The sequence below is a fragment of the Erythrolamprus reginae genome, chromosome 1 (genome assembly GCF_031021105.1).
Source record: "Erythrolamprus reginae isolate rEryReg1 chromosome 1, rEryReg1.hap1, whole genome shotgun sequence".
Taxonomy (NCBI): domain Eukaryota; kingdom Metazoa; phylum Chordata; class Lepidosauria; order Squamata; family Dipsadidae; genus Erythrolamprus; species Erythrolamprus reginae.
The window spans coordinates 190387510-190675867 of NC_091950.1; the positions used below are offsets into that span (position 1 = coordinate 190387510).

A 288358-nucleotide genomic window follows, 5' to 3' on the forward strand; every position below is an offset into this window, starting at 1 on the left:
AATATTCTGCTGGAAATATGCAAGTTGAACGGGTGTGTGATACCACTTAAGTAATATTTTCCTTCTCATTTCCCTAACGATTTATACTGTCTTTTGACAATAAAACTGTTGGTCATTTTGGATTTTTTTTCAGAAATGCACTTTTTGCTTCAATGTTTTTGACAGCCTTTCATCAGAGACTTTAGAGACATAAAATCTTATCTCTCTTGTCACATTTGCTAATGTCCTAAGCCTTTAACTACGGAACCAATTGGACTGTTACCTCCTCTGATTTCCCTGAAGGTATGGTACTAGTACAACAACATCTTTTTAAAAAATCCAGGAAACTACCTAGATCTTTTCAAGGCTACTTACAGATGTATGGCTATGATTGTCACCTTTAAAAAAGGCCTGCTTTTTTTCTCTCTCTCCACTAATCCTTCCAGAAAATGTATTGGGTTTTTTTCTCACAGAAGTTGAATAGAATCATGAAGGAAATGGATCACTTTCCATTCAGAAAGCTGCCAAATTCCTGCACATTACTTCAAAAAACAAACCCACTTATGTTAAAGAAAATATTTTATATTTACATTCTATGAAGCTGTCTGTGACCCAAAAATCTGTTGAAGGTTAAACAGCTCAGGGTTGCCTGAACCATGAGATAGGTATTGTTCTGTCGGGCTCTCTGGTACACTCCTCCCCAAAATTCACAGGTACAAATTTCAGACACACACACGTTTGAAAATTCAAAACAATGTTCTTTATAATGAAAATTCACTTAAACTAAGCCCTCTTTTGGTATAACAAAGAGCACTGGTCTCCAAACAAACTGGTAATTTGTACAAGTCCCTTATCAGTCCTGTGATACTTAGCTTGCAGCTGTGAGGCAATTCACAATCCTTCTTCTTTCACTTTGCCCTAGTTTAGTTTCAAAGCAGGGAAAAATCAGCACACAAAAGGTCAAAGTCAGTAAAGCAGTCATGAAACACAACGATCAGATAATCCTCCACAATGGCCAAACCCACATGCTGCTATTTATAGCAGCCTCACTAATTACCACAGCCCCACCCAACCACAGGTGGCCTCATTTTCTCTCAGTTGTTGTTGCCTATGCATCGCTCTCCGCATGCGTGGCTGTATCATTAACTCTTGTTCCGAATCCAAGGAGGAGCTAGATAATTGATCTCCTTCTGAGCTGTCTGTCCCACTCTCCTCCTCCCTCTCACTCATGTCTTCTTGGTCAAAGGAGCCTTCATCATCAGATTCCACTGGGGGGGGTGCAAAACAGGCCTGCAGCATGTGGATGACTCCCCCACATCCACAGTCCTTGGGGCAGGAGCTGGGCCAGAGCTAACCACAACAGGTATAAAATAAAACTGATAAATAAAAAATAAAGAAGTTACATTCTGGTGTCAGTCTGAGTTTGCAAGGAAACCAGGACGACTAGATAGCAATAATTTGCAAGCCTTTGATTCTAATTGAATTCTAAGCCCTGCACTGAATTCTTACAATTTCATTGCTGGCTGATACTTGCTTAAAAGTATTCTTAAAGTTACCTTTTAACTGTTACAAAATTACCACCTTTGCCCAAATCAGGATTAGCTTCAACCAAAGGTTATCTACTTTCCTCAGTCTTATACAGCAATTGGGTTTATCACAAATCCTATTCAAACCTTGTCTCTTGAGAAAGTCTTCTTATCTCAGGGAATTCTAGAGCTTACTTTGATTAAGGAAAACAGTAAATTTGGCTCTTCCTCCTCCTTTGTCCATCAAAACATATCTGTTCACCATTGAATTTCATACTGCAATTGATTATGTTCATTCATTTTGGCTGCCTTGTGCTTCTTTCCCCCCCAAATATATTGCGGTTACTAAAGGTGATTGACAGTTATCTCTGCAGATTTCTGTACCCACACCATAATCCCCCCCTCCAACAAGGATTTCACTTCATTCAATTATGGTTGGGACTTTATGAACTTTATGGACAAAAATTTTAATCTAATTGCAGACAAAAAAAGAACAAAAGCTGTACATTTACTGAGATTTTTGTATGTATTGTCTGGCAACAAAGCATAAACTCAACCCAGACAAGACGGAGTGGCTGTGGGTCAATTCCATCTGTCCATCCATTACCCTGTCCATCCATTACCCTGGGGGGAGAATCACTGACCCCCTCAGAGAAGGTTCGCAACTTGGGCATCCTCCTTGATCCACAGCTCACATTAGAGAAACATCTTTCAGCTGTGGCGAGGGGGGCGTTCGCCCAGGTTCGCCTTGTGCACCAGTTGCGACCCTACTTGGACCGGGAGTCACTGCTCACAGTCACTCATGCCCTCATCATCTCGAGGCTCGACTACTGTAACGCTCTCTTTGAAAAATGTTCAGAAACTTCAGATCGTGCAGAATGCAGCTGCGAGAGCAATCATGGGCTTTCCCAAATATGCCCATGTTACACCAACACTCCGCAGTCTGCATTGGTTGCCGATCAGTTTCTGGTCACAATTCAAAGTGTTGGTTATGACCTATAAAGCCTTTCATGGCACCGGACCAGATTATCTCAGGGACCGCCTTCTGCTGCACGAATCCCAGCGACCAGTTAGGTCCCACAGAGTGGGTCTTCTCCAGGTCCCGTCAACCAAACAATATCGCTTGGCGGGACCCAGGGGAAGAGCCTTCTCTGTGGCGGTCCCGGCCCTCTGGAAGCAACTCCCCCCAGAGATTAGAATCGCCCCCACCCTCCTTGCCTTTCGTAAGCTACTTAAAACCCACCTCTGCTGTCAGGCATGGGGGAATTGAGATCCTCTTTCCCCCTAGGCCTTTACAATTCTATGCGTGGTATGTATGTATGTATGTTTGGTTTTTATATTAATGGGTTTTTAATCATTTTTAGTATTGAATTGCTATTGTACACTGTTTTATTGTTGCTATTAGCCGCCCCGAGGCTCCGGAGAGGGGCGGCATACAAATCCAAAAAATAAATAAATAATAAATAAAGCAAACTTTTAGTAGTTTGGGCTGTAGGAGTAACAGTGGAAACTGCTCTGGTAGCAGCTACAGAATAAACTTGTGCTCCCACAGTTGGTGACTCGTCTTTTATGGAGTTAGCTGATTTTATCTGCTCTTGTGGGTTAATTGATCCATGATCTGAGCGAGTTGGTTTTCTGATAGCTCTCTAATATTGATGCTTACAACTTAATCAACAGTTAATAATAGTAATAGCAATAGCATTTAGACTTATATGCCGCTTCACAGCCCTCACTAAGCAGTTTACAGAAAGTAAGCATATTGCTTCCAACAATCTGGGTTCTCATTTTATTGACCTTGGAAGGATGGAAGGATGAATCAACCTTGAGCCTACTGAGATTCAATCTGCCAAACTGCTGGCAGCCAGCGATCAGCAGAAGTAGCTTGCAGTACTGCACTCTAACCACTGCGCCACCGAGGCTCTTGTTCCCAGGAAGTTGGTAGCCATTATTTACATTGTAAATTAATACTTGAGAGATAATTGAAGATAAGGATTATTAAAATGATAATTAAGGGTCATTAAGAAGACTTTGACCCAATTTCTCAGATACAGTATTTGACTCAGCATGACTTGCCTAGGCTCTAGGTTCATATTCAGTTAAAGCTCTCCAACATTTGCCATAATCTTATCAAAGATAAGAATCTTTATTACAATAGTAAAAAGAAGTCACTAAAACAATTATTTTCTATGAACATGAAATATTAATTTGGGCATTTGTTTTTTCTGCCCTTGCAGAGTTTATCAGATTATTTGCCCTATGCAGTGAAGGGCTATCAAAAATTTTACTACCACACTGTGGGCGTGGCTTATGCAGGACACCCTGTATTTTCTTTCAACATCTTTCAGTGCAAATTGGGTGCTTGGGGTAGAGCTCCATTTTTGCTACCCCACTGCATTCCCTCCCCCCCTACCCTGTCCGGGCAATAGCCCACTCCTGGCCCAATGTTTCTTATCCTCAAAGCTGGGTAACTATAGATTGCTGACATAATTAACACATCCACTCTGAGGAATTCTGGATGTTGACACCTGTAACTGGGCATCTCCAGCCAGCATCTGGTGAAAAATATATTTTACTCTTCACATGTGCAGGAGTGTGAACCACTAAAATATAAGTGTTCAAAAAACTTCACTTAATGGCAGGGAAACACAGCTGAGCATTATCAAGGGCAATACCTAGAGTAGGGCTGTCAAACTTGAAGCCTGTGGGCCAGATGCATCAGGCCCATGGCTGGTTTATTGAAGGGGGGGAAAGTAACACTACATCATGTGAGGCTGCTGTGACACTGTGAGTTTGAAACCCCTGACCTAGAGCTACAATCCCTTACCAGTTGATATCTCATGACAGGTAGCCCTCAACTTATGTCAATCAAGATTTGGGACCTTAAATTTCTGTTGCTAAGTGAGACATTTGTTGAATGAGTTTTGCCCCATTTTACAACCTCTTTTGCCCCAGTTGTTAAGTGAATCGCTGCAGTTGTTAAATTAGTAACATGGTTATTAAGTGAATCCGGCTTCTCCATTTATTTTGCTTGGCAGAAGGTCACAAAAGGGGATCACATGACTCCAGGACAATGCAACCGTCAAAAATATGAATCAGTTGCCAAGCATCTGAATTTTGACCATGTGACCATTGGGATGCTGCAATGATTGTGTGAAAGATGGTCATAAGTAACTTTTTTCAGTGGCCATTGTAACTTCAATCACTAAATGAACTGTTGTAAGTTAAGGACTGTCAGTGCAGGTAAAAGCATCATGATGCCAAAAAATACAGTCAATGATGCCACTAAAGACAGGAAGACAACAACATTGGTGAGCAATAGATGCTAGCAACTAGCCAACATTTCAAGAATTCTAAAATCCCAATTTCTCCCTTAGCCATGGCTTGTTGGTGAGCAATAGATGCTAGCAATGAGCCAACCCTTCAAAGAATTCTAAAATCCCAATTTCTCCCTTAGCCATGGCTTGTACCAGAAACATCACCATGATTGGTTTCTGTTTCAGAAAGGGAACCTGTATACTCTAGCAGAAAAAGTTGGGGCTATACATGAGTTTGTCCCGCAGGATGAAGAGAGCTGAGGCAGAATCCTATTTGTGAACCCAAGTGCCTCTTGAGCAATTATTAAGCAATCAGTTAAGTTCAATAACCCAGAGGAAATCGGGGCTACTCCGAGTGTACATAAATATACATGCATGCACATATGTAGAATTCCTTTTTTGCAATCTGTGTTACCGTACTTATAGATACATAAATTTATATTTAAATAAAAACGAGAAAGTCCAGTTTGCCTACTGGGGAAAAAAAAGCACCTTTGGGACAACCATGACCTGGATGACTGAGACTCTCCATAGAGATTTATTTATTTATTTGTCCAAAACATGTACAAGATAGCAGGTATTGGTATAAACATAAGCAAAGTAAGTACAGTACAGGTAAATTAGGACAATAGGATAGTAAGACCGGGACGGTAGGCACAATGGTGCGCTAATGCACGTATTTAATATTTACCGTATGTATAGCTCACCCAAACTTTATGGTATAATATAAGAAGGTCTCACTGCTAGAGCGACGGAGAAGCAGAATTATTTATTATAATAATAATTATTATAATATGTACGGAAAAATGACAAGTTCTGGCGCTGGAAATTTCCTCAGAAAAAGACGGGTTGAAAGAAGGTGTAGTTGGGCGGAGCTATCCCACGGCGCTCCCCATTCTTAAGGGAAGGGCAGCAATAATGGAGAGGGGTAGGCTGTCTTCTAACTGCGCATGCGTGCTGAAAGTCCGGTCCCTTCAGCACGGAAAGGCAATTCCTTTTCCCTTCCCCTCCTCCCCCCGCCCGAGGATGTCACTTCCGGCGTGTGGGCGCGCGGCTTGATTCGCTCAGTTTGGCTGGGTCCGTTGACTTCGCTGGCGCCAAGGCCACCGCCGTTTTGGAAATGGCGGGTAAGGAAGGTCCCTTCGGGCGCGTCAACGGGGCGGGTTGGAGACCCAGGTCTCCCGTGTCCCGCTCGGTGCAACTCTCAGCGAGGGAGGTTTTTCCAAGTCAGAGTCTGGCAGGTGATGTGCGGGGAAGCCCGTCCGCTTTCGACTCTTCACCTGCAGCCTCTGAAAGCTCTGCTGGGCGGGAAAGGGCACTTTCTGCCGCGGCAGGGGAGCCAGAATCCCCGCTGGTGGAAACGGGGAAGGCTAGTCTTTGTCTTGTCCTCCAGTTCGTGGATGTTTCTCAACTCTTTGAAGATCGTCCCCCGATGAACGGCTGGGAGGAGAAAGAGGTGCCCTGGATCCTTCAGGGTTATTCCCCGTGGTTAGGATGAGGTTGGTTAGTACAGGCAGTCCTCGACTTATGACAGCTCCTTTAGTGACCGAAGTTACAGCAGCACTGAAAATAGCATTTAGCATTTAGATTTATATGCCGCTTCATAGTGCTTTTACAGCCCTCTCTAAGCGGTTTACAGAATCAGCCTCTTGCCTCCAATAATCTGGGTCCTTGTTTTACTCACCTAGAAGGATGGAAGGCTGAGTCAACCTTGAGGTGGTGGTGAGATTTGAACTGCTGAACTGCCGCTAGCAGTCAGCTGAAGTAGCCTGCAGTGCACTCTATCCGGGGGTGCCTTGGGTCCTTCAGGGTTTTTCCCCGTGGAGTGGACCCGTCGTTGGGATGAGGTTGATTAGTACAGGTAGTCCTCGACTTACAACAGTTTGTTTAGTGACTGAAGCTCAAGCAGCACTGGAAAAAGTGACTCGGGACCATTTTTTTCATAGTTAAACAACTTTTGCAGGGTCTCTATGGTCACATGATCAAAATCTGGATTCTTGGCAACTGGTTCATATTTATGACAGTCACAGTGGCCCCAGGGTCATGCAGTCACCTTTTGCAGTTCTCCGTCAAGTTTGATTTACTTAACAATCTTTAATAATGGCAATGATTCAGTCAACAAAGGTGACAAGAACAGTTGTAAAATGGGGTAGAACTCACTTAACAAATTTCTCATTTGACAACAGAAATTTGGGGTTCAGTTCTGGTTATAAGACTATCTGTAATGAGGTTGCACGGTTACTTAAGGCAGAGATCCTCAAACTTTTCAGCTCATCCTCCCCTTCATGAAATTTCAGATAGTTCGTCAACCTCCATGTATTCATGATGTGAAAATAATTTAGCAAATATTACAACCTCTTACAATTGTTTCCCTTGGAGATTGATATAAATCACTTTGGATAAACCTGGTGTAAACTATTGAATATTAAAGCTCCTTCCTTTTAAGCTGTTACAGAATAGTGGACTGAGTTAAAATGGGCTACCGTGGTGTGGCAGTCACATCATTATCCTAAACAAAGAGAATTCCCCAAGTAAATAATCATTAAATGTGGATATTATATTTGAAAATATCAGAGCATATTACTCTAACACAGCGCTTCCCATATTGGTGCTCACACAATCCATTATGGCAGTTGGCAGTTTAAGACATCTGAATGTCATTAAGTTGAAGAACAAAACAAGTATACAACAAATATTTCTGTCTTGGTGTAACTTGGGAAACTCCTGTTCCTAAAAAGCCCTATAATTCTCCTCCTTATGTTCTTTGAAACTTGTTGTATTATAAATTCTGTTTTAGCATTAAGCATAGGTTTTTGTCTCTTTGGAAATGAAAAGCTTACAGCATCTGCAATAATTATAAGATACCTGCTTTTACATATCTATAGATATTTGAGATTTTAGAGCAGAAACCTAGTGGTGATCTTGAGTGTTGCAAAGTTCCTTTCAGTCAGGAATTGATGAGTAATGGAAACTGGGATATAACACTGAAATACTGAATTTGTACTTTTACCTTGTTTCTGTCTTCATTCTCACAGGGAGGAAGAAAATGTTGGGGGGGGGGAACCCCACTGTGATTGAAGCTAAAAATTTAATTTGCAGTGGCAGATCTTTCCTGATTGAGCTGCTGTAGCATCATGTCAGATAGTCTCTATAGCACTTAGCGCTTATATACCACTTCATAGTGCTTTACAGCCACCTCTAAGTGGTGCTCCCAACAATCTGGGTCCTCATTTTACCCACCTTGGAAGGATGGAAGGCTGAGTCAACCTTGAGCCTGGTGAGATTTGAACTGCCAAACTGCAGGAATCTGGCAGTCAGCAGAAGTAGCCTGCAGTACTTCACTCTAACCGCTGTGCTTTATACCTGGTAGTCAGTATAGGAGTTGTAGGCCAAAGCCTCTGAGAAATCCATGGTGCAGAAGTTTGCTCCGAAACATAAATAACTAACTTCAGACATTAGTGAAGTTACGGCAAATGTCACAAACCCAAAAAAGGCTACAAAATTCTATTTGTTCCCACACAAAGTCAAATGAGTAGTGAGTGGTTTATGTATCTTTGCTCTAAGTTTTCAAGGAGATGTTAGGTAGCCATATTTCTGGAATACTATAGTTTAGTAAATTTCTATGTTGAGGACCAGAGAGCCTTCAAGGTTTTGTCTTATTTCCTGCATTCTTTGATTTAATCACCTTTAGACGTTTTGGCTGCTATCCACTGTTTTAATAATTTGAACTAATGTGTAGGTTCTGAAGCAGTTCATATTTCTTTTATTCATTAATTGTATGAAAGGATCTTCGCATAATGAGAATTGCACTGCTCTCTTTTCTAGCAATCTTAGATGCCATATTGACCTTTGAGTTCAGTGTATTAGAGAGATGTTTTTATTAAATCTCAGAATAGTGTCTGCTTATGTTACATAGGAACAAGAAACAAACAAGATACAAGATAGCATTATCAGTAAAAGGTCTAAATGATCATATATTGAGAGTTGGTATTATGCTTCAGTTTCTTAATTGCTACAACTGTTATTGTGCTAAAGCAGTGTTTCCTAAACTATTTTGGAGGATCCCAAAAGAACTTTTATTGATATGGGTTATATTTATTGATATTCACCATATTATTTATTAAAATTGACAAACTTCTACAATATTTATTGAGTATTAAAATAAAGTATCAAATCACTTAACAGAAATACTTCTCATAAAAAACTATTTTAACAAACTAAAAATAGTAATGAGAAAAGTGCCACTGTTTTTTCATTTTTGAAATGTAAAATAATATCTCACCAATAATTTTGAATTTTCAGACTTGTGACATAATCTTGGGGGTACTCCCAGGGAGCCTGGGACCACAGACTAAGAAGCACTGCTTTAAGGGATCATTCATAGATGCAGTAACTATTTTGTCAGTCCTTGAAAATGGATCCTATTCTCGATTGCATAATATATTGTAGTTATAAATATCCAGAAAAATTAGCTGGATGAGATTGGTTCAAATACATTTATGTCAAATTTCTAGCCTAATATAGGATGGATTATAATAAATCTGTTAGTTGATTATATAAGTTTTCAGGTGCCTGAGTTACTTTATTCCACTGTGAAATAAAGCAGTACAACATACTTGTGATTGCCGAGGTTGAAATTCTGAGCAAGGTGAAGTGGTCTGCTGAGTCTAGGCATATAATTTCTAATAACTGAAGAAGACTACTGTAAATCTTCAATTTAATAGCCTTTCAATATACAGAAAAGTAATGAAAGGACAACTAACTTTCTCCAATCTGAAATGCATAAGTAAAAGTATAATTTCTCCCAATTTGTTGAGCTTCTAAAAGTACAATGCAGGAATCTGGAGAGGAAAACTGGGTCTTACCCTTTATAGTACTGATCTTCAGAATATGGTGGCTATTATTGGTTGCCAGAGTTGATAATTGCCAGCTTATGAAGCTAGAGTAAAATGAAGAATTATCCTGTAATTGTGATAAGACCTCTGAAGTTTCAAACTGTTCACAAACTGGATTTTGAGTTAGGGAACAAAGAATTGGCCTACATTTTCTGTGGGGATGGATTGAGTGTATATCCAACCAAGTCCAATTCTATCTAGCCGTAATGCTTGGTGCACTTTTACCTTAGAGGCACTGAACTGCTCCTAAAACAAAAGGCAACTGGACTGTTTTTCCCCTTGAGGAAGAAGAGATATCACATTTCATCCAAGGAACTTCATCAGTTCTGGCTGGATGGGGGAAGAGAATGGGAGGATTAGTTCTGACATTAGTTCCTTCCATTCTGCCACCCCACTTGTCCAAATCAGCCAGCCAGAACAGATGAAGCTTCTTGGATGAGAAGCAAAACTTTGTGTTCTTCCTCAAGAGGAAAAAACATAGTCCAGTTGCTTTTTGAAAAAGCATTTTTGAGACAACTATGATCTGGATGACTGAGAATCTCCATAAACACTCTCAAAACAATATCCACTTTTGAAGTGTAGCCCTCAATATGTTGTGCTGGTATGATGCTGAAGCCAATAGAAAGTGCACACTTTCACAGTAAGAAATTTGATCCCTGAAAGAAAAACTAGAATCTACTTGATTAGGCATACTTTTTTGACCACACATTTTATTTCTTTTGGACAAATGGCCTAACACAAACATTACATATGAACTACAAGATCATAGTTAAGAGTTTTTTTTATTAGACCATATTTTAAGGTGCTTGTTTCCTTCCTTGATACCTTCCTTGCTTTTATTTAAAATAAAATAATATGTAATCTAAAATATTTGTTTAAATTCTTTTTATATTGTGGCAAAAACTGATTTAAAATTCTTTTCCCTAGGTCTCTCTGCTATGGAAAAGAAATTGGCTGAGTACAAGTGTAGTACAAATGAAGCAATTCATCTAAAATTAGGTAAAAATTTAAATATAGCTCTGAGGGAACTAACTATTTCAGCAGCTTTTGCTAAATAAAAATCGATTTTTAAAGACTAGAAAAGTATCAGTAGTCTTTCATGTGTGTGTGTGTGTGTGTGTGTGTGTGTGTGTGTGTGTGTGTAAGCATCTATAGAATTACTGTGACAATAGAACTATATTATTCTACTGTTACAGTACTGTAATTCAATAAAGATGCCTGTTTTACTTATTTAATGATTTGTTGCATCTCTTGCTATGTGCTGAATATATTGGAAAGTTACCTGGATGACTATTGAACAGAGAAGTAGGTATTTTCCATCAGATGGCTGTTAGAATTGGCCTTAAATATCACTTCAGGTCAAAATAATTTTCATGAAAGTTGTTTAATTAGCAAAGCTAGAAATGTAAGATTTTGCTAACATCAGCCTCATCTTGGAATTGCTGATATTTTAAAATTTCCTTAGTCTTATATAGGTCATTCTCATTTACCAAAAGTACCAGGAACTCCACCACTAAGCCTTCCAATCAGAAACCAGAAGGTCATAGATGGTTATGGTTATATTACTGTGGGACACAGCATAATAATTGTGAGCTGGTTGCTCAGTGCTGGAATATAAGACTTGTCGTAAGTGTCCCTCGTTCAGCAGTGTCATAACTGCAAATGGTTGATAAACAAGGACTACCTGTATTCAGTTGATATCTGTAAACATTTTTGCTTTTTGATATGGAAGTGGCAATTTGTGAAGAAGCCTTAGGAATTCAAGACTGTTTAAAAGATATATGTGATAAAACATAAAAATACTGTGGAGAAGATTCTTGACAAATGTATATTTTATTTTATGTACGTTGAGAGCATATGCACCAAGACAAATTCCTTGTGTGTCCAATCACACTTGGCCAATAAAATTCTATTCTATTCTATTCTAAAGCAGCATAGAAGGTTCTTGACTTCCCTCTTAGCAGATATTCTCTTGGTGGTAACAGAAAGCTCTGCTTGTATTAGCACTTACATTCTGCCAGTAGTGGGATCAGAGAAAATATATTGTAATATCCTAATGTGGAATTCTGGAGTTTTGTTAGATAGCCACAATTCCATTGTAATAATGCCAACTGAAGTAGCTGACTCCATTCTACTAGAAGTGAGTTGGGGGTGAGTGTGTTTAAGAGTTGAAAAATATAAGCTCAGTACAGTAGTAGATAAGATTTCAGACATGGTAGCATAGCCTCTCTAGATGCACAGATACTCCTCTTTTTTATACTGCTCTTCCCACTGATACAATTTCTGTAAATTAACCAAAATATGTTGGCAGACCACTGCTAGCTATTCAAATACAAACAACTGTTTTTTCCATCAGTCCGTTTCCCAGAAGATTTGGAAGATGATAATACAACATTTCATCCAGAGTTCACCCATCAAGTTTTTGGGGATGAGTAAGTGACATAAGATATTGTGAAAGTAATTTTAAGATGTTGGGTTTTGTACTGATGCCATCAAAGTTAACAGTAATGTTTATTAAATTGCATGCAATTATTTCAATAAATACAGTGTTCCCTCAATTTTCACTGGTTCAAACTTCGCAAAAAGTATATACCACGGTGTTTCAAAAATATTAATTAAAAAATACGTCACGGTTTCCCCCTCTATACCACGGTTTTTCCCGCCCGATGACGTCATATGTCATCGCCAAACTTCCGTCTGCCTTTAATAATTTTTTTAAAAATAAACTTTAATAAATAAACATGGTGAGTAATAATCTAAATGGTTGCTAAGGGAATGTGAAATTGTAATTTAGGGGTTTAAAGTGTTAAGGGAAGGCTTGTGATACTGTTCATAGCCAAAAATAGTGTACATTTACTTCCGCATCTCTACTTCACGGAAATTCGACTTTTGCGGGCGGTCTCGGAACACATCCCCCGCGAAAATCGAGGGAACACTGTATACAGTAATTATATGGATATATAATTAATTAGCTGTGGTCAAGATCTATAGAACACTTGGCATTGCTTCTGTGCTATTTTCTAAAATTGTAACAGGTTTTAATGTCAATTTATTGAAGATTTTAATTACAATAATACAAACTAAATTCAGAAAAAAGGAAAGCAAAAAAGAGTGAATTGTAAAGAAGAAGAAAGCAAAAGAAAATGTTTGTGTGTGTGTGTGTATAAAATGACTTCCAATTGTCATCACAAGGTTTTTTAAAATAATTTTATTTTAAAAAGATTAAATTAAGAAAAAAGATATAAAACACAAAAATACTTAAGCAAAAGCTTAAAAATAAGTTTACAAAATCATCAGGAAAATATAAAGTGTAATATCTTTATAATAAACAGTTATAATTCTATATTCACACACACACACTCCATCTTACTGTATATTCACTTGCAAGTGATAAAACACTAAAATTGGATGGATTCTCTAGTGCATTGTTGGCAAACCTTTTTGGCACTAAGTGCAGAAATGGGAGCATGCACTCGTGTGTACCGGAAACAGGAAGAGCAGCCGCTCAATGTGTATGCACGAACCAGGAAGATGAACTTCTCCGTACTGAAGGAGCGGGTCCAGCAGTCACATGGGTTGCTCATGTCCAATCCGGTGGAACTGAGCCTAGTGTTAAAAAAGCTTGCCGGATCCGCCCCTTCCCCAGAATTCGCTCAGTTCGCATATCCTGCGGTTGTATTGTGATAGCTCGTTCAACATTCTAACACCTTCCCTTCGATCTTTTCCTTCAAAAGTAGTAAGACTTGTTTATCCTTAATTATTTACTTGCACTAATAGCGCCAGCCGTTTGTGGCTCGGCTTTTTTCCTTGGGAGAAGTTGCGGTTTCGTTTCCCCCCGGCTGTTTTGCCGTTTACGATCCCCGCTGCCGCTTGTGGATTCTTTTAATCCTTTGGCCTGGAGGTCTTGGTGCAAGTATTGATTCATTGATCATTATTGTATTATTATTGTATTATTATTAAAGGGCTTAAATAATACCTCCTGCGGAGTGAGACGCTTGTTTCTAGTCTCCTGGACTTAGTCGATCGCTTCTCCTTTAAGATTTCTATTACGGAGCGATTTTTCGGCGCGAAGGCCTTCGCGCCCTTTTTAAAGTTAGGCCTCTCGTGTTGGCCTCCTGCCAGCCGCGTAGGCCTCAGTCCACCGCGTGGATCCCGGAGTGGGCTTTGGGACGCTCAGGCTTAATTCTCCACCGGCTCAGCCTCCAACCAGAGTGCCTTGGTTTACTTTAATTAAAGTTTAGGGAGGCTGGCCACGCTGTATTTGGGGGCACGAACTCTGGGTTTGCCCAGATTGTCCTCAAGTCTCAGCAGCTCCGAGGCCTCGGAGCAGGATCCATTCCTCTTGGGAAGGCTTTGAAATTCTTCTCCCTAATTATTCAGTTTTGGCTCAGCCTGGTCTTCTGTTAATTGTCAGACTATGGCTACTTTTCCCAAGAGAGGCACAACTAAAGGTCCCAGAGAGGCCAGGCCTACAGGCGATGAGATTACCAGTATCCCCCAGGCCTCGACCTCCTCTTCTTCAGGGGCCCGCCCCTCGACCAAGGTCACCAGGGCTGAGAAGAGAAGGGACCTAGCCCTACAAAGAATCCATGACAAATCAGCAAAGCGTTTGAAAGTACAGGCCCAGGTACTCAGTAGTCAAGACCCCCCAGAGGCTTCTAGTCTGCCTCCTTCTGGGGTCCCTGTGTTATCTCTGGATGAGCCAAACCTAGACAGACCCCAACCTAACCTATGGGGAATAGGTCCAGAGGAACCAGATATTATGGAAGATTCCCCCCAGCCAGGTCCCTCCCAGGCCTTCAGGGATTCTTCTGCCATTCCTGCTGATATTTCTAGTTTACCTCCTGAATTCCAATCTATTTTTTCTGTGTTGTCCAAGGCCATTGATGCCAAATTCTCTTCCATCAATGAGCTTCCCTTACCTCCTCCACCTCCTTGTCCCTCCCGCCCCTTGGGTTCCTCCCCAGCGGTTAGAGCTCCTATTCAGGATGATTCAGATTCCTCTCAGGACGATTATGAGGATATGGAGGAGGATGAGGATCCCTTTCAAGGTCTCTCAGATGATGAGGAATCCCAAATAAAGGTTCCTTCTCCAATTACTATTTTTCCTTCTCAATTGTTCAAATCTCTCCTCCTCAAAGCTAGAATTTCTACGGGGTTGGCGGCCCAGGAGAAACAGGCCTCCACATCCACTGATCCCCCGGAGGAGAATTTACCTTACTTCACAGAGGAACAGGAGGATAACGAGGTAATTCCTATGCCTAAATTGTTTAAAGATGCCTTACTTAAGCAGTGGGATTTCCCAGCTTCTGGGCTTAATCCCTCAACCAAGGACAGAAAATTGTACAAACTTTCCTCTTCCTATGAGGAGCTACTATCCTTTCCTAAACCGGATGAACCTGTCAAGATCCTTCACTCGGCGGCTGCTGTGCCAGGCGAAGCAGAGGAAGTCCTCCGCCCAGAGGACAAGCGGATTGAACAAATGCTCAAACGAGGATTCACCGCAGATTCCTGGGCCATTAAAAGTTCTGCAGCGGCTTCCTTTTTCTCCAGAGCCATGCTTCTGTGGCTTCGCCAACTTCAACAGCATATTCCTCCCGATGACTTGAGAGGTCAACAAGACTTCAACAAGGTCTTTGCAGCTGCCCAGTACGTGGCTGATGCCACTTTACAATCTACTAGATTTTCTGCTAAGTCTATTGCAGCTTCTACAACGGCAGGAAGACTCCTATGGATTCGCCCTTGGCAAGCGGGAGTACGCCAGAAGTGGCAGTTATCCCTGGGACCCTTAAAGCGCGACCTTCTTTTCGGTGATCTTCTGGATCCACTCCTCACGGAAACCACGGACAAGAAGAAAGTTTTGGGTCCCACCACCAAAAAGGCTACCAAAACGCAGTCCTTTCGTCGCCCAGGGCGTCAGCAAGATCAAGCGGCTTCCTATCAGAGATCTCCAGGTCAGTATTCCCCCCGCTTTCGTTCCCAAGGCAGGAACTCCAGGGGCAGAGGGTTTCGCTTCCAAAGGGGAGCGTCCTCTAACAGGGCTTCAAAGAAACCTAGATGGTAATTTTTCCTCAATTCCCATAGGTGGTCGCCTAGCCCATTTCGCCTCTAATTGGCGTCTCACCTCCAAGGACCCCTGGGTCATTGACACTGTTCAAACAGGCCTTCTTTTAGAGTTTATTTCTCCCCCCCCGAAACGTTTTATTTCCTGCCCTTCTCCCAGGTCCTCCTCAGATTGTAACCGTATGAAGGAGGCCATTTCCCACTTACTGTCCATCAGAGCCATTCAACCGGTTCCCTCCGGTCAGAAGGGTCTAGGTTTTTATTCCATCCTATTTATGGTTCCAAAATCCTCCGGAGGTTGGAGAGCTATTTTGGATTTAAAGAAGCTGAATCTATTCATCAAATATAGGAAGTTTAAGATGCACTCCTTGTCATCTATTTTGGCCGCCATCCACACGGGAGATTTCATGGTCTCTTTAGACCTCACTGAGGCCTACCTCCACATTCCTATAGCCAAATGCCACAGAAAATTTTTACGTTTCTCCTTTCAAGGCAGGCATTTTCAGTATAGGGCGATGCCATTTGGCCTTTCCTCGGCCCCTCGAGTCTTTACAAAGCTCTTGGGGTCCCTGGCGGCCTATATCCGGGCGTCTCCCATTCACATTTTATGTTATCTTGATGATATTTTGATTCATGGGAACTCCCTAGAGAAAGTGAAAACAGACCTTTCTATCACCATGTCAGTCCTTCAGGACCATGGATTTTCCATCAACTTTGATAAAAGTCACCTCCAACCTTCCACATCCATCTTACACCTGGGATCCATTATTAATTCAGAATCCTCCCAGGTTTTTCTCTCTCCCGAGAGAAAATTAAGTATAGGGGAGTTAATTTCTTGCATTTTGTCTAAACCTTCAGTATCCATAGTAACCCTGTCTTCCCTTTTGGGGAAGATGGTGTCATGCATAGGCATCATTCCCTGGGCTCGCCTTCATGCTAGGGAACTTCAGTGGCTCCTATTGCCCTTTCAGAGATCGGGACACAGCAACTCAAATCGTCGCATTGTCATCCCACCAATTGTTCGCAGATCCTTCAAGTGGTGGAAGTCTCCGGCCATGGACAAAGGATCCCCGTTCAGGTGCCCGGATCAATTTGTCATCACCACCGATGCCAGTCTATCGGGATGGGGCGCCCACGCCCAGGGGATGATAGCCCAGGGCACGTGGTCCCCAGAGGAAGCTTCCAAGCCAATCAATTGGCTAGAGTTAAGAGCCGTTTCCCTGGCTCTGAAGCATTTCTCTCCTCGCATTCCCAACCGGCACGTTCTCATTCTCACCGACAACATTGCCACGAAAAGCCATATCTGCAGACAGGGGGGCACGAGATCCAAGGCCCTCATGAGGGAGGCCCTCAAGTTAGGCCTTTGGGCGGAAAAACATCTTCGGTCGCTCCTAGCCGACCACATCTCGGGGAGCCTCAACGTCCAGGCGGACTGGCTATCTCGAGCAACGATAGACCCAGGAGAGTGGAACCTCCATCAAGACCTGTTCCATCAAATCAGCCTCAGATTCGGCCTACCAATTCTGGATCTCTTCGCGACCAATGCGAACGCCCAACTCCCTCGCTTCTTTTCCAGATTTCCATCCCCGGGAGCGGAAGCAATCAATGCCCTCCGGAGCCCATGGCCTCCAGGCCTACTTTACGCATTCCCTCCAATTCCAATTCTCCCGGACGTGATTCACAAGGTCCTCACCGAGAGGGCCCGAGTAATCTTAATCGCCCCTCATTGGCCCCGCCGGCCCTGGTTCGCGGATCTCCAACAGTTGTCCGTCCAGGACCCTTGGCGACTCCCCGTTTCGGGGGATATGCTGCGGCAGGGGGCCTCATTCCATCCAGACCCGGAGTGGTTCCACCTCACCGCCTGGCTGTTATCAGGAGAGACTTAGAACTGCGTGGTCACGACCCCGATACAGTGGAGGTCATTTTAAAGGCCAGAAGGGGTTCGACCAATCGAATCTACGACCACACGTGGTCCAAGTTTCACCAGTGGTGTCTACAGGAAGGCCTCTCTCCCCTGTGCATTCCCATACACAGAATCATTTCCTTCCTTATGCAAGGTTTCCATAAAGGACTTTCCACCAGCACCCTCCGGCGTCATCTGGCAGCCATTTCATCTGTCCTAGGGGGCCCCCGCAGACAGCCTCTCCGATCTTTCCCAGAAGTTCAGGAATTCCTCAAGGGCATAGCCAACCTCAGACCTTCCAAGGTCCACAGGTATCCATCCTGGGATCTGCCACGGGTTCTCCATTCCCTCACGCAGGCACCATACGAACCCCTAAAATCGGCGTCCCTCAGGTACCTATCCTTTAAGGTAGCATTCCTGGTGGCTATTACCTCTGCCCGACGCATCTCGGAGCTGGCTGCCCTCTCAATCAGGCAGGACCTTTGTCAGTTTCATCAGGACAAGGTAGTCTTGCGACTGGACCCCACCTTCTTACCCAAGGTCAGTTCCATGTTCCACAGAACTCAGGATATTGTCCTACCTTCCTTCTGCCTCCAACGAGACCATCCCTTGGCAATTAGATGGCACACCCTGGATCTCATTAGAGCGCTGAGAATCTATATCCAACGCACAGGACCCTTTCGGAGGTCAGAAGCACTTTTTATAGCCTATCACCCCAGAGTCATGGGTGCCAAAGTGTCTTCAACAGTAATAGGCCGTTGGATCAGAGGGACTATATCTAAGGCCTATGAGTCGGCCTCCCTCTCAGTTCCAAGGAACATCACAGCGCATTCTACCAGGAGCGCAGCCACCTCGGCCGCTTGGGCGACTCAAGCCCCGTTGGAGGAGGTCTGCAAAGCAGCCACTTGGGCCTCGCCAAATTCCTTCATCAGGCACTACAAGATTGATTCTTACGCTTCAGCGGACGCTGCCTTCGGCAGAAGGGTACTCCAATCCGTTATCTCACACGATAGCATTCTAATCCCACCCTAGGGACCATCTATTGGGTATGTCCCATGTGACTGCTGGACCCGCTCCTTCAGTACGGAGAATAGGCGTTGATTGCTTACCTGAACGCCTCTTCTCGTACGGTGAGCGGGTACAGCAGTCACTTCCCGCCCTTGTATGTGTCTTCTTTACCTTCCTATAACCTTTCTTCCTCTAACAATAAGAGTTGAACACTACAGAGCTTCACAGCTGAGCCTAGTCTATGGATTCGCGAATTCTGGGGAAGGGGCGGATCCGGCAAGCTTTTTTAACGCTAGGCTCAGTTCCACCGGATTGGACATGAGCAACCCATGTGACTGCTGTACCCGCTCACCGTACGAGAAGAGGCGTTCAGGTAAGCAATCAACGCCTATTCTGGCCACACATGGGCACTGGCCACCTGCTCTTCCAGTTTCTGGCACGCAGGTGTGAATAAAGACCAGCTGGCCAGCGTGCATGCTGGAAACTAGAGGATCATTTTCCCAGCATGCACATGCATGTCGGGGGCTGCTCTTCCTGTTTTTGATGCTTCTGTGGGTATGAAGTCCAGCTGACCGGAATACAGAAGAACATTGTGCAATGGATCACATGCCTGGAGATATGGCTCTGCGTGCCACTTCCGATACACGGTTTGCCATCATGGCTCTAGCACGCTATAACGTTTATAGATCTTTTGGTGGAAAACTACCAATTTTACCTTGAGGTACCTGATAAGGAATATTGCAAGAGCATGTAATCAGGCTTATATTACAATAATACCTCAATCTTTACCCAGATAAAGATCATACCTAATGTGCTAATTACTGTCCAAAGTCATTGATTAATATTGACACAAAGATCTTAGCAAATAAATTAGAGCAATTGTTACCATTTGTTTTTAAGAATGACCAAGTAGGATTTATAAAAATTAGGCAAATAGCAGGTAATATTAAGTAAGTTGTACCGTAGATTTAATAGGCTTGAATATAGGTAGTCTTCAACTTACGACCACAATTGAGCCCAAAATTTATGCTATTGAGACATTAGATGAGTTTTGCCCCATTTTACGATGGTTCTTGCCACAGTTGCTAAATGAATCCCTGCAGTTGGTAAGTTAGTAACCCAGTTGTTCAGTGAATCTGGCTTCCCCATTTCATTGCTTGTCAGAACGCTGTAAAAAGTGATCACATGACCCTTCATATGATAACCATCTTGCATAAGAGTCAGTTGCCGAGCATCCGAACTTTGTTTATATGATCATGGTGATGCTGCAAAGGTCATAACTGTGGAAAATAGTCATAAATCACATTTTTTCAATGCTGTTGTAACTTTGAACGTTCACTTAATGAACTGTTATGTGCATATGTGAAAAAGCTTCAACCAAGTATATCAATAATATATATTTGCTGTGTTAAATAGGTTTGGATTTCCTTTAAAATTCATAAAATTGATCAAGATGCTACATGAGTCACCCACATCTAAAATAAAGATTAATGTTTTTTCTGCAACTTTCCCATTATTTAGTGGAACTAAAATAAGGATGTCCATTTTTACCTTTTTGTTATTTGCATGGAATATTGCTCTGTGTTATCAGAATATTAGGTAAAATTATCCATAGATTTTGTTATGTTTAGTTGAATATAAACTGTTTTTATTTGTGGATGACATTCTTCTGTTTATTTCTAAACTTTACACTAATATTTCTGTGTTTGTGCAAATAATAAGTGCTTTTAATAAAATAGCAGAATGTTCTCATCAAGTGGACCAAATTAAAGGTGATGCTAGAAGGTGAAAATTTGATTATCCATCCAATAAAAGAATATCAGTTTCATATTTCTACCAGAACCATTAAATATTTAGGTATAGGTATACAGAAAAATATAACTCCTAGATATAAAGGTTTCTTTAAATATGGGTAAGTAGGAATAATTTAAACTTTACTCTTTAGGTGTTCCCATGTTAATTTATATTCTGGGAGGAATTCATGGTCAAATCTGACTTGTTTCACAGCTGTCATTTCTTCATAAACATCTTTTGAACAGTAAAAAGATGCTTTTTCCTTCTCTCTCCTTCTCTGTCTCTCTCTTACCTCTCCTCTCTCCTTTTTCCCTTCTTTCTCTACAGTGCTTTGAGATTTTTTAAAATAGTTCTGAGATAACATCTGCCAGCTCCTTCAGAAGTCTGTGATATAATTCATTAGGACCCAGTGATTTATATTCAAGATCAGACAGGTGTTCTCTTACCATTTTCTTGCTTATTTTAATTTTTAATTCTAGCCTGCCTTTTACAATTAAGTTTTTGGAAGTTTGGGCTATACTAGCTTCTTTTTGCATGAGGACTGAACAGAGAATGACTTGAGCAACCCTGCTTTCTCTCTACTGCCTGTTACTTCTTTGCCATCTTCTCTCTCTTCAGTGGACCTGTTGTTTCCTTGACTTTTTTTCTTGTTACTGTTGCAAGAAACATTTTTGTATTGTCTTTGACTTTTGTTGCAAGTCTTTGTTCATTCTGAGCTTTTGCTTTTTATTCTTTGCAGATTCTGACTGTCAGCTGATATTCTGCCTTAGTTATGTGTCCTTCTTTCCATTTTTTGTACTTATCCTTTGTGTCTATCATAAAGATCTTTGTGTACATACAATGCTTTTGGAAGTTTCTTAAAGTTTAGAGGTAGTTTTGTCATGTGAAACAATAGACTGCTCTATTAGAAATATGAATCTTAATGTCTTTTGAGTATGTGGTTCTTAGATCCACATAAAGCTAGAGCTTAATTGTTATGTCATTACGCTCACATTTTCTTATTGTTTTAACTTGTACACCAGCATAATCTATTTCACTCCAGGAAGTTAACAGCATTAACAAAAAATCCTCAGTGTAGTTTAAACATCCATTGTAAACAGGAACATAATTACTTTAAATTAAGTTTAAAATTAAAATAAAACTGAGCAGCATCAACATTAGCAAATCAACAAGTCTACTTTGTGTGTGTGTGTGTGTGTGTGTGTGTGTGTGTGTGTGTGTGTGTGTGTGTAAATTATACCAGGAAGTGTCAGCATTTTGATGCAGTATTACTACTGAATTTCTGGATAAATAAATTATTCTGAAGCTGAATCCAAATAAGACTGGGTAATTATTGTCCATCACATGGTCTGACATCTCCAGTAACCATTGCCCAGGATGATACCAGTTTGCAACTTGACTATGTTGGATGGGGGTCTCACAGTTTCACCTAACCTTAGCTGGTGCAATAATTGCTATCTTACCTAAATGTAAAGATCTTGCAATACGACTTACACCTTCATTTGCTTGTGCCTGAATTCATATAATGTGTTACATATAGTTGTCTGTGAATACCACCCAGAAACCTCGGAATGCAGCAACCAGCCTGTGCCAATATATGCATATTACAACTGTGCTCTAGGCTGCACACTGGGTTTCTGTTGGCTTTAAAGTGCTATTTTTGACCTTGAAAATCCCAGACCTTTAAAATCTCAAGTATCTCCAGGACTGTTTTTAATCTGCTACAACTTTTGTAAAATGCTTAAACCTGAGTCATTTGGAATATTTGACTTTGATTGCTGCCATTTATTTATAAGGTTTTTAAAATTATTTTTGAACTTCTTTTTATGTATTATATGTTATATGAGTATTTCATTGATTTTTATACTATAATATTGCAACATAATTATTGACATGTTTTGTTGCTAATGCCTGAATATATTAGGGAATCTTATAAAATAATACTATAAGATTTTTTTCTGCATACTCATGGAAAATAATCTCAATGAGAAATAATAATTTTGTGATTGTGTTGGCACATCTCAGCAACGATTTGCTCTGTGTTTCTAGTTGATTTGTTTTAGGTGAATAAATGAAAATTTGAAACAATTATTTGTCAATTGCATCTGTGACTTAGAATTATATATAAATATTAATGTTTTTCAGAGTTATTCTTAATTCATTTTTATACTATATCAAATACAGTACTAAACCCCCAGAGGTTTAGTACAAAACAAGAACATTTAAAATGGAAATACTGAAATCAGAACTTGGCTAAACATCTCAATTTCTGATCTACAAGATTCTGAGCTCAAGAAACTATAATTAATTAAAACAAATTGTGGATTATTGTGATGTATGATAATTGTTTTAGGAATTTACTAGTTTTCAACTGTAGAAGAGTGTTTCAGTAATTCAATTTGTATTTCTCCTACAGTGAGGTTGCCTTTGGTTACAAAGGACTGAAGGTTCTTTTATATTACATCGCTGGTAACTTGTCAACGCTTTTTCGCATTGATTATACATCAAAAGTTAATGAGAACTTTGAGAGTGTGGAGGTAAAATCAAATATTCAGATGTCATTTAAACCTGTTAAAGTTGCTACTCTTCAGCTTTTTATGATCACATGTTTATTTTCAAACTCCTTCACTATCACAATCCATATACCTTTTATTATTGTACTCAGAATAATGTTTAATGAAACAAGCTTTCTAGGAATTTGTCATCCTTTGTTGGAAAGTCTGCTTTATACAAGTAAATTACATACCCAGCAGAAATCTTAATGTTATTTTATGCTTCAAGTATATCCGCCAGAAGAAATTCCCACTTATATGCTTGTATTTATTTGTATCTGTTAGTTTGTAATAGAACAGATGTAAAACTATAATTCATCTTATCTCATGGGCCACTTCAGAATTACAGTGTTTTCATAAAAATAAGACCCTGTCTTATATTTTTTTGAACCCTGAAATAAGTGCTTGGCCTTATTGCCATGCACTCAAAAGCCCGATTGGGCTTATTATCAGGGGAGGTCTTATTTTGGGGGAAACAGAATACCACATGGCAGCACTAAACCTAAGAAGTGCTATTTTATATTGTTGGTCATTTCTAAATGCAGTACAGTATTGTGAAAATGTGATAATGGTAGAGTAATCAGGACCAAAACATTGTTGCTTTTCAGTATTTCAGATTAGTATTCTTAAGTAGGAGAGTTGTAAAATTATGTTAATCAAACCTTACCTCAGTGTTTAGATTGAACTTGCCTTTTACTGGTTCACAATTTTGGTAACCCATACCAGGTGATTCAGTTGATGCAAAAAAAAAAAAGATAGACTGTTAATCAGCATACAAGATCAGAAACATTAATCTAAGTTTTGACAATGGCTTGTTTTTATGGCATTTTACCTGTATCAATAGTTGGCTAAAGTACCTTGTGAGCAGAAAGATGGGATATAAATAATAAAAGAAAGAGTTATCCCTTTTAGTTTAATGCTGACTGTCATGAGCCTAATCGGCTATATATTTCACATTTTTATATATAGAATAAAAATATACTACAGAATCATGCTACATTAAAAATACGGTAGTTTGGTTTTCATTCCTTGGCCTTCTGTTGTTATTATTATAATGGTCTCTAAGAGCTACTTTGGCAATTTTAGTACAGCTCAATAAAGACAGTCTTCTTGTATCTATGTACACAGATATAGTTTAGAAAAGTGTCTTTGAGCCTTGTCCCCACTACTTTAATCACTTGCATAAGATGAAAGCAGAACTGTGTGTATTAATTGCACAACAGCATCTTAGAAATATAAAGCTGATATATATGAATGTTAATAGCATCAGGGCGTTAAGAATGAGGTATGCAAGGTCTGAACTCCATCCATACTCTACACCCCAAAATATAGCTAATAAGTGAAGTATTATTCCTTTGCAGGTGCATTGCTTCTACTTAGAGGAATAATAGTTGAAAGGGCTGCCATTAGCAGTGTGTTGTATTAGCCTTTTGTAGTGTATTTTGTCCTAAGCATCTTAATTTCCCAGTTCTGAATGCTAAGTAGCAAAGGTCTTGGTTTAGAATTAATACTCATCATGCATGTAAACTCTGTGAAAGAGCTGCTTAGTAAGTTAACACAAAGTGTTCTTGTGTCAATCCTTATGGAAATAGATACAATACAAACATTACAGCTGAACTCATGACAAACTCCATTAAGTAAAAACCTGGGCTCATTGTTCAGAGCATGGTTTGAATAGAATGTAAGCTCATTTTGTTGAATGTAATGTCAGGCTTTTAGGAGTTGTATTAAGGGGGGAGGGTTTTGTTAAGTTGAGACCAATTCATTAAGTTTTATTGCCTGGTGAGAAGCAGTAATACATTATTGTTAAACTTCATCAGATATTCATGGCTAAAGAGAAGTAGTAAATGTATTCAATCAAGTGGCCGTTCAGAGGTCTGAAAAGGATTATGATGTCTGCTCAGCTGATAGTCTATCACATTTACTTTGACTATTTAATAAGGCTACTCTTAATTCAGTTTTGTTTATAAAATGTGTACGGTTTTCCTCATCCTTTGATTAAATTAGATTTAAAAATAAGTTCTCTCAATATAGTTGTTTGCAGTCTTTATTAAATTGCTAAAGTAATTTGAGGTAGAACAGTATTTTCTCGGCTTACTTGATATTTGCATAATTGGATTTTTCTTGAATTCTAGTTTATATATGAGGGTAAGAAAAGCGTTGATCTTTATACTGGGGCTAGCAAGCCCTAGTTTGTCTGAGTTACTTTTGCTTAGCTTCTGGGGTATAAGAATGGATTGAATATTCACTATTCAGAAATAGCAACTGTATGAGATGTCTTTTTAAATTTTCTTTTTGTTACTGAATAGTTACATAGTTATTACAGGTTTTCAATTAGCTATAAATAAAACACCAGTGCTGTTTTCACATTTTGTGTGTGTGTGATATTATTCCATACAATACTGTATGGAAAGAAAAAGCTTAGATCTTTGTGATCCGAGCTTCTTTTCCTCCAGCCCAGTAGTTCAGTTCCTTTTCCTTTAGTTGGCAGAAGGGAACTTTGCCAAATTCCAAGCAGAATTTTGTCACAAAACATTTGCAGTATTGGACATTTGATGCCAGTCCCAATCTTGTAGATGAGGCAGTTGCCTCATTTCTGAGGTTTTGGTACAAACGCCCTGTGCTGCGTATGCTCCATGCCAAAATCTTGTTTTGGATTTCATCCTGGGCTTTTTCAGCCAGTCTCCCTGAAACCGAAACTGCTTGGTGAAGAGACTCCACCCTATGTTTGGTGAAACCAATTCCATCAATTCCTAATCAATTTCCACTGTGACTCTCAAAAGAGGTTGTGTGAAAAAGTTCCTTAGTGAGGGACCTTCTTCACCCAGTGTCCTCGATAGGAAAAACAAGGTTTGGAAAAGAGGGACTTCCCCGCACTGGATAAAACCAATCTGCCAGACCCTGCTATTGCTCTCGAGGAGGCTAGGTAAAAAAGCCCTTCTGAAATCCAAGCTTGGATGTTGTGGTAGACTTTTTTGGCCAACCCCCAGAAACCAGAGGGCATTCTCTAGGAATTCAGCAGCAGCAGGGGAAATTTCACATGGTGGTCATGTGATTTCAGGGTGCTTGGCAAACTGTCTTAAGTGCTGACAAGTTGCCAAGTGCCCAGATCATGTGACCAGAAGGGTGCTGCAATGGCCGTAAATTTGGGCTTGGGGTGTAAGTCTGTTTAAATCCATCGTAATTTTGAATGGTCACTGAACTGGGTGCTTAACCCAGAACTATCTGTATGATTTCTTAATTATTTTTAAGAAGAAATATTGTCCAAGTCATTTTTTATGATCTAGCTGACACCTATTTCTGTTTGTGTTATTTTGAAGAAATCATTTTATCTATTTTACTATAATCCTCTGTCCTCCAAAATAGTTATGGTAAATGTGTTGCTAAACTAAATGTTTTTTTTAAAGTAGCCATTATTGAGCATCAGTGGTGATATAATGATTGGGCCTCTCTTAGTGAAACCTCTATAAAGTAGGGAAAATACAGCAACTTTCTGATTTTAGAAGATTTCTTCAAGGGGTAGATATAAACAATATTACTTTACATTTAACTTTCCAGTAAATGAACGTACATTCCCATTGCTTTTCTTTCTTTGTTTTCAGGCAGATGATGTGGAAAGTAAAATTAGAGAACTTATTCCCCCAGGCTTTACCAGCAATGTAGATGACTTGGTATCTCTGCTGGAAAAAGAAGTTAACTTTAAGCCGTTTGGGATATTATTGCATACATATTCTCTGCATAATGAAGAAGCAGGTGAAGACATCACATATCAAATATACAAGGTAAAAAAAATGTTTTGCCCAAAGTGACAAATTTTTGTGACAATATTTAAATGACAGTTAATTATTTGCAATACAGTATATGTATAAAAACTTATTTGCAGGGTCATATCACTTTTTGCACATTCATAGTTGCCTGCCAAAGAATCTGAATATACTCTTCTAAGAGCTCTTTTCATATCTGTCAAAAGTTTCACCTGACTTCTTCTAGCTTTTTCCCTAGGCGGACATGACATGCCCAGGCTTTCGAGAGTATCATGAAAGGCTTCAGACCTTCTTGATGTGGTTTATTGAAACAGCGAGCTTTATTGATGTGGATGATGAAAAATGGAACTACTTTCTAGTGTAGGTACAATTCTAAAGCAATAGCGGACCTTATTACCTTCATAAAGGCTGCATTTTAATTGTGGCTGGCCAATTAATGGGGACAGTATAATGATATTTTTCTCAGGACAGGGAAAAAAACTATTGTTTATCAAGCTGGAGTTTGCATCCATTATGTTTCGCAAGACCTTGAGAATAGAGCCAAATTAAATACTGTTGTCCACTGGAGCTCTGAATGTAGGGCTTAAACAGTAAAATGAGCTTTGCCTGTGTTTTCTTTTACTTGCCACCTATTCATCGTTATAATAGGCAAGTGTGGTGAAGTGCTGTAAAGAGGTCTGATTTATCCAAGTTGCTGCACACCAATTAAGTGAATTGTACATTCAGAACATAGCAGGTGTACCCATTGGGCCCTCACAGAGTAGCTTGCTGACACTGAAAATTCAGTCACAGAATAGAAAAGAAAATGGACACTGCATGGGAGCGCGACTGTAAACCTGCTTGGCTTTCTGTTTTATCTGCAGATTTGAGAAGTATAATAAGGATGGAGCGACACTCTCTGCGACTGTAGGCTATATGACAGTCTATAATTACTATGTGTACCCAGACAAAACCCGGCCACGTGTAAGGTAATTGGAAGCATAACACGTGCCTTGCCTTTTATTTCAGAAGAGACGACTGTTGAAATTCCCAATAATAGTCTATAATGGTTTTACTTTTGGGTTTAATTTGGGGAGGGAATATTTTTTATTGAAGATTTTGGTTAGCTTTGCATTTTTTTAAATGTTTTTTTTGCATCTAAAATCTTAGAGTTACTTGTATACAAACTCCTATATATATATATAGCAAGTCATTATAAATAAGTTTCAAAAGTAAAATGTACAGCTTTTGGTTAGTATTTTTTTTCCTTCTTCCCATAGCCAAATGCTGATATTGCCTCCATTCCAAGGAGAAGGCCATGGATCCCGGCTATTAGAAACTGTCCATAGATACTACATGTCATCTCCTACAGTGCTTGATATAACAGGTATGTAAAATGAATCTTCATTGAAGCTACTAGATTTTTAAACTCATTTGTCAAAATATAGTGAACTTTCAAAGTTCAACTAATCAGAGGTCAAGATAATACAGTGGTACCTTAAGATACGAACTTAATTGGTGCCGGGGGGAGGTTCGTAAGACGAAAGGTTCGTAAGACGAAACATTGTTTCCCATAGGAAACAATGTAAAGTCAATTAATCCGTGCAACCAAAAAAACCCCCGCAAAAAAACGGCTTTCCGCGACTGCTGGGAAGTGGCGCGGCTGTTTTAAAAGGTGACAGCCGGCCTGGGGGGCTTCCCAGCACAGGGTTCGGGGGTGCTGGGAAGCCCCCCAGGCCGGCTGTCATCTTTTAAAAGAGCCGCGCCGCTTCCCAGCTGTCTCCTGAAGCCGAACGCGGAAGTTCGGTTTTGGTGTTTGGCGTTCGGAGACAGCTGGGAACCCAGCGGTCTCCCGAACGCCGAAACCGGAAGGGGCAAGGTGGGGGGGGGAGAACGGGAGGCTCAGCATTCCGTCAGTCGCAGCGCTGGCTGTCAACTTTTCTTTTTAGCACTGGGGAGGCAAGTCATCTCCTGCCCAGTTTTAAAAAGAAAAGTTGACAGCCAGCGCTGCGGCTGACGGAATGCTGAGCTTCCCGTTCTCTCTCCGCCCCCTCGCCCCTTCGCCCCCCTGTGTTCCTAGGAGAAGTGCTGGTGAGGAGCAGAAGGTCTGTCTTGCCTCAATCCCCAGCACTTCTCCTAGGAACACAGGGAGGCGAAGGGGCGAGGGGGGGGGGAGAGAAAACGAGAGGCTCAGCATTCCGTCAGTCGCAGCGCTGGCTGTCAACTTTTCTTTTTAGCACTGGGGAGGCAAGTCAGCTCCTGCCCAGTTTTAAAAAGAAAAGTTGACAGCCAGCGCTGCGGCTGACGGAATGCTGAGCTTCCCGTTCTCTCTCCGCCCCCTCGCCCCTTCGCCCCCCTGTGTTCCTAGGAGAAGTGCTGGTGAGGAGCAGAAGGTCTGTCTTGCCTCAATCCCCAGCACTTCTCCTAGGAACACAGGGAGGCGAAGGGGCGAGGGGGGGGGGGGAGAGAGAACGGGAGGCTCAGGAAGGGAGCTCGGGAAGGAGCCCACGGTCAGTCGGCTGCGGGCGGGAGGAAGGCGATTGTTCCGCTGCCGCCAGCATGGCCTGGCTGGCAGCGGAAGATGTAACGGAGCCCACGGGGGATTCGCCTTCCTCCCACCCGCAGCCGACTGATCGTGGGCTCCTTCGCAACCTCGGAGAGCTTCCAGGGCATGAAAGCTCACGAAAACCAGGAAGCTCTCCGAGGTTGCGAAGGAGCCCACGATCAGTCGGCTGCGGGCGGGAGGAAAGCGAATGCCACGGGGCTGGGCTCGGCTCCCCCCTCGGCTCCCCCCCTTACCAGCCCCGCCGCGGAAGGCTCCATTCTGTTCCCTGAATGGAGACCGCCGGCCGCTCAATCGGGCCGGCAGGGAACAGAATGGAGCCTTCCGCGGCGGGGCTGGTAAGGGGGGGAGCCGAGGGGGGAGCCGAGCCCAGCCCCTTGGCATTTGCTTTCCTCCCGCCCGCAGTTGACTGATCGTGGGCTCCTTCGCAACCTCGGAGAGCTTCCTGGTTTTCGTGAGCTTTCATGCCCTGGAAGCTCTCCGAGGTTGCGAAGGAGCCCACGATCAGTCTCGGCTGCGGGCGGGAGGAAAGCGAATGTCACGGGGCTGGGCTCGGGAAGGGGCAGCGAAGTCGGTGCCGAGGCACCCTAAGCCCACCGGTGACCGCCAAAGGGTTGGCGAAGGGAGGGTGCTGCGGCGACCCGACCAAGCCTATGGACGCGCCTCCCGCCGCTCTGCCCAATCGCAAAGCCAAAGGAGGCACGGGAGGCGGTGAATGTCATGTCCTCTGGCCAGTCACGGGGGCTGGGCTGGGCGTTTTTCTAAACGGAGTGCAATCACCACCACCGAGCTTTTCGTAATCTGTTTAAATTTCCTTCACTCCCCCAACATTCCCCGCCTTGCCTCGCTTGACTGGCCAGAGGACATGACATTCACCGCCTCCCGTGCCTCCTTTGGCTTTGTGATTGGGCAGAGAGGCGGGAGGCGCGTCCAATCGCAAAGCCAAAGGAGGCACGGGAGGCGGTGAATGTCATGTCCTCTGGCCAGTCAAGCGAGGCAAGGCGGGGAATGTTGGGGGAGTGAAGAAAATTTAAACAGATTACGAAAAGCTCGGTGGTGGATGGCATTCCTTCCAGGAAAACGCCTCCGGGGGGGGGCTGGGCTGGGCTGGGCATTTTCCTTGGCGATCTTCCCTTGGCTTCCCTGGTCGCCTGGCGCTGCGATCTTCCGATGTTCCCTTGGCTTCCCTGGCCACTTCCCTGGCCGCCTGGCGCTGCGATCTTCTGATCGCAGCACCAGGCGGCCAGGGAAGCCAGGGAAGATCAGAAGATCGCCAAGGGAAGATTGGAAGATCACAGCGCCAGGTGGCCAGGGAAGCCAAGGCGGCCAGGGAAGCCAAGGCGGCCAGGGAAGCCAAGTCGGGAGCAGCGGCAACGCTGCTCCGGTTGCCTGGTCCTCTCCTGCCTCCCACGCTGTTGTTCCCCGCTGCGTCAGGCGCCGCAAGCCCCGAGTCAGACGCACCCTCGCTGCCGCGCCCAGCCGCTGCCCGCCCCGTCCTAGCCAGAGCCTGAGCCGGCCGGCTCGGTCGCGCCTCCTCGCCCGCGTCCCGCCCACCCGCCCAGGATGCAGACCTGCTGCCTCTCCCGTGCCCGCCGCCGGCCTGATCCTGCGCCTCCTGCTTTCCCCCCCAGCCAAAAATACAAAGGCGGTCTGCCGCCGCCCGCGGAGCAATGGGAAACTGAAGCTGCTGGCGGTTTCAGACTCCCTTTGCTCCACGCTGCTCCGCCCTGCCTGTCATGCGATGGCAGACCGTCTTTGTGTTTTTCGCTGAGGGGGGGAGCAGGAGGACCTTCCTGACTCCCTCCCCCAGCGTCGGACCTCCTGCCCTCCCTCCCAGCCAAAAACCCAAAGCGGCCTCCCCAGCAGCCTCTCCAAGCCGAACGCCAAACCCGAACTTCCGGGTTTGGCTCCAGGAGGCAACTGGGAAGCCCCCTGGCTGTTTTAAAAGGTGACAGCCGGGCTGCGGGGCTTCCCAGCAGCCTCCGGAATGCCAAACCCGGAAGTTCGGGTTTGCCGTTCGTAACACGAAAAAAGTTCGTAAGAAGAGGCAAAATTTTTCTGAACCCCGGGTTCGTATCTCGGGTTGTTCGTAAGACGAGGGGTTCGTATCTTGAAGTACCACTGTACTATCCTTTCTTACATAAGAACTGTGTATAATTGTTCAAATCCTTTTCTTACTGAGTGTGCATCGTGGAAATCCATCCCTTTGGCTCAAGGATTACCAGATAATTAGACATTTTGGTTATGAAGTACATTGCTGGCTTGACAAGGAATATTAAGTTGTTGGGGGGGTGTCGTGGGTTGATTAATTGCCTTGGAGAGATTGTTTGCTTGAAATAAATGGTTAAATCAAAAACTACTCTTAAGGAACTTATTTTTCTTACACATACAGTTGTGTTTTGAACATGAGAGATTAAATGTCTGTCTGTCTGAAGGGAATGAAAAAATTCCTGTAAAATGATTTTGGACTGAACTTTTGAAAAGGTGCAAGTTGATCATAGAATAATGAATCAATCATTTTATTTTTAAAGTTAAAAAGTAAAATATGCTAGCTCCTCCAAAAAGATAAAAGGAAAATAAAAGCTTCTGTGTAATTAGTCTCTGATAAATATCAGAAATATCATGAGATGATATTCAGGAAAGAGATACTGTATTTCTACTATTTTTATCCAGAACGTAGGAGGGAAATTAATCTTTATTGACTCTTGCAGCTTACTGTCTGAAGCAGTCACTCCCTATCCAAAAACCCATAGGGAATAAGGGAAAGTGATAGAAATTGCTTCATCCTCATTTCAGTCAAGAGAAAATATAGTTTGAGCTGAAAGCTCTAATAAGACTGTGCTTCTATGGATGTTAGTTTCCAAACCATTGTTTTTGGATGTAACATATGAATATAGTAAATGATAGTATGGTATGTTAGCAAAATAAATATAAATCATATTTGCATGGATTCAGATTCCTTTTATTAACTTATTTGTTAAATTTATTTGCAGCCTATCATCATGTGGCTATTCAAATTCTTGCCAATTATATTTTTTGCTGTAGTTTTTGCCATGTTTCACATTTTTTTTGTAAGTTCCTGTCTCATAGAAGGAGCTGTTAGAAGGGGACAGTCATAAATATTTATGTTCCAAGACCCTTTTGTGAAAGGAGCAATGATTAAACTTCTTTAGTATCCTGTATACTAGTTGATTTGAACTCATATTTGTCCCTGTTCTATACTGAAAGCATGAGATAGTCTTTATAAATTGTTTTTGTACCCTTTCAAGTTTTGTGTTTCTTAAACAAAAATTGATATACTTTCATGAGCCTCTTTTCAAAACCCACAGGGTCCTTTTTGTATTATATGTAGGGCTGTGCCCATGCTTTGGATTCAAAGGCAGAGGAGTGTTTTGGAGTGGGCAGGCTCCTTATATAGCATTTGTCTGCAACTCAAAACAGTTGAGTCTTTTTCTGCGATTGCATGTCTGCCCCCTGCAGCTGCTGAACAGTCTTGGGAAAAGATATATTTGGTCGTAGGGATTTCAGACAGGTGGTACATTGGTGCCTCTGCATGCTCCAAGTCACCTTTTTGCCTTTCAATCTGAAGTATTATGCAACCTTATTATAATGTGTATTTTAACATATTCCTCACAAATCAGTGAAGGATTATATTTGATGGCAGGATAGCGGTGTGGAAAGAAATGCTGGTAGCATAAGTGTATTGGAAGTACATCACTACAATGCAAATGTTCAGTCTCATTATGTGTCTTTTATGCAATTGAATAAATGTGTTCAGAAAAACTAATCTGTATATTGAATCTAAATTCTAAGATTTAAATTTTCTAAATTTTAGATTTGATGGTGGCAGGGTAAAAACAGAGAGATTCATGTACAGTACAGTTAAATAATATAATTAATTTAGACATATTCCTGAGTGGCTTATCTGTACTTGAATTTCAGTATCATTTATAAAAGCCATAAAACATCACATACAATACCATTTTGTCACTCTACACCAATTTTTTTTTAAAAAAAATACTGCCCTAGCTGGTGACTCCATGGTAAATGAGAGAGGAAATACAACTAAGTGTCCTAAATGTACTTTAAAGAAGTTTTGTCTTAAGACTACATTAACAGAGTCTGAAGTTATAAACTTTCCCTCGCCACTTTTAAGATATTTTTTTCCTAAGTTTCTTTCTCTGAGTGTTAAGCGGCTGTAGGCTTCTTTCTCTCTTGTCAGTTTATTTCCTAGCCAGCACCTCTTTCCCTTGTCCCTCAAGGTCATCCACATATTCCATATCACTTACTAAGGATAACATAAATGTCAATTTTAAAAGTTCAATCTGAATTTTTAAAAGATACATATTTACTGGGTTACTCAGTACTTAGAAATGGAACTGCCAGTACACATTGTAGCAAACAAAACAGGGCTCTGTCTCATTATATGAAGCGTGATGCGTATTTTTCAGAAAAGTACTCTAAAACATTAAATTGCCCTGTAGAATAATTTGCTAGTGAACATGCTGTTTTTTGAGTAGGAGCTTGAAATGCGGAGATGGATCTGTTTTTCATCTATTTCTCATTTCTGCTGTTAAAAGACAATTGTGTTGGACAAATGGGACAGGATAGATAATTATGAAACTGAGATGCTATTGAAAGTTATCAGGTTGCTGTATTAAAAAATGCATCAAACTAAGGAAGATACCCAAGATAATTGCATTTGTAAAATGGTTATTGATGAGTTGGTTAACTTTTTGATTAAATTCTAGCAATTTCAGGGAATTTTTTTTCATTGGGAACTCTAATATACAATATGTAACAGCATAGTTTTATTTATTTATTTATTTATTCAATTTTTATGCCACCCTTCTCCTTAGATTCAGGGCGGCTTACAACATGTTAGCAATAGCACTTTTTTTTTTTTAAACAGAGCTAGGCTATTGCCCCCACAATCTGGGTCCTCATTTTACCCACCTCAGAAGGATGGAAGGCTGAGTCAACCTTGAGCCAGTGATGAGATTTGAACCACTGACCTTCAGATCTACAAGTCAGCTTCAGTGGCCTGCAGTACAGCACTCTAGCTGCTGCGCCACCCCGGCTCATAGTTTTGGTATAAGAAAAGAAATACCTGAGCAAACTAAAGTTCTGTTAAGGTTCTTGAGTTTGACTTGCAGTGAGAATGTTGTTATCCGGCATTACACAAAGAGTATCCTACTTTGTATTCCCCATCCCATTCATGTTGGAGACCTGTATTGGTACCCTACTATCCCTCAATCTTTTGAAAGCACAGACACAAAGAGGAATGTGTTGTGCTCCTGTACAAGTAGTGTGGTCGTGTGATTTACATTCGGATGCTCAACAACTTATTTGTATATATCAATGGTCACATTTTGTGACTGTCTGAGAAGCAAAGTCAATGAGCAAGCCAGATTCACTTAATAGCTATGTTACTAATCTAACAACTGCAGTGATTCACTTCAGAAATGTGACAAGAAAAGTCATAAAATGAGGCAAAACTTACTTAACAAATTTCTCAGCAACATAAATTTTGGGCCCAAAACTATCTGTTTATTATTCTGTCAACAGAACTGCACCATTTCATACAGCCTAACTTCCTTAACTTAATGGCATCGAAAGAGATAATTCCTGACATTAATGCTTAGGGAAGAAAATGGTTTTATTACATAGCATTGTTACTACCATGGCACATTCTTGACAGTAAAATGCTTTGTCACAAGGGCTTACTGTAGATTCTCAAGTTTTTACATATGAACTCAATATAAATTATTTCAGATTATTTTTTCCTTTTATTCAAAAAAGCGAGGAAGTTATTTTTGTTAAGAATGCAGTCTTGATTTCCTAATTGCATTCCTTTGTAGATTTAGCAAGTTTATTTACATCCAGAAATGTTAAACTTGGACCCTCCCAAAGGGTATACATTTTATGAAGATTTTAACATAGCTAAACATGAAAGATGAACATGAAAACACATAAATAAATTAGAAAATAGAAGGCAAAAGAAAACATTAAAAAAACAGTAGGGCTAGAAAAAGAAATAAGATAATTAAAGAAGTGATTTCCAATCTTTTTTGCAGCAGCTACAAACTTAATTATCATTACTCCCTTTTTAAAATCACATTACAAAAATCCCTCTATCCAATATTCAACCATTTTTCCAATCAGCAAATCGAGAAATTACCATTTCATTCCTTTTCCCCCCTCCCATTTTCAGAGGGGCGGGGGGAAATCCATAAAATGTTTCCAGTCTTGTACAAAATCACTTTTATCCCTGGCCAGACAGATCATTTCTGCTAATCCACCTCCTCTTTTCCATTTCTAGATAAACATAGCTGGTTTAGGATTCTGAATTGCAGAGTGACCTAATCTTTCCTCTCTGCTTAATATTATGTGACATAAGTATTTTCTGACTGGAATGCGTATGCACTCTATAATGTTGACTAAATATATATGAGCACTGTTTACATTATAATTTAGAATTTAGGAGGGTCTTAGAAATACTGGGAGAAATTTCCCCTCTGTGAGTCTGGCTGCCAGCTGGTTCTACTCTAGTTGGTAAAACCTTTGATCTTTCATGCTCTTCTATCCCAGGAGGCTCATCTCTCCAACTACCGTACATCCCGCAACACATCTTCCTCTTTGGGTCTTCAGCATTCTTCTCTGGATTTATTTTCTCAACAAGGCTTCAATGTAGCTACTTCCCAATTTAAGTCAGCTCACATTTTGTTTTTTGTTTTTCATTTTACCTCATTTATTTTTCAAGTTCTTCCCCAGTTCTTTCATTTTTAAGATAATGCATCTAATGCTAGTCTAGGATCTTTAGTCCTTCCCTCTTTCAACCCTGTGGGAAGGCTTCCTCTATAAAACTAAATCTCTCTCTTCCTATCTTTTCCTTATCAGAAAAGTAGTACAGAGTGTTTATTTGAATGCACGAATAACCAACAGAAAGCTGTGGCTAAATTGAGGCCATTGCATATTTGTTACATTCATTGTCTGGTCCCAATACTCTCATGGCTTCTGAAACTTTGGATGCAACAAACATTCATGAGAGGTCTTTACTGAGGGACCATACTGACAATTTGTTACATCTTTTTATACAAAAATAACTTTGGATCAAAGAATAGGGTATCTGATATTATTGACTTCAATTTTGAAGAAATATTAGATATATTTATTATGCCTACATTATTATGCCTGAATTACATTGTGTAATTTTGCGTCTTTTTTGATTCAAGGTTAATTCAGACACTGAGACTGCCAAATTTAATTCAACCAACATAATGGAATTGATCAAACCAGACTACATAAACACTTTTTTATAATAGTCCAAGTTTAATATTAATTTCATTGCTCACGAACTGAAAGAGTTCAGAATTGGGAGATATAACCAAAAAAAATCAAAAATTTATTAATTGGATTGATTTGGTTTCTGGGACCATGTCCCAAGTTATCAGGTGAGGGAATCCTGGTATGAGATGGGCTGCACCAGTGATGGCTAACCTTTTTTCCTCAGGTGCCGAAAGTGATAACACATGTACGCCTGCCCACACCCATAATGCAATTCCCCCCCCCCCCGTGAACCTCACTCCCTATGTATGAGTGTGTGTTTCCCCTGAAACCCCCCCCCCTTGCATGCATGACCTCACCATACCTCGTTTTGGGCCTAGCAAACCTCTCTGGAGGCTAGAAATGGCCCGTTTCCAGACTTCCGGTAGGCCCAGTAGGCCCAAATCAACACAGACTGTGGAAACTTTACACTGGACTTCAAACATCTTGCTGTGTGTCTCTATTCTTCCTCCGTACTCTGGGTCCTTGGTTTCCAAATGAGATGCAACAGTTTCCACAGTCAGTGTTGATTTGGGTAGCCATGTCATCTGCTGGTGTTGGTCCATGGTGCTTCATTAAGTCCAGGGTCAACACAACCATCTACCAGAAGATTTTGGAGCACTTCATGCTTCCGTCCGCAGACGAGCTTTATGGGGATGCTGACTTCAATTTTCTAGCCGGATTTGGCACCTGCCCACACTGCCAAAAGCACCAAAATTTGGTTCAATGACTATGGGATTACTGTGCTTGATTGGCTAGCAAAATCGCCTGAACCCCATAGAGAGTCTATGGGGCATTACCAAGAGAAAGATGAGAGACATGAGACTGAACAATGCAGAAGAGCTGAAGGCTACTGGAACAGTACCAACCTCTATCACTTTAAATAAAGCAATGAAGATACCTTGGGTATTTGAATGAGAATGTGAAACAAACCCTGGTGGTAGATTTATTGGATAATTTTTTAACTGAAGGCAACTATGGAATGTTTTCAGGCCTTGGATATGAATATATTGATAATCACGGGTGTTTCTTTAACTGTTTTGTATGGTCTTGTAGTAGTAATTCATAAAGGAAAACTTCTGGTTGCAAATCTAACAATTGTCTTCTCTTCTTTTAGCTGAAGATCCATCTGAAAACTATGTGAAATTGCGAGATTTTGTATTAGTAAAATTGTGTCAAGATTTACCCTGCTTTTCTCCAGAGAATCTTAAACAAGGCTTCAGTCAAGATATGGTAATAGAAGCTCAACAGAAGCTGAAAGTAAATAAGGTATTAATATTTTAAATGTATCCAATATTGACATTTTGCAAATTGGTATCCTGTTTGAAGAAGTACTCTATATCCAGCCTGGGACTTATTGATAAATAAGATTTTTGTTGCATTCTCTTTTTTCTTTCAGCTGCACGGAGTGTAGAATGATAGAGGTATAGGCAATCCTTAACTTATGACAGCAACTGGGACCAAATTTCTGTTGCTAAGCATGATCTGATCATCACTAGGGCTGGCAATCCTTACAGAAATTTATAAATTTATTTATTTGATTTTTTTAAAAAAAATGTAACACACCTTATCCACCCACCCAGAATTATTTATTTGATTACAGTAGTCCCTCACCTATCGCTGGTGTTATGTTCCAGACCCGGCCGCGATAGGTGAAATCCGCGATGGGGAATTTATCTACTGATAGTACTTATTTAAGTATTTATATTGTAATTGTTTGGTAAGTTTTCATTGTTTTAAGTGTTTATAAACCCTTCCCACACAGTATTTATTTTAGATACAGTATTTAAATACAGTATTTACAATTTTAGATTTTTTTTTTTTTAAACCTGCCGATCGAGTTCGGCGGGCTGTTTAAATCTGCCCATCGACTTCCTCAGAAACCCGCGATGAAGTGAAGCCGCAGTAGGTGAAGCGCGGTATAGCGAGGGACTACTGTATTAGAATTATGTGCCATTTTTCAATTGGGATCTTAGAGTGAATGGTCTGCTATGTTTTCACATTTTATATCTTGCGGAGGTTAGGTTTTGACATGTTTGAATTTTATAGATTAATCTTACTATTTTAAGCAACCTGGAGTTATGTAGGCTATGTGGTACATAAGTGCTATAAATGAATAAATAAGACTTGAGAAAGTTAAGTCCTTGAAAAAAGGAGGACAGGTTAAAACTATTATGATGCCTTGTACAATGACTGTTGAAGTTTAAGGAATGGAAACAGTAGTCAAGAAGAAAATATAGTAGGCAAGATTTTTAACTTTGTACATTGGGGGCAATAATTCCAACTTTTTTATTATTGTGTTTTCCCTTTTACTCTTAGCAACATACACGGCGAGTTTATGAAATTCTCCGGTTACATGCAACAGACATGAGTAATGCAGAACAATCCAGAAGTTATAGATTGGATGTAAAAAGAAGATTGATGGGCCCATATAAGGTGGCTGTTCTAGTATTTTAATTTTTATTTGAATTTGTCATGAAGGGAAGTGGTGAATGAACACTTTGTCCACCATTCAGACTTTCCCAAATGCCACTTCCTTTCCTTTTTATTTTGTCTGAATATCCCTTCTCCAAGTTCTTTTGGTTTTCTGCTTCCATTCTTGGTAAGGAAATCTACAATTAACCTTTAATTTATTTTAGTAGAATACAAGTCTGTCATTTCATCACAGTGTCAATGAACTGACAGAAGGTGGTGAAATGTGGTAATGTTGTTTATATGTGTAAATCCTTTGTTTTCTAGAAAAAGCAGAGAGAGATTGCCAAGATGAGAAGATGTTTAAGACCAGAAGAGTTGACCAATCAGTTGAATCAAATAGATATAAATTTACAACATAAACAATTGGAAGAGACGTACCAGCAACTTGTTTCAGATTATCGACGAGTCCTTGAACGACTTGCTCAGGTCTGAGGATTCTCTATAAGAAAAACACAAACTTCTGCCTAATGCATTGTGAAATACATTCATGATCACTGCTCCACTGCAAAATTTCATGTGACATTTTAATCACTTTCAAAATGAATGTGGTTTTCTGTATTTTAGATTTTTTATATTTTTGTGTAGTAGATTCTAAAAACCAGTACTTTGATGAAATAAAGAAAGTAGATTACAAGCATTAACAAAGCTGGTCTGAATCCCTGCATAGTATGTGTAAGATCAATATTACGAATTGAGATGATGTAACAAAGTACAATGGCGTCAATATTAATACTCTCTGAAACTATACTTAATAATAATGAGTAAAACAAATCATGACTTGCATCAAAAATTGAGCCCCAGAAATGGAAAGTGGATTTATTTATTTAAAACCTATATAACACTTTGAATTAAAAAATGTCAAAGCAGTTAATGATTGCATTTTAAAGAGTCATCAATAAAGGACAAGCTATTATAAGTTAAACATCTTTTTCATTAAATAAGTCTGATTTGGGCCAATCCTGCCCTATATAGAAACTTTGGTTCATCTTAGCAGTGAAATTCTCTCTATACAAATTCCAGAGACAGATTGCACCCCTGCTGACCTCTGGGGAAAAAAAAGATTACCTACCTATCCGCTGTAGTTAATAAATTATTTCTAAAGCTTCTTTCTTAATGTTGTGATTTGGGACAACAGTGAATCTTTCCCAGCGTGGCTTCCAGTCAAAGTCACACCAACAGCATAACATCAGATAGGCCAGGAAATTGCAAAAGACCCCAAACAAAAATTGCAAGCCCTCTTTCACCTTCGAGGGTATTGGGATCCAAGATCCAAATCACTAAAATCCACAACATGATATTAAATTGTTTCACTATCATGCAGAACTTTAGGTGCAAGATAGAAAGCCATGATAGAAATGGTTTTAGAGACTAAAACCCTAAAGTAGCTCCCCCACACTCCAAATGTATGGTCTCTGTCATTCTAATGGACCCAATGCCTAAGCGTATAAATTGTGATGAATTGGTGCTTCAAACTGAATAAAATTAGCACCTAACTACATTTAATGACTGCCACCATTTGTGGCTGAAGTTCACGGATCATAATATTACAATTTTGATACTTTCCATGAATTAAAATGTAGTGATCATAATCTTCTTTCTTTTTCTTTCTCTCTCTGTCTCTATCTCTATCTATCTATTTATCATATATATACAGTGGGGGGGGGGGGAAGTATTTAGTCAGACACCAATTGTGCAAGTTCTCCCACTTAAAAAGATGAAAGAGGCCTGTAATTGACATCATAAGTAGACTTCAACCATGAGAGACAACATGAGAAAACACATCCAGAAAATCACATTGTCTGATTTTTAATGAATTTATTTGCAAATTATGGTGGAAAATAAGTATTTGGTCACCTACAAAGAAGCAAGATTTCTGGCTCTCACAGACCTGTAACTTCTTCTTTAAGAGGCTCCTCTGTCCTCCACTCATTACCTGTAGTAATGGCACCTGTTTGAACTTGTTATCCATATAAAAGTCACCTGTCCACAACCTCAAACAGTCACACTCCAAACTCCACCATGGTGAAGACCAAAGAGATGTGGAAGGACACCAGAAACAAAATTGTAGCCCTGCACCAGGCTGGGTTGACTGAATGTGCAATGGGCAAGCAGCTTGGTGTGAAGAAATCAACTGTGGGACCAATAATTAGAAAGTGGAAGACATACAGTAATTAGTAAATGGAAGTTTGCTAGAGAGCATGTTGATGATCCAGAAGAGTATTGGGAGAATGTCATATGGTCAGATGAAACCAAAGTAGAACTGTTTGGTAGAAACACAATTCGTCGTGTTTGGAGGAGAAAGAATGCTGAGTTACATCCAAAGAACACCATACCTACTGTGAAGCATGGGATTGGCAACATCATGCTTTGGGGCTGTTTCTCTGCAAAGGGACCAGAATGACCGATCCATGTACAGTATATGAAAGAATGAATGGGGCCATATATTGTGAAATTTTGAGTGCAAACCTCCTTCCATCAGCAAGGGCACTGATGATGAAACGTGGCTGAGTCTTTCAGCATGACAATGATCCCAAGCACACCACCAGGGCAACAAAGGAGTGGCTTTGTAAGAAGCATGTCAAGATCCTGGAGTGGCCTAGCCAGTCTCCAGATCTCAACCCTATACAAAACCTTTGGAGGGAGTTGAAAGTCCGTGTTGCCCAGCGACAGGCCCAAAACATCACTGCTGTAGAGGAGATTTGAATGGAGGAATGGGCCCACATACCAGCAACAGTGTGGCAACCTTGTGAAGACTTACAGAAAGCGTTTGGCCTCTGTCATTGCCAACAAAGGATATATAACAAAGTATTGAGATGAACTTTTGTTATTGACCAAATATTTATTTTTCACCATAATTTGCAAATAAATTTGGTAAAAATCAGACATGATTTTCTGTATGTGTTTTCTCATGTTGTCTCTCATGGTTGAGATCTACTTATGTCAATTACAGGCCTCTCCCATCTTTTTAAGTGGGAGAACTTGCACAACTGGTGTCTGATTAAATACTTCCCCCCCCCACTGTATATGTATATGTATGTGTATATGTATATGTGTATATATGTGTATGTATATTGTATCACATGTTTTTGCTGAATTTTTAAAATTAAGGGAGACTAGGATAGCACTATGTTGGCCTTGTTCTGGATCCAACAGAAAAAACATAACTGCCTTGAAATGGCCCTGGGGTGGGCCTAGAGGCAAAAAGGAGCTGGGACATTCCTTCAATATACCAGGGTGATCCAACAGAAAAAACATATAGCCCATCCCTGGTACAAGGCTGAAGGGATCAGATCTGGTGGCCTAGAGGCAGGATCAAATCCCAGTAAGGGTATGGCTAGCTGATGAGGCCCAGAATAAGGGATTTGATCCCGGGGCTTCTGCCTTGTAAGGCAGAGAATTAACCTCTAGGCTAACCTCAAGGCAGAAGCCCCAGGATCATATCCCAGTAAGGGTATGGCTAGCTGATGAGGCCAGAACATGGCCGAAATAGCGCTATCCTAGTCTCCCTTAATTTTAAATAATTCAGCAAAAACATGTGACATATATATATGGCTGTATATATGTGTATGTATGTTCCACCATAACTCTGGAAAACCTCAAGCAATTTCAACCAAACTTGGTACACCTATGACTTACTATCTGGTGACAAATACTGTGGGGGTAAGACACCCCCAGCACCCCTAGGGGTGGCCTTTCAGAACAACAGTCATGTTTTGTACACTGAAGCTAGCTCAGTGTTTTTCTTAAGAGGCCAAAGCCTCCCCCACATATTAGGCCTATGAAGGGAGCATAATTAGGCCAGTACAGAGGCTTTTGAGTGCATCATGGCCTAAGTGGATTGTCTGCTCCCACCTCACAGCTTTGGCCTGTATTCTGAGGATTGTCCTTCATCCCAACTCGTCGCGCAAAGGATGGGGCCATCCCAACCAAGCGAAACAGTGCAGAGGTCAGAGAGGAGACCTAGTCTATTTCAGCAGGGGTCGAGGAGGGCAGCATGGGCCAGCTCAGGAATTTATGTTCCAGGCCCAGGCCCCATTTGAGGAAATGGTAAAATAGTTGCTGGCAAAAGCAGGGGGGTGGCACTTTTTCAATTTATTTTTTTTTAAAAAAAATCTGCACATGTGCAGAAGCCAGGTTCCTGGCACTGCATGCATTGCCATTTTGTTTTTGGCTTTAAAAAATTTGGAGGGTTTGCATTGCATATGAAGCACATGCATGCCCATGTGGCACAGCCACATGGTGCAGGAGGAAGCGAACTGGCAGCAGGGTACCAGCAAAAGTCAAGGGACTACTGTATAGATATAATTCATTCTTTGTCCTGTGTAATACAAGATTGGGATAAATAAATACCCAGGCAATATAGGGTTAATCAGATACAGTATAGTACTTTGGTACAAATATGTAGTGCATTTGGGAACTAAAATTCTGTTAACATTATTTATAGATATATCCCATGAGGGCACTAGATTCTGCTTGACCTATGTCAAATCCTTGCCTTAAGGTTAATTTAGCTTGATTTGGCAAAATGGGCAGAACTGGAAAAGCCACAACGTATTTTACTTTGGATTGCTTTTTATCCAAGAGTATTTGAAATTATCTGCCAGTGTTAGGTGGACCAAGCCAATACAGTGTTCCCTCGATTTTCGCGGGGGTTGCGTTCCAAGACCGCCCGCGAAAGTTGAATTTCCGCGAAATAGCGGTGCGGAAGTAAAAACACCATTTTTGGCTATGGACAGCCAAAAACTACCCCCACGCACCTTTTTCAAGGCAGCGCAAGGAGCCAGGCTTGAAGTTGGGGGCGGGGAGCGACGAAAGTGCGGAGGCCGGCAAAGATTGTTTTGAATGTCGGCTGCCCCCGCCCCCCCAGCCCCCTCGCCGCTACCGCCCGCCCACCCGATCCACCCCTCTCACCGGCTTTCTTGGGACACGGGTCCTCCTGCAGCAGCGCTGGCGGCTACGGCTTCTCCTCCTCATTCGGCCGGTAGCCGCTCTGAGCGCTTTGAGAATGCCTGCCTCGCCCCTCTCACAGTCCCTTAGCTGAGAGCGCTTTCGTCCCAGCTATCAGCGAGGGGGCTGCAGGAGAGGTGGGGAAGGCGTGGAGAGGGAGAGAGAGAGGGAGAAAGAGAGAGCAAGAGGGGGGAGAGTGGAAGGTAGAGAGAGAGAGAGAGAAATGATAGAAAAATGGAGAAAAAAAGAGAAATGAGAAAATGATTGAAGCAGAGAATGACAGGAAAGAGAGAGAGAAGTGACTTGGTGATGACATATGACATCATCGGGTGGGAAAAACCGTGGTATAGAAAAAAACCTGCGGAGTATTTTTTAATTAATATTTTTTGAAAAACCGTGGTATAGCCGTTTCACGAAGTTTGAACCCGCGAAAATCGAGGGATCACTGTAGTTACAAAATACCTCCATCCAATAAGTAAAAATACTTACCCGGGTTAACTGGTATATCCCACTGTTCAAAAAAGGAACGATTTGTCCTAAAGCCAAGATAGGATTCCTTCAAAGATAGTCACCATCCTTTTTCTACATTGCTCAAGTAACACTTGAGCTTTCACTATAGCTGTGCAATACGTCCCAAAGTGCTTTTTCAAGAGGCAACTGGACTTTCTGTTTTTTTCTTTGAAGACATTTTTACTTCTCATCCAAGAAGCTGCTTCAGCTCTTCAGCTTCTTGGATGAGAAGCAAAACATCTTCAAAGAAAAAACCCAGAAAGTCCAGTTGACTCTTGAAAAAGCACCTTTGAGATAAGCCATATACTCAGGGTATATACACATTGTTACTAACTTTGTAATATATAATTGTCCTTTCTCGTATATGTATAGGCCAAGTTTGTCTTCTCTGCAACCTGCTACCATAGTTAACTTCTCTGCTCTTCGTCTATGGAAATTCTCAGGCATCTAGGTCGTGGTTGTCCCAAAGGACAACCTTTTAGCATTCCCCCCCCCCCCCAAAAGGCAAACAACTGGACTTCTCGTGATATCCTGGAAGATGTTTCGCTTCTCGGAAGAACTGAAGAAGTCTTTTGGATGAGAAGTGAAAGGCCTTCAGGGAAAACCCCAAGAAAGTTTGTCAAACATGTTTGACAAATAAATAAATAATAATAAATAAACATTTTAATCCAGTTGCTTGCCTCTTCGCTTCTCTGAAGAGCGGAATAAGTTTTTTGGATGAGAAGTGAAAGTTTTTCAAGGAAAACCCCAAGAAAGTTTGACAAACACGTTTGATAAATAAATAAAATTAAAGTCCAGTTGCTAGCCTCTTCGCTACCCCGAGGAAGTCCAGTTGCCTTTTGAAGGCGGGGGACACACTTTCGTGCTCCGCGCTCTTCAAGCAACCGTGTGAAAGGAAAGCGAGCAAACAGCCGAGAAAATGGGGCTTGGCTTCCTCTCGACACCTCCCCTTCCCTTTCGCGCGCCCGTTTTTGACCCCTTCGCTGAAATTACCGTCTTTTCCCGGCTGGGCGGCGGGCCATGGCGAGAGTGTAACGCCGTTCCCACGTGACTGACGCGTTTATGCAAAATGGCGGCGCCCAGGGGTGCTGTTGGTATGCTGCGGCTCTTCACGGGTAAGTTAAGTGCCTTCTGTGCTTCTCTCCGAGCCGCCTGCGAAGAGCGATGCCACAGGCAAGGAAAGCGGACGCCTGGCAGGCACGCCGGAAATCCGACTTTATAATAGTTTTTCTGCTCAGCAGGAAGGAGGACTCGATTAAGTTTTTCTCCTTTGGTTTAGTAATGCTATTATTTTAGAGAAACTCAGGATTTCCAAGTTTATTGTCAGGGGAGAAAAAATCCATATAATTACAACAAAAGTAACTAGTGTACTTGTACAACATCCTCTTCTCCCCACGATGAAAACTTTGCTTGGAATTTGCTGCTGGGATTGTATTTTAAGCATGCTTTCTTGTTATTTGTGCTCCATCTGGTATAGTGATTAAAGATTCCTGTCACTTCATAAAAGGAAAATATGTTTTAATCTGAACTGAAGTTTGCAAATCTTGAGCGGTGTCCGGTTATCTAAAGTGTGAGTGATTGGTGAGATATACCACACCTAAAATACTTTAGCTTCAGTTTGTACAAATGTGATTCTCACATCGTGTTACATCGGCAGAATTTGTTTAGTATAAATAGCTGATTTTCCAAAATATAAACAGGATTGAAGTTGGTTACTACTTGAAGGAGAAACCACCAGGGAAGAAATCAGGGGGAAACTGCTTCCACGTTGCTGTCAAAAATCCCACATGTTATATACTGTATTTATGAAATCACCAGGAGTCAGATTTGACTTGTAGGAGAGGTTGCCTTCATAGACTTGTGTATTATTTTGTTGCACATCCACTAGACTCTTATTGTTAGATAAGTATAGATTTGCAATGGTATTTACAGCCAATGTGTCTCTTTGATCGCAAAGTCTATCTTTTTGTTGGATTGAAAGCTATGTATAAGGAGTAAGTAGTTTGAAAGAGGAGATTTCTGATGAACTTGGATACTTTTTCTTTAAGAAAGCAAATGTGAATATAAATTTAAAACAATTCGTAAGTTCTCTGTCTAAACTCTGGCATAGCCTGTCTACAGGAATATGATTGATTGCACCATTGGAGTAAATGGTAAATGTTCTGATTACGCATTGGAGCAGTTTTCAAGATTTAACTATTGCCTTAGAATAATATCCTAATTTCTTAATAACAAAAATCAGGATGGTACTCTTTGAAACCCATCTTAATGGTCATGAGAGCCTGCTGTATCCTTATATGCACTGATTTGCTGATTTTAAAAAGCTAAATCATTATGAAGTGGGCAATCTCCGCATCTTCTGACAAGTGGCTCTCAATCTTTTAAAATATTCTGTTTCAGATAAAAACTTGATTTATATTTGGAATTTAAAAACAAATAGGAAGGCTATAGTTGCATTTGGGTCTCCTTGAAAGTTCAGGTGTTGACCTGTAAAAAAAACACCCAATTGTATTTACAAGTACTGTATTCATTTGATGTATCATTTTTTCCTTCTATGTTCATGCTAGAAAAAAGCATGTTTATTCCTGCTTCTGAGGGGAAAAAAGTTATTTAATGAACTGATGGTTAATATGCTAGTATGCATTTCCTTGCTGGTATGTATTTCCAGCCTATGTTAATGAGTTGAGTGTCCATATTAGAATATAGAAGATAGAATCATAGAGCTAGAAGGGACCTCGGTCATTGGTGTATCAAACTGGCGGCCCATGGCCAGATGTGTCATGCACAGGCCATGTCCACTCCAGCTCCATGAAGGGAAAAAAACATGGTGAAACATCACATGATGGCAATGTGGCGCCATAAGTTTGACATCCATGTCTTATACCAGTGATGGTGAACCTTTTTTTCCCCATGGATGACAAAAGTGCATGTATGCGCGCTATTGTACATGCATGAGTGCTCACACCCATAATTCAGTGCCTGGAGAAGGTGAAAATGGCCACACTCTCCCCCTGGAGGCCCTCTGGAGGCTAGAAATAGCCCATTACCCAACTTCTGGTGGGCCCAGTAAGCCTGTTTTTCACCCTCCCCAAGCTCTAGAGCAGACCTGGGAAAGGGGCGGCCCGTGGGCTGCATCCGGCCCGCCCACTGTCTGTGACCAGCCTGCCCACTATCTGTGACCGGTCCACGGAGGTCGGGGTCCTCTCCAGTGCGAGGATGAAAGAGCTCACCACATCTGCCAGGACTCCTCCGGTTCCTGCTTTCCTGATGAATCATGAGGAAAGCAGGAAACGGAGGAGTCCTGGCAGATGTGGTGAGCTATTTCATCCTCACACTGGAATGGACCCCGACCTCCTACTGAGAGCAGCCGAGTACAGAAGTCATACAAACACTCCAGCGCAGTGACTGTGGTGCACTGTGTTGCCGTAAAGCAAACAATTAGGGGTCTGTAGAGCGGGTCTGGGTATTTAGGTCAGGCCAGGGTCTGGGTCTTTACAGTATTGGGTACAACTGAGTTAATTATATTAGTCCGGCCCTCTAAAACCATCCCAATTTCTCATGCGGCCCCATGGCAAAATTAATTGCCCACCCCTGCTCTAGAGGCTTCCCTGGAGCCTGGAAAGGGCAAAAATACCCTCCCCTATTCCCCCGGAGGCCCTTTGTAAGCCAAAAACGCCTTTCCATAGCCTCCAAGGGAGCCGAAAATCAACTGGCCAACATGTACATGCATGTTGGAGCTGAGCTAGGAAAATGGCCAGCAGATATGGCTCTGCGTGCCATCTGTGGCATAGGTTCGCCATCGCTGCCTCATACCATCTTGGACAAATGGTTGTTCAGGCTACTTTTGAAAACATCCACTGAAGGTGGAAGTGTAAAACAAAGAAAAAGGAAATTTCACTGAAATCTGATCAAATTACCTTATTATTTATTTATTTATTTATTTTATTATTTATTATTTAGATTTGTATGCCGCCCCTCTCCGCAGACTCTTATGGATGTTGTAGCATTTTATAATTTTCATATAATTTATGACCTACCATAATATATACTCTTGTTATTCATTAAAATGAACAGTAGTTAATAAATACTGTACTGAAGATTCCTGTTATTACAGGATATTATGTGATAATAACTTGTTCCTTTGACTGTCAGTTCATAACATTGCTCTAGGTCAGTGGCTCTCAACCTACCTAATGCCACAACACTTTAATACAGTTCCTCATGTTGTGGTGAATAATAAAATTATTAGGAAACTCAGGGGCGGGTTCTAACTTACCATGCTGCCAGTTCACTTCCTCCTGGGTGCGCATGTGCTTTGCGTGTGCACGTATGCACAGTGCTGATTTCTTTTTAAAAAATGCAAAACTGAAAACAAAATGGCAACGCATGCGCAATGCCGGAAATTCGGCTTTGCACATGATCAGAAGTTCCCATGGTACAGAATTTTTTTTTTTTGCAGAAGTCTATTTGCATGTTGGTGGACCCACCTGGAGACGGATAGAGGAACAGTGTCTCGGTTCCTAAGACCATCGGAAATATGTGTTTTCCGATGGTCCTAGGCGACCCCTGTAAAAGGGTCATTTGCCCCCCCCCCAAAAGGGGTCATGACCCACAAGTTGAGAACTGCTGCTCTAGGTTAATACCAAGGCTAAGAACAGCCTTCCAGAACCCTATACCTTCTACATATTTTGGAATGGAAGTCGGAAAGTTGTAATTTCACATATACAGTGAAGTTGAATAATCTTTCTACATAAAATATAAATTAATATCGACATCTGCACCATTCCCATCCCAAAATATACTGGGCCATTTAAAAAATCTATCTTTTTTTTCCATGTTTTATGTATTTTATCCTTATACAGTGGTACCTCTACTTACGAACTTAATTCGTTCCATGACCAGGTTCTTAATTTAAAAAGTTTCTAAGAAGAAGCAATTTTTCCCATAGGAATCAATATACTGTAAAAGCAAATAATGCGTGCAATTGGGGAAACCACAGGGAGGGTGGAGGCCCTGTTTCCTCTCAGGAGATTCCTAGAGAGGCCCCACGGAGGCTTCTTCCCACCTTTTCTGGCCCTGTTACGTGCTACGTTTCTGTTGCTAAGTGAGTTTTGCCCCATTTTATGACCTTTCTTGCTACAATTGTTAAGGAAATAACTGCAGTTTTTATCTATCTTTCTATCTGTCTGTCTATCTATCTACCTACCTACCTATCATCTATCTACCTACCTACCTACCTGCCTACCTATCATCTATCTATCATCTATCTATCATCTATCTATCTATCTATCTATCTATCTATCTATCTATCTATCTATCTATCTATCTATCTATTCAATTTTTATGCCACCCTTCTCCTTAGATTCAGGGCGGCTTACAACATGTTACCAATAGCACATTTCAACAGAGCCAGCATATTGCCCTCACAATCCGGGTCCTCATTTTACCCACCTTGGAAGGATGGAAGGCTGAGTCAACCTTGAGCCAGAGATGAGATTTGAACCGCTGACCTACAGATCTACAGTCAGCATCAGTGGTCTGCAGCACAGCACTCTACCTACTGCGCCACCCCGGTTCTATTAAGTTGATAAGATTTTGCTTCTCAGAAGGCCACAAAAGTTGATCACATGACCTTGGAACACAGCAATGGTCATAAATATGAACCAGTTGCCTAGCATCTGAATTTTGATCACATGATCATGGGGATGCTTCAAAGGTTATAACTGGGGGGAAACTGTCACAAGTCACATTTTTCAGTACTGTTGTAATTTTGAATGGTCACTAAACAACCTGTTGTAAGCCGAGGACTACCTGCACTTAAACATTATTATAGTACCATATTGTGTCTGATCTTTTCTTTAAACATTTATTGTTTTATCACGAACAATTAAAGTGCAAAACTGTAAAACAAACAAAAGAAAAGCATACTTTTAATCCTAACAATAACAAAGAAAGAAATAGTGTGTGAAAAAAGAGGAAAAAGTGATCAATTAAATTTAACTTTTAACATGTAGGATCCACTCAGGCTGTGTTGTGTCTGATCTTTTTATTAAAAAAAAATACACCTATATCTACATCTTTTATCTGATTATTCATTTTGCAGGAATTGTTCTCCAATCTACTACCGTAATTTGCTCTGTTTTCATTCTGTTGATAAAGGATTAGTGGATTAGAGGAAGGTTTGGCAACCGATGGGCCACATGCAGCCAGCAGGTGTCTCGTCCAATTTTCCCTAATCAGCTGGGAGAAGTGAACAAAAACTCTGCCTCCCTTCCACTAATGGGAGAAAAGAAGCATCAGTCTTAAGTAGAATCATTAGGATGAAAGACCCAGCAAGGCTTTTCCCTATTTTTTCCATGATCCTGAGCTTGGGTTCCCTCATTCTCCTAAGCCATGGTTCGTTGAGTAAGCCATATACTTCAATTAAAACAAAATACTGAACCATAGACAACAGTCAAGGTTGGATTTACAATTTGCTCTGAGAAAACCAACCCAAACTGCATCATTATTATTACACCTGTGAGAGAGCTGCAGGGTTGCTTATTCCTTACTCTTGTTAGTTGCCATTGAGTAGCAGACGAGAGAGAGCAAGAAAGAGAGAGAGAGAGAGAAAGGAGAGAGAGAGGAGAGAGTAAGAGAGAAAGGGAGAGAAAGAGAGAGAGGGGGAGAGAGAAGAGAGAGAAAGGAGAGAGAAAAAGGGAGAGAAAAGAGAGAAAGAGAGAGAGGAAGAGAGAAAGGGAGAGAAAGCGAGAGGGGGAGAGAAGAGAGAGAGAAAGGAGAAAGAAAAAGAGGGAGAGAAGAGAGAAAGAGAAAGGAGAGAGAAAAAGAGGGAGAAAGAAGAGAGAAAGAGAGAGAGAGAGAAGAAGAGAAAGAGAGAGGGGAAGAGAGAGAGAGAGAGAGAAAGGAGAAAGAAAAAGAGAGAGAAGAGAGAAAGAGAAAGGAGAGAGAAAAAGAGGGAGAGAGAAAGAGAGAGAGAGAGAAGAAGAGAGGGGGGGAAGAGAGAGAGAGAGAGAGAGAGAGAGATTGCTACAAGGGCAGAAAACATCTCACTGCTTCTCCAGTCATCCAGTGCAATAGCACTGTTTCCATTAAATTTAAAAACAGTATACCCGCATTAGGAAAATGGAGAAAGCCATAACTATTCCTCACTGCATGCCAGCATGCCTGCTGCTTATACAGAGACAACACATAATCCTGAGTGAGCTTTCTTGGATGAATAAGTGGGGGACCTCAGTTCTAGATACTACTTGGGCATCCATGGGTAGGCGACCTTTGGTTTCTCAATGCCCCTCAACATTGGATTATTGGAATTTGGTGGCAAATTTTTAAAAAATACAATTTTCCCATTTTTAAAAAGATAAAATAGAGGCAGGCCTGTATTTTAATTAATTTTTATTTCATGAAAAAAGTAGACTAAACATAGCAGGAAAAAAAAAGAAAAGGCATGCATGTGATAAAATCCCAATCCTGTTTCTCTGGTGACATCGCTACCCTACTTGCGGCCCTAAGTGGCACAAAAATGAAATAGGAAAAGAATGTAATAAAAGCAAAGGGAGATGCAATCCATAACCTCAAAATAATTACCCTCTACTAGTTTCAGGGAAAATTGGATTTTAATTTGGGGAAAATGATTTCTTCATTTTGAAAGAATAAACATCGTATTTAATTATCATTACGGGTTGTTTTGCTTTTAATAAATGCTGGGCATAGGTTTTATATCTGTGCTGGATATTCCAGTTATTGCCAACCTCAGCAAATTGGAATTGAAATGTGCATTTCACAAAACCAAGAAGAGGAACAAATGGTGATGCTTGATTGTCAACTCCCTGGTTGTATCTTCCTGTTATTGCATGCTGTGGAAAGAAGCCCTTTAGTTAAAGCAGTGCACTAAGTTCATTTGTTATCGGTTACAAGCTTCTCAAAGAGCTTTCTGATCACTGCTGTTATCTGGTGGCGCCTAATTTTTCATCAGTATTAGACAGGCAGACTAGCTGGACCTGAGCCCAAATTTACCGTTGTAATTGGTGAACGTGACCCCTTTTGTTAAGGAATTCCAGGGTGAATATTGGAATTCATAAGGGAGTTGAAAGAAAACTCTGTTTCAAGGCTCAGCTCACCCTTCTCTTTGTAGTTGTTATACATTATGTTACAATTTTGAATTATGATACAGGATAAAATCCTTTTTCAGGTGTCAGTAAAGTCTCTACATAAGAGGTAAAAAAGGTAAAGGTTCCCCTCGCACATATGTGCTGGTCGTTCCTGACTCTAGGGGGCGGTGCTCATCTCCATTTCAAAGCCGAAAAGCCAGTGCTGTCCGAAGTCATGTCCATGGTTATGTGTCTGACATGACTAAATGCCAAAGGCATATAGAACACTGTTACCTTCCTACCAAAGGTGATCCCTATTTTTCTACTTGCATTTTTTAATGTGCTTTCAAACTGCTAGATTGGCAGAAGCTGGGAAACGGGAACTCACCCTGTTACATGGCACTAGGGATTCGAACCGCTGAACTGCCGACATTTTGACCAACAAGCTCAGCATCTTAGCCACTGAGCCACCACGTCCCTATTTATAATGTAAAGTAAATACAATCGATTAAATACACACCGAGTCTTGATTGCTGTTTAGAGATGATCTGACAACAGTGACTAAAGAAAGCAGAGCTTATTTATGTCAAAAACCATTAATGTTAACATTAACAGAATAATTTTGATCCACCTATTTATATGGCTCTCATTCCTTTTGAAATCTGCATAGCTGTGCATATTTCAGAGTTGAGGAACAGTTATATGGTTCTTAAATTACACATTGTAACACATTGCCAAGTAGGATAATCTATAATAGAAGAAGAGGTGAATATATTTGGATGCATAATATCTGAGGCCTTTCATACATGATTATTATTTTTATATGTCCGTAGTTAAAATTTTTCTTGGTTGAAGGAAATTGTCAGAAATATGTTATGAAAAACAACAGAAGCAACAATTGCATATCTAAATTAGAAATAATAGTAGAAACAATATGAAAAAATGATAAAATATGAACAACCTTACTCCAACCAGTATTTTTTATCATTGCAAATATTGAGTATCAATCATCTACCATGGGTTTTTAATTGCATACTATTCAACAGTTTTTGTGACTGACTATATCTGGAACCATTTGTTAATAGGTAGCAGATTATTATGTAATGTCTGGATGTGCTTGAAGAAAAAAGCCCCCTATGCTTTATTGCATAATTCAGGTCTACTAAAATGGAGATGCATCCAGGTTTACAAAGCGGTGATGAGATAGGACAATATTAGGTTATCATTTTTTGGTAAGACATTAATGTATGGCTTGTGGTGAGCTGCCTTGAATGAGAATATGCCTGTAGTGTATTTAATGAGCAAGAAATTTAAATTTCTGTAACTAGAAATCCAACTTGTAGTTTGAATCTACATTCAACTGTAAAACCTGAGTATGAAAATCAATGTTTTCTTTTTCCAGGATTCAAAAAAGTTGTCTGTTCTTGTTTCATAATGTAATAATGGAAGTGAAGTTCATAAAGAAAAATAATTTCATTCAATTGTTATTAATAGCAGGGATCCCATATGTCTTCTCTATGCTTTCCAGAATCTTGCTAACTGCATAGAAAAGGCTTCTCATTGTTTTAGTAGTTTTTTTTCCTTTATGAAATAACTATGTTTAGGCTGCAGTTTTAATTATTTTAAAAAATATTATAATGAAACAGGAAATAGATAGAATGCAAAACACCTTTCAGCCACATTCAAACTTCACATACTTAAGAATTTAAAAAATGCCTTGTGGCTGTAGGCCAATTTGCTTTGTTTGCAAGTAAATCCACCTACCCAGAAAAAAGTATAAATAAATTGTAAATTGGTGTGGTCAAGAACATCCTGGAGAGTTAAAGTGGGTGGCAAGGAGCTTCTAAGGCAGCCCCATGTAGAGCAAATTGCAGTAATCTATGTGACAAGGTGTTTGTCACTTTGCCAGGGTTTTCTTCCCCGGGAAAAGGTACAAAAGCCTCAGCAACTCCTCTAGCCACAATAGTAACCATGGATCTAGGATGACTCCCAAGTTGGACATCTGCTGCTTCAGAGTTCGTATCATCCTTCCAGAGTTACCATGCCCGAGAGTTTCTGCTGGGAATTCATCATGGATTCTTCCCCTCCTCTCAATCATTATGGTCTCCAGACATAAAGTTAGGACTTCGACGCCTAACTTTAGGCTTGACCTGGATAGAAATAAATAAATAAATGTATGTATTTATTAATAGACATATATATATATATATATATATATATATATATATATATATATATATTTTCGTAAATTTTCACGGGTATATGTATGTAGATTGTTCTGAGTTCGGGTTTTGCCCTGTGTAATGTTTTGCATGTCTATGCGACGTTTCGGTGAAATCACATTCACCATCATCAGGCTGGAGTTCCAATCTTTGTGTTTTTGCAAAAACACAAAGATTGGAACTCCAGCCTGATGATGGTGAATGTGATTTCACCGAAACGTCGCATAGACATGCAAAACATTACACAGGGCAAAACCCGAACTCAGAACAATCTACATATATATATATATATATATATATATATATATATATATATATATATATATATATATATATATATTTCTTATTGAGGACATCTCCTGAATTAAATAATAATAATAACAACAAAAACAACAACAGAGTTGGAAGGGACCTTGGAGGTCTTCTAGTCCAACCCCCTGCTTAGGCAGGAAACCCTACACTACTTCAGACAGATGGTTATCCAACATCTGCTTAAAAACTTCCAGTGTTGGGGCATTCACAACTTCTGCAGGCAAACTGTTCCACTGATCAACCGTTCTGACTGTCAGGAAATTTCTCCTTAATTCTAAGTTACTTCTCTCCTTGTTTAGTTTTCACCCATTGCTTCTTGTCTCAATATCCTTTTTGCATTGTGGTGACCAAAACTGAATGCAATATTCCAAGTGCAGCCTTATCAAGTGTTATTAACACTTCACGTGATCTTGATTCAATACCTCTGTTAATGCAGCCTAGAACTGTGTTGGCTTTTTTGGCAGCTGCTGCACACTGCTGGCTGTCCACTAGGACTCCAAGATCCCTCTCACAGTTACTACTGTTCAGCAATGTACCGCATATAGTATGCCTGCGCATTTTGTTTTTCTTGCCTAAATGTAGAAACTTATTTTTTTCACCATTGAATTTCATTTTGCTGGATAACGCCCATTGTTTAAGTGTGTCAAGATCCTTCTGTATTTTGCACCTATCTTCTGAAGTGTTGGCTATTCCTGTCAGTTTGGTGTCATCTGCAAATTTGAAAAGTTCTCCATCTATCCCCATAATTGATGGTTTATGTTTTTCAGTGGCTTTGTATGTATGTTACATATTAGGGCACAGCCATAAAATATATTCTATAGCAGTGGTGTCAACTCAATTTCATTGAGGGCTACATGATGGCTACGGTGGACTGGGGGGGGCTGTATGGCTGACTGGGGGGGCATGGCCAGCTTGGTGTCACTCCCCAAACTGCTAGCATGATTCCTCTTTGCATTGGGTAGACCGTCCTTGAAAATATAAGGGGCCGGCCTACGGTCTAGATCCAACCACATTGCAGGACCACGGGCCTTGTGTTTGACACCCCTGTTCTATTGCATCCCACATTGCAGTAGCCAATTATTCTTCAATTGTCACTGACCGGAACCATCTACTCACCACTACAAAACAGTTCTCAGTCTGGGGTGGTGGTGGTGAGGAGCCAGAAGTACGCTATTGTTTGTTGTGGTTCAGCCTGAGGCTGCTCAGGGACCAGCTGTGTCTCTGCTGGCTCCATGCCCAGAGGAGGAGGACAGCGAAGAGGAGGGGGCTGAGCAGTCGGACAGGGGAGAGGAAAGTCAGGAATGGGACGAAGGAGAACAGCATGAGAGCCCCGGGGGGGCGGGGGGCTCTCCCCAGCCAGTAGCTTGGAGTCATTAGGTGATGAAGCACAAGCCATCATTGACTTGTGACAGAGACGTTCAGATCAAAGAAAGGAGCAATTAAAGAAGTATTATCAGCACTGAATTAGGAACAGCTGGGCTTGGGTGTGGTCCTCCTTAGCAGGGTTTAAAAGGCAGGCAAGCCCTTGAAGCCATGTGGAGTGTTATCAGTTGGAGTTACGGTGACCTGCTTTGTTCTCGACGTCTCTGTTCCTGGCTTGTGGCCCAGCAGTTTGGAAGACCCGTGGGAGGTGTAGGTCTGCTATCTACAGCCTCGTCTTGGCAGCAAGAATCCTGTATTGTTGCATGGACTTTTGCCTTCGTGGATATATTTGAAGATACAGCTTTTTCCTGTTTGTAAGGACATTTTCTGTTACCTGTGTTTTTCTTGAATTTTATAAACTGCCTTGCCTTTTACCGGTGTGTCTGGCTTCTCTTTTTGGGTTGGTCTTGGCTTCCGGAGTGACCCAGACAGAACATTGTTAATAGTACTGAATATCACTAAAAAGATTTCACAGAACAGGAGGGATAGACTACTCCTCTTGAAGATTTGTTTCATCCATCCAAGCATGACCATTACAGGGTCTGTGTCATGCCCAAATCTGAATACTGACCGAAAAGAACCCAAATAAATCACTTCCACGATGCTTTGCATTGAAAAATCACTTTTTTGAGGACCTTCCCTAGAAAAAGAAGTTAGTTGATTAATGAATAATAATTGTTGCATCTGACTGGTGCGGACAGGCTTTTCAGGAGGAACCTACCCCACCACCTTGAAGGAACCAGGAAGGGCAGGGGTCCAATTCACAAATGGCGGCACTCATACTTCTCAGTAGCCTTTCTATTTTCTTAGGATTCACAGAATGAGAGAAATTCCACCAATGTCATAGGGTTTTTCTTGATTCTGGCCATGGAGGATCAAAATTTGAGTTATGCTATCAGCAAAAAATTGATCCAGATTCTCACAGCAACCTGTTACCAGGTTTTGCTGGTGGTAGGGCCTTACAAAGGGAATGGTGTATTTATTATACACTGCTCAAAAATTTAAAGGGAACAACACAATATAACTCCAAGAAAATCAAACTTCTGTGAAATCAAACTGTCCACTTAGGAAGCAACACTGATTGACAATCAATTTCACATGCTGTTGTGCACATTCAACTTTGTTCAGAACAAAGTATTAAATGAGAATATTTCATTCATTCAGATCTAGGATGTGTTATTTGAGTGTTCCCTTTATTTTTTTGAGCAGTATCCTTAAAATAATTTTGTATTTTCCTGAAAAAAATAATCACACATGTGAAATGAAGAACTGGAGACCTGTATTTTATGCTTCTGAGATATGACTTGTAGCACCTTAACAATAGATCACAGAAAATAAATTAAAACAGCATAGGAAAGCGAAACCTAAGCTCTCATTTGTGCTTTGCACAGTAAGTTTATAAACTTCATAAATAATTTAAATACATTATGTGTTTATAGGTGCTCTAGCTCCGTATGCGTCTCAACTTTTTCTGTGACTCCTTTTAAAGAAAGTTATTGCTTTACATCTCGCATGTGGAAATAATCTTGAGTTTGTAGAGAATCAAGCAGCTGTGCACCATACAGGTAGGTCTCGTATTAGTATAGATAATGAATCCCATGAAATGGTTGCATTATTCAAATTTGCTCTATTCAAAGTGATATTTCTATGGGAAATAGAGTAATTGGTTCCAGCTTGATGGAGATAGGCAATTAAACATGTTAAGCATAAATTTGTATATGTTTATTAATGAAATCCTGTATAATAGTTAAAGAGGAGAAACCCATACCCAAAGTGTACTTGTTATCTTCTGCGTTCTATTGTAGTCCTTCAAAATGGTACTCTTCTTTTTTTGAGCTTTGCTCAGCTGAAACCGTCTTTTCTCCAGTTTACACACACGACAATTAGCATCTAAAACCCCAATTACAACCCACTGTATGTACTTGGAGCAGCCTGTGAATCCAGGGGGTGTGCATAGCTTCTGGAAAGGGCCCAGACTTTTGGTTGTTAAATTGAGTACCATTATCTGCTTTGAAACAACCTTCTTCCAAATACTATTGTTTCCATAAATAATGGGCTATTTATATCACCCACACGTGCAAAGAACTAACACTATTCTCCATCTAACAAGTGCACCCCAACCTCGCTGCTTGGTGATGTAAGTGGCACTTACATCACCAAACAGCCTTTGCATGATAACACTGACTTTCTAGGAGCAAACTAAGACATTAAGACATCTTACTTTTGAACTGGAACCCAGGAGAAAATTCAGATTTCACAAATAACATATCTTGTTTTTTTTATAATATAATTTTTTTATTGATTTTTTAAAAAGTTTTACAAAAAACAAAACGAAAGCATAAAACATAAAAGTGTACCATCACCAAAAAAAAAAAAAAAAAAAAAAGATTCCCTTCACCAGGGAAGATTCAATTTTTTTTTATCCTTCATTTGCTTCATCTCTGGGTTACATTGTTCATTCATTATAAAGTGATTGAATTTTATTTTTTACATTTGCATCGCGTGCCAATATTGTTAATATATAATTTTTAACCTTCTCCCACCGCCTCATTGTTGCTGCTAATTTCTCTTCATTATAATTATGTAATCTGATTTCCATAATTTCATAGTGAATGTGGTCCACCATGTACCTGCACCAATTTTTTATCGTCCATTTATTATCGTCTTTCCACCCAAGCACTATGGTTGCCTGGGCGCTTTCTATCACTGCAGTTTTAATTTCTTCATATCCTTTTACCTCACTATTTTTTATCAATAATGCTGCTTCCTTGGTTATTTTCCAATTACCATTCGTAATTTTATTCACAAATAACATATCAATTGGGATGAATAATTTGTTGGAATAATGCAGTAGTAGTATTGTAGCTACTACTTACTTATGGTATTTGTGGTATCATCTTGTTTGGGTTGATGTCTCTTGGGATTTGGGACATGGCTGTGAAGTTGTTACCCATGATAATGATGACAGTATAGCTAATATTTTCAGACAGATGATTGCATCAACTTACCGGTATTTGTAACTGATGTATTTAAGACAAAAATTGAAATGTTTCATCTAAATTGACGTGAATTAAAATCATAGCGAAAGACAAAAACTTGTTACACATGTCCACAACTCGTTGATATATTTTTTTTAAAAGATCCAGTTTTAACCTGGACAAAGACACAGTAGCTGGAAATGTATATAATTTATTTAGATTTATATCCTGCCTTTAATTTACACCAGTGTTTCCCAACCTTGGCAACTTGAAGATACCTGGACTTGAACTCCCAGAATTCCCCAGCCAGCATTCGCTGGCTGGGGAATTCTGGGAGTTGAAGTCCAATTATCTTCAAGTTGCCAAGGTTGGGAAACACTGATTTACACAACTCAAAGAGGTGTACATAGTAGTGCTCAGAAGTTCCAAAAAGCACCATGGCGGGGAAGAATATATTATCCCCCACGCCTAATATAATCTATACAAGTCTAGACTTTATCTTTGCAGTTGTGCCTTCTTTCCTAGCCTGTGGCTGCTAGTTATGGTTTACCACCCATTCCTTCATAGGTGCAATTCAGCCTTCCCCAATCTGATTTTGTCGAGATACGTTTTGCCACAAGTGCCATACGTTGTGTTGTCACTCCACTAATCTGTTTTGCTATACCTAGCATTGCTGGCCCTTTTCATACTAATTGCTGTAGCAGTTCATCCTAGCCACTTAAATACTAAAATTCCGTAGCGCAACCTAATCTAAGAGACCCCAGAGTTCCCCACAGGGACCTACAATCCTGGAAATCCTCTATTAGAAACTAGCACTTCCAGATATCAGGCTGTTAGAACAGTGAAAACCCCAACCATTTTAATCTTAGGTCCCATTTTCCTTGCCATCACATCATCTTCTGAAACCAACATTTGTTTTGAACTGAAACATTCTGATATTCATCATTGACTGCAATTCCCTTTTTATTTCTTGCTGAAAGGGTCTCCATTTGCACTTCTACTCCATTGTCACCCAGTCCTTTTATCTTGTCTTTGCTATAAAGCAACACACTTCTTTGAACCATGAGAAAACACTGGAATGAATTAAGCTGCCTATGGAATGTCCATAGAATAAAGATCAAATTATTATCTCAGAAAAATACTTCAAATAAGTTGGTCACAGATGCTAGAAGTTTTCTTTCTGAAAGAAACTAAATTTGGGGAGGCTGGTATAATTTTAGTCTGAATATCTTAACTTACCAATTAGCAGCATGGTGCAGTGATTAAGCCGCTGGTCTAAGAGAGAGAGAGATCTGGGTTCAAATCCTTTGTGGGACTGAATAGCCAGTCGCTCTTTTCCAACATTAATCGGCATCGAGTTTTGAGATAAAGCAGTTGAAAAACGAGCTCCCTCCTCAAATCATATACAGTGGTACCTCAAGATACGAACCCCTCGTCTTACGAACAACCTGAGATATGAACCCGGGCTTCAGAAAATTTTTGCCTCTTCTTACGAAGTTTTTTTGTCTTACGAACGCCAAACCCGAACTTCCGGGTTCGGCGTTCGAGAGGCTACTGGCTGTTTTAAAAGGTGACAGCCGGGCGGCGGGGCTTCCCAGCGGCCTCCCGAACGCCGTTCAGCAAAAGTTCGGGTTCGGGAGGCCTCTGGGAAGCCGCACTATGACAGGCAGAGGAAGCGGCGTGGAGCAATGGGAAGCTGAAGCCGCTGGCGGTTTGAGGCTCCCTTTGCCCCATGCTGCTTTGCCCTGCCTGTTGTCCTGGGCGAAGTGCTGGGGGGAGGGAGTCAGGAAGGTCCTCCTGCTACCCCCCCCCCCCCAGCCAGGGTGGAGCAGCATGGAGCAAAGGGAGGCTGAAACTGCCAGCGGCTTCAGCTTCCCATTGCTCTCTGGGCGGCGGCAGACCGCCTTTGTATTTTTGGCTGGGGGGGGAAGCAGGAGGCGCAGGATCGGGCCGGCGGCGGGCGTGGGGCGAGGCAGCAGGTCAGCGTCCTGGGCAGGCGGGCGGCGGGCGAGGAGGCGGGGAAGCCTCTTGCAGCAGCTGCCACAGCCGCCAGCTTCCCCACCTCCTCGTCCGCTGCCCGCCTGCCCAGGATGCTGACCTGCTGCCTTGTGGGGAAGCCGGGCAAGAGCGATCTTCTGCCGGCCATGGGCGAGCGGCGCAGAAGCCGGCAGCTGTGGCAGCTGCTGCAAGAGGCTTCCCCGCCTCCTCGCCCGCCCAGGATGCTGACCTGCTGCCTCGTGGGGAAGCCGGGCAAGAGCGATCTTCTGCTGGCCATGGGCAAGCGGCGGGGAAGCCTCTTGCAGCAGCTGCCACAGCCGCCGGCTTCCGCGCTGCTCGCCCGCCGCCCGCCCGCCCAGGATGCTGACCTGCTGCCTCGCGGGGAAGCCGGGCAAGAGCGATCTTCTGCCGGCCATGGGCGAGGGGCAGGGAAGCCTCTTGCAGCAGCTGCTACAGCGGAGACATTTGGGTTTTGGCTGGGGGAGGAGACAGGAGGTCTGGCCACCCCACCCCAACGCTTCACCTTCCCCCCCAGCCAAAAACCCAAAGGTCCCCACCACAGCACCCACTGCAGCCAAAAAGGCAAAGCCGGGCAGTTCCCCAGCCGCCGAAGGAGGCTTAACCCCGCCCCTCTGTCCCACCCATCGCCCGTATCCAGCAGAAGCTGCCACCCGAGCGCTCTTGCCCAGTGGGAGGCAAAGCACTGGGGTGGGGGGGCTGTCGGGACACCCCCCCACCCCAGCACTTTGAATCCCGCCGGCCAAGAGCACTCGGGCAGCAGCTTCTGCCAGACATGGGCAATGAGAGGGACAGAAGGGCGGGGCGAATCAGGAGGCTCCTTTGGCGGCTGGGGGCTGCCTGGCTTTGTGATTTTGACTGGGGGGGGAGGGAGTTAGGAAGGTCCTACTTCTCCCCCCCAGCCAAAAAGGCAAAGCCGGGCAGTTCCCCAGCCGCCGAAGGAGGCTTAACCCCGCCCCTCTGTCCCACCCATCGCCCGTATCCAGCACAAGCTGCCACCCGAGCGCTCTTGCCCAGCGGGAGGCGAAGCACTGCGGTGGGGGGGCTGTCGGGACACCCCCCACCCCAGGACTTTGAATCCTGCCGGCCAAGAGCACTGCCAGACATGGGCAATGAGCGGGACGGAAGGGCAGGGAGAATCAGGAGTCTCCTTTGGTGGCTGGGGGCTGCCTGGCTTTGTGATTTTGGCTGGGGGGGAGGGAGTTAGGAAGGTCCTACTTCTCCCCTCAGCCAAAAAGGCAAAGCCGGGCAGTTCCCCAGCCGATGAAGGAGGCTTAACCCCGCCCCTCTGTCCCACCCATCGCCCGTATCCAGCAGAAGCTGCCACCCGAGCGCTCTTGCCCAGCGGGAGGCGAAGCACTGGGTGGGGGGGCTGTCGGGACACCCCCCCACCCCAGCACTTTGAATCCCGCCGGCCAAGAGCACTCGGGCAGCAGCTTCTGCCAGACACGGGCAATGAGCGGGACAGAAGGGCGGGGATAATCAGGAGGCTCCTTTGGCGGCTGGGGGCTGTCTGGCTTTGTGATTTTGGCTGGGGGGGAGGGAGTTAGTAAGGTCCTCCTTCTCCCCACCCGAACCGAAAACCCAAAGGCAGTCTGCCACCGCCGGCTTGAGCCAGGAGGCATTCAAGGCGAAGTGGGTGGAGGGTTTGGTGTTGGGGTTTGGCGTTCGGGTTCAGGAGGCTGATGGGAAGCCTCCCGGCTGTTTTAAAAGGTGACAGCCGGGCTGCGGGGCTTCCCAGCAGCCTCCCAAACCCCGAAATTTTGCCAAACTTCCGGGTTCGGGAGGCTGCTGGGAAGCCCCCCCGGCTGTTTTAAAAGGTAACAGCCGGGCAGCAGCGTTTTTTTTTGCGGGGGGGGGGGGGTTTGTTGTTGCACGGATTAATTGACTTTACATTGTTTCCTATGGGAAACAATGTTTCATCTTACGAACCTCCCCCTGGAACCAATTAGGTTCGTATCTTGAGGTACCACTGTATTGTTAGGCTACATTGTAAGAAAATGTAGGACAAGTGCTAAGAACAACAAAACCTTTAATATTTGATTAAATTTTCAGTTTATAATTATACATAATTAAATATTGAATCTAAAATCATGATATTGACTTTGAAATTTACAACACTGAAGGAAACAGCTGTCTTATTAGAGACATACCCATAAATGTGCTGAATAATGATGGGCGAACTGAACCCACACAATTCGGGTCCATACCGAATTTTGTGGTGTTCGGTATGCCGAACACAAACACGAAATTTTTCCAAAGTTCAGAGTCATGTTCGGCGTTTGGAGCTTTGAAGTCACCGGCAGGTTGCTAAAGATGCCAAGGTGATCACTTCCTGGATTCCATGGAATCTAGGAAGTGATCACCTTGGCGTCCTTAGCAACCTTCCAGTGACGTCAAAGCTCCGCCCCCGGAATCTCTTCATGGGAGGGGTTCCTCGTTCAGGTTCGAGTTCGGGTTTGGCCAAATTTTGCGTAAAATTCGGCCGAACTTGCCGAACCCAAACACCGTTGGGTTCACCCATCACTAGTCCTGAGCATTGGCATAGGAAACTTCTATCAAGATGAATAAAGCATCCAGTAGTAATGTTATCTTCCTGGTTTCTATTTCCATTCTTATTCAACAATACACCTCTCTGTGAAATGGACAAATTGATTGAATAAAGAAACTCCTTTCCCTAAGGATCTCATGACGTACAGGTAGTCCTTGTCTTACAACCATTCACTTAGTGACCGTTTGAAATTAGAACAGCACTGAAAAAAGTGACTTATGACTGTTTTTTCACCATTGCAGCATTTGATTGTATGATCAAAATCTGGATGCTTGGCAACTGGCTTATGCTCATATGATCAATTTTTGGAACCTCCTGATAAGCAAAGTCAATGGGGAAGCCAGATTCACTCAACAATTGTGTTGCTAACATAACAACTCCAGTGTTTCACTTAACAACTGTGTTAAGAAAGTTCATAAAATAGGCAAAATTCACTTAAGTGTCTGTTTAGGGAGAGAAACTGTGGGCTCAATTATGCTTGTACATTGAGGATTACTTGTACTAATCACACAAAGTGCATATTTTGTGTTTTTTAGCCTTTGTTTTTACAATGTTTTATTAAAAAAGAATTTTTTACCTTTTTACCAACTTTATGTAAACCTCCATACATATACCATAATATCAAAACATACATAATTATACATTTCTGTCCAAAATTCCATAAACAAATGCATTTTTACTTTTTTACCAACTTTATATAAACTTCCATACATATACCATAATATCAAAACATACATAATTATACATTTCTGTCAAAAATGCCATAAACAAATATTCTAAATTTGCACCTTTTGTACTTTTATCTTTTATCTGTTTTCCTTCTATATTTCATACCTCTCTCTCTCTCTTTTCCCTCTCACTTCTTTCTCCCACTCTCCCTCTTCCCTTCTTCTTTCCTTCCTTTCTACTTCCCTTTGTCCCTCCCAGAGTACATCTAATCATAATCCATTTTATAGTTAACAGACAAACAATTCAAAACCTTGACTTCATTCCAACATCAGTGCTACTCTTAAACTTATATCTTTTCCTTTATCCATATTTATATACTGTATATATATTATATTCTTCTAGGTATATCTACTGTTATTCTAATGTTGCCTCCTTGCCTCCTATTTCTGTCACCCGGGTCTATCACTTTTAATTTTCAATTTTCTTCCAAATTAATCGCTATAGCTTATCTTCCAGACATATTCATTGTTTCTTGTACCTCTTAATTTTATGCCACACTCCTTCCTTTCCTCAATTTATATATTTACTCATTTTTTAAAATTCTGTCATTTCTAAATGCCCTAAATTTATGGTCTCTTTTCCCATTTCATATCTCCCTTTCAACTTTATTACTCAATTTTTAATTTTAACTCATTCTCCACATTTAAGCAAATTCTAATCTTATAATCACTTCCATCCATTGGTTAATAAAATTGCCAACTTCCCAATAAACAGCAATAAAGAAGAACCCTCAGATCACCTCCAGGGCGGATTTGACCTGGTTCCACTGCAGTTCCAGGTCTCTAAACAGCTGGGATTCGAGGTTTCTTGCAGAACGCAGGAAAGGACTGTAGCACTGCGATGTTGGCCACACCCCTTCTCATTTTTACAATTTTGAGGGGTTACACTGTCAGGAAGTCAAATTGCAAAAAAGTTTCCATAAGGTCCAATATTGTACGATGCTAAACATTAGCTGCTGAAATCCTGAACCAGGTTATATAGAGAGGGAGGGGGGGAGGGGGGAGAGAAGGAAGGAAGGAAGGAAAGAAGGAAAGAAGGAAGGAAGGAAAAGTAGGAAAGAAGGAAGGAAATTTATTAATTCGGCTTGGGAGACCTGAAAGAATGGGTTAAGGATAGATTGTCATGGAGAAAATCTATGTGGTGATTAGGAGTCGAAAGCAACTTCATGCCATATAATAAATCAAGGCAGACTGCATTGTTTTCATAACGTTTAGAATAAAGGCATCTAAAACCCCAGGCAAAGTTCCAAGTGGCTACTTGCAGTCCAGGAAACATGTCTTATTATTGTGCACAACTTGAGTGCTGTTGTCTTATAGCCTTGTATATGCAAACTGCTGCAAATGAACAGTGTAATTAAAACCAGGGACTTGTTTCTGCATGTTGTCACCTTCCTTTTGAATAAAGTCAGTCTATGAAATTGCTCTTTTGTGAACCACTCATGGCTTCCAGAGGGACATCAGTTAAAAACTGCATTAATTATTTTAACTAGTCAGCCTGTAAATTCTGTGAATTGTGATGGTTCAATTCACAGATAAAGCCTAATCAGAAAGTTTCTGGATACCACTGGAAGATGCTTCCTTTGTGGTTCTGTACTATACAGTGGTACCTCGAGATACGAGTTTAATTCGTTCCGGACCTGGGCTCTTAAGTCGAGCAGCTCTTATCTCGAACGACTTTTCCCCATAGGAATTAATGTAAATAATTTTAATTGGTTCCAGCCCTCAAAAAACTCACAAAGTTAGTCTAAATTATGCAGAAAGACATGTTTTTAATGAAGAAATGTACATGTACATATAAATGAATAATGAAGTTTCTTTCACTTAACTTGTAAACTTTCTTAAACTTTTAAATTTACATATGTTCAACTTCTCTGCCACCCAATCCTGTAGGACAGAGGTCCCCAACCCTTTTTGCACCAGGGACCGGCTTTAAGCGATCAAGAGAGGAATGGGTGAATGAATGGACGGAGGGTGGGAAGGAAGGAAGGAAAGAGGGAAGGGACAGGAACAGAGGAAGGAAGGAAGGAAACTTATGAAAGGGGAGAGTAAGAGAGGAATGAGTGAAGGGAGGGAGGGAGGGAAGAAGGTGGGAAGGAGAAAGAAAAGAAGAAATAGAGGAAGGGAAGGTAAAAGAGAGAAAGAAAAAGAGCAAGAAAGAAAGCTGCAAGCACCCCCCGAGCCCCCCAGGCCGGCTGCAACCTTTTAAAACACGTGCGCCGCTTCGCAGCTGTCTCCTGAAGCCGAACGCGGAAGTTAGCGTTTGGCTTCAGGAGACAGCTCCTTGGCGCTTGTATCTCGAATTTGGGCTTGTAAGTAGAACAAAAATATCTCTCCCCTCCCAGCTCTTATCTCGAGTTGCTCTTAAGTAGAGCAGCTCTTATGTCGGGGTTCCACTGTATACTGTACTGTTTTTTCCCTGCATTATTGCTGTTTCCTTTGGTGACCAACTATAAAGATACTGGAATGGGAGCATATACAGTTTGGTACAGACGAATGAGTGGAAACAAATGAGTTTTCAATTCCTTTGTTTATTGGTATAGTAAAGATAAGTTCACAACAGGTGTGCCCACTTTTGCTTCTAACTTTTGCTTCTAATTTTCCCCCTCTGAATTTTCCTAGAGAAATACCTGTTCACAAAATAGATGCTATTTCATTTAGCTACCATTTCATTCATCTAATGCAGGGGTGTTAAACTCAATTTCATTGAGGGCCCCCAGTAGGGTTGTGTTTGACTTTGGAGGGCCGGAGTGGATGTGCCCAGCTCAAAGTCATTCTTGTTGGGAGCACCTGTGATAGCCTGAGCGCTCTGTCCAAGAAAATGGGCTCCCGAGCTCCGTTTTTGGCTGCAACAGCCTCCTGAAACCTTCTGCCAGTGAAAATGGAGCTCAGGATGGCCGCATGTGATCCTCACAAGCTGCGTTTTTGCTGACAGAGGCACCATGGGCCAGTCCTTCGAAATGTTATGCCAAAAAGGAGGTGGGAACCTAAGGAAAGATTCTGTATTCATTCATTCATTCATTCATTCATTCATTCATTCATTCATTCATTCATTCATAGAAACATAGAAGACTGACGGCAGAAAAAGACCTCATGGTCCATCTAGTCTGCCCTTATACTATTTCCTGTGTTTTATCTTAGGATGGATATATGTTTATCCCAGGCATGTTTAAATTCAGTTACTGTGGATTTACCAACCACGTCTACTGTGGATTTACCAACCACGTCTTCATTCATTCATTCATTCATTCATTCATTCATTCATTCATTCATGCCGCTTCTAAGCTTCAACAGACACAGAACCACCTTGACTGTTACTCCTTCTACTAAAGTTCATTCTTTGGCAGGAACAAATCGCCTCTGGCATGTTTCCTCACTCACTCGTTTCTTCCCTACGGAAATGAGGTTCATATTGTTTGTATTTGAATGGTAATAGATTCTCTTTGAAGTGTGCCTCGGTGTCCTCCCAACACAGAAGATGGACTTATCCTGCGGTGGAGAGGTAACGCAGAGCATTAAAGCATATTAAATGTATGCTGTTGGTGCTGCAGTCCAGGCACTTTACCTTTATTTTTAATACACCTGTTTTGAATGAAAAAAGAGTCACCAAATTGGGGCCTCAGAGAAGCCTGTTGAATAGATAATTAATTGCCTACCTGCTGATTAAAGAGATTGGAGCTGCTGAAGTTATCCAAACCACTTTCCATGGTTGTTACAATGCATGGCAGCAAAACACCAGCTGTTTCCCCCCCCTTCTCTTCAAAGTACGAGTTGTGGACACCTGTTCTTTGCCCATCCCATTGTTTAGTCTCTAGGTTCTCCTTCTAACCTTTGTGCCCTGGCTCTTAGACGCTTGCTGCTTGCTCTAAAAAGAAATTTACAATGTAGATGTGCATATGTTTTGCGGTAACCTGCAGGTGCTAATTTCAGAGTTTACTGTCTCAGTACAGATAAATCTGAGTAGACTTTCTCCCCTGGGTATCCCATCCTTGCCTCTCTTCTTAAAAGAAAAGAGGCATTTAGAACAGTACAGTCCTCGACTTAACAGCCGTTCATTCTGTGACCGTTCAAAGTTACAACAGCCCTGAAAAAGGTGATCTGTGACCATGTTTCACACAATCGTTGCAGCATCCCCAAAGCCACATGATCAACGTTCAGATACTTGGCAACGGGCTCATATTTATGACGGTTGCCATGCCTTGGCATCATGTGATCTGCTTCTGTAACCTTCTGACAAGGAGGAAACCAGAAGCACTGAATAACCGTGTTACTGTTATTTATTTATTTAATTGGATTTGTATGCTGCCCCTCTCTGAAGACTCGGGGCAGCTAACATAACAACTGCAGTGATTCGCTTAACAATTGTGGCAAGAAAGATCGTAAAATGGGGCAAAATTCACTTAGCAAATGTTTCACATAGCGAGAGTAATTTTGGGCTCAGTTGTGGTCGCAAGTTGAGGACTACCTGTATGACAGCTTAGATTTCCATTCTCTTTTCTCTGGTGTTGAATAAGAACAGACCACCACCAGATTCTGGGGTATAGGCATGGGGTAACTTGATCCCTGGGTATCTGTTGCTTAATGGAAATTTATGCCTAGGCAGCAGGTGAGAAGGCAGGTTGCTGCCGATCTCTGAAATACAGTGGTACCTCTACTTAAGAACTTAATTTATTCAGTGACCAGGTTCTTAAGTAGAAAAGTTTGTAAGTAGAAGCAATTTTTCCCATAGGAATCAATGTAAAAGCAAATAATGTGTGCAAACCCATTAGGAAATAAATAAAAGCTCGGAATTTGGGTGGGAGGAGGAGGAGGAGGAAGAAGAGGAGGAGGACAGTCGCTGCCCAGAGCGAAGGGAGTGTTTCTTTTCTCTGGGCGCTGGCAGAGGTTTATTCCCTCTCTAAGCGCCTAGAGGAAGGAAAATGCTTTGTTCGCTCTGGACTGCAAAATCCTCCTTAAGCACCACCTAAAGGCTCCTCTGGCACTTCTGAAAAGTCCGAGATGGACGGTATTAAAGGGGGAATGGCAGGAAACTGGCCGGGTCTTCATGCCGCTCTCAAATTTCTTGGGAAATTTTTCTGGGCTCGGGTTCTTAAGTAGAAAATGGTTCTTAAAAAGAGGCAAAAAAAATATTGAACACCTGGTTCTTATCTAGAAAAGTTCTTAAATAGAGGTACCACTGTAGTTGTACTTCAGATGGTCAGGAAACTCTATGGCCATGGCGGCAAACCTGTGGAACGCATGCGAGAAGCGGCACGCAGAGTCTTCCTGCGTAGAACGCACGTCATCGCTGGCTCCTCTTCCATGTTCCTATGCAGACACACATGCTGGTTAGCAGGCCTTCGTGCTTGCGCATGCGAGAGCGGTAAAACCCGGAAGAGCAGCATTCCAGTGTGCATGTGCGCAATGGCACCGGGTTTCTATCGCACACATGCTTGACTGTCAGCCGTTTGTCAGGTGCGTGTCCATGCTAGAAACCGGAAGTTTGGGTGCCAGCGCATGCATGCACACCAGAACTCTAGTCTTCCAAATTTTGACGCTCCTGCAAATCTAGGGCACATAAAAAGTTAGCCACCACTGCTTTATGGCTCCTGAAACATTGCAAAAAATAATTGGGATACAATAGCATCTCTGTCCTTCTTTTTTTACTATAAAAGTCCAATGGGTTCCAAGAAAATATTGGCAAGGTAAATATTTATTTTCTTTTAGAGGTTTTTTTTTTTTTTGTAATTCTTAAGGTACCGTAGTTTTGTAATTCTAGGTGACTCCACGGAAAAAGAAACCAGCCTTCCACTTATACTTGTTACTGTTTAACAAAGACCTTTCAGCCAGTTTGGGTTAAAGTGGCAAGTTTGCCATCTTAATCAAAAAAGTGAAATGTCACCAGGGGGTGACACGTCTGATCAGGTTTGGACTAGTTTAACGGGTTTGTTGCATGACTGCAAAATAACAAGATCAGGTCAGCCCAATCGTTTTTTTCTGCCAAAACAATATCCCATGGTGGCTTTTCTTAGTGTTAGCAATTGTGTGAAATCTCCCATCAGAATCCTTTGTGTGCTTTTATAGAGATGTAGGGTCTTCTATTTCTCTCTCATTTCTACCCAGGCAAGTGTCCTTCAACAGCTCCTTCATCACCAGTTAACCTAGCAGGGGTTGCGATCAAATGTCATCATTCCATGCCATTGCACCCAGTGATTTGATGCAATTTATTTTTTATGACTCTATGTGGAGTTTCGAGGCTGCTTCAGAGTAGGGGAGAAAAAAACCCAGGATGGGTGAGATAATGTAGCAAAATCCTTGTGCTGTATTTCAGGTGGGTTGATATACACAGTTCTCTGCTCATCCCATCCCCAGGGCAGGGAGTAGCATTCAGATATTTGGAAGATAGAATATCATCATTTTTTTGGGGGGGGCCTCAGTTAATGCAGGAATAGCCTATAGTTCAATATTGCAGGATATTTTGTGTACAGAGGAGTTCAGTTCCTGAAAATCAGATGCTAATTTCTCCAAGTCAAGGGATCAAGAAGCAGATGATAGCAAAGATCTTAGCCCAGGGCTCTGGAGAATTGCTGCCAGGTGATGAAACCCAACATACTCACATAGACTAGGTTGAGAAAGGTTGGAGAAGGCAGTGGCAGGTGAAGCAGGAAAACCTCCCATCTTGATTATTGCAATGCGCTCTGCATGGGGCTACCCTTGAAGAGTGTTTGGAGACTGCAGATAGTCCAGAATGCAGCTGTGTACCTTGGTACACCCATATAACACCAATGCTCTGTGTGCTGCACTGGCTACTGATTAGTCTCCGGGCACAATTCAAGGTGTTAGTTATTACCTATAAAGCCGTACATGGCTTAGGACCAGACTATTTATGGGACCGTCTTCTGCCGCACACCTTCCAGAGACCAATAAGATCCCACAGGGTTGGCCTTTTCCAGGTCCCATAGACTATGCAATGCAAGTTGGCGGGACCATGGGGAGGGTCTTCTCTGTGACTGCCCTGGTTCTATGGAACCAACCCCCTGATGTCCGTACTGCCCCCACCCTATTGGCCTTCAGGAAAGCTGCAAAGACCTGGCTTTGCCGGCAGGCTTGGGGATCGTGAATATTAACACCTGTCACAACCAAAATATGTTGATTGGTATGCGTGTTGTTTGATAGGACTGTATGGTGGGTTTTATTATGGAGCTTTATAGTTTGATATTTATATTTGACTTCTTACTATTGTTATTGTATTGCAAGGGTCACCATCAGTGAACTGTTGGACAATATTACTCGGTTTGTCATTTAGATGGTTAAGTGGTTCAGGGTGGGGAATTTGTAGTGGGTGGGACATTTTATTCTATTTTTTATTCTATTTTTAAATTTTATGTATGGTGGGACTGGTCTCTGGGTGTCACACGACTTTCGTTGTCAATAACAATTTATTGTTTTGACAATGACAATAAAATTATTATTATTATTATTATTATTATTATTATTATTATTATTATTATTATTTGTAAGGTGCCCTGAGTCCCAATGGGATTGAGCAGCATAGAAGTCTGTCTGTCTGTCTGTCTGTCTGTCTGTCTGTCCGTCAGAAAGAAAGAAAGAAAGAAAGAAAGAAAGAAAGAAAGAAAGAAAGAAAGCAGCACAGCCCTTGATTGAATACTTCTCTGGAGGCCTGGTTCACACAAAACATAAAACTATAAAGCATGGTTTACAAATTACAATGGCTGAGCTCAGACATTATGTTAAGCAGAAACTATATACAGTATATTTATATAATCTAACACATTAAATGGTTAGGTGTGAAGGGGATTCCTTATGTTCTTGGGTATGGGAGCCAATGCACAGGAACTGCATAATGGAGAACTGATTAAATATTATGCTTGTCTCTGTAAATTAAGTAGTTCCAATAGGTCATTAGTGAAATTAAGGTAATGACCTCTGTTGTGAAATGAAATTTGTACTGAGTTGGGGAATGTGTGTGTTTCAACCAGTTCTGAAAACAAAAAAGAAAGAATGTGCAAATTAATGCAGTAGATAATTAAAGATGGTAACGTGAAGGAGGAAAATGTAGAGATTTAGGAGGAAAAACCAAACGAGACCTGGTTCAAAAACAGTAACTGTGAGAGGGACCTTGAAGTTGATGATCACTTGAATATGAGCCAGCAGTGTGCTGCAGCTGTCACAAAAAATCTAATAAAGTCCTTGGTGGTATAAACAGAGGCATAGAATCAAAATCCCGTGAAGTGTTAATACCCCTTTATAAACCTTTAGCAAGACCACACTTGGAATACTGCCACCATACTACAAAAAAGATGTTGAGACTTTGGAAAAAGTTCAGAGAAGAACAACTAAAATGACCAAAGCCCTGGAGACTAAAACGTATGAAAAACAGTGGTGGGATTTGGGTTTGGTTAGTCTAGAGAAAAGAAGGACTAGGGGTAACATGATAGCAGTATTCTGATATTTGAGGGGCTGCCACCAAGAAGGGGGGTCAAGTTATTCTCCAAAAGAGCAGAGGGAAGGACAAGAAAGAATGGTTGGAAGCAACCGGGAATTAGGGAGAGGACAATTGACCAGTGGAACAGTTTGCCTTCAGAAATCCTGGGTGCTTGGTCACTTGAGGTTTTTAAGAAGAGATTGGACCAACCACTTCCCCGAAATGATATAAGGTTAGGCAATAGTATGGTTGAGCAGGGGGTTGGACTAGATGACCTCTAAGCCCTTCTAAGCCCCTTTCAGCTCTTTTCTATTCTAAAAAATGAAAAAAGTGCTTTGCTGTTTGTATGGTTGTAAAACTCCAAGTGTTTTCCACAAAGCCTACTACTGTAATTGGATTAAAATATGTGAGTTTCTTGGATACCAAGAGGAAATCTTGCAGTGTCTGAATCGGAGATAGGAACAGGCCAGGACTGAAAGAGTCGGTCTGTGAAAGCTGGATGTTTTTTGTTTTCAAAGCTGTCTTTATTTGCATTGACCGGACCACTGCATGCTCAGTCCATGCGCAGAAGGCATTCACTTCTGCACACTAATATTTATTTATAGATTACAGATTATTTATAGATTATTTATAGATACAATTTGCTATGTATGAAAATTGGCCTTACGCACGACAGTTTCTTCGTTTGAGAATGGAGGCTGTAGAATTGACACTTTCTGGGGACCACTCAACCTCATGTTATTTTCTTCAGTCACAGCCTTACCAATAAATGCCCGTACCAATTTTTCTCTACTTCATGTTTGTCACTGACGCAAGTTTCCTTCAAGAAAAACCAACAGTGAACCTGTGTGCATTGACAATCCGCTGATCCTACCAATCGTAGTGGAAATATCGTCCCTCAAGTGTGAACACCAACACCTCCTTTTTAAAATTTGCCTAGGATTTGGAAGTAGTATGGTTTTAAAAAATTTTTTTTAATCTTTTCCACACTTTTTTTTACATTAATGTTAATAAGAAAATAGCCTTGACCCAAAGAACATTGGATAATATCCAGTGTTCAGCTGAAAAATGAAAGACACACCAAATATTAAATCCTAAGCTTTCAGGCCAGTGAACTATACAAGTACGTTTTAAATTATGAAATAATTATATAGAATTTAGCTCTAATAATAGTATAAAATATTACTCGACCATGTTTACTGTCAGCATTAACAAGGGCTGTACGCTAAAAATACTACTATTAATTTACCTAATGGATAATTTGTGATAAACCAACATTTTGATGTTAATATTTTAGATAGCATTTTGTGTTCCACTTTAGCTTAGTAATATTAATTTGTAAGAATGAAATTTATTTTTTTCAAAGCGCACAGTTTATCTTTAATTTGAAAAGGCAAATTATCTGGAAGACAGAAGGAAAAGGGGGGACATGATCGAAACATTTAAATATGTTAAAGGGTTAAATAGGGTTCAGGAGGGAAGTGTTTTTAACAGGAAAGTGAACACAAGAACAAGGGGACACAATCTGAAGTTAGTTGGGGGAAAGATCAAAGGCAACATGAGAAAATATTATTTTACTGAAAGAGTAGTAGATCCTTGGAACAAACTTCCAGCAGACGTGGTTGGTAAATCCACAGTAACCGAATTTAAACATGCCTGGGATAAACATATATCCATTGTAAGATAAAATACAGGAAATAGTAAAAGGGCAGACTAGATGGACCATGAGGTCTTTTTTTGCCGTCAATCTTCTATGTTTCTATGTTTCTATCAGTAATTGAGATGGGAAAAATCATTTTCAGCAGCAGTTTGAAAATAAAAAAAACAGTCAGAGACTTTAAAATAAAATCCAAGAATATTATAAAGAGGGACATAATTTGCAGCATTTTAAAATATGTGAAAACTTAAGCATGCTGAACTTATTCTATGGGATATTGGTGGTTAGCTACTTTTTGAGAGTTTTGTTAAGATGTGCAAGTGATTTATAATTATTTGTTTCTTGTATGTTATATCGGAGACCTTGTGTTCACTTTGCATCTATTATAGTTCCCGTGCTTGGGTTTATGTATATTTTACCTTGTATGATTGACAGTGATTGAGCAATTTTTATGTAGTGCTTGCTTTTTATCTATCAGAAATGATGTATGTTGATAGTGCTGAAAAAGTAAACAATTTTACCTGCATCTCAATTTTGGATAAACCTGGATTCTTTTATGCAATAAAGGAAGAAAAATGTATAGTTAATTACAAAAAGTGTATTCTTTGATGCCCCCCCCTCCCCCGCTTCAAGCAGGTTTGTAATTCTGGCTGTTAAATGTATTCATCTAATCAAATGCCACACAGGTATGAATAAATATTTCTACATATCCAAAAATGAAACACTCTAATGGTGGAATGACATGAAAACAAACACTGACAATAAAGGCACCAAAGTTTGGTCCCTATTGGACTTTTGCCTGGTACATTTTCCTTGCACACTATGTGGTTTGTAATACAAAAATATATTTTCATCTTAAAAATGCCAAACAGCTTGTTGATTTCACCCACCACATCTCTACCCACCCACTGCTCTGTTGGTTTGCACACCCCAAATGACATGTAAATGTCTTTGTTTAAATTTTTGGGAAAAATATTTTAATCTTACAGTAGAATCAAAGTTATCTAAAATGTACTCCTTTTCATGGGTGTGCTGAGGAATTTATACCTGTACCTTGCATTTGTAAATTCTTTCTCGATAGGAGGTTAACCCCATAATGTATAAAACAGTGTTTTCTGATGCTTCAACTGCTGCTTATAAAACAAGATAATGCAGGTAATTAACCAAACCTGACACAGGAGGAAACACTCACTGCTAGATGTCATTTCCAAACAAGCAGCATTTTATTAAAAGCTTCCCTTCAGGTTTAAACAACTGTTATTGTAGTTGCTCAGGTGTATTGTAGTTAGTATCACAAAATTGCACTTGCTGAATGATTATGTACTTTATTTGGTGCAAGAATGCTAAAAATCATTTGGATAAGGAACGTCAAAAAAATATTCACCTACATCTGCAGCATCTACTTACAGTTTTGTTCTTGGGTGTTTTTATAAAGGAAGTAATATATTCATTGAAGGTATTTTTAGGAGAGTATAGTATTATGAACTAATCTTAAAACAATGGCATTGAAGCAATTGCTCCCCTAAAACACACACACACTATGTATTAGCACGCTGGACTACAAGTGTAATATGTACTTTACACACAGCAATAGTTTTTATAGTTATAATTCTTTTTGTTGTTTTCACTTTTACAATAGATAATGGGAATTTTTTTAAGGTAAATTGTATGGAGATCAGGCAAATATGCATTAATATATTCCCAGTGGGTAGTTAGGGTCCCAATCTTCTAACCATTATTTACCTTAACATCACTTCATTAGGAGGGTTGTGTACATAATTTAAACTCTAAATATTAGAGTTGATGAGCAATGGTTACCTATTACGATTGACAGAGAGATTTATGAGTTTTGTAATAGTGATAGTGGAAATTTTTACTTCCTCCCATGTCCGATGGATTTTAAATCCTTTCATGTATTAACTATAGGAACAATCTGTACTTTCTCACAAACATGTTAAGATTTTCCCATTTTAACTGAAGTGCTGGCAGTTTAATAGGCTGTTTTTAACTAGATTTTTAAAAGTTGAAATTTGCCAGATGTCATTGACTTGTTTGAGCCTTTATTCCCTTGGTAATAACCATGTGTGAAGCTTTTTTTTTTTTAAAAAAGATCTGTCCAGCCTTTGGATCCAGTGTTTCATTTATCAGTGCTGTTGCCTTATTCTGCACAAGACTAAAATTTGCTATTTATGTAATCTTGACAGAGAAAAGGAGTACAGAGATTGTTGCTTTATTAGGAATCTTTTTGCTATGCTGAGAGTAAAGATATCTTTCATCAAAGAAATACCAGTGGTGGGTTTTTTTAAAAAAAATGTTAAGAATCTTAGTTTTTAAAAATAGAAAGTCCTTCACATCTAGTCATGGTTTTATTAATAGACAATGGATTCCCTTTGGTGAATACATGAAGGATAGAGGCTCATAAAGCTTTGCTATGGTTATTCTCCTCCCTGGCTGCTAGAGCATTATGTTTAATGAAGCATTAATTTAACTAATCTTACTGTCTTCTCTAAAAACAAAACCACCAAAATCTGAACAACTGCTGGAGCAATCATGGGGGAAGATTTCTGAATTTGTTTTTAAGAGTGTAAAATGAGACGTCTTCTGTCTTCCAGGCTTGTTAAAGTTGCACAGTATCAATTGCCATTGATAAAAAGCGACTCCAAGCCAACTTCCTGAGGGGGCTCTGGGGGAAGGGTCATAATTTGTCATGACCCAGGCACGATTACTTGAATGTTATTATTATTGGAGTAGAAGACCCTTAGGCTGTCATCCTTCCTGTTCAGCAGCCTTCCCCAACCCAGTGCTCTCCAGATGTGTAACTCCAGAATTCGACCCCCATCACTCTTATTATGTCTTAGCTGAAAATGCAGGATTTCATGTTCAATACATCTAGAGGGCACATAATTAAGATAAATATACACATATATTTACAGGAGTTTGATTCTCTAACATGTTCCAATTTTCTGCCTTCCTACTTTTTTTTTCCTGCACAGTAAAAATAAAAAAAACCCCAAAACCCAACATTCTCAGAGACCATGCTTTCTGAAGAATGTTAAACAAGAGGATGAGGAAATTAAAATAAGCTGTATCACAACTGAAAATGTCAGGATGACATGTAGTTACTATATAAACACAAAGGAAATGTTGTATGTAAGCATAGCCCCCGCGACTTTGGAAGATATTAACAAAACTATTTCTTCGCCGAGAAGAGTATCTGAAGTTTCCTTGTTCAGTTTGAGACTGTTGTGGAGTCTAATAAGTGCTGAATTAAACTTTGATAGCTGTCTCAATTTGTGTGGTCATAAAACTACTGCTAGATAAGATTAGTGGTCTATTATGCACCATGGGTGGTTAGCCAGAAGCACGGGTGCCACATGTGTTACAGGAGCAGAAATACACTGCAGGCTTAGACTGGTTCAAAGAAGCATACGGGTCTGATTCTGAGATCACAAAGCCTATGCTCCTGCATCTGCTGCACAAATCCCAGCGACCAGTTAGGTCCCACAGAGTGGGTCTTCTCCGGGTCCCGTCAACCAAACAATGTCGCTTGGCGGGACCCAGGGGAAGAGCCTTCTCTGTGGCGGCCCCGGCCCTCTGGAACCAACTCCCCCCAGAGATTAGGATTGCCCCCACCCTCCTTGCCTTTCGTAAACTGCTTAAAACCCACCTCTGCCGCCAGGCATGGGGGAATTGAGATACACTTTCCCCCTAGGCCTTTACAATTTTGTGCATGGTATGTCTGTATGTATGATTGGTTTTTATATAATAAGTTATTAACTGTTTTTAGTATTGGATTATTGTCATATACTGTTTTATTACTGTTGTTAGCAGCCCCGAGTCTGCGGAGACGGGCAGCATACAAATCCAATAAATAAATAAATAAATAAACAAACAAACAAACAAACAAATAATAAATAAATCAATCAATCAATCAATCAATCAATCCTCTCTAGCTTTCATTTTTTTGCCTTTGCCAAACCATACAATCACCTTGAAGGAAGAGGTCAGAAATGCCATCCATGTCTATACACTCAGATGCATTTTCATACTTGGGATTTGCCCAATATTTGACTGCAGCTAATCTCTCTATTCCAGAAGCCTTAGTAAAATATTTGAAGAAATAAGATAATGTCTTGCCCCTTTTTCCATGTTGCCATGCTCTACAAATGGGATAGAACTTCCCAAATTTCTCACTATAATGCTTATCGGAGACTGTGACTGAGACTTCTTCATTGGTGTTGAAATAGTTTCACATTCCAGAGAACCATCAAGAAACTATATCAATGTCCTGGATCAAGTACAAGCATACAATAGAAATAGAGAATGTCCTTTGTTCATCACATATCAAACGGCCACAGTCCTCCTAATCTTCCCAATCTGACAGCCCTCAAGCATGTAAAATTGCATCTTATCATCAGTACAAATGACCATTCCACATATTTGGAGACATCAGTCTGAAGAAAGTTGTCCGAGGCTTCAAAACATTTTTGATTGAAAATCCTTCTAATTAATACAGTAATACGTTGAATAATGCTAGATTTGAAAAACCCTTTCAATTGGTATGAAAATAAACCCACTTTCACTTGAATTTTAAATAATTTACTTTAAAATGTGTTATCCATCCAGTTCAAACTGTTGACCTTTGGATTAATAATTAGTAGGTAATAAAGTAGTATAATAAAACTGTTGCTTTGCATTTGTATTCCAAATCACTATGTGGTAATTACTTTTTATTTCATTCCTATTAATTGACAAGTATTCTGCCTCATCAAAATGACCATTATGATGATGGAAAATAGCAGATTATAGCATATTATATGGCTTGTGTAGAATAAAACATGTATATTGCATTAAATGGTGGTGTATTATAGAGCCTCTATTCAGTATTTGTGGCTAAGTAGATTATGCAATTTTGCAAAACAAGAACCATCTGGCAGCTATCCATTATATAACCCATTTTCTAGAGCTATCAACTGTACATCATCTATGTAATTTATCTTTTGATATTGTCATATCTTGATTTTAAGTTTTCTTGAATGAAGAGAAGCATTTTATTTTACAGGGAAACTAATAGTGTTTCTGAGCCACTACTAGAGTGGCAGTTACCCTGGCTCAAGGAGAATTGTTTCAAGGAAAGAAATTAATTTAGCTTGTTAGCTGTCATATTTATTCTTGCAAAATGGTAGAAAATTAAACCATCTTTTCTTTAGTTCAATTTATGCCGCCCCGAGTCTTCGGAGAGAGGCGGCATACAAATCTAATAAATAATAATAATAATAATAATAATAATAATAATAATAATTAGTATATTATTATTATTATTATTATTATTATTATTATTATTATTATTAAAAAGTATGTGATAGGTCTGGTTGAAAAAAATTACAAACCTTTCTCCGTACTGAAGGAGCGGGTCCAGCAGTCACATGGGTTGCTCATGTCCAATCCGGTGGAACTGAGCCTAGTATTAAAAAAGCTTGCCGGATCCGCCCCTTCCCCAGAATTCGCTCAGTTCGCATATCCTGCGGTTGTATGTGATAGCTCGTTCAACATTCTAACACCTTCCCTTCGATCTTTCCTTCAAAAAAGTAGTAAGATTTATTGTCTCTATTTTATTACTTGCACTATTTGCGCCAGCCGTTTTAAAAAGGAAAAAAAGTAAAAGGCGGCTAGGCTTTTTTACTTGGGAGAAGTTGCGGTTTCGTTTTCCCCCGGCGGTTTTGCCGGTTACGATTCCTGCGGCCGCTTGTGGATTCTTCTAATCCCTTGGCCTGGAGGTCCTGGTGCAAGTATTTATCATTGGATTATTGCTTATTTATTGTATAAAAATATATTTAAGGGCTTATAAATACCTCCTGCGGAGTGGGACGCCTCTAGTCTCCTGGACTTAGTCGATCGCTTTTCCCTTAAGAAATTCTACGAAGCGATTTTTTGGCGCGAAGGCCTTCGCGCCCTTTCTTAAAATATCTAGGCCTCTCGTGTTGGCCTTCTGCCAGCCGCGTAGGCCTCAGTCCACCGCGTGGATCCGGGAGCGGGCCTTGGGGGTCCCAGGCTAAATTCTCCACCGGCCTAGCCTCCAACCAGAGTGCCTTGGTTTTACTTAATTGCAAAGTTTAGGGAGGCTGGCCCCGCTGGATTTGGGGGCACGAACTCTGGGTTTGCCCAGATTGTCCTCACGTTTCAGCAGCTTCGAGGCCTCGAAGCAGGATCCATTCCTCTTGGGAAGTCCTTGAAATCTTCTCCTTATAATTTAGTTATTGGCTCAGCCTTGTCTTCTGTTAATTGTCAGACTATGGCTACTTTTCCCAAGAGAGGCACAACTAAAGGTCCCAGAGAGGCCAGGCCTACAGGCGATGAGATTACTAGTATCCCCCAGGCCTCTTCCTCCTCTTCTCCAGGGGCCCGCCCCTCGACCAAGGTCACCAGGGCCGAGAAGAGAAGGGACCTAGCCCTACAAAAGATTCATGATAAATCAGCAAAACGTTTGAAAGTGCAGGCCCAAGTAATCAGTAGTCAAGACCCACCAGAGGCCTCTAGTCTGCCTCCTTCTGGGGTCCCTGTGTTATCTCTGGATGAGCCAAACCTAGACAGACCCCAACCTAACCTATGGGGCATAGGTCCAGAGGAACCAGATATTATGGAAGATTCCCCCCAGCCAGGATCCTCCCAGGCCTTTAGGAATTCTTCTGCCATTTCTGCTGATATTTCCAGTTTACCTCCTGAGTTCCAATCTATTTTTGCTGTGTTGTCCAAAGCCATTGATGCCAAACTCTCCTCCATCAATGAGCTTCCTTTACCTCTTCCTCCTTCTCGTTCCTCCCGCCCCTTGGGTTCTTCCCCAGCGGTCAGAGCTCCTATTCAGGATGACTCAGAGTCCTCCCAAGATGAATATGAGGATGTAGAGGAGGATGAAGACCCTTTCCAGGGCTTATCAGAGGATGAGGAATCCCAAATAAAGGTCCCTCCTCCTATTACTATTTTCCCTTCTCAACTATTCAAATCTCTCCTCCTCAAAGCTAGAATTTCTACGGGATTAGCGGCCCAGGAGAAACAAGCCTCCACTTCCACTGATCCCCCGGAGGAGAATTTACCTTACTTCACAGAGGAACAGGAGGATAACGAGGTAATCCCTATGCCTAAATTATTTAAAGATGCCTTACTTAAACAGTGGGATTTTCCAGCCTCTGGCCTTAATCCCTCTACCAAGGACAGAAAGTTGTATAAACTCTCCTCTTCCTATGAAGAGCTTCTATCTTTTCCCAAACCAGATGAACCTGTCAAAATTCTTCACTCGGCAGCGGCTGTGCCAGGCGAGGCGGAGGAAGTCCTCCGTCCAGAGGACAAGCGCATCGAGCAAATGCTCAAAAGAGGATTCTCCGCTGATTCCTGGGCCATTAAAAGTTCTGCAGCAGCCTCCTTCTTCTCCAGAGCCATGCTGCTGTGGCTTCGCCAACTTCAACAGCACATTCCTCCAGATGACTTGAGAGGTCAACAAGACTTCAACAAGGTCTTTGCAGCTGCCCAGTACGTGGCTGATGCCACCTTACAATCTACTAGATTTTCTGCTAAGTCTATTGCAGCCTCTACAACGGCAAGAAGACTCCTATGGATTCGCCCTTGGCAAGCGGGAGTTCGCCAAAAGTGGCAGTTATCCCAGGGCCCCTTAAAGCGCGACCTTCTCTTCGGTGATCTTCTGGATCCTCTCCTCACGGAGACCACAGACAAGAAGAAGGTTTTGGGTCCAACCACAAAAAAGGTTACTAAAACGCAGTCCTTTCGTCGCCCAGGGCGCCAGCAGGATCAAGCGGCTTCCTATCAGAGATCTCCAGGTCAGTATTCCCCCCGCTTTCGTTCCCAAGGTAGGAACTCCAGGGGTAGGGGTTTTCGTTTCCAAAGGGGAGCTGCCTCTAACAGGGCTTCAAAAAAACCTAGATGGTAACCTTTCCTCCATTCCCATAGGGGGTCGCCTAGCTCATTTCGCTGCAAATTGGCGTCTCACCTCCAAGGACCCTTGGGTCATTGACACTGTTCAAACAGGCCTTCTTTTAGAATTTATTTCTCCTCCCCCTAAACGTTTTATTTCCTGCCCTTCGCCCAGGTCATCCTCAGATTGTAACCGTATGGAGGAGGCCATTTCTCATCTATTGTCCATTAGAGCCATTCAGCCGGTCCCTTCCGGTCAGAAGGGCCTAGGTTTTTACTCCATCCTATTTATGGTTCCAAAGTCCTCCGGAGGTTGGAGAGCCATTTTGGATTTAAAGAAACTAAACCTATTCATCAAATATAGGAAGTTTAAAATGCACTCCTTGTCTTCTATTTTGGCCGCCATTCACTCGGGAGATTTCATGGTCTCCTTAGACCTCACTGAGGCCTACCTTCACATTCCTATAGCCAAATGCCACAGAAAATTTTTACGTTTTTCCTTTCAAGGCAGGCATTTCCAGTATAGGGCGATGCCATTTGGCCTTTCCTCGGCCCCTCGGGTCTTCACAAAGCTCTTGGGGTCCCTGGCGGCCTATATCCGGACGTCTCCCATCCACATTTTATGTTATCTTGATGATATTTTAATTCATGGGAACTCCCTAGAGAGAGTGAAATCAGACCTTTCTGTCACCATGTCAGTCCTTCAGGACCATGGGTTTTCCATCAACTTTGAAAAAAGTCACCTCCAACCTTCCACTTCCATTCCTCACCTGGGAGCCATTATTGATTCAAAATCTTCCCAGGTTTTTCTCTCTCCCGAGAGAAAACTCAGTATTGTGGAGTTAATTTCTAACATTTTATCTAATCCTTCAGTATCCATAGTTACTCTATCTTCCCTTTTGGGGAAGATGGTGTCATGCATAGGCATCATTCCCTGGGCTCGCCTTCATGCTAGGGAACTCCAGTGGCTTCTGTTGCCTTTTCAGAGATCGGGGCACAGCAACTCAAATCGACGCATCGTCATTCCACTGAGTGTTCGCAGATCCTTCAAGTGGTGGAAGTCTCCGGCCATGGACAGAGGATCCCCGTTCAGGTGCCCGGATCAATTTGTCATCACCACAGATGCCAGTCTATCGGGATGGGGCGCCCACGCCCAGGGGATGATAGCCCAGGGCACGTGGTCCCCGGAGGAAGCTTCCAGGCCAATAAATTGGCTAGAGTTAAGAGCCGTCTCCCTGGCTCTGAAGCATTTCTCTTCTCGCATCCCCAACCGGCACGTTCTCATTCTCACCGACAACATTGCCACAAAAAGCCATATCTGCAGGCAAGGGGGCACGAGATCCAAGGCTCTCATGAGGGAGGCCCTCAAGCTGGGCCTTTGGGCGGAAAAACATCTCCAGTCGCTCCTAGCCGATCACATCTCGGGGAGTCTCAACATCCAGGCGGATTGGCTATCCCGAGCAACGATAGACCCAGGAGAGTGGAACCTCCATCAAGACCTGTTCCATCAAATCACCCTCAGATTCGGCCTACCAGTCCTGGATCTCTTCGCGACCAATGCAAACGCCCAACTCCCTCGCTTCTATTCCAGATTTCCATCCCCGGGAGCGGAAGCGATCAATGCCCTCCGGAGTCCATGGCCTCCAGGCCTACTCTATGCATTTCCTCCAATTCCAATCCTCCCGGACGTGATTCACAAGGTCCTCACCGAGAGGGCCCGAGTAATCTTAATCGCCCCTCATTGGCCCCGCCGGCCCTGGTTCGCAGATCTCCAACAGCTGTCCGTCCAGGACCCTTGGCGACTCCCCGTTTCGGGGGATATGCTGCGGCAGGGGGCCTCTTTCCATCCAGACCCGGAGTGGTTCCACCTCACCGCCTGGCTGTTATCAGGAGAGATTTAGAACTGCGTGGGCATGACCCCGATTCAGTGGAGGTCATTCTAAAGGCCAGAAGGGGCTCGACCAATCGAATCTACGACCACACGTGGTCCAAGTTTCACCAGTGGTGTCTTCAGGAAGGTCTCTCCCCTCTGTGCATCCCCATACACAGAATTATTTCCTTCCTTATGCAAGGTTTCCATAAAGGACTCTCCACCAGCACCCTCCGGCGTCATCTGGCAGCCATTTCATCTGTCCTAGGGGGCCCCCGCAGACAGCCTCTCCGATCCTTCCCTGAAGTTCAGGAATTCCTCAAGGGCATAGCCAACCTCAGACCTTCCAAGGTCCACAGGTATCCATCCTGGGACTTGCCACGGGTTCTCCACTCCCTCACGCAGGCACCATACGAACCCCTAAAATCGGCGTCCCTCAGGTACCTATCCTTTAAGGTAGCCTTCCTGGTGGCTATTACCTCTGCCCGACGCATTTCGGAGCTGGCTGCCCTCTCAATCAGGCAGGACCTTTGTCAATTCCATCAGGACAAGGTAGTCTTGCGACTGGACCCCACCTTCTTACCCAAGGTCAGTTCCATGTTCCACAGATCTCAGGATATTGTCCTACCTTCCTTCTGCCTCCAACGAGACCATCCCTTGGCAATTAGATGGCACACCCTGGATCTCACCAGAGCGCTGAGAATATATATCCAACGCACAGGACCCTTTCGGAGGTCAGAAGCACTTTTTGTAGCCTATCATCCCAGAGTCATGGGGGCCAAAGTGTCTTCAACAGTAATAGGCCGTTGGATCAGAGGGACTATATCTAAGGCCTATGAGTCGGCCTCCCTCTCAGTTCCAAGGAACATCACTGCGCATTCCACCAGGAGCGCAGCCACCTCGGCCGCTTGGGCGACTCAAGCCCCGTTGGAGGAGGTCTGCAAAGCAGCCACTTGGGCCTCGCCAAATTCCTTCATCAGGCACTACAAAATTGATTCTTACGCTTCAGCGGACGCTGCCTTCGGCAGAAGGGTACTCCAATCCGTTATCTCACACGATAGCAAGCTAATCCCACCCTAGGGACCATCTATTGGGTATGTCCCATGTGACTGCTGGACCCGCTCCTTCAGTACGGAGAATAGGCGTTGATTGCTTACCTGAACGCCTCTTCTCGTACGGTGAGCGGGTACAGCAGTCACTTCCCGCCCTTGTATGTGTCTTCTTTACCTTTCTATCTCTTTCTTCCTCTAACAATGAGAGTTGAACACTACAGAGCTTCACAACTGAGCCTAGTCTATGGATTCGCGAATTCTGGGGAAGGGGCGGATCCGGCAAGCTTTTTTAATACTAGGCTCAGTTCCACCGGATTGGACATGAGCAACCCATGTGACTGCTGTACCCGCTCACCGTACGAGAAGAGGCGTTCAGGTAAGCAATCAACGCCTATTCCAAATGAATGGTTTATTCAGATCTAATCTCAATTTTTAAAAATATTATCAATAAAATATGGTAGTTGCCAGATGATTAGCTTCTTGGCTTCTCTTCACAGGTGTTTTTCCTGATAGAAATGCCTGATAAATGGTTAAAATATTAATTTTAAATCTTCGTCAGATACTACATAAATTTATATATATCTGCCAAATTGATTTTCTCTTTTTCCCAACGTTTACCTCTGTGTTGTTTTCTTATCATTTTGTTCTTTTTAATCCAATACTTTGCTAAACTATCGCTTCAGTTAATTTAAAAATAAGAAAAAGCTGAGACCAGGGTCTGATCATTAGAAATTGTTTGCTTTCATTTAATGGTACATTAGCTAGCTGTTCTACACAACTGAAAGCTGAAGAACCTATTACCTGTACTACAATTGGGACCAGAATGTCCGTTGCTAAGTGATGTAGTTATTAAGTGAGTCACACCTAATTTTATGGCCCTTTTTTGTTGTCATTATTAAGCAAATTCAGTTTCTTCCATGCACTTTGCTTATCAGAAGCCACGAATGGCAGTCATGTGACCCCAAGACGTTGCAACCATCATAAATGCGTACCAGTTGCCAAGTGTGCAAATTTTGAATTTGGCCATAAATGAAAGGACCAATCATAGATCAGTTTTTTTCAGGGCCATCGTAAATTTGAATTTAAAAAATGGTCATAAGTCAAAGACTACCTGTAGTTCATTCTTTTTGTAATTTTGGAATGCAGATTCTTCAGCCCGCGCCTTGCTTCTTGATAGAACAATCATAGGTAATATTTGTTATGGATGGGAGGTGTATTTTCATAGCTTTTCCTAGTTTATTTTTTCATTTTAATTTTATTTATTCGGGTTTGTATGCTGCTGGACTCCTGAGGGATTCTGGGCAGCTAGTTCTCTAAAAGGAGCAGAATCTAGGATAAAATGTACACATACGGGAGTAAGAGTTCAACGGTTGAAATCAAGACTTGTTTTTGATAGCCAAAGCCTTTTTATCAACACAGCCACAATATCAAATTAGTAATATGCCATTCAGGCCAGTGTATTCTTGTTCTGATCTACCAAGGAGGAGACATATTTCCATCTATAGAGAAGGAAGCATTTTGACCCCTGTTTAGGATGAGTTTGCTATTGACTGGCATAATCTGGTTTATATAAGTGATTTTCAACCTTTTTTGAGCCGCGACACATTTTTTACATTTACAAAATCCTGGGGCACACCACCAACCAAAATGACACTCTAACACAGTACAAATTATACATATAGTTAATACTATAGTTTCTAAATGTATTTATACTCAGTGTGAAACCTGGGCCTGTTTCGATGAACACAAAAGGGATATCCTGGCAAGAATGGTAGAAAGACACACACGAAGCTCTTCCTCAACAGTTCTCATTCTCTCTCTGTTTTTAGTTTTTATCGGTCAAGCTTGAGAAGGTCAGCTCACATAGGTATGTGATTGAGAACGAGAGCAATGTCAAAATAGCTTTGTTGGCCAGAATGGGGAACACCTTGGCAACAGATAACCAAAAACTGTCCAAAGGAAGATCAGCAAACTTTAGCTTTATGAGAGGTGGCCTACTATTGGTTCATTACTAGTGGTCGGGATGAATCCTAGAAGGTGATTGGTCAGTGAGCATTCCCTGTGCCTCCACTGTTCCTATCGCTGATAGCTGGAGGGATTGTGAGGGGAATGTTTATGTTTGGATGGAGGCAGCTGGCGGCGGGCCGGATAAATGGCCTCCGCGGGCCATATCTGGCATGCGGGCTGTAGTTTGGAGACCCATGTTTAATTTCCCCACGGCACATCTGACCATGTCTCACGGCACACTAGTGTGCCACAGCACACTGGTTGAAAAACACTGGTTTATCCCTGTTCTTGGCATCTCCTCTATACATTTGAAAGGGTTCCACAAACTTCCTTGCACTTGGAAATCCCAATGAGGAAGTTTCTTCCTGATTAGGAGTGGGGTGTTCGGAACACACTTTCAATCTTCTTCCCCTGTCCCAGCCACCTTGAACTGAGCCATCTCTGTCAGGGCAGCCCTTGTCCAGTGGGTTGCACAGACTCATATCACTTGCCTATCTTTCCTGCAATTGAATAAACATAATTAATAAATACATATCTAATATGTGAGCTTTGGCACAATTTACATCTTTGGAAGTAGTAGGCAGTAATTCAAGAATTAATATAGGGCCTAATATTAGCTTTATGGACACTGGGGAATGGACTTTTTGGATCATAACCTCACGGGTTCATTGGTGGTCCCCAAAACTCCAACCCCAGAGCTGGAAGGTCTCAGATATTTGGGACCGTGAGATGGGATTTTACTTTTGAATTACTTTTTGAAGAAACATAAAGAATTCTAAAACTGAATCATTCCTCTCCCTGACTTGGGCTATCCCCCCCCCCCCAGCTCCTGCCCTTTAGTTGTTAAAGTTTCCCTTTTGCTTCTTGAAACCTCAAAGATTTAGTTGATTCAGCTGGTTTCTGCTCTTGGGAATCATACAGCTAATTGTGATGTTCTCTGCATATCTTCAATCATGCTGTACTTTACTTTTATTATTTACTTAGATGTTAACCCTGGATATAGGGAGACCATGTCTGCCTCACCCGCATCGAGCATGTTCAGAGCTAGTCTTGGGCCTGTTCACCCTGCTCAAATTGCCACCCATACTCTGAATCCAGGCCTTATGACAAAAAAATATCAAGACACCAGTATTCCTAAAACATCTGCCAAGATGTCCATCCCTACAGGGGAGATCTGCTTCTATGGTTTTAAGGGTCCTCCTCCTTCTTAATGGCTGCCCACTCACCAATGTGGGCAAACAACATGGGAAGATTGAAGAGATGCCTTGAATTATTTCCTTCTGGGCAGCTATAATTACAGTGACCATACATCCCTTATTATAAAGGGCAGTCCCTTTATACCAGAAAACTGCCCTTTAGGTTTATTTAATTGAATGGTTTATATTCTTGATTTTCCTTTTGAATTTTCCTTTTGTGGAAATCAAAGTTATAAAGTTAAATAAATAAAGTTAAATAAATAAATAAAGTTATAAACACCAACAATCGTTTCTCTTCCTGTTTCAGAATTGCCCTTTTCCAAGTTTGTCCTTTGGTTCCCCCCCCCCCCATGAAGATTGGTCAAAGTGCCTATCATGTAGAACAGTGGGCCCTAACCTTTGGGGCACCAGGGAGGGCCTGTGATTTCATGTGCTGCAAATTGGGACTTCACTTGTTTGCGTGGCCCTGTTTCAGCATGCCATGGGCCAGTACTGGCCCACAAATCAGAGGTTGGAGATTTCTGGTGCTGAGGAGCAAAGGGAAAGATTAAGCAAATATGCAGCCTTTATTAGTGACAAGGACCTGGCTTAATTTTGTTTCTTTTTTAAAAAGTTTTTGAGAACAGTTCCAGTATTTATAAGGCAAAGTGATTGGCATCTTGCCCAATGGCCTCCCACTCAAAAACTGATGACTTCAGACATGCTTTAGATGTTCTGTGCCTATCTTCTGTTAAATTAAAAAAACGGAAGGTTTGAAAGTAGTTTTAAGGATTTTGAATAATTCCCCCCACCCCCTTAATACAGATGCATGAGAGAAAAGCAGGACAGGTTGAGAGGGTTCCTGCCTGCTGGATCAGTCCTCGGGGAGGTGGAGGAGGAAGACAAATGTAGAATTATCTTCCTCGGGGGCTAAACATTTCTTGTAAGAGTCTGTCCATAACATGATTTCCGGCCACAGAGAAGAGTGCAAAGCATCTGGAGAAAAGGAGACTTTTTTTTAAAACCAGCTTGTTTCCTGCAAGTTAAATTGGAAGACCTTGTCTGTGCAAATAGATTTCAAAATAGAGCCTGCCCTTTGACTGTGTCTGTAATTGCATAGCTCACACAGTGTTTTATTTGGCTGCCAAAGTAGTTAACCCCTAGAACTTAGAGGCTATGGATGGCGTGACCAGCACGGGTGTGCAGACATGACCATGTGAATGCCTTGTTGTTTAAATAAGCCTGCTTACGCCAGACTCTTATAAATCTGGGGGTGGGGGTGAGACACACACACACACACACACACACACCCCTAAGGTATAGATAAAGCTATTGGCTATGCAGATAATGAAATTATAGTAGCTAACTTTCAAGGAAGAAAAAAAGTTGTTTCATTGCTTTGATGTAACCAACATCTGTCAACAGGGTAAATTTGCTTTTCTTTAATTTCAAGAGCTCTTGTGCTTCCTTCTTATGTCCAATCAGTTTAAGCTTCTGCCTGAGGCACTCCTGTGTTGTTCTTTTCTTCTATCCATGTGCAGGTTGTTGCATGTGAAATGTGAGCCTCACTTTTCTTGCACAGGTTACAAAGAGTTGCAAATAACCTTTATCATTTATATGGAGTGGCTTTCAAACATATGTGCATTAATCCCTCTCTTCTATTTACACAGACCATTGTGTCACTGAGCATTTGGGGACATTCCTTCATAAAATGTTTGTTATTTCTTATTTGCTGCAAGATTTGGTAGCTCTTATTTAAACAAAAAAACTTGAATAGCTAACTAATTAAAATGTGTATTTTCCAATTTAATTTGTTAGACTCCATAGCCATTCAGGGCTCTTTTTCAAATTTAAAACTGTCATACCTGTTGCAAATGATCTTTTTTTTTTTTAATAAAGAGAGAGAATTAATCAAGAAACCAGATTAAACTTCTGTGGGTAAATGTTAACTATGTCAGCATGATAGTTGTAGATAAAGCAAGTAATTTTATGCTTGACTGAGCAAAAGTCTGTTCATCCAGTAATCAATTGCTTATCTTGGATAGCTTGAGGGCTATTGTTCTGAATATCATTTCAGTTATTTAGTTGTGATTTGGTACATGAGTGATATTTGCAACTCATACTAATATAGTTTTGCATTTTGAAGAGTTCAATTTTTTTGCATTTCAGTATATGTGGGTGGGCATAAATGGATAGATACTGAAATAGGCACATAAATTATATAAAATTTAGTACCTGCCATTCACTGAGAATCTACTGTGGTAACCTTTTAGCATGTTGATTGAAGTTTAAACAAGTTTTTTAATAGCTTGATGAAACATGAGAGAATTTGCAATAATGTAAGTTGAAATGATGTGGTTTTCTGATACTTATGGCTCTTTAAAACATAAAGTAATTATTGTTGCTACTATTAAATTAAGTCTAATAGAGTAGGTCAAATGAATCTTGTTGACCAGAAGAAAAATCATATGTGAATTACTAAAGTTTCCTTAATTAATGGTCATTATGGAATACACATAAAAATCCTTACTACTAAGTGAGTGAAATGGGAGCATTTCATTACTGTATATACTTTTACACACATGAACAGATTACAATTAAAATAAACCTAGAGTAAAAAAGGATAATAAATGTAAATCATATGAAGTGCAATAAAAATAAGACAGACAGACAGACATTCTTAGATACATATTTCTATGTTTATTGCCAGACCATTTCTGGGTACAACATTTTTAGCCAAGAGAAATCTAGTATTTTTTATGAATGGAATTGAGGATAATGAAATCTTGAAGATTGAGCCTATTAACTACTGTAAATATTATTTTAAAATGTAAAGATATATTGAGAGCTATCAAATTTATAGAAGGTATATTTTTTTCTGATTTATTATTTCAGCAGTAAAGAAATGCTGAAATGCCCCACATTCTAAATGTTTTGTTATGTTCACTAGCATCTACTATTCCTAAAATAAGATGGTAAACAATCAACACACAGTGCCACTTTTAAGGACACTTTTTTTCCAAAGGAAATATTAAACCTGTTAAAATATTTTAAAACTGAAATGTTACATAGTCTTCCTGAAAAGTAGAAGTGTTTCTTTAAAAAGTGTACAATTTCTAAAACAATGTTTGATCCACTTAGAAAAATGTATTTAAGATACTAAATGGTTTGATACATGGAAAAGATATTAGATATTGGTTATCTTATTTGACATAATTTGGCAACAAGTAAGGTTTTTATAAAGACAGAATTATGAATTGGACTGAAGATTGCAATCAGTCATTGAAGAAAGCAGTATGGCAAATTGTTGTGAAACTTGGCAGATTTGACGATTTAAAACAACGTTCCTTTGTCAAGGAAAAAAAATTCTAGCGCAATAAAAATTTTAGTTTCTCTGAAAAGCTTGCCTCAATATGACTTTCCTGGATCAGCCTTTTAAAGTGTGTTTTCTAATGCAATATTTTATGGTAACACAGTGGAAAAAAAGATGACTTTTTTGTATTTTAAGTTGCATTAGATTGTATAGTGCTTTCTAATATGGTATTCTTTGTTGCCAATGGTTACATTTTCTGTGGTTTAAATCAAAGCAGGTTTCCATTTGTGCCTAAACAGCTGCTGTAGAATCCTCTGAGAGAGAGAAAAGCAGAGCTTTGTAAGTTGTTTTCCGCTTGTAATTAAAAGCAAAGAAAAATCCCTTGCTACAGCTCTTGGCAGTCGCAAGAGGGAGCTGGGGACTTGATCCACATCTTGAGCCCAAGAAATCTATCTCTTACCAATACTCACCGGATAAGATCTGCCAAAGCAAGCGGATGCAACCTCTTTGGACCATCCTGATTATAATCCTGCTTTCTTCTACCTTTATTCTGCAGTGATTCATAACATTTGGCTTTGTGTTCGGTGTGTTTTAAATCCTGCCTTAAAAGTAACAACTACAGAACAGGAATAGTTCCCTATGTTATGCTGTCATTTGATTACTTGCTTTTAAAAATATATTTCTGGGGATTGCAATGAAAAATAGAAGAAAATGTGGGTATTGTCGAGGAGTGGTGGGAAATCACTGAATTCTGTTGGATTCTGTTTTCCGTTTAGTCCAGAAAGTCAGGTCCTAAGATTGGTACCACAGTTATTATTATTTATTATTTATTATTATTTATTATTATTTATTATTATTTATTATTATTTATTATTATTTATTATTATTTATTATTATTTATTATTATTTATTATTATTTATTATTATTTATTATTATTTATTATTATTTATTATTATTTATTATTATTTATTATTTATTAGATTTATTAGACTCGGAGCGGCTCACAACAACAAAAAGTTGGATTCACATAGATCCTTTGATACCCAACGAACCTGCTGTTCCTCTCCATTTTTTTTTAAAGTCATTCCTGAAATTTGACCAAGTTTCCAGTCCCACGGAGCACTTTGGCCTTCTGAAAAAAAGAAGATGATGGAAAGAAAACAAAAAAGGGAGGGCAAGGAAAACAGCAAGATGAGAAAAGGGGAGTGTTCTCCCAACACAAATAAAAGGATTTAATGAAAGGAGAAGGTGCAAAACATTATCAGCTTTCCACATAACCCAGATTGTACACTGCATTACTTTTTGTGCGTTTTTCTTTCCTTGTCTCCAAAAGATTGTCCTACTTTTCCATTCTTGGTCCTCTTGTTTTTGTAGTAACAAAATTGATGGGGAAGGAATAGGTAAGAGTATTACAAATACTGTAATAGGCTTTTTTTTTTCTTCAGCGCTGTCCCGTAACATTCCATGAAGTATGCTGGCTACATAAGCTGTTTTAAGATCTCGCAGAGGAAAAATCTATCTATTCAGTTACAGAGACAATAGACAACTCTCCCAACAATTTTTATTAGGTGTATGTTTACCAGTCCATGATAGATAATTTTTAGTGGTGCCAAGTGTTTAAATGACCCCTAAAAAGCTGGAGATGACAGTCATTGGAGTTAAATATCTAGAAAGTTAAAGATTTTCTATCCTTAACCAGGAATCATCTTAGCTTGCTTGAAAAATAAAATTGTAAACTTTGCTCCGTCATACTCATATTTATAGCAAGTTAGACTATATAGGTCTATGTCTGATGAAGAATTTAAAACCTTAATGGGGGAAATTCTTAATCGTGATGTCCCTCGGAACTGCATACCACGGAATTCAAAAGCATGCTTTTGAATTCAGCATGGGGTTTACTCCTTCCGTCGCCCCATTCTTCCTTAAATTTCTATCATGTCAATAAGGATATTTTGACAGAAACTTATTTTTTAGATAAGGATTCTCCAAAATGCATTCTGGTGACCAGTGGATTAATTTAGCATGATTTACAGCACAATTTCATGCATATTTTCATAGAAAGAGTACAATTATGTTCACTGGGTTTTATTGTTCACATAGTATTGAGTCCTAGGTTCGGTGGACCTTATTGAACTTTTATATAATTTATTTGCTGTTGCTCTGTTGAGTAACTGTAGCTTTTCATATGGATCTCCAAAATATTTAGCAGGCGCAGTGAATAATTAGTTTTTGTTGTAGGTTCTGATGATAGCCAAGAAAAATAGTTGACTCAATTTGCAATAGCAGCTGCTTTTATGTTGATAATGCATTTTTGTCAGCATAATCATTGGACTGAAGAAACTTTGCTGAGATGCCGGGTGAAATGTCATTCAAAGATCCTGAGCAATATTGATCTCTTGGAGCAGGAGAACCTGACTTCTAAGAGAATCTGGGTTATCTCTATTCCAAGAAATCCATAGTAACTCACCACTTTTCCAATTTGTCCCCAATCAATACTTTGGTATTGATCTCCTGAAACCAGTACAACCTGTATGTAAGTATGTAGAAATGGTGAAGGTTATACATAGGGATTGGAAAGCATAACTGTGTTTATTGCTCTATCTTGAGAATGTGCCATTGTGCCAGTGAAGAGTTTAGTAATGAATAGAGCTTTCAGTATCCAGAGTGTATTGATGTTCAATAAGAAGACAGAGAGAGAGAAAGAAAGAAAGAATAAATCTTAACTATGTGAAAGATGCCTAATAAATTCTTAGATGCTAGATGAGAGAATGTAAACAAGATTTCACTTTTGGGGGGTGTTTAGAGATATAGCTTAACTCTACTTATAACTAGCAGAATAATGTATGTAAAATGATCAAATAATGAATCTTTTGACTATATAGAATGCATGTGCACTATTTAATTGGTATTGGTTTATTTTTTTTTAATACCTGGTATTAGTTTATTGTTTTACAGTATACACAGGAAGGAGGAGAGGGATGTAGTTGTAACAGCAAGAATAAAAGATGGCCTTAGAAGAGGCATGAAAACATGTTAGAGCTGGCTTCAGTAACCCATATGGGAGATAATCCAATAATGTTTTTTATATGAGTTTTATAAACTGCAAGGATTGAATTTTTACTTCTGGAGCATCTAAGCCAATAGGATCTGATAAATGTACAGAAAAGAGAAGTTGATTCAAATAAAACCTATTTTCCAAAGCACCTGAAGGCCAGACAAGGAATAATGGATGGAGACTGATCAAGGAGAGATTCAACCTGGAAATAAGGAGAAATTTTCTGACAATGAGAACAATCAAACAATGGAACAGAAGTTGCCTTCTGAAGTTGTAGGAGCTTCATCACTGGAGACTTTCAAGAAGAGACTGGACTGCCGTCTATCAGAAATGGTGTAGGTTCTCCTGCTTGAGCAGGGGGTTGGACTAGATCAGTGTTTCCCAATCTTGGCAACTTGAAGAAATTTGGACTTCAACTCCCAGAATTCCCCAGCCAGCAAATGCTGGCTGGGGAATTCTGGGAGTTGAAGTCCAAATATCTTCAAGTTGCCAAGGTTGGGAAACACTGGACTAGATGACCTACCAGATCTCTTCCAACTCTGTTATTCTGTGTAGGTTCTCCTGCTTGAGCAGGGGGTTGGACTAGAAGATCTCCAAGGTCCCTTCTAGCCCTGTTATTCCTTCCCATATTTTGGCTGTGCTTATTGAGAATATAGAACAGAGATGGTGAATCTCTGACAGGTAAACACACAATGTTTGAAGTGACCATGCCAATGTCCACAAACACCTGACAATAATTATTCTTAAAAGTACACCATTCTTCTGCAATTTTCAGAAGTTGTGGAAGCCATGTGAGAAAGAAGTGTGCTTTCACATGGCCCCTAGAGCCACCAGAAGTGCTGTGCCATTGTGTGGCTTCCAAAAATCACATGAGAATGGGATGTGCTTTCACACAATTTTCAGAGGCTGCAGAGGCTGTGGAAGAACATTTCCCAAAACAGTTCTAGAACAAAGGCCTTGTGTGACCTGGAACAGCCTTGGGTGGGCCTTAAAAGCCTGATAATAAAAGACAGCTGGGTTGTGAGGGCAGTTGTGTCATTCTCTAGGCTCAGGAACCTTGGGGAATGATGTGAGGCAACCATTTTGAATGGCAGCAGTGGTGCTGTAATTGAAGTCAAGGCCCAGGTCTCTACTTCAGGCCTAGGTGTCATTGTTCAGGTGAGGCCTAGACTTGTCAGAGAGAAAAGTCTCTTTCAGTGGAGTGTGTATGTGTGTGACATGCCAGAAGAATCAAATGAGGCGTTTTCCAAATTGTTGACACTTGAGTCCAAAGGTTTGACATAGAATTAGTAGTATTTTATACAATCACAGAAGAATCTGTTACGGAAGAAAGTTAAAAATATTCCTTATTTACAGGTTAGAATTTGGGATGTTAGGAGTGTTGTGTCCAGATCCTAGAAATAATGAGGCAAGGTGGGTGTCATTTAACTTGAAGCCTTTAATGAATGCTCAAACAAAGAAGAACAGCACAACAGAAACCCAAACGGAGCCACTCAGAACAGAATCACCTCAGCCACCTCTGACAGTGCAATGAGAGACCAAGGTTTTCCTGCTCAGCAGCTGAGTTGGTTCTAACCAATGAGCAGCTGCAGCGGCAGCTAACAACATCCTGGAGGGATGTAACAAAGAGGATTGTGATCAAAAGGCCACTTTATACAGAAAGATAAAGGAGAAGAATAAGAATTATTTTTTTGTTACATGAGGTAGTGTGCACTTTGCAAAATGAAGAGAAAAAGTCAAGCAAAAAAAGTGAAGTTTGCAAGAGAACGGAAAAAGCACAATATTATAAAAATAATAAAAATGTATTTTTATCAGGCTGGAGTAGATAATTAAACAGCTTCAAGTTTCTTGAATCAAGCCTGGGTCTTCATTATTACATGGATATGTCCAAATCATATTTTGTGTAATGGTAGATAATTGGGTTGCCATTGTCTTCTTTAGTATTCAGTTATTTTGTTTTGTAATTGACTGCTGTTTAGGAAAAAATGCATTGTTCTCCATCAAAATTGTGCTTCCTGCTGCCTGATGATGTAGTGATCAAATAATGCATCTTTACACTGAGTCTGGCCATTTAATAGTCCAAGTGGGAAGTATTGCTCAATCCATGCACAGGACAAGAGATTTTATTTCCTAGTTGGGAGAAGAATATACAAAGTCTGTATAAAGAAATGATTAGAAAACATCTTTATACCTCTCCTTCATCTCTAAAATGAAGGAGAAAGAAGAACAAAGAGATGCTAAATTTGAATCTTCCTCTCTCTCCAATGCTTCTGCCATTTTGTCCATTGAAAGGAGCATACGGATACAGGAAACCATTGTACTTTCCAACCCTGTCATACTACAGTGGAACCCCGACATAAGAGCTGCTCGACTTAAGAGCTACTCGAGATAAGAGCTGGGAGAGGAGAGACATTTTTTTATTTTATTTTATTTATTACTTGGATTTGTATGCCGCCCCTCTCCGCGATACGAGCCGAGAAGAGCCGGGCTGGCTTACTTTCCTTCCTTCCCACGCTGATGCAGAGCCACTCGAACAAAGCGTCGCGCCCCTCTGATGCTTTCGGCGGCTTCCGAAGCGACGCTGGGCTCTTTTGCCGCCAAAAGTGTCAGGGGGGCGTGACGCTTTGTTCGAGTGGCTCTGCATCAGCGCGGGAAGGAAGGAAAGTAAGCCAGCCCGGCTCTTCTCGGCTCGTATCCCGGCACTTGGTGAGTGGAGAGGCGGTCGCCTCCCCTGCCGCCCCACTCTGGGGGTCCTTGGCTTCTGCTGGGGGTGGGGGGATCCAAACGCTGTTTTGAATTTCACATTCCGAGTGGCCCAAATGCCAAAGGCGAACTTCCGCACCTCAGGAGTTAGCTCGCAAACGGCGCGGCTGTTTTAAAACATCGCTGCCGGCCTGGGGGGGGAGAGGGAAAGGGGGGAGAGGGGGGAGAGAAAGAGAGAGGGAGAGAGAGAAAGAGAGAGGGAAAGGGGGGAGAGGGGGGAGAGAAAGAGAGAGGGATAGAAAGAGAGAGAGAGTGAGAGATGCTCAGTGAGCCTTTCTTTGAAGTTGCCTTTCTTTCTTTCTTTCTCTCTCTCTTTCTTTTTCTCTCTTGCTCTCTTGCTCTTTCATTCTTTTTTCTTTCTCTTTCTTTCTTTCTTTCTCTTGCTTTCTTTCTTTCTTTCTCTTGCTTTCTTTCTTTCTCTTGCTTTCTCTCCTTCCTTCCCTCCTTCCATTTCTTTCATTCTCCCTCTCTATTTTTATTTCTTTCATTTTCTTTCTTTCTCTCTTGCTTGCTTTCTTTCTTGCTCTTTTTCTTTCTCTCTTTTACCTTCCCTTCCTCTATTTCTTGCTTTCCTTTTCCTTCCTCCCTTCTTTCCTCCCTCTACAGGATTGGGTGGCAGTGAAGTTACTCTCCCCTTTCATAAGTTTCCTTGCTTCCTTCCTCTGTTCCTGTCCCTTCACCCTTTCTTTCTTTCTTCCTTCCTTTCTTTCTTTCCTTCCTTCCTTTCCTCCCTCCATTTCTTGCTTTCCTTTTCCTTCCTCCCTTCTTTCCTCCCTCTACAGGATTGGGTGGCAGTGAAGTTGAATAAATAACTACAGTTTAATGAATAAAAATAAAAGTTTGCCATGTTGATTGTTTTGGGTAAAAAGAGGAAGGGAAGGAAAGCTCTCAGCTTATCATCTTATTAATAAGTAAAGTTACATTTATTCTTGCAATGTCTTTTTGCATAATTTAGACTAACTTTGTGAGTTTTTTGAGGGCTGGAACCAATTAAAATTATTTACATTAATTCCTATGGGGAAAAGTCGTTCGAGATAAGAGTTGCTCGACTTAAGAGCGCAGGTCCGGAACGAATTAAACTCGTATCTCGAGGTACCACTGTATTGATCCATGAGATCAATGGGAGAAAATGCCATTTGTGTTACTGTGCTCATCAGTGTTGTCATTCATATTGCTTGAGCTAATATAGGTCACTTCCACCGCTGCAGTTATCTACCAAAAACGAAATAGGTTTCTGCGGATTTTACTCTGCTAGTCATTGCTAAACTATAGGGGAAGATGTTCATCTCCATTTTGAGACCATGAGCCAGCACTACCTGTTCTGTCAGGCTCTCTGGTAGACTCCTCACAAAAATTCACAGGTACAAATTTCAAATACACACACGTTTGAAAATTCAAAACAATGTTCTTTATAATGAAAATTCACTTAAACCAAGCCCTCTTTTGATATAGCAAAGAGCACTCGTCTCCAAACAAACTGGTAATTGGTACAAGTCCCTTCTCAGTTCTGTGATACTTAGCTTGCAGCTGTGAGGAAATTCACAGTCCTTCTTCTTTCACAAAGTGAAACACACTTTGCCCTGGTTTAGTTTCAAAGCAGGGGAAAATCAGCACACAAAATGTCTAAGTCAGTAAAGCAGTCACAAAACACAATGATCAGATAATCCTCCACAATGGCCAGACCCACAGGCTGCTATTTATAGCAGCCTCACTAATTACCACAGCCCCATCCAACCACAGGTGGCCTCATTTTCTTTGATAATAATCTCTCAGTTGTTGTTGCCTATGCATCGCTCTGCGCATGCGTGGCTGTATCATTAACTCTTGTTCTGAATCCAAGGAGGAGCTAGATAATTGATCTCCTTCTGAGCTGTCTGCCACACTCTCCTCCTCCCTGTCACTCATGTGTTCTTGGTCAGAGGAGCCTTCATCATCAGATTCCACCGAGGGCAAAACAGGCCTGCAGCATGTGGATGTCTCCCCCACATCCACAGTCCTTGGGCCAGAGCTAACCACAACACTACCCAAAGATGTTTTTGCTGTCATGTGGCCAACATGATATTGCAGGGCACTGTTTCCTCTACATATTTATCTACTTGCATTTGCATACTTTCGAATTGCTCGGTGAGCAGGAGCTAAGTGTTCACCCTACTGCATGACATTCAGGCCTCGAACCCGGGCTGTTGGTTTTTAACTGCCGAGCCATCATGTGGCCTATCTACCAATGAGAGATTGCATATATTCAGTTGGCACTCTGAATTGTTCAAGATGTACATTTTCAGGAATCTGTTCAGGTATCTTTCACATTTGTCATTTATAATTTTACAAACTTAGGAATGGTCTGCTGACTTGTAGAAACCAAGAGAAAACCTCTTTTCCTTGTTACCATCCTTAATATTTCCATCTTGCTTGAAAGATTTGAGTTTAAGCTCCTCACAATCCATTTCCTACCTCATTAGTCCATGTACCAGGCCAATGGAATAATGGAGAAAAAAAGTTGCCTATATTACGTTGATCCTTGGTCATCCCTTGAGGTGCTATACAAACCTAAGCCATTTTCATTTACTTGTCTAGAAAGAACATTATGAACCTTTCAGAAAGTCTGAAAATGGCAACTGCTATTCAGCCTGGCCTTTTGTTCAGTATTTTTTGGGCTCCTGAAAGGAGTGTCCCACTGCTCTAATTACAATAAATGGGTATATTTCATGTATTCTGTATTTCATGTGTTTTGTGGAATACTGGGAGGAGGAGGGAGCATAAAAGAAGCCAAATATTGTATAAATGTAAAGTGAAAATGTCTCTATAGCTACAAAGCAGAGAAATTAGTAGGATTGAAAAACTATCTGCAAAGAAAGCCATGTTTTTTTCCTCAACATTCTAAAATATATTTTGAAACATTTTAAGGAAATCACTGCATTGGACAAGAAGTTGCAGATAACACAACACTGGTGCCTGGATGTTCAAAATGTAAATCGTGGAGCTGATGTATCCCAGAAACTTCCCTTCTTGCCTGCCAGGTGCTATGCCCCACCTGATTTTATTTTGGGCTATTTGTATTACTTTAGTTAGGAAAAATAAAATAAAAATCCACCATGTTTTTAAAATCAAACTCCAACCGTGAGCATAATCTTTGTTTCTAAGAATGTTTTTGTGCCCCTGTATCTAGCTCTAAGACAGTCTTCAAAAATAAAACAATATGGAGCTACAACCCCTGCTTTCTTTGGAATTATGCCCATCTGCCCAAAAGAAAAAGAAATAAACTTGAGGTGGTAGACAAGATGGACAGGAAGGTGTCTTGTTTGTTTGCCTTTTGTAAATGAGTAGGCATTTATATTTGTATTTAATCACATCAAATGGTAGCTCTTTGCTCAGTATACCTCTAAAGGTGCGTATGCGTATAATTTGCTTGCTCAAAAAGGTTGGGGTTCTCTGTTGTAAAATTTAGCCTGGGTATAGTTGCATGGCAAATCGTGGCTTTTACATTGATTTTTAATCAATTTTTCTACCATAATGAAATCCTCCAATTCAGGATGGAAATCCTGCAAATCATGGAAAAATCAGCTTATTTTATACTGATTTTGCAATATAATAATAATAATTATTATTATTATTATTATTATTATTATTATTATTATTATTTATTAGATTTGTATGCCACCCCTCTCTGAAGACTCGGGGCGGCTCACAACAATAATAAAAAAACAATATAACAGTGAAGCAAATCTAATATTAAAAGAAAAAGATATATAAAACCCCAGCAATTAAAACCAAACAACACATACATACCAAAACATAAAATATAAAAGCCTGGGGGAGGTGTCTCAGTTCCCCCATGTCTGGCGATATAGGTGGTCTTGAGTAATTTGCGAAAGACAAGGAGGGTGGGGGCTGTTCTAATCTCCGGGGGGAGTTGATTCCAGAGGCCCGGGGCCGCCACAACATTGTTTGGTCGACGGGACCCGGAGAAGGCCAACTCTGTGGGACCTTATCGGCCGCTGGGATTCGTGCGGTAGAAGACGGTTCCGAAGGTATTCTGGTCCAATGCCATGTAGGGCTTTAAAGGTCATTACCAGTATTCTGGTTCAAATTCAAACTCCTTGAGATTTCTTCCTGAATAAATGGACTTAAGATAATTCACAATTTTAAATTATGTTAATTACTGTGTATCCCCCCCAAATAAGACCCTGCCTTAATTTTTTTTGAACCCTGGGCGTCTTATTTTAGGGGAAACAGGGTATTTGCCTTACTGATTAATTAGATTATTTTTGTAACTGTTTAGTTTTTCTTCTTATTTTTGGCAAGTAACCTGTGTGTTTCTTTTGGCATATCTAGACTGATTAATTTGCTTAGCATAGCTCACCTTATAGTTAGGAGAGGAGGTGGTGATTGCTGCCTTTGATACTATCATTATATAGCATTTGTAATTTTTAGAGCCAGTTTGGTATAATGGTTAATGCGCCAAGCTAGACACTAAGGGACTGAGTTCCAATCCTGCCTGAGGCATGAAGTCAACTGGGGCACTTTGGGACAGTTACTGTCTCAGCCTTACGAAGCAGGCAAGGGCAAACCAATCTGAAATCTTGCCAAGGAAATTGGAGAGATTGGTTATCAATTCTGACTCAGGCATAAAAAAGGTATTTTATCTTCAACAAAGAACAGGGGTGAGCTCTTCAGAACCAAGATTTCTTGAAAAACTTTTGCTACATTTCCTTGACTATATGCACCAAGACAAATTCCTTGTGTGTCCAATCACACTTGACCAATAAAATTCTATTCTATTCTATTCTAAAATGTAGCCCTTCAGACAGTAAAATATTTTGGGCTGCTTGTTCCTGCTGCTCATTATGGTAACAAGTACACCAATATTAGCTTCCAGCCTTGCTATCCTTTCGGACTCCCCTCTTCACTTTTCCCCCCTTACAATATTGTACAACTTCTATCATCTTCATAATAGCAATCAGGTTTGGATTCAGAGATGTCTTTGGCGTGCTCAAAGCAGCCTCACTCTCTATTTTGTTGCACCCCCGTTTGCTCCTTTATCTTTCTGCTAAAGATGTGTCATCGCCCAAGCAGAATTTTATGGGTTTGTTGGGAAATCTAACTTACTATTGGCGTTCTTTTCTATAATATTATACTGTGTGTATGTGCATGCTTTGCAGGTATTTTGGAAATGATGGCTAAATAAAGTTGAACTAGTAATTACAAAAAAAATTTAAAACTCAACAAAGTCTATCTTTTTACTGTAGGGTAAAATTTAGATGAAACCTTTTTATCGTTGGCATGGGGGAGGGGAATCTAATGTATTTGCTTTGATTGGCCTGGAGAAAAAAAGAGAAAGAAAATAAAAGAAAAAAGAAAGAAAATAAAAAAGGGGAATAGATGCCATTAAAAATCTCCTTTGAATTACTGTATTTTTCAGAGTATAAGATGCACCGGAATATAAGACGCACTTTAGTTTTTGAGGAGGAAAATAGGGGAAAGAATCTGCTTACCAGGTATTCATCTGGTTAGCGTCCTTAGTCTGGTCAGCTTCAGCACATTATTTTATCCCCTCATTAAGGGCTTTAAAAAAATTATTCTGAGAGACTAACAATGAAAGAGCTTGCAAGCCAGTAAGAGCTGAGAACATCATTAGCGCCTGGAAAGAAACAGTGTGAGCAAGTGGAGCAATGGAAAAAACCCTGCAAAAACGTAGGGCTTGGAAAACATTCTTCATTGCAAAGTAACAATGAAAGAGCTTGCAAGCGGGTAAGAGCTGGGAACATTGTTAGCACCAGGTTAGGTCTGGAAAGAAACATCTGGAGCAAGTAAAGCAATGAAAAAAACCCCTATAAAGAAAGAGTTTGGAATACATTCTTGGCAGAGAGTAACAATGCAAGAACTTGCAAGCCAGTAAAAGCTGGGAACATCGTTAGCACCTGGTTAGGGCTGGAAAGAAATTTACTCAGAGCAAGTTAGAGTAATGAAAAAATCCCTGCAAAGACTTAAGGCTTGTAAAACATTCTTAGCAGAGAGAAACAATGAAAGAGCCTGCAAGGTAAGAGCTGGGAAGATCGTTAGGGTTGGGGTGGGTGGGGGGAAGCTACTTTCAGGGTATAAGATGCAAATAATCAGCCTCTTTTAGGGAAGAAAAAGGTGTGTCTTATACACCGAAAAATATGGTAAGCTTGGCTGGTGCTTTCTTAATAGAGGTTTTTCCAAGTATAGTTTTTGAGCTTCTTAATCCTGAAATTTTCTGGTTATCTCCCATCCAAATCTAACCAAATCTGACCTTTCTTAGCATTTGCTCAGCCAACATTGTTTTTTTCCCCCCTTAGAAAATGGGAGATGCTTTTACTCACAATAGATAATAATAATAAATAATAATAATAAATAATAATAATAATAATAATAATAATTTATTAGATTTGTATGCCGCCCCTCTCCGAAGACTCGGGGTGGCTCTGATATTAGACAGTATTTACTCTCCCTTTATAATACACTAAATAAACTAGCTTCCTTAAGCCTGCTAGTTGTAGATTAGAAGAATATGATGTTTGTTAGTTCCTTCCAGGTTTTCACTGGAATTTAATATGATGTGGCTGATGATAAGCCACAATCCTCTATCAGACATGTTAATTGATTTAAAAATAAAAGGTAGTCTTGTTTTGACCCACACTGGATCTCAATGTTGTATCAATGTCATATCAAGTGATCATCTTCTCTGATTGTACTTATATTTGCAAGACTAGAAAAAGCCAAATTTTCTTTTAAAAAGTATTAATGTTGTCATTAATATTAATAAATGGTAATTTATTCCATTGATGCAGATACTGTACCATATATATTTGTCCACAGGCCATGTGACTGGCTGTCAGCGTGTTTCCTACTCATCAGTTAATCATATCTACTTATACCAGTCAAGCATTCATCAAAGAAGATACATTTTTTGCCACAGACAGAAAAATGCTTATAAAGTAGTTTGGCCAGCTGATGTTTCTCCTCCTCACCCAGTTCCTAAGGTACTTCCATTTCTGTTGTTCTATTGATTCTTTCAGTAGTTAATATAGAAATTTATTAGATGAATAATCAAGTACATCCCAACAATTAGCAATTTGAATCATGATTTTGTTATCAGGGCTGGGATTTGATACCAGAACATTGGTGCACAAAGTAATGCTATACTAAAAGAACACTCATTCAATTTCTCAGCCAGTTTCAACTTGACACTCATGCTGCTGCTAAGTTCCAATATTTTGGTTAGCCTCTTGTTTTAAACAAAGTGAAATTGGTTTTAAATCATGTAAATAGAAATTGGCCATACATCACCAATTCCTTTTATATCCATTTTTAAATTAGGAAACCCCAAAACAGTTCTCTCCATCATGAGTTTTATTGATAGCATGCTGCCAGCTAATAATTGATATTCCTATTAAAAAGTTGTTCAGTTGTCATGATATGTATCTTAACCAACTATTATTATACTGCTTATAACATGCAGGGAGATAAAGGAGCAAAGGCCACACAGTATGTTTCAGAACATTGATAAGATATCATTGCTTAATTCTTGATTCAGGTAGAGTCTTAGAAAATGCTGTTGTTTTTGTTTCATATCCATTAATAATTTTTGAATTATGATGGCTTTTACCATTGAAATTACTTTGTAATTTGTAAACCATTACTTTCAAAATATTGGAAATATTTTTGTGTATATTTGTGGGTGTATCCTATTGCAAACTTCTTTGAGTGGAATTTGTTCCCTGAAGACCACATTTATTTATTTATTTATTTATTTATTTACTTACTTACTTACTTACTTACTTACTTACTTACTTACTTACTTACTTACTTACTTACTTATTGGATTTGTATGCCGCCCCTCTCCGTAGACTCGGGGGGGCTAACAACAGTAATAAAAACAGCATATAACAATCCAATATTAAAGCACTTAAAAACCCTTATTATAAAACCAAACATACATACAGACATACCATGCATAAAATTGTAAAGGCCTAGGGGGAAAGAGTATCTCAGTTCCCCCATGCCTGGCGGCAGAGGTGGGTTTTAAGAAGCTTACAAAAGGCAAGGAGGGTGGGGGAAATTCTAATCTCTGGGGGGAGTTGGTTCCAGAGGGTCGGGGCCGCCATAGAGAAGGCTCTTCTCCTGGGTCCCGCCAAGCGACATTGTTTAGTTGACGGGACCTGGAGAAGACCCACTCTGTGGGACCTAACTGGTCGCTGGGATTCTTGCAGCAGAAGGCGGTCCCTGAGATGACATGAATAGGTCCTTGTTGTTTTCTTTGCAGTAAGCTCATGAAAGTGTCATGAGTCACGACCATCTTCTCATTTATTTGAACAATTTGTGGGACGAGCCTGGGATGTTGGATTTTTTTTCAGCTTTGGGGGAGTTGTGAGATTGGGAATGACTTGCCTCTCAGAGGATTCTGGCACTGCTGAACTAGAAGGTTGAAGAAAAGTCTCCTACCTGCCTAGGCACTGAATGCTATGGTGCCATTATGGTATGGGTATTACCCCTAGCCTAGGTGATCCACTCAGCCAGCCATGGAAGCTCCTAATGGTTAGGGGCATTGTTCAGTATCTTAAGCTCCTGAAGAAAAGGAAGGATAGAAATCTAACTCACAAATAAATGAATAAAATACTGGCCAGTCTAATATCTTTTATATAAGAATCCTAACAGATCATGCATTATAATAATAATAATAATAATGATAATAATAATAATAATAATAATAATAATAATAATAATAAATATTAATTAGATTTGTATGCCGCCCCTCTCCGGAGACTCGGAGCGGCTCACAACAATAAAACAGTACAAATCCAATGGTTAAAACAATTTAAAACCCTTAATATAAAAAACAATCATACATCTCATACAAACCATACGTAAAGCGGAAATGGCCCAGGGGAATCAATTTCCCCATGCCGGACGGCAGAGGTGGGTTTTAAGGAGTTTGCGAAAGGCAAGGAGGGTGGGGGCAATCCAAATCTCCGGGGAGAGTTGATATCAGAGGTTCGGGGCCAACACAGAGAGGCTCTTCCCTGGGTCCCGCCAGATGACATTGTTTCATCAATGGGACACGGAGAAGGTCAACTCTGTGGGACCTAACCGGTCACTGGGATTCATGCGGCAGCACACACGTATACAGAGAGAGAGAGAGAGAGACAGAGAGAGATGAAGACACATATATCCACATACACAGACCAATACGCACACTTTATGTTATACATGTGCAAGAGTATAGGATAATTTTGAATAACTGCTACATTGGTAATTCTTTTCAACGGAGTCAGAATTCTTGTATCCACTTTTATGGATTCAGGATGTAGCCTTTTTCCTTTTCTTTCATAGATCAGTTCAGAACTCTGCGAAGTTACCTGGCTTGTTTTGAAAACACACATTTTTCTTTTTTCTTTGAAGGCAACTAGAAGTGAGAGTGCCATTAGGAGGAACCTTGTTCTGAGCAAAAAAAGCTGCTTCGATACCTGAATTTCAGGGCTGTAGGGCTAACAGGCTCTGCGAGTAACAAACACACTGAAGTTCAAAAGGGCAGTGAGACAAATACTGGGGCAGGCTTCGGGGTTTGCCATGATGGCTCAGGAAGGTCACTCGGACAACCAATAGGACAGGCTGAAGGGTGGTGGGGGCCTCCATCGGAGAAAATGATCCCATTGTCATGCTCCTTGTTCCGATCTTCATTTTGTTCCTTGATTTCCAAGCACATAAAGCAGCCAGACTATGTGACGACAGGCTTTCTGCCTGACATGGAGACGAAATAGACCTTAAGGATGAGATCAGATTCAACGGCTTCGTCAGGCTTGTCAGCTGGCCCGTCGTGTCCTGCGTCTGGCTGTGAGGAGTGTAAAGGTAACGCCAAGCTTGGCAGCTCCTGGCTTTGCTTTTTGAAATCTCATAACGTTTCCTTTTACATAGATGCATTTCATAGTTATTTATTGTACATCACAAACCCTGCGGACTGATCACAATAGAATTAATAGTTTTCACATGCTTCATTCAACAAACCCGCTTGAATATTCCTAAGCTGCCTTCCTTGATCCCTCCCTCCCTCCCACCCCCCATCTATATCCATACTAAACAACCAAAATCTAATTCCAATAGATGCCTTGGAAATTAAGCAGTTTCTTTTCCAGTATTTCTTCCACACCGTGAAAGGCCAGAAGAAGAAAAGGATTTGTGCCTGTGAGAAATACAGACGTTCTGCCACCTTGACTATAGGAAAAAAAGGAGAATAAGAGCTTTATAAACTGAACAATTAAAAGCATATTATTAAACTCTGGATTTTTTATTATTTATTATTTATTAGATTTGTATGCCGCCCTGAGTCTACGGAGAGGGGCGGCATACAAATCTAATAAATAATAAATATTATTTATTAGATTTGTATAGATTTATTATGCTCTATTCAAAGCTGAATGGAGTTTATTGTATATTTGAAGCTTTCTAAAATCCTTGTGGTTTAATAGTCAGAGTTTGGTGTCCAATTCTTTTCAATGCAGTCAGGGGGTAGGGAAAGCAAGTAGGATGCTTGGCTGCATAGCTAGAGGTATAACAAGCAGGAAGAGGGAGATTATGATCCCGCTATATAGAGTGCTGGTGAGACCACATTTGGAATACTGTGTTCAGTTCTGGAGACCTCACCTACAAAAAGATATTGACAAAATTGAACAGGTCCAAAGACGGGCTACAAGCAATGTTCCCTCTAATTTTTTTTCGGTGTGGGTGGAAAAGTATAGTGTCTGAGTGGCAGTCCCTTTGGGACTGAGCGGCATAGAAGTATAAATAAATGAATGAATGAATGAATGAATGAATGAATGAATGAATGAATAAACAAACAAATAAACAAAAAAACTCCAAACAAACAAGAAAAAATCCCCTTCTTTTTTATTAAAAGATATCAATAATAAAACAAAACCAAAATCTATTACTATTATTACTATGTTTTCCTCTTTTTCCATCCCTGTCTCCTCCCCCCTTGTGTGTGTGTATGTGTGAACTCTTGAACCATTTCCAATAACAGGTGAACTATTAGAAATGGTTCAAGAGTTCACACACACACACACACACAAACGGCTGGGGGTTTTTTTCTCTGTTATTATTTGGGTGCTTTTTACCATATGCTTTAAATCAAGAGTCATTTCTCTCTCTTTCTCTCTCCCCCTCTTTCTCTCTCTCTCTCTCTTGCTTTCTTTCTCTCTCTATTGCTTTCTTTCTCTCTCACTCTTTCTTTCTCTCTCTCTTGCTTTCTTTCTCTTCTCTCTCTTGCTATCTCTCTCTCCCCCCCTTTTTCTCTCTCTTTCTCACTTACTTTCTCTCTCCCTCTCTCTTTCTCTCTTGCTCTGTCTGTTGCTCTCTCTCTCTCTCTCTCTGTCAGCGAGAGGGGCTGCGAGAGCGCTTTCTCCAAGCGCTTCGGGAACGCCTTCCCTGCCTCTACTGCAGCCCCCTTGCTGAAAGTCTGGGACGAAAGCACTCCCAGCGAAGGAGATGCGATAGGGCATTCCCGAAGCGCACGGAGAAAACCCTCTCTCGCAGCCCCCTGGCTGGGAGCGTGGTTGAGGAGGAGGAGGAGGAGAAGCCAGAGCCACCACTGCAGGAGAAGTTGCATCCCAAGGCAGGAGGTGGCGGAGGAGGAGAGGGGGCGGATCGGGTGGGCAGGGGGCAGGGCCGAGAGGCCACTGGCGCGAGGGGGCCGGAGGCACTGTGGGGAGGCAGGGGCGGCCGCGGCTCCCTTTTCTTCTACTGCCGGCGCCTCCCCGCCCCCCCCTGCGGGCTGGCAGGGGGATGGGGAGCGCGCGCCCATTGAAAAGGGTGCGCGGGGGAGTATTTTGGGGCACGTGCAAGCGCACGGGCCAGCTTACGGGGAACGCTGGCTACAAGAATGGTGGAAAGTCTTAAGCATAAAACGTATCAGGAAAGACTTAATGAATCCAATCTGTGTAGTCTGGAGGACAGAAGGAAAAGGGGGGACATGATCTAAACATTTAAATATGTTAAACAGTTAAATAAGGTCCAGGAGGGAAGTGTTTTTAATAGGAAAGTGAACACAAGAACAAGGGGACACAATCTGAGGTTAGTTGGGGGAAAGATCAAAAGCAACATGAGAAAATATTATTTTACTGAAAGAGTAGTAGATCCTTGGAACAAACTTCCAGCAGACGTGGTTGATAAATCCACAGTAACTGGATTTAAACATGCCTGGGATAAACATATATCCATCCTAAGATAAAATACAGAAAATAGTATAAGGGTAGACTAGATGGATGTTGAGGTCTTTTTCTGCCGTCAATCTTCTATGTTTCTATGTTTCTATGTAATAAATGTATCAGCAATTTGTGTTACTTATCTCTGTGTGAGTGGCAGATGAGCATATCCATATCTACCTCTGAAAAGTGTTCGGAAACTTCAGATCGTGCAGAACGCAGCCGCGAGAGCCATCGTGGGGCTTCCCAGATTCGCCCACGTTTCTACAACACTCCGTGGCCTGCATTGGCTGCCGATCAGTTTCCGGTCACAATTCAAAGTGTTGGTCATGACCTTTAAAGCCCTACATGGCATTGGACCAGAATACCTCTGGAACCGCCTACTACCGCACGAATCCCAGCGGCCGATAAGGTCCCACAGAGTTGGCCTTCTCCGGGTCCCGTCGACTAAACAATGTCGTCTGGCGGGCCTCAGGGGAAGAGCCTTCTCTGTGGCGGCCCCGGCCCTCTGGAATCAACTCCCCCCGGAGATTAGAACTGCTCCCACCCTCCTTGTCTTCTGTAAACTACTTAAGACCCATCTATACCGCCAGGCATGGGGGATTTGAGACACCTTTCCCCCAGGCTTATTATAATTTATGTTTGGTATGTATGTGCTGTTTGGTTTTTTAAATTGATAGGGTTTTTAGTTTTTTCTTAATATTAGATTTGTGCCTGTACAATATTGTTTTATCGCTTGTTGTGAGCCGCCCCGAGTCTTCGGAGAGGGGCGGCATACAAATCTAATGAATTATTATTATTATTATTATTATTGTTTGGCCACAGGCAGATTCTTCGTTCAAAGTGCCTGATTTTCAGTTGTAGAGGTATTTTGCATTGGATTGATTTGCACAGTACAAATAGTCTACCACATCTGAGCCTAAATTTCCTATTGCTAGACAGGACAATTGTTAAATGAATTTTGCTCCATTTATGACCTATATTGCCAAAGTTATTAAGTGAATCACTGCAGTTTTTAGTAACATGGTTGTTAATTGAATCTGACTTCGCTTGTCAGAAGATCACAGAAATTGATCACATGAGGCCAGGATACTGCAACCTTCATAAATACACACTAGCTGGCAAGCAGTCAAATTTCAATCATGTGACTATGGGGAATGCAATGCTACAATGATCATAAGTTTGAAAAATGGTCATAAGTCACAGTTTTAAGTGCCATGGTAATTTTGAATGGCAACTATACAAATTGTAAGTTGAGAATGACATATGATATTTTTCTGTCTTCTAAATTAATTCTGGATTTGTAACTTGCTTGTAAACACGTATCATGGCACAATGTATGTCTTGTTTATTACATTAAATCTATAAAAAATGCAATCCCAGCAGGAGAAAAAAAAACACATTTTAAAACAGCACATTTTTTAAAAAAATAGGGTTACTTGGTGCATTTACATTGCACATTTCCCCCAGATTTTCATACGGTACATATAGGTGGTGGTCTCTCATTTTACCTCCACAACAATCCTGTGTGCTAGGTTTGACTGAAAGAGAGGAACTAATTGTTCTATTGCTGTTGTGAGCCACCCCGAGTCTACGGAGAGGGGCGGCATACAAATCTAATGAATGAATGAATGAATGAATGAATGAATGAATGAATGAATAAACAAATAAATAAATAAAATTCATTCAATGATCCCCTAGTGAAGAGCTGAACCTGTTCAATCTTAACTACTTCCCCACATATGTTGATGGTAATATTGAGGTAATAATTTAAAATCATGTACTGTATTTTAGCTCTTTTAAAGAGCAGGGAAAGAAGCCCTACCTGTTTCCTTCAGCACTTTTGGTCAGATTAATATATCTCATTATTCCTAAATTTAGGACACTCTTTCAAAATTCTAAACTGACAAATGCACAACAAGGGTTGTATAAGGTTGTACTTGGAGACCAAAAGGCCATCTAACCCCCAAATTTTGCAGCTCATCTTTGCGTGAAATGGACAGAAAAAAAGAACTTCTGTGGTGGGAAGAGATTCTGTCTGTCTTAGTAAAAAATCTGTAAAGTTTCATTTATACACATTATAGGAAGCTTCCTTCCTGTCATTCAGGATACTGCTTATAACCGCTATGTGCTTAGAGTTCAAGGCATTGTTAGAGACCCCCGCACACCCACTTCACGGTTTGTTTCTGTTACTCCCCTCTGGGAGGAGTTTGCAAAATATTTCTAGCAGGACTACCAGATTCTGTAACAGCTTTGTTCTGTATGCCATGCGTTTGGTAAACTTGCAAGATTCCTTTTTCTTGCCATGTACATGTATACATCCAAACTAGACTGTGTTGTTTCTCTGTGTCATATTTATTTATTTAATAGGATTTGTATGCCGCCCCTCTCCAAGGACTCAGGGCGGCTCACAACATATATAAAGAGACAATAGTAAAACCAGTCCAATTAATACATAAAAACAATCCTTAAAAATCTACTTTAAAAACTTCCATTAACATTCATTCAATAATTGTATTAAAAACATTCATTGGTCAGGGGGAAGATCTAGTAACCCCAGGCCTGGCAACAAAGATGAATTTTTAGGCTTTTTCGGAATGCAAGGAGGGTGGGGGCAATGCAAATCTCTGGGGGGAGCTGATTCCAGAGAGCCAGGGACCCCACAGAGAAGGCTCTTCCCCTAGGTCCCGCCACCCAATATTGTTTGCTCGACAGGACCCTAAGGAGACCAACTCTGTGGGACATCACCAGTCGCTGGGATTCATGCGACAGAAGGCGGTCTCGGAGATAGTCTGGTCCTATGCCATGTAGGGCTTTATAGCTCATAACCAACACTTTGAATTGTGTCCGGAAACAAATCGGCAGCCAGTGCAGTCCGCAGAGTGATGAAGAGATATGGGTATGTCTTGGAAGGCCCAAAACCGCTCGCATGGCTGCATTTTCGACAATCTGAAGTTTCCGAACACTCTTCAGAGGTAACCCCATGTAGAGAGCATTGCAGTAGTCGAACCTCAAGGTGATAAGGGCATGAGTGACCATGAGCAAAGGCTCCCTGTCCAAATAGGGCCGCAACTGGTGCACCAGGCGGACCTGGGCAAATGCCCCCCTCGGCACAGCCGACAGATGGTGTTCTAAAATCAGCTGTGGATCAAGGAGGATATAATACAGTAATATCTCATCTTACAAACTTAATTGGTTCTGGGATGAGGTTCTTAAGGTGAAAAGTTTGTAAGATGAAGCAATGTTTCCCATAGGAATCAATGGAAAAGCGATTAATGCGTGCAAGCCCAAAACTCACCCCTTTTGCCAGCCGAAGCAGCAGTTTTTGCACTGCTGGGATTCCCCTGAGGCTCCCCTCCATGGGAAACCCAACCTCCAGACTTCCATGTTTTTGCGATGCTGCAATTTCGCTGAGACTCCCCTGTCTGGGAAACCCCATCTCCGGACTTCCGTTGCCAGTGAAGCTCTCGTTTTTGCGCTGCTAGGATTCCCCTGCAGCATCACAAAAACACGGAAGTCCGGAGGTGGGGTTTCCCATGGAGGGGATCCTCAGGGGAATCCCAGCAGTGCAAAAACAGGCACTTTACTGGCAACAGTAGTCTGGAGGTGGGGCATCCCAGTGGCAGCTGCTTGGGTTTGTAAGGTGAAAATAGTTTGGAAGAAGAGGCAAAAAAATCTTAAACCCTGGGTTTGTATCTCGAAAAGTTTGTATGATGAGGGGTTTGTAAGACGAGGTATCACTGTACTGTATATACCAGTATATGCATAATTTGTATTTTTCTGTCATGGTTATGCGGTATATATTGGAGGTGGTGACCTTTGAGAGCTAAATGCAACAAACATTTGTATTAATGTACACTGATTAGTGTATATTCAAAGTGACAAAGTTATTCTATTCTATTCTTTGCGGACCTATCCTTTAGGCATAAAGTATTATCTACAAATTAACTGAGACCATCTAGATAGAGAATGGGGCAGCGATGGAAAACAGAAATGGAGGGCAGTTTAGAAAGATGAATTAGAATGAGCAGCGTGAGCCTGTCGAGATGTAAATGTAACCTGGAGAAGTTTCTAGTGAAGATGAAAGGAAAATAAGAGCTAGAATAGAGAACAAAAAAAGGAGAATCAGAGGGCTGAAATCACAAGCACTTGAATATGTCAAGCAGCTGGATTAAGGGCGAAAGATACAGGATATGAATAATGACACCCTAGAAGAATATTGCAGTAATGAAGATGAGGCTTCATAAGGTTTTAGCTATGTCACAAGGTAAGGACCAATTTTTCCAATGTTCCAAAGATGAAAACAAAAAAATTGAGTGAGAGACTGGCTGGATAGAAAAATTAAGAGGAGCATCGAATGTTACATAGCGGTTGTTGACTAGAATAGGGGAAGAATTAATCATCTTACAAATGAAAGAATGGTAAGATTAGATGTAAAAAGCAAAAAAAAAATCATATCAGGGATAGTCAGATGCTGTGATAAACATCTTCAGAAAAAAACAACAGACAAGGTCAAATTTACAAAGGAAATTAAAAGATTGTTGAAATCAAAAGAGGAGTGAAAAAGTAAGACAAGAATTTTAGTTCAACCAAGGGAAAGAAATATATGAAGTGGGTAACGGACAATCATAAAGTGATATTTTAAAACGTGTGTTTTAAACCAATAAACATAGATAAAAGTCAAAGAATTCAAGGAGTAAAAAAGAAAGAGAAAAATTACAACCACAAGACATAGAAAGCTTTGTATAGAAGCATTGCTGTGGTGGATGTCATTCCATCCGCAGATGTGTGCCATAGACACAATGCTACACCTTTTCAATTTTGCCTGCCCTTAGAAACTACAAAAGGTTAGTGCTTGGATAGAAGACCATTAAGGAATTCCAGACCGTAAGCTAGAAGACATTTTTTTAAAAAGAATATCTTGGAAGAATGCAAGGGCAAGCCCATTTATATATGTTGTTGCCAAGAAAATTGCATAGATGAATCCATTGGTAATAATAATAATAATAATAATAATAATAATAATAATAATAATAACAACAACAACAACAACAACAACAACAACAACTTGACACTGGAACTTGTGCCGGAACTACCATTTACCAGTGGCAAAGAACTGGTGGGATCATAAGCCCGAAAAAGTGGTCGAAAATGAGCAAGCAAAACTACTGTGGGACTTCCGACTTCAGACTGACCGAATTCTGAAGCATAACACACCAGACATCCTGATAGTGGAGAAAAAGAAAGTATGGATCATCGACATCGCAATCCCAGGGGACAGCAGAATTGAGGAGAAGCAGCTAGAGAAATTAGTGAAATACGAATATCTAAAATTCGAGCTGCAATGACTCTGGCATAAGCCAGTGAAAGTGGTCCCAGTGGTACTTGGCACGCTGGGCGCAGTGCCAAAGGATCTCAGCGGACATTTGAAAACCATTGGAATTGACAAAATCTCCATCTGTCAATTGCAAAAGGCCGCTTTACTGGGATCGGCAAACATAATTCGCCACTACGTCACGCAGTCCTAGGTGCTTGGGAAGTGCCCGACTGGTGATGAAATACGAAATCCAGCATAGCGATCTCGTTTGCTGTGTTGTATTGACATAATAATAATAATAATAATAATAATAATAATAATAATAATTATTATTATTATTATTATTATTATTATTAATTAGATTTGTATGCTGCCCCTCTCTGAAGACTTGGGGCGGCTCACAACAATAATAAAACAATATTAGAATGAAACAAATCTAATTTTTTTTTTTGGTATAAAATTTTTTATTTTTCTCCACCAAAAAATAAAACAATATATGGTTATAAACACAACAACAATGCTTAAAATCAATAATATACAAACTTTTCTTTTCTCGTTGCTCACTCCATGGAAGGTCTTATCTCTCTTCCTGTATAAAATTTTCTGTTAATTTTATAAAATATTAGCAATTCTTAAAATTCTAAATTAATTTTTTTTCCTCACCGTCTTACTATTAAAAGTTACAACAATGTAAAGAATAATAAAATCTCTTTTATCTAAATTTAATCTTATATCATATAGTTGATTAAAAATTCTCTCTCTATATATATATCTGTAGTAAAAGAAACTGTTGATAAAATGTAACCTACATCATAAAATAAAGTTCTATATGTTTAAATAAAAACAATAGGTAAATTTTGTGTCATATCAATATATAGTGCTACCACCATTTCTCATCTAATATTAAAAACATATAAAACCCCATCATTTAAAACCATGCAGCACATACATACCAAACATAAAATATAAAAGCCTGGGGGAGGTGTCTCAGTTCCCCCATGCCTGGTGATACAGGTGGGTCTTAAGTAATTTGCGAAAGACAAGGAGGGTGGGGGCAGTTCTAATCTAGCCAGACATAGAACTTGACTCAGCGATGTCTTTATTTTTTTATTTAAATGGAATGAAATCAAAGAACAGTTAAAAACATTGAAGAAGAGGAAAGAAGAACAGCTAAAAAAATAAGACCTTATTACAGAAGGGATAAACAATTTTGAATGAGTAGAGTATTAACATAAGGTCAACTTAGAAAACTGTGGAAAGGAAAGGCTTTATTAAATGACAGTTCAGACAACCCAAAGAAGAGAAAGGAAATGTGTGTTTATATATAATACGATAGAATAAAGTACAAATGAAAAGGTACTTGAAATTGGAATGAGGAATGAGGAATGGGAACAACAATAAAATAACAATAAATGTTTCATTCTGCTGACTCCTGTTCAGTATTACATTTTACCATTCATGCCTTTTTAAAAGATCATGAATAAGCGGTAAGGTATTCAAACAGACAGATTTGTGTCCCTTATTTCCCATTTCCCCCCCCCCCCATCATTTCATACCTCCACTTCTTGGTAAGCTTGTATACTGAAGGGGGGAACTTTGATGGTTCTGGAAAAATGTGCTCTGTACTTCTGCAGACTTCAGGGTTTCCTCAAGCATGCCGAGATCCCCCTCTGGTTTCTCTGCAAACTAATTTTGCTTCCATTTTTCTTGGCAGTGAGTTTTCTATTAGAGAGAATGGTATCCAGCAAGAACTGCATGAAATAATACAAAACAGGATAAAGAGGGGGGAAAGAACACAAAAAAAGAGAACAATTTAACCCTTTCGCCATACTTCATTTTCTCTAAAAAAAAGCTGACCCAGTTGAACTTCTACTTGATCTATCAGTACAAGGGTTCTACTAGTTAGGAAGAACTGTTTTTTTAATGATGGCTTTAAAACCAAGTGATAAATTTATAACCTAAGCAATTTCTTCAAAGTTTGTGTAGGGCTCACTGATTTTTAAACTGTGCAGGATACTGTACATTGAACATTGAAAACTCATTCTTTTTAAGATCATTTTTGAGTCACTACCAGACACTGGAACTGTACTCTTTTTTTCAGAATCCAAACCTGAAATACAGTGATACCTCATCTTACAAACGCCTCGTCATACAAACTTTTTGAGATACAAACCTGGGGTTTAAGATTTTTTTGCCTCTTCTTACAAACTATTTTCACCTTACAAACCCAAGCAGCTGCCACTGGGATGCCCCACCTCCAGACTACTGTTGCCAGTGAAGTGCCTGTTTTTGCACTGCTGGGATTCCCCTGAGGCTCCCCTCCATGGGAAACCCCACCTCCGGACTTCCATGTTTTTGTGATGCTGCAGGGAAATCCCAGGAGCGCAAAAACGGGTGCTTTGCTGGCAACGGAAGTCCAGAGGTGGGGTTTCCCAGCGAGGGGAGCCTCAGTGAAATCACAGCATCGCAAAAACACAGAGGTCCAGAGGTGGGGTTTCGAGGACTTCAGTGTTTTTGTGATGCTGCAATTTCACTGATGCTCCCTTTGCTGGGAAACCCCACCTCCTGACTTCCGTTGCCAGCAAAGCGCTTGTTTTTGCGATGCTGGGATTCCCCTGCTGTGATTTCCCTGCAGCATCGCAAAAACACAGAAGTCCGGAGGTGGGGTTTCCCATGGAGGGGAGTCTCAGGGAAATCCCAGCTGCGCAAAAACGAGTGCTTCGGCTGGCAAAAGGGATGAATTTTGGGCATTAATTGCTTTTCCATTGATTCCTATGGGAAACATTGTTTTGTCATACAAACTTTTCACCTTAAGAACCTCGTCCCGGAACCAATTAAGTTTGTAAGACAAGGTATCACTGTATTCCTATTAGATCTTGCTGAGTTTTCTATGTCAAGCTGCTGTTGAATCTAATATTATTTAATATGTTAATCTCATGCAGCCAAAGTTTGATGCAAAAACCAGGGGATTTTGTATGGGGGAAAAAATCATAACAAAAGCAGTTGGTGAAAATCAACCAATGTTACTTTATCTTCTTTAAAATGAAATTTACAAATTTGCTAATATTCCATTGAACAAACAATGCAATATTAAACTGAATTTAGGATTCCATATATTACACAGGCTCCAGAGCAAATATATATATAATATGCAAGATTTAGGAGAATGTTTAATATTTCTGTTTATAAATGTTTGATTCTAAAATAGTTTGCTTTTAATAAAACAAAGAATTCCATTTTAACAAAACTGGTAAGGTCCAAATATTTAATATATACTATACTAAAAGATAGTAAATGAATACTTTTCTTTTCTTTTGCTGTTGCAATTTCCATACAAAATCCATTCAGATATATTTCATTCTACTGCCTTAGCTGTTTTTTTTAATCACTTGGATTATATAAACTTTAACTTATTTAAACCTGAATGTAATTTTTCTTTGTATAATATCCAAGCGATATCTTGGTTTATAATAGAAAGTGAGTTTGTGCATATGTGTTTGTTTCTTAGACCACGACCTTTTGAAATTGGCAGAAGAAAAAAAAGGAGAAAGGGAAATATGTATAAGAGAAAGGAAAGAAAGAAAGGAAAAGGTGGGATATAGAATTTGACCAAGACTGGAGTTAAAATGGAGGAAAAGTAATAATAAGAGAAACTGAAAAATATGAATCAAATTTTAAAGGTACCTGGAATATAACTTAAAGGAGGGATCACATCCTTCCTATTTCATCTGCAAAAACATTTTTCACAGTGAACAAACATATCCTGGAATTCCATTCTAAACCCTGAATGACACACTGAAGTATAAGGCCCACCTAGGTTTTAGAGGTGGAAAACAAAGAAAAAAGTATTCTGAACCAAATGGTGTAGTAATATATTATTTAATAAAATACCAATGTAGCAGAATACTTTTTACAAACGTGTACACTTTTTACAAACTTCAAATTTGACGGCTTTAAGACTTGTGGACTTCAACTCCCAGAATTCCTCCTCCAGTTATGCTAGCTCAGGGATAGGAGTTGAAGTCCACAAGTCTTAAACTTGCCAAGTTTGAAGACTCTTGCACTCCTAATCCAGGAGTCTTCAAACTTTACAGCTTTAAGACCAGTGGACTTCAACTTCAAGAATTCCTCCTCCAGTCATGCTAGATGAGGAAATTAGAAGGCAAAAGCACCTCACTTTTTCCAAAAAACAGGCCTTTTTTGCTTGTTTTTTTCACAAAAATGGAGTGGGCAAAGGGTCTGGGACGCCTGCAGGGGAAGGCAAAAATGACCTCATTTTTGTGAAAAATGGGCCATTTTTTGCCCTTCTTCTCATACAAATGGGAGCATTTTTGCAGTTTCACGGCACCCAGGAATTCTCTGCAGGTTTCCCAGACCCTCTGCCAACCCCGTTTTTCCGAAAAACATATAACACTTTACATTTTCAGGTTATAACTTCCACAACATTCTTTATGCTCAATAGCACTTTGAGCCTTTCTAAAGTGATCTGCAATATTGTTTTCACTTGTACAATATTCTAATTTAATCATATTATTTTGTACACATTGTCTAACATTTAGATACCTTAGATCAGTATGTTTTGATCTTGTCTTTACAGCTACACTATTAGCCATACTAATTACAGATTGTCTTTATACACAGAAAATGGCTCTTGTACCGTTGTTTGTTTGTTTGGATTTATATGCCGCCCCTCTCTGAAGACTTGGGGTGGCTTACAACATATAAAAAAATAGAGTACTACAAAATCCAATTAATTAAAACTTGACAAACAATCTAAAATCCCCAGTTTTATTAAAAACAGTTATACTCATTCAAATAACAGCCATACAAACGTTCATCAGCCAGGGGGCTAAGATCTAATCGCCCCAAGCCTGGGGGAACAAATGAGTCACTCTTCCAAAAGGCGAGGAGGGTGGGGGCAGTGCGAATCTCCGGGGGGAGCTCATTCCAGAGGGCTGGGCCCCCCACAGAGAAGGCTCTTCCCCTAGGCCCCACCAAACGACATTGTCTAGTAGTTGATGGGACCTGGGACCCTATAAACAATTGTTAATAATACACCAATTCTTTACACATTAATGATAAAATTGAGAATTCTGCTTCCATAGTGGATAAACTAATATGTTGTTGCCTAATAGATTTCCATCCTATTAAAGCATTACCCAACATTACCACTATATCTGATGTGGACTTATAAGTACAGTGGTACCTCTACCTAAGAATGCCTCTACTTAAGAACTTTTCTAGACAAGAACCGGGTGTTCAAGATTTTTTTGACTCTTCTCAAGAACCATTTTCTACTTAAGAACCTCAGCCCGGAAAATTTCCCAGGTAATTTGAGAGCGGCACGAAAGCCTGACCAATTTCCTGCCATTCTCCCTTTAATCCTGGCCATCTCGGGCTTTTCTGGACTGCCAGAGAAGCCTTTCGGTGGCGCTTAAGGAAGCTGTGGCAGTCCAGAGCGAACAAAACATTTTCCTTTCTCTGTGCACTTGGAAAGAGAATAAACCTCTGCCAGCACCCAGAGAAAAGAAACGCTCCCTTTGTTCTGTGCAGCCCAGAGCGAATAGAGCATTTTCCTTTCTCTGGGCGCTTGGAGAGGGAATAAACCACTTCACTGTGGTGACTCCCTCACGCTGCCTCCCATGCACCTGGCGCGAGGTTGCCTCCCTGCCTCCCATACAACTGGCGCGAGGTTGCCTCCCACGCGTCTGGGCGTGGAAAGGCAAAAGGGCGCGCTTTCCCTTGGCCAGATCAACTCGACTTCAGCCAAACCAAGGAGTCACCACAGTGAAGGAAAGGCGCCCGCTACAAAGCGAGTGAGCGAGAGGAGAGGGGAGCCCTTCAGCATGGAAAGGAAAAGAAAGCAGGTAGCAGCAGCAGCAGCAGTCGCCTTTCGGTCAAAGGAGCGGGAACTTCCCCCCTCTCACCCGCCTGGGTTTCTCTCTCTGGCGCAGTGTATGGGAGGCAGCCTTGCACCGGGTATATGGGAGGCACGTGCTCCTCCTCGCCGCCTGAGAGTCCCTCTTTTTTTTTTTTAAAGCCTTAAAGTTTTGGATTTTTTTGATTCCCCTCACCTCACCTTCTTCCTTTGGCAGTGACTGTCCTCCTCCTCTTCTTCCTCCTCCTCCTCCCACCCAAATTCCAAGCTTTTATTTCTTTCCTAATGGGTTTGCACGATTATTTGCTTTTACATTGATTCCTATAAGAAAAATTGTTTCTACTTACAAACTTTTCTACTTAAGAACCTGGTCACGGAACAAATTAAGTTCTCAAGTAGAGGTACCACTGTAATTGTAGCAAAACTTGCATCAGCATATGCAGTTAACACTAGTTCATTTCTCTAGTTTCTCTAGTTTCATTTCTCCTAGGCAAATCAGTACTTTACTTGTACTAGGAATTTTCTCTTCTTTTACTTCTATTTTTGCCTCCCCTATTGAATCTCTATCATCATTCACAGAGGATTCTCCTACTGATGAATTCTCCATTGAAGGTTCCTCTTCAACATTATTTTCAAAATATCTACTATTAGTTTTACAATCTTTAAAAATTGGAGTTTCAACAACAACACTCCTTCATTCTGTTATCTTCCTGTTCTAGCCTATTCCAGCCAACATGCTCCATAAACGTAGCACTTGCGCTAATATTAGTACCTTTCTCCCAAAATCTCAATGCTGTATGATTTTTCCCATAACCAACAAAATACAATAGCCTAGCTCTATGTTGTCCTTTCATTCTTATTTGAGTAGGAATATGCACCCAAGCTGGTACAGTAAACATATGCAAATAACTTAAATCATGCTTCCTTCCATGTCACTGAGTGTATGGTATTTCCCCAGTTGTTGCATTAACTACATTATTAAGAACATAGTTAGTACACATAAGAGCTTCATCCCAAAGCTAATCCGGCAAACCAGAATCAGAAATCATAGTTCTAATCATAGTTTGCAGTGTCTGACCTCTCAACATAAGCAGTAAGTTGAGGTCTATAAGGAGCAGAACACCTATGCTCTATTCCAGCTCTTTGCAACCTGGTTACAACCCTATTATTAGTAACTCTGAACCATTATCAGTAACAACACTTATAACTTTCTTATTCATTTTCTTTCCCACAAATCTTAACCAATTAGAAAAATGTTGGTACGTTTCTGCTTTAGATTTCATCAGATAACAGAAATCAAATCTGGAATAATGATCAACTATGCTAATTATATATGCTAATTATATGATTAATTATATTATATATATATAATTAATTCATCTAAACTAGGTTTCTTAGGACCAATGATATCAGCAAATACTACCTGTAAAGGTTCTTTATTTTTAAATCTATTGAATCTGTTCGCAGGAGTTACCTTGCGTTTTTCCTCATTACAGGCATTGCGATTTAAATGTTTTGTACAAGGTTTTAATTTGATACCATTAGCCAACTCAACAGTTTTCTTCAAACTTTAATACAAATCTAAATAAATTAAATTAATTAAAATTCACATGTCCCATACACTTATGGAGTAGATGGATACCATTATCATGTTGTTAACAAAAACTGAGTTAGTTTTACTTAATGGAGTGTTATTAAGTACAAACAAACCATTTTCTAACCTTGCAGTAACATTTCTTCCTTGCTTTTCAGTTTTACATTTATTAATCTCAAATGTTGCAACATATCCTGCATTTACCAGAACCCTAACAGATAGCAGATTAAATGCTAGTTTAGGTATATATAACATTGGTAAACTCTCATTTAACTATAAACAATATGCATTATCTTCTCCAGATGCTTTCATTTTCCAATCATTAGCTTATTCTACATGTTGGTTACTTCTAGTCATGTTAGAAACACACAAACATAGAAGATTGACAGCAGAAAAAGACCTCATGGTCCATCTAGTCTGCCCCGCTACTATTTCCTGTATTGTATCTTAGGATGGATATATGTTTATTCCAGGCATGTTTAAATTCAGTTACTGTGGTTACGGTTACTACAGTTAATGTTAACAAATTTTTCTCTATTGTTAGTTATGCATTGTGTTGCCCCACTATCAATTATCCACAAATCATGGTGTACATCTTTAGTTGCATTTATCATAACTAAACTAACATTTTTACATGTTCTCTGTATAATACTAACATTCTGCTCTTTTTACAGAATTTAGCTATATGTCAATTAGCCTCAGAAGAAGAATATTTCCTAACAAAATATACATTTGAAGATATTTTCTCTTTTTCTTGTGACTGTTTCTCATCTATTTTCTATCCTGTCTTCTCCTTGATTCCTCTATCAGTCTTCAAATTATTCCATTCAATGTCAGTTCATCTCTGGTCAGAACTTCCAATGAAGACACATAATCATCATAACTTTCACCGAAGAAGAAAGAATTATATAAAACTGATGCAACTCAGAAAATATTAGTTCTTTTTCATGTAGCTCTTGCAAAGTCTTCTTCATCGATGCTAAATGAGCTAACATATCACCACCTTTCAGCAAACAGGCTCTAAACAGTTTTCTTGTAAGATGAATGTGTGCACCCACACTATCATGAACATAAATCCTTTTCAAAATGTCCCAACACCTAGCAGCAGATTATTTACCACAGATATGAAACAGCTATTGGCTATTCAGTGTTAGTCCAATTATGCTAAGAGCCTTTTCATTGTCCCCTTTAAAGTCAGCTGTTTTCTTTACATCTTCATCATTTGAGGTATCCATCTGGTGGGTTAATTACCATAGCCCATAGCCCTTCACAAAGTAACAACAGGCTACATTTCCTAGACCAGGAAACATAATTTGTTCCATCCAGCTGGGTTATCATGGATAATCTAGTTGACTGTAGTTGTGCCATTATTAATTCAACATCTTTAACTATCTGATTATATAAACTGAATATTCTCACCACTCACTATATCAATATCTCACTGGGAATACTTCACTGGACCCACAACCAGTGTTAAGGAGTGTGCAGAACCCTTGAGTTTTCAAGGACATGCAGAGAGAAAAATGTGGGATTCCAGCAGATATCCAGGAGATATGAGTAATTCAGTCATACAAGACAGATACATTAAAGTGTATAAAATTGTGTTTACTTTAGAAATAGTACAGTCAGTTTAAAACAGTCAATATCTCTCAGTACAATAATACTGTTACAAGCCTGTCTTTGTCTTACATATCAGACATACATTACCGTTACAAATATCAGTTTCAGTGAATCAGCAGAAAGAGCAGAGAGAGAGAATCATTCTTTCTGGCTCCCTCTTATAGCTCCCTCTTATGGCAACCTACAACATTACCTCTTAAAGCTATAGTACTTCAATACAAACAATACAAACAAACAAAGATTCATTGTTGGCTTGTTAATATATTGCAAACGCATCTGTTTTGTACATACAAAGTACTAACAATCCCCTACAAGAAGACAATACCATTTCATGTCTATTTTGCTGGTTTGCACCTATCATGGAGAGGGGCGGCATACAAATCTAATAAATAATAATAATAATCACTGGATTTTTTAGAATAGTCCAACTTTTAGAATTTCTTTTAATTATGCAAATCGTCTGTGCTAGAAAACCCCATGGCTTTTCTTACTAAATCCTCCTTCCTAAGAAGGCTTTTGATAGACCTGCAGCTTATGTTCACATTTTCATTACCCTGTCCACTATGACCCTAATATTTTATTCTTGGTTAGTTATATACAACTCAGACCACCATTAGTTTATATGTAAAGTTAGGACAGTTTGCTTTCTTTTGGTTTTTACCACCCTGGATGGTTTGTTATAATTTGCAGACTGGCCTTCCTCGTGACTTCCTCCCCAGTCAAGATCATTTATGAACAAATTAAGAAGCGCAACTCCCAATACAGCTACTTGAGACATTCTGTTTTTTATTTCCTTCTGTGAGAAAATTTACTACTATTTTTTTGTTTTCTGCTTTTAGCCAACTGGCAGTCCAAAAAAGGGCAGATCTTTTTATTGTATGATTGCTAAGTTTACTCAAAAACCTAGTTCCTAGTTTTACTCAAAGACGTTTGGTGGCAATATTTGTTCCAAGTCAAGAGCCATTTAGTAAAATTATTACAGAGGATCACATTATTAAACTGTATTAAATAACATATGTTATGTGCGGGTGGCTAAATAGTATAGTACTGTATTATACTATATTAGTATAGTGTAGTATAGTATACTATAGTATAGTATACTATGGACATAGTATTTTATAAATCATGTAAAATTGCAGGTTATAAATTAAAAAGAGCCAAGATGACATTAATGGAAATAAATATTTAACAGTGTGACGATGAAAAAATAAACAAATTGAATAACTTGAAATGATCAGGCAAGCCTGAAATGTTCAGAACTACAAACTCTAAATTAAACACAATTATAGGGGGAAATACACAAACACACACACACACATACACACAATTTGAGCAATACTTGACTTGTGATGTTTGATTGAAGATGATATAACCATAAAAATTTCCTGGCACTCTGGCAAAATTAGTTAACTGCTTTTGCATTATCAGGTAATAAATTGAACCTGCAATGCAGGAAAACTAAAAGACTCGTGTTAGATATAAATATTATACAATATGATTCAGTAATGAGATAATGGTAGTAATAAGGGAGATCACTTTAAACCAAGAACGTTCAGTTTTTTCAGCCAAGAATTTCATTTCCAAGAGCCACATTCTAACAAATGGACGGAGCCAGAAAAGATAGTACAGTACATTACCAATAAAGGAGAATATGTGTAGCTCAGAGTTGAAATGAAGGGTCATTGGTCCTCCCTCTCTGAGCTTGGCGGTTTTCTTGCAGACCTTTCATTAACCAAACTAAGTAACATCATCAGTATTAATCAGTGCTAGACTAGCACTGATAATGTTACCTAGTTTAGGTAATGAAACATCTGCAGGAAAATCACCAACTTCAGAGAGCACCAAGGACTCCTCAGATAGTATATTTGATAAAAAAGAAACTTAAACAAATTACTTTGAAGCAACTGCTCTCCTGTTAAGAATTAAATTGGTGACAATTTTTGGAGAAAACTCTTCTAAGGTTTGGGCTGAGGAAGTGTCAAAGTCATCTGAAAATTACTAAATTGCATGTCCTCAAATTTCATAAATATTGAATGAATAGTTGTAAACAGCAACCATCAAAATTGTCTTGACCTATCAGGAAAAACATAATAATATTAAGATAAAAAGTAATGGATTATGAAAACATACTTTTCACAGGCTTTTGTGAATAAGTTTTAATTGATAGTGTGCACAGGTTTTGATGGGCAGAGAAATATGCAAAGGTTCATACCCATATAAAAAAGTAGTTTCATATGATAGACAAACTGCAGTGGTTCCAGATTTTTCAAATGACAGATTATAAGTACCATATATATAATCACTCCTTCAAGTAGTGACTTTAATTTTAATCACTCCTTCAAGTAGTGACTTTAATTTTAGTATTAAGCATTTTTAAAAATGAACTTTGGAAGTAAAAATGTTTAAATGTCTGTTATCAAACATGCTGTCTATTTTTCCAAAAACGATTATAATATTACTTTAGTATATTAGTGGAAATTGATATTTACAAGTGTAATGTCAAACTCTACTTGGATTACTTTTAAAAAGAATTACTAAATCTATGATTAAAGTACTATGTAAAATGTAGTCATATTTGCATATATCACTAAAGATTGGTTAAATAGGCTTTTTATTTAAAATCCATGTTATTTTTTCAGAGTGATGCACGTAAAACATATCCATCAATGAAAACCTATTTTGATGGCAGCAAAATTAATCACAAGAAAAATGCTACTAATTATATGTATAGATTAGTAAATTGGGGCAAGCAATACAATTATAGAAAATCAAGCAGCTTTGCTCTAGTAAAATCCAAGATTTTTGAGCAAATAGAATCTGTATACTGAATACTGATTATTCAATGAAACTAATGCCTAATAATGTTTCCCTATATCTCAATTAACAATTTTCACAGAATTTTAATTTAATATTAAGATGCATTTTCATTTTATTGTGACATACAAATTGATAAATTGGTATTTTATATTATTTTGTATACTAAAATTATTAGTATAATTTTCTTTTCTTTATTGGAGTTTTACTATTGTTTACTCAATAGCTTTAAAAAAAATCCTCCAAAGATGATATATATAAACTGACACACTCATGAAATATAAATTAAATATGTACAAAGGACATAATTGGAGAATTAATTAGCAGCCATATATAGCAATAGGCAGCAATTTTGTTGCCTTGTTTATTTAGAGGTTGTATCTTAGCTGGAAGGCACCGAGGTCACGGCCCATCTCTGGAATTGATGGGATTCTTACTGTGAAAGAAAAGTAATAGATTCAAATTGCTGAAATCCATCATGTTTTTTACCCAAACTTTGTTATCCAAATATGTTGGGATAAGTTATCTCTTTGTTTCTCTGTCTTCAGTCTCAATATCTGTTTTAATGAAAAATGGAAATTTTCAATCGTTTTGTTTCTAATTCCTAATTCTTTTGCTATGTTGCAAGTAACTGCACATCTTTATAAAGTAAGAAAGCTACAGATAGCTTATACCCATCATAATTCTTTTGTTAAAATATCATATTCATGGGCTTATAGCTCATTCAAATCACAGCCAATTTTCGCAGAAACACTCAAAGCCACTTCTTGACAATGAGAGAGGTTTTTCTACCAAATTTCAAAGTTCAGCCCTACCTATTTCCTTGCTTGGCACTATTCCAGGAAAAGGAGCTGCAATGATAATATTTAAAGTTCATTTTCCCATACTTTACTTATATTCAAACATGATATGGACCTTTGTTGCAAAAACGCTTACCAGAAATAATCAATTCCAGTATAACTCAAAATCTAGAAAATTTGAGCTGCAAAAATGAATGTTTCTGGAAATGATAGGTATCTAAAATTGGGGTGCTGGATTGGAAATGCTAATATAGGAATATCTGCAGCTTACGTTGTCATAGACATGGTCCAGAGACAGGTTGAAATATTAAAATGGGATGGCAATTCTAAAAGCAGGGAGTAATATAGTCAGCAATGCACGGTGAAAAATCTTGTGGGAAAAATAAAAATTATTTTGCCTAAGCTACTAAGAAAAAGATGATTGTATGGGAAAATACAGATGTGGTTAAAATAAAATAAAACACAGGAGAAACATATGGTTTTCCTCTATTTATATAGCACTCTCAACAAATGTACTCACAGGATTTTAGTACATTAGATGAGCAAAAAGGCACGGCCTGATAACAGTGGTGAAATCCATTTTTTTTTACTACCGGTTCTGTGGATGTGGCACAGAATCATAGTTCCCTCTAAGCTGAGCAGTGAGCAATCGCTCACTTAAAAATCATCATCAACTCAGAGTTTTCCAAACCTGCCCAGAAGCCGAGAGGGAAGGAGAGAGAGAGGAAGAGAGGAAGAGAGAGAAACAGATAGAAAAAAGAGAGGAAGGAAAAGAAAAAGAATGGGAGTAAGGAAGAGAGAAAGAAAATCAAAATCTAGTTTGAAACTAGCTCAACTATTTAAGTGGCATTTTGATATTGATAGAGTTGCCCTATTATGAGCTCACTGTTATAGACACACAGTACAGTATTTTATTTTGAAATTCTCTGAGGCAAAACAGGGTGGGTTTTTTATTTGTTTGTTTGTTTATTTATTATTTTTGTGCTGCCCAGTCCCGAAGGGACTGCCGCTCAGACACTATACTTTTCTGCCCACCCCCCCAAAAAATTAGAGGGAACACTGCACAGAATGGGCATGGTATAGCTTGGTGGGTGTGGCAGGGGAAGGATAGTGCAAAATCCCCATTCCCATCCCACTCCTGGGGAAAGGATATTGCAAAATCCCCATTCCCTCCCCACTCCTGGGGAAAGGATATTGCAAAATCTCCATTCCCACCCCACTCTGGGGCCAGCCAGAGGTGGTATTTGCTGGTCGTACAAACTACTCAAAATTTCCATTGCCGGTTCTCCACAACCTGTTGCATTTCACCCCTGGCCTGATACCAAATAACTGTGTTTCTCCTATGCCTGACAGTGGACTGGGAATGCAAAAGAGGATTATGTGGACAAAATGCACTTAAACCATGTGAACAAGGACAAAATGGGACTCCCACTATTGTATACCACCAAAGGGTTCACTTTCCTAAGAGTGGTAGTGGAATATATTTGATTGTACTTTCCTGACCTTCTGCTGCAAATATGAATCAGATCAAAGGAAGCTTGGAAAGATGACCTTGCCTGTCAGTGGAATTTTGGAAGGGGATGTCTCAGGTGTGGGGGGGAAGGGGTGTGCTAGATAGGTCCAAATACTTCCTGGATGAATGCATTGATACTAAGCGACTCTACAGAAATGGAGTGTGAAGATGTGGGTTTTTTTTTTTAAAAAGCTTTGTTTGTTTAATATGCGGACTGCACTAGGCACTTAATTCAGCACAAATTTGAAATTGTGATCTTTCAGGTTGGCATGACTACCGAAGAAATAGATTATTTGGTTCACCATGAAATAATCAAGCACAATGGTTACCCGTCACCTCTAGGATTCAAATGTTTCCCAAAATCTGTGTGTACTTCAGTAAACAACGTGGTAAGCCATGGAATTCCTGACAGGTACTCATGTTTATGTTATTGCAAATTAAGATGATGTGGCTATCCATGTCATTTTTCCACATTGCACTCTCATAACATACTGTCCATTCAGCCTATTTAATAGGCCACATTACAGATCTTTACATATCCCATGTGGTTTACATGGGAGTTCTCCTTTAACCCAAATGAATCAAGATGAAAGCAGCAGCTACGCTCGGTTACTATATTTTATCAAAAACAAGTACCACCGGTTGCTGTGCAGTAAGAAAATGATGTTGGCACTTATCAAAGGGGGATAATAATAATAAAAGCAAAGATTATTGCTTCGCCATCTCTTTTCCCAGCATGGTACAGTACCTCAGTCTGGGATATATCATCCAAAACAGAAAAGTCACTCAACAGAAAAATTATACTAATTTTCTGGAAATCTAAAGGTGGAGTGTGTATGTTAATTATACATGAATATGTTGCTAATTATTAATGAATATTACCTGTTCAGAAAATAAGAGGTGCCAAATGTCAGTCTTTCCGTGATGATAAGATAATCACAATGGTGATTTTTGCTCCTTTGCTTTATATTACGGATTCTTTCTTTTATTTAAATTATTGTTTGGGGTTAACTTGAACTGGTAGGAATCTCAATATTAAAAGTAGTTATCCCCTTTGCCTCCTTCCATTTTACTTGACAATTATATTGATGCTTTCCATGTGGCTTTGGGGTAAGTGGCATAAAGTGTATTTGTTTTGTTACTCTGTCTTAACTAAGATTTGCCTGTCACCATTAAATATTGTATCTTTTTTCCCTTTTCCTTTTAAGCCGCCCTCTCCAGGATGGTGATATTATTAACATTGATGTCACAGTAAGTAATTTGTTTATTATTATTATTATTATTACTTTGGATCGATTTTCCAAATTTATAATCACAGTAGGAAGAAGACCAAATTACAAATGTGCAAAGGTTTTACTCCAAAGCTAAGGCAAGAGCAGTTAGTTTCTTCTTGTTATCATTGTTTTCTCCTCTCCATGCTTATTTTGGCTAGACCTAGACTTGACTTGAATTTAGGGCTGGAATCAGATTCACTGAGATCAGTGTTGGCCTAAGTGAAATGTCAGCCCAATCCTGCTATGTGTCATGTTTTTGAGAAGATGTAATTGTTATTGATCCACCGTGTAGTTAATGCAGAGCGCCCCAGTACTGGGGCAGCAGCTGAAGGCAGATATGTATGAGATGAGCTAACATGAAGAAAGCCGGCATTTTTCCTTCACTCTGCCAAGATTGATCTTCCTCTTCCTGCTGATTTTGAGTGGGGCCTGTCATTATCTTACTCTGTCATTAGAGGCTACATTGGCCTGTGTGTCAGTCTATTTGGACAGCAACCCTTTGGCTGGCTGTGTTCTCTACATTTATTAAAATCCTCAAAGGTAGCGTTGTGTTCTGTTTGTGGCGTAAGAGCCTTGAACTCTTTATTCATGAATGCACAACCTGATCCACAGCCCACTTAATCGAAAGTACTCAGGTATCCCCATGGGACTGATTCCGTTTCAGCCCAGTTCTTTGACTTAGGTGGCTTATAGAACCACTAGGTGCATATCTGGACTTAAAACACGGACAAAAACAAACATTTGCTAGGAGAAGTATTGGTTATAAAATGCATGGATATATGAGCAACAAAAACATGATCCTTATGTTTTTCAGTCCTCAGTTTATGTCCTTATTTGCATATCTTTAGAAAAAAGTAAATATTTCAAAAAATATTATTAACATATTTTTCTACAATTTCTAAAATTTTGAATACATTTTCCCCATAATTTTGAAGATTGAAATCCTATGTGAATTGAACTTATAAATGTTGAAACAAGTGTTTCCATGATTTTAATAATGGCTTTAGTTTGATTCCATCCTATAGTACAGTGGAACTTAATTCTTTCCATGACCAGGTTCTTAAGTAGAAACGTTCTTAGGTAGAAGCAATTTTTCTCATAGGAATCAATGTAAAAGCAAATAATGCGTTCAAACCCATTAGGAAAGAAATAAAAGCTCAGAATTTGGGTGGGAGGAGGAGGAGGAAGAGGAGGAGGAGAAGAATCACTGCCGAAGGAAGAAGGTGAGATGAGGGGAATCAAAAAAATCCAAAACTTTAAGGCTTAAAAAAAAGAGGGACTCTGAGGCGGTGAAGAGGAGCACGTGCCTCCAATACACCCAGCGCGAGGCTGCCTCCCATATACTGGCTGCTGCTGCTGCTACCTGCTTTCTCTTCCTTACTATGCTGAAGGGCTCCCCTCTCCTCTCGCTCACTCACTTTGTAGCCAGTGCCTTTTCTTCGCTGTGGTGATTCCTCAGCTGTCCAGAGTGAAGGGAGCGTTTCTTTTCTTTGGGCGCTGGCAGAGGTTTATTCCCTCTCCAAGTGCCCAGAGAAAGGAGAATGTTTCATTTGCTCTGAACTGCCAAAGCCTCCTTAAGCGCCACCGAAAGGCTCCTTTGGCAGCCCAGAACAGTCCGAGATGGCCAGGATTAAAGCGTCCTCTAGCAGGAAATTGGTCGGGCCTTTGTGCTACTATCAAATTTCCTGGGAAATTTTTCCGGGCTTGGGTTCTTAAGTAGAAAATGGTTCTTAAGAAGAGGCACAAAAATCTTGAACACCTGGTTTTTATCTAGAAAAGTTCTTAAGAAGAGGTGTTCTTATGTAGAGGTACCACTGTACTTGTTTTTTCAGCTGTCTTTTTTTTAATCATAGTTATTGCTTTCTCAGTACTTGCTGCTTCTTTTTTACAGTCAGGTAATAGTGACTTTTAGAGTATTGATCTAAAATGCCCATGTTTTTCTCTCTCTCTGTGTGTAACATGAATTGCAGCCATGGCCTATACTTTTGATTATGTTTTAGAAAAGACAGATTATTATATTATGGTATTAATTTGTGTTTGGGTACAAAATTCTGTCTTCTCATCCCCAAAACATTTTATTACTTTTTTCTCTCCAAAAGAGTTGATCTATCCATTTTTGTTCTTTAGTAGTAGTATCTTTCAGAAAGTGTTTCCTGGTTTTCCATTTGGAGCACATCCCATTTTATTCAGAATTCCTTTTCAGAAAATTATAACCACCATCAAAATAGCCAGATTGACCAGTACTGGGAGAAAAGCAATGTGTTTTGGGAAATATCAGTATGTTCTATAACCAGTATGTGGAAATTTTGCATGTCCCTTTTTGTTTAACTGGGTTTTTCATTAAACATGCCTACCACAATCCATACAACACTAAAACTTTTAATACCAACTATTTAAGTACAAAATGTATATATAAATCTTAATCTCAACAGTTATATGGTGACCTGATAAAGGAAAGGGTGAGAGAACTAAAATCAGTCCCCACTAAAATATATGTTCCCAGAAAACTAAACTCTCAGTCCAGTCATAACGCATTTAGAAGGCCAAGGGAAAGCAAAACAAGATATAAAAAACATGTTCATCAAATACTGCCTCTTTATTTTTGCAGAGCCCCCCATTGTCTTTGTAGTCCTGTCCCATGACCACTTGGTATCCCCTTATTGCCTGCCTTACTGACTTCATCAGATACATGATGTACTATATCCAATCAAATATTTGTTATTGTTTATAGAGAGGGAGTTCTAATTTACCTCGTTGCCAGTATGCTTCCTCCCATGCTGCGTGGGTGTGCCTTGTGAGTGTGCACACACATGCGCAGTGCCGAATTTTTTTTTTAATCCCCAAAAATAAAACAATAATAATAAATAATAATAATTTATTAGATTTGTATGCTGCCCCTCTCCGCTGTACAATGAACAAATCTAATACAGTGGTGCCTCGTGATACGAACCCCTCGTGATACGAATATTTCAAGATATGAACCCGGGGTTCGGAAATTTTTTGCCTCTTCTTACAAACTTTTTTCGACTTACGAACCCACCTCAGATCGCAAAATGGCGCTCCGCTGGGTGGTGCCACCTGGCTGTCACTTTTTGAAACAGCCGGGGGGCTTCTCGACGTTCTCCAGAATCCGAACTTTTGCCAAACTTTTCGGATTCGGGTTCGAGAAGCTGCCAAGAAGCCCCGCCGCCTGCCTGTCACTTTCTGAAACAACTGGGGGGCTTCTCGGCATTCTCCCGAATGCCGAACCTGGAAGTTCGGCAAAAGTTCGGGTTCGGGTTCCGGAGGCCGCCGAGAAGCGCCCGTGGCCTCCAGGAAGGACGTCTTTGTGACGTCAAAGCTCCGCCCATGGAATTCCCTATTGGGGTTCCCCACCTCCGTTTCAGCCTCCAGATCGGCCGAAAATGCCAATGCCAATTGCAAAAACGGCGCTCCGCCAGGCGCCGCTGCCCAGCTGTAACCTTCTAAAACAGCCAGGCGCTTCTCGGCGGCCTCCCAAACCCGAAGTTTTGCCGAACCTTCGGGTTCAGCGTTCAGGAGAACGCTGAGAAGCCCTCCAGCTGTTTCAGAAGGTGATAGGTGGGCGGCGGCGCTTCTCGGTGGCCTCCCAAACCCGAACCTGAAAAGTTCGGCAAAAGTTTGGGTTCGGGTTCTGGAAAACGCCGAGAAGCCCCCCGGCTGTTTTAAAAGGTGACAGCAGGGTGGTGGCGCCCAGCGGAGCACCATTTTGCGATATATTTTTTCCCCTTGCACGCATTAATCGCTTTTACATTGTTTCCTATGGGAAACATTGTTTCGGCTTACGAACTTTTCGCCTTATGAACCTCCTTCCGGAACCAATTATGTTCGTAAGATGAGGTATTACTGTATTTAAAAGAAAATATCTAAAACTCAGTATTTAAAAAAGCCAGAAACAAGATGGAAACCACATGCATAGTGCCAGAAACTCTTCTTCTGTGCATGCTCAGAAGAAGAAATTTTTTTAAAAAATTGAAAAAAAGATGGCGGCGCCCACAGATCGGCACGGACCAAACCGGCTCCATGACATCATCAGCAGGTCGCTAAAGGTTCGGGCAAACCAATCTGAACCGGGAGGAACCCACTTCTGGTTTATAGGCACTCAAATACTGCTTGCTACTCTAATTTGCTGAAATCTATAAAGATGGCCTTAGCTCCTTCCATTTTTAGACCTGTTTTTGTCTCCAGCATTGCCACTATTATAACAGTTTTGCTTCAGTGTCATTATGTCCTGGTCTCCAGTTCAGATGTACATTTGAGAAAAAATTCCTACACCCAATTTCTCTATAATATAATCAAGGTTATACTATAATATTTCACCCTTCTTAAGCATGCATCTTTCACCTGACATGACTGGAAAATTTGGAGTAGAATTTAAAAAATGAAGACTTACCCAGTCATGGCCACCTACCCTGTGCATACATGTTCAAGGGATCCAAGTCTTATTTTATGAAAAATTATTTTCTACACATTTATGTGAAATGTGTCCTTCTCCCAGGAAAACCTACGTTTTCCAGATGCCTTTGATGGGATAATGTCAAGGGTATGCTATCATGTATTAGGGCACTGAGTTGGGGATTTCATAAACAGTGGCAACATAGGCAATCTGATGCTCTCCAGATGTTTTGACTCCTATAAACTCTGATCATTCATCATGCTGACTTGTGGGAACTATAATCCAAAACACCTTCAAGACACCAGACAGTATGCATTAGGGCAATGCATATGGCCTTCTTTAAACTTCAGCTTTCAAAACCTGGAGGGAGGCATACATGGTCCTGGGGCCTCCAGCTGTGTTTTGCTGCTCCAGGTGTTTGTTGTTCATTTATTTATACATCCAGTGGCTTGTACATTCCCCCATGGGTTTGTTGCCTAAGGATTTTTTCCCTTTAAAACTTGAACACCCTATACTCAAACATTTCCTGTAGCTGTCATAGTGCACATAGTGGGTCACTACAGCTGTTTGCATGATGAAAGCTACAGGAACTGGCTAAAAATAGAAAGTTCAGCATCTCTCCCGATCTGGCAAGTTAATCAATTCTGCTTCCTACCTGTGATTAGTGCTTCCTGTGTATGTTCACTACTTCTTGGTTTCCTTTGAATTAGGTATATAATTTCAATGGCAGCTATGTCCCAAATATGCTTTTCAAAAGGCAACTGGATTTCCTTGGGGTTTTTTTCCCTTGAAAACGTTTCACTTCTCATCCAACAAGCTTTCTTCAATTCTTTAGAACTGAAGAAGCTTCTTAGATGAGAAGGAAAATGATTTCAAGGGGAGGAAAGGGTGCTTTTGAAAAGCACTTTTGGGTCAACCATAAATAATAGCTCCTATGCTTGCAGTGGAAACTAAAATCTTCTGAGGTTGCGTGTATCAGATTTTCACCCATTCTTCACTCATTGAATTTATTGTTCATGCCAGTTTCTCCCTGCTTAGGGATCACCCATTTTTTTCCTAGCAATAAGATGTGAATTCTATTGAATGCAGTGCCACTTACTTTTGAGTAAACATATTTTGAAACAGAGCAAGAGTCAAATCTCACAGTCCATACAGCATATGAATGCTGCACTCTTTAATGTTTTCGTTTCACACAGATGAAGACCACAGCGTGCAGTGAGTGAAAGCTTAATCCCTTTCCATATGAGACTGTTTCCTCTGTTTAAAAACAAAAAAAGCTGTGCCCAGATATGCTTCAGTTGAATAAGAAAATACAAAAAAACCCTTTGCCTTGCACTTAAGTCTACATTTACTTGCTTCGTTTATCAATAAATTCTAGTTAAAAGAACATTTGAAAAAATCTTGCTGATTATAAATTTATTTTTGAAATGACATGCATATTTACCTTTGTGTCCAATCTAACAATTTCTTAATTTTAATTTCAAGTATTTTCTTAGCAGAAAATCTTTACTCATACAGTAAAATGATGACACATTAAACATCCAAGGGAAACCACTTCTACAATTATTGTTTATCCTTGTTGTATAATGATTGAAAAGATTGCTGCTCCGTAATAATTTGCTGAATTTAATGAATTTGAGGAAGCTTTATTTGATCTTTCCAAATGGCATAACTAGGTAGAAAAACCTATTATGGACCCCAAAAGGACAATTACAGTACATGGCATTTTAGAATAATTTGTTTGTGATTGTACACAATGTAAAATGATTAAATAATCAATCAAAATGTAAATACGCTTCTGAGATTTTTAAAGAATGATGAAGTTCACTTATTTTTGAAAAAAATAGTGAGTACCTGGAATTGGAAACATGTTTTATATGCTTCAGTCATGTTGTTTAAAAAATTAGAAAAACCAATTAATTTATTTCAGTGGTCATCAACCCATCACAGCTCTTAACAAATAATGATCACACGATTATTCTATAGGTTAATAGAGAATCATGATTTAGCAAATGAAATCAATTATTCTTATGATCAAATTTTATGTATATTTACTTGAGAATCTATGTCTCTGTATATAAGGAGTATTTTAATGGAATTTGGTATAGAATATTCCAGATTTTTGCATGGGGTTGCGTTTAGTAGCTTTCATTAATTTAAAAAGAAACATTTAAGAAAGCAAGACGCAGCCAAAACAACACTTCTCAGCTACACTTTTATTGATTAGTTATTTTATTGTATTCTTTAATTCCAGATATAAAGCTTTACAGTGGTTAGCACTAAGATCCTCATCTGTTGATGAATCTATAAAACATCCTAAAATCTTTCAGTTATTGAAAGTTCCACTTCCATAAAATCACAGTGAGAAAGAGGAATATTTTATGTCTGAGAATGTTGTTTCCTGTTGTGTGAAAATCCATGACTAGATTTATGAAAGAAGACTTTCCAGTAACCTTTTAAAAAAAATAAATCATCTAATGATAAGGAGGTGTAAAGGCTGTCTTAGATTTGAATAATCTAAATAATCTAATTTAATCTAATAGTCCAAAGGTATTGAAAGCATAGCTGTTCATACCGATAATGACTTATCCTAGTTCTCAAATACAGTATCTCTTAATTTTAATAGACCATTTGTAGGAGGGATTCCATTATTCCCAAATGCCTGTTAAATATAAAAGTACCACTGTGATAATTTGTCATTTTGCTTAATTATACCAATGCACATATTACATGAATTGCTATGAATTTGGCAAAATTAAAAACAAATGTCACCGCTTCACCCAAATTATTTCTGATGCAGCAGAATTATTCTTTATTTGGGGGAAATGGTTGGATGCAAATGTGGTCTGTTGCATCCAAAGTCTGCTGTCCATTAAATGGAGGCTTGACTGCATGAAAATAAATAAGTGCCCTCTACTGTTCTGCATAATGATTTGCTTTTTATTTATTTTGCACATGTGCTAATGCAAATGGAAGGTGTAGTTCATGATAGATTTTAAAGGAAAACTTGTAAGCTGTTCCATAGGCCAGTGTTTCCCAACCTTGGGAACTTGAAGATATCTGGACTTCAACTTCCAGAATGCTGGCTGGGGAATTCTGGGAGTTGAAGTCCAGATATCTTCAAGTTGCCAAGGTTGGGAAACACTGCCATAGGCCATAAGTACTGCCTGCTGAATCTTTTAACATATTCTTGAAAGCTAGGCCTGATGTTATCTTTTCTTTACTGGCTTACTTTATATTTTCTTTTACAAGGAGATCTAATCTGATATAACAGATAATACAATATTCACACAAGAATCATGAGATTAAAATGTGTGTGAATTCAGTCACTTCTCGGTAAATGAGGAAAGAATATCAATGAGAAGTACAGGTGACATACAGATGTCTCACCTTACACCGATGACCAGCTGTGGCTAAAAACAGTGGATGAGGCTTCCCAATCTCTATCTTTGCACTTTCTTCTTACTGGAGAATTTGTCCATAGTCAAATCTTTCTGCCTTGACAAATTTTATATACCACTGTGAGATCCTACGGACATCAATGGAGCCTGCATGAACTAATTGTACAGAACCACAACCTTAATTTGAAATTATTGTTTTTGTGGCTTGCATCTGGGAAAGAAACTTATGCCTCCAGTGTTTTTATGATGTTGTCTTCAGAGCTGCTTGTATGATCAGAGAGTTGTAGAGAAAATGTATTGTTTCTTTCCCCTCCTTTTTCAAAAGTCTATTCCCTATTTGATGTGGGATTTTTCGTTTTGCAAGTTATGCTGAACTGCCCCCGAAATACATCCAAGGTGTACCCTAATTAAGCTTCCATCCGAGTCCCTGTAAAAGTGTTTCTTTTTACATTTTTGCATCTGTTTAGGTGTATCTCAACGGCTACCATGGTGATACATCCGAAACTCTGCTAGTGGGGAATGTGGATAAGGCTGGTCAAAAGTTAGTGGAGGTTGCCAGAAAATGCAGAGATGAAGGAATTGCAGTTTGCAAACCTGGGGCGCCTTTCTCCGTAATTGGAAACACAATCAGGTAAGCCTTATGCTGAGAAGTAATGGGAAAGCTGCCCAAATAGGACAAAGGCTATTTTGGTGGCTTGGTTTGAAGCTGATGGCACATTTTATGATTCCGAACCATTGTTCCAGTCTGATATCACCATGTGAACTCCGTTGTTTCCCCAAGGTGGTTAGAAAAGATTTTAAATGGTGAATTATGCAAGACCAGGTCAAGAAAACTATCTACCTAAAAAAGAAGAAGTAAAAATGTCCAAAACCGCACTCGCCCTTTCTCCAATATACCCACTAGCATTTTGGACTGCATTAATACAATATGGCTGTGTTAAGATTTATATACGTTCATCTGTTTCTTGCATGCTAACAAATAGCACCAAGTAAGGTGTTTGTTAAAATGACGAAGGACTTGAACATTTCTCCTTTATGCCAAAAAGGTATGAGTGTGAAAAAAATGACTCTTTGGGGACGGTTCTCTTTTGACTTTGGTAAAACCTAATGATGTTCTTATTGGCCTATCGTGTTTAACTTGATTAAAATATATTAACAAAGTTTTTCATCATTTCCGCACGGGTCATTTTTGGAAGAGTCCATCTTGTTCTTTGTTCGTGTTTACTAATGCTATTACGAGAGGCATATGTATCTTAAGGCTATAAAACATGCATTGCTCAGCATCCTGAGAATAAGCTATTTTTAACTTTCCCCCCCTCCCCCAAATGCTTTGCAAAAAATAAGAAAAGAGAGCAGCAAAATATCAGTTTGATGTATTTATAGCTTTAAAAATATTGTAACAGAGTCTGAATCAAACTTTAGTAAAACCACTTTGGGTTATATCCGAGCAGCTTTTATTGAAGACTTTATATAAAATTGTGTTTTTGACAGTTTTAAATTATAGGCTAACTAGCCTGGGGAAAAAGGATAGTGTCTTTTCTGTTCTTTCATAGGAAATGTTGAATCAGACCCCTACTGGGAAAAGAAATTTAATGCATATCTCACTATCTTACTGTCCATGAATATAATAGAAGCGGATTCAAAATGTAGTTTTATTTTTGCAAATGGGATGAGTCGAATGGATGCACCTCCGTATTTTTGAACACCTAGAGTTCAACAAATTTACTGGTGGTGCGCTTGCATTTTAACAAAATTTATGCTTGAGTCGAAGGGGGCAGAGAAGACAAGATTCTTATTCAAGCATTCTCTCGAGCACGGCATTCATGGCAGTGTCTAAAGGGCATGTCAGCCTTTGATTCTCTCTGAGAGGTAATTATCCTTTTCCTGTCACAGAACAACAAATGATAGCTAACTACAGAGGCACATTTGCAGTAGTCACATTCATCAACTGCAGGGGGAAAAAAAATTCAATTTAATTGTGCAACACAGCTGCACACAGGCTTTTTGAGCAGTTGTGTTGTTCTCCTTGTCTTGCTATTCCTTCCTACCAGATCTATTTTTTAAACTTTTTTCCCCTCTTTGCTTTTTTCCCCCCTCTCCCTTCCCCCCTCCTCTTCGGTGGTGGTGGGGTTTTTTTTTTTTGGTCTCTTCTTCCATTTTTACTCTCTGTACTTTCTTGTTAAAGTAATTTTCCTTTGTGGCTCTCATTCTTTTTTCCCCCCCATTGAAGGCTATGAATGTAGAAAATTATCACAATTACTCATATAATTGAGCCTCTTTGTAGCAAGTGCAACTCCAGTAGCCTTTCTCCATCATGAAAATGGTTTCATTATAGGGTTTTTCATATTCTCTGACACCATCTACCCAAAGGAACAGGCGTGCAGATGAGATGTGCTAGGAATAGGGTAGCTCAGGAAGGTCACAGTGGGAATAATTAGCTCTGCTATGGAAAGAGCATCTAGGCCTTTTACTGCTACATAAATGTACTGTCCATGGCTTTTAGGCACAAAAAAAAAACTTACTAACAAATGGAGCTCCCGCCTACTACTTTGAAAAAAAGATTTGTATCAACACTACAATTTTCCATCATTAAGACTAATAACACAGAGCCTCGTATACATCAAGGGGAATAAAAAGAAAAATCTCACATTCAAGTGGCGACTGGGTGCTGACCTTTGTTCCCCTTTTTTGTGTACGACTTAACTCTTTACAAAAAAGAGCCACACGCCACACCAACAGGCAGGTGAACTCCAGCCAGTGCTGGCGAAGTGCTGCGCTCAAGTTGAAAAATTGGAGAAAGCTCCTTCTTGGATAATGTGTTTCATTAGATTCACTCCATTAATTCTGGGTACATTAAAAGTGAGACAGAAGGATATCACAAAAGTAAAAGTAGCTTTAGTCCCTTCCTTCCTTCCTTCCTTCCTTCCTTCCTTCCCTCCCTCCCTCCCTCCCTCCTTCCTTCCTTCCTTCCTTCCTTCCTTCCTTCCTTTCTTCCTCTCCCCCCATTTTTCCTTTACGGTGTTGATGCAGAGGTCAGTATTTTCGCAGCACGAAAAAATATATGCAAAGCTCTGTTGAAAAGCAAATTAAACCAGATTGATCCATAGTCACAATTGCAGACAGAATAACAAATCACAATCAACTGGCTCCCCCCATCCTTTCCTCCTTTTGATATTTCCTTTTGAATTTATATATGCTACTTTTATTTAAATCTTCATTCAACAAAACATTTTTCTGGCCTAACTTGTCATATATCTCTGAGCATTTATATTTTTAAACTCGTGTAAACAAAACTACAAAGTGGTTTGGGAAAATGTGTACAATTTTCCTTATGTTTGTAGTGATACTTATTAAGATCTAATGTGTCTTCTATCTGCCCTGTGTTCACAATGTTTGTAGATTTTTAAAAAGACACAATAGTGTATTCTATATATATTAATGTACTGTACAGGATTGATGTGAATATGATATGAATTCCAGAATGTCCTGTCATTTTGTGATTTGATCTTAAAGGCTTGTGGCTTAATTTGGGCTAGATTCAATCAAACAAATGAAAATATTTATGAAATTTGTATTGCACATTAGTCAATTCTTAGGTGAAAAATTGAACTGCGTTTGTTGAAATCCCTTACATTGCTCACCAAAAATTCAAATGAAAAGTATTGTGATCATAATCACTTAGGAATGTTCTTTTAATGTGATTATTACAACCACATACCAACTACAGTTTTTAAAATAGAGAATCTAGATCTCTGAAAATGACTTATAGAACCAAACAAATATAAGCATAGTTAAATCAAGACAATTTAAACTCTGTTGTTAAGATTATTGAGATAAGAGTATCAATAAATGGTTTCTAAATGTTTTAAATTATAAATACAATGTTTTGATTCTACCTTAGAACAATACAAAGGCGGGCTTTTTTTTTAAAAAAGAAATCTGTTTCTATCAGATTATGCACATTTAAACAATAAGTGGCTCAGGCAAAATAAGTCATTTTAATGTCATCAGTGATAGATTTTCTTTGACAGCTACTGTAAATTACAATTACACTCCTTCTCCTTTGAAAGTAAGCATTGCAATAAATTATCTTTTATTTCAATCCATCAAGACTGCCTTTCAGAAATGGAACACCTCAAATAAAAGTTCAACGGCAGTGTAAGAAAAATATAGTAATTTGTGTTAGTTTGAAACCAGAAATGTACCTTTCTTTACAAAGAAAGTTCACAATTGTGGGTTTTCAAAAAAATATGGTTAATTATACCTCATCGTTCATTGTCATTAGAGGGAATCCCATAAATTGTACATTCCATTAGTCTAGGACTGTTATAGAAGGAATACCTTAAAACTCCCCCAACAGACAGTTGGGTAAGCCAGTACAATACCGCTGGCCAAATGAAGATAAGATATCCTTTGTTTAAATATTTTTTTAAATTAGATTACATATGCATTGCTATTTGTGCTATTGATTTGTAGAGCTAATCAAGCCAACTATTGAAAATATTATTTATTTATTTATTTAATTGGATTTGTATGCCCCCCCTCTCCGAGGACTCGGGGCGGCTCACAACATATATAGTAGATATAACAATACAATATGTGGGTCCTGGGACCTTGAAATGCTAAGAAGTAGGTCTTCATATATTGATCTTCTATTTTTACATCGGGTTGCTCCTCTCCTCTCCTGCCCATCCCCCCTGCCCATCCCCACTCTGAATACTCCCAGAACCCTTCAAGCAATCATTTGAAGCTATATGTACATATTCTATTTCTGATGCCACTAGTAGAAAGCATTTGATTCCATTATATAAATGATAACTGTGGCTTGGTCTCCTTCTACTTTTCTGGAGTGGCCTTCATTTTTTCCCTCTTGGTATTAAATCACTTAAAAGGATTGTTTTAAATCTGATAGTTACTGTCTTCAGATTCCCCCCCCCCCTAAAAGTAGTGTGCTGTTAGCTGAAATAAGCAAATATTTTGTTCCACTGAGACATACATACAAAATCTAAAGAAAAAAAAATCTGTAAACTTTTCTTTTGGACCAGAATGTGGATAAAAAGGGGAGCTTGATTCCAAGCATGAGAAATAGATGTCTTATGTGTAGAAATATTGGTTCAATGCTATATTTCAGTGATGGTGAACCTTTTTTCCCAAAAGTGCGTGTGCTAATGCCCACACCCATAATTTAATGTCTGGAGACGGTGAAAATGGTCTCCCCTGTCCGTCCCCGTCCCCCCCCCCCCCCCGAGGCCCTCTAGAGGCCTGAAATAGCTCATTTCCAAATTCTGGTGGGCCTGGCAGGCCTGTTTTTCACCCTCCCCAAGCTCCAGGGTAAAAATACACTTCCCCATCCCACTGGAGACTCTCTGGAAGCCAAAAATGCCCTCCCAGAGCCTCCAGGTGAGCCAAAAATCAGTTGGCTGTCACACACATGCACATTGGAGCTGAGCTAGGGTAACAGCTCGCATGTCAGCAGATATGACTCCGCGTGCCACCTGTGGAACCCATGCCATTGGTTCACCATCACTGCTATATTTGCATGGATAAATTGAAGCTGCTTCTTCTTGCACCATAATAATATATGGTGCAAGTAAATATATAGTTTTAATTTAGAATCATTTCACGCAGGAAGAGGATACTGGTTCACGTGGGAAAACCTGAGCAGCATCAAGTAGTCATATTTTTCAATTGTGGATTCATTGATGTAGTTGGTTTCATCAACATAATTATATTTTAATACATTGTAATCACATATGTTCCATTCAAGTATTATTAATGAGAGCCTTTTTTCATTAAAAATGTACCCATTTATTTACTTTTATTAGAAATATTTGTAGACCGTCCATTATCCAGGGGATCTTCTGACAGGCTGAAATTTGGCATGTGACAGATAATGCACTGTTTAAGCTAGAACAAAGGTTGCAAGATAATTGTGCTGCGGATTTGCAATTCCTCTGTGTTTTCATGCATGCCTCTAATTGTTTCTTTACCTGCACTGACAGTCTAATGCTAACAAAGCTTTGGCGTGACCTGTTATTTTTGTATGCGGAAGGCTATTAAAATATCTCAAAAAAAAGCAAATCCTCTGTGAAGTTGTGTGAGATAGTACTGCTGTATGAGGAAGTTTCAAGGTATGCCTTGTAGAATTGCTCCTTTGTCATCAATTTTTTAAAAAAATCAAATGGCTCAAATCAATTTTCTAAATGCTGGGCTCATCCATATATCCTGGTTGCCATGACATTAAGACATCACACTGTTTGCAAAGATCCTCAGTACGTTGCCTCCATCTTTTTGCCAACCCACTGAAACCAGCCCATGGCACTTGATTTGAAAGTGGTGCTTCCCCTGCTGTTTCAGTGGGAGAACTCCTTAATACAGGTAGAGGAGGTCAGCTGCCAGCTGGAGCCCATTTGGCCTGTAGTATGACCTCCAGTTTGGTTGAAGGGCCCATAGCCATTTTTGGTGGAGTCTGGTCTGGGACTACAGTGTTCCCTCGATTTTCGCGGGGGATGCGTTCCAAGACCGCCCGCGAAACTCGAATTTCCGCGAAGTAGAGATGCGGAAGTAAATACACTATTTTTGGCTATGAACACTATCCCAAGCCTTCCCTTAACACTTTAAACCTCTAAACTACAATTTCTCATTCCCTCAGCAACCATTTAGATCATTACTCACCATGTTTATTTATTAAAGTTTATTAAAAAAATATTTATTAAAGGTGGACGAAAGTTTGGTGATGACGTATGACATCATCGGGCGGGAAAAACCGTGGTATAGGGAAAAAACTGCAAAGTATTTTTTAATATTTTTGAAAAACCGTGGTATAGCCGTTTCGCGAAGTTCGAACCCGCAAAAATCGAGGGACCACTGTACTAACATCTAAGACCCACAGGATCTCAATATTCCCATCAGTAAGCAAAAATGAGAAGGACAGATCTTTGACCAGCAACATTTTCCTTTGATGGGCAGGTTAGGTGAGGGGCAAGTGGAAAGGAGTGAATAGAGCCATGATGGCGAACCTATGTCGTGCGCGTAACAGGTGGCACACGGAGAGCCATATCTGAGGACATATGAGGCGTTGCTCTTTGTCAGCTCCAGCGGGCATGCCTGCACTAGATATCTGAATGAGCCGGGGTGGCGCAGCAGGTAGAGTGCTGTACTGCAGGCCACTGAAGCTGACTGTAGATCTGAAGGTCAGCGGTTCAAATCTCATCACCAGCTCAAGGTTGACTCAGCCTTCCATCCTTCTGAGGTGGGTAAAATGAGGACCCAGATTGTGGGGGCAATAGCCTAGCTCTGTTAAAAAGTGTTATTGCTAACATGTTGTAAGCCGCCCTGAGTCTAAGGAGAAGGGTGGCATAAAAAATCGAATAAATAAGTAAGTAAGTAAGTAAGTAAGTAAGTAAGTCAGTCAGTCAGTCAGTCAGTCAGTCAGTCAGTCAGTCAGTCAGTCAGTCAGTCAGTCAGTCAGTCAATCAATCAATCAATCTGATTTTATTAAGGAGGGCTAGATCTGATTGTATATTTATATTAAATGAACCTTACGGTGGGATTTATGGAATTCAAAGATTTACTGGACTCAGAACAAAAATAAAGAGAAAGACAAACATCCTAAAATAGTCTTCTCTTTCCCCTTCCACTAAACACAAATGGAACGCTCCATTGGTTGCATTCCTTGAAATTTGACTGGTATATCAATTTGGAAATAAGTCTCACATCTTTCTAAAGCAGGTGTACAAAGAGGCAGCCAGAATAATTATCTGGAGAGGGTGATGTACAATTTTCCAAAAAGGAAGGCTAGTTTCAATTGGAAGGAGGGTGTTGTGATAGCCATCTCTGCCCTGCCATATGTTCGGGAGACCACCTTGTTTATTTTCCCATTTGTATGTATTACTGGGTGGGAGGGGGAAAGATGAGAGTTTCCACCAATCACTGCCCTGAAACTAACTACTCCATGTTACAGTGCATATAGTAGTAGCCTCTTCCCATTTATACCAACCCACCTCATTATATTTGAAAGAGGACATAATTTGCCAGGAACTTACATTTGATAGGCCCTAGGTGGCAAGCCTTCTCTGTCGTGGCTCCCACCTTGTAGAACCTTCTCTCTCCTGAAATTTGGTTGGCTCCATCTCTTGTTCAGAAGTCCCTCAAGACCTGGTTATGTCATCAGTCTTGGAGCTTCTGGGAAATTGGAGATGTATCTCAGTGACTCCATTATTGAAGGGTATACTGTATATTTATTCTCCCTGGTGGCATTCGTATATTTTCAATTTTAAATAACATACATTAAGGGAGACTAGGATAGATCTATTTCGGCCTTATTTTGGCCTCATCAGCTAGCCATACCCTCACTGGGACTTGAACCTGTAACCTTTGACTTGTAAGGCAGATAATTAACCTCTAGGCTACAGTATCCAATCCCTTCAGCATATATATATACATATATATATTTACAGCAGCACGAAGCTTAAAACTTCAGCCTGATGATGGTGAATGTGATTTCACCGAAACATCGCATAAACACTCAAAACATTACACGGGGCAAAACATATATAGTGTTAGGGGTGGAGATTTGGTTTGAATGTAGCAAACTATGTAGGGTGACTATGTTTTAGTGATTTGATTGGTTGGTGGAATCACAATTACTTGAAGGATTGACATGGTGATTATTATGAAATGTTTTTTTGTTTAAGGCTGGTTTCCAAATCTCTGGTAGGCGGGACGTATCATCTCTTTTGTTTATGCAGAGGGGGTGTTTCTCAATCTCTATTGCTTCCATAGTAATTCTTCTATATAAATTTTCTGTTTTGGAAAGTAATTTAGTTTTTTCAAAGTCAATTTCGTGCCCTGTTTTTTTAATGTGCTGGACAAGGGAGGAAGTCTTTTCTTCTTTTTTAACTGCATTCTTATGTTCTGCAATGCGTGTGCTCACTCTTCGATTGGTTTGTCCAATGTATGTGGCTGCACATGTTTTGCAAGGGATTTCATAGATTCCTTGGTGTTCTAGTCGGATTTTATCTTTTGGGTTCCTTAGGATGTTTGCTATTTTTTGGTTAGTGACAAATGAAGTTTTGATCTTATGTTTGTGCAGAATTTTACTAATTTTGTCTGTGGTGCCCTTGATGTAAGGGAGGAGGGTGGTACCATTATCCTGTTCTTGGTCTTGATTTTTTGGGGGTGTCTCTTTTTTTATTAGGTTTGTGATTGTTTTCCTTTCAAATCCATTAGAAATTAATACATCTTTGAGTTTGTTCAATTCAGTTTTTAAGTGCTCATGGTCAGCTAAGCGTTTGGTTCTGGTGATGAGAGTTTTGGCTACTGAGGTGATTTGTGCGGGGTGGTGGTGGGAGTGTGCATTTAAATAACGGTTGGTATGGGTTTTCTTTTGGTAGATGGTGTGTCCTAGGGTGCCATTGGGTTTTTTATAGATTAGTACATCCAGAAAGGGAAGTTGATCATTGGCTTCTGTTTCCATAGTAAATTTTATTTTGGGGTATAGGCTATTGAGATGTGTGAGGAAATTGTCTAGTTTTTCTCTTCCATGTGGCCAAATTACAAAGGTATCATCAACATATCTCAGCCAAAGTTTAGGTTTTGTTTAGATTGCTCTAATCTACGTGTATATATATATATATATGTGTGTGTGTGTGTGTGTGTGTGTGTGTGTTTTCGTGGATTTTCACGGGTATATGTATGTAGATTGTTCTGAGTTTGGGTTTTGCCCCGTGTAATAATTTGAGTGTCTATGCGACGCTAAATAAATTTGATGAATGAATGAATGAATGACCCTGATCAGAGCTTGATTTGGGTTTTCAAAGACTGCAAGCTCCCTCTGCTTTTCTGTAACTAACTTTTTCAGAAAAAGCTGCTTTCTATTTCAACTGCAAAAAATAACAGCGGTAACTGGGAACCTCTTAACCATAAAATACTTGAGATAGACTTTATTTATAAAGAATTCTGTTCTGTTCTGTTCTACTCTACTCTATTTCACTTCAAGCTCAACATCTCTTTCCCCAAAGCTCCCTTATTGGGCTCTCCTGTCCCTGTGAATTCTGTTGAAACACAGACTCATGGGGTGGGAAGGGATCTTGGAGGTCGTCTAGTTCAGCCTCAAATAGTGGAAACCCAAGAGAGTGTTCTATTTTCTGTAGTTATACTCTCCCTTGCCTGTCTTTTGAGCCATCAATACGATGGTAGCATTTTGAGAAAAGAAAACAACAACAACATCCCAAAACCTTTTCTCTAAAGTTTTTTATAAGGAGTATTCACACTACCAGATTGTTGTTTTTCTTAGATCTTAAGTGAGGTGGGAAATGACTCCACAGAGTCCTGTTTCTATACAAGCATAGAGCCCCTGGGCATCTTCCCCTTTATCTTTGGGCAACGTGCCCTGGGCTGAGGCTCCGAACAAGGGAAGTAGGTCAGCATCTAATATATAGAGGTGCTTCCTACTCCATGCAAGTGTCATAAGCAAGATCTCCTTTTGCAGTGCGACAAGATCTTATGTGATCTGAGTTGCATAGGAGGTAACAATAAGTCCTGGATTTTACTAAATACCAGTTTGTTGCTATTGCAAACAATAGATTCTTGAAGCATACTGAGCCATAATATCCCCCCCCCTTTATTTTGGGTTAATCTGTTCTGCGATCATACCCATTGTGGGTATTCAAAAACACATCACAAATATTGCTTCGAGAGTAGCTGAAAAAAGATTGGACAGCCTGAAGTATGCTGATTTTGATATTGGTCATTAATGAATAATAACCTTTCTTTATTTTTTAATATTTGGTTTTGCCACTGAAAAAGAAAACCTGAGATTAGATAGGCAGCAAAAAGGGTTGACTGAACTACCAGAGTAGAATAAACAAACATATTAAGGACAACCCAAATCATGTGCAATATGAGGAAATTATGATTATACTGTAGTTGCATAGCCAGATAATAATTTCCATTTATTATTTATTGATCATTGTTACTTATTATTATTATTATTTAAATTTGCATGCCTCCTGACTCTCAAGGACTCTAAGGCAGCTCAAAACCATCAATGAAATTATAATAAAATCAGTAAAATTAAAAATAAAAGATGGTCTTACAGTTCTGAAATCTGATTCTGTGTGGAGTCAGTTGCTTAATTGCTGAAGACAGATAAATGCAATGCTGCTCTTGCACAATTTTTGTCTACATGCATCACATTTTTTCCTCTCTTCATAATGTTAAAACAGCCTTTGTCTTCAATACTGTTGTCATGCCAATAAAATGTAGCAACGAAAAGCTACATGCCTTGATCAGCTTGATCCATTTCGGTTGAAATGCTTATTACTTTACACCTTATTGACCCAACTAAGAAAAATAGAAACGATTTGTTTAAATCTGAGTGTTCTAAATTCACTGATTTGGCATAAGCGAGAATGAAGTGCTGGAACTGAATTGGTGCGAACCACCACAATAGAAAACTTTGCTGTCGTCTTTCAAGCTGATAAAGATGATGATCCTAGTTCCAGTTGCTGGCATTTTCGGCCGTGTAACATTTTTGTAAAATAGTAAGCCAAATAAGAGGAATTTGTCCTCTTCAATCAGGTGTAATTTGCGGTACAGTAAAACAGCATGAGACTTCGCTTAGGCAGATACCCATCTATTGTTAGAATAGATGCTCAATAAGACACATTGTGCATGCAGAAGCACACTACACCGCTGCTCTGATTATTTATACATTACCCCTGCTTGCTGCTGATCCACAAAAAAAAGAAGGGTGGGGGGAGCCTGGCTTGCAGTAGACTTTATCTCCCACCCGGATGGTGTCCTGGAAGGCCTTCAAGTCTGGCTGTCAAACGGGTAGAAAGCCCTGGTTAGCTGTACATGCCTATTTTTAGGGAATTCTCTTGTCTTCATTTCCTTTATTTATTTATTGTTTAACCTGGTTGTGTTTTTATCTTGTCTTCTTTGTATTGAGAGCCACCCCAGAGTCATTTTTAAATCAGGCAGCACCGAAATCAAATTCAATAAACAAATATTGCTCCTTGCATTCATTTTCCTCCCTCCTGCTCTATCCTATTAATCTCTCAATATTTTGGACAACAAGTCCCATAGCTGTCAATGCAACACTGCTGTGGAAAGTGGGTGAAACTGATATCGTAAATAGATGGTCCTTTAAAGCCGAATGTGTGGTACCGATTGCCTAAGAACCTTGTTCCTATTGCTCTGGAGTCAAAAGGTTTCTCTGACCTTTTTTTTTTCAGCAGAAAATACTGACAACAAGAAAAGAAACATTGTCACCAAATATCTACAAAATGACATATATCAAATAATGTTAGAGACACAGACAACTGCACACAAGACAACTAGACACAAGAACAGTTTTTTCCCCAAACACCATCCCTCTGCTAAACAAATAATTCCCTCAACACTGTTAAACTATTTACTAAGTCTGCACTACTATTACTTCTAGTTTTTTCTCATCATTCCTATCATCCTTTTCTTCCCACTTATTTATTTATTTATTTATTTATTTACTTTCTTTCTTTCTTTCTTTCTTACTTACTTACTTACTTACTTACTTACTTACTTACTTACTTACTTACTTACTTACTTACTTATTGGATTTGTATGCCGCCCCTCTCCGCAGACTGTATGATTGTAACTTGTTGTTTATATCCTTAAGATTTTTATTAATATTGATTGTTTCCTCATTGCTTATTTATCCCCTATAATCATTAAGTGTTGTACCTCATGATTCTTGACAAATATATATTTCCTTTAATGTACACTGAGAGCATATGCACCAAGACAAATTTCTTGTGTGTCCAATCACACCTGGCCAATAAAGAATTCTATCTATTGAAATATTATTCCAAATTAAAGAATCATGTTTTTCTCCAATACATTTAAATGTTCTGTGCTTCATTTGACAAATTCTTCATATTTCCATAATTGGCTTTCACATCTTGGGTAAGACATCAGCTAGAGAATCTTAGTCAAATAATTTTTGGAGAAATTTAAATTGATATTTACTGTGTCCTGCCCCCTGCAAAATTCAGTCTTACTCAAAATTGAGAAATTAAGAACTCTGTTTCCTTGGCTTCTAGGTTTAATCTCTCTACAATAGCTTTTCCACTTCATTCTGCTCTGTAATTTGCATGATGTTTGGTATATTACTTTGCCTTCTTTCTCTTTGGGTCTTCTTTCACCTATTATTTCCTCAGTTTGCTGATTTTTCAGTTCCTTTCCTATGTTTTCGGACTACAGTATCCCCTTGATTTTCGCAGGGGATGCGTTCTGAGACCGCCCACGAAAGTCGAATTTCCGCGAAGTAGAGATGCGGAAGTAAATACACTATTTTTGGCTATGAACAGTATCCCAAGCCTTCCCTTAACACTTTAAACCCCTAAATTACAATTTCCCATTCCCTTAGCAACCATTTAGATTATTACTCACCATGTTTATTTATTAAAGTTTATTTAAAAAAATATTTTTTAAAGGCAGACGAAAGTTTGGCAATGACATATGATGTCATCGGGCAGGAAAAACCGTGGTATAGGGGGGGAAATGCGAAGTATTTCTTAATTAATATTTTTGAAAAACCGTGGTATAGACGTTTCGCGAAGTTCGAACCCGCGAAAATCGAGGGAACACTGTATCTAAATCTACAGAAAGAGTTCTCTCTCATACCACTCCTTCCCAGGTTCTTGCCCCAGGGTCCACGTCTCCTACTTTCTTCCTGCTTTTTGGAAGACCGTGCATAGTTATTCCTTTCCATAAGAGATTTATTCTAGTCAGATAATTATCCTTTATTTCTTTTAGTGCAATAAGGTTGTGCATATGGACAGCTCTGGTTTGATGAGCTTAGTCGTAAAGGCTATTCCATTCATCACAATCATTGAATTAAATCAATTTTAAAGGCCAGAAATACAATATAAAGCAGATTTTTATATATAATATATATATATATATACCAAACTATATTGGATCAGATCTTTAGACCCAATATAGGAGTTTAAATTGCTCTTGGTGAAGTGTGCTTACTTTTCGCCTCAAGTCAATTTTGCACAATAGCACATCCAGTGGCGACACTAAATGACTACAGGATTCCCACTGATCTAAAATGGGCACTAGATTTCAGACATGTATTAGAAACTGCATCCAAATGAGTCGAATTGCTTTAGGTGTAGTGGTAGTTTTATATATATAAACCACATAAATCATTCATACTGAAGTTTACATATCCCTTGTTATATCTGTCAACTAGGAATGTGCAAATCATGCAGGGTCTTGAACTAGTTTGGCGGCAATTAATTAGAAGGATGATTCAGTGAAAGCTTTGAATGGAGGCTTTGCATAACCATAATATCATCTCCCTCTCTCTCAGCCACTGATTATTTTTTTTTGCAGAGATTTGAGAACTTCAGGCCCCAGGATCTGTGAATTTTAATTCCAACTCCAAAACTAATAGCAACTTAATATAAAGCTATGCAATTAGGATTAAACAATTTGGAAGTCAAAACTTATTTGACTATCCTATCTAAGAATTTTTTTAAAAAAATATTTTAAAAAGCACTTTAATCTTGCAAGATAATAGGCATGAATAAACCCAAATAAAAAAATTAATCCAATTATTTTGGCACTAGCAAACTTGGGGGAAAGTATAGAAATGTAAAAAGGCTGTTGCTTCATTGTTGAAGAAACAGGCATTATTTTCTCTTTAATGTTGGGTTTAACTACTCTACTACATGCTTGCACTGTCTTGTAAACACATCTCTATGGTCAGGTCGCAATTAACTGACCAGTGTGTCACCTTTTGATGACCAAAAGGGGCAGATGCTCTGCAGGCTATATAAACCTCTGCAGAGTAGATGCTCCCCCCTTCTTTCTCTTCTACCTCTTCTACCTTCTTCTTCTGTGTGTGATCCATGGTCCTCGGCTGAGGACACATGTGTGAGATGAAATCCAAAGCCATCCTCACACATGGGACCATCCAGAAGTTATTAATATGGACTGGAATATAAACTTATCTGCCTGCAATCTATCAATTGCATGAATCAACATAATTGTAAGTAAAGATTGTATTTTTCATCTTTATGAAGAAGTGGTCATTCATTGCCAACAAATGGGATTCTGAACCACGTGTTATTTCTTGCCATGCTAACTCCGCTGCAAATTAAGCTAGCTGAACTCTGCTAATACAAATAATATTAATAATAATCAAAATACCCAGCATTTAGCGTGTTCATTTTTATGTGTAAGTGTGGACACTGTTAACTTTCTGGCTTCTTTTCATTCTCATTTTTCTTTGGGAAACCAATTAAACCTTTCAAATCCTATCAGGACTGATTTTCCACCCCATCTTTTAACTTCCATGTTCCTGTTTCTTTGTGTCATTACTTAACTCCCTGTGACTATTTAGGTGATCCATAAAGACATTTCAGCTATCATGCATTTGAGATCTATACTCTGCTGTGCACCAGAATCACGCAAAATACTGTAATAGCTAAAGATTTTTGTCGGTGTGTTGGTAGGCAAGCGGTAGCTAATCTATAGAACCTGTTCAGAAAAATCCATTCAAGGTGTTATCTGTGAACATAATGAAAAGCTATTGACGTACGTCTCCACTTTGCAGTAGTTGGGAGTCTTCTATATCCTGGTAGCACTTGATTGTGGCCATGCGCTTGTGAGCATGGGGGCAAAGGGCATGGCCTCATGTGATGTGTAAAATAAATGGGAGAAAAGAAACCAATTCCTCGCCTTTACAGACACACAGGTTGGCGTCTTTGAAACAAAACCAACAAGAATATTCTCTCTCTCTCTCTCTCTCTCTCTCTCTCTCTCTCTCTCTCTCTCTCTCTCTCTCTCTCTCCCTCCCTGTCTCTCTTTGTGTTTAATATAAGTTCCCAACAATAATTCCATGTTGTAATTTTGTACAGCTGACAATATCTCAAGCCAACAGACATAACTCTACATAGAGTTTTTTTAGTATGTAATTTCTTCATTAAAAAAGAAGAAGTACTGGACTCAACTCATGAGTGCCATTGGTCACAGCCATCTCTATCACATTCCTGGGGCAGTGTACAGTATATACAAATAGAGTATTGTTTAATGAAAGAACTGGAGCCATAAGACTACGTCTTCAACTGTCTTTCCTTTTACACGACTGAATTTCAGTTGCTATGGCATTAGTAAGGGATATTTGCCTTGAACATTCTACAACAGTGATGGCAAAGCTTTTTTTCCTCTGGGGCCGAAAGAGTATGGGCACGCACTATTGTGCATGCGTGAGTGCCCACACCCATAATTCAATGCCTGGGGAGGCGAAAACAGCTTCCCCTGCCCCTTGGAGGCCCTCTGGAGGCCGGAAATGGCCTGTTTCCCAACTTCTGGTGGGCCCAGTAGCCTCATGTTTTGCCGTCCCCAGGTTCCAAAGACTTCCCTTGAGCCAGGGGAGGGTAAAAACCATCCTTCATCCCCCTGGAGGCTCTCTGGAAGCCAAAAACGCCCTCCCGGGGCCTCTGTGTAAGCCAAAAATCAGCTGGGCAGCACACACATGCACGTTGGAGCTGAGCTAGGGCAACAGCTTGTGTGCCAGCAGATATGGCTCTGCGTGGCACCCTTGCCATAGGTTCTCCATCACTGTTCCATAAAACATTCTATAAAACATGGTTGCAGTCTTCAAATGTGAGGAAATTGGGGATTTGGGGTGTGAAAGTATACGTAGCACCAATTTTCCCCACAATGCATCTAAGAAGGATCTAAAACAAGGTCACCAAGCAATAAAAAATGTGTCACTGTATATGCGTTCATATGCAATCTCAGAGAAGGAGAAGTCCAAAAAGGATTAAACCCAGTTAGCAGCATTAGGAGCCACCCTATGCTGAGTGAATTGTAAAATATAAAGACAATGGGAATTGTGGAATCCAGGGGCTCCATGGTTCAATCCTGAGCTAGGTATGTTCTCTTATATTGGAACAGTAGGAATTGAATTAGCTTGAAACCCTTAACAGTTTATTAACCCACAGGAAGACACATCCTGTTAGTGATGATGAAGTTGTAGCACAATGGTAGGCAGCAGAGTGCCATCCAGTTGTTTTCAACTATTCCTCCTACTGTTCTTCGCCATTAATCAAGCTAGCTGAATTTGATCAACATTTGGAGTTCCGTCAACCAGTGTGCCGCAACACTCTTTGCATTCTAATCTCGGGTCGCTAAACTACGGTGTTTTCCCTTCCAAGATTCACACTCATCATTGGCAAGCTTTGCCCCAATTCCTACTATGCTTTTGACATTAGACAAAAAATTCACCCTTGTTTAACTAACGTAAAAGATCATTGTGGTACCCCATGTCTAATTCTGTTCATTATACAGTATTTAAAGCTGTGGGGGTGTGATGGTTCAGCAGTTAAAGAGCATGCCTGCCAGAAAGTTGACAGTCTGGGTTTAGGATCCAAGCACCAGACAACGGGGTGAGCTCCCTTTCGTTGTCCCAACTCCTGCCAAACTCACAGTTTGAAAGCATGCAAAGGCAAGTAGATAAATAGGTACCACTTTGGTGGGAAGGTAACAGCACTTTGTGCACCTTAGCATATATAATCATGGGCAATGGACAACACTGGTCCCCACAGCTAAGAAACACAGGTGAATATCACACCTAGAGTCAGACAAGACTGGACAGGGAAAACCTTTATATTTAAAGCCACAAGCACACAAAAACTTAACAAAGCCTCAAACTTTTTAAACGGGGCCAAATCATGGTCCTTCAGATTGTTGGGGGGCCGGACTGTCTGGGTGGGCATGGCTAAGCCATGTGACTAAATGGGTGTGGCCAATTTAGCAGTCCATTAAACCAGGGGTCTCCAACCTTGGCCACTTGAAGACTTGTGGACTTCAACTCCCAGAATTCCTCAGCCAGCTTTGCTTCCAGAATTCCTCAGCTTTGCCGGCTGAGGAATTCTGGGAGTTGAAGTCCATAAGTCTTCAAGTGGCCAAGGTTGGAGACCCCTGCATTAAACAATGCATACAAATTAAACTTTAATTTGTTTTTTTCCTGGGGGTGTTTTATTTCCTTTTTTTGCATGTTGCTCTTTTGGTTGGCTTTTCTTTTTACTAGATGGGTTTCCCCCACCCCCCAGTTATTTAGGCGTTCAGTGGTCCACATCAGGAAACTGTTTTGCAGCAATTCTTCTCAGCCCCAAGGAGGTTACAAGGAGCCGGTGAATGGTTCCATCTTGTCCCAGGTGAATGGATGAATGGCTTAATTTAATGGGTTTTTAAATTGTTTTGTTGTTTTTATATTGTTGTTTTTATTTTGCTGTCCTCTGCTCAGAGTCCATAAGGAGTTGGGCAGCTTACAAGTTGAAAAAGGAAGGAGGGAGGGAAGGAAGGAAGGTAGGAAGGAAGGAAGAAATCTCTGTTTTTCTCTCTCTTATCTCTTTTTCTCTCCCTCTATCTCTCTCTCTCTTTCTGTATCTCTCTTTCTCGCTCTGTCTCTGTCTTTCTTGCTCTTTCTATCTCATCTTCTGGAGGTGGGGGAGGTAAAACCCCCCCAGGGAATGTGGACATCCAGGGAGGCCTCTGTGCCAATTTTTGCCCCCACCCTCCAGTAGCACTCTGCTGGCTAAAAATGTTCACCTTACTTTCCAGTTCCAGCCCATGGGGCTCGTGAAGATAAGTCCTGGCTTCCACTGAAGCCGGCAGGATGGTGGAATGATGTGGGCGGGGCAGTCTTTTATTTATGTATTATTTATTGATTTCATTAGAGTTGAAACCCCCTGCTCAAGCAGGAAATCCTACACATCCCCAGCCATATGGCAGTCCAATCTCCTCTTGAAAATGTCCAGAGTTGGGGCGTTCGCTACCTCTGCTGGCAGGCCGTTCCACTGGCCTTGTTGTCTGTGAGTCTGATTAATGGCTTCAGTGGGCCATAGTTTGAGGACCCCTGCCTTAACAGACCCCTAACCTCTGCAAACATATGCTAATGTGGATAAGTGCTGCTTTTAAAAATATTTTATTTTAAAACTCCATAGGCATGGTTGGGCCACAATACTTTGTCTGGCCTTAGGTTCCAATGTAATCCAGGGGAGACAGCATTGTAGTTTTCATTTAAGTGCATGAAATAGCATTTGAGAAGAGAAGCCTGTCATCTCTATTGTACTTCCTATTTGTGGTCTGGGAATGCCTTTAAAGGGAAATGGCAATCTTCAGGCTTCTGATGTTTTTTTGAATGAAAAGCAACAGTTACCCAGCTCTTCTATATTCTGCAAATTCTGGAGATAAAGCCAACTCCACTCAACTAAAGGGAACCATGGCTGTGATTCTGTTGAAAATAAGAGATGAGCCTATCGATTTGAGTTGGTTTTTGTTGTTGGGCCTTTCTCACTTTTGCAAATAGATTGCTTGCTTCATCAAACATATGGACTTTAAAAAAAAAGAAATCAGAATTAAATATGTGCGTTAAAATGACTAGGTGATAACCTTAAATGATAACCTTTACCCTTTTATGTGTTTTGAAAGCTGTTTCTCCAAATGTGCATTTTTTCTTTCCGGTGTCTTGCCTATTTTTATAATTTTTATTTGTATTCCACCTTTATTATTTTTACCAACAACTCAAAACAGTGGACACATCCGATACACCTTCCTCCTTCTGTTTCCCACACAACAACTATCTTGTGTGGTGGGTTGGGCTGAAAGAGAGTGGCTGGCCAAGGTGACCCAGCTGGCTTTCATGGCTAAGGCAGGTCTAGAACTCAGTCCCTGGCTTTCAAACCTACTGGTTGGACCACTTGACCAAGATTTAAGATTTATTAGATTTATATGCCACCCCTCTCCGAAGATTCGGGGTGACCAAACTGACTTTAATATCTGCATTTTGTGTAATCTTTTCCCTAATATATTTTTAATTATTGGGGTGCATTGTAAATTCAAAGGACTGCATATTTTGAACTATGGCAAAAAAAAAATATGGTTCAAACAATGCTTTGAAACTGTGAAAGTAGTCAGATCCAAACTAAAATTCTCTCCTACCCCTATTTAAGGCAGGGTTATAGAAAGCACCAGATAAGAATTGAAAGCACTATGACTGCAAAAATCTTCCTCTTGTAAATGCTTGTATGCCATTTTGGAGACAGATTTTCAGCTTTACAAATAATGAAAGCACTGATGTAATGCTAGGTGGATTTGAAGTAATTCTAACTTTGTAATCCTCTGTCAGTTCCTGGAGAAATGTCATTGTTTTTTACATCAGTCCCTAATGTTTTAGAGCCAGGATAACCCTCAAAAAGACAGGATTATCTTTGCAAAGCTCTTACCACAAGTTAATACTTTCCTAGGTCTCGATGGAGATTCCCATTATTAACATTCTTCATCTCCTTTCCCCTTTTTATTACACACTGAACACCTGGGTAATTCTGTCATTTCAGAAATAAAACAAAATCTTGAGTTTTAGGAATATACAAAAATGTGCTTTCCTGTCAAAAAGTGGTAGTGTCAGGATCCTCAGCTGCGTTCTTTTGTGAAAATGAGATAATGATGTCTTTAACCAAATGCATTCTTCTGAATTTGGAAATTGTTTGTATTTAAAAATGTCTGTGTTTTTTTTGTAAAGCAACATCGCCCATCAAAATGGTTTTCAAGTCTGCCCTTACATTGGTGGTCATGGGATAGGAACGCAGTTACATAGTAATCCTGAAGTTTGGCAACATGGTAAGAGGGTTCCTCCTTAATTTTTCCATGGTCCTTTGAATACCTTACATTATATTTGCATCCATCCTGCCAGTACATAAAAATTTTGTCACTTCTTAGAAATGATTGTCCCTTTGGGAGTTGATGGACTTTAAAGGAAAACTCAAATGAACAAATCAGAAACATGATCAAACAGAAGCAGTGTCCAAAATTGTGGGAGATATTTTTCTTTCCGCGCTAATTCAAAATGCTTATTATTGATGATAAACCTCTAGGGATGGGCGTCAAACTCACCACCCTCAGGCCCAACGGCTTCATATGAGGGCCATGCCCACCCGCTTCTTAGTGAAGGGGGAAATCATGTGACTTGACAATGTGACTCTATGAGTTTGACACCCCTGCTCTGGAGGCCTAGTTTCCCACAAACCCAGGCTTGCTTGACAAATACAAAAAGAAGGTTTTGTAGTTCCCGCTCATCATGATAAATCATAGTTTGTTGAGCCAGTCGTAGTGATCGTGTTTTTGACAGACACTAACCTTATGGCAAGATTTCTGCTGTAATTGCAATGCTTATAACTAAGGTTTGCACATTGCATTAAGCCAAAGTAAATCACATATGACTCAATGCAACCTTTTGCAAACTGGTGCCTTCCAAGTGTGTTGGAATTGCTCGTCTCCAGGAAACAGGTTGGGAAAAGATAGCTTTCTACAATGCATGGTCCCAATTGGTATCTACTGCAATTGACTTAAAGGCCATTAAGTTTAGACGTTAATGGAAGAAAGAGGGTACACTATGGCTCTCCTCTTGAGACACGACTTCTGTGGAAAGAGGAGTATGGGAAAGTAGAAGCAGAATTTCTAGTTTCCGTTTGATATCGAACGCCACACATTTCTTTTGTCACCTGTCTCCAGATTTTTGCAGATTACTTTCCCAAATAAAAATGTGTTGCTAATAGACAGCTCTTGATGATAATCCCTTAACACACCCCGCTTTTTCCTGACATTTGGGATTGGAATAGAAACAGCATTTGGGCCTAAATCTGAAATTACTAGCTAAAAACTGGAGGGGAGGGTGGTGGAAGGTGGAATATTAGCATCTTTTCACTTCTACTTGGAAGTAACTTGTGTTATTTATTTTCAAGTAATGATACTGAGGAATCCAGGTGTGAAGATAATGGGTGGATTCCACTCTTTGTGTAAAATAGTCATTCCCCTAGATCTCCTTTGGTTTCTTTGACTCTCCAAGCATATAGGGTAATTTTAATTTAAAATCTGAATGTATTTCTTTCCTTTGACAATTTTCCATTCCAACTAGATGAATACTTAGGTTATTCCCCTCTCCCCCAAAGTAGAATCAAGTGCAAACCTTAAATTGGCCAGGCCTGTCTTCTGAATTCAGAATATTCTAGGATGGACCAGAAGATTTGCAGGGCAAAAATGGGCTTAGCTAAGAGATGGTCCTGTTTGAGAGAAACACAATTTCTAGCAAAATATCCCATTTTTATTTACCTAGGTAATTTAATAAGTTTCTCTTTTATTTTATAGCAAACGAAAATGATGTATTAATGGAGAAGGGAATGGCATTCACAATAGGTTAGTTATGGTTTGTATTGAAACTGTTGCAGTATCTTTGCTCGCAATCTTACTGTACAATTGGATTTTCTTTCTCCAGAATCATTAAGACTTCTATTGTTTTAATAGAATAATACCTCAAGCAGCTCTGTTTAAATGTTGAATGTCTTATAGTATACTTATTCTAAAGTCATTGGATACGATTTCCATTTGCATTTTCATGACACTCTCTACATTTTGTTAGATAAAAAAAATATCACTGACTTCTGATTTTAATATATATGATACTTATTAGATTGGCATGCTGCCCATCTCTCTATCCAGAGGTGAGATGGCTTCGTTGCCTGAGATAGTGTTCATTTGCCCAGAGCAGAACAGCTGCCCATGACTACCCTGTGGACTAGAGCCTTGGGTTGGAGACTTCAGGAAGAGCTTCCTCAAGGAGGCATCAAGCCAAGGGGCAATTGGAGAGCTGACAATTCCTCAATCCATCCTAAGGGTCGATTTAGATTGTGTCATGACAGCCCAGTGAGTTTTGGGAGGAAGGGAAGCTGAGCTCCCAGTAAGAGGTCAGTTTAAAGGCTGATCCCCCCCCCCCTCCATATCAAATTAACCACCCAACTCTCTGGGAACAATTATGCCCCTTTATTGGAGCCCAGGATCTGCCCTTCTGTCATTTTGACTGAGTAGCCAGTCAGCAGCCCTCACCTGGGAGATTGAACACGCTAAATACCAATCATCAAGCGCTTATCAGGGGGTGGAAAGAGAGAGGAAAAAATGTATTCCTCGCTCACGGTGTGCCTAAATGGTACAGCAATTAAGGGGAAATAAGAAAATTGTTGTTTTGCTGATTTAATGAACATTTTAAAACCTGCTTTAAAAAAAAAAATCAAATATTTCCATCCTGCCTGCTCTTTGGAGGAAAGTGGCTGGGGGCTTTGGTTGTTATGATCCACGAGGATCTTAATTAAAGCTTGATTAAAATGCCCTTCTTCCACCTTTTGAAACAGGGACTCGTTCAGGTTCTAGCTTGACGGTTCCTTTGCTTTTCTCCACGGGTAGTTTTCGTGATTGGGATATATGTATGTATGTATATATATATGTGTGTATGTGTGTGTGTGTGTGTGTATATATATATATATATATATATATACACACACACACACACACACACACACACACAGCACGAAGCTTACAACTTCAGCCTGATGATGGTGAATGTGATTTCACCGAAACGTCGCATAGACACTCAAAATATTACACGGGGCAAAACCCGAACTCATGGACAAACTGGCGCTGGAGGGTTAGGAAAGACACACTTGGAAATCACTGCAGTACTTATTCAATTCTCTGTTTGTCATACCAGAGCCTGTAATAATGGAAGGATTGACCGAATGCTATCTCCTGGATGACGACTGGACTCTGATAAGTGCAGATCTCAGAAGGTGGTACCTTCTTTCCTGTTGTCATTTCAATTCTCCAGTTTAATTGATAATTCCCCAATGGGGAGTTCTCGTGCATTTCCGCTTCAGAATAGAATTTGCGGGACCACCTTGTCCCCCTAACTCGCTGCTTCTCTTGCAGATCAGCCGTGTTTGAGCACACCATCGTCATTACAGACAAAGGATCCGAAATCCTGACCCTCCTGGCTGAGGAAACTTAAGAGCCACCAGCTGGCAGAAGAACCTTTTTCCTGTGGTGCTCCCCGGGAGAAGGTGGCATCAGAAGGGCTGTATCAACCCACTTATTTATTTAGGGGATCCTCCAAAGGACAAGGATGTAAACACCAGATAATCTTTGGACAAAGCATGTAACCTCTTCTACTGCACAACTATAAATATATATAATCTCCCCCTTTCCTTTTTTTTTTAAAAAAGTGAGGATGTGTTTCTCTCCCCCCCCCCCCCCAATTTTGGTTTCTTATGCTTCCTTTCAAGGCTGTTCCTAGTCCCTGTGGCAGTGCCCACATGTTTACATAGCCAAATGGTGTGTGTTTTTTCAAAGACGCAGAAAGAGCAGCAAAGCAAAGGGGCAAACTTTTACTTCTTGTGGCTTTGCAGCCACTTAGCATTTTAAGCAACCATTCAGGCTCTTTGTATATCAGAACCTGCAGACCAAACAACCCTCCTTTACAAAAAATGGAAAAAAAACCCTGGTTTTTTACTGTATTACTTGTTGTTCTTCTGTTATTCTGGAGATCTCGCCTACAAAAAGATATTGACAAAATTGAAGGGGTCCAAAGACGGGCTACAAAAATGGTGGAAGGACTTAAGCATAAAACATATCAGGAAAGACTTAATGAACTCAATCTGTATAGTCTGGAGGACAGAAGGGAAAGAGGGGAATGATCGAAACATTTAAAGGGTTAAATAAGGTTCAGGAGGGAAGTGTTGTTAATGGGGAAGTGAACACAAGAACAAACAAGGGGGCACAATCTGAGGTTAGTTGTGGGAAAGATTAGAAGCAACGTGAGAAAATATTTTATTGAAAGAATAGTAGATGCTTGGAACAAACTTCCAACAGATGTGGTTGGTGAATCCACAGGAACTGAATTTAAACGTGCCTGGGATAAACATATATCCATCCTAAGATAAAATATAGGAAATAGTATAAGGGCAGACTAGATGGACCATAAGGTCTTTTTCTGCCCTAAGTCTTCTGTTTCTTAGTTACTCTGTGGGTGACATTATTCCTTGAGGTAGAGGACCTTGCCTAAACTGGTGCTCCTTCCCCCAAGGCTCCAGCCTGACCTTTACTGCAGAGGGATGGTTTGAAATAGGTCTTTTGCTGCAGCCCAAATCCCAAGCTGAACCTCCACAGAAAAGGAAGAGAAGCCTGGACACCTGGCAATTGAAGACTTCCTCGGGCGGGGAGGGCTGCATGCCCAGAAGAAGGACCTGCTGTGACTTTGGCCCATTCCCCCTTCTGCCTGCCAGAAGTAGCTTGGCAGAGGCTTCTGTTAGCCTCCCTCCAAACACACACCGTGGCCCACCTTCAGCTCCTGGAGGAAGCAGTCAGTCGCTACCCAGTGCGTTAAAGGCTTTCCTTTGGAGATCTCCAAACCGGCCATAAAGACTTCCGGCGTATTTGAGGATTTTTTGGGGGGTGGGGGGGACGCAAGCCGGAGAGGATCCTGCGCAAGCTTGAAGTAGGATCAGCTGAGCTAAAGGCGAGCCTCAGAAAGGCACCTGGCCGGGATGGAAGGGATGCAGTTGCCAATGCAAAGGAGCTCCTTGGATAAAGCAAATAAGCTGGGAAAGGAGAAGGGAATTCTCCTGACTGGGTTCGGCGTCACTCACCCGAAAATCCCTTTTAGAAACATAGAAGATTGACCGCAGAAAAAGACCTCATGGTCCATATAGTCTGCCCTTATACCATTTCCTGTATTTTATCTTAGGATGGATATATGTTTATCCCAGGCGTGTTTAAATTCAGTTCCTGTGGATTTACCCACCACGTCTTCTGGAAGTTTGTTCCAAGCATCTACTACACTTTCAGTAAAATAATATTTTCTCACGTTACTTTTCGGGTGCTAACAATCACGCCAAAAGCCGGGAGCTCATCCCACGACTACCCACGCAAACAAAAGTTGCGCATACTCGAGCCTAAGTTACCTTTACCAGTTTTCCTCTGGGCGAAACCAACTCTGAACCTGGCCGCTCTGGCTACTTCCAATAGTCCCCATCGAAGCAAATCGTGGGACGACGGGACCACCGCAACATTGCACTTCGTTTAGAAAATACATTATGAACCGACTGCAGAGATTTGTAGCCAAATGTTGACAAGCTCGTTATACGAGTTTCTCCACCCACTCCCCCAGCCCCAATTTCGGCGCAATCAAAAAAAAAAGGGTAGTGGGAGAGCTGTCCCAAAATTAATAATGGATTTAGGTTTGTTTGTTTTTAAAGTTTTTATTTTAAATATTTCTGGTAATAAATTATTTTTGAGTGTCGGTCGTTGTGAATGACAATTTGGTGATGTGCACTCAGGTAGGAAAGGTCTCTGGGAATGAAGTCAAATTTTGATGAGGCCGTCGGGAATCTGGCCATAAGCCATGGTTGAGTAAATGACATTGTCTGCATTCACCCAAGTCTAAAAATCACAAATCCTAGTTTATTGAAGGCTGAGATTCCACGATCGCTTCTTAAACAACGAGGCCTCCTTGCTTATAAATGAGTGGGGGATCGCCGTTCCAAGATTAAAAGTAGTGGGGATTTCTCTCCCCCCCCCCCCCATGATTGAAGCCACAGTAAGGACGTTTTCCAGACTGGCGCGCCTCCAGAGGTGCTAGACTACAACCTCCATTGTCCTGGGCCAATGTGTGTGACTGTGTATAAATGGAAGGTCTTAGAGCGCCAGTGGGGAAGATCTACTTTTGGGGCTGGATCCTCACAATAGCTCGATTGGATAATGGGCATTAAACACATCGCACCCACACGTTGAACTCCGGGTGGTTTGCAAAACTGGATGCGGACTGGAGCTTACCCGGCTAAGCAAACTCAATTCGTTTGGTTAGTTTCGTGAGAACTAAGAAAAGGAATTAATGCAGCGAGCAAATTAAGCGAGTGCTGTTGGATACTTCGGCAAATTTGATTCCCTCACTTCCCGGACAACTTAAGAGAGGATGGAGATAGATAGATGCCCCCGCGCTTTAAGAAACATGAGAATGGAAGAGAGGATAGGGCTGGCTTAGAACGAATAGAATTTAGAATAGAATAGAAGGCGAGGCGAGGCAATTAGAATAGAATACAATAGAATAGAAAGAAGGCAGGGCAAGGCAAGGCAATACGGAATAGTAGAATAGAATAATAGAGTAGAAGAGAATGTAGAGTAGAATAGAATACAAGGCAAAGCAATATACACCGCTCAAAAAAATAAAGGGAAACTTAAACAACAGAATATAACTCCAAGTAAATCAAACTTCTGTGAAATCAAACTGTCCACTTAGGAAGCAACACTCATTGACAATCAATTTCACATGCTGTTGTGCTCATTCAACTTTGTACAGCACAAAGTATTCAATGAGAATATTTCTTTCATTCAGATCTAGGATGCGTTATTTGAGTGTTCCCTTTAATTTTTTTAGTATAGAATAGAAGGCAAGGCAAGGCAATATAGAATAGTAGAATAGAATAATAGGGTAGAAGAGTATATAGAATAGAATAGAATAGAATACAGAAGGGATCTTGGAGCTTTGGTTGGTCAGTATACCAACCCAGTCAATTGAGCAAAGAAAGCCTAAAACCGTTTGCTTTAAAGGAGGGGGGGGGGAATCCCTAAGTTCATTGCATCTAGCTTCACATTGCGTGGGCCCTTTTAAGTTCAGAGCACCAATTGGCTCTTCGAGAGGCTGCACTTCAGCCTGGATATTTCCCAGGTGGCTTTCCTTTCTATTAAAGGGCTCCCTGTACCAGCTCCCTTTAACCTGGCACTGCAATCCACTAACTCCCAACTATAATAAATACACGAGTCTTTAAGGTGGTACAAGACTCTCAGGTTTCATCTGCTTCCTTGGAGTTTCCTTTGGGAACCGCCCCCTCCCTCCCCCACACTTCCCCGCAGTTGAAGTTACACAGAACATTAAACCACCATGCCAACCCTTGCTTTTGGGATTAACCTGTGCTTCAAAAACTATGTTTTATGATTTCACTGGTGTCTGAAGCCAGCCCTTGTGGGTTTAAGCAACCAATATCGATGAAACCAAATCAAGGCTTAGCAGACTATGTCAGTATTAACTTGGCGTTTAGATGAGGGGGGGGAGCCTTGTTTGCTTAAAAAGAACTACATCTGGTCTTCCGCGTTGGAAGATCATCTCACAGGGTTTGAGTAGTTGCCCAAGACTTCCTTTTAAAGCAGCTAAACGCTTTTGAAGGGTCTTGAGCAAGTTGGGTGTCAGATAGATAATACTGTGCTTCCTACTTATTTCAGTGGAAGAGCTAAGGTTTGATATAAAAGTCCCAAGCCTTTATGTATTTCCATGAGAGTGAGTGCTAAACCCAAAGAGATTTACTACTGAGTATCTTTTACCCTCTGCATTGGGCCAGCATCTCTCTCCCTCCCTCTCTCTCTTCCTCTCTTTCTCTTCCTCTCTATCCCCCTCTTTCGCTCTTTCGCTCGCTCGCTCTCTTTCTCTCCCTTCCTCTCCCCTCTCTTTCACTCTTCCTCTCTCTTTCTCTTTCTCTCTCTCTTTCTCTCTCTCTCTCCCTCCCCGTCTTTTGCTCTTCCTCTCTTTCCCCTCTTTAGCTCTTTCTCTCCCTTCCTATCTTTCTTTCCCCTCTCTTTCGCTCTTCCTCTCTCTTCCTCTTTCTCTCTCTCTTTCTTTACTCTCTCCCTCCCTCTCTCTGTTTAATTGCAGCCTTCCCGGAGGGTTACTCCCCCCTCAGGTTAATTTTATTAGGACTGCAGGATTTTACCAACTGCTGCGGTAACAAGCTGTTTGCCTAGCAATTAGACTGAGGTAGCAGCATTTATGATACACATTTATAATCCTAATGATTAAGGTGATTGCAGAAAGGTTTATTGTTTGTGTGTGCGAGAGAGAGAGAATGGGAGAGAGAGAGAGTCATTGCTGTCATTGGGACAATGAAAAGAATAACCAAAGTTTGGAAAGTTCTGCGTTTCGGCTGGCATTTCCCTTTTCCAAACTCCCTCCCTCTGCCGGATCCGAATACAAAGTTGGTAGATTTCTCGATGAAACAACTCTCTCTCTGTCTCCCCCCCTCCCCCATGGACAACGTGTCTTCTACGCGTGCAATCTCTACACGTGTTTTCTGGGAAGTCCTTAGGGATGGAATTCTTTCAGAAAAAGTGTTAAAACTTCGACAAAGTTAAGCTTTGGGACGATCGGAACCCCTCCTGTTTCTGGCTTCTGTCGGCCACCGCGGACAGCGCCCCGCCCCATAGTAGGGCCCCGGGCATTCCCAGTACAAAAGCCAGAGTTGGACAAGTTATAGCCGTAGTTCAGCAGTTCAAATCTCACCACCGGTTCAAGCTTGACTCAGCCTTCCATCCTTCCGAGGTGGGTAAAATGAGAACCCAGATTTTTGCGGGCAAGAGGCTGATTCTGTAAACCGCTTAGAGAGGGCTGTGAAAAGCACGGTGAAGCGGTATATAAGTCTAAAATGCTAAATAGTGGAGCCGCTCGTAGATTCGGCCACCCCCACCCTCCTGAATTTCAAAACAAATTCTAACACAAAGGTCGAGGCGAAAGTGACATCTCCCGATAGGTTTCGACCTAAAAGCCCGTCCGGCTGAGTTCAAAGGGTTTAATTCGGCGTAAGGGGACCAACCGGTGCCGTTTCGCTCGAGCATCGCAAATAAAGGGACTTTCAGCCAAGAGGATTCCGCGGTCCTAGACAATCAGCGCAGTGGCGCGGAATCGGGGCAGAGTTCCCGCACCTGAGAGAGAAAGTCCAATAGCGCCCCCTCCCCTCCCCCCCTTCGCCCACTTGGCAAGACCGGTGCAAAAATGAACCCTTCCCTTTGGGGCGTCTCTGGCAACCCGAAAAGGCGCTTCATCCGAAACCTCTTATTCCCCCGCAGGAGGAAGAATAACCTGCGGGCCCGGAGGCTGGCGCTTTTCGTCTCCTTTCGCAGATGGAAAAACCATCCAGCGAGCCTCAATGAGGACTAGGAGACTGAGTCCGCACTCAAATGCCATTCCATCCAAAGTAGTGGCCGGATCCCGGACTGTGAGGCAACTTTCCCCCCTCTCTACCCTCCCCCCTCCAGCCAGTTCTCCCAAACTTTCTCCCAGTTTGGAAACACTTTGGGGAACTTCAAGACCCCGAACTCAAGTTTTTCAGACAGCTGGAAAAGAAAGAAATCCTCCCTTTCCGGGCTGGGCTCAACTCCGCTCCCTTCTCCCCTCCCCCGCCCCCACCCGAGCCAGGCCCGTCTTGGTGGCCGCCACACTTACGCGGTCCGGGTCCAGGTGAGGACAAGCGGCGAGGGCGGGCTGAGTCGCCAGGTGTTGTTGCGCTGGGTACCGAGGGCGCCGCTCTTTTCTGCCACGGTTCAGGGGGACGGGAAGGAGGGAGGAGGGAGGGAGGAAAGGAGGGAGGAAAGAAAGAAAGAAGGAGAAAGAAAGAAAAAAGAGAGGGAGAAAGAAAGGAAGGGAGAAAGAAAGGAAGGAAGGAAAGGAGGAAAGAAGGAAGGAACAAACGAAGGAAAGGAAGGGAGAGGAGAGGAGACGAACGGGAAGGGAAGGGAGGAAGAACAAATGAAGGAAAGGAAGGAAGAGAGAGGAGAGAAAAGGAAAGGAAGGGAGGAAAGGAAGGGAGGAGAAACAAACGAAGGAAAGGAAGGAAGGGAGAGGAGAGAAAGGGGAAGGGAAGGAAGGAAGAACAAATGAAGGAAAGGAAGAGAGAGGAAAGGGAAGGGACGGAAGGAAGAAGAAACGGAGGAAAGGAAGGAAGGAAGGAAGGAAGGAAGGAAGGAAGGAAGGAAGGAAGGAAGGAAGGAAGGAAGGAAGAGGCTCCAAGCCACGGAGAGAGATCCAGGGAAGGCAGATGGCCTCGCTTCAGCCCCACTTCCCTGAGCCCCTCGCAAGCGGTTGCTTATTGGGTGGGTGGGTGGGTGGGTGGGAGCGTTACGGGATGGCCTCGCAGCTCTCGCTTCTGCCTGCCACCGTCGCCTTCTAGCTCGCGGCAAGCGCAAGAGCTGCTCGCCGGCTTCTGAAAAGCAGCCAGCCAGCCAGCCGGCGGGGAGGGGAGACCTCCCCCCCCCGCAATTAATATCTATAACGCCACCCGCAATGCAATTTGTCTGAATGTTCATTTTTCACTGGTGAACTCCCTTTGCCAAAAAGAGAGAGTGAGTGAGAGAGGGAGAGGGGGGAAAGTGGGCTTGATTACAGAGCTGGGGGTTCCGTGCGCGCCCTCGAAGCAAGCGGGGCAGGCGGCGAAAAAGGAGAAGAGGAGCTCGGGCCAAAGAGGAGCGCGCGTATGTCTCGGGTTGGGGGGGAGGTTTCGTGCGTGCACGTGGGGCCGAGTGAGTGTGCGTGTGATACACACACGCATTTATATATTTCTTCCCCCCCCCCCGTTGTTTTAAACACGCCAAAGGCTTCGCCGCCATTAGTGTTAAATATATGGCTAATTATGCGTATGAGAATTAAACATCAGTGTTATGCTAATGGGGGCGCCTTCAGCTGTGGATCAGAGCACTTGAGACTAGCATTTAATCAAGTGAATCAGTAATTAATACAGCTGCACGTGTGAACTTTCCGCAAGATCAGCCCTCTCCCACCCCACCCCGAACGTCCCCCCTCCCTCACCCGTTCCACACCCCCCCCACACCCCCAGGACGGCCCGCTCCGCCCGGCCTCTCAATCTACACACATACATACACACACACACACACACAAAGAGAGAGAGAGAAATGAGGAGTGTAATAATTAGCCGCCGATGCTTTCTAATTATTAGACCTCGGAAAGTCAGTGGAGATTGTGCCCTGGAGGCCTCGCCTGGCGACGGCGCGGAAACTATTTTGATGCTTTGCTCAACTGGAGGCAGTCGAAAAAAGTGAAGGGAGAAAGGGAGGGACGGAAGGAAGGAAGGAAGGGAAGGGAAGGAAGGTGGGAGGTAGGGATAGATGGAAGGAAGGAAGGGTGGGAAGGGAGGGAGAGGGGGAAGGAAGGAAGGGTGGGAAGGAAATGAGGGAAGGAAGGAAGAATGGGAAGGGAGGGAAGGAGGAAGAAGGGAAGGGAGGAAGGAAGGAGGGGAAGCAAGAAAGGGAGGGAGGGAAGAAAGGAAGGATCGGAAGGGAGGACGGGAGGGAGGATGGGAAGGAAAAGAGGGAGGGAGGGAGGATGGTAAGAAAGGAAGTCGCCTTCCCCGTTTTCTGCACGACTTGAATTCAAAAGTAGTCCTGTTGTTCTCACAGAGAGGGGGACAGACATCAAGTTGGGACTTATAACCCCCCCTCTCTCCATTTTCAACCTCAGGCTGCTCAGGCATTCATAGAAAAAAGCAAAGGTGCCCATTATTTAGAGTTTATCACCCAGGGCGGGTTTTCCTCCTTTAATCGCCTCGTTAGTATTTAAGGTTGAATTCTGAAATAAACGTCCACGGGGCAACCTCTATTCAGAAAATTAGTCTGCAAGTAAGCTGCTGCTGGGGCGGAGGGGGGGGGGTGGAGTTAGACCCAGCAGCTTTCCCACAGTCCTCCTCACCACCACCTCTCCTCTCTTCAGGACTTCCAACTTGAAAAAGGAACGGAGGTGGGCCAGGTCTTACAATAGATTCCTTTTGAATGGGGTCATCCTGAGGAGTCAATCCCGTGGGCCCTGACTCTAAAGTGGGCGTCCCCTCCCTAAACTGGGCTAATCCAACCCAGTCGAAAACTTCCTTCTAGCAATAGCATTTAGATTTATATACCGCTTCATGGCACTGAGCCGTTTACAGAGTCAGCCTCTTGCTCCCAACAATCTGGGTCCTCATTTGACCCATCTCGGAAGGATGGCTGAGTCCACCTTGAGCCGGTGGTGAGATTTGAACCACTGACCTGCAGCTAGCAGTTAGCTGAAGTAGTGCTGCACTCTAACCACCCCTTCACCCCTTTAAGACCGCACGGCGTCAGCTACCAGCTCGACGGGTGAAGCGGTGAAAAGACCTGACTTGACTTCCACGAGTGACACAGGTCTTGTCGGGAGAATGGGAAGGGTTGTCTCCTCTCTCCCCTCCGCACTCTGACTTTTGGCTTCCGATGCTCCGCTGGTCTTTCTTTCCTTCCCGGGCCTTGGCCTGGTGGGACGCTTTGGCAGTCATCCCGCCCCACTGGCATTCCCACTGCCAAATGCATCCCCATGGGGAATCCCCTGCCCCGCCTGAAAAGGAGCGGCGAGGCCGCCGCACCTGCCAACCGCGCTCACCTCGCTTTGATGGACCACCGAGAAACCGTTCTACCCACCCCTCCTCACCTTAAAAGGGGCAGGAGAAAGGGGCAAAGTTGGGATGGGGGCTCTTGGGGGAGTGGGAGACCCTGATGCGTAAGGGCCTGTGTGGGGCACTGGATAGAGTGCAGCGCTGCTTCAGCTAACTGCTAGCTGCAGTTCAGCGGTTCAAATCCCACCACCGGCTCAAGGTTGACCCAGCCTTCCGAGGTGGGTCAAATGGGGACCCGGATTGTTGGGAGCAAGAGGCTGATTCTGTAAAACCGCTCAGAGAGGGCTGAAAAAGCACTATGAAGCGGTATATAAGTCTGAATGCTAATGCTATAAGGAAGCTTTCAGCTGGGTTAGACTCCTTGGAGAGGGGCGGCATACAAATCTAATTTATTATTATTATTATTATTATTATTATTATTATTATTATCATCATCATCATCATCATCATCATCATCATCATCATTGTCATCATCATTAGCCGAATTTAGGAAGGGGACGCCCACTTTAGAGTCAGGGCCTAAGGGACTGACTCCTCGGGACGAGCCCATTCAAAAGCAATCCATTATAAGACCTTTTACTATTGCTAGGGCTTCTTTTTCCAGCGTACACCAAGTTGTGGTGGAGTGAAGTCACGAGTCCCACCGGTAAGGGGTACCCGGAAAAAGTCAAGCAGAACCTGTGGGGAGGGGGGCGTGGAAGGAAGCCGGGCTCCCACCCTCTCCAGTGGATGGAACTCAGGGGACTCAGTCGCCTAGTCCTCATTGAGAGAGGGCCCGATTTGCGAAACCTTGTCCGCATCCTCGGGGGGGGGGGAGCGGAAAAGGTCCCGCGGGCCCCAATCTCCTCCGCCCGGGGCCGAAGTCCGTCTCTGTCGCTCTCTCTCTCTCTCCCTCCGGCTCGCCCGGGAGTCCCCCCAAAGCCCTCGAAAGCGTCTGGGGACCAATCGCGGAGCGCCTCCTGCCAGACGGCGGGCCAATCAGCTCCGGCGAGCTCATGCATTATTCATGGCGCTCGGCGGAGTCGAAGCTTTTAGGCGAGTTGGTGGTAGATTTCCCCCCACAGCCTCGCGCGCCTTCCAGACACACTTTTTTTAAAAATTTTAAATATACCTCCCTTCCCCCCTCCCTCCAGAAGAGCCCAACGGTTTTTTTTTCCTCCTTATGAATGGAAAGTGAAAAGCCCCGGGCCTCTTAAATTGGGTCCCGAGAACCGCCGGGGCCGGGAGAGAGAGAGAGAGAGAGGGAAAGCGCGGGAGAACGCGGCAGAGAAAGAGAGACCCCCTTCCCCCCCCCAGCCCGCGAGAGAGCGAGAGAAACTGAGGCGAGCGGGCGAGCGCGAGGCAGGGCTTAAGGCGAGCGCGAGCCCCCCGAGCCAGCGGCGAGCAATGACCATGACCACCATGCCAGAGAGCCTCAATAGCCCCGTCTCAGGCAAGGCGGTCTTCATGGAGTTCGGCCCGCCCGGGCAGCAAATGCCCCCGTCGCCCATGGCCCACGGCCACTACTCCATGCACTGTTTACACTCGGCCGGCCACTCGCAGCCGGACGCCGCCTCGTACAACGCCGCCGCCGCCGCGTCCTCTTTCTCCAGACCGCTGGGCTACCCTTACGTCAACTCCGTCAGCGGCCACTCGGGCAACCCTTACATGAGCTCGGTGCAGTCCTACCCCAACAGCACCAGCTTGGCTCAGGCTCGCTTAGAGGAGACAGGTAGGTGCCGTTGGAGGGCAGGGGAGGGGAGGGAGAGGGGAGGGAGGGGGGGGCGGGGGAGGGGGGGAGAAACTCCAAATGGAGCCCCCCCACTGAAAAAATGGGGAAGAGAAACACTGAAAAAGATGGGGAAGAGAAACAAACAAACTAACAAACAAACAAACAAACAAAAAAGGCAATGCAGCCAAACTGAATTGGGGTGTATGAAGGGGTGAGTTGGTGGGGAGGGTTGTTAGTTCCCCCCCCCACTTTCCTTTACCCCCCCTCCTTCCCTAGCCGCCTGCTTCCTGCCCCAACTGCCCTCCCTTTAAGGGAACAGCCTGAGTTTTCCAAGCTCTCTCCGGAGTTTGCCACACAAAAGCCACACGCCAGGCCCGGGTTGGCAAAGCCCCCCGAAAGCGTTTCCTCTGCGCTCTTTTCCCAACTCTCTCTCTCTTTCTCCCCCTCCGCCCCAGATGTGCGTCTATTAGGCTCGGTAATTATTTATTGCGTCGCGCTATAAACAATGTATACAATTAAGGGTAATTAAACCTAAAGTGCCGCCGCTTGTAAAAATAGAAAGGGGAGAAAAAAACCCCCAACACTTTCCCTTTCTCCCCACCCTCCCTCCTTCCCCATGGGCGATGGAACTCCGGGGCTTGCCAGCGATCCCTTCCTCTTTTTCTTCTCCCGTGCGACCGCAACCCGACTTCGGGGAGCTGCCCGTAGGGCTTCGGGGGCTCCTGATGCGTGACTGGCTGGAGGAGGGAGCCTCGACGCCGGCTTTGCTCTCGGGGGGCCCCTTTGGAGGCCGGTGGCGGGGCCGGGGCCGAACCTCTGACCCGGGTTGACTGACTGACTAGAGAGGCTGCGTGGCTGCCGTTGATCCTCGCCTCCTCTGCCTAGCTAAAGCCCGGCGCCCAGGTCTCTCTCTCTCTCTCTCTCTCTCTCTCTGCTGCACTGCTGAACTCACCAAAGACAAAGATCATAATTCCGGATGATTTTCAGAATGCTGTGCAACTTCACCCCACTCTTCCTCTCCCTCTCCCTCTCTTTCTCTCTCTCACTCTCTTTCTCCCTTTCTCTCTCTCTCTTTTTCCTCCCTCTCTTTCTTTTTCTCTCTTTCTCCTCTTTTTCTCTCTCTCTTTCTCTCTCTCTTTTGCTCTCTTTCTCCTTCTTTCTTTCTCCGTCTCCCTATCTTTCTCCCTTTCTCTCTCTCTCTCTCTCTCTCTCTCTCTCTCTCTCTCTCTCTCACGGGCCTCTTTTATCGCTTTTTCCCCACAGGGACCGAGACAGAGAAAAGCACTGTGGTGGAAGGCGGCGAAGTGCGCTTTAACGGCAAAGGGAAAAAAATCCGGAAACCCCGGACGATCTACTCTAGCTTGCAGCTCCAGGCTTTGAACCGGCGCTTCCAACAGACCCAGTACCTGGCTTTGCCCGAAAGAGCCGAGCTGGCCGCTTCCTTGGGCCTCACCCAGACTCAGGTAGGCAAGAGCAGGGGCCGTTTCCCCTACTTCAATAGCGATAGCATTTAGATTTATATAGAATTCCACAGTGCTTTTACAGTCCTCTCTAAGCTGTTTACAGAGTCAGCCTATTGCTCCCAACAATCTGGGTCCTCGTTTTACCCACCTCGGAAGGATGGAAGGCGGAGTCAACCTTCAGGGGCTCTCCTGTCCCCCCACTCTCCTGGAGGCTTGGTGCTTTTCCCCCATCCGAGCTTCCTTCGGCAAATTTCAGGGGGTCCGGTGGAACTGAAGAAGAGCTCCCCGAAAGGATTCCCTCCTCTTTAGCGCACGTCTGGATAAATCTATCGCCCCAAATCTGGGAAAGCCCCCTAAAAAAAAAAACCACATCAAAACACCGGTAAAGTATTTGCTTTACCGGTGCTTTTTTCCTTGTTCTTGAGCTATTGAAGCAATAGCAATAGCATTTAGATTTATATACCGCTTCATAATGCTTTCACAGCCCTCTCTAAGCGGTTTACAGAATCAGCACATTGCCCCCAACAATCTGGGTCCTCATTTGACCCACCTCGGAAGGCTGGAAGGCTGAGTCAACCTTGAAAGGGAGGCCTTTTCTCGCGCTTCCCTTCTCCTCTTTCCGAGGCACCTTTTGGGGCTCAAAAGGTCTCTATTCCCCCCCAAATGAGGGCCTGAGGAACCGGAGGGTTTTAAGGTCCCGAGTTTCTCAGGCGCTAGAAACTTTCTTTCGGGACAGTGGAGAAAGCCACGGGCCAGAATCTCAAACAATACGGAAATCTGACCCAAAGGAAAACCACCACCCCTTCCATTGGTTGCTATCTCTCACTACCCTTTCTAGGTGGAACCCCCAAACCTCGAAATAACAATAACAACAACAACAACAACAACCAAACAAACAAACTAAAACCCTGGCGATTTTAATTTCCCATGACTTGTCCGCTCTTTTTAAAGCATCGCGGTACCCCGATCCTTAACCACGTGTGGACGTGGAAAAACAAAGTTATTGGCCTATTCCCCGGTCTCTGGACCCTAGGCAAAGGGGTGAACAGTTAAAAACGACCTCCGTTAGCTTCAGAACAGCCAGTTGACTCGTTCCCCCCTGTTCAAAAGTAAGGAGGAAAACTCGGAGCGCGCCTCAAGTTTTGCGGCTCCTTCGACCTTTCCGTCCGGGGTCGCAGCCGCATAGCGCTGCCTGGCGCCTTGGGGCCGAGGTCGGATTCCTGGGGGAGGACGGTGTGGTGGGGAGAGCGACGGAGGGGGCTCCTTTATTGCCCCCCCCTCGAAGGCTTTTGCTTGGGCAAAGGGAAGGCTTAAAATTTGCTTTTGGAGCATCTGCACCAAAGAATAACTCCTTGTGTGTCCAATCACGCTTGGCCAATAAAGAATTCTATTCTATTCTATTCTACTCTACTCTACACTCTACATTTCTATTCTATTATATTCTATTCTACTCTCTACTCTACATTCCACTCTACATTTCTATTCTATTCTATTCTACTCTACTCTACCCTCTCCTATTCTGCGATGTGGTTCTGAACCTTTCGTCTCCTGGGAAGCGCAGGTCAAGATCTGGTTCCAGAACAAGCGCTCCAAATTCAAGAAGCTAATGAAGCAAGGAGGAGCCGCCTTGGAAAGCAGCGCCTTGGCCAACGGGAGGTCGCTGTCGGCCGGCTCTCCGCCGGGGCCGCCGGTCTGGAACACCAGCTCGTCGTCGGGTAAGAGCTCCACGGGAACCCCGGGCACCTACATCCCCAGCTACACGTCTTGGTACCCTTCGGCACACCAGGAGACTCTGCAGCAGCCTCAGCTGATGTGAGGGAGCCGAGGGGTCGGCGGGGGTCTTTCTTCATTTGCTTTGGCTTTTGTGGGTTTTTTTTTTAAATTTATTTGTTACTTTTGCAAACTGTTGAACCGATCAGCCGATCGCCCCGTCGGCTTCGAACCACCGAACGCACAAAATGAACGAACGAACGAACGAACGAATAAAAACAAAGGCGCCCGTGTCGGTCTGGGGGAATCGCAGCGCCGGCAGGAAAGCCGCCTTCGTCGTCCCCCCCCCCCTCACTTTTAAGAGAAGCCTGAGCCAGCCGGAGCGTCCCTGGGCCGCCGAGGGTGTTTTTTTGGGTCGCAGCTCCCGAGACAAGCACAGATGCCAGACGGGGCCGGTTCCCACTGCAGACAGCTGACGCGCGGCGGCCCCGCATAGTCCCTCAGCCACGCTGGACGACAGCCTGGCAGCAGCAGAGGCGGCGCGGGTGGATCGTCGGAACGCCGGCAGCAAAGAACCTGTTTGTCCGAGAAAGGGAGGGGGAGCAGGGTCCTATCTCTAGTCCGTCTTTCTGTCCTGTCCAAATGACGTTTGGCCATTCCCTTCAACTCATCCATCCTTTCTGGGCTTCGTCAAGGAACAATCTTTCCTTCCTTCCTCTTCATTCCTCCTCCTTCCTTCCTTTTCAATTCTCCTCCTTCCTTCCTCTCCATTCCTCCTCCTTCCTTCCTTCCTTCCTCTTCCTTCCTTCCTCTTCCTTCCTCCTCCTTCCTTCCTTCCGTCCTCTCCATTCCTCCTCCTTCCTTCCTTCCTTCCTCTTCCTTCCTTCCTCCTTCCTTCCTCTTCCTTCCTCCTCCTCCCTTCCTCCTTCCTTCCGTCCTCTTCATTCGTCCTCCTTCCTTCCTTCCTTCCTTCCTCTCCATTCCTCCTCCTTCCTTCCTTCCTTCTTCATTCCCCTCCCTCCCTCCCCCTTCTCAGTGTTCGTTGTAGTCCTCTCGGTGTACATTATTTTTTTGTTTCCTTTCGTCGAACGGGAAAGGGGATTTTTTAAATTATTATTATTTATTGACTTTTTAAAAACCGCTATGAGAGTCCTAAACATTTTTTTAAAAAAATAAACTGATGGGCGGATTCTGTTTTGCAAAAGTGACGCTGTGTTCGGGCCGTTTATTTGAAATTAATCGCACCACACCGAAAAGGGGTCGTTCTCATTTATGGCTGCTTGTGTTTGGTTTTTTCCGCTTTGGGGGGCATAGGCGCACATTGGATCGAAGATAGGATTCGGACCGCAAAACACATTCGCAGAAACCTTAGCCTTACGGCTTTATTAAAGCCGATCGGGTTTATTTCCCGGATTCGTTTTCATGGATCTCAGCTGAAATGGCAACAACGAAGTGTAAAGTTGGCTGTGATCCACAAAATCCCTGATGCGGCGAAAGTGGTTATATAATTTTATTTTAATCTCATTTTGTCTGCTGCTCAAAAAGGTAACAAGTTGTTTTGAAAGACACGTGCAAGGGATATTATTTATTATTTTATTTTATTAGATTTGTATGCCGCCCACTGTCGAAGGACTCAGGGCAGCTTACAACAAATCACCGCTTTCCAAGGCTGGAAAACTTCTAAACTAGGATCTTAAGCACTTTACTTGACACGGAGTTATAGAACTGGATGGCATTTATATCGGATGTATCCACTGGCCTTCCTTTATGGGAGAAGGGGGAAAGTGAGCAACAAACACAACATAATTTGCCTTAGAGGCCGGCTCGAGTTAAGTTGATGGTTGCGTTACTTTCCCTAAAGCAATGTAAGTGGGGGGGGGGGGGGGGGGCGCACGGGACACGACGAAAAAAAGTCATTTGTCTATAGGTTGTTTTAAAACCTTTTTTTAAATTCATTTTCCACTCAAGCATCAGGCTTTTCTTTTTTGGCCTCCCTTCCCCGCACCCATGTTCGAGTTCAAGTTGTCAATATATCTCGCTAATTAATAGCACGTTTTAATTCTTTGGGCTTTTGAACAAACGCTTCTGGTTTCTCTCTTGCTTCCTCTTCTTCCTCCACAGGCCCATTTAACTCTAAAAACACCTATTTTTATAGTTATAAGAACAACTTTTAAAATACCTATTTTTATAGATATAAAAATAACCCTAAAATACCTATTTATAGCCATATAAATTGGTATTTTAATAAGGTATTAAATAGGGTACAGTATAACTATAAAAACATCTATTTAAAAAAAATAAAACCCGAAAGCTTTAATGAATTATCTTGGTGGCAAAACAGAAGCGACCCTAAATTCTCTGCAGCCCTGCGAATACCTGGACATCATCTGTTCTCTCTGAGGTTTAGTACGAGCCTGGTTTTTATAAATGAGAATGGCCTTACATTGCTTTATTGGCGGGATCTGGAAAAAGAAGAGAAGGTAAGACTCCCCCTTACCCAGAAAGCACTCCATCATAAGAGTAGCTGCAAAAGCATTTTTAAAAACAACGCAAAAGCATGTGTAAAGGCACGCCAAAGGCGACGGTGGTGCTTATTCCCCACCCTGACCAAAGCCGAAAGGGTTGGAGTCTCTGAATATTCCAGGCCTGGCATGTGTAATTCTCCTCCGGGCCCGGTGGATCTGGTTTGGGTATGAGAAGGGACAGCCTGAAAGAATAATGTCCTTGGTACCCAGAAAATGAGATCCCACCGGGGACGGAGGGCTCTAAAGGAAAGGAAATAACAACAACAGCAGTAAATACACTGCTCAAAAAATAAAGGGAGCACTTAAATAACATAATATAACTCCAAGTAAATCAAACTTCTGTGAAATCAAACTCCACTTAGGAAGCAACGCTGATTGACCATCAATTTCACATGCTGTTGTGCTCATTCCACTTTGTACAGAACAAAGTATTCAATGAGAATATTTCATTCATTCATATCGAGGATGTGTCTTGGAGTGTTCCCTTTATTTTTCTGAGCAGTATATTTGATCAGGATAGTATTGTTGTTGTCATTAACCTAGCATCCATAAAACGATGGTTTGGCCGTCCTCTGCTACCGTGATCTGCTTGGAGTTTATTCTCCCTAGGAGTCCAGGCCAGAGAAGGGCCACTCGTGAATGACCCCCTGTCTGATTCTGATCCAGCGGTACCTCTTGAGAGGAGATCTTTTTGCCCCAGATCTAATGGATGCAATATGTTGGCTTTGCCTCATCCGGGACAGATTGGCCTTTAGGAGGAAAGCTGGTCTAAAGAACTGTCTCCAAGGGTTCACAAAGAAGTTGGGATAGGGGGATTGACCAGGAACGCAAAGGGAATAGAGAAAGGAAAAGTTGTGCAGCCCAAAATGTTTGGGCCAAACAAGCAGCCAAAGGACGAATTCCCAGTGCCTCCCGTTCTTGAGTGGGGGCCTAGCACTGCCACAGGAAGCCACCCAAGCCCCCTCAGCTGCCTGGTGCCTCCTCTTTTTTCCCAACTTAACCCAAAGCTCCAACTTCACCCAGTCTGGCGCAGGTTCCTCACTTGGGAAAACAACCGGTCCCTGGAAAGGCTGGACATTTTCCTGCCAGGGAACAAGGAACCGGTAGCTTCTTCCCCACTTGGCAAGAACTGCAGCCTTGCTAATAAACCCATGGAGGGTTTATGTAGGTAACAGGAAGGGCAGATTGGCTTCCTTTTTCTGCTTGCGTTTTTACCAGTGAGATTTTGTGGGATGGGGTGGACTCTTAAAAGAAAAGGAGAACCGGTTTAGACTAACTTGGGAGATCTTTGCCTCTTATATTTTCTTGGCGGATTTCCGGGAACTGAGAACTTCCTTCCTTTTCCTTCCTTCCCTTTGTTTGTTCCTCCTTCCTCCCTTTTCCTTCCTTCCTTCCTTCCATCCATCCATCCATAAGATTTGAGAGCTAGACCAAAATTTCTCCCAAGGTTGCCTCCCGTTGCGTGAAATCTCTGTTCTCAGTCAGCCCCGTACAAACCCAAAAGGCCGACAGTCATCCATTCTTGCTCCCAGGAAGGATCTTTCCGTCCCCGGAGCTAAAAGAGAGCGAGGCTTAAAAACCCGCCTTCGAGTGTCGAGTCTGAGAACGAGCGAATTCCCACTGGGGCGAACCCCCGCTGGCAAAGATCACCGCGACCTACCGGGCGGCCGGATCCAAGGGAAAGCTCGTCAGATCTCGGCTGGGATCAGAGCTCCCAGGCCCCGATGCCAGCTCGAACCGGCACGGTCAGGGGAGGGCTCGGAGCTGCAGAAAGCCGCCCTTGCCTAGCCTCCCGGCTGAGGCGCGCATCCACTGGCAAGTTTCTTCTGGGGTGGGAGAGAAGCCGGAGAGAGGAGAGGAGAGGCTAAAGTGGGTGTGGATCGGGCGGAGGGTGGGGAGTGGCTTTCCTAGGAGGCTGCCGGAGGGAAGGAAGGAAGCGGCTGAGAAATTGTATCGATTTTTGTTTTGACACGCACCCATTTTTCAATTCTGGGCGATGACTGATCGGATGACGGGGCTCCGGGCTGATGCGCTCCCTTGCCAAGAGAGCGCGCGCAAGAAAGGCGGAAAAGGCGCAAGAGCGCAGGGATGATCGGGGCCGGGCCTTGCGCTCAGAGGAGAGGCGAGGCCGGCTCCAGTGGACCTTTGACACGGAGGGGAAGGAAAATTGTCTTGCCGGCTTTTTTTATTTTTTTGCAAGCTCGGGACTGCTTTCCTGTGACCAAAACCGGAGGTAAAAAAGCTGGGATGTGGCTGCGGGCAATCCAAGATTGCCAGGGCGCCCCTTCTACTAGGAAGGAAGCAGAGGTGGGACGGGGAGGTGTGGTCGCCTCCGTGGCTCTGAATGCTAGCGGAGTCCGGCGTAATTCTGCTCCTGCACCTGGGCAGGTAGTGAAATCCATGAGCGCCCCTGCGTGTCCGCGCGCCATTTCGCTACCTGCCCAGGTGCAGTGGCAAAATTGCGTCGGACTCCGCTAGCACTCAGAGCCACGGGGGTGACCACACCTCCCCGTCCCACCTTAGCAGCCCACCACAGGGAGGAAGGCCTCGAATTGACTCCAAGCCAGAGGAAAGATAGGGCGATTGAAAAGGGCCCCTCAGAGGTCAAACAAACTCCCCCCCCCCAATCCTCCCGACGCCTCCGCTTCTCTTAATTCAATCAAGTCGAAGCCAGCTCGATCAAATAGAGAAATGGTCAGTTTGGTCTCTTTTCTATAAACCCTAACCGTTTGCAAAATGCTAATTCCCGCCGCCGCCGAGCTCGTTAATTCTGCCTTATTCCCGACAAGCGCTTCATCAAATATCCGATTCGAAACCCGCCGTAATGAGGATGTTAATTAAACCCGGAATCATCCGAAGGGGCTTCTATTGAAACAATACCTCATTACGAATGATTAAAAATTGATGCCGAGCCGCTGCGCCTTTTTGCAACCGCGGCCTCCTTCGCGCAAACAACGCAGGCCTACCGGATAAATCTGCCAATGGTTAAAAAAAACACCACAATTTAAGAATAGGTAATTTCTCTCCCGCGTAGGGAGGTGGGAGGGGGGTAAAGAGAGAGAGAGAAGCGTCTGCCTCTCATTTCCCAACACTTCTGCAGTAGGTTACACACAGCTTAATGGTAATCAGAATGACTCCTTTTCTCCTAAAAAAAAGGAAAAAAAGAAAAAAGACCCCAAAGTGCGCGTGCAGCTGCAAAACCCAAGAGGGTCAGCATCATTTCACTGTATTCTCTTCTTGATTACAAGCCGAGCCCATCAAACACAACATAATTACAGTAATTTCAGGTTTATTTATTCTAATGCAGTTTCCCCCATCTCTCTGGTAATTATGGGCAATTTTTTCGCCCGGGGAATCTTTTTTTGCATTAACAAAAGAGATAGCGCGCTGAAAGCCAAATTTGCTGCGCATTGAGAATGGGGGGGGGGGGGAGAAATAAGGGAGGAGAGAAAAGGCGCAGAGAGAGGGAGAGAGAAATGAAATCCGCGCAGACCGCCATCTCTGTCCCTCCCTTCTTTCTCCCTCTCTCTATACTGGAGCGCGCCAAATTGCTTGCAGGTGTAAGGCGCAGGCTTGTCAAAAAAGGAAAAGGAAGGCCTTTCGCATTAGCAAATGCACAATGTTGAAGTAATGAAGACAGACTCCCGCGAAATGGGCAAGCAGATCACTCTTTCATACGCCCCAAAGGCTCCCCCCCCAATCAAATCTCACCCCCCCTCTCTCTTTAAAAGACTCTCAGTGGCTGTGAATGCGTCGGGGCCTCCCCCAGCAAAGGCAGCTGCATCTTTGCATTTTGAAAGAGTTGATCCATCCATTCTTCCAGTTGGCCCACCCTATCTCGCCTTCGCGGACGGCCTTGTTTTCCTTAGTTGTCTTCTCCATTGGTCTCTCTCTGTCCCCCTCTCTCTCTGTTTGTCCCTCTATCTTTTCTCTCCTCTCTCTCCCCCTCCCTCCTACTCTCTCTCTCTCGATCCCCCTCTCTCTGTGTCCCTCTGTCTCTCTCTCTCTGTCCCCCCTCTCTTTCTCTCTCTCCTACCCTCTCCTGTAGTTGGAGAATGTTATTTCCCCTGCCCGCGATTGTGCCCCAAGTCCGCAACTGTTACCGGACGCGTGCCTATGTCTGTGAGTGTCTATCTCTGGATAGACGCATCGCATCGCGCGCATGCACAAAGCCACGCGAGCTTCCCTCCCTCTCTCTCTCTCTTTTTTTTAAAAAGCACGGTCAATTAAAGTTACAAGACAAAGCTCTTTTAGATCGGCGCGGATCAAAGAGGAACGAAAAGGGCAATCAAGAAATAAACGGGCTTCCTCGTTCCTCCTAGGCTCGCCTTACACTTCCTCCACTACGCATCCTGTCCCTCTTTCCTTCCTCCACCCCCCTCCCCGCATCAAAAAATTAGGTAGGGCAAAGGCGGGGTCGGGCAATCATTGGTCCCCCAGGTCAGCTGCACTGGCCCCCAGAGGGCTTCACTTAGTCGCACCCTCCTCTCCTCTTTCCCTCCATTCCTTTCTGCCCCCCCCAATCCACACACCTATACCTGCATCTTAGTTCACATGCGACGGGCTATCGCTGTACAGAACAAGCACAAGCCCCAAGCGGGCTTCGTTTGACAGGCTGGACCACTAAAGGGTGCTAAATACCCCTTCCCATTTCCCCTCCTTCGTTATGAACTTCCAGGGATCGAACCGACGGTAGCCCTCGTCTCCCCAGTCTTGCACACCCACGACTGATTCTCTGTCTCTCTCTCAAACATCCACATTTCATTCGCACGCCTGGAATAATCCCCGACCTTCCGCCAAGGAAGTTTCGATCGAAGAATTAGCAGGCGCGTGTCGTTCTATTTCCTCCCCCCCCCCAGGTCTTCCTTTCAGTCGCAGGGAAAATGCACATAAAAAAGAGAGGGGAGAAAAGACGCTGCCCCCCCCCAACAACCCCCACCCCGGGAAGGCGCTTCCCGGCCACCTTTGCTTACCTCCGTAGCCGCGAATGTGCCATACAATCCCGACTGGGTTGGTTCGCTTTAGCTCAAGGTTGCTGCTGGAGAAAAAGTTGGGGAGACCCTGGAAAATACAGGTCTGGGTTCTGGGGTGTTGGCGTGAGAAACAGCCCCCGTCACGGGAATAAATATCCAGAGAAGAACCCAGGAGAAAAAAAATGGGCTCGGGGGGACCTTGGAAACAGCCGCTGAGCGCTGGAGGGTTTTTCGCAGCTCGGGCTCTTGCAGAATATCACTGAAATTTTCTGCTATATAGCCTCTGTCTTTATAGCTGATGGGGAAAAAATTGCAGATTATTAGCATAAATGTTTACTCTTCATTACGCTGATGACATTGTGCACTCGAGATCTTGGTAATCTTTGGGAAAATTATGAGTAATTTTTTAAAATTTTAAAGCAGCAGCAGTTACCGTGCAATTCAGGCTAATTCTGCGTAGGCTCCGAACGGATATAATTATCGAGGAGTCAAGATGTTATGCTAAAAACTATGCATTGATATTCCCATTTATTATGTACATACAACTTTGACAATGTTGATGCTTGAAATAGCAGGAAATTGTCTTGCGCAAAAATTACAGTCCATATTAGGACATGTGAAATTGCGAAGAATTATATAGTAATTGCAGGCTTTCAGATGGGAGAGCCAGAATGCTCAAACTAGTGCAAATGTGGATAAAATTACAGATCAGAGCAAAAATTAGGGGAAAAGGGGGTCTGGGATTTTTCAAGTTGGCTATAGGATTCCGGAAGTGTCTAATGCCACATGATTGCTCCAGCTTTAGGGGAGATATTCATACCTCAAATAGCTCTTGGGCCAGAGCGGATTTAATTGAATTTCTTGGGTGTTCTATTCCCCCCCCCAGTTTTAATAAGGCTAAATTAGCAAATTGCCTACCGAATGGCATTATTTTTTTTAAAAAAACCAGGGCCTCCCCCCCCAATGTTCCCCAACCACCACCACCATTTTTCAGAGGAAAATTACTCCTTTTAAGGAAGTTGCGTTCCAGGGTGACCTCCGACGCCGCCTCCCTCTCGGAAAATGTGTGGGGAGAAATTTAATTGCATTGCTTTACCTCCCCCCTCCTTCTCTTAACTCCCTCCCCGTTCCCTGGAGGGGCAGTGTAAGCAGCAGTCGTGGGAGCCTGTTTTCAAGTGGGTCTTTTGGCAAGGCAAGGCAGGGCAGGGGAGAACGGGAGGAGAAGGCCCCTTCAGTAGCCCCCGAGAAACGGGGTACAGCTAAAAATAACCAGAGAGGATTTTTTTGGGGGGGGTTTGTTAGAATCAGCAGAAAGTCAGATGGTCCGAGGATCTCTAGAGAAAAAAAACGGGGTAACGGGTGGGTGGATGGTTGTGTGATTCCACAAGGCCCAGGCACGTCCCTGTTTTTTCAGCCCCACTGGGCTGCAAAAGGTCCGCGAGCTGGTGGCGAACATGAGCCTCAGCTTTCCCTCAGGGGCTGGCTGTCCCTCCCCATGGTGGGGCCTTTGAAGAAGAAGGCGTGGTGGGCTTCTTCAGAGCGACTGGGGTCCTTCCTATCTGCGGGGAAATCGTTTAAAGGCAAATAAGCGAAGCGGCGGCGGAGCGCAAGGTTTGAAAGGGAGCCATTGTGCCTAAAGGCGTATCTTTCCCGGGCTGAATTCTACCGGTTTTCTCCCCGACCTCTTTGATTTTTATTTTTAAACAGGCTGGGGGGAAAAGATTGCCTCTACTGAAGACCTGGAAACATCTTTTTTGTATTCTCGGTCTGTTTTTGAGCCAATAACAACAGCAACAGCAGCAGCATCAATGCGATATAACAGAATACAATGCGCTACAATCCAATACACCGGCAAAGGAAGAATAGACGATTGGGTTCGTAAAAGCTACGCTGATCCAAAACGACCCTCTAAGATGGTACAATCTTGGAGAGCAAATGCCCAAATCTACCTAAATATCACTTTCAGGACACGGAGGTCGGATCTCTCTTCCAGTCGCAATCTTCGGTGTCTTTCTGCCACCTGGAGCTCCCGAGGGGGACGGCTCAAAAGCAGATTTTGCTACCCCAGAATGATTTCCTCCCAATCGCATCGGGACCAGGAACCAGACTTGTCTGCAATCTGATCTCTTGGTCCCATGAGAGAGGAAATGATCCCTGGCCACTGATTCCTACTGGACTTTGTCATTCCTTTGCCCAAGTGCTGATCTGCAATGGTCTCTTCTTTGATCTTCAAATGATGATGATAACAACAACAATAAAATAAATCACAAATGTCCCAAGACCTTGGGGAGGACTTGACAAATGGATAAAAAATGCCAGTCTAACCATCTGGCTGAATATGCAACTAACTAATGTCCTATTGCAGAACTGATATTTTCATTGCAAGTATTGAGACCCAAAGCTATGGCACAGAATGTTTATCAGAAACACCTACCAAATCCAAAATAGCTTTCTTTTACAATTGTCAATCAATTTAGTTTCTTAATATCAGGGACAGTGTCTTTAAGATCATAAGGTCAGATTCATTGATGGATTCCTTCCTTCCCCCCCACCTCCCTCAAAGTATACAGCCATGTGAGTAATTTCCAAGCTTTCTTGGGCATCTAGATCTAAAAAACTTCCACTTCAGTTAGTTTATCGTCTGACTTAAATTCTTAAGGCTGGCCTTAAAAATAAGCCTCCAAGGCATTTAATCCATAGAAAATCCCATTGAGGAAGATAAAGCTTTATTTGAGGAGGTGGAGGGGGGAGGATTCCAATGCCTGGCCCAAAATCTCATAGTAAACATCACCACCATCTCTCTCCCCTTGCCTCCCTCTCAAAACACACACAATATGCTCTCTCTTTTCTATATACCATTTTAGTATTTTAAATAATAAACCATCCCATCTTGCAGAAAAGCAGAAATAAAACATCTCGAAATAACTGGGTTTCTCCAATGCGCCTGATGGAAATATTTTATTTACTAAATATGATCACAGTCCTGGTAAGATCAGATATTTTTTTTGCCCATATCTAAGGAAGCAAGTTAAAGCTCCTGTTATTTTTGTGTGCCTGTGTGTACATTATGGATCACCAGCCTCGGATGAGGGATATCTCACAACAAGTGTGTGTTGTGTTGTTTCATTGAGCAATGTTTCCGAGCAAGCAGTAATTTAATCAATTATATTTCCCATTCTGAAATATACGAAGCAGACTTAAGTATAGTATTATGTTTATTCACCTGCCCCTCCAGTTTACTGGGCTTTAGGTGTCGGGGTGAATGCACTCTGGGCCTACTGGTGTAGTGGGTAAGTAATGTAGGATCTTTCATAACTGGTGGCCAGACACAACCTCCTAGGCCAAACCACTGCCTAAGGTTGTTGTTTTGAAGAAACGTTGGACAATGAAGCCCAATGCAGACCGTCTTATGTTCCTGTTTGACAAAAAAAAGCACAATAAAAATGAAAAACAAGCATTAATCATGCTAAAAAACATCCAGCCAAGAATACGTGGCGGGCTTTCGAGCGGGCTTTGCAGCGCTTCGGCCTAACGCTCTGTCCCGTGCGCAGCAGTGGTGAACTGGCCCGCGTCCTCCGAACAATTTCGGACCCTTCCTTTGGAAAGAAGCCGCTTAATGGGCGTTCGCCAAAAATGGGTGCCTTCCGGGTCACCCTCCGGATCATGGAGGGAGGCCCAATGACCCCTTTTGGTTCCTGCGGAAACCGAAGTTCCTCCGTTTCCCGTTTCCATTTTTCACCAGGCCGCGTCCGCCACAGAGGAAATGGGGGGGGGGGGAGGAAGGATCACAGGGCCTGTTGTCTCGGAGGGAGGCCCGGGCTGTGTGGGAAAGTCTCATCAGCGCCGCGCCTTAGGCGGCCGGAGGATCTTCGCTCAGGCCCCGCCCTCGCGCTCTCCCGCCCAGGCCTCCGGAGCGCCGATTCTCCCACGCTCTCCTCCCCCGCTTTGCCTCTCGCGTTCGCTTCTCCCAGCTGCCCCTTCCCTCCCTGCCTCTCTCCCGCCGCGTCTCGCCTTCTTCCCGAGGCCTCCCGCCTTCTTTGTTCTTCGCCGGGCCCTTCTGAGATTGGGCGCCGTGCGGGCTCACTCCCAGGCAAACGGGTGCGAAAAGGCGAGGCGGTGGTGCGCGCCTTGGGTTTGCCGGAGCGTCATTTTTCCCGCCTTCGCCGTCTTCCATTGGGGCGGGGCGGGCGGTAGGAGATAGGGCGCCCTTCCAGCGCCATATTAGGGCGCAAGGGCTTCAGGCATGCGCCAAGTTCTGGGAATCCAAGGCGGCCCCACTTCGGCTCTAAACTTAGTGAAGCGTGGCCATTTTCCAGTCCTCCCCCTCCTCCTTAAAAGCTTGTGGCGGGGTTGATTTTTGTTGTTGTTTTTCCCGCCAGATGGGTCTGACTAGGCCTGGCCTGCTTCCCCCGTGTGGTTTTTAAGTCTGATAGTTGGTGGGAATCCTGCTGTTATGTTTTTGGTGAGGGTTTTGTGTGTGTGTGTTGTTTTTTTGACAAAGCCAACCACGACGGGGTTTCTGATTGGGGCGGAAGGGAACAACACCGCCCACACCCCGCTATCTTCCGGAGTTTATCCGCCTGCTTGTTCCGTCTCTCTCCCGACCCCCCCACCCCCCCGTTTCTCCTGACAAGGCCGGTTGCGTGATTCCGACTCGGGCTGCACATTCACCGCCTCCGGCGCGTTGAGGTTGATAGGCCTCTTAATCATCCCCTTTGGCAGCGCATTCATCTCTCCCCCCCCTCCACCGCCTCCCGCCTCCCTTTTCCCACCCGCCACCCCGGGATGGCGCGAGCGGACAAGCCGAGCGATTCACACACACCCCTGCGCTCCCCCCTTCGTGGCGCGTCTGGAGGACAAGGGAGCCCTCTGCCTAGGCCTGGCCCCGGGCTGGCAGCCAAGCTTTGGCTCCTTCACCAGGCAGGCTCCTGTCACCTTCCCGGCGTCTGCTTAGGTGCAGCCCCCCTCCTCCCGCCTTTTCTCTCGTTCGAGGACAGATCTGCCCCAACAGCACCTTCCTAAGATGTTGAACAGAGATACGGGGGTTGCTTCAATCTTCCTACTGACGCCGCTCCTGGCATTGCTGGAGGAGGAAGAAGCGGCCCTTTGTCCGGGCTGGAAAGTCAAAATCGTTGGGGGGCTTTGAATCATTTCGAGAGAGGTGAAGCCCTCCCCAACCACCTTGGAAATGATCAGGCATTGCGGGGAGAGAGAGACTGATACAACAAGCCTCCCAAATTTGCATTTAAAAATGAAGGATCTTCCAACCTAATGCATTTCTTACATCTTAAGACTCCAGTATCTCTCTCTCTCTCATCCATCCATCCATCCACCTACCTATTTATTTGGATTTGGATGCCGCCCAACTCCCAAGGGATTCTTGGGAGTACAGAATAAATATTCTTTATTCTTTCTATTGGCTGGGGATTATGGGAGTTGACCTTCAACACGAGAAAAGGCACTCGGTAGAGGAAAAACAAATCTTCCGCCTTGTGAAATTTTTCCCTGTGCTCCTGTTCAGCCACCGGCTCTTAAATCGATCGTCAGAAAAAGAACATTTTTGCTCCTAAAAACTGAAGCAACACAGCCTGGGATAGTTGTGGGAACTCGGACACCAGTTGCGGGCTTTCAGAATGTCGTGTTTATGACTACAAAAGCACAGAGAAACGGGAACGGTATTGACGTACCGGTGAAACCAACAGCCCCCCAAGTAATTTTTATATGCAAGTCTAGACTTCATTCTTAACAGTTATTTGAAATATTAACAAATAAACACCAAATATATGCCCAGAGGGTCAACTTATACGATAAAAGCTGCCCCGAGTCCTTCAGGAGTGGGCGGCATACAAATCTAAATAAGTAAAACAAGGAAAGGAATAATCCTGGTCATAAAGAAAGGAGTGTCACCCGAAGAAGCGTCTCTCCCAGTTGTTCCCAGCATAACTCAGGTGCAGCTGATGGAGCCTTATTTTGCATGGTGTGGTACAATATTTCCAAGACACTGAATCGCATTTGATTTGAGGGCTCCGTTTGGGCAGTGAAGGGAAGGCAGTGAGAGCACCCCTTGGCTTCTGCCAAATATTGAGCAAAAATAACCTATTTCCCACTTAGGCTTCTAACGCCCCAGCCAGCATCCAGCACACTGATTCATTGTGGCACAAACTCTAATAATTTATGAGCCTTTGGGGAGAGGGTGCGTGACATATACTAAATACCATGCTGCCTTTAAAGCCTGTATAACAATGTGCTGCATTTGGAATACAAACACAGTGAGTAGCATAACAGCCATAGAAGAGAGAGACCCTCATCTAGAGAAAGCCTGTGTGACTTGGGAGAAAGAAAAATGCCAGCTAAGGCAGTGTTTCCCAACCTTGGCAACTTGAAGAGATCTGGACTTCAACTCCCAGAATTCCCCAGACGGCTGGGGAATTCTGGGAGTTGAAGTCCAGATCTATTCAAGTTGCCAAGGTTGGGAAACACTGAGCTAAGGAAGCCAAAACGAAGCAACGTTTGGAGTTGCAAGGCTGCTTCGCAGATCTGCATCCTGGGTCTCTTGGGTGTGCCTCGGGTAAGGAGAGGCGCCCCGTTTGTTCATCCAGAAAAGCCAGCCGCCGCCTCCAGGTTTTTACTGCCAAAGCGCCCAAACAGGCCAAGGCGAAGTTATCCGAGGACTCCCTTTCTCGCCGAGGCCGCTGATCGGGAACCGCCGTCACGCTGCCGGGGACTGGAGCGCGGGAAGCCGCCGAGGAGCCTGCTGTCCGGCTTGCCTCCACGTCTAGTGGCGCCAGTTCGCAGTGGGGTGGGGCCGAGTCTAGGCGAGCGCGAAGGAGCGTTGAGTGATTCAGGCTGGGCTTGCCGAGGGAAGCCTGTCGCGGTCCTTCTGCCTCGGGGCGGGTGTGTGCGTGCGCGCGTGTCTTTGTGTGTGTATGTGTGTGTGTGTGGACGGCACAACGCGGAAGTCTCGGCGCGACCCCGGCTGAGCTCCCCCCGCCCTCACGAATTTGCGCCCTCAAATTTACCCTCCGGGAATGCCCGACGTTCAACAAGTGCAGCGCTGGAGGAGACAGAAGGCCGCCCGGGATCGGCCCCAAGAATGGAGACCATAGAGAGGAAGGAGAGAACAGACAAAGCGCGTCTTTCTGCCTGAAGGGACGATTAGTTCCACGGAAGGAGCTAATTGGCGACTAGCAGGAAGAACTAGAATTTCGTTCTGGGGAAGAAGAAGACAGGCGCCTCCAAACTTCAAGGCAGGCTGAGGGGGGCTTTCTTTTCTCACCCGGCGCGGAGGAATCGGGCCGAGTGTGGAAGGCGTCGAAAGACAGGGGGAAAAAACGACTGATGGAGCCAAGAACGGTGCAAACAATAATTTATTTAAATAATCTCTTCATCTTGTAAAAGTAACATTGAGCGATTTTTTTTGTTTGGTTTTCGTAATAAATAACCAAGAACGTACATTTAAAAAAATACACACATACACACGTTTTTAAAGGTTTTTTTCTCAACTACGAATTGGGAAAATTCAGTAGCTTGTACTTTGTGGTAGGTGAAGATGAAAGGAATAAAACAGAATACACAAAAGAACGTGTGTGGAAGCTGCCCGGAGAGGAAAAAAAGGGGGAAATGATGCTTTTTTTTAAAAAAAAAAAAGGTTCACAAAACATAAACAAATGTAGCCTGTCCAATAAAACTGTCCCTCCTCTTTTTAAGGCAAAGAGGTTGGGGAGAATTAGCACAAACAATTCTATTACAAACATATAATATGTATATATTTATATCTTTTTCTTGCCAAGAAAAAGTCCTGCAAACATTTAAAAAAAGATAATTTAAACACAGCTGGGTATTTTATTTCCCCCATTTTTAAATATCTACATATAAAAATTATTTATCTTCCCCCCCCTCCCCAACATCAAAATGAGGTCATCTGCAAAGGCACCTATAAAAACGTATTAAAAAAATAAACAAAATTAAATAAGAAATTTTGCACTAGCGCTTCGATGAAAACAATGGGGAGAAAAAAGTGAGATCTGCGCTGGCCGCGCGCACAGTTTTTAAAGTCTTATTTGCTGCAGGCTAGGCGGGGGACGTAGAAGGTAGAAAGCTGGTGGGAAAAAAATAGACTGGTATTTAAAAAAAAATTAGGTCGAGGTGATTGGGGCGGGTGATCAGAAAACTCCGAAGGAGAAAAAAAAAATCATGTAGAGCTTTTTTTTAAAAAAAAAACCTAAGGGTGTGACCACAGCTTTGCCCGGATTTCACGCTTGTCAGTAAGAATCTGATCAGCGACTTCGGAGTCACCGATTGGGTGAGCCGAGGTTTTTGAGGAATTGGGGAAGAGACTTAGAATTGAGTCCGAAACTTCAGGGATTGTTGGCTGAAGTCTCAAGGCGCTTGTCCCCTTTGGCGCCACCAAATCGGGCGGGCGGGCGGCCGCCGCTGAGATGCTTTCGGGTGGGGAAGGAATTGCGGGTGTGTGTGAGAGATACACACTCCTGCCCACCGGAAAGGTCCCTTGGAGCGTACATTGGGTGGCCGGGGCTGGGCTTAGAAAATAGTCCCCGCGCTGACAGCCCCGCCGTGGTGATGGGCGTGATGAAGATGAGGGTGATGCTGGTGAGACTGCCCTTGCTGCAGGATCGGGGAGGCTCCGGGCAGGTGGGAAGCTGCGGCGCTGGACGCCTGGTGGTACCACGAGTAGTTACCCAGAAAAGCGGCGGCTCCGCTCGGAGTGCCGGGGCTCGAACCGCCGCTGCTGCCGCCGCCGTTACTCATTCGCTGCGGGTGGGGAGCAAAGTCCCAGGTGAGGGTGGCTGAAGCGGGAGGCGACACGCAAGGGGGAGAGGAGCTGCCGACACGTTGCTGGTCCCCCGGGATTTCACCGCTCTTCCACATCTTCTTGAACTTGGACCTGCGGTTCTGGAACCAGATCTTCACCTTTGCCAAAGAGAAGGGTGGGGGGAGGACAAGGATGAGCGAGAGACAGTAACAGCCTAGCCCTTTCCCATCTAAAATACACATAACATAAAAAGGACCGCAACAACTGCCCTTCTTCTTCCCAATTCGTTCTGCCTTCTGCAAATTCTCCCATCAGGCCCGCCTTCTCCGAGTATTCAAGGGACGGTCCCAGATTGTTATTTTTGCGAGTGGCTGGTCACCCACCCACCCCAGGCTTATTAGATTGGTTGTTTGTTTATGCCAGGCTTTGGGAGTTTTTTTGTAATCCCCGAGATTTGCGGCTAAGAGGAAAAAACCTGGTCCCCCCAAAACAGACTTTGGGGAAACTCACAGCTCAGGTATGGGGCTGAGAGGTTACAAAGGGGCAAGGAGTTTGGTGGAAGAAAGCTCGATCAGGAAAAGTCTCCTATTTTGTTTTTGTGAGGTCTCCAGCCAAAAAGTAGGCTTGGTGGAATTCCTTGCACAGTGAAGGGGCAGAATTGCTGGGAATTTCTCCAGAAATACCTGGGGCGCGTTCAATGGAGAGCATCTGCCCAGATAAGGCAGTTTGAAGAATGCCCGGTTCTCCAGCATCTCCCATGGGCATCAATTGAGATTGAGTTCAAGAACCTGCTTTTCTTGCCAAGTCTCTCCATTGCCTACCTCTCTTTGGGGGTTTTTAATTCCCACCTGACCTCCCTAATTTAATTTAATTGAAAATGTCATGGGACTGGTCAACTATGGATGGATAGAGCAGGAAAGGGGATGGCTACCTGGACTGAAAGAAAATGTGATGGTCGTATTTAATTTCAAAGAAGAGTTGAAAAAGATCTAGCATTAGGTTTCCCTGATATTTGAGTTTTGCCACTTTCCTCCCCTTTCAAATACTATAGTACAGACTTAGGAGGCACTAAATCCACTGAAGCACTGGGATCTTAGGAAAAACAGGATCTGGTCCCACCTCATTGTTCCCCTGGCAATGGCCTCTATGGGATCCAAAACATAGCAGAATGAATCAGAAACCTATACTGGAGAAGAGACAAAGGAGACCTCCCCTACATTTGTGGAAGCGGTGCAGGGCAGCCTTTTCCCATGTTCACAAAAAAAAAAAAGGATGAGAAAATATCCTTGGCACAAAATAAGCCTCTCTGCCCCGAGGCAAGGCAAAACTTTCTAGGAGCAGCTTCTATGCAGCTGAATAATGTGGCGGGGCTGTGATTTCCCTGAACAAAGAGGAGGTGGAAGATCCCACCTGGTGCTTTGGGCATTGCCTTCAACCAACACTCCTAATCTGTTTGTTGAATTAGCTCCTTTCCTGGATTGGTCCATACACTGGACCATACATTGGGCAAGTTAGCTGGGTTTGCCCAAGCAGCCCCCACAATAGCAGTTGAAATCTTATCACCGGCTCAAGGTTGACTCAGCCTTCCATTCTTCCTAGGTGGGTAAAATGAGAACCCGGATTGTGGGGGCAATAGGCTGGCTCTGTTTAAAAATGCTATTGCTAAGCCGCCCTGAGTCTAAGGAGAAGGGCGGCATTAAAAAATTGAATAAATAAATAAATATACAACTAGTCAAGATCAAAACCTGGCATCAAATGTGGCAATGCCGCATAGGTATTTTACTGCTCCGGTAAAGGAAACCGCTCCCCCCACTCACTCCCGACACACTTCTGGTGCCTTCTTACCTGAGTTTGGGTGAGGCCTAGCGAAGCTGCCAACTCAGCCCTTTCGGGCAGTGCCAGATATTGGGTCTTCTGGAAACGTCTCTGTAAGGCTGCCAACTGAAAACTGGAATAGATGGTCCTTGGCTTCCGCACTTTCTTTGGCTTCCCGTTCACTATTCGGATCTCCGGCTCGACCTCTTCTTTCTCTGTGGCAAGAAAGGAGGGGGGGAGGGGAAGGGTGAATGATCCGGTTTCAGAAATATTGAAGCCACATTTATTTAGAATAGAATAGAATAGAATTCTTTATTAGCCATGTGTGATTGGACACACAAGGGATTTGTCTTTGGTGCAGATGCTCTCAGTGTACATAAAAGAAAAAGATACATTTATTGTTGGGTGAGCTTGTGGAGCTTCGGCTACAATTCAATTCAATTCAATTCAATTTATTAGATTTGTATGCCGCCCCTCTCCGAAGACTCCGAAGTCTCTTTCAAGGACGGGTCAAAAGATCCCAGTGCCACAATGCCAGCGAGATGCTATTTGAGAACACTCCCCTGCCCTCTTCCCTCCCCGTTCCAAATGAAACAATTCAGGCTTAACAAACCAGAAAGGGGGGGGGGGGATGTCACATTTTGTTAGGAACTCTCCCCCCCCCCCCCAACAATGATCTCTTGCGCCCAAGAGTCTTACCGGGTTCGTTGTTGATCGGGGGCGTCCTCGCCCCATAGGTTGCATAGGAGCTGTAGGAGGTGGAGTATCCCAGGTCGTAACTCCCGGCTTTGGTGGCGTAGGGCACGGCGCCGAGGCCGTTGGGGTGGTACTGGTAAGAGCCCATCTGGGCGTAGGGCGACCCGCTGCTCCCGTTGCTGCCCGCGCCTCCTCCAGCTCCGCCGCTGTGCTGTGGCTGGTTGGTGTAGTAGCTGCTGTCCGTGGCGGTGGACACGGGCAGCGTGGGAGATTCCTGGGGTTTGTGCAAGCTGTGCTGCTGCTGCTGCTGGTAACTGCTGGAGGTAATCTGGTTTGAATGCATATCTGAAACAAGGCTGTCAAAGACTCCAGTCATTCTGGTCCTCTATCCCCGCCCCTCTCCCTCCCTCCCTCCCCCCGGCGCTGGCTCCCTTCCTCCTCCCCTCGCTGGCTCCAAGAATACTCCAAGTATACACAGGACCGCCAGCAGCAGGGGAGGAAAGTAACTCGGGAGTTCCCTTTCTGCGACGGGCCGGGGCGCAAAGTCCTCTCGCCCCCTTCTCTCCCCTCTCGCTGGGGGGGTGGGAAGAGAAAAAAAAGAAGAAGAAAAGAGGGAAGAGATCACTGCAGATCTCCAGGGATCTCCGCCGGCCCCGCCAGAGTTACGGGAGGAAGAGGGCAAAAAGTTGCCATGGCGGTCCGGCTCCCTTCCGACTTTTGCGCTTCTTTTTAAAAGGCAAGGAGGCGAGATCCACCCCAGTTGCGGGGAAGCTAAAGCCACTCTGCAGCGATGCTCCGGCCCCGGCTCCCCTTTACGATGGTCTGCGGCTCGTGGATGCTGCCAGGTGGGCATTTAACGCCGGGTCACGTGAGCGCGGGCGACGTCACCTAGCAACAGCCAATCTGGGCCTCCCTTCTCGTTGTCTTCTTTCTCTTTTCTTTCTCTCTCTCGCGCTCCCCCTCCTCCTTCCACACCCCCCCCCGCCGCCTCCCTGCCTCCTTCTCCTCGCTTCTAATCTTTGGATCCCCGGGGCGGTGGAGGCGCCTCGCAGATGACACGCGCTGGGAAGGGAGGGGGAAAGCGGCGCGGGCGGGTGTTTGTGGGGAAAATATCGAGAGAGAGAGATGGGGACACAGAGAGGGACGGAGAGACAGAGAAACACACACAGAGAAACAGAGACAGAGACAGAAAGAGGGATACAGAGAGCGACACACAGAGAGAGGGGGCTAGAGAGAGCACAAACACACTCTGTGGGGACAGAGAGAGAGGGGGACAGAGACACACACAGAGAGATAGAAAGGGAGAGACAGAGCAACAGAGAGAGAGAGAGAGAGACAGAGGGACAGAGACATACAGAGAGAGTGACAGAGAGAAAGAGAGAGAAAGGGACACAGAGAGACACACAGAGAGACAGAGTGATAGAGAGAAAGAGAGAGAGACACAGAGAGCGACAGAGAGGGGGGAGGGAGGAGAGAGAGGGAGGGACAGAGAGAGACACAAACACAGACAGACAGAGAGAGGTACAGAGAGAGAGGGGGGGTGAGGAAACCCATCTTCGGGCCCTCCGAGGGAAGGGAAGGATAATAACCAGGAAAAACAGAGCGTTGTTTGGGTTTCCTTTTGCTGAGTTGAGTTTGAAAGCTTTCGCGACTTGGTTTGCAAAGAGGTGTATACAGTACATATATATTTTAAAAAGTGAGCCAGATCAGATCAAGCCAAAGCAGGGAAGTTTACTTTGGAGGAACCGGCTCCCTAAGGTTAGGATCCCGTCACCGAGATCCCTCGCGGATCTCGCACAGCCCACGCCAAACCCGGATTTCCTAAAACGCGCACGTGCGAGGAGAAATCTTTGGGGCGTCTTTTGCCGTTGCTTCCCTTATAAGGATGCTAATCAGCGACGCGTGGTGTATTCAGTCTCTTACGCTGGACTCACAACATTGCTGTGGAGCAAAGAGAATCGTAAATCGTGGTCCCGCTTTGCCGCCTTTGGGGACGGAGCCTCTCTAAGATCTTAATTTTCCCTCCTTTTTTTTCACAAGGCAAACTTCAGTACGTCTATCAAGGTTCTCAATCATTCAGATTCGTGGTCGTCCCAAAGATGTTTTTTTTTAAAAAAAAACCAACTGGGATTTCTTATCCCCCCCCCGAAAGCTTTATTCCTCCCCCGAAATGTTTTCAAGGGAAGAAAAAAAATTCAAAACCTCCCACTTACTTTTTGAGAAAAAAAAAACACCTATGAGGCAAACTTCAGCAGTCACAGCTTTGATCCCACTCCACGCCAAAACACCCAGCCCTACCCGTTTGCTCCCCCTCCCCGCCAAACCACAACCCGGCGACGCAGCGGGCGGAGAAGGAGGGTTTTTACGCCTGTGTCGAGGTTTGGTGATCTTGGGGGGGGGGGGGGGGAAGAGGAAAGGCAAGTGCTTACTTACATCGTGAAAGAAAGATCAGAGTCGCCTGCAGTAATCCAGGCTTCACCTACCTGGCGCCCTCCCGAAATCTGGGTTTATATCTCTCATCATGCATCCCCAGGTAACATCTGCCCATCCTCCCCCTCTGGAATAATAGGCCTTTCAGTCAAACACTCCTGTTCGGCACGGGCGGGTGGGTGGGTGGGTAACTCCACAGAAAGCCAGAGAGGGGGAGAGAGAGAGAGAGAGAGAGAGAAGGAGAGAGAGCGACAGAGAGAGGGACAGAGACAGAGAGAGGGGGACACACACACATACATAGAGGGTTAGAGGCACACAGAGAGGGACAGAGACAGAGAGAGGAGAAAGAGAGAGCAGGACAGAGAGGGACAGAGACACATAGAGAGAGGGACAGAGTGAGTGAGAGAGAGGGACAGAGTGAGTGAGAGAGAGGGGAAAAGACATACACACAGAGAGGGACAAAGACAGAGAGAGGGACAAAGTGTGTGAGAGAGGGACAGAGACACACAGAGAGGGACAGAGACTGAAAGGGGACAAAGAGAGAGAGATGGACAGAGACACACAGAGAGGGGCATAGTGAGAGAGGCAGAGGGACAGAGAGAGACAGGAAAAGAGACATATACACAGAGGGACAAAGACACACAGAGAGAAGGACAGAGAGAGGGACAGAGACACACAGAGAGAGGGACAAAGTGAGCGAGAGACAGAGAGACAGAGAGAGGGACAGAGAGAGAGGAAAAGAGACACACACAGAGAGAGGGACAGAGTCAGAGAGAGAGAGACAGAGAGAGGGACAAAGTGAGCGAGAGACAGCGAGAGACAGAGAGAGGGACAGAGAGAGGAAAAGAGACACACACAGAGAGAGGGACAGAGAGACAGTCAGAGAGAGAGAGAGAGAGAGAGAGAGAGAGAGGGACAAAGTGAGTGAGAGAGAGAGAGACAGAGAGAGGGACAGAGAGAGAGAGGAAAAGAGACACACACACACAGAGGGACAGAGTCAGAGAGAGAGAGAGACAGAGAGAGGGACAAAGTGAGCGAGAGACAGCGAGAGACAGAGAGAGGGACAGACAGAGAGAGGAAAAGAGACACACACAGAGAGAGGGACAGAGTCAGAGAGAGAGAGAGACAGAGTCAGAGAGAGAGAGAGACAGAGAGAGGGACAAAGTGAGCGAGAGACAGAGAGAGACAGAGAGAGGGACAGAGAGAGAGAGGAAAAGAGACACACACAGAGGGACAGAGTCAGAGAGAGAGACAGAGACAGAGACAGAGAGGGACAGAGTCAGAGAGAGGGGGGGAAGAGTCAGAGAGAGAGAGAGTCAGAGTCAGAGAGAGAGACAGTCAGAGAGAGAGACAGAGTCAGGGAGGGAGAGAGGGACAGAGTCAGAGAGAGAGAGAGACAGAGAGAGGGACAAAGTGAGCGAGAGACAGAGAGAGACAGAGAGAGGGACAGAGAGAGAGAGGAAAAGAGACACACACACACAGAGGGACAGAGTCAGAGAGAGAGAGAGAGACAGAGAGAGGGACAGAGTCAGAGAGAGAGACAGAGAGAGACAGAGAGAGGGACAGAGTCAGAGAGAGAGGGGGAAGAGTCAGAGAGAGAGAGAGTCAGAGTCAGAGAGAGAGAGACAGTCAGAGAGAGAGACAGAGTCAGAGAGGGAGAGAGGGACAGAGTCAGAGAGAGACAGAGGGACAGAGTCAGAGAGAGATAGAGACAGAGAGAGGGACAAAGTGAGCGAGAGACAGAGAGAGACAGAGAGAGGGACAGAGAGAGAGAGGAAAAGAGACACACACACAGAGGGACAGAGTCAGAGAGAGAGACAGAGAGAGAGAGGGACAGAGTCAGAGAGAGGGGGGAAGAGTCAGAGAGAGAGAGAGTCAGAGTCAGAGAGAGAGACAGTCAGAGAGAGAGACAGAGTCAGAGAGGGAGAGGGGGACAGAGTCAGAGAGAGACAGAGGGACAGAGTCAGAGAGAGAGAGGGAAAGAGTCAGAGAGAGAGAGACAGAGTCAGAGAGGGAGAGAGACTGAGGGACAGTGTCAGAGAGAGAGAAAGAGAAAGAGACAGAGAGAGGGACAGAGTCAGAGAGGGAGAAAGAGAGAGAGAGAAACAGGGACAGAGAGAGGGACAGAAAGAGGTTCTTTAAACACCCATTTCGTCGCCCCACTTTAGGAAACGTGGACTCGAAAGGGACCGCTTGGTGGCTGCGGCGTTCTTGGCCTAAGTGGTTAGCGCCACCTAGCGGACAACCGCTGCTATTGAAGAACTGAATGAGACGGCGATAATCGCACCTAGGCGCCAGGCTCTTCAATCACCGAGCCCAGCAAAACAGTAATTAAAAGCCACAACACTGAGCCAGCGCACATCCTCTGAAATCCTCAGAAGAAAGAAGACATACCTGGGTGGGAGAACCGACTTGTTGCAACAACTGCTAACGGGGAAAGCAAGTTAGCCTGTAAGAAATTCTTAAAACAGAATAAAATGTACCTCCGTCTTTATTATTTATTTGTTCAAACATTTATAGGCTAGTAGTAGTTTGTATAAACGTAAATAAAAAGATGACACTAGGACAGTAGGATGGTAGGCACAGTGGTGCGCTTATGCACGCCCCTTACAGACCTCTCAGAAACGGGGAGAGGTCGACTATAGACAGTCTAAAGTTAAAATTTTGGGGGGTTGAGGAAGAAACCACAGAGTCAGATAGTGCATTCTAGGCATTGATCACTCTGTTGCCGAAGTCGTATTTTCTGCAGCAGTTTACATTGAGTTCGAATCTATTATGTGCTCATGTATTGCTGCGGTTGAAGGTGAAGTAGTCATAAACAGTGGGGACATTTTGGCATATGATTTTATGAACTACATTTAGATCAGATCTCTTTCTCTCTCTTTGTGCACTTAGCATGGCATCAGCCCTGTTGCGATGCTGGGCCTCCTGAAGGACGTTAGTGACGTCCATGCTTCCCATAGTCAATGCAAAGAATGCTGCGGTAGCTTTCTTAAAGGCTTCTTGATTGATTTTGGGCCACTTCTTTCTTATATGACAGTAGAAAGAGAATACTGTTTGGAAAAGAGGCGTATGTGTGTGTGTGGGGCAAACCAGTTGGCTAAGATAAATTAAGGGGCGTGCATAAGTGCACTAGCGTGCCTCCCGTCCCCTGTACTATTGTCTCTCCTATATCTCATATATCATATCTACTATTCTTCTATTCTAATCTTCTTATACTACTCTCACATTATCCTTCTATTCTCTAATTCAGTGTTTTTCAACCAGTGTGCCGCGAGACATGGTCAGGTGTGCCGCGAAGCTCAGCAAGAGAGAGAAAGAGAGAGAGAGAAAGAAAGAGAAAGAAAGCAAGAGAGAGAGAGAGAAAGAAAGAGAAAGAAAGAAAGAGATAGAGAGAAAGAAAGAGAAAGAAAGCAATAGAGAGAGAGAGAGAGAGAAAGAAAGAAAGCAAGAGAGAGAAAGAGAGGCAGGGAAGGAGGGAGAGATAGAAAGAGAGCAAAAAAGAGAGGAAGGAAGAGAGAGAAAGAGGGAGAGAAATAGAGCGAAAGGGAGGAAGAGAGAGAGAGAGAGAATTTTTTTTGTCCAAACTCTTTTTAGCCCCCCCCCCCCCGCTCAAGGTGCCCCATTATTTTGTATATGTAAAAAATGTGCCGCAGCTCAAAAAAGGTTGAAAATCACTGCTCTAATTGATATATTCTATTCCTAAATTTTTCACTTCTATTCTTTCTCTAATATATTTTACTCAAGTATAACCTCTATAACCTTCATTGTGTATTGGACAAATAAAATAAAGAAAATAAAATAAATAAATAAATAAATAAATAAAATTGAGTGATTGTTTTTCCAGGACTATCTTGCTTAGTTTATTGCAAACTGCTGTGAAAGCTAGCAGCAAAATTTGGGAGTTGTTCTTCAGCTGCTACACCCTTTCCTTTGGTACAGTTTTGATCTTAAAAGCAAGGTTTTGAATTGCTCCTTCGTTTTGCTGACTTCCCTGCCCCACTCACCTAACCTGCTTCATACCAGTTGTGGTCCCTCCAAGGCACTCTCTCATTCCGGCTTTCCTGACTGCCTCTAGTCTCTCCTCAGCTTGTTGTCAGCCCGTTCTTGCTCTGCCTTCCCTCCCTGTTGACTCAGATTTGGTCCTCGGGCTCAGGAGACGCCTTTTGACTGCAGATGCAAAGCACACCAGGAAGTTTCATCTAATGAGCAAACCAGAAAAGGTTGATCTGAAAAAACATGTTTAGTGACCTCAAAACTTTAGGAAAAGAGATAGCCTACTTGACACCAATGATTATTTATTTAGGACCTTTAGATCCAAGAACAGAAAAATAACTCATGATATTTGTATATCAAACTGGAAGTAAAAGTCACCTAAAATGTTACCTTGAACCAGTGATGGGCTACCAAAATCTTTACTACCGCACTGTGGGTGTGGCTTATGCATTTTATTTCAACATCTTTCAGTGCAAATTGGGTGCTCTGGGGTGGAGCTCCAAATTTTGCTACCGGAACTGTTTTCCTGACCGTTCCCGTAGGAGCCCATCATTGCCTTGAACATAACTTCATAAAGAACATATTATTGGTGCAGGTTAAAAATGCTTAACCTTTTAAATGTTCAGGAAACCACTGAATATCAAAATAATCTAAGCAAAACATGAGCAGAATGTAATGGCAAGGAAAAGCATTTCCTGGTCAATTTCCACAAAAGATTCAAGGGGAAAAAGTATAAGATAGAACCTGGCAGTGGCTTACAATTGAAACATTTAATTAAAAAGAAACTGAAGGCTTGATTTTGGCTGCAAAAGGGCAAGCTACTTCATCTAATGTAATCAAGGCCGGAATTGGAAAAATCATCAAATGATTTAAAATGCAGTTTGTGAAAAGAAACAGCAGTCCATATATTCAGCTTGTGAAAGATCACAGAATTGGGTTATAAACAATGACATAGCAAGGTAATAAAAACAATTCACTAGAACTTCTGTAAAAATTATGGAGCAGTGATGAAAAAATCAGTGGGAACATATACTGTAGTTGAAAAATTAAAGTACAGTGGGATTTCTAAATACAGACTGATAAACGTTTGACTCATGTCGACTCACTTGATATAACTGTAATTGAAAAAGTATGCATAACTGATGCGGCAAGACAGGGGGATACCAAAGAAATATATTATTTAATAATTCATATCTTAGTAGCGGCAAGAATTACATTTGCGCAAAAATGGAAAGAAAAGGAAATACCAAAAGATGAAGAAGTATTTAAAAAATTATGGAATGTGCAGAATTAGATATGATGACAAGATGGTTAAATAATCAAATGGAAACAGAGTTCTATAAAACCTGGGAGAAAATGTATAATTGGTGGAATGTTAAAAAAGAGTTTTAATAACATATGAATAAATTTTAAAACATTTGAGTTTACTAAATTAAATATATGATATACTGTATTGAAATTTTAAGGATAGTAGTACATTAAGAAATTTAAAGGATAAGGTTTTTAGATTGATTAACTGATTTTAATTATTTTATTATATTGTTAAAATAGATACAAAGAAGTAGATTTCAAATTGTATAACTACTGTATATAGTATAGCAGTATACTGTATTAAGAAATTTTAAGTATAAGTTTTATTTTTTTAATTAATTGAGTTTAATTAGTTTAATTATATTATTAAAGTGAAAATATATTATATTTTAGTAGTATATTGATAAAATTTATGGATATTAGAATTGACTTTACGCAAACTATAGTATCAAAATGGAAACAGATGCAGATGTTATAATATAGTAGTATATTATTATTATGAATTGTTTTTCTGTATTGATCTGATTATAGTCAGATTTTTTCCCCTGTATTAGTTAGACTTCTATGATTAGTGGAGCAATGGCAGCTCCCTTAAATGTTAAATGTTGTTTGTATTGTTTGTCTTAAAGAAAAACCAATAAAAATATTTTTTTTTTAAAAAGATATAACTGTAATTGAAAAAGTAAGCATAACTGATGCAGGGGGAAGAGTAGAACAGTAGACAAAGAATTGCAGAAGATCACAAAATATCAAGATCCGTATTTTAAAATGGAACGATGATGACATAAAATGGCCATTGAGTGCTTTTCGGCACACTCAATACAATGCCAAAAAAAATGTAACAAAAAAGTCTTGGAAGGCACTTATAAAATCTGTGCATTGACAAAAATTTCACCTGTCAAGTTAAAAGGCCACATTGCTCAGATCTGTCCATATGCTACGCTTAATGCATCATGACATCCAGATTCTTGGGAAGAATTCAGCATTCAGGACCAGCTAAAGAACTGGCAGCTGTGATTTCACATTTCTGTGTACATAATAATATGCCTAACTTTTACCTTGTGGATGATGTTATTAGGCCCTTTAATACTGCTGCCTGAGTAGGTCTGGGGACACTGTGGTATCTTCTTCAATTATAGAGTCTGGTGGTTCGCATGTCCCATGGTTCATACGATCTGCTGCTATTGCTGAGTAGCTTTTTGCGTGAGGCAGGAGCTATAAACAAGTGTAGCCCTATCATCCAGGCCTTACGAAACAGACATGTAATTGTCCAGGACGGATTGCAGGTCATTGATGATACGTCTGACTGTGTTTTAGTTGAAGAGGGACAAGTGATATTCTGTTGTTTTCTTTCCTGATTTCTTAAACACCAGTGAGCCCTCTTTTTTTTAAAAAAAATATTGTTGGTAGATACTGTACTTTGAAAAACTCTGATTTAAATCCTTAACTTGTGAGTCTGGCAAGTCTGAACAGAGTTGGTTGTTTTATATGGGATGGCAGCAGGTAATGAATTCTTCTGTATTTCAAGCAAAAAAAGTACAAGAATCTAATCTGGTGTTTTTATTCTGTAGTGCCATAGTAGGTTTTAGGAAATGGCTCATTTGCATGATTGAATTCAACCCTAAGTTGATTGCGTGATAAAATATATTGAATTCTAAGTAGAACTTTGCTAGTATTTTGTTTTCATGAGTCTAGTTTTCTTTTTAAATATCGTCAGTGTTGTTCAAGCAGAGAAGCTGTGGAGAATAGGAACTACAGTGGTACCTCTACTTAAGAACTTAATTCGTTCAGTGACCAGGTTCTTAAGTAGAAGCAATTTTTCCCATAGGAATCAATGTAAAAGCAAATAATGCGTGCAAACCCATTAGGAAAGAAATAAAAGCTCGGGATTCGGGTGAGAGGAGGAGGAGGAAGAAGAGGAGGAGGAAGAGAGTTGCTGCCAAAGGAAGAAGGTGAGGTGAGGGGGATTAAAAAAATCCAAAACGTGAAGTCTTTAAAAAAAAAGGGGGACTCTGGTGGTGAGGAAGAGCATGCGCCTCCAATACCCTTGGCGCGAGGCTGCCTCCCATACACTGGCTGCTGCTGCTACCTGCTGCCTCTTCCTTCCCATGCTGAAGGGCTCCCCTATCCTCTCACTTGCTCACTTTGTAGCCGGCGCCTTTCCTTCGCTGTGGTGACTCCTCGGATGCCCAGAGTGAAGGGAGCGTTTCTTTTCTCTGGGTGCTGGCAGAGGTTTATTCACTCTCCAAGCGCCCAGACAAAGGAGAATGCTTCATTCGCTCTGGACTGCCAAAGCCTCCTTAAGCACCACCAAAAGGCTCCTCTGGCAGCCCAGAAAAGCTCGAGATGGCTGGGATTAAAGGGGGAATGGCAGGAAACTGGCTGGGCCTTCGTGCCGCTCTCAAATTTCCTGGGAAATTTTTCTGGGCTTGGGTTCTTAAGTAGAAAATAGTTCTTATGTAGAAAAGTTCTTAAGTAGAAGTGTTCTTAAGTAGAGGTACCACTGTATATGGAAACACGATCATATTTCAAGTGTTAAGGTGTGGTGTCATCTTCAGTCATGTACATATTCATAGGAATGTTACTGATTTGAAGATATTTTATTTGTCTAAAGATGAAAACATTGTGGATAATTACAAAGACATGAGGTATGAAGGCTTAATATGTGGAGACAGTCAGAAATGAAAATCCTTGTGACTTATTTTATCTTTCTGGGATGGGTTGCTATAAAGGACTCCAACATCTGCGGTAGTTGGAATGTTGTTTCTTGGGAGATTACCAGTTGTCTTTTCCTAGAAAACAATTTATATTCTAATGTCACTTGTAATAGAAGAGGAACATTCATAGCAACTAATGAACAAACACTGGTCTCCTTTGGGCACCTTGTCACTGACCTTAAGAACAAAGAATTTCAAAGACAGGTTAGAATGCAAAGTACTTGAGTGACAGGTCATAAAGATTTTTAATTTTACTTAATTTGTGCTCAGCAGGACAAAGCCCTTTATTTAAAGTCAATTGACCATGGCAAACTGAGCTGTTCCTGACCTTTACTTACGCCAATCCCCCTTGCCATAGTTTGGCCATGGGGTTTGGTTGATGCTTATTCTGGACTATGGCCACAACGGGTTCCCATTGGTCCTCCCCCTCTTTCTTTCACATGGAGAAGGTCCATCCCCTTCCCCATCTAGCTCATGTATGGGCAGGTCTACCTGGGCTTGCCTGCCTTCTCTTTTTTAGGGATCGCTGTCCCTTTGCTAGCCTCCTTTCCTTTCTTTCGCTTTTACAGATGTTTATACACATGGATCTCTTCCCACCACTTTTTCATGTTTTTTTCTTTGACACTAACTTCCATTTTTGGCTGTAATGATTAAAGCAAAACAAGAGTATTTCTTCAGCCCCTCGTTCCACTGAGAAATTTTGTGGCAACGAAGAACCGATATTCTACGCCCACACAAGCAAAAAGAAGGATTAATTGACGCATAGTGAATCCAGTCTTTGTGCCATTATGCCTGCACTGTAATTTAAAGGTTGTTTTTTTTTACAGCTATATGGGACAGTGGCTGATATTGCAGATGAGCGCTGAGAACATCATTAGGCTAAAACGAAGCAGGTAAATCCACCATTCCGGAGGTCAGGAAAAGGAAAACAGCTCAGGAAAGAAAAAGGACTGTCGAAGGAGAGCTTCAAAACATGACCCGGGACACATTTGCCGTGGGCTCCACATGGACAGAAGATTTATGTTGTCTCTTCCTACACTCAAGATATTGTGAGTGGCCAAGACAGACAACAAGGCAAGGAGAAGCCCAGTTATGGCCTACATAAATTAATCAGTTCTGAAGTATGTTTCTGATATCCCCAAACAATGCTTTTAGTGAATGGCCACAAAGCTTATTGCATTAATTTATTAGATTTTTAAAAAAGTATCCCATATCCAGACTCTAGGGGGCATTGCCCGCCTCCGTTTCTTAGGTGAGGAACCCAGTATTGTCCAAAGACATTTCCATAATCATGAGGCTAGCATGGCAGCATGCTGCAGCGCAGAGTGTGTGCTAAAACAATCAACCCTATTACCTTCCCGTCAAAGTGGTACCTATTTATCTACTAGCATTTTCATGCTTTCGAACTGCTAGATGGGCAGGAGTTAGGTCACAAACAGGCGCTTTAGATTTGTATCTCAATTTTAGCTTCCGATTATTTTAGCTTTAGTAGATTCATATCTCACTTTTATTACTTTATAAGGCACTCATACTTCTTTCCTCCTGCTTTCCCCACACAACACAAAAATCTTGTGAGGTGGCTTGGGCTGCTGCATTGTGTGCAGCGGTGGGCAGCAGCTAGTGCTCCCAGGTGCGCAGCTCCAGTCGGAAAATCCTGGAGGCGTGCGCAGCTGTGTGCCCCCAATACGCCCCTGTGTGAGATTTGGCTTCTGCGCATGCTCAGCAAGCCAAATCTCCCGCGAGGATGTGCACAAGAGTGAGATTTTGGCTAGTTTTGCTGATTTTTGGCTTTTGCAGGCACCTGGATGCCCATTGGTCACGCACCCGCCCATCGGTGCAAGATTTGGCTTCTGCGCTAAAATCTCGTGTGAGGATGCATGAGAGAGCAAGATTCTGGCTATTTTTGCCGACTTTTTGCTGTTGTGCGTGTGGCAATAAAAATATCAGTGAAAACAGCCAAAATCTCACTCTCAGGCACGTTTTCGCACGAAGGGCACACACACAACTATGGGTGCTTGCGCTCCCACGACAACCTCCAAGGGAGCTTCGGTAGAAGGTAAGAAGAGCGGCCCTTCATTGATTGTATGCATATACTGTATAGACTTGGAAAGATTATTGTTAGCAGATTATTTAATTAATATTTAACCTTTCCTAATGCTGAGTTTCAGGTGCATCCTACATTTAGATATTATTTAGAGCCCCAAGTTTGCTTGCTTGATTTCTGTAATCCTATTTTAGGCACCGGCTAGATGAATCCTCTGTGTAAGTCACGACACAGGCAGTGTAATGTATTAGTAGAGAAAGGAAAGGAAATACTTATGCAAATCACTAATCTTGGAGAAGAAAATGGGTCACGAGCCACCGCCATCCATTTTGAAGTAGTGCCGCTAATGATTCTTGAGATACTAAAGTACACACTGCAAATATAGTGTACAGTTACTGAAAGGTCAGTGGATTATTCTGGCAATTGATTGTGTTATTTGTTTGTCATTTAAAGACAAGCAGGAATAAAATGGAGTGAGGTGTTGTGCCCAGGGTCAATTATACAGTATATATATTTTTATTACTGCTCAGCAGTTCTTGACTCGAACCTAATATTGACTGAACGTAGCTTTATGATTGCTTGACATAAGTGGCGTGCTTTCTTGTTACAGCAATTTGGAGCAGTTCAAAAAAATATTTGGAAGAATATGAGTAGAAAACAATTCCTTTAGACTGCCAAAGAAATGGTAGAAAAAATCCTTAGGGTAGATTAGAAATGGATGTAAAAAATAGATTTTCGGGCTGAGTTTCTGAACACACAACGTCAATGCTGAATACAGACAAGCAAGGTGTGTGTGTGTGTGTTTACATTTCCAGGAGCTCAATATTGCCAGGAGAAAAAGGTTCCTATTGGCATTTTTTGAGATACATTCCTATTCTTCAAAAGTATTCCACCTTTGAACCAAAATAATGTGAGCGGTTTGGAATTTAGACTGATTCATTCCGTCTGGGCCAAAGTTTATTTCGTTTTCATTGTGGGGATTTTTATTTTTTTATTTTAAAGTGCTGATATCACCACCACAAAGACAATTAGGTAGCAAGGAAGCCGCCAACATCTTTTGGTCTCTCTCTCTCTCTCTAGGTCTCTCTCTACCCCTCTCTCTCCACCTCCAGTGACTATTCACCACCAAGAAAGCAATCAATATTGATTCAGAGCAACATCTAGCAGGCTGGCTGAGTTGTTTACAAGCCAGCTGCTGGTGAGTCATAAGTGTGTTTAGGGGCCTGTCTCTAGCATCCTTCACTGGGGCATAATAGGTGGTTTTTCTTCAGTTGTTTTTGCGCTGCTAGCTTGAGTGTGTGTGTGTGTGTGTGTTCCTTCACTGTTTATGGCACAGTTAATCTAGCCTGGACCAGTAACCCATTAGGGAGAAATCTGGAGGAAGATCTGTTGTGATGGGAAGATAATCTTAGCAAGTTATTGAGAAAAACAAAAAAACAAAGATGAAGGGAGTGTTGTACCAGTTCATCCACCTGTGGTCAGTACAGTATTTGTAAAGTAGCAACATAATAAAGCTTGCAATTATGTCCAAAAGTTTTTTAGTCATTGAATGGATTAGAAACAAATAGGAACAAAGCGGTATTTGCAAAGAGCAGAGCAGATGATATCTGTACTCATTCTTTAATCAAATAATTAATTATGGTAATATTCCCAATTGTTCTGAGGTTAGAACTAAAACTAATCACACTTTTTTTCACTGTGCAAAATTTTGTTACATGAACTCATTTTCTTGGCTTTATAGCAGGAATTCATCCTAAAACAATAGATTCTACTTTAGTTTCTTTAATTATTAGGAAAATTTCAAGTGTTATACGTAACACAATTTTGCAATGTATTTTCATCTCCTACTGGGAATGTTTCTGTTCAGGATTCCATTTGGAAGGAGTATTTTCCTCCAAGGTGTTCCAGTTTGTCTTTTTTCCCTGACTGAGCATGTTCAATCTTTAGTGGAGTATATTTTTTCTGGGTGAGGTAAGATTTCAAATATTTTTGACATATTTTTCCAAGACTCAGAACTAACTTGATTGTTCTTGCTCTTTCTTTTTGTGGCTTCATTGTTATAGAGTCATAGAATGTAATGTTCCTTGCACATCACGTGGTCCAATCTTTTACCCAGTTCAGGAATACTCTAACGGTATGTAGGAATGAATTTGGGAGATTGGGCCAAGAGACGCTGCCAAGGGAACCATCAAATAAGAAAGAACATAGCCCTTAGCTGAATAATGGGTGGAGCAAGAGGTTCACAAAAGATTTCCCCTAGTTTCTTGGGTTATAAAATAGATGAGGGGAGAAATAGTAACAAATTTGCAAGATTGTGACAATGGAACTTTCCTAGAATTACCGTAACTCATTTCTGTGTTTCCTATCTGATTTGTTACATGAGTGACAAATATGTTGCCATAGATAATCAAGAGATAGCCCTCCAGTTTTTGTTTAAAATGATATCCTATCTTTTAAAGACTTAATCTAGATAAGAAATGCATTATTATCTGGTATAATAAGGCAATACAAATATGCTGTATCTGAAAAAACTGGTGTGAGAGAAGAAAGAAATTAAGTTCAGGAGAAAGAAATTTAAAAGTTGGGCAATAAATTTAAAATGGTTAGTGCTATAAACCCTCTAGAGTAATGTTTCTCAACCTAAGAAAATGTTAAGATATGAGGGTTTCAACTCCTAGAATTCTTCAGCCAATTTGTTTCTGAAGTTGACAAGGTTGGGAAATTCCACTCCAGAGCCATAGCTCAGTAACACAGCACCTATTTCTTTAATCCTTGGTATGTCCAAGTATTTCTAATGGCAGAAAGCGGAAATGATAATAGCAGAAAGTGAAATGGCAAACCATAAGGTGTATAATCCCTCATTCCCTCCCTCCTCCCTCCCTCTCTCCTCCCTCCTGCAGTACATCTCCACAATAATATTATTGGACCGGGACTCACTGCTCACAGTCACTCATGCCCTCATCACCTCGAGGTTCGACTAATGTAACACTCTCTACGTGGGGCTACCTTTGAAAAGTGTTCGGAAACTTCAGATCGTGCAGAATGCAACTGCGAGAGCAGTCATGGGCTTCCCCAGGTATGCCCATGTTACACCAACACTCCACAGTCTGCATTGGTTGCCGATCAATTTCCGGTCACAATTCAAAGTGTTGGTTATGACCTATAAAGCCCTTCATGGCATCGGACTAGAATATCTCCGAGACCGCCTTCTGCCGCACGAATCCCAGCGATCGATTAGGTCCCACAGAGTGGGCATTCTCCGAGTCCCGTCAACTAAACAATGTTGGTTGGCGGGCCCCAGGGGAAGAGCCTTCTCTGTGGCGGCCCTGACTCTCTGGAACCAGCTCCCCCCAGAGATCAGAACTGCCCCTACCCTCCTTGCCTTTCGTAAACTCCTCAAAACCCACCTTTGTCGTCAGGCATGGGGGAACTGAGAGATCTCCCCCGGGCCTATACAATTTATGTATGGTATGCTTGTATGTATGTCTGCTTAATAATGGGGTTTTAAAAAATATTTTAAATTGTAAATTATTAGATTTGTCATGAACTGTTTTTATTGTGTTGTGAGCCGCCCCGAGTCTACGGAAAGGGGCAGCATACAAATCTAATTAATAATAATAATAATAATAATAATAATAATAATAATAATAATAATAATAATATAATAAACTGAAAGTGTAATTTCTGGGAATTGATGGGTAAATCTGGGATAAATTAAGAATATGTTGATGTTGAGGTAAGTGGAACTCTAATTCCATAGAATCACCGAGTGCCCACTGGTTCAAGCTCTGTTCAGTGCAGTTTAAATTATCCATACCCAATGGCTTCTCTGCCTCCTACAGCTCTGATCTCCTGTTTTGAAGTAATCTAACTAACCACCAGGAGTCACTGTTGGCTCGTGTAAACAAATCCAGAACTAAGTGTTTTGCTATGAATTCCTAGACTGGAATTTCTTAATCAGCTCTGAGTCTAAGGAGAGGGGCAGCATACAAATCTAATAAATTATTTATTTATTTATTTATTTATTTATTCATTCATTCATTCATTTTCTTCTTCTTCTTCTTCTTCTTCTTCTTCTTCTTCTTCTTCTTCTTATTATTATTATTATTATTATTTCAGTACAACACAGCAAACGAGATCACTTATGCTGGATTTCGTATTTCATCACCAGTCGGGCGCTTCCCAAGCACCTAGGACTGCGTGATGTAGCGGCGAATTATGTTTGCAGATCCCAGTAAAGAGGCCTTTTGCAACTGACAGATGGAGATTTTGTCAATCCCGATGGTTTTCAAATGTCTGCTGAGATCCTTTGGTACTGCGCCCAGCGTGCCAAGTACCACTGGTCCCACTTTCACTGGCTGATTAGGATTAGGATTATGATTAGGATTAGGATAATGTTTATGATGATGATGATGATGATTATTATTATTATTATTATTAATGTGCTCTGATTGCCATCTAGTCTACAGTACTGTCTCTTGTGATAGCATCTAATACTGGAAGGAACATATCTTCTAAGTGGTTCTTAAATCCGCTTTCACTCCACTTCCAAGTCTGCACATCACATTCTACATCTACCTCCAGTGGATGTTGGGGGGTGTTTGTGTGGAGGAGAATTTTGAGTGAAATTATTATTGTTTACTTGTCATTTGCATGCAAATGCAGAGTTATGTGTATGCACACACACGTGGATACCAGAAGGAGTGCCTTTCCAGGGACATAGCAAGCAAACAAAGCAGTAGTAGATAAATGCTCCATGTTTTCCTGAAAATAAGACCCTGTCTTATATTTTTTTTTAACCCTGAAATAAGCGCTTGGCCTTATTGACATGCACTCAAAAGCTTGATTAGGTTTGTTATCATGGGATGTCTTATTTGAGGAGGGGAGGGGGGAGACAGGGCACCCAAAATAGAAATAGCTAGTTTGGAAGTGGATTAATTAGTTTAAACATCCAATTAATTTACTTATAAAAATCAATAAAGCTTGGTCTATGGTCTGAAGCAGCATATGGAGAAATTTCACACGGTTGTGGCCTTTTCCTTAGCCAAATAAGAAGTGACAATCCATCCAAATATTTTAATCATACTAATTTTGTACCTAGAAAATGAGGGTGTATAAAGTATGTGATGTTGTCTCAACTACCTTGCCCCACCTAGCATGTCTTTCTTTCTTTCTTTCTTTCTTTCTTTCTTTCTTTCTTTCTTTCTTTCTTTCTTTCTTTCTCAAACAATTATAGGGTGATAATTTGTACATATTAAACATTTGATAAGTAATGATAAAAAGTAGACAATAGGACAGGGACGGTAGGCACAATGGTGCGCTTATGCACACCCCTTAAAATTTTGGTGCAGCGAGCAGGGTGCGAACCTGCGCGGGGAGACCCCATTGGATTTCAAGTATGGAGTTTCCAGTTAAAGGGAAGATACTTCATGAGGCAGCCATTGTTCTTTGTTTAGCAGTAGTTTTTCTAATATTTAAACTTAGTCTACTTCCTTGAAACTACAAAAGAACACATTGGTTCTTTTCCCGTCCTTTGGGGTGACAGAGAACACGTCCATTCCCTCTTTTATATGACCAGAACATTACTATTGTATCTCACCCTGCCTCCATTGGTCTTTTCTTCTTCAGGCTGAACAAGTCCAGTTCCTTCAACTGTTCCTCATAGGACTTGCTTTTCAGTCATTTCCATTTTGGTATTCTCCACTCCCACCCCAGTTTGATCTAGATAATCACTTTTATTTTCAGACTGTGGTGCCAGAACACTTCAAATGATTCCCGCCCAAGGCAGAAGAAAGTGGGACAATTATTCCCCACGATCTGGACTCTATTTTTTGTTAATGCACTCCAATATGGCATTCAGGCTAAATGGTTCAGGGCCAGACTGAAGGTGTCCCAAGAAACAGAGTTTGCTGGCAGCGGGTCAGTTAGAATCTGAGCCAAGTCGTAGATTTCGGAGCCGCAGGAGTTGAGGAAAATAGCTCTTTTTCTGCCGCTGTCAGCGTCTTTCATTCCCGCAGCTTCAAGGAAGACTTCGAATTTCCCTAGGTAGTCGTCCCAGGTCGACTTTTCTGGGTTGGAGGGGTCGGGAGCTTGTCCAACGGGCAGGCTGTCCATGATGAAGGAGCGTAGGTTTGACCTTCTTCGTCGCCAATGAAGAATACTGAGACTGTCGGCTTCTTTAAAGTTGCTTTATTCTCGGCAGCACAGATACAATTGAACTTGTGACTTCAGCTCTTGCAATGACTGACTGAAACAGTGTCAGCTTGCCTCTTTTATACTCTCACTTTCCCGCTTAAAGGCAACTGTCACTTTCTTAAAATTCCCGGTCAAATTCTTAACCAATCACAATCAACAATTCAAATTCCAACTATTTACATTAACTTAATACATATTCAACACAGACTATTTATGGGACCACCTCCTGTCTCATACCTTGTTGCGACCAGTAAGGGCCCATGGGATCAACCTTCTCTGGGTCCTGTCCGACAAACATATGTCGGCTGGCGGGGCCTTGGGGAAGAGCCTTCTCTGTGGCAGCTCCGACCCTTTGGAATCAACTGCCTCCAGAGATCTGTACTACCCCCACCTTATCGGTCTTCCAGAAAGACGTTAAGACCTGGCTTTTCCGGCAGGCCTGGAATTAGGAATGACTGTGTGTATGTATGGCTTTTTAAGTCTTTATACATGTTATAGTATTGTTGTTTTATTACAGTTGTATTTTTTAGTATTTGTGATTATTGTTAGCCACCCTGAATCCTGTTGGAATGGGCGGCAGATAAATATAATAAAGATCACATTTAACTTGTGGGTAAGAAGAACATCCCGAGTCTTTTCATGTGGACTATTGACAAATCAATCTCCTCATCCCATACTTGTGTCTTACATTTTTCCTGCGTAGAATGTTACATTACTTGTTAGGTTTCTTCCTATTTGTTTCAGTGCACTATTGTCAGTCCTCCAGGATAGACAAGACAGGAAACATGATTACACGGGTTAATTCTACTTTAAGGCTACTGTAACACAATCTTGCAAGTGAGAAATACAACCTTCCTGCTGCCATTTTTAATTGATTTAACCATTAGGGCGAGTCTTTTCTAAGTTTGTTCCCTTGAACTTTAGGCCATAGGAGGCTTCCTCTTCTCTGCTTGTTTTCTAGGCAACATCTCTTCCCTTTGTCCCCAAATTCATCCTTATATTCTCTTATAAATACAGTAGAACCTCTGGTCACGTCCATAATTTGTTCCATAACTTTGGTTGCAAACCGATTTGGTCGTGACTTGAACCTAATTTTGGAAATTTGGTGCTTACAAAAAAAAGTGGCATGGCAGGAGAAATCGGCCACCAAATAATAATAATAATAATAATAACAACAACAACAACAACAACAACAATAATAATAATAATAATTTTTCAGGCTTATGATCCCACCAGTTCTTTGGCACTGGTAAATGGTAGTTCCGGCACAAGATGATCCACTGGAACTTGTGCCGGAACTACCATTTACCAGTGCCAAAGAACTGGTGGGATCATAAGCCTGAAAAAGTGGTTGAAAATGACCAAGGAAAACTACTGTGGGACTTCCGACTTCAGACTGACCGAATTCTGAAGCATAACACACCAGACATTGTGATCATGGAGAAAAAGAAAGTATGGATCATCGACATCACAATCCCAGGACAGCAAAATTGAGGAGAAGCAGCTAGAGAAATTAGTGAAATACGAAGATCTAAAAATCGAGCTGCAACGACTCTGGCATAAGCCAGTGAAAGTGATCCCAGTGGTACTTGGCACGCTGGGTGCAGTGCCAAAGGATCTCGGCGGACATTTGAAAACCATCGGAATTGACAAAATCTCCATCTGTCAATTGCAAAAGGCCACTTTACTGGGATCGGCAAACATAATTCACCGCTACATCACGCAGTCCTAGGTGCTTGGGAAGCGCCCGACTGGTGATGAAATACGAAATCCAGCATTGTGATCTCGTTTGCTGTGTTGTACTGACATAATAATAATAATAATAATAATAATAATAATAATAATAATAATAATAATAATAATATAATTGTGAATTTTTTGATCAGAACCCAATTTGGTTGTGGTCAGAAGAGTTTATGACCAGAGGTTATACTGTATTTATATCTGTCTAGAATTTGACCAATATTACTGTATATAGTAGATAGTTGAGGAAAAAGCCACTCAACCTGAGACAATAATCTACTAAAAGTCACTTTATTCATCTCGAGTTAATTGTCACTGTAACATCTTGGTCAAAGTGCAACCTGCAGGATCCAGGGCTATAGATGGTCTTCTATAGCAACAACACAATCTCCAGCACTTGCTGCTGAGTTATTTAAAATAGGGAAAGTAACTGCGTTTATATTAAATGGAGATTATGTTTTGGTATTTTTCATCACCCCCTTCTTTATCCTAGCTCTACCCAATTTTTGGCATGTGGTCCAAAGAATTAGGTGCTACAAAAATCTGAATGGCTACTAAACAGCAGAAAAAAAGGGTTTTTCCCCCTATCTTTTTGTTGCTGCGGTCAGCCAGATTTTATAGGCAGATATAGTTGTGCTAGCAAGTATGTCAGTCGTTCAAACACAATCCTTAACATGAAAAACTTTTTTGTGGTTATTTTTTTAAAAATAAACCTTCTAAACCTTTACAATGGATATTCCTTAACAAAAAAACCTTACTTTGTATGTAAATTTAAATACAGAACACTATAAAAAAGAAACTATTGTAAAAGCTCAAAAGTTTTAGAAGTATCATTGCTTAATAGATGATGGAGCATAATGATTCCATTATGAGCCTGTATTTTAAAAAAATGTATTACCAATCATTTTAAAATAAGAATTATTCCAATATGTCAATTTCTCAAAGCAATTTTAGTTTTTCTGCCCAATAAGGCCAAGAAATGTCTAGCTGCTTTCAGTGCTGGAATAGCAACCAAATTCCTGCTATAATTAGTACCAAGAATTTGCCATGACTTCAAAGGTATTTTCTGAGCTCACAATGGTGCATATTCAGTATTGTTTCCATCCCAGTGCATAACCAAAGTTAATGGATAAACCCAATGAGATTATTTAACATCAGGAAAATTAAAGCCACCACCATCATTATGAAGACATAACTAAGAAGAAGGTCTTAAGTATTATGCTCCTTCTATAAAAAGTTAACCATTAATTTATCAATCTATTTAAAATGTTTAAGTGGAACCAACATAGCCATTGTTCTCTAATGTATATCAGATTTGATGAAAAATTCATCATCATATTAATTCTTCCCTACAAATTAAGAGTGTTTTAGTTCATCTTTTAATACATTCCTTTTCCTGGATGATACATTTTGAAATGTTTCTATTGATTAAACTGGATATTTTTCTAGGGATAATAGTCCCCAGGTATTTAATAATTTTTGGATATTATACAAAATTATTTTTTTCCACTTCCTTTGGAAACTTCTTGGCAGTTGGCATAGTATTTGATTATTGTATATTAGATATTTACTATACAATTGTACAGCTTCTACAAATTTAGGTAAAGATCTGCAAAAATCTGAATGGCTACTAAAGAGCAGCAAAAAAGGGTTTCCCCCCCTATCTTTTTGCTGCTGTGGTCAGCCAGATTTTATAGGCAGATATAGTCATTAAAAAAACTTATTATCTATATATGATAAGTATGCCCAGAGATGTAACACAAATAAATAAACTGTATAGAAATCTAAAGTTTTGCAATGCATGAATTCTTGATATTTATTATAAATCACTTTGGGATATTTAAATTAAAAAACACCCTATAGGTATTATAAACAAACAAATGTGTGTCTAGTTGAAGCTAGAATTCAGCAGGTAAATTAGCAAAAATTAAGCCTATTTTCATTCTATTTTCAAGGGCTCAAAACTGATTTCTTTATTCCTGCACGCTTTAATAATTTGTAATTGAAGATTAAAAAGCATCACCCTGCCAACAAAAGTGTGTATAGTCAAGGCTATGTTTTTCCCAGTTGCAATGTATGGCTGTGAAACTTGGACCATAGGAAGGATGAGCACCAAAGAATTGAGGCCTTTGAACTATGGTGCTGGAGAAGACTCCTGCGAGTCCCTTCCACTGCAAGGCGAACAATCAAGTCAGTCTTAGAAGAGATCAACCCTGACTGCTCTTTAGAAGGTCAAATCGGACCAGAATATCTTCGGGACCGCCTTCTGCCGCACGAATCCCAGTGACCGATTAGGTCCCACAGAGTTGGCCTTCTCCGGGTCCCATCGACTAAACTAAACAATGCATTCTGGCGGGAGCCAGAGGAAAAGCCTTCTCTGTGGTGGCCCTGGCCCTCTGGAATCAACTCCCCCCAGAGATTAGGACTGCCCCCACCCTCCTTGCCTTTCGAAAGCTCCTAAAAGCCCAGCTAAGTCGCCAGGCATGGGGAAACTGATACACCCCTTAGCTACTATGGTTTTTTATGTATCATTCGTTAGGTTGTGTGGTTGTTTTTTATAAGAAGGGTTTTAAATTGATTTTAACATTAGATTTGTACATTGTGTTTTGCTGTTGTGAGCTGCTCTGAGTCCTCGGATTGGAGTGGCATACAAATCTAATAAATTATTATTATTATTATTATTATTATTGTTGTTGTTATTATTATTATTATTATTATTAATTAGATTTGTATGCCGCCCCTCTCCGTAGACTCGGGGTGGCTCACAGCAGTAATAAAACAATATATAGTAACAAATCTAATATTAAAAGTCTAAAAACCCATTATTTAAAAAGCATACACACAAACATACCATACATAAAACTACATGGGCAAGGGGATATTATTATTATTATTATTATTATTATTATTATTATTATTAAATCCTGAAAATGAAATTCAAATACTTTGGCCACCTAATGAGAAGGAAGGACTCACTGGCGAAGAGCCTAATGCTGGGAAACATTGAGGACAGAGACTGAGGGGGCTGGATGGAGTCACTGAAGTAGTCGCCTGTGAGCTTAAATGGACTCCAGGGGATGATAGGGGACAGGAAGGCCTGGAGGAACATTGTCCATGCGGTCGCAATGGGTCGGACCCAACTTCGCAACTAAAAAAAAACAAATTGAAGATTTTTTTCCCTTCTGTTTATTCATATCTGATTCTCAGAGATTGCCTGGAGGAATCACTACACTTTTCCTTGTATTGTTTTTCAGATGTCATCTGCCCTTACCTCCTTCCCAGAGCTAAGAAAGAATGACTGGCCAATTTGTAATTAAAACTCACAGTTTCCTAGTTTTAGCCTGATGTCTTAACCACTACTCCAAACTGGCTGTCTAATTTGAGATACGTTTATTTACATTGTTGCACTATGATGACATGAATAAACAGATAATTTCTACCTTCTTAGTGCAGGCTTAGCATGGCACCATCATCCTTTAAAGGTAATTGAAATGTTCCGATTGTAACTATAAACATGCCGATTGCTTTATTTTCTTCTGGCAAAGTACAGTGGTACCTCTACCTAAGAATGCCTCTACTTACGAACTTTTCTAGATAAGAACTGGGTGTTCAAGATTTTTTTGCCTCTTCTCAAGAACCATTTTTCTACTTACAAACCCGAGCCTCCGAAACTGTAAGCAGAAAAGGCAGGGAGAAGCCTCTGCAGGGCCTCTCTAGGAATCTCCTGGGAGGAAACAGTGCCAGAAAAGGCAGGGAGAAGCCTCCATGGGGCCTCTCTAGGAATCTCCTGGGAGGAAACAGGGCCTCCACCCTGTTAAATGTAATCACAGTTAAATGTAATTACAGTTAGTGTAATCACACTAACTCCTCCCAATTATTTAAATAGATCTACTCCAAACATGACTAAGTCAGGATTTAACTCAGATGCCTTATCTTAATACTAAAAGAGGATATTCTTATATTTCAGACTATACTTGTACAAATGCTGTTAAAATCGATGTGGCTTTTTGGTAGCATAGTTATTATCTACTATTAAAAAGAAGATATAATAGCACTGGGCCTGTTCAGCTTGATGGTGAGATGAGTGGCATATAAATTTAAATAAAAAATAAACAAATTAAAAGAAGGTTTATTTTTGCTTTTGGAGCAATATGGAGGACTTTACCACAAGCTATGCTTGCTTTTTGGCAAATGTATATGGCTGAGGCCAAGCTTTAGGGAATGCCAGCACTGGCCCAGCTTTCAAATAATTCTGAACATGCAATTTTTTTCATGATGCCATTGGTTAGTATGGCCTAGGGTTGCCGCATACCCTTGAGCCAATACTAGACTATACCTATAATATTACATTGCTGTATGACCATCATAAAGATTTGATTTGGTTTGATGCTCATTATGTGAATGGGAAAACTTTGTCCTAGCAACCAATCACATCCCCATTGGCAGGGCAAGCTACTGCATATTAGCGGAGGGCAATCCCCAATGCTCATTCACACTGATGCTGTTATCTAGCTGGGCAAGGGAACATCTGCAAGAAAACAACCAAGTTAAGAGAGCATCAAGGACCCATCCTTGACTATTGCTCATCTGTCTGGAACCCATATCACATCTGAGACATTAACACCCTTGAAAACGTCCAAAGATATTTCACCAGAAGAGCCCTTCACTCCTCCACTTGAAACAGAATACCCTACGAAAATAGACTAACAATCCTGGGTCTAGAAAGCTTAGAACTACGTCGCCTAATACATGATTTAAGTATAGCCCACAAGATCATATGCTGCAACGTCCTACCGGTCAATGACTACTTCAGCTTCAACCGCAACAACACAAGAGCACGCAACAGATTCAAACTTAATACAAACCGCTCCAAACTTGACTGCAAAAAATATGACTTTAACAATTGAGTTGTTGAAGCGTGGAACTCATTACCAGACTCAGTAGGGTCAACCCCTAACCCCCAACATTTCTCCCTTAGACTATCCACGATTGACCTCTCCAGGTTCCTAAGAGGTCAGTAAGGGGTGTACATAAGTGCACGAGTGTGCCTTTCGTCCCCTGTCCAATCGTCTTTCCTTTATCTCATTTATCATGTATATTTTCTTCCTTTCATATATCTTCTCTTCTATTTCCTTTTATCCTTATATATATTACTTCATGTTTATTTTCTTCCTATGTATTTGTGTATTGGACAAATGAATCAATCAATCAATCAATCAATCAATCAATCAATCAATAGTTCAGCCCACCTATTTATATTATAGGTTGCTACAGGGTTGACATTATGTCAATTCTATACTGATATATCTTATTGGAAACAAAAGCTTCCTGGCTGATATTAATAATTATCAAAAGACTGTGAGTGAATCTGAAGCTTCTTAAGATGACAGCTTCAAGGGATTGTTGCTGTAATGATCTGGGATTGCAAGATACGTGATTGCCAAACTTAATTTACTCCTTCCTGATGCCAGGTAGTTCTTTCAAAATTCAAAAGGGAGCTGGTTTGCAATAACATGGAAGTAAGATTGTAACACCGCCGCATTGAGTTTGATAAATAACTTAATAAGCCTACTTCTGTTTTGTACATCGGATGATTACTTATGATTATTGCCGAAGCCAAAATACAACGGTTGTCATATTTGGTTCCTGCAGGTGACATGCCTATTTTTCAGAGGTTGTTTTTTTTTAAAAAAAACACTCTCCTATTTTCTTCTCACATCAGAAGAAAGTGAGGTACCTAACGTTAGAACTAATCTGCAGATTATTGTATGATGCACCAAAGCCAGGTGTTTTGTGCTTTGCTTTCTTAGAAGACAGCTCATGATGCTGTGGTCAAGAGATTTTGGGGGGGGAAAGAGTGATGCCATTTTAAATCTCCTGGTAATTCCCAAAGAATGGACAAAGATCATCACTACATTTGAGAGCACATTTTGTGGTTATTTCTTCTGCTTTCCTAATACAGTGGTACCTCTACTTACAAACTTAATTTGTTCCGTGACCAGGTTTTTAAGTAGAAAAGTTTGTAAGAAGCATTTTTTCCCATAGGAATCAATGTAAAAGCAAATAATATGTGCGATTGGGGAAACCACAGAGAGGGTGGAGGCCCTGTTTCTTCCCAGGAGATTCCTAGAGAGGCCCCATGGAGGCTTCTCCCCACCTTTTCCGGCCCTGTTTCCTCCCAGGAGATTCCTAGAGAGGCCCCATGGAGGCTTTTCCCTGCCTTTTCCGGTTACAGTTTCAGAGGTTCAGGTTTGTAAGTAGAAAATGATTCTCAAGAAGTGTTCTTAGGTAGAGGTACCACTGTAATTATAATGATGTTATCAACACAAACCAACTGCTTTTTTTATAGTAAAGAAAGTTATGTTTCTGGCACAGGTAGGATCATTTAATTTCTTTTTTAACTTCAAAGCTTTCATATATTGTCACTCTATAGCTTTTAAGGTACCATCCATAGGTGTCAAAAAGCATGGCAATTTGCTCATGTGGGCCATCTATGCATGTGTGCAAAGCAGGGGCAGGCTACCATTCCCAGCCCTTTTGGAACAGGCTGGGAACGCACCCTTGCCTCCTACCCCAGGATGGAGATAGAGAAAGCATCTTAGAAGGAACCCTCCCTAGTTCCCGGGAAAGTAAAGGCAGGGGAGGGTGTGTATGTGCTTTCAGGCTTACAAAATTCAGAGGTCCGTAAGGGGCATTTATAAGCACACCACTGTGCCTGCTGTCCCTGCCCTATTGTCATATTGTCCTCTTTTATCATTACCTTTTACTTATGTTATGTTTATACAAACTACTTTACTGTACGTTTGACAAAATAAAATAGAGCTAGAGCATTTTTTTTTTGAAGAGGGCATTTATGATCCCCAAACATTTTGTAGGCATAAAAGACTGCTCATAAAAGAAGAAAATCAGACACAGAAGCAAGTGTTTTGAGATAGAGTTTCATAGAATAAAATATGGCTTATAAGTCATATTTCCAAGCAGCTGACCATGATCTCTCTGCTTAGCAATTCTAGACAACGTACAGTATTTTCTTAGGGAGGCAGTGGGAAGGAAAACTATGCTATATCTTAATATTTCTAATGATGTTTCTATTATTTTGTTGCACCAACACTCCAGAGTCTGCATTGGTTGCTGATCAGTTTCTGGTCACAATTCAAAGTATTGGTTATGACCTATAAAGCCCTACATGTCACCAGACCAGAATATCTGCGAGACCGCCTTCTGCCGCACGAATCCCAGCGGCCGGTTAGGTCCCACAGAGTTGGCCTTCTCCGGGTCCCGTCGACTAAACAATGTCAGCTGGCGGGACCCAGGGGAAGAGCCTTCTCTATGGTGGCCCCGACCCTCTGGAACCAGCTCCCCCCAGAGATTAGGATTGCCCCCACTCTTCTTGCCTTTCGTAAACTTCTTAAAACCCACCTCTGCCGTTAAGCATGGGGGAACTGAGACATCTCTCCTTGCCTATGTAGTTTTATGTGTGGAATGTTTGTGTGTCTGCTTTTTAAATAATGGGGTTTTTAGGCTTTTAATGTTAAATCGTTATTTTAGAGTTTTAATATTACATTTGTTATTGTATATTGTTTTATCACTGTTGTGAGCCGCCCTGAGTCTGCAGAGAGGGGCGGCATACAAATCTAATAAATAATAATAATAATAAAATAATAGATTCTTTGGTCATATACAACAAGAAGATCAATGCTGAACTTTCTGTACCTCTGGACAGGTGTAGATAAATCAAACATTCAATGCAAATTATTAGTGGTTTAGGAATATAATGGAGTTATGTTCCAGAGGTGGCTCAGTTGAAAAGAAGAGACTGTCGTGTAATGAGGAATAGAACAGAATAGAGCAGAACAGAATGGAACGGAACAGAACAGAACGGAACGGAACAGAACATTCCTTATTGGAATTGTATTCAAATGTGATTGGACACACAAGGAATTTCTGTCTGGTGCATAAACTCACAATGTGCACATAAACAGCAAGTAATAAGTCATGCATCATAAATCATAGTTACAGTCATTAATCACAAGTTACAAATAACAATTGCTAAATCATAAGAAGCCAATAGGAGAAGATTGTAGGAAAGATAAGAAGATGAGAAAAGATGGGAAATGAGACAGTGCTGTGGGAATTAAGAGATCAGCAGAGTGAAGGCACGGGGGGGGGGACAACTATCTTTGTGTCTAGTTTTTTGGCAGTTATTTTATCGTATAAATATACGGTAATCTTCAACTTATGACCAGTTGTCTAGCAACATTTCAAACTTATGACAGATCTCCCAAAATACTTGGTTCAAAAGTTCCAACAGTTAATTCCTCTGCAGTTCCGGACTAGATTTCAAGTTCAGTGGTACCTCCCCCCACAAACGCCTCTACTGTACTTACGAACTTTTCTAGATAAGAACCGGGTGTTCAAGATTTTTTTGCCTCTTCTCAAGAACCATTTTCCACTTACAAACCTGAGCCTCTGAAACTGTAACCAGAAAAGGCAGGGGCCTCTGTGGGGACTATCTAGGAATCTCCTGGAAGGAAACAGGGCCAGAAAAGGCAGGGAGAAGCCTCCATGGGGCCTCTCTAGGAATCTCCTGGGAGGAAACAGGGCCAGAAAAGGCAGGGAGAAGCCTCTGTGGGGTCTCTCTAGGAATCTCCTGGGAGGAAACAGGGCCGGAAAAGGCAGGGAGAAGCCTCCATGGGGCCTCTCTAGGAATCTCCTGGGAGGAAACAGGGCCAGAAAAGGCAGGGAGAAGCCTCCATGGGGCCTCTCTAGGAATCTCCTGGGAGGAAACAGGGCCTCCACCCTCTCTGTGGTTTCCCCAATCGCACATATTATTTGCTTTTACATTGATTCCTATCGGAAAAATTGCTTCTTCTTACAAACTTTTCTACTTAAGAACATGGTCACAGAACAAATTAAGTTTGTAAGTAGAGGTACCACTGTACTTGGCAGCTGGGCAGCATTTACTGCTGTTTACTGTAGCATTCCAGAGTGAAGTGACTGATTCATGATGGTTTTGCCAAAAAGTGGCATTTCCCGTACTTCCAATTTTTGCCAATACTGAACAAAGGGTTTGCTTAATAACTGTGATGGTCATTTTATGACAACAATGCTAATTTCATGACTGCCACATGAACACAAAAAAAAATATCATGATGTACGGTCATAATAGGCAGGCTTTTATTTTGAGAACTACTTGTACCTTGGAGGAAAGTGTTTGTAATAAATATTATGGATTTATATTATTCATCCTTTGCATTTTGGAAATTTTAGTCATGTTAGGAAAGAATGTTCATTGAAGTGCTGGCAGAGTAGAAAAGCAGCTAGTTTATTGTGCTTTAGGTAAAATCATCAACATACTAATGGATTCTAATTAATTTTAAATATGTCCACTTGGATGCAGTAGAACTTCAGATACATTCCAAAACTTTCATTTCTATTCTGCTTATAAGGCTGGGTGATGAAGGACTCAGAAATTATTCCCTATCTCAGCAGAATTTAACCCAGTTTTCTCCAACATCTCTCCAATGCATTGATTTTCAACTTCCATAATATATAATTTATAGTGGATTGGATTACAGAAGGTGAACTCCAACCTTCCTGAAGGATACCTGAAATCTGATGTAGTTTGTTTCCCTGGACATATCTCTAAATGTAAGTGTCACAACTTTAGGTGCATATTCAAGGAATGACAATGTGAGGTTATTTCCCAGTTTGCTTTTCTTTAATATAAATAATTCATTGATTGGGACGAGTGAAAAAAAGCAGAGGGGAAAAGGCATCTAATGGACAAAATTATTTTAGGAAAATCTGTGCCTGTATTTTCAGATCAGACTATTGTTAAGAACAATAACCTTTACTTCAATATCAATCTTATGAGACGTTTGCTGGGTTAAAATGCTATTAATGAATAGCATTTAGCAATAGCATTTAGACTTATATACCCCTTCATAGTGCTTTTACAGCCCTATCTAAGAGTTTTACAGAATCAGCCTCTTGCCCCCAACAATCTGGGTCCTTGTTTGACCCACCTCGGAAGAATGAAAGGCTGAGTCAACCTTGAGCCAGTGGTGAGATTTGAATGGCTGAACTACAGCTAGCAGTTAGCTGAAGTAGCCTGAAGTGCTGCACTAACCACTGCACCACCTCGATTCTTCAGGAATAACAATTCCTTTTTGAATTGATCCTGAGGGATGCTGGGGTGCTTGGCAGATCCCCCAGTAATACTCTTGTGTGACCCAAGACACAATATATAATTGCTCAAAGCATAGTGGTTCACGTTTCCAAAATGTACTCTTTTTTGGCCAGTGGCCAGGGCTCAAATCCTTAATGGAAGGAGGACAGGGCTGCCTTCATAGATTGAGAATAGGGGAGCAGTGTTACTGAAACCTCACCATGGCAAGTTACAACTCTTGGCAGCTGATTTCACCACTTTATATATATATATATATTAAAAAGACTCAGCTTTCAAATCAGAGCAATCTTTGTGTTGCTGCCAACACACTTTTGACAACACTGCTTTATGGGCTTGCAAAGCTTCTAAAGTGGAAAATATACTGTACTATGAAGTAGCAGGCTGTAGAGTTGGGGAATCAAGCAAACCTACAGGAGATAAAGTCTTTCAAGACATTGCTTCTTTTAACCAGATAGTCTCAAATGTCTTCATTTTCCCCCCTCTTTCTGCCGTCTCTGCTAGCTTTTCCTGCAGTCACTGGTGCCATGAAATCCTTTTTTGCCTGCTTTAAAACAATATTGTTAATTTTTTAAAATATTTCTAAACTGCTTCTGGTTAGAATAATTCTCCATATTTCTAATCTGATCAATAAATACTTGGCGCTGCAGCAGATTTGTCATATCTGAGGGGCAACCCAGGGCTAAAAAAGATTGCAGGCATTCCTCCAACTCTAGTATATAGACCTTTATTATTGTATTTATTTTTATTTATTTATTTTGTCAAGCATGTAGATGATTACAGGCAAGGTGTAAACATCAATAGGAATATATAATAAGTACCAACATGGTTTTGAGTACATGATATTTTTCATGTTGTCGTGTGATCTACTGGTTATTAGTATGGTATTTGTTAGTTTCTGTGTAAGTTGTATTTGAAGTAAGTTTTATTTCTATCGGTTAGTGGCATGGTCTATTTGTTCTGTATATCTTCTGCACTGGGGCACTGTTTGTTTTGCATCTTTTAAGCTTTGCAGATATTTTTTCTGATCCAACCATTTATACCATATATAGTATTTCTTTCCTTTTCTTTCTTTTCTCTTCTTTTACCTTTCCCTTTTTTTCCTTTCTCTTTCTTTTCTTTCCTTTTTTTTATCATGCATAAATTTAGTCTAGGCTTAAGTGATTAGATAACTGGGTAATTAAATAAGAACAAATTATAGTAAATATAGTTAATTGATTTAGAATGTATATAGAAAAAAACTGCTGAAATGTAAGCCTAACAACTTCAACCAATGTTAAGCCTGTTTGTTAATTTTGTTTATTTTCATTATTTAAATAAAGTCCTTAAAAAAAAAGAAGCATATACATCATGTACATCATCATCGTCATGGATGGGTTCTATCTTACCTAATTGCCTCATGGGGGCAGCATTCTTCGTGTAGGCGTGCATACGTTTCATGCATTTCAGTGCCAAAAAATAACACCCCCCCCCAAAGCCCCAAACAAGATGGTGACACATGTGCAGTGCTGGAAATTTGGCTTCTGCACATGCTCAGAAGAAAAAAACAACCCGGAAAATATTCCCCCCAAAATAATAATAATAAAAAAATTATCCACAGATTGGAACGGATCAATCGCTAGCGGGTTGCTGCTGATTCGGGTGAAACGGCCCAAACTGGGAGGAACCCACCTCTGATCATCGTCATCGCCTTTTAATGACCCCATAATCCCTTGTGTGGTAGAGTCTGTCAACTGAACGGAGCTGAGTGTTTACAGGCCAGATGCCCTTCCTGTTGCCAATGTGGAGATATACATCATTATTTATTTATTTATTTATTTATTTATTCATTCATTCATTCATTCATTCATTCATTTATTTATTAGATTTGTATGCCGCCTCTCTCCGAAGATTTGGAGCGGCTTCCAACAACAATACAGTGTACAAATCTAACTATTAAAAACAAACAATTATAAAAACCCTTAGTTAAAAACAATCATACAATCATAACCATACATAAAGCAGGACGGTCAGGGGAATCAATTTCCCCATGCCTGGCGACATAGGTGGGTTTTCAGCAGTTTACAGAAGGCAAGGAGGATGGGGGCAGTCCTAATCTCTGGGGGGAGTTGATTCCAGAGGGCCGGGGCTGCCACAGAGAAAGCTCTTTCCCTGGGTCCCGCCAGACAACATTGTTTTGTCGACGAAACCCGGAGAAGACCAACTCTGTGGGACCTAATTGGTTGCTGGGATTCATGCAGCAGAAGGCGGTTCCTTCTAGATTGCAATATTGCAGACTAATTCTGCAGACTGCCGGGTGGCAGCAGTTCAGAAGTTCAATTCTCACTGGGCTCAAGGTTGACTCATCCTTCACTCCTTTCGCGGTGGGTAAAATGAAGACCCTGATTGTTGGGGGCAACATGCTGACTCTGTAAACCACTGTGAAGCGGTATATTAGTCTAAGTGTTATTGTTATAATAATAGGGGAAGATGGCTGAATGTGAAGGGGGGAAATGTACAAAGTTGCTAATTGAACCCAGTAATAAAAGGGAAACTGCCTTTGCACCTTAAGATCTAGCTTATGCTACTGCACATTTAGGTCATTCTTACTTGACTTCGACCTTTGATCCCCTTGGTTTTACTGAAAACCCCTTTCATTTATATTTTCCCCAACAAGGCTCAATTTGTACAATAAGCACAATGACTCCATTGTAAACCTCCTACATGTTGTCACAGCAGAAAAGTCAGAAAGAAAAGAATGAGTCGGCAAGAATGTTACCCTTCAATCTATTAAGTGCCACTTCCTTGGGAATATAATTGTAGGCTGCAGGTACAGTAAGGTAGAGAAAATTGCCCATTCCAATTTTCCTTGAAGGGATGATTTTGCACTGTTTTCTATCAATGAAGATGAGAAGAGTATATGTCCCTAGGGAAGAGGCTGCCAGGAAGCAAGGATGAACAACATTCCTCTGCGCGGAGTAAATAATACCCTATTTTGTTTCCATTGCTGCAAAGAATTCACCTGGACTCTGATCCCCAAATAACTAAAGCCAAAAAGAGTCAGGAAAATATAGATAGGCAAGGCCATCAAATTTGCTTGGCGGGGTGATGATGGGATGATAATGAAAGGATGGGGAACGTGTCATTTTCCAAATGACATTGAACTCCCAAGTTCCATCAGCTCCAGACTGTGTAACCAATGAACAGAGTTGATTGGAAACGAAGTCTAACAAATCTAGAAATCAACACATTGTCTACATTTGCCCTTTGAGGCAGATACTTACAACATAATACCATACTTTTCGGAGTATAAGACACACCTTAGTTTTGGGAGAGGAAAATAGGGGAAAAAAATCTACCTACCAGGTAGTCATCTTGCTAGTGTCCTTAATCTGGTTAGCTTCAGCACATTATTTTATCCCCTGATTAGGGCTGAAAAAAAATCATCTTTGGAGGGAGTAGCAATGAAAACAAGCCTCAAAAGACTTAGGGGTGGAAAAAAACTTATTTGGAGTAGCAATGGAAACAAAGGAGCTGGATGTGAGCCAACCACAACACTTGCAAGCCAGGAAGATCATTAGCATCTTGCATTAGGACTGAAAAAAACCTTTTTCAGAGGGAGTAGCAATGAAAACAAGCCAGCAAGCTGGGAAGAGCCAGGAAGATAATTAGCAACTCATTAGGACTGAAAAAAAGGCTTCAAAAAAGCTACATTCAGAGTTGTTGTGGTTAGCTCTGGCCCAGCTCCTGCCCCAAGGAATATGGAAGTGGATGTGGGGGAAACATCCAAATGTCACAGGCCTGTTTTGCTGCCGACAGAGTCGGCCAGTGAATTATCCTCTGAAGAAGGAAGTGTTGGTGGGATGGATGAGGAGGGCTCGGCAGACAGCCCAGGAAGAAGCCAATCCTCCTTATCTTTGTTAGATTTGGATGAGGAAATAATGATAGACCCACGCATGCGTAGAGCTATGCATAGGAGAGAACAGCTTCAAAAATATTACAGAAGATAATTGAGTCCACCTGTGTTTGGGTGGGTTTCAAGTAATTAGGGCTGCTGTTAAATTGGCAGCGTGCCGGCCTCGCAGTGTGGAAGATTATCTGATCGTATTGGTTTGGATCGTGCCTTGCTGTTTCTGATTGTGCTCAGGACTTTGTTTGGATTCCCAGACTTTGGAATATAAGGACATTGTGAGTGTTTATCACATCTGAACAACAGTATCTGTGACGAACTTCACAGTTACTGGTTTATTGCTTTGATTTATTGCTGGACTCCGTTATCTGTCTGTATTCAAAAGTGCCTTGTTTGTACAAGAAATCCCTTTGAAGTTTAAAAGGGAGTTTTGCTTCTTTTTTGTTTGGATAAAGAACATTTAATTGTATTCTCTCGTATGTGTACTTGGCTAAATTTCCCTTAATTGAAGGTGTGTGGCATACGCTGGCTGAGCACAGAGTATAAGATGCACCCCAATTTTCAGCTCCTTTTAGGGGGGAAAGGGTGCATCTTATACTCTGAAAAATATGGTGTATTCACACATAACACATAATTGTGATGGAAAAGGTAACGCCAAAGCAATCATTAGTGAAATACAACAGAAAAGGCCACTAGCCAACCAAGGACAACATCCAGATGAACTTTGAAAAGACCTTGTTAATATATAGACAAGAGACCACCAGGAAACTTCAAAATTGTAGGTTAGATCAGGAAGTTAAAAAAAAAACTGGAAGAGGCTAATGACAAATAAATTCCCTTTGCGAATGAAGGCAAATGTACATGTTCCAGGATAATTTTGCAGGATACGCCTGCAAATTCCATTTGGTTCCAAGGAAACAGACAACAGATTTAAACTTAATATTAACCACTCCAAACTTGACTGTAAAAAAATATGACTTCAGTAACCGAGTTGTTGAAGTGTGGAACTCATTACCGGACTCCATAGTGTCATCCTCAAACCCCCAACACTTTACCCTTAGATTATCCACGGTTGACCTATCCAGATTCCTAAGAGGTCAGTAAGGGGCGAGTACAAGTGCACTAGAGTGCCTTCCGTCCCCTGTCCTATTGCTCTCCTATATCTCCTATGCCTTTCCTCTATTCCTATATCTCTTCTTCTATTCTTTCATTGATATGTTCTATTACTATACCTTCTTTTCTATTATTTCTTAGATATATTTTACTATGAGTATCTCCTCCATAACCTTCATAATGTATATTACTATGTGTATATATATATATACTGTATACCCACTAAAACCCTCATTGTGTATTGGACAAAATAAATAAATAAATAAATAAAATAAATAAACTACACTTCATGAATGTATCCATGAAGTTACCAGGAGTCATGTTCAGCCTAAAGGAGACCTTAGTCGAATCAAATCACTGGACAAACACACTTGGTTGGTTGGAGTAGTCTGTGAAAATCTGCACTCATTTGATTTACACAAATAATAATGCCACAGGCAAGGCAAGGTTCAAGAAAGGAGAATAAAAAATTCCATTGTGACCTTTTGTTAGCCCCACCTGCATTTTCTCCTCAACTCTCTAACTCTTGTCATAAGTACTGCATAATCATTGCTAGGTTGCTCTTTGTTTCTTTGCAAACTATTTTACTGTAACGATGTTGCAAAATGTCAGCATTTTTAAAAGACACCCTATCTCCAAGCAGTTCTGGAGAGGGCTCTCCCCTCTGCAACATCATCAGAGTAAGTTGTAACATAGTCTAAAAATGGCTGAGAGGAAATCAGAATGACTTCTGTTTCCTGACGCAGCTGTTCCATGTTCCACTATTTAGATCATGACCACATACATTTCTTTTTAAGGGAGATTGGGAAGAGGAGGTTAAATTGCCACACAGCCTCTTTTTGCTCTCTTGTCCTTCCTAGCACTTCCTCGTTAGACAGTCTAATAAAGTTCAATTTTTATTTATTTATTTATTTATTTATTTATTTATTTATTTATTTATTTATTTATTTATTTATTTATTTATTTATTTATTTGTCAAACAATTATAGGGTGATAATTTGTACATATAAAACATTAGATAAGTAATGATAAAAAGTAGACAATAGGACAGGGACGGTAGGCACAGTGGTACGCTTATGCACACCCCTTACAGATCTCTTAGAAAGGGGGAGAGATCAATTGAAGATAGTCTAAGGTTAAAGGTTTTGGGGTTAGGAGTAGAAACCACAGAATCAGGTAGAGCATTCCAGGTGTTGATTACTCTCTTGCTGAAGTCGTATTTTTTGCAGTCAAGTTTGGAGCGGTTGACATTTAGTTTAAATCGATTTCGTGCTCGTGTGTTGTTGCAGTTGAAGGTGAAGTAGTCGTTAACAGGTAGGACATTTTGGTATATGATTTTATGAACTATAATTAAGTCGGAACGGAGACAACGGAGTTGTAAGTTGTCTAAACCAAGAATTTCAAGTCTGGTGGAGTATGGTATTTTGTTGTGAGAAGAGGAGTGAAGGATTCTTCTTGTGAAATATTTCTGGACTCTCTCAATTGTGTTGATGTCAGATATGCAATGTGGGTTCCATACAGGCGAGCTGTGTTCTAGGATTGGTCTGACAAATGTTTTGTAAGCTCTTGTTAGCAGTTCAACATTACCAGAGAAGAAGCTGCAAAGGATTAGGTTAACAACTCTTAAAGCCTTTTTGGCAATGTTGTTGCAGTGGGCTCTAGGACTTAGGTCATTGGATATGAGTACTCCAAGGTCTTTGACAGATTGAGGGTTATCAATAAGTTCAGTTCCTCCAAGTTTATATTTAATATTCTGAATCTTTTTACCAATGTGTAAGACAGAGCATTTAGTGGTGGAGATTTGAAGTTGCCAGGTTTTACACCATTCTGCTACGTGGTCAAGGTCTTTTTGAAGGGTAGCAGCATTGTCGGTGGTATTAAATAGTTTGACATGGAGGGTCTTTATTTGTAATTTGTCAAGTAGACAAGAGACCACCAGGAAACTTCAAAATTGTAGGTTAGATCAGGAAGTGGAGACTTATTTAGCCATGCTGCAATTTTAGAATTATTTTTTAAATTTTGCATATGTCCACCCACCTCACCAAGTGACTCTGGGTGGCGAACAACATTTTTGAAAAAATAAAATCTGTTAAAATAATACAAACATTAAAATACATACTGGCTGAGGAGTAAGCACCCATCATAATGACTAAATTAGGAGTGGATTCTAAGTTACCTCACTGATGGTTTGCTTCCTCCTGCACCACATGGCTGTATGGACATACGTGCAGTGGCGGAAAATTTAACACACACACCCCAAATCCAAAAACAAGATGGTGATGCATGCATAATGCTGGAACCCCGGCTTTGCAAAAGAAGAAAAAGCTGGGGGGGGGAGAAATCCCCCCCTCAATTAAAAAAAATCCCCCCAAAAGATTGCAGCATCCACAAACTGGCACAGACAGAACTGGTTCCATGACATCATTGTGATGTCACCACCGGCTTGCTACCCAGCTAACTGGTCCAAACTGGAGTGTTGCAGGTCAGAAAAGGAAACTTATGTTTTCATTATAATGAATTCAAAACGAATGCTTTCTCAGTGGCAAAGGATCAGAATAGAATAGAATAGAATAGAATTTTTATTGGCCAAGTGTGATTGGACACACAAGGAATTTGTCTTGGTGCATATGCTCTCAGCGTACATAAAATAAAATATACATTTGTCAAGAATCATGTGGTACAACACTTAATGATTGTCATAGGGGTCAAATAAGCAATGAAGAAGCAATATTAATAAAAATCTTTGGATATAAGCAACAAGTTAGAGTCATACAGTCAACATGGGAGGAAATGGGTGAAAGGAATGATGATAAAAACTAGTAGAATAGAAGTGCAGATTTAGTAGAAAGTCTGACAGTGTTGAGGGAATTATTTGTTTAGTACAGTGATAGTGTTCGGAGAAAAACTGTTCTTGTGTCTAGTTGTCTTGGTGTGCAGTGCTCTGTAGCGACGTTTTGAGGGTAGGAGTTGAAACAATTTGTGTCCAGGATGTGAGGGGTCAGTAAATATTTTCCCCGCCCTCTTTTTGACTCGTGCAGTATACAGGTCCTCAATGGAAGGCAGGTTGGCAGCAATTGTTTTTTCTGCAGTTAAAAATACTTATGATGCTTACTCTTTTTTTAAAGTTCTGTAGAATGGGACCGGTGATTAAATCTCAAAGTGACAGTTTTACATTAGACGCTTGGTCAAAATATTTTACAGTTACTGTTAATTGTTCTTAACACCACCCTATGAAATAAGGCAGCACTGATTTGAAGTTGCAGTGGAGTTTGAGCAAGAGGGCGGGACAATACCCAAGCTTGCCCAAAGCCATCTAGAGTCTCTGTTCCATTCTGGCTTAGCCAATATGTGCCCTGAAGTGAAGCATTTCTCCAGGCTTGAGATATGCTTTTCATGACATAATTTTTGGGTGTGTTAAATAAATAGGGCAAGGCAACTAAGTGAACAGACAGCCTGGGGCATATAGTTTTCAGCTTCAGCTCAATGTGACTTTCAAAATTGAGGATTAACAACTTTCCCCCCCTCTACCACAGGTATCTTCCACTTGATGGGTGCATAGAAGAGTAGATTGGCTTCCAAGGTAATATCTAGATAAGAATAATATGCAAAGTCTTGCATAATATGCAATAGTTTTGCTTAGGATAAAAGTGCACTTTGGTTGCAGCTAGTCAAAACGTGTCAGAATTAACTCTACTGTACTTACAATCAGTGCTTTAAGAGATTTGAATGTTGGTAAGGTAGTTATCTCAGTCCATGCCTTTGATTTGATGAGCCGATTGAGCTGGGGTGGCGCAGCAGGTAGAGTGCTGTACTGCAGGCCACTGAAGCTGACTGTAGATTTGTAGGTCAGCAGTTCAAATCTCATAACTGGCTCAAGGTTGACTCAGCCTTCCATCCTTCCAAGGTGGGTAAAATGAGGACCCAGATTGTTGGGGGCAATAGGCTGGCTCTGTTAAAAAGTGCTATGGCTAACATGTTGTAAGCCGCCCTGAGTCTAAGGAGAAGGGCGGCATAAAAATTGAATGAATGAATGAACAGTTCAATTCTTAGCCATCCATCCTTCTGAGGTTGGTAAAATGAGGACCCAGATTGTTGGGGGAAATATGCTGTCTCTGTAAATTGCTTAGAGGGGGCTGTTAAGCGGTATATAAATCTAAGTACTATTCTTATTGCTATTGATTTACTACTAAAATGTAAGGCGATTAAGGCTGTGATGGATAGTAGAGGTCTATAATTGGAATTGGTAAGATGATAGATGGAGTTGCAAACCTCATACTAATCTGTGAAGAACCATGTAATGATTTTTCTATGAAAAAAATGGAAATGCTATGCAAATGGTGAAAAACTAAAGAAAGTAGTCACATTTGTGGCAGAAGGTACAAATAAATAAATTGAATGCAGTGAGAATGGTGTGCTTAAGAACTGCCTGTGGTGAAAAAAGAACATGAATGAATGAATGACAGTTGAAGGAATATGGACTGATCAGGATAAAAGAAATGCACTGCATTGTTTCATCACATAGATAAATATGCAATTCATTCTATCTATGTAATGAAATAATTCAATGTCCTTCTTTTATCCTGGTCACTCAATTTTGTGTTCAATCTACAATCCACTAATCCATTAATTGATTAATTTTATGGATGAATTATATTGATAAGATCAGAAAAAGAGAAGTGGCAAATTTAAAGGACAAAAGGTAACAAATATGAAATTGTTATGGCTAGTACTTCTTGGGAGGATGAGTGTGACTACAGACACTAGAAACAAGCACCCCAATTCCCACATGGACTCAAGATCTTTTTATTTGTGATTATTTAAATATTTAGTTTATAATCAAATGTAATTCCTGTGAACAATGGTGTGTAGTACATTTCCATTACTGTATATGAATTGTCCCCAGTAAATATAAACGTGACATTGTGTTTTGCCAATACTGAACATTCACAGTATCTTTGCCGTACTTCAGTTTTCAGAATTCTTTGGAGTTTAGCTGGAATACTGTATTTTTGGACTATAAGACACAATGGTGTATAAGAATATTTCAAAGAGGTAAGTAAGGAAAAAGAGTTTTTGTCCTTTCCAGACCCCAGAAGTACTCTGGAAGCCTCCCAAGCCCTCTGTGTGCCCCATTTTTGGAAAAACAGGGGCATTTGTGCCTTCTCCAGCACCCAGGAGCACCCTGCAGGCCTTCCAAACCCTCTGTGCACCCTGTTTTTTTTTGCAAAAATGATCCTGTTTTTCACCTGTTTTTGTGAAAAACTGGGCATGCAGAGGGTCTGGGAAGTTTGCAGTGTTCCTGGGACTGGGGGAAGGTAAAATGCCCCCTTTTGGGGGGAAATGGCCTGTTTTTCACCCTTTTTTTCAAAACTGGGGTGTGCAGAGGTTCTGGGAAGTTTGCAGAGCACTTCTGGGGCCTGGGGGGAAGGCATAAACACCCAATTTTTTGCCTTCTTCCACCCCCCAAGAGCACGCTGTAGCTCTCCCAAACTTTCTGCAACACCCCATTTTTGGGAAAAACGGGCATGTGGCAGCAGGCCTTTGGGAGGCCAAAAATGGCTTTATTTGTTTTGTAATATGTACTGACATTTCCACCCTCTTTTTGAGGGGGGAAAAGGTGCGTCTTATACTCCGAAAAATATGGTAGTTAAAATTACATGTTTGCAATAATTATAGACTGAAATGCAGATTTACTTTGCAGCTTAATTTTATCCCTGAATGGCTGAAATGAAAGTCTTACCCTGGTGTCAGGAATGAATACGTCCTGGATAAACTTAACTCACAATATAAAAATGCATCATTCCAAAAACCTCTAGATTTCTTGTTTTGCCATAGGCCACCTGTGGCAAGACGTATTGGTACAATTCCATGAGGTTAAGGTCAATAAATGATGAGCAGGCTCTACCCATAACATGAGTGTAGCATTTAGAGATTTGCAGATCAGCCTGTGGCTAACTGAAACTTTTTTCTGTAGGATACTTGATGATATAGGATTCTTCATTGGACATGAATCACTACTGATATTGAGTGTAAAAAATAGTCTGGCTGTAGTTTATCAGTAATAGCAAGATGTAATTATGAGATAATCCTTGCTATCTCTGTTTCTACTCAAAGGATGCTTTGAATAACCAGCTCCGTAACATTTAACTAAGGTTATGACTACAAAACTGCCTTAAAGTAACATGGCCAATTGTCAAAATGTCATGGCCTGAAGGAAAGACCTTTGGGTGATTATCAACAGATAAAAATACAAAATGGCTCAAATGAAAATGGCGATGTACTTTTGTTTTTAATTCAATTTTTTGAAACTTAAAGCATAAACAAACACATACAAAAAGTAGACACATCATACAATACACCATACAAAAAGTTTACGGAAACTTTTACTTTTTGAAATAAAGTTGTTTTTACATTGCCTTTTCTACATTGTCCTTTTTTATTTTGCCTGGTTATTTTATTTTGGTTTTTTTCTCTATCCATTTGTATAATTTTCCCCATACCTTATAATATTCATTTCCCTGTTTATTCTGCAATTCCATCATAATTTTATTCATTTTTGCACATTCTAGTATCTCTAGTATCGTAAATGGTGATGTACTGTACTTCTATTATGTTCTGGAAAATACTGTTCATCTCATTGTATTATGTATCCATGAAGGCTTTTCACTGCCGCTTCTTTGTTGACTTGTAGCAGGGGTTGTCGAAAATGCTTCAGTTGAAGTTCTTATGTGTACATATCATATTTTAGATAACGTTAGTTCTAAATCCTACTCTCTGGAGAGTAGGATTAATTAATCCATGAAGCTTAATATTCATGAACTAGTCTCTGAAGATGATTGCAATGTTGGGAAAAGTGGTTAGAGAGAGAGAAAGAAGTTAGTCAGAAGCAAGGTAGACGGATTCAGTTACAGCATCAATGGGTACACCATTAGAAAATCTGAAAAGCCTGGTTGGAGACAGATTGTCCAACAATATGGCTGCTAAGAGACAACCCAACACAATAGCACATAATTAATCAATATGCGTTGGCTCCTATCTTGTTCTTTAACTCATATAAGTTCTTAACAAACCTGTTTTTCCATTTTCCTTCTTGTTCTTCAGTGTTTATATGCCATGCTTAAGAACAAATTTGGTTCTGTAACCCAACAAGACCGACACAGACTTCACAGGATAATTAGAACTGCAGAAAAAGACAACTACTACCAACCTGCCTTCCATTGAGGACCTGTATGCTCCATGAATCAAAAAGAGGGCTGTGGAAATATTTACACACCCCTCACATCCTGGACACAAACTTCTTCAACTTCTTCTACCCTCAAAACGTTGCCATAGAGCACTGCACACCAGAACAACTACACACAAGAATAGCTTTTTCTTGGACGCCATCACTCTGCTAAACAAATAGTGCCCTCAACACTGTCAAACTATTTACTAAGTCTGCACTAATATTAATCTTTTCATCATTCCCATCATCACCCATCTCCTCCCACAAATGACTGTATGACTGTAACTTGTATCCTTATAATTTATATTGACTGGTTCTCTTCTGTCCCCAATAAGTACGCAACACGCAAACACTCAATATGGTTTGTTTTAGAAATTAATTTGTAAATAGTTCAAAGAAGACCAAGGAAGACAACGAAGACAAGGAGTGTTTTCTTACTGAGCCTCCAAGTGTTGGCAAAGTTCCTGGAAATTAGTCCTTGAAGAATCTAAGCTGAAACAAAGCAAGCAAACTAGAGTCACTGAGCAGGCTATGAACAGACAGGTTTTCCAAAAACTGGAACCACTGCAGCCAAGATTCAAGCCACGATGCAAACTCGAAACACAGAGATTAATATTCATAAACTACGATACCAAGTTCAAGAGTCACGATGCAAACTGGAAACCAAAGTCAAGATTCAGGATTGGAGCTGTTCCCTGCCATTAGCTTTAGTGTGGCTAGGCCTTAAGTATTCTTAAGGGTGTGGCCAATTAGCCTGAAGTTCTACTCTTGAGTAGACCTCCACCAGAGTAAACCTTACTGCATTTTGGCAATTCTTGCATTTTGGCCGTTCCTGCCTGCTCTTGCATTCTGGCAAAGGAGTAGCCCTTCCTTTCTCAGCCCTACCAAGAGGCACTGCAAGCTTCCAAAGGCTGTGGCTGCACAAGCTGCTAGGAAGGCCACAACAAGTTCCTAATATGATTTGATTGCTTATTTGTACCCCGTTGCAATCATTAAGTGTTGTATCTCATGATTCTTGATGAACTTATCTTTACTTTTATGTACACTGAGAGAGTATGTACCAAGACAAATTCCTTGTGTGTCCAATCATACTTGGCCAATAAAAAATTCTATTCTATTCTATTCTATTCCATTCCATTCCATTCCAATCATTGAACCAGTTGAAATGGTCCATTAGTTTACAAAATGGGTTCATTTTTCCTACCAAGCAGGAACATATGTTGGCCAGAAGGCTGACAAGATATGGGAGCCTGGTTTGAAGTAGTCAATCTTCACACAGGAATTGAGAAAGACTGAATTCAAACAAACGTAAGATAATTGATGATCTGTTGCAAAGTTACAGTACATGACAGCCACACATGTGCACCAAGCAAAACCATCCTGTAATACTCCATTAATTATTCAATTCTGCTTCATTATTATATAAGCTGGCTACCTATGGCTTTTTTTTTTTGCTATGCTGATAATAAACTTCACCTCCAGACCCTTGCCCAGAACCCTAAGTTCTGTTTAAGATAAATCATCTTCCTTGATTCTGTGAATGGTTTTGCTTGCAAGCTATGAGTGTCAAAGCCACAACATATCAGCTAGTCTATATAAGAGACATTTGTGGTCAATATATAGTGTTTGTGGTTGACTCCTCTAGCTGAGAGGTGTTACTTTAAGCACGCAAAAGCACAAATAAACTAACTGCTCTATCCAAAGTTAATTCATAGTTGACCTCTAATTATTTATAAACAAGCAAATAAGCCTCCAGACCCTCAAGCTGAAGGTTTTTCACAGCTATAAGTAAAAACAAGACAAATTTCCACTAAATGCATTTCTATTACTTACTTACTTGCTTGCTTGCTTGCTTGCTTGCTTGCTTGCTTGCTTGCTTGCTTGCTTGCTTGCTTGCTTACTTACTTATATTATTTATTTGTCATACAAATATAGTATTGTATTGTAGTAGGCTTAACATAATATAAGTATAAAGTAGAGATAGAAAAGATAAAAAGACATTAGGACAGGAACGGTAGGCACGTAGGTGCACTTATGCGCGCCCCTTACAAACCTCTTAGAAAAGGGGAGAGGTCTATTGTAGATAATGTAAGGTTGAAGATTTTGGGATTGAGGGAAGAAACAACAGAGTCCGGTAGTTGACCACTCTATTGCTGAAATCGTATTTTCTGCAGTCTAGTTTGGAGTGATTTACATTTAGTTTGTATCTATTGCGTGGTCTTGTGTTGTTGTTGTTAAAGGTGAAGTAGTCGCTAACAGGGAGTACATTGTGATGTATGATTTTATGAACAACAGTTAAATCAGTTCGGAGGTGGCGTAGCTGTAAATTTTCTAAACATAGTAATTGAAGTCTGGAGGAGTAAGGTAGTTTGTTGCGTGAGGAGGAGTGGAGGACTCTTCTTGTGAAGTATTTCTGGACTCCTTCAATTGTAAGTTTGTGACTCTTAGTGCTTTTTTGGCAATGCTGTTGCAGTGGGCTCTGGCATTCTTTTTTTTACAAATACTGTATAGCCATAGGTGAGAGGACATTTTCTCAATCCTTTGGCTCAGAGGCAACATTCCAATAAAGGAGAACCACCAAGACATAGATCATCCTCTGATGGTTTCCCTAATGAGATAGGAGAGCTAATGAGGAAAGGAATAACCATCCCACAGGAAGACCACGGAAAAAACAATCACCACCAGCCTGCCTTCTGTTGAGGACCCGTATTCTGCATGAGCCAGAAAGAGGGATGTGAAAATATCTACAGACCCCTCACATCCTGGACATAGACGGTTTAAACTTCTTCCCTCAAGATGACGCTACAGCGCATTGCATGCCAAAACAACCAGACACAAACACAAAATTCCCCGCCATGCTGTCACTCTATTAAAAAAACCTAATTCTCACCACACTGTCTATACCCTAAGATGTCAAATAATCTAGTAGGGCCGTATTATTATCCTTTTCATTTGTCCTATTACCTATTTACTTAGAGTCGTATGACTATGATTTGTTCTTGCATCTCATGATTTATGTTGATCGTTTTTATTTACTCTCCTATTATGATTTATGTTGATTGCTCACCGAATGCTGTATCTATGATTTATGATGACTGTATCTTATGATTGTGATTTATCTCTTGTTCCTTATATGTACACTGAGAGCTTATGCACTGGAGACAAATTCTTTCTGCGCATCTCCAATCACATTTGGCCAATAAAGAATTCTATTCTATTCATTAATCTCTTACCACCATCTTTTTGGAACTGGATTGCAGGAAACCAAACTCTACGCTAACTCAGCAGTTTGAAAAATAAGGAATGGATAGGTTAGAAAATGGTTGAGCAACAAGACACTTAGTTGTTATATTAACTGAAGTTCTAATGGGAATAATGGATGGAAACTGATTAAGGAGAGATGCAACATAGAAATAAGGAGAAATTTTCTGACAGTGAGAACAATCAATCAATGGAACAGAAGTTGTCCTTGGAAGTTGTGGGAGCTTCATCACTGGAGACTTTCAAGAAGAGACTGGACTACCATTTGTCAGAAATAGTGTAGGAAGGGTCTCCTGTTTGGGCTTGGGGGTTAGAAACATAAAAACATAGAAGACTGATGGCAGAAAAAGACCTCATGGTCCATCTAGTCTGCCCTTATACTATTTCCTGTATTTTATCTTAGGATGGATATATGTTTATCCCAGGCATGTTTCAATTCAGTTACTGTGGATTTACCAACCACGTCTGCTGGAAGTTTGTTCCAAGCATCTACTACTCTTTCAGTAAAATAATATTTTCTCACGTTACTTCTAATCTTTCCTGCAACTAGCCTCAGATTGTGACCCATTGTTCTTGTGTTCACTTTCCTATTAAAAACACTTCCCTCCTGAACCTTATTTAACGCTTTAACATATTTAAATGTGTCGATCATGTCCCCCCTTTCCCTTCTGTCCTCCAGACTATACAGATTGAGCTCATTAAGTCTTTCCTGATACATTTTATGCTTAAGACCTTCCACCATTCTTGTAGCCCGTCTTTGGACCCCTTCAATTTTATCTATGTTGGACTAGATGACCTACAAGATCCCTTCCAACTCTGTTAATAATCTGTTACTTAAATGGACTAGATCCAGCCAAGAGTGAAGGTTTTGTTGCCCTGAATTCCTGCGTAGGAAGAATCCTTCAAAGGCAGATAATTTCCACCTCCCTTTTCAAGAAGCGAGAATTCTTCTCAGAAAGGAGTCACTGACAGCTAGCTGGCACAGCTTGGTATGTTGTAACCTTGAATGCCTGACTTTCCGAGGCCAAACGCTCACTCCTGATTAAAGAAGAAACAGAATTTCAGGTTTTGCCTCTCGGATTTCTCTTTGTAGTTTCTTTTTTAAGCTGTAACAATGAAACTGAATTTGGGCAGCCGGACTGAAAATAACACACTTTGTTTTCCTGTCGCCTAAGGAAATGTCTTCCTGTTCTAGATGTGTCTTTTTGGAGTTTGGCTTCCAAATATGTCAGCCAGGAAATCTGATTCAGAGTCCCCTTTGCAACAGACACCCGATAGAGGAACACAATGGTGAGTCACCCTTTCCCAGTTTGCAGCCAGAGCGATGGTTGCTTGCCCTCCCTGCCAAAGGCAGTGATGCTGGTTGACACAGGCTGCTTTGCAAATACATGCTCTTTGTTGCATTCTTATCACATTCCTCCCGGTGCTTGGGAGTGTTGCAAAAACATGCCTGTGTGGACACACCCTTCAGAACTCCTTGCTGCAAGTCAGAGTAATGGTTTCTGGTTCATGGTAGCCATGCATCTGCTTCCTATCTTACAATCCTGGGTCTAGAAAGCCTAGAACTATGACCTAAGCATAGCCCACAAGATCATTTGCTACAACGTCTTCCCTGTCAATGATTACTTCAGCTTCAACCACAACAACACACAAGCAGTAAGGGGCAGTCAAAATTTTTACTGCCACACTGTGGGTGTGGCTTATTTTGTGGGTGGGCTTAATGGTCATGTGTCTGGGTAGGAGTGGCTTGCTGGCCATTTGACCAGATGCGAGTGGCTTGAACGATCACCATCGTTCAAGTAAACTGTTAAGTCCTTGACAATATTACCAGTGTCGCTCGCTGGGGTGACAATTTGCTTTCTATAGGCCAGACATTATTGCTTGATATATAATGGGTGAAGAGTAATCTTCTTCCTCATATATTAAGATTTTTTAAATTAAAGGATGCCTCCAGTTATGTGATTCAATACCCCTCCCACAAGCCACAAACTAGAAATCAAGAAATTGTTTCCAGCAATTGTATCCTCTCTAACTTTCCTCAAGACTCTGGAGGGCCCTAAACCTTGTATTGTTGTCTCTTTATTTATGATGCTTCCCTCTGACTGAATTCACAGGATGTGAAAACAATTAATGGTGTGGTTGTATGGGTGGTATCTACAATCTGTCATCCTGGCCAAATATCGATGCTGGAACTGAAACAAAATTTGAAATTTGCTTAATTTAAAAAAATTAATTAAAACCGAGGAATGAAACAATATAACATGTTGACAGTCCAAATCAGCCTAACTACTTAAACCAAGTTCTTTCTATGTCCGAAGATTTTTGTTCTCAAATTTTATGATTACTTAATTATTTATTGGATTTTTATGCCGCCCCTCTCTCCAAGGACATTAATATGATTAATAATATCTTTCCCTTATACCTTTGGGAAGCAGACAGCAAATTGCTGATAACTGATTAAATTAAGATCTGCAGTTTGGTTAGAGACTAGCAACAACAGTGAAAATTCCAAGAAACATAGAAACATAGAAGACTGACGGCAGAAAAAGACCTCATGGTCCATCTAGTCTGCCCTTATACTATTTCCTGTGTTATATCTTAGGATGGATATATGTTTATCCCAGCATGTTTAAATTCAGTTACTGTGGATTTACCAACCACGTCTGCTGGAAGTTTGTTCCAAGGATCTACTACTCTTCCAGTGAAATAATATTTCCTCACGTTGCTTTTGATCTTTCCCCCAACTAACTTCAGATTGTGTCCCCTTGTTCTTGTGTTCACTTTCCTATTAAAAACATTTCCCTCCTGGACCTTATTTAACCTTTTAACATATTTAAATGTTTCGATCATGTCCCCCCTTTTCCTTCTGTCCTCCAGACTATACAGATTGAGTTCATTAAGTCTTTCCTGATACGTTTTATGCTTAAGACCTTCCACCATTCTTGTAGCCCGTCTTTGGACCCGTTCAATTTTGTCAATATCTTTTTGTAGGTGAGGTCTCCAGAACTGAACACAGTATTCCAAATGTGGTCTCACCAGCGCTCTATATAGCGGGATCACAATCTCCCTCTTCCTGCTTGTTATACCTCTAGCTATGCAGCCAAGCATCCTACTTGCTTTCCCTACTGCCCGACCACACAATTTTACTTCCAAGACTCCAATTTCTGCCTTCTGTTCCTTTCTGCCTTGTTTTCTGCCTCTTCAAGGGCCAGCCTATCTTTCACTGATAGCAACCCTGTTCTGCCTTTCCTAGAGCTGTTTTTCTTTCCACTCCCTCTCCCCTTGTTGGACCTTTTCAACAAGGGCATTTTTAATACTTCGGCAACCTTCAGCATTTCCTGAGTTATCAAAGGATTCCCTTTGCCAATAAATACAAAGTCAATGCCCTAAACTATGACCCAGTCTAGATTATATTATATATTGTATATAGTATATAGCCGTGATGGCAAACCTATGGAACATGTGCCACAGGTGCCATCTCTGCAGGCATGCAAGCCGTTGCCCTAGGTCAGGGGTAGGCAAAGTTGCCTCTCCTATGACATGTGGACTTCAACTCCCAGAATTCCTGAGCTAGCATGATTAGCTCAGGAATTCTGGGAGTGGAAGTCCACTAATCATAGAACAGCCATCTTTGCCTACCCCTGGACTAGGTCACCTCCACTGTACATGTATGCATGCTGGGCAGCTGATTTTCATCTGGCCCCACCCATATTGCCCCTCCCCTCACAGGAGTCTCCATGTGGCCTGTTTCGGATGCCAGGTAAGTACAGGGCTTGCATGGCGGCTTTGGGAGGGCAAAAAATGGTCCTCCCAGAAGTCTGGAAATGGGTCATTTCTGGAGGCTTCAGGAAGGCCTGCTAGGTCCAAAATAAGGTGCAGGGGATCATGCACACATGCAGGTCAGCACAAGGAGCGCGTGCACAGGGGATGGGGCAGCATGGGGCAGGCTGTGCATTGCATTATGGGTGTGGGCAGACGTGTTATCGCGCATGTGCATTTTGGCACCCATGGGAAAAAAGGTTAACTATTATTAGTATATAGAATATAGCAGGGGTACCCAACCTTTTGGACCTCAGGGACCACTACATTCATAATTTTAAATCCTGCGGACCGCTAATACGAATCCAGCACGCTACTTACTGAAGTGCATTCTCTCCCACCCTCTCTTTCTCTCTCTCTTCCTTTCTCTCCCTCTCTCTCCCCTCTCTTTGTCTGTTTCTAATCTGTTTCTCCCTCATCTCTCCCTTCCCATATCTTCCTCTTCCCCTTTCTCTCATCTCTCTCCCCCTCTCTCATTTTCTCTCTCTCTTTCTCTCTCTCTCCCCATGTTTCTCTCATGTTTCTCTCTCTCTGTGACATCTCTCTCCCCCCTTTATCTCTCCCCTTTTCTCTCTCCCTCTCCTCTCTGTCTCTCTCCCCTCTCCTTTCCCCTCTCTTTCTCGTTCTCTTTTTCTTTCTCCCCACTTCTCTTATTCTGATCCTCTGGCACTCTCTGGATCCTGCAGGTGCTCCTTCCATCTTTGTTGTTGCTGGACGCTTCACTCCCACTCTGGAATTTGGAGCAAATCTCCATTTCCCCTGCCCTTCCCTTCTCAGGCCAGGCGAGGAGGGACTGGGATGAGAGGGCAAGGGGAAAGCCAGCCACTGATGGGGTCAGCCGACAGGAAGCCACAGCAGGGAAAGAACGATCCACAGATTGCCGACACCCATTGCTTCAGACCGCCTGCGCTGCCCACCCCCTCTTACACCATTACCTTGTTTCGGCCAGCGACAGCTGCGCTGCAAAGTCGCAAGTTTCATGCAATTCCCTCTATGGTGGAGATTTCCAACCGCAACTTGAGCTGCCTGGCTGTTCCCATATTGCAGAGCTCAAGTCACAGGACTGGCCATTAGTCATCCCAGAGCAGCTCTTCCACCTGGGTGCACTGCAGGCTACCCAAATTTTCTCATGGACTATCCGTGGACCATCGGTTGGTGACCTGTGGTATATAGTATATACTATATATTATATAATGTTGCCTATCCTATCCTATCCTATCCTATCCTATACTATCCTATCCTACTCTACTCTACTCTATTCTACTCTACCTTACCGTATCCTATCCTACTCTATTCTACTCTACTCTATTCTACTCTACCTTACCGTATCCTATCCTATCCTACTCTACTCTACCTTACCGTATCCTATCCTAACCTACTCTACTCTACTCTACCTTACCGTATCCTATCCTATCATACTCTACTCTACTCTACTCTACCTTACCGTATCCTATCCTATCCTTATTACCTTGAATGTCTCCTCCCCTGTCATTTCAGTTGAGCACTTCAGTCTCATCATATGCAATATGAATTGTGTGGAAATATCCAATTATATGTTTTTCTACATTGTTATATTTCAATATGTTTACTTTTTTTAGCAGCCTAATTAAACAATACATTTTGACTAGCCTCCACGTGCCAGCATGGGCATCCGTAGTGGTGACATGCCAACAATTGGTGATGGGGCTGAGTAGGCACATGGGGTGAGCTAATGCCGAGCGCAGGGAACCAGCCTACTGGGAAAGTGCATTAACGAATGCCTGGCATTTATCAGCCAGAACATTCTTCCATTAGCCTCAGCACATATTAATTGGTCCCGAGTGAAGTGAAATTGGCAGTGTTGGGTCCTTATTAAATAGTTAAATTGCATCCTGTGTGACAAAAGGAAATTGAACACGTTTATGCGGGTGGTGATGTTATGCTGGATAACATCATGGGTGATGTTATCCAGGCTAGCCTCTAACTTAAAAAATGAGAAATTTTAATATTATTTCGCTACTTTTCAGCTTACGATAAATAACATTGATAAATATTCCCAGTAATTGGCTCTTGACTTTCTTTATTTCCTATTCTTAATATTTTTTATAAATAACTCATCAGCAAACATACCTACCACTCCTTACTCCTCCTAGTTTTCCCACAACAACAATAAACATTTGAAGTGGGTTGGGCTGGGAGGGAGAGAGTGACTGGCTCTCTTATTTTATTATGAATGCTACAATAGGGTTGAGGGTAGGGGTGAAACCTATGCAGTGCATTAAAATGCTCGTAGTGTTGAACTCTTGTGTCATAATTGAAGGAGGATTATTCTCTCCATCATCTCATTAAGGGGTGCCCAGATTGTTGGGGGCAATGTGCTGACTCTGTAAACTGCTTAGAGAAGGCTGTAAAGCACTGTGGAGCGGTATAAAAATCTGAGTGCTATTGCTCTTGCTCTAAGAAGAGCACAGTAAAATTAAATGCACTAGGGATTTATGGATATGGGAGGAGATAAGTGAAAGAATCTTCTTGAAATAGATGTTCCAAATCATATTTATCATAAACCTAATCCTACGTAGCTTCTGCTCTGGCAATCTCACACTACTTACCAGAGCTTACAAAACTTTTGCCAGACCCATCCTTGAATACAGCTCATCCGTTTGGAACCCATATCGCATCTCAGACATTAACACCCTTGAAAATGTCCAAAGATACTTCACCAGAAGAGCCCTTCACTCCTCCACTTGAAATAGAATACCCTATGAGACTAGACTTTCAATCCTGGGCCTAGAAAGTTTAGAACTAAGACGCCTTAAACAAGATCTAAGTATTGCCCACAAGATCATATGCTGCAACGTCCTGCCTGTCGGCGACTACTTCTGCTTCAACTACAACAACACAAGAGCACACAACAGATTTAAACTTAATATTAACCGCTCCAAAGTTGACTGTAAAAAATATGACTTCAGTAACCGAGTTGTTGAAGCATGGAACTCATTACTGGACTCCATAGTGTCATCCCCAAACCCCCAACACTTTACCCTTAGATTATCTACGGTTGACCTATCCAGATTCCTAAGAGGTCAGTAAGGGGCGAGTACAAGTGCACTAGAGTGCCTTCTGTCCCCTGTCCTATTGCTCTCCTATATCTCCTATACCTTCCTATATCTCTTCTATTCTTTCATTGATATGTTCTATTACTATAACTTCTTTTCTATTATCTCTTAAATGTATTTTACTATGAGTATCTCCTCTATAACCTTCATCATGTATTTTACTATGTGTATATAGATATATACCCACTAAAACCCTCATTGTGTATTGGACAAAATAAATAAATAAATAAATAAAACATTGATGTTTGAGCTGCTCAGCTTTGTGCCAGAGCAATAGGAACTTTGCTTGATTGGTTATTTAAACCAAAACAATGATTAGGCTTCATAAATAAAAACTACAGACCATTAAAACAACTAATTTAAGACAGGGAAGAAATTCTTTCTTTATAATATTATCTGGCACAGCATAGCATACAGTTATCAAAAGACAAGGCCAAGTCAGTGAATTAAAATTCTTACGCCCACATTCTTTGCAAGGCAACACAAATAAATAAAACCAAGGACCCAAAGCATGGGAGAATATCTTCCTGTTTAAAAGAACACCAGGTGGATAGAAAATATGCCTAGCATCTTTTTTGATATTCATAAAAGGTGGGGTGGAGGGGCAAGGAATGGATCTAACAACATTGTGACTAGCAGAACATTTTCCCCAACCAGGTTTTATCACTATAGATATTAAAGGAGTGGTCACTAAGATGAGGTCATTTCTTCTGTTTACACTTGTGTAACTCTGGTGTAATGTGCTGATAACAATGAGCATATAGAAATTTTAATAAGGCAGATGACATTCAAATATAGTCATTGCTCCTGACACATTTCCTCAATCTTTTATGGGACAAGCCCAGTATTGGGTTTCAGGCAGTATGGCTGGGATCGGGGTTCTCGTGGTGGAAATTGAGAGATGTGCACACATGTGTACACCCCTGATGTGTGCCCATGTGAGATTTGGCTTGTGCGCATGCACATCTAAAATAATCTCACGTGACGATGTTCTCGATTTTCAGTGTTTGTTTGCTAGGCACCTTTATTGCCAGGCATGGGGTCATGGAGGCATCCCCTTGCTAATATGGTTTATGTATGGTATGATTGAGTTGTATGGTTATTTTAATGATATGGGTTTTTAGATGTCTTTTAAAGTATTGGATTTGTTTACATTGTTCACTATTGTTGTGAGCTGTTCCGAGTCGTCAGAGAGGGGCGGCATACAAATCTAATAAATTATTATTATTAATTATTATTTTTCACAAACAAAAAACAATGGCCCTCCTAAGGGTATACAAGAACAATGTGCCTACAAGTTAAAAGGTGAAGAGAGAATAGAATAGAATAGAATTTTATTGGCCAAGTGTGATTGGTCACACAAGGAATTTGTCTTGGTGCATATGCTCTCAGCGTACATAAAATAAAATACCGGTATACATTTGTCAAGAATCATGTGGTACAACACTTAATGGTTGTCATAGGGGTCAAATAAGCAATGAAGAAGCAATATTAATAAAAACCTTAGGATATAGAGAGAAGAAGGAGTGGAGGGAAGCAGGAAGGGGAGAGGAGTAAGGAGATAGAATGAGGAGATGGAGATAGAAGGAGGGGAGTGTAATGAAATGTAGGAAAACAGACAGATGAACAGGATAAAAATAGGCGCGAAACAGGATATTGATTTTTGATTGATGGAATAAAAATGTATAAATGTGTATGTTACTGACATTTTAAGGTATGTGTGTTGACATAAAATGGAAATTGTGGAGAATTTTTTTTAAAAAATGACAAAAAACCAGAGTAACCTCTCTAGCTGAAGTTGTCTTAGAACAGCTTTTTCCAACCTGATGCCCCCTAGATGCCAGCTGTAGCGAATTAGAACTTCAGCATCAAGAGGCCCAGCATAGTGAATGGATGTAGTGCCTGGGAATGATAGGAACAGCATCCTGCTCCTACCTGGTATGGGCCACACTGTGCAATGGTAGTAAAATGGGAGCTGTGCATGCAGATTCGAGTGTCTGTTGTGTGCATGCATCTCAGTGAGATTTTGCTTCTGCGCATGCACAGGAAGCACAATTTTACAAGGGGACCCATGTGCGTGTGTGAGATTTTGGCAATTTTTTGCTTGCATTCATGCAGAAATCTTGCGCATGCGCAGTCCCCTCATGAGATTTTGCTTCCTGCGCATGCGCATAAGTGAAATCTCACTGGGACAAGCATGTGCTGGATACCCAAAGCTGCATGCACAATGCACTGGTAGCAATGGAGTGGCAACCCCACCTGGATAGGAACTGTAGTTCAATCCATTTGGAGTTGGAGATGTCTGTTGTAAGAGTTTCCATTTACAAACATCCTATGTACTGAGATTTCAACTTTTCAAACTATCTCTAGAACCCTGAATTTACATCCTTTCCTTTGGATTTCAGTTCAAATCATTGTTCAACCTTCCAAACTATCTCTCAAACCCTGCATTTATACTCTTTCCTCTGGATTTTAGTTCAAATCATTGTTATTGGATTTCAGTTCAAATCGTTGTTATTCGATTTCAGTTCAAATCATTGTTATTGGATTTCAGTTCAAATCATTGTTATTGGATTTCAGTTCAAATCATTGTTATTGGATTTCAGTTCAAATCATTGTTATTGGATTTCAGTTCAAATCATTGTTATTGGATTTCAGTTCAAATCATTGTTATTGGATTTCAGTTCAAATCATTGTTATTGGATTTCAGTTCAAATCATTGTTATTGGATTTCAGTTCAAATCATTGTTATTGGATTTCAGTTCAAATCATTGTTATTGGATTTCAGTTCAAATCATTGTTATTGGATTTCAGTTCAAATCATTGTTATTGGATTTCAGTTCAAATCATTGTTCAACCTTATAAACTATCTCTCAAACCCTAAATTTATACCATTTCCTTTGGATTTCAGTTCAAATCGTTGTTATTGGATTTCAGTTCAAATCATTGTTATTGGATTTCAGTTCAAATCATTGTTCAACCTTATAAACTATCTCTCAAACCCTAAATTTATACCATTTCCTTTGGATTTCAGTTCAAATCATTGTTATTGGATTTCTGTTCAAATCATTGTTATTGGATTTCAGTTCAAATCTTTGTTCAATCTTCCAAACTATCTCTCGAACTCTGAATTTACATCCTTTCCTCTGGATTTCAGTTCAAATCATTGTTACCAGAAACAGCTATTTTCGAGACGCTGGCAGGGATTTGGCAGAGTTCCAGCCTTTATCCTGAAGACTGCAAAATCACTGATTTGCATTTCTTCCCCATAAATCAATACCCTCCAGTTTATTATAAAGAAAGACCCATGATAATGGCTGGTTTGAAGGAGTAAAGCAGAAAGAGAGGACAGCAACTCAGCTAATAGAAAACAAAAGGTCACAGAAAAACTGAATGGAATTTTTATGTCTGTCTTCATTGCAGATATCCTCTTCTAAGCTGATTTTTTTTCACAAAGTGTGTTTGCAGAACAAAAACAGATCACTATGATAAGAGATGATTAATCATGACTGGATGGTTGATCCTGTCCCACAGTTTGATTCAACTGAGAAGCCTTACAGAAATTTAAATTAGTAATAAGGTAAACAGAGTAGCTCCAGGAAGAACTGATATTATACAAAATAAAAAAAATACTGGAAATTCAAACCATTGGGTCCACACATAAAACATACTTTGTACAGTAGGCTCTGGCTCTTAATCATCTTTCTTTTCTCAGGAAGCAATAAATCTTAGTTAAGTATTAAAAAAGTTAATAACATGGAACATGGACCATATATTGGCTTTTGAGGAAGGGAATCAACAATGGAACAATGGAACAGTATTTAATCACTTGAATATGTGTGTCTGTGAGGGCCTATCACTAATGTGTTTATTAAGCAAAGGGTTTTTTTTTCATTTTCATCAGCCATACGAAAAATAACAAAATAGAAAAAAGGGTGGGGAAAAAATGCCTCTGAGCAACACGGCCGGTGTAATCTCATTTCTCCCTGTACTTTGAACTGAAATCCAGCTGTTGTTTTTCTAGTGTCATCCCACACAATAGTTATAGAGTAGGTTTGGTCTTAAGAAAAGCTGAGGGGAATTCTCGGAGACGTTCACCATTAAAACCTGATATGGAAAAGAATCTTTAGAATGTAGCTTAAGCCGGAGGTCAAGGAGAAAAGGAGACTGATAAAGCAGAATTAATGCTTGACAAGTGTAAGATTGTGGAGGCTGAGGTAATTTCAAGGCTGGAGTTTGTTGAGATAAGTGACTGCTTTCTTACATCCTAGCTGGAAGTAGTAATGTATAACCTGGGGTGTGGAAATTGTTCCAGGAAAGACCAGAAGTGTACAGACCCAAACGTACACCATGAAAAATAAGTGTTGCCTTTTTTTATGAACAAAAAAAGTTCAACCCATGGTCAGTGAGAGATCAAAGCACCATGCCTAATTTATCAAGTAATAATAGGAATACACTACATCAGGAGTGTCCAACTGACCTTGTCACATTGTCCTCATTTTTCCCCTCTTTGTTAAAATGGGGGCGGGCGTGGCCAGCATGTGATGCATTCTTGGTAGAACAAGAAGCAATGGGTGAAAACTAAACAGGGGAGAGAAGTAACTTAGAACTAAGGAGAAATTTCCTGACAATCAGAACAGTTAATCAGTGGAACAGTTTGCCTGGAGAAGTTGTGAATGCCCCAACACTGGAAGTTTTTAAGCAGATGTTGGATAACCATCTGTCTGAAGTAGTGTAGGGTTTCCTGCCTAAGCAGGGGGTTGGACTAGAAGACCTCCAAGATCCCTTCCAACTCTGTTGTTGTTGTTGTTATTTTTGTTGTTGTTATGGTGGTAGTGGTGGTGGTGGTGGTGGTGGTGGTGATGATGATGATGATGATTATTATTATTATTATTATTATTATTATTATTATTATTATGCCAGTGGGCTTGGAGTTTGACACCCCTGCACTACATCTTTCCCTTCTAAAATAAAGACCCTGCTATATCTACAAATCTAAGCACCATGGTAGCTTTTCTTTGCGAAATGGATACCATGACTCACTTCCTGCTTGGCAGGAATGCTTGATGTGTCCAACAATACAGGTTATTGTGGAACAACCATCAGTTGTGTGTCTACTTTGGGGGTAGGTGCTTCTGATGCTAACTCACAACTTAAAGTTGAATCTCCAACCACATCAAGGGCGCCTTTTTGTACCTTCTCTGGTCAATGTACCTCCCCGAATCTGAGCAGCAGCAATCTTGTCCTTGATCTTTCCAGTTGCCTGCTTATGCTCTTTTATAGCTTCTTGCTAGTACAGGTTGTCCAGCGGAGAAGAGTCTTGTTTCAGCATGATTAGATTGCTCAACTTGCTTCAGATGTTTGTCCCAAACACTTCAAATTAGCTTGGAAAAGATCCAGCAGGAATTTAAGGCACGATCTAAGAACATTACTGGCATTTTAACTTATTTTGCATACTGCATTATGCTATGCAAATAGCAAATTTTAAGCTTTTGATTCAGTGGGATAATTTCTCCAGATATTGTTCACAAGGCATGAATGAACCTTTAGGTAAACTTTTCCCTATGTGTAGCTGGCCAATATAATATTGCTGTTATATACTGCTCAAAAAAATAAAGGGAACCCTTAAACAACAGAATATAACTCCAAGTAAATCAAACCTTTGTGAAATCAAACTGTCCACTTAGGAAGCAACACTGACTGACAATCAATTTCACATGCTGTTGCGCAAATGGAATAGTTGTGCAAATGAAATATTCAATGAGAATATTTCATTCATTCAGATCTAGGATGTGTTATTTGAGTGCTCCCTATATTTTTTGAGCAGTATATATAAATCTGATAACATTCTTTTTCACTAATGATCTATATATTGTTGTATTTGACTCAATAAAAGTAGTCTTGGTTATAATGAGAAGACTTTCAATCTCTGTGAGGGGGAAAATGTCCAAGGAAGCCCCATCTGATGTGGATTTTTAAGCTGTTTTCCTTATAAAGATAAACAAGGTCAACCAAATACTGTTGCATGATTGTATATCCTTTTAAAATGTGTTTTGCATGTGTGTCCTCTAAGGAAGAAAACTTTGTGCTGCATTTGAAAAGCTGCTGAAAATAGAATGTTCTTTTGTGGACTGAAGATTGACAGCAGCGGCGTATAGTCAGTGATGAGGGTAAACTTCCTTTTGTGCGAGGTCTGGATTAAACTGATTAAACCAGTCTCCTTACTTCCTTTTCTGTTTGTGTATAATTTTTTATTTGCAGCCATGAAAAGGTGCAATGTAAAGGCTATTGGGCATTCACTACTTTCTTTCTTCCCTGCTGTGTACCATTGCCATATAGTGAGTCTTCTCAAGCCATTGTCACTGGTAAACAAAGGCTATAATATTTCATCTGATGTCACAATTTTCCTGGATTCTGTGAAAGCTAGTTTGAGCTGTTTAGTCCAGCAATGTACTCTCCCTACTTATAGTAAACCATTCAAATTTGCTAAATTTGCAGGATTAATTATGGCAATATCATACAGTACAACCACAGGCACATTTAATTCAATGATAATAAACTACTATGCAGCTCATATCATTGCTATGTGAATTTCTGTTGACTCCCTTGAAATCATGGACCAATTCTCTGAAATCATGTCCATCTCAGCATTCTTTTCTAAAACTTTCTTTTACCATCACAGTTAAAAGGAAAGTAAGAGGCTTAAATGATACAAAAGAAATACATTTTAGAATCTGCTGGGTGATTTGAACATCACAAGCTGGTATTATGTATCATTGTAGGAGCTGTGGTAGCGCAGTGGTTAGAATGCAGGTTGACTCTGCCCACTGTCAGGAGTTCAATCCTGATGAGCTCAAGGTTGATCCAGCTTTCCATCATTCCAAGGTTGGCAAAATGAGGACCCAGATTGTTAACACTGTAAACAACTTAGAGAATGCTGTAAAGCACTATGAAGTGATGTCTAAATGCTAGTGCTATTTTCTACGAGACACTGGAGATTGTATCAATATGGCATACTTATGACAACATCTTTGGGACTGACTGCAATGACTTGGAAGTCAAAAAGATGAGCAAGTCTCCTATAGAAGACATAGGTTCCTCCAGCAATATTATTTTGGTTGAAGAAATTGGCACTCAAAAGAATATTTTATAGTGGGTCGACTGTGTAATATGTTTATATTGCCAATAAGATGGATTGGGAGTACTGTAAATAAGGAAAATTTGTCAATCAGTAGATACAGATAAGCTATTGATGTTGTCCATTAACCTGCTAATATTTGTGCACTTATTACAATGCTCCTAAAACAAGGTCTGAAACCTAGTGCATACTTTGCTAGATAGAAGATGGAAGAGAGTTAAATTTAACTGGGATTAACCTTAAACTGGTCAATCTCTTTGAGCTTTATTTCGGATGTGTAGCTGCAGAGGTGAATAGAAACAGATGAGCATGTGGCAACTATTCAGGGATTACCAGCAATGTAAAATTGGATTGCCTTCTTTTTGCCTTTGACTATAATGGTTTATAGACCATTAGTAGACTAAATACTTAGAGTTGAAACAATTAGATCAGAAATCCCTATAATCCATGGGATTTTAGGAAGGAAACTGCACACATAATGATAACATCCTTGGGTGATTTATTGCTCTGGAAACCCGGGCAAGAGAACCGTGAAGTTGATGGGAGCAATCCTTTCCCTTCAAATTGTTGCCTTAATATAAATCACAATGTGTTTTCCTTAACTCTCATCTGATTTTTAAATTAGAACTCAGGATATGATAAGAGGAAAAACACGTTAAAGTTCATCAGGCCTGATTTCCACCCACCCACCCACCTCAATGTTTACCAAAATTATATATGCTTTTAAAAACAAAACATGGAAATCCTATGTAAACGGCCGTCCCATATTTTGCAGGAAATATGTCTTGGTTAGAAGGATAGAGCTTGTATTTGTTTTAATTTTAACGAACCTTTTGGCATGATTCTTAGAAAATACCACTTCCCCTGCTCAATCACATTCACTTCGTTCTGCCTTTTTTCAGGGTAAAACTTGAATTATTGTATGGTGCTTGAAAGTGCCTTCTTTCTTACAAATGGCTCTGCAGAGGAGAAGTGGGGTAGAAATCCAAGCATCCTGGGCCTTGAAGGTGTTTAGAATTCCATTCTAGTGGCAAACTGTATTAACCATGCAAAGCAAATGTTTTTATTAGCAATTTCCAGCTGTTAGACCTTCCTATTTAATATAATAGCTCTTCTTTTACATATTCCAGAGAAGGAGAAGAGTGCTGAGAGTGTCGGGAAGTGGGGAATAATCCTAAAAGGCATTGAATGAAATAAAGTAGGTTTGCTCAACAGGGTGTCTCATATCTCTTGATTGATCAAGCTTTCTCTGTGGGAATGATATGCAAGTAGGAATGATATTTTGATAAGGATTTTAAAATGTACACATATAGATGCTAGCTGCCCTGCAGAAAATTCTGGTATCATGTGGCTAAGCATTATTCTTTTACAAATCCTTGCACAATGTCAGTTTTATACAGAAGTTAGTCATAAACTGCAAATGCAAGCAAAAAGTTAGGAATATACCAGTATGTGATATGCCAACATATATATGAACTATGGAGAATTCTGGAAGATGTTCATTGAACCTACTATCACACTTTCTCAATTTCATATACCTGGGGTCAAATTCATATATTTGTTGCTTAAAAAGGAAGAGTAAACATGTTCTCACTCACTCCAAAATCAAGACCCATATTTTATTTATTTATTTATTTGTTTGTTTTGTCCAATACACAATAATAATGGAGGATATATATGAACAGAATGTATCAAAGAGAGTATAGAAGAGAAATATAGGAGTAAAATATAACTAGAAAGAATAGCAGAAAATATAAGAGATACAAGAGATAGAAGAGATATAATAGATAGAAGAGATAGAAGAGATAGTAGAGAAGATATATGAGATATAGGAGAGACTATAGGACAGGGGACGGTAGGCACTGTGATGCACTTATGTACACACCTTACTGACCTCTTAAGAACCTGGTGAGGTCAACCATAGATAGTCTAAGAGTAAAGTGTTGGGGGTTAGGGGATGATACTACGGAGTCCGGTAGTGAGTTCCACGCTTCGATAACTCGATTGCTAAAGTCATATTTTTTACAGTCAAGTTTGGCACCGTTAATATTAAGCTTGAATCTGTTGTGTGCTCTTTTGTTGTTGCGGTTGAAGCTGAAGTAATCGTTGACAGAAACATAGAAACATAGAAGACTGACGGAAGAAAAAGACCTCATGGTCCATCTAGTCTGCCCTTATACTATTTAGGCAGACAGGTAGAGAGTTGCAACATATAATCTTGTGGACAATACTTAGATCGTGTTTGAGGCATCGTAGTTCTAAGGTTTCAAGATCCAGGATTGTAAGTCTTGATTCGTAGGTAATTCTGTTTCGGGTAGAGGAGTTAATTATCTAAAGTTGGTTTGTTATCCTAATAGCTGAACAGAAAGCAGCATGATTTTTTGTAGGAGAATGAATATCATCATCATCATCATCATCACAACAACATTTGCAACATTGCTTTGCAATACAAAAACCAATTGTTTCACCAGTTGCAATTGCTTCCTTAACCTCATGATATGGCCAATCCCAATTACTCTGGATGATTAATAGTTGAAATGAGAAGAAGACGGAGGAACAAATTATTATATTTGACTCTTGTTCCTTTTCAAAGAGGAGACAAAAGGGAAGAGAAACTTTGCTCCAAGAGTTGAAAATTGCACAAAAAGTATCGTTTTTGGTGGTAGCCACAAGGTGGGATTAGGAGGAAGTGAAATCTTTTGAGCCCTTGATAGGATCATCTCAAAAACTTAGTCTCAAGCAGCACAGAATGTTATATGCTTTGTTCATCTGTAGTTTGAACGTTAGCACAAATGTGAACAAGGTGTGTCTTTGTACTAGTGTAGCCACTCCTTTTGAGGGGGATATTGGAATCTCTGAAACATTTGGGATAGTCCTCTCTGGGAACAAGAAACAGGGGAAATGAGGAAAGAGAGGAAAAAATGTCAAAGATCTCTAGGAAAGTTCGGCAGCCTGAAGTAAACATATTGTCTCAGGAGAACTCATAGAACTTTTAACAAGTCTTCATATTCATTTCCCTCCCAGATATACTAAGTTCTGCTTATGGCATTGTTTTAAGTGGAGAGTCACCAAGGTATATTAATAAAGATGTTGGACTAAGGCAGGGGAAATCAGGTTTGACTCCATCTTTGACCAAAAAAACCTTAGGCTGGTTTATTTTCTCAGCCCAATTTATCCTCCAGGGTAGGAGTCATAGGGGAAAAATTAAAGGAAGTCGCTCTATGTACGTGGCCTTGAAGGAAAGGCAAGATAGAAATCAAATCAAATCCATACACACCTACCATGATTTAATTGTATTAGTATATAAATAGATGAAGAATTGATCTGTGAATGATGAAAACAGAAATGTTGAAACAAAATACTAAATGTAGGAGACTCTGAAAAACAGCCACATTTAAGAACTTTCAAAAATACCAAATGTTTCAGAAGTAGGTGACATACAAAATGTGAGAAAAACAGTAACAGCAAAAGGAATTTGTGTATATTGTACCATTTACCAAGACATGACAAGAAGAAGAATTATCCAAGACACTAACATATGGAGAAAATAAATCCAAGATACTGAGGTTTTTCCATTTCCAAATCTTTCTGAAATTTGGCACATTTGCAAATCTAGGCAGCTGTCGGTTCTTTTAACCTAACAACTCAGTAAGAAAAATTCCAGCTAATCAGTGCTCAGTTTCAAACAATGAGTGGATAGTAACTAATTCAAACAAAATCAAACAAACATTGAGGGAGTACACTAGAATGTTGTATAGTTGAGATGTCAATATCTAAGGTACTTTGGAAGATATTCCCTGCTTACAAGAACTTTTAGTACTAGAAGATGTTGTTAGAGCAGCATTCTGATCATTAACAAGTTGGAAGGCTACAGGAGCTGATTTAATATGCACTGAAATATGACAAAGATAGATGAAGAATTAGCCATGCTTCGAACCAAACTATGTTGGCAAACGTAGAGAAAGTTGCAGCCAAAAGATAGGAAGAAGTAAATTGACTTGCAACATAAAAAAGAGCCTTAATTTCTATCATGTCTTTATTATTTTTATAAATAATTCAAGTGGGTGAACATATCTGACACTCCTTCCTTCTCAATTCCACATGCCATTAAAATAATTTTAAGGATCACCCAATCTGAGTTAGAGCCCTACATGAAAAAAGAGATGCCCCATGTTTAAGGTGGCTTTAGAAAAGACTGAGGAACAGAAGACACTATTGCTGTAATATACATTGCATAATTGAGAAAGGCAAATAAAGTCTTTATGTGCTTCATTGGTTATAGAAAGGCCTTTGATTGTGTCAATCATATCACGCGGTGAAAAGTGCTCAGAAAAATGAGAATCCCAGAACATTTCATTATTCTCATGAAAAGTACATAGGCAGGTCAGGAAGTCATAGTTCAGACAGAATATGGTAAAATACTTTGTTGGTAATAGAGAAAGACCAGGGGTCTTCAAACCTGGCAACTTTAAGACCTGTGGACTTCAATTCCCAATACAGTGGTACCTGTACTTAAGAACTTAATTCGTTCCATGACCAGGTTCTTAAGTAAAAAAGTTTGTAAGTAGAAGCAATTTTTCCCATAAGAATCAATGTAAAAGCAAATAATGCATGCAAACCCATTAGGAAAAAAAATAAAAGCTTGGAATTTGGGTGGGAGGAGGAGGAGGAAGAAGAGGAGGAAGACAGTCACTGCCGAAGGAAGAAGATGAGGTGAGGGGAATCAAAAAAATCCAAAACTTTAAGGCTTAAAAAAAAAGAGGGACTCTGAGGCACCTCCCATAGACCCAGCATGAGGCTGCCTCCGATACACTGCGCCAGAGAGAGAAACCCATGCAGGCAAGAGGGAGGGACCCTCCTGCTCCTTTGATCCAAAGATGGCTGCTGCTGCTGCTACCTGCTTCCTCTTCCTTTCCATGCTGAAGGACTCCCCTCTCCTCTCACTCGCTCGCTCGCTTTGTAGCTGGTGCCTTTCCTTCACTATGGTGACTCCTCGGTTTGGCTGAAGCCAAGTTGATCCAGCACCCCCTCTTGCCTCTCTGTTTCCAGACACTCCGTGAGGCAACCTCTCAGCAGGTGTATGGAAGGCAACGCAAGGGAGTCACCATAGCAAAGTGGTTTATTCCCTCTCCAAGCGCCCAGAGAAAGGAAAACGCTCCGTTCACTCTGGGCTGCCAAAGCCTCCTTAAGCACCACAGAAAGGCTCCTCTGGCAGCCCAGAAAAGCCCGAGATGGCTGGGATTAAACGTGGAATGGCAGGACACTGGCCGGGCCTTCGTGCCGCTCTCAAATTTCCTGGGAAATTTTCCCCGGCTCAGGTTCTTAAGTAGAAAATGGTTCTTGAGAAGAACACCTGGTTCTTATCTAGAAAAGTTCTTAAATAGAGGTGTTCTTAAGTAGAGGTACAACTGTATTGCTATGCAAGTCTTACAGTTGCCAAGTATGAGGACCTCGCCTCTATATTCTCCCCTATCCCATTATTTAGTCAACTATATGCCAAATATAAATTATGGGAAGCTGGGCTGAAAGAAAATAACCATGGTTTAAAAATCAAGGGAAGGGACATCAATAAACTATGCTGTACTGATGGTACTCAAGGCCAAATGACCAGGCTGAAATTATCCTATTTCAGACAGCTTGTGCAAAGCACTTTGGAGAAGGGTCTAATACTAGGAAAGGGAAGAGGGGAAAGAGAGAGAGAGAGAGAGAGAGAGAGAGAGAGAGAGAGAGAGAGAGAGAGAGAGAGAGAGAGATATTGTTCCCATTCCCAATTCAGGAATAGCAATTGCTTCCTTAAAATAATCTTCCTTCCACCCCAAGACTGTTTATCTTCCAGTTAGTTTTGGGCTGGGCAGTTCCTTAAATCCTGAAGACCTTCAAAGGGAGGGATAGCCTCTGCATAGACCACCCACGCGAGACCTTTCACTAATGTTGTCTTCCAACAATGTTTATAAGGATTAAGATGTGGCATTGCCATAAATAGTAGATTACTATCTCTAAAGTGAACAAATCATCAAACTCCTAAGTGGCAAAAAACAATCACATACTGGTAATATCAGTCTTTTTGATCCTATAGGACAGTGATGGTGAACCTTTTTTCCCTCGGGTGCCGAAAGAGCATGCATATGTGCTATTGCGCATGAGTGAGTTCCCACACCCATAATTCAATTCCTGGGGAGGGCGAAAACAGCTTTCCCCACCCTCCAGAGGCCCTCTGGAGGCTAGATATGGCCTTTTTCCCAACTTCTGGTGGGTCCAGTAGATTCGTGTTTTGCCCTTCCCCAGGCTTCAAAGGCTTCCCTGGAGCCAAAGGAGGGTAAAAACGCCCTCCCCCACCCCCCAGAGGCTCTCTGGAAGCCAAAAGCGCCCTCCCAGAGCCTCTGTGAAAGCCAAAAATCAGCTGGCCAGCACACACATGCACATTGGAGCTGAGCTAAGGCAACGGCTCATGTGCCAGCAGACATGGCTCCACATGCCACCTGTGGCACCCATGCCATAAGTTCGCCATCACTGCTATAGGATATTCATTTTCTTTTTGTTTCTCTAGGAGGAGCCATTTTAAATTTCTCACATTAATCTTTTCCACCTGCTTAACTGGAGTCCATTTTGCTCTTACATCGGACAGTATTCATACCTAGGTTTTCTCTTCTACCTCCCATTGCTTGTAAAATAGGCAATAGGGAAAACAATGGAAAGGTGAGTAAAAAAAAAAAGTCCTGGGGCCAATTTAGAGGCCAAGCTGAGACGTGAAGTGAAAGAAAAAGGAGAAATTCTCAAAAGATGCCAGAGTCGTACGTATATGCATTTGAGACAATGCAGTGGCTTGTATTATAGAAATAAGTCAACTTCTCCTCTGCGGTAGGGATGTTCCCAGTTCAATTATGCCTGTCAGTCATCGGAGAGCCAGTCGCGAAGGCAGTGCAAAGCCCCGCTCACCACCCAGATGCTGTCATTTGGAGTTCTTTTACCCTCTGTGCATGCACAGAATGCTAGTGCAGAGTGTAAAAGAACCCAAATGGCGGCATCCTGGCAGGCGGGGTGGAGTCTCGCGCTGGCTTTGGGACAAGTTCTCTGATGAGCGACAGGCATTTCACCCCTGCTGAAAACCTTCTCCAGGCCTTTGAGGACAAAAAGGGCCAACTTGGTGCAGTCATCTTGCCTTGCAGTCAACTTACCATGGGACAACTCCCTGCAGGGCAATTTAACAATAGAATGCAATTCTTTAAAATGAAATTAAAAAATATTTTAATATTCGTCATTCACATTTTATGCTGTCCCTCCTTTTGCATCCTTTCTTTAATGATTTTATTTCACCATTTCTTTGATATTTAGTGTAATTCTTGTCCTGCAGTGAATTGTCCCATGGTGAGTTGCCCTGCAGAGAGCTGGCTGTGGCGAATGGTCATGGACCAATGATAGCGAACCTTTTTTGGTTCACATGCCAAAAGGGTGTGTGACCTTGTACTAGCACGTGCGCATGTGCCCACACCCATCCCCTCCCACCATGCATGCGCACCCCTGCACTGCCTCTGTGCATGCGCACAAACCCCCTCCCCGTGCATTTGCACAGGCCTCACTGAAGCCTTGGATGGTGAAAAAACCATCCCAAAGGCAAACCGGAAGTTCATAAAAATGGACTCCCAATTTGCCCGTTGTGCTGTTTTTTGCACTCTGGAGGCTTCAAGGAAGCTTCCTGAAGCCCCAGAGGGTGAAAAACAGCACAATGGACAAACCAGAAGTCCATTTTTCCAAACTTCCGGTTTGCCCGTTGGGTGTTTTTTTGTACTCTGGGGCTTCCCAAAGCCTCCAGAGGGCAAAACGGCTAAAAACCACCTGACTAGCATGTACAGGCATGCCATAGGCTCAACATCACGGTCATAGACCCTTTGAAGAGCACCATCACATAACACTTAAGTGGGAGACGGGGAGAGTCTGAATTTGCCCTCTTGTAAAATGCCTTTAAATTGCACCTGCTTATTTTCTTTCTGTCCCATAATTAAAAAAAGAATTGAGTGGCAAAGGAGGGATTCCGAGGCAGAGATGCAGCCCTGAAAAAGTGATAATAGGGTGAAGGTGTTTGTGTGTGTGTTGATATTTTGGTCCATCTCACAGCTGCTAACTTTAAATGGCACCCCAAATTTTTCACCCGAGGAGATCATAAGAACACACGAACATAAGAAGAGCCATGCTGAATCAGGTCAAAGCTCATTGAGTCCAGCATTCTGTGTCCCACAATGGCCCACCAATTGTACATGGGGATCTTGAGCAGAAAGAGAAAGCAAAACCCTCCCTTTCCCCTGACCCATAACAAATGGTACTCAAGGGACTCCTGCCTGCCTCAACCAACATAGAGGCGGCACTTGGACATACGTTTCAATCAGGGCCACCATCAGGAATTTTGGGGCCCCATACAGCCTAAGTGTCTGGGCCCCCCCCTGCCATTTTAAAACTATTTTAAGTCGCCAAGCCACTCCATCCCCCAGGGATCATTTCCCGCTTCACGCCAAGCGAGGCGGTCCCATAGGCCAGTGTTTCCCAACCTTGGCAACTTGAAGATATCTGGACTTTAACTCCCAGAATTCCCCAGCCAGCGAGGAGCTGGAAAGGACGAGGGGAGAGAAAAAACAGGGTACCAGCAGTCGGGCGGGTGTTTTGAGGGGGCACTCCCATCTGGAAGGAACGGAAGAAAGGCGAGGGCGAGCTACGAAGGAAGGAGGGAGGGTGGAAGGAAGGAAGGAAGGGTAAAAGGGGCGATCAAGAGAGGAATGGGTGAATGAATGGACGGAGGGTGGGAAGGAAGGAAGGAAAGAGGGAAGGGACAGGAACAGAGGAAGGGTGCAAAGAAAGCAAGGAAAGGTGTGAAAGGGGAGAGTAAGAGAGGAAGGAGCAAAAGAAGGGAGTGAGGGAGGAAAGAAGGGAGGAAGGAGAAGGAAAGCAAGAAATGGAGGGAGAGAAAGAAAGAAAGAAAGAAAGAAAGGGGGAAGGGACAGAACAGAGGAAGGAAGCAAGGAAACTTATGAAAGGGGAGAGTAAGAGAGGAAGGACTGAAGGAAGGGAGGGAGGGAGGGAAGAAGGTAGGAAGGAGAAAGAAAAGAAGAAATAGAGGAAGGGAAGGTAAAAGAGAGAAAGAAAAAGAGCAAGAAAGAAAGAAAAAGAGAGAAAGAAAGAGAATGAAAGAGAAATAAAAATAGAGAGGGGGAATGAAAGAAATGGAAGGAGGGAAGGAAGGAGAGAAAGAAAGAGAAAGAAAGAAAGAAAGAAAAAAGAATGAAAGAGCAAGAGAGAAAGAGAGAAAGCAGAAATGAGAAGCTGAGAGCTGGCAGGCCAGGAGCCTCGAATGTGCTGTTGGAAGGGGGCTTGGTGGTCCTGGGAGATGGTGAATATTGTTCCTTCTTCCCTCCCAGCACAGAGGGGTGGCTTCCTCCTGCAAGGAGAGCTCTGCTCACCAACCTCTCCCAACTTCTTCCACAAATGGGTTTCAGATGAGAAGCCTCACCTGGGTTCCCGGAGCTCCTTAGAAACAGAACTTCCCAGCAGCGGGGGGGGGGGGGGAGAGGCAGTGTCAAGAAGGGCTCCACACAGCACTGGAAGGGCTCACCTTGCGCCGTGCCGCCCCGGTTCCCCGCTGCACCTCCCCAGTGCAAAGCGCAGGACTGCCGCCTCCCCCTCACCCCAGGATCTCGTGCTTGCAGCTTCGGGCAGGGGGCTTGTGGGGGGGGGGGCGGCAAACGGTTGCTTGGAAGCGGAACCTCGAAGCAACTCAACCGCCTTGCTTCCGCCGGAGAAACACCAAAGCGAGAGCTGGCAAGGGGGGGGGGATGGGGACTGCCTTCCGCAGGAGTTCGGGGGGGGGGGTTGGGGCACGCAGGGGCTGGCAGGCAGGGAGGGAGGGAGGCGCCAGCATCAGACGGGTCGGACGGAGGTGTCGGACGGGCAGCGCTTTCGCCTTGGCATTGCGCTGCGCGGGAAGGGGGGCGCCTTCTCTAACCGCGCCTCCGCCCGGGTTGGCAGCCGGGCCGTCGAGAGGGGTGTCCGGAGCGCTCCAGGAAAGGCTCTGAGCTGCTAACGCTCCTCCGGCGCCGCTCCGCCTCCTAAACCTGCGCGGTGGAGGCGTCCCCCGGCCCAGCACTTCCGGAGGCCGAAAGGCGTGGCTCTCTTCGGGGTTGGGGAGTTTTTGGCAGGCGCCGGGGCCCGGCCTCCCCCAATTTTCCAATTTGCCCGGGCCCGGGACAGCAGTCCCAGTAATACCCGTCTATCGGCGGCCCTGGTTTCAATAACCACCGATACACTTGGCATCCATGAATCTGTCTAATCCTGCCTTGAAGCTATCAAGGCTGACAGCTGTCATGACCTCTTCTGGAAGTGAATTCCATAAACTAACGACCTTCTGGGTGAAGAAATATTTCCCTTGATTTGTCCTTGCTTTCTTACCTATGAGCTTTAGGGAGTGCCCCCTTGTCCTAGTATTGTGTGATAGAGAAAATAATTTTTCTCTATCCACCTTTTCTATCTCATGCATGATTTTATACACTAGACCAGTTTTGGTTCATTTCAATTAACAAATTTTGTCTCACTGTATCACTTACTATTTGCCTTTAATTCCCAGCTTCAAATTCTTTTTCCAGGTTTCCAGGTCTATAGACAATTAGATTGGAGAAAGAAATAAAGAGATAATCTAATGTTTGCCTTGTGATTATCCAGCAGCAATGCAACCCCTCCCCCCTTTTTTTGCATGACAGCAGTCCTTGCAAACAGAAGGTCAAGTGACCAAAATATTTGTCTTCTTGGGCACTGCACAAGTCAGCCATGAAATAGTCATGGGGCATAGAATGGATGGGGGAGAAGGCCAGAGAAAATAATGAATCTACCAGACTGTCAGGTCAATCATCCCTGTGTTTTCCCACTCAAGTCTTTGATCTAAAAAACTTTGTCCCTAGTTTATTTGCTTAAGACTGTTGCTCCTGTTAAACTGTTACCAAAGCCAGCCCAGTTTGACAAGCATTCCTTATCTCATTAAGCAGGAAAAACACTTCACTTCATAGGCGTTTGCTAGGCTGCTTTTATAGGTTAATTTCTCAGCCTGACTGATGGTCTTAGCTCAAGCTTGGACTTTTTGAATGTTAAGACATGGGTGAAGGACATAGGACTGTTTTGTATTTATATTCATCTCTGATAAAGTTGCACTGTGAGCTTTTGATAAATATCTCCAAACAGGCCACGGCACTGGAATTCACTTTGTCAGCCCTGTCTGTGCAGCTTTTGGGGACCATTTATTAATTTAGACTCTCAGTATCCATTTGTCTGGTTTTTTGCTTTGCTAAGATTAAGCATAGGCTAAAATTAAAAATGTGGACTATTGCTCTTTTGATCATGCTTGACCCTGGCTCTCTCAGTATGGGAGTCAGAGCTGGACTGCACAGCAATCCAGTAAAGACAGGAGCTTCTTTCACAGTACTGTATTTGCTTTTTTATGGCTTGCAGATCCAAGCAATTCGTTAACCGATCTCTTGTAAGCCAGGAGTCTCCAACCGTGGCAACTTTAATCCTGGAGGACTTCAGCTCCCAGAATTCCTCAGCCAGCCAGTGGTGAAATCCAATCTTTTTTTTACTACCGGTTCTGTGGCTGTGGCTTGGTGGGCATGGCAGAGGAAGGATATTTTATTTATTTATTTTGTCCTATATACAATGAGGGTTTTAATGGGTATATATCTATATACACATAGTAAAATACATAATGAAGGTTATAGAGGAGATACTCATAGTAAAATATATCTAAGAAATAATAGAAAAGAAGATAAAGTAATAGAACGTATCAATGAAAGAATAGAAGAAGAGATATAGGAATAGAAGAAAGGTATAGGAGATATAGGAGAGCAATAGGACAGGGGACGGAAGGCACTCTAGTGCACTTGTACTCGCCCCTTACTGACCTCTTAGGAATCTGGATAGGTCAACCGTAGATAATCTAAGGATAAAGTGTTGGGGGTTTGGGGATGACACTACGGAGTCCGGTAATGAGTTCCTCGCTTCGACAACTCGGTTACTGAAGTCATATTTTTTACAGTCAAGTTTGGAGCGGTTAATATTAAGTTTAAATCTGTTGTGTGCTCTTGTGTTGTTGTGGTTGAAGCTGAAGTAGTCGCCGTCAGGCAGGACGTTGCAGCATATGATCTTGTGGGCAATACTTAGATCTTGTTTAAGGTGTCTTAGTTCTAAACTTTCTAGGCCCAGGATTGAAAGTCTAGTCTCGTAGGGTATTCTGTTTCGAGTGGAGGAGTGAAGGGCTCTTCTGGTGAAGTATCTTTGGACATTTTCAAGGGTGTTAATGTCTGAGATGCGATATGGGTTCCAAACAGATGCTGGCTGTGGAATTCTGGGAGTTGAAGTCCAGATAGCTCCAAGTTGCCAAGGCTGGGAAACTGGTCTAGAACCTGCTGGATTTCAGCCCTGCAGCCAGCTTTGTTGAAAGCTCTCTTTCCATCCCATCCGTACTGAGAGAAACATGACGAAACATGCCTTTTGGACTCCTAAATACAATTTCAAGTCTGTTCAATCGTTATCATTCTTTCTTCCTACCTTTTCCCTGTTTACATTGCTGTGGAGCATTGTTTGTTCATGCTGATACGTTATGCTTTTACAAGGCCAGCTTTAGACTTTAAAATAAATGGAACCAGTATTCTAGTGTTTGAAGTAAAACATAGTTTAATATACACTGCTCAAAAAAAATAAAGGGAACACTTAAGCAGCACAATATAACTCCATGTACATCAAAGTTCTGTGAAATCAAACTGTCCACGTAGGAAGCAGTACCGATGGACCATCAATTCCACATGCTGTTGTGCACATTCAACTTTGTACGGAACAAAGTATTCAATGATAATATTTGATTCATTCAGATCTAGGATGTATTATTTGAGCGTTCCCTTTATTTTTTTGAGCGGTATATTATCATCACTGATATTTCTATATTTTGTAACAATAAAGTAAGTTTTATTCATAAGGAAGCCAAGCATCATGCCTCTAGCATTGCCACAAATATCTTGCATATGGTAGTCCATAAGTACATTAAACAACCAAAGAAATATCACATACACCTGCCATTATTCCCTAAACATTTGATCTGCCCCCCTGGTATGTTTTTTCCTGCTTCCTCTTCAAGTTAACCTTGATTCCTGATATCCACATGGTTGGGCAGTTTTCTAGCCAGCATTTTCAGATGTGGTTTGCCATTGTCTCCTTCCTAGTGTTGAGAGTAAGTAAGGGGCCTAAGGTCACCCAACTGGTTTTGTGCCTAAGGTGGGACTAGAACTCATGGTCTCCTGGTTTCTAGCCTGGTGCCTTCAACCACTACACCAACTTGGTTCCCAATGTAGGCATATTTTACTATTTGGAATATGAAAATAACTTTAAATTTTTAATTCCACATGGTTGTAAAAATTATTTCATCAAAATTCATTTTATCATACGTATTCTTGTATAAAGAGTCATACAAGTAATAAGCAATCCACAATTACTGGATTGTTTAACGCATCAAACCTGAGAAAAGGGTTAAAGACAGGTACCATTGCTGGCGCTGTGGCCATTCTCAAAAGAGCCTATGGGAATGGCCTGCAGAACAGTGATACTTTTTGATTATGGTTTTGGCCTCTCTGGTGAAAAAGATTATGAAAACATGGCTCCAAAACTCATTAGTTACCGTCTGTTTTCCCTTTTCTTTATTTTTATTGCTTTTTAATAATAACAAAAAAGTGAAAAACATAAAAATGATGGCTATATACCAGTGATGGTGAATCTTTTTTGGTTCACGTCCAAAAGGGGGGAGTGCAGAGGGTTTGACGTGCATACTTTGGAGGTTGTTGGGGTCTGGATGGGTGTCAAAAGGCTCAAACTCAACCTAGACAAGACGGAGTGGCTGTGGGTTTTGCCTCCCAAGGACAATTCCATCTGTCCATCCATTACCCTGAGGGGGGAATTATTACCCCCCTTGGAGAGGGTCTGCAACTTGGGTGTCCTCCTCAATCCACAGCTAACATTGGAACATCATATTTTGGCTGTGGCGAGGAGGCCGTTTGCCCAGGTTCACCTGGTGCACCAGTTGCGGCCCTATTTGGACAGGGAGTCATTGCTCACAGTCGCTTATGCCCTCATCACCTCGAGGTTCGATTACTGCAGCACTCTCTACATGGGGCTACCTTTGAAAAGTGTTCGGAAACTTCAGATCGTGCAGAATGTGGCTGCGAGAGCTATCGTGTGGCTTCCCAAATTCGCCCACGTCTGTCCAACACTCCGTGGCTTGTACTGGCTGCCAATCAGTTTCCAGTCGCAATTCAAAGTGTTGGTAATGACCTTTAAAGCCCTACATGGCATCGGGCTAGAATACCTCCGGAACCACCTTCTGCCGCACGAATCCCAGTGGCTGATAATGTCCCACAGAGTTGGCCTTCTCTGGGTCCCGTCAACTAAACAATGTCGTTTGGCAGGCCCCAGGGGAAGAGCCTTCTCTGTGGCGGCCCTTCTCTGTGGTGGCCCCCCAGAGATTAGAACTGCCCCCATCCTCCTTGTTTTTCGCAAATTACTTAAGACCCACCTGCATCACCAGGCATGGGGGAATTGAGACACCTCCCCCAGGCTTTTATATTTTTATGTATGGTATGCGTGTGTTCCATGGTTTTTAAATGATGGGTTTTTAAAATGTTTTTTTAATATTAGATATGTTTACATTATAACACTGTTATTATTATTGTTGTGAGCCACCCCGAGTCTTCAGAGAGGGGCGGCATACAAATCTAATATATTATTATTATTATTATTATTATTATTATTATTATTATTATTATACAGGGGTGCAGACTGTCCAGGGGTGGCTACTGTCCAGATGGGGGGGAGAACTTAGTGGGGTAGCGAAAATGGAGCTGTTGAAAGAAAATGGAGGGTGTCCTGCAAAAGCCACGCCCACAATGTGGTAGTAAAAAGTTTGGTAGCCCTTCACTTTGTGCGTGCATGCCCACACTCATAATTCTATATACTCTCTGTTTTATATAGAAAGTGTTGTAGCCTATCGGCCACAACTGAATCAGAGAAGGAGGACAAGGAGGTCTGGGAGTCAGGATTAGCATCAGGGCAACTTGGGAGCTCTGAGGGGAAAGAGGGAATGGAGCTGGCAGAGAGAGAGAGAGACAGAGGCAGAGCCTGGGCCATCTGTCAAACCTCAGATGGAGAGTCAACAGCCTGCAGGTCTGGAGGTGGTTGATGAAAAAGAAGAGGAACAGCTGGGTCTGGTGCCTGATATGCTACTGTGCAGAAGACAGAGAAGGGCAGAGCAATGGAAACCCATGGGTCATTCCTGGAGAAGGAAAAGCCACTGCTGCTAACGAGCTCCACCCTAGCTCTGGGGATAAAAGGCAGGAGGCAGCAATGCATAGGTGTGGCAGACAACTATTCATCTTCCGGCCGGATGGACTTTTTATCCTGCAAGAGAAACTTTTTTGCCAGGACTGCCAGCACTCCTAATAAAGGAATCTTCTGAGTTCACGTCAGGGCGTTTGTCATGTTTGGGGAGCGGGGTCAGAACAGAAAGCAGGAACCTAGAAAGAAGCCAAATTGGAATTAGAGAAAGTCATTAGTTGTGCAAATAATTTATACTGAATAAGTCCCAAGACTAAAACTCCTAGGCCATGTGAGAAAAGACAAACAGGGTATGTGATTCTGGGTGACTCACTGTTTCTCCCGCTAACCTATTCTCCCAGGTGGCTTTAACAATATTTTGAATCATTATTATTTGATTTATTGCTGAGTTCTTTGGAAGACGGGTTGCAACTCCAATCATAATTTATCCTCACCTAAGGAACCACCTAGGGAACAAATAGATCTAAGACCAGTGGTTCCCAGCCTCTTTTTGGCCAGGTCCTGCCCAAGCATCTCTAAAATCCTGATGCCCCCCTCCATGACACATAATTCTTACTACAGTCATCTCTTGCTACTTTGCGGTTCATCTTTCACGGATTCGCTACTTCACGGGTTTTCAAAGGGGGCTTAAATCCATTGAAAATTTTAAATACGGAGAGGGGCGGCATACAAATCTAATTAATCATAATCATAATCATAATCATAATCATAATCATAATCATAATCATAATCATAATCATAATCATAATCATAATCATAATCATAATCATAATCATTATCATTATCATTATCATTATCATTATCATTATCATTATCATTATCATTATCATTATCATTATCATTATCATTATCATTATCATTATTCCATTAAAAATTCATAAAATTCTTCCACAGAATTTCTACTGTACTCTATTAAAGAAACTGGTAGGATATCACATGTAGTTCCAGCTGAGAAACATTATAGAATGACTGTTTAATGCAAAGGGTGGGTTTTAAAAGTCCAAATACTCGTTAAATACATAAAAAAATATCTTTGCTCTACTTCATGGAAATTCGTTTTTCACAGGTGGTTTTGGAATGCATCCCCCACGAAAAATGAGGGATCACTGTATTCGAAAAGTGAATTCTACACATGCAGAGGAAACCTAAAAGGCCATTAATGTGGTTTAAACAAGGCTCCAATTGCCCCTATTAAAAATCAAATTGCCCCCCTCCCATGGGGTGTGGGGCCCATGTTGGGAACCAGGGGCTTAGACCGAATCTAGCATTTTTAGTATTAGAATATTAAACAGGTTTAATTAAAAACATTCACAACCCCATTCACAAAGGCGAAAAAAATTACAAAAAAGTAATAATCCCAATATCTGAAATAGTACAATCGGGTTCTTATAAGTAGTGATTTCTGCTTGGTAGAAAAATAGACACACACACACACACACACACACACACGTTCTGTTTGCATCACACATCATCCTGCAGGCTTCCTTGAATCACACCATAATCCTCGAACAGAATCAGCTCTGCAACGTCTGAAATTTCCGCTGGCGGAGAGCCAGTGTTTTTCTTAAAACAATCTGATGCTCCACCCGTTGCAGGATGCCCTGCCCAAAGGCAGATTCAGGAAGTGACCAATAGATTTGTTTTAGAATAAGAGGGTTTGCTGGTACGGGCAGGAAGAGAACGTGAATCCAACCCTGCTTTTTGCAATGCCAGGGTTTGGCTGTCCTTGAGGGACCTGATATTTTCTCGGCTAAAACCATCATCCTTCAAGGTTACTTGTTATATGAGGCACAATCCATTATTAATCGAAATGAAATGCTAAGAGCAAAGCAGGAATTTCCTTTCTGACCTCTATGGATCCTGGATCTATTATGAAAGGTGGAAGCTTCAGAATATTGACTGAGACCATGAAACTAAAATTAATATTAGAATAACAGAGTTGGAAGGGACATTGGAGGTCTTCTAGTCCAACCCGATTTCAGCAAGAAATCCTACACCACTTCAGACAAATGGTTATCCAGCATCTTCTTTAAAACTTCCAGTGTTAGAGCATTCACAACTTCCGGAGGCAAGCTGTTCCACGGATTAATTGTTCTGTCAGGAAATTTTTCCTTAGTTCTGAGTTGGTTCTCTCCTTAGGTTTATGGTTTAGGTTTATTGGATTTATATGCCGCCCCTCTCCGCAAACTCGGGGCGGCTCACAACAATAATAAAAAACAGTACAGTACACAATACCAAATCCAATGCCCACCCATCCAGATTCCAATTGAAATTAATAATCTCATAAAAAACAGTATATATAAAAACAGGCACACAGTCAATCAATCAACAAAACAACATGGGCAAGGGGGAGGTGTTTTAGTTCCCCCATGCCTGACGGCAAAGGTGGGTCTTAAGGAGTTTACGAAAGGCAGGGAGGGTGGGGGCAATCCTAATCTCAGGGGGGAGCTGGTTCCAGAGGGTCGGGGCCCCCACAGAGAAGGCTCTTCCCCTGGGTCCCGCCAGACGACATTGTTTAGTCGACGGGACCCGGAGAAGGCCAACTCTGTGGGACCTAACCGGTCGCTGGGATTCGTGCGGCAGGAGGCGGTCCCGAAGATATTCTGGTCCGGTGCCATGAAGGGCTTTATAGGTCATAACCAACACTTTGAATTGTGACCGGAAACTGATCGGCAGCCAATGCAGACTGCGGAGTGTTGGAGTGATATGGGCATACTTGGAGAAGCCCATAATTGCTCTCGCAGCTGCATTCTGCACGATCTGAAGTTTCCGAACACTTTTCAAAGGTAGCCCCATGTAGAGAGCGTTACAGTAGTCGAGCCTCGAGGTGATGAGGGCATGAGTGACTGTGAGCAATGACTCCCGGTCCAAATAGGGCCGCAACTGGCGCACCAGGCGAACCTGGGCAAACGCCCCCCTCGCCACAGCTGAAAGGTGTTTTTCTAATGTGAGCTGTGGATCGAGGAGGACGCCCAAGTTGCGGACCCTCTCTGAGGGGGTCAATAATTCCCCCCCCAGGGTAATGGACGGACAGATAGAATTGTCCTTGGGAGGCAAGACCCACAGCCACTCCGTCTTGTCTGGGTTGAGTTTGAGTTTGTTGACACCCATCCAGGCCCCTTGATTAGTTGCTTCTTGTTCTACCCTCAGGTGCTTTGGAGAATAGCTATCATGTCTCCCCAGTCCTTCTTTTCATTGCAACCAGTTCTTGCAATCGTTTTTCATATGCTTTAGCCTCCAGTCCCCTAAACCATCTTTGTTGCTCTTCTCTACTCTCTTTCTAGAGTTTCCACATCTTTTTTGGTTTGGGTTTAAGTTTCTTGGCCACTGATTGAGATTCTGTGAGCTCACAAACATGCATATAAATTATATGTCTCTATTTTTTTAAAAGACCATGTCATCATGTTTCAATGAGAAACATTTATTTTAAAACCAGTCATATGATAAATGTTTGAGAAGTCCATAGATCTTCACTTCCTGGACCTACAGAAAATTTAGCACTTAACCATTGAATACACACTGCAATAGGGCGAGGCCTATTTATGGCCATTGTCTTACTCAAAGCAAAGGATGGGAAGCTTTAATGATGTAAGACAACACATACTTTGACTTTTGGGGCTACCCACCTGAATTGGCAGCTCTTCCCATTTTTCGTGGAGTAACCCTTTCTTAAAGCAGAAAAATGAAGGCCGTCTCAAAGGAAGGAATATCTTTGGGATACTTCCCTGTTTTTCATTTTTTCCTTACCAGTGTAGCATATGAAACACTGGATGTTCCAAAAGTAATATTGATCTTACTAGCACTGCCCTCTTAGTCTCAATGGACACCTCTCGCAAAGGTCTCCTTTGTCTTTACAACTATCCTTGAAGCTCTCTTATTTCCACTCTTCCCTGTCTTCCCCTAGCACTGGGAAAGCTGAAACACTTTTAGCCAGCTGCCTACAAGCAGTCCTCATTTATCAAGTGACTCATTTAGTGACTGTTTTAAGTTATCATGATATGTAAGAAAAACAATTTTGTGACCAATCCTCACATTCTGCGGCCATGTGATTGCAGTTTCCCTGCTGCCCAGCCATTTTGCAACAAACGGAGTTCATGGAGAACATAGAAGTCAAGTCTCAAGTCACAATCAGATGATGTTTTATTTATTTGTTTGTTTGTTTGTTTGTTTGTTTGTTTGTTTGTTTGATTGATTTTTATGCCACCCTTCTCCTTAGACTCAGGCAGCTTACAACATGTTAGCAATAGGACTTTTTAAAAAAAAAATAGTTTATTGGTTTTTTAAGAAAAGAAAAAAAAAGAAAAAGGGGGAAAAATAGGGATACAAAAAGTAAGGGGGATACAGAACAATAGACATGTTTCAACATAAGATATATAACTTATTATGTATCAGTTTTAAACATTCAACTGTGCATTTTCATGTTATACTTAATATTTAACCTTTTATGGTTTCGTATCAATAGATTTACTTAGCGATATATTAGTATGGTTAGATAAGATAAGATGGGATTTGGGTGGGGAAAGGGAAAGGGGTGGTACCTGCAGTATAGCAGGCGTATGTAGTTTAACGACATATTATTAAATTATAGTGTTATGACCGTGGGTGTGTATATTGAGGATAGTTGTATGTTACATTGTTAGTAATTTATAGATAGGTATCAGGGGAATTGAACTCAGACAGAACAGTTTGTATTTGGTCTATGTTTTTGTTGTATATTTGTTTTTCCTTTGGTGCGGAGTAAGGAGTTTTCAGTTGGTTTCTGTTTTATTGTTTATTTTAATAGCATATTGCCCACACAATCCGGGTCCTCATTTTACCCACCTCGGAAGGATGGAAGGCTGAGTCAACCTTAAACCAATGATGAGATTTGAACCACTGACCTACAGATCTACAGTCAGCTTCAGTGTCCTGCAGTACAGCACTCTACCTGCTGCGCCACCCTGGTTTTGCTTAACTTATCCATGGTGACTTGTGCAACAACCCAATGGGAAGTTTCACTGTAAGTTCATTATGGTCATGCAGTATTCCATTTAGAGACCACAATACTTAATGACAGAATTGCAGTCCTAAATGTGGTTGTTAAGCAAGGACTGCCTGACATATATTTAGCCTGTTTAGTTCCTTCCCAGAGAGGCTGTATATTCTCGACACCTTACTTAGAGATGATGTGCAGTTTATGAACATTCAGTTTCAAAGTCTCAGCATGTTATTTTTGAGTCACAGAAGCAGAGTAAGGTGTGAAAGTTACCGAACCTCTTGACCTGCTTCCTGTGTATAAAATTATAAAAGTATAATCACGTCGATCAATATACATCTTTGGTGTGCAGGATCCCCTCCCTTTCCAGAAATTGATGCCCTAACTTTGAACAGTTTTATTTTTTTGTTTTTTTACTATTTTAAAATGTTTTAAAGATTTAAAATTGTAATGTATGTGTTTTAATTCTCAGCCGCCCAGAGTTGCTTGCCGAGATGCGGGGCTGTAGAAATTGAATAATTAAGTAAATAAATCAATAATTCGATAAATGTTAGATTTTGGATCCATCATGCAGGTGCCTTCAAGTTCAAATTCATGGGAGCTTACTTTCTATGCATTTGTACCGATATTGCTTGAGCATAGAAGCCTACAGTTAAAGAAGAAATAAGAAATAAATAAGAAATAAAAAGAGATTGGAGACAACCATTTGTCTGAAATGGTATGGGGCAGTGATGGCGAACCTATGGCATAGGTGCTATAAGTGGCATGTAGAGCCATATCTGCTGGCACGCAAGCCATTGCCCTAGCTCAGCTCCAGCGTGCATGTGTGTGCCAGCCAGCTGATTTTTGGCTCATACAGAGGCTCTGGGAAGGTGTTTTTGGCTTCCAGAGACCCTCCAGGGGATTGGGGAGGGCATTTTACCCTCCCCCATCTCCAGGGAAGCCTTTGGAGCCTGGAGAGGGCAAAACGTGAGCCTACTAGGTCCACCAGAAGTTGGGAAACAGGTTGTTTCTGGCCTCCAGGGGGATAGGGAAAGCTGCTTTCACCCTCCCCGGGCATTGAATTATGGGTGTTTGCACATGCGTGATAGTGCGCGTGCAAACTCTTTCAGCACCCAAGGAAAAAAAGGTTCGCCATCACTGGTACAGGATCTCCTGCTTGAGTGGACTTCCAAGGCCCCTTCCAACTCTCTTATTCTGTTATTCGGACCAGATTACTTGCAGGACCGCCTACTGCCACATGAATCCCAGCGACCGGTTAGGTCCCAAAGAGTTGGCCTTCTCCAGGTCCTTTCAACTAGACAATGTCGTTTGGCAGGACTAGGGGAAGAGCCTTCTCTGTGTGGGCCCCGGCCCTCTGGAATCAGCTCCCCCGGAGATTCATACTGCCCCCACCCTCCTCACCTTTCCTAAGAGTCTTAAGACTCATTTGTGTCATCAGGTTTGGGCTGATTAGAGCTTAGCCCCTGGCCAACGAATGATTGTATGATTGCTGTACGAATGGGTGTGATTGATTTTAATATAACTAGGGATTTTAGATAGCTATGTAATTTTAAATTAATTGCCTTTATTTTATTGTAACTTAATGTTTTAATATGTTGTAAGCTGCCCTGAGTCTTCGGAGAGTGGCGGCATAGAAACCAAACAATCAAACAAGCAAACAAGCAAACAGGCAAACAGGCAAACAGGCAAACAAGCAAGCAAACAAGCAAACAAGCAAACAAGCAAACAAGCAAACAAGCAAACAAGCAAACAAGCAAACAAACAAACAAACAAACAAACAAATAAATATTTTTCTGTTAAACCAGTCAGGAGTACCACATTCACGTCTTTTCTCTCTGATACACAAAATGGATCAAATCACAAGATTGGTCATGCCCAGGCCTTGCCCGTACTTACCTGTAGGACAGCTTTGTGGAAGAGTGCCTTGCTGAAGGAGTCTTGGTGTGGTTGTAAATGCGTAGATGAAGGAAACCCAAGGAGTCTTAATACCATAGGATTTTAGGAAAACCAATGACGGCTACATACCGGTATGTCAGAACTCTAAGAACCAAAAAAGCAAACCACGTATGTGCCACTTTTAAGTCCTGCATTTTACAACAATTATGTTGGAGCTGTTCCCTTAATTGCCCACTTTTGTTTTGCTGGTTATGAATCTGTGAGCTGTCAGCAAAAATTCCTAGCCTGAGGTGTGGTACCGTATGAGGCTATGCTACTTGGTTTGACGTAAATGCAATTCGAAAGAATCTGATGAGCATGGAGGCAATTAAAACTTTATCCAAAGGCAGGGAAGGTGCAGTAAAAGTTGTAACCAGCGTTTAACAGAACAGTAGCTTCAAAATCCATTTAAGTGTTTCTATGTGTTTAAACTACAGTTGCTACATTTATTACAATTTTATACACTGAATTTATACTTGCTACTAGCACTGCTGGCGTATAAATTTATCTGGGTGTGTGCGTTTTGTATAAAAAGCTTTAATTGATTTTTCTTCTGTATTTTTTTAGGTGATCTAGAAGTACAAGAACAGGAATTGAAGTGAAGACTTAATGAAAAAAGAAGTGGGTGGTAGAACTGAAATCGGTTTCATGCCTGACTGATTCGGTGCTATCGGTGCCTTCCAGGGAGGTGTCTGTTGAATGAGTAAGATTTCTGTTTCAAATTCCACCCCATTTCATACCCCTCCAATCTGCACTGAGGGCACTGGGAACCCTCCAAATGGTTGATCAAATGCTACAGGAAGTAAGCTCAGGGACAGGTTCCACTTCCCTTCACTGTTGTGTCCAGAGGACAGTTAGGCCTTGTACCTGCCCCATATTCCTTGGGCGGGAAAATATTACAAGGTGATTGGTTGGCTCAGCCTGGCAGCCCGGGGTATATATAGCTGCCAGGCACGGCCATGTTTTGTTGTTGTCTTGTTTCCATTCTGTGAACCATTACCTTCTGCTCTAATAAAAGAACCGTTACTTACTCTAAGAATCTGCAGTCTTGATTCTTGTAAGGATCTAACATCTGGCGACGAGAAAACGTCACCACGAGAGATAAGGTAACCAGGGACTTCCCTCAGCCACCGCTGCTGCCTCAGGTTTCCCTCAGCCACTGTCAAAACCGCCAGCACCGCTGAGCCTCTAAATTCACGGCACCGCCGCCGAGCTCCTCAGCGACCGAGGAAACCCCCTTCGTCATTGCCGCCGAGCTCCCCAGCTGCTCGGCGGCCACCGGACCACTGGCTTGCATTGTGACATTTCGTGCATGAGCCCTTGCTCTGCTCATCCACGGGCGAATTCACTTCCCTGCCTGCTCAGAAGGTGGTTTCAGCCCTAAACACAGCTGAGGAGCTGCTCAGCTGTGCTTCGAGCAAAGAAATACAGGTTGGTAGGGTGGGCAGGTGGGCTTTTTTCACAGCAGTGGATGAAGAGAAACCATCCAAACACACACACACACCCACACACAAAATCACTGAATTTTTTTTAAAAAGATGGTGGTGCATACAACCGGCACAGACAGAACTGGATCTGTGATGCCATCTTTACGTCACCAGTGGATTGCTAATGACTCAGGGGATCTAGTCTGAACCGGGAGGAATTCAACCCTGAGTAAGCTGCAAACTTGTCATTTAATGTCAAGAGGCGTTATTGTAACTCATCTGCCATGACTTCGACTGATCTGTTCCATACTTCATGTTTGTTATTTATTTGGACCCATCCCAGTGACACCTTAAAATTCCATGTTTTGCCTCAAGATTTGACATTCACATGTATGACCTAAATTGTATCCCTAGAGAGCTTTTCCATTCTAGGGATATTATTGATTTTAGATTTAGATTTTTTTAAAATCCCACCTTTATTATTTTTATAAATAATTCAAAGTGGTAAACACACCTAATACTCTTTCCTCCTCTTATTTTCCTCACAACAACAACTTTAGTTGGGCTGAGAGAGAATGACTGGCACAAATTCGTCCAACTGGCTTTCCTGGCTAAAGTGGGACTAGAACTCACAATCTCCTGGTTTTTAGCCTGGTGCCTTAATCACTAGGCTAAATTGGTTCTTAATATTTGATATTTTTATATGTATATGTGATACATATAAATATATATATTTGTTTTCGTAGATTTTCATGTATATGTATGAACAATCTACATATATATATATCTCCCTGGTGCAAAGCTGAAGGGATTGGATACTGTAGCCTAAAGGATAATTCTCTGCCTTACAAGGCAAAGATTGCAGGTTCAAGTCCCAGTGGGTATGGCTAGCTGATAAGGCCAAAATAAGGCCGAAATAGATCTATCCTAGTCTCCCTTAATTTTCATATTCAGCAAAAATACATGTGACATATATATATATAACAGGAGAGTAAATGCACGTGTTGCAGAACATAAGAATGCATTAAGGAAAAAAGAAAAAACTCCTCCCTTTTCCAACACTTCAAAACTACAGGACATGAAATTGATTTTGACAGTACTAAATTAATTTCCAAAACAGAACACTACAGCAAAAGAATAATCATGGAAGCCATCGAGATAGAAAAACATCCCCAAAATATGAACAAGCGGGATGATACCTCCCGCCTACAAGACATCTGGAAACCAGCCCTCAAACGTAACCCAGCCATAAAAACGGAAACCAGACTCAGAACACACATTGCAAAACAATCAAGTAGCCTGCAAGCTCCAACTACTCAGGATATAACGCCTAATCTACAACCATTAACTAATCAGCATACCTCAGCTACATCAATGACCCCAGATGTTACCCCACTGACTCACCAGGAACTTTCTACACAGCAGGCAATTGCTGAGCCATCAAACCACACCCAGCCACCAGTATTTATAGAAGGAAGGCAGCTCAGGTCTCGCAGTGTTCGTCTTAGAACAAGGACAGAAACACCAGCCTGAAGATGACGAGTGGGAACTTGTCGAAATGTCGCCAGAAATTTCCAAATCCTACACGGGAAGAAACCCGAATATACCAAGACATTTTAATTCAGTGATGTCTATTCACATTCAGCTTGCATCATCCACAGCTATGCCTGCATAGAAAGCATCTGTATATGATATTTGTCCAAAAGGAGGGAATTTATTACATTTATTGTAATGTATTAATTGCATTTTGGGGGAACAGAGACAATTGGATTTACATTTATTTTATTTATTTATTTATTTTATTATTTAGATTTGCATGCCGCCCCTCTCCGCAGACTCGGGGCGGCTCACAGCAAGATACAACAATTCATAACAAATCCAAATATAATTTAAAATATTTAAAAAGAACCCCATTTTTCTAACAAACACACACACAAACATACCATGCATAAATTGTACATGCCCGGGGGAGGTGTTTCAGTTCCCCCATGCCTGACGACAAAGGTGGGTTTTAAGGAGTTTACGGAAGGCAGGGAAAGTAGGGGCAGTTCTAATCTCTGGGGGGAGTTGGTTACAGAGAGTCAGGGCTGCCACAGAGAAGGCTCTTCCCCTGGGGCCCGCCAACCGACATTGTTTAGTTGACGGGACCCGGAGAAGGCCCACTTTGTGTTAAATGATAGTGTTCAGGAAGTCACTGGGTGGGTGTTGTGTTTTTTTTGTATTTGTATTTTTTTTTTGTATTTCAGCCTGAATTATGGCTATACTAATAATTCTTAGCAAGAATAAAATAGTTTCATTAACATCCACTGCTTCGTGATCAAAGGAGGCATTTGTGAACATGATGATTCTGTCAAGAGTTTTTAATATTTGCATGTGCTCATATCTCCCATAAAAAATATTTTCCAACACTGAAGAGACATTCTTTGACTTCTGTTATTTTTCAATACCAATTATTAGAGTTCAGATACATGCGGTTAAAAGGCCACAATGTTCACAAATTGCCTCAGTAGCAAAAGCTCTTAGAGACGCCGCTTGAAAGAAGATTTTGCGAGCAAGATGGTTAGCTAAGTCATGCACAAAAATCATAAGTTCAGTTTATCTACATGGAAGAAATTAGATTGTGACAACAAGCTTTCTCTTTATGAATGACTTCATTCTTAGGCTTCTTCTGGGTATATGATCCAACCTATGCAGTACTGCCATGATAGCTACTGATATTGAGTCCCCTTTGTCACTAAATCTGATTTATGACATAGCACAGGGCTGGAAAAAAAATTCTGGTCTACAGTGTGTTGTGGTTCAGCCTGAGTCAGATCAAAGACCAGCTGCGTCTCTGCTGGCTCCATGCCCGGGGGAGGCTGAGAGCGGAGAGGGGAGTTCTTGGCAGTCAGACAGGGGAGATTACAGTCAGGAAAGTGATGAGGAAGAAAGGCCTGGGAGCCCTGGGGAGGGGCTCTCTCAAGCAAGTAGCTTGGATTCTCTGGAGTCTCTGGAGTCATTGGATGACGAAGCACAAGCTATCATTAGTATGCGACACAGACGCAGAGATCAAAGGAGGAATCAACTGAATAGATATTATGAGTGTTGAATGAGGAACACCAGGGGGTTGGGTGTGGTCCTCATTAGCAGGGAAGGGTTTATAAGGCAGGCAAATTCTTTCGGCAGCATGGAGTGTTATCAAAGTGGAGTTGCTGTTATCTGCCTTCTCTCTCAGCGTTTTTGTTCCTGGCTCGTGGCCCAGCAGTCTTGAAGACCCGTGGGAGGTTGGTGTATGTTAGCAACAGCCTCGTTTGGCATTGAGGATCCTGTGTTTATGTATGAACAATTGCCTTCGTGTATCTATTTGGAGTTCCAGTGCTTTCCTGACTTGTAAGGACATTTTCTGTTGGCTTCTTTTCTCTTTCTCATTATAAAACTGTGTTTGGATTCAACCGGTGTGTCTGGCTTATCTTTTTGGGTTGGTCATAGCTTCCGGAGTGACCCAGACAGAACACAGTGGTTATTGTATTATCTTGCATTATCTTACACGTGATTCAGGAGTAAAATGCTCCTGGTTCGCTCATGCCTATCAGTCATCAGAGAGCCAGTCAGGAAGGCAACATGAGGCTCAGCCCACCTGACTGAACGTCACCATTTGGGGTCTTTAACCCTCTGCGCATGTACAGAGTCTACAGAGAGGGGCGGCATACAAATCTAATAGATAGATAGATAGATAGATAGATAGATAGATAGATAGATAGATAGATAGATAGATAGATAAATCCAAATGGCGGCATCTGGGTGGGTGGGCGGAGCCTCACACTGCCTTTGCGACCGGCTCTCTGATGACTGACAGACATGAGTGAACCAGGAGCATTTCACTCCTGAGGTGATTCCCACTGAAATCTCACCTCAAGTATAGTGAGACTGTGCAATTGCTCAGAACAGGGGAGCAAAGAAACTTTGGCAGGATTTTTGGTTGAAAATTTTCAAAATCTCAAGAAGTAGCAGCATCATTTTCTGAAGACATGAAACAATTGTGATATTTGGGACATTTTTAAAAGTGTGGGTGTTTGTGTGCACAATGCAGGGGCTTTGTAGAATGTTTAGGAGTTTCGTGGTATCGTCATGTTGCTGATTTCTGAAATGTGTGTAGACTGGCTCTAAGATATGTAAGGAAGAAACGTTTGTCTGTAATTCTGGTTAAGAATTTAATTACTAGAATAAATCTATAGTGTATGTGTATTATTATGTAAGATGTCTCTTTGATATCTGCCAGTTCACTATCCAATCATAAATATTTAATGTTGGTTCATTGGGCAGAAAAGAAGATTGCGGAATTGTTTTTTTTTAATGTTTGAACATTAATGAAAAATGGGCTTTTGTATGAATGGTTGATTTAATTTTTCCTTAAAAGTTCTCTCAGGCTGGATTAAAGTAATTGATTTGGCTTCTTCCGCCCTGTGACACACAGAGGGATTGTGTTCCTGATAAATTAAGCTAATTTCAAGGCAACCCCCCCAAAAATTTGCCACCAGAAATCTCAAGTCAAATCTTAACATCTGACACACCCAAATTATGCTTGACTGGTATGTATGTTGTTGTTAGATTGGATTTAGGGTTTTTATATGGGGTTGTTTTAGTTGGGTTTATAATTGGGGTTTTATAATTATTGTTAATATTTGACTTCTTTTTATTATTGTCCTACTGTATTGTTTTTATTGTTGTAAGCTGCCCTGGGTCCTATGGGATTGGGTGGCATAGAAGTCAAATAAATTGAATTGAATTAAAATAAATTAAATTAAATGGTATCGCCCTTAAAGAAGCCAATTTTAGAAATTTATTGTATCTTTCACACATCACTTCCTACTTCCTTAAAAGAGTAAAGATGGGTCATCCTGGCACAGGGCAAAGTTCTCTTTGGTCCAACATGCTTCCTGCAGAGGTTAGCCAGATGTCTCTAGGAAATCTGATAGCTTTTTAAAATTAGATTTTAAAGGATTGTTTTAATGTATTATTAATTGGATTGTTTATTACTGTTTTCTGGTTTTTGCATATGCTGTGAGCCGCCCCGAGTCCTTGGAGAGGGGCGGCATATAAATCCAATTAAATCTTAAATATTTGAATCCAGGAGCAGGAGACATGGCCTTCCCATTGTGGCCCATCGCCGTGCTTGAAACAAACTCATTCAGGCTGTCTTGTTTGACTTCAAGGAACATTGGATCACAGCATCCTTGTTTTGAATGGCTCACGTGAACACAGCACCCTCTGAAAACTGAACAAACAAAAGGAAAATGAAATTTGTCTTATGTTTTTAACCACTGAATACATCTGACGCTCCCCACCTTGTAAACTATATACAAGGCTGTGTTTTTCCATGCAGGCTGCACTTTTCTTCATGCTTATATGAAAGTTCCTTTGCTCTCAAAAAAAAAAAGGGGGAACTGCTTTATTGAACTTAATGGATTTAATAAATTTGTACAGAAGTGCGCTGCAAAACTATACTCTGCATTTGATACCAGAGTAACGGAGTCTTAAACATGATCTAAGTATTGCCCACAAGATTATATGCTGCAATGTCCTGCCTGCCAACGACTACTTCAGCGTCAACCACAACAACACAAGAGCACATAACAGATTCAAGCTCAATATTAACCGCTCCAAACTTGACTGTAAAAAATACAACTTTAGTAATCGAGTTGTTGACGCGTGGAACTCATTACCAGACTCCGTAGTATCATCCCTTAACCCCCAACATTTTACCCTTAGACTGTCCACGGTTGACCTCTCCAGATTCCTAAGAGGTCAGTAAGGGGCGTGCATAAGTGCACTAGAGTGCCTTCCAACCCCTGTCCTATTGTCTCTCCTATATCCCATATATCTTCTCTTCTATCCCTATATCTTTCTTCTATTCTCTCATTGATTATTTTATCCTATATTCTCTCTTCTATTCTTTCTCTAATTCTATTTCCTCGAAGGTGTCCTCTATTACCTTCATTTTGTATTATTGTGTATTGGACAAAATAAATAAATAAATAAATAAAAATAAAAAACAAAGTACGGGATAAAAATAATTAAAAGCACGGCCTATATATCCCTATCTGGTGGCAATCAACATCAAAATATCATATCTGGGAAGAGAGACTTGCACGAGAGACACAATGTGCTTTGTACATTGAGCACTGGATGCAGAGGGTTTCATTCTTGCAAATATGTATGGTTGTTGGGATACAAACCCAAGACGTTGCGTTATCTTTGTTGTTTGCAGAGGCGGCTAACCTATAAAGGGAACTGTGTTCTCAGCTGCTCTCTTGTCGTCAAGGGGAGTTGCAAGACAGAGAAATAAAAAAAGTTTTTCCTGCAAAGGACAATTTAGTAATTATCACCTTTCGATGTAGACCAAGTTCAGCTTTTCATGACATTTTAAATAATTTTATTCCTTTGCTAGAAACAAAATGATGGGCAGCATTATTAGTATAACACACAAAGTCGCTGATCTTTTATCTGTTAGATTGTGCATTGGTTAAGTTGCCATCTGGGAGTTGGCAGAATAATAAAATAAAATAAAATAAAATAAAATAATAAAAAGGTTTCCAAGAGGGTCAGATTTACAAACTTCCAGTATCACAGTTACCAAGGTAAAACTGACCACAAGGCCGGACCTCAATAGCTTAATAGTCCTGGAGGCTTCCCAGCTACAATTTATGAAGATAGATGAAAGCAAGCCTATCTTTCAAGGTCTTCATATTTCCTGATTAGAAAAGTCCTCTCCTTCTGAATCATATCCTTTCCACTACTGCTAATTGCCTTTAGTGGACTGGTTCCAACTTAAATATAAGTTGGCCTTGGAAGAAGGCAGACTGGGGGGAAAAAATTCCACCTTGCCAAGCTGCCAGAAGCTGTTCAATAATTGCTCAGGGATTTAAACTCACAAAGCTTTAACAATAGCACACTTCCCAGCCAGCAACGTCTTAGTTAAGACTTCGATTTTCTTCCTGTTGCAGGACGGCTTCTTGTTGTTTCCTAAACCTACGGTGCTTGATGAATCTTGGGTGCCCTTAACAAAATCATGCTGCACAAATAAGGAACCTCAAGGCATAAAACAGAACTTGAGTAGAAGCTAAATCCTCCATGGCTGAAATATTCACCTGCTCACCCTGGAGAAAAGGGAATAGGTTGTAAAGTGGTGTTTCCCAACTTGGCAACTTTAAATATGCAGACTTCAGCTTGCAGAATTCCATAGTGACTTAGAGGCTTGAGGGTCATACCATTGAATCTCCCATTGCTTAGTTTCCTAGAGTGGAGGTGCAGAACACTTTCAAAAGTTGCCATAGATGGAAAATGTCATTTTTTTAATGTCACAGAAAGGGAACAGTAATAGTTACACCAGGAGTAACAGTCCACGCATCATTTAATTAATTGCTTTAGAGATAGATCACTTAGATCATTTATATTTGTATATTGTTCTGGTGATTTTAGTCTGGCTGCTTGTTTATGTTTTTAATTGTTTAAACTCTTTCCTATCTAATGAATGTACGAGCAGCAATCACAAATTTAATAAATTATTTCTGTTGGTCTTGCCCCTATTTTTTCTCATAGGGGCATGCCTCCTGTTTTAAGCTCCAATAGGTAACCACACCTTGCTAACTTTGTTAGTAATGGCTGTTTTCTTTAATGTGGGTAATGATTGGTTTAGTATGAGAGAATAAGGAACAGCTTCAGGGATGGAATCTATCTGTGAATCCACAATTCTGTTGGCCATTGAGGCACTGGAGCTGAAAAGTGAAAGTAGAATTGGGGCTCCGATAAAGTCCTTTGTTTGTGAATCCATTGTAGTTCTCATGCTTTTATTGCAGACCACCAGCTTCTGGGTGCAAAAGGTTACTCCTATGTGTGGTCTCTCCGCTAACAACCTGCTTGGGCTCATCATTTAACCTGCTGTTCAGATGGCTTCATGCTAGGGCGGGAATAGCAGGGGGAGAGAGACATTAACAACAGGGATTTGGCCAGGTTCCCAGGACTCACTCTTGTAATTCTGAGAGGGAATTAACATTGTCTGGCTTTGCAAGGTTACTTTCAGAAGAACAAAACCTGGGCCTTTCTGACCGATTGTAGAAAAGGAAGGAGAAAGAGGCTATTTCGGGTACTGTTGAGAAACTGCTCCAAAACAGGAGACCGGAGAAAAATCATTTAATTGCTCAAATGGAGAAAACTCATTTCATTGCTCAAATGGAGAAAACTCATTTCATTGCTCAAATGGGAGGTGTGTGGGGTGATGATTTGAAATGCTTATGGGGCTCCCTTGGACTCCCATTTGGCTGGCAGGAGGGCAGCCTTTCCCTCACCGGAACAAATACTTAACCATGGCTACACGGATGTAACAGAAGTTATCAAGGAAGACACCTGATTTTCAAAAAAAGTGAAAGGGCCATAAATAGCATAGTCTGTGAAGATGTCCACAGTGCTTTCCTTTGGGAAGGGGGTCACAGAGCTGTCAAACCAGTGAGGGGTTATGAGAGGAATGTTGAAGTCAAACAACTTTCTGCTTTCGAAATAATTACAGAAGGAGTTTGGTGACATGGACGGGCCGGCCGCTAAAAGGCTAGCCAGAGATTGTGGTGGTTGTGGAGGTTGTGCTTTAACGAATCAAAATCAATATGAATCATATTATTCCATTATTTTT

General features: G+C 41.5%; 4 protein-coding genes across 5 annotated transcripts; 3 read left to right on the plus strand and 1 right to left on the minus strand.

The window, feature by feature from the left end:
• The first annotated feature begins 5737 nt into the window (after positions 1–5737).
• HAT1 (histone acetyltransferase 1) lies at positions 5738–39786 on the plus strand. 2 transcript variants are annotated; one of them, XM_070731751.1, is made up of 11 exons: positions 5738–5946; positions 10642–10713; positions 12071–12146; positions 22899–23019; positions 26637–26816; positions 27037–27158; positions 27662–27766; positions 28058–28164; positions 37784–37935; positions 38986–39102; positions 39406–39786. In XM_070731751.1, the coding sequence occupies exons 1-11, from the start codon at positions 5940–5942 to the stop codon at positions 39571–39573; spliced, it is 1227 nt and encodes a 408-aa protein (XP_070587852.1). In that variant the 5' UTR covers positions 5738–5939; the 3' UTR covers positions 39574–39786. The 2 variants fall into 2 exon arrangements, with proteins under 2 accessions (XP_070587852.1, XP_070587851.1); XM_070731750.1 differs by having other exon boundaries at positions 5870–6060.
• Positions 39787–45587: 5801 nt separating this feature from the next.
• Positions 45588–163085, plus strand: METAP1D (methionyl aminopeptidase type 1D, mitochondrial). Its single transcript, XM_070737329.1, is given in 12 exon segments — positions 45588–45713; positions 104990–105153; positions 107872–107914; positions 107917–107940; positions 107943–108019; positions 130170–130318; positions 131115–131157; positions 139463–139626; positions 159586–159683; positions 161208–161255; positions 162601–162679; positions 162819–163085. Coding segments are annotated over 12 exon segments (1014 nt in total). The 5' UTR covers positions 45588–45667; the 3' UTR covers positions 162898–163085.
• A 10263-nt stretch (positions 163086–173348) lies between these two features.
• Positions 173349–178210, plus strand: DLX1 (distal-less homeobox 1). The gene is made up of 3 exons (XM_070737342.1): positions 173349–173831; positions 175095–175294; positions 176856–178210. The coding sequence occupies exons 1-3, from the start codon at positions 173507–173509 to the stop codon at positions 177108–177110; spliced, it is 780 nt and encodes a 259-aa protein (XP_070593443.1). The 5' UTR covers positions 173349–173506; the 3' UTR covers positions 177111–178210.
• A 14833-nt stretch (positions 178211–193043) lies between these two features.
• On the minus strand, positions 193044–196162 carry DLX2 (distal-less homeobox 2). The gene is made up of 3 exons (XM_070737350.1): positions 195790–196162; positions 195121–195305; positions 193044–193433 (listed from the first exon to the last, which is right to left on the minus strand). The coding sequence occupies exons 1-3, from the start codon at positions 196160–196162 to the stop codon at positions 193044–193046; spliced, it is 948 nt and encodes a 315-aa protein (XP_070593451.1).
• Between the last annotated feature and the right edge of the window lie 92196 nt (positions 196163–288358).

Coding starts and splice junctions, on each gene's coding strand:
- HAT1 (XM_070731750.1), top strand. CDS start 5,940: ATGGCGGGTAAGGAAGGTCCCTTCGGGCGCGTCAACGGGGCGGGTTGG. Junction 6,061..10,641: donor TCCAAGTCAGAGTCTGGCAG/GTGATGTGCGGG, acceptor TCTTTTCCCTAG/GTCTCTCTGCTATGGAAAAG. Junction 10,714..12,070: donor AGCAATTCATCTAAAATTAG/GTAAAAATTTAA, acceptor TTTTTCCATCAG/TCCGTTTCCCAGAAGATTTG.
- DLX1 (XM_070737342.1), top strand. CDS start 173,507: ATGACCATGACCACCATGCCAGAGAGCCTCAATAGCCCCGTCTCAGGC. Junction 173,832..175,094: donor GGCTCGCTTAGAGGAGACAG/GTAGGTGCCGTT, acceptor TTTTCCCCACAG/GGACCGAGACAGAGAAAAGC. Junction 175,295..176,855: donor TGGGCCTCACCCAGACTCAG/GTAGGCAAGAGC, acceptor TGGGAAGCGCAG/GTCAAGATCTGGTTCCAGAA.
- DLX2 (XM_070737350.1), bottom strand. CDS start 196,162: ATGACTGGAGTCTTTGACAGCCTTGTTTCAGATATGCATTCAAACCAG. Junction 195,306..195,789: donor CCCGATCAACAACGAACCCG/GTAAGACTCTTG, acceptor TTCTTGCCACAG/AGAAAGAAGAGGTCGAGCCG. Junction 193,434..195,120: donor TAGGCCTCACCCAAACTCAG/GTAAGAAGGCAC, acceptor TCTTTGGCAAAG/GTGAAGATCTGGTTCCAGAA.